Source organism: Dicentrarchus labrax, unplaced genomic scaffold (assembly GCF_905237075.1).
Source record: "Dicentrarchus labrax unplaced genomic scaffold, dlabrax2021, whole genome shotgun sequence".
In the NCBI taxonomy this organism is placed as follows: domain Eukaryota; kingdom Metazoa; phylum Chordata; class Actinopteri; family Moronidae; genus Dicentrarchus; species Dicentrarchus labrax.
Genome location: NW_026136719.1, coordinates 19962310 through 20196233, shown reverse-complemented (window position 1 = coordinate 20196233; position 233924 = coordinate 19962310). Strand labels below are relative to the sequence as shown.

The following is a 233924-nucleotide window of genomic DNA, read 5'->3' as shown; positions in this document are numbered from 1 at the left end:
TACAGATTAGATAATGAGGTTGCCTGTCAAATACAAAATACACAAAGCTAGACTATTATTATTATATTATTATTCATTGTATTTATTGTATTATTTATTGTATTTACAGTGATTAAGTGAAATGTTACTTCCTGTTTGCTTACAGCACACACAGAGCACAGAATTGAACTGCTGACACTAAACAGGAGAGTGTGAGCTTCTGTTCTTGCTGTGGAGATACAGATTCAGATTTCCAGGTCAGTGTTGTGTCTTGTTAAAAAACACATGAAAGACTACAAAGTTCTCAGGAACTTTTGTACAGAAACTTATATTCCCTGACTTTATTCAGAGCGAGAATAACATTTAAACCTTTTTATCCCGAAGCTGTGTATTATTTAGACTTCCGCTAATTGCAGTCTTTCTTGCATGTTGAATCCCTCTTTCATTCTCCCTCTGTAATTATTAATGTTCCTCCTCTGTCTCGGGTGCAGTCGCCTAACCTGTTCTCTTTTCCCCTCCCCATGCTCTCAAAACAGTATTTCCTCTGTCTGTGTGATAAACTGGATTAAATGAATAGAGAAATTGCATTAGCCCCAGAAAAAAAAAATCTGATTAACCTGCAATCCTCAAAGATCTGATTGGACTATTAAATATTGAGTGAGACGTGTAAATTCAATTAATCAATTTTATCAAGATATTTGGTGCTGTCACATGCTGTGTGAATGTTACCTGACCTCGCTCTCTCTAGGACATCCTTTCCTTTTAGATGCTCTCTCTCTCTTTCTAACACACCCCCCCTCAAATCCACACACATACACACAGACACAACCCCCCTGCTGAGGCAGCAAGTGAAGCAAAATAACTCACTCTGCCACACAATCGCTCCTTTGCCTCGCTCTAGGCCCTGACTGCTTTATTCCATGACTTTTTTCTCTCTCTCTCTCTCTCTCTCTTCTCTGCTCCCTCCTCCTCATTGGTTCTGTATATATTTTTTTTTCATACCATCGTAACTCTGCTACAACAAGAGCCAGTGATGGTGAATTGCTTGACCTTTCTCATTGTGTGGTGGTGTAGTGCTGTGTGGTCTGTGTCGACTTGGTTCAGCCCTATACATCAAGAGAGGTTTGTTATTGTGGACACCTTTGTTTGGTGGGAATTGGAGGTGTTGTGTGTGTATTACAAGCCCCTTGTACTGGCATTTGTCAGCATTCGATTTGTTGAAATTTGCAGCTATGATGTATTACATCAGCATTTTGAAAGTGTCTACTTGCTCAGTAAAGATTGACACCGTATAAGACACAGCATTGAACAGGCAAAAAGGCTTTCTTTAAGACACAATTTTACTGTACAAAATGTTTTATAGTTTTCACAAAATACATTTAGAAAGCTCCATTTTAAATAAAATTAAATTGAAATATTTAAGAGACAGTGTGTAGACGTTTTATCTCAGAAGCATTGCTCAGACGTAAACCCAGTGTGTGTCCATGTCCTACGTACACACTGAAATAAAAATGCAAAACTCAAAAGAGCATGACAGATGATGCTAGAAAAACCCTCCCATGGTCTTCAATTATAAATAAGGACTGCGGGGTTCGACTGCAGTCTTACGAACTCGAAGCCAATGTAATCGAACAGAACGTGTTTACAAAATTTTGCAACACAAGACTAATATCTTTAAAAAAACACTGTGTACTAGATGAAATACAAAGGCTTTGGTCTGTTTTACAATCAACAATGATTAAATCTGATATGTACTTGTAAACAACTGCCAAACACTGAAGTTTAAAACTCTGTCAAGCAATGTTTAATCATAATTATAGGAATTAAATATTTCTAGTTGCACAATTTTTTTGACCATAGGACACTATAATACAACTATACCTAAGAGACAAATTGTACCTGACCCTAAAGAAATGTATTTTATGATGCATGGAACATTTATAGAATATTCTCGGGGATATAAATGAAATCAACTTTTATTGGAGAAATCTTTCTGGAAGATTTCTAGGGAAGACAAGTACTTTACATTTTGACATAAACAAACTGGATTATATCGAAGACGCAGTCTACCATTTACAGACTACAGGTTTTCTTTTACACCTGTTTTCCACATATAATGTTCTTCGTGGTAATCTAGAGTCAATCCAACCACCGAAGCAAGAGGTCCAAGTTGTGTTGCATGTCGCACCGTCTTTGCACACTTTGAGCTGTTGATAGTGATCCGTGTTTAATAAGCCAGCAAGTGCAGGCCCACGTCAGAGGAGTCAAGACCACAGCCTCAGTGGGTGGATCGAGTTTGAGTTTCCTCTGCTAAATATCCATTCGTAAGAAATAAGACCAATAAATAGTTTTTTTTTTCGACACAGTAAGAGTCTCCCCTCCAGCTTTTCGTCTTTAATGATATGCAACAGCGTCCAGAGACCATGCAAAGGCTGGTAGAAAGTCTCGATATAAGCAGATTAAAAGATAGTCATGGCAGAATCTCTCAGGTTCTCCTCTCTCATCAACAAACGCAAGACCAACATGGTTTTCTAGCAGTCCATCTATCAGTACTTGATCTTGGTTTTTCATATTAACATACAAATGGCCATTTACTAACACACCAGAGAAAAAAAGGAAACAATGACTGAAGTTGGAAATAGAAAAAAAAACAGATAAGTTTTTGTTCCATAAAAATTTAACACCGGGCACTTTACAGAGGTCCATTTTTTTCGGTCTTTCCATTGTTGTTCTCTCTTCCAAGTCCTCGTTTGAATGTGCCTAGAGCTACAGAACAGCACACAGTCCCACTGGAAAAAACAAAGCCCAGACGTCCCAAGGCTCTCCCAGAGTCTCTCTCTTTCTCTCCTCCTCTCCTGTCCTTTGCCTCTTCTCAACCCTCTCTCGCCTTCTCTACTCTCCTGTGCCGTGTTATGTGTGAGGAGCACTGCCGGAGGGCGATGGTGGAGTGGGTGGTTACAGGGTGAAGTAGCTCTTCTCTCTACTGTAGTCTTGACCAGTACTGAGACATGTCAGGCTCGCTCCCTGGGACTTGGACAGGGACAGACACTCCAGGAGAGATGAGTCCTGCAGAGACAAGAAGAGAAAGACATCAGTAAAAAAAAAAAGGGGGAAAAAGAAAGAAAAGCAAAAGCCCCAGAAGTCAACATGCTAAATTAGATGAGTGGATGCACCATGCACAGTTAGTTTGACAGCTAACACTGGTTAGCCTTATAGGACAGAACATTGTGCTTTAAACGCCTGCAATAGGTAGGCGAGCAGTGGGGCTGCAAGTGAGTCACAATGCTCTGCACATGGTTGCACAGTAAAAGGCTCACAAGCTCGATAAATTGAGGCTTTGGCAATGGCATTTAAACAGAGAGAGTACAACAGCAAATGAATCAAATTAATTAGCAATTTAGCACAGAGGAAATGTGGTTATGCATGATTAACTCTTCATGACTATAACCGGTATATATGGCTCTCAGTAACAGCATCCTAATGGGGTGGAACTAAACTATGGGCTGAAGTAGTGGGATTGACATGATGGCGTATAGAGCAGCGATGAAAATGAGCGTCGTTCATGCAACAGCAGAAAGGAAAATGATATGGGATGTAAAGATATTGATCGGCACACAGTTTAAAAACCAGGAAGTTTCCCAAATAGGCGGAAGAAAGGAAAAAGTAAAGTTGAAGCAACAGATTATGAATCAACGATGGCTATGGTAGTACCCCCAAAGTTACAGCAAAGGTGGCAGATGTTTCAAAAGAGTGCACTGTTTTGTTAGGATTAATTCCCAAGCATGTTGGTAAAACAATGAACTTTCTGCCTACCTGTTGAGGTGGTACCAGAAGTGGTCATTGATTGGCTGTTCATATGTGCCTGCATATGAGGGGGCGTGTATGTGTCGTAGCTCCGCCCGTTCACAGGCGGACTGGTAGGCAGCATGCAGGAATAAGAGGAGGTCTGGCTGGGCTATAGATGGGGAGAGAATGTTACATTAGCTTAGCCAACCATGTAGTCTGTCATACTGTAAGCTCTCAAAGGCAGAAGTGTCCTGATTTAATTTTATTTATCATTTTAGTTCCCTGAGAAAGCTATCCTTTACTTAAACTTTTTTTTTTTGTTTGGTTGGTTAAATTTGTTTCTTAAATTACTCATGGTGTGTTTGATTCCACTCTTACAATCAAATCAATCATCATAAACTATTAAGCTACATTTAAACAAAAAAAGAAAGTATATCTTTAAACATTACTGACTGCTGAGCATTATGGTCCTTTACTTACTTGCATAGGTAGATTGTTTGCCATGGTGAAGCTGGGCATGGGGGGCAGCGCACTGTAGGTGTTTGTGAGTGCAGAGTCAGGTCTACCCAGCATTGACCCCGAGGTGAAAGACACTGTGGAATGAAGATGAAAATGTGGTTAAAAGCCGCTGAAATGGCACACAGTCTTCCTCCACCCCTCCACCCCCACCCGTGGTGTGAGAGGTCGTCTCGTTAACGTTAAGTAGTGCGTGCGTGAGGTGACGCCTTTACCTGACAGGCTGATAGGCCCGGGCAGATACTGTACAGTGTGTGTTCTCAGGTGATTGACTTGTGAGCTTGGGCTCTGTCGGTGTGCCCTCCTGCCTGATTCGGTAATTACGCAGATAGTCAGCTGAGAAGTTTTGCTCAATCATCCATCAAAAAAGGAAACCACCGGTGCTTCTTCATGTGAACTAGAGCGCACAGCCATCGAGGCCTCTTTTATATGAATCCGCAGGCTGTGTCACATTAATAATATTTAATATGTCACATGGGTTCTGTCTGACTTCGTTTGGACGTGTTGTTACCTATTTTGGCAATGCAATGTGCATGACTAGTGTAGCGAATGTGTGATTGCGCATCATTTGTGTAACACAATATCTGGCAAATGCTACTTTATTATCTTATTTTAATATTATTCTAAGGGGGTTGGGGGTGGGGGGTATGCTGTGAGTATTGCCAAAGCCGTGGTGGGACCTACCCGGTGTAGTGGGCTGAGGGATGGCCTGGTAGACGCTGGTGCTAAAGCTGCTGCTGATGGGAATGTGACTAGAGGAGTTGTTGGCCTGCCGGCGCTGGTTCCGCAGCTTTTCCTCTCGCCTCCACTTTGCTCTTCTATTTGAGAACCATACCTGCAAACAGAAGCTCCTTCTTAGTTTTTTTTTTTTTTTTTTTTTTTTTTTTTCTTACAGCAATTTTGTTCCTTGTCATTTAAAAAAAAAACTCTTCACCGCTCTGGTCACTCACTTGTATTCTTGCTTCAGGCAGGTCGATTTTCGCTGCTAGTCTCTCCCGTGCGAAAACATCTGGATAGTGAGTTCTTTCAAATTCTGTAGTGCAAAAAAAATAAAATAAAAAAGTGTCAGTAAATAAGTAATAAATTAGGTTGATGGTGATACATTTTTTGCAGGGCTTTCAGTTAAATAAGTGTGTGTCAAAGGCCCTTAATCCAGTTAATCCAATACATATAGAGCCAGGTGCCATGACTTTTAGGTCTGTCATTTGTTTAATAGAATTACTTATTTAGTTTATTTTCTGTTAGATTCACATTCGATCATGTGGACGGTGTGTATTTTAATTAACAACAATTACAATAACATCATTTTGTAAAAGAAACAAATTCAATATGACGGATATAAAGTCTACTGGACCTTTTTCCAGAGCTTCAATTTGCTCCTGTGTGAAGGACGTGCGATTTCTCTGTAGTTTCCTCTTGAGCTGCAGTCTCATCTGTGTCTCCTCTGAATCCTCTCCGTTCGAGCTGATGGAGTTTGTGTTTTCTCCTGCACCGTCTTGTGGTTGGCAGCCGTCTGCAAAAATATATATATATATATAATGAAAATATACATTCAATTAAGCTAATTGAATAATTAATTCTCGGGTCTGGTGTTGTATCTGCCTACAGCTAATTGTACAGACCGCTGTGCAACATCATTAATTAAAGCCCCTATCATGGTTGATTTAATTCAAAATCAGAGGAATGATTGCAATTTCTTTATTAACTTATTTATGTTTCCGGATTAGAGACTGCATGAAAAGAGACAATATGAAAAATAAAAGAAAATAAAGGCTTCACAGTTAAACTGTTTATAAAATATTGTGGGAAAAACATGCTGTCGAGGGAAAAGGCTCCGCCGTACTTATCGCTTCCCAACAATGGCGTGTGTTCTCAAAAGGTTAAGAGAAATGTGACAAGATGTGGCGAGCCCTCCTTTCAGAGCCTATGAAATGTATTAAAACCCCAAACTCTCTAGCCCCCTTCTTTTTTTTTTTTTTTAGGGCAGAGCAATGCCTCAATGGTCGTTCCCATATGGGCGTTGGTATAGCCATTGAGGTGACCACCAACTTTTGAATAGGAGAAGACGCTTTTCAGAATGATACAATGCCTTCAGGAGTAAGGGAAACCATTAAACTATGGACACAGCCAGGGACGAGCAGTGAGCCCTCGGTGGGTGTAATATATGGGAGGGGGGCTATTGGAGGACATGACAAAAGGATCCTCTCTCTCTGGAGGCGCACAAGGCTATAGTACTTTGGCATTGTGCGCACGAGGATCCCAGTCAACAGAGCTTTGAGTCCAGTGTGTTAACCCTTATCCACTACCATCATTAATCACGTCCCCCGGCCAGCTACCCGCCAGTCAGGATTTCTGTCTTCAATTGGAAACAAATGAGTGAGGAGAGAGCATGCAACCCCCTGAACAACCAAAATAAGGCCAATCTATTCACTGCCCCTTCAGTTGCAGGGCGAGGCTTATCGACTAATGTCTGTCTTGTTGTTGGACATCATTATCACACCGAGAAGTTAATGCGAAATTAAGCAGGGGGTTGCGTTGATAGAGGGTGGTTTCATGTAATATCTCACTGGTGACTGTGTGGAGGGGTTGGACTCATGAATCGGCATTTCAGCTTTTTGTATGCAGATTTAGTTTATGTTTGTAACCGGATTGGCATAGTTTTAGTGAGGGGGGGTGCCTTGCTCAAGGGCAAGAGGTTGTTGCAAAAAGGGATAGAACAGGTGCAGGATGGCCTACATGGCTATGTGTGAACGAGGCTACCGTGCACCCTAAAAAGGGCAAACGAGTGCACGCACACCCACGAATGTGAGTGTGCAAACTTTAATTTAGTCAAACTGAAGTTAAAGTGTGAAGTGAAGTGCTGCATTAGTTCGCATGCCTGTGTGCAGGCCTGAAAACATATTTAGTGTGTCTAAATAGAAAAGTCTTGGTTCACTGGAGGAAACCTGACGAACATGTTTCTTGACAATTTCCCCTGCTGCAAAATAGACAAAAGTATTCTTCTAGGCCAATAGTTTGTATCCACGCTATTTGTTTCTTCACTCTGGATAATCCATAAAAAGGAGTGAATGTGCAGCTATTATCCGTCTGCCAGACCCACTGACGCTAGGATGGGATTTGTTTTCTTTATAAAAGCGCTGGGAAATAAACTCATTCTTTAGTATCACGATGTCTCAGCCAGTGAGGCGGAAAAGCAGCAAAAAAAGAGATACCGAACCAATTGCGGCACCTTTCAGCTGCTGAGACCGGATCAAAACACTCTTGAGAAACCGCTTAGAACTGAAAGAGAAAGTGAGAGACTAAATCCTATAGACGGGATTTAGAGCCATATAGCCAGCGAGCGAGAATGAGAAAGAGATAAAAGACAAAATCGGTGAGGAGTTTTATTCGTTCCTCTTTGGATAGAGTTGTCTTCTTTTGGGGCCCTGTCACTCTCCATGTAGCTATTATATCTGCTTACTCGGCTGTCGGATGGAAAACATATTTTCGTTCCCTTGAGACAACTCCTTTACTTAAATACTTGAATTAGAAACACAATAAACAAAGAACTAATTATAACCTATTATCCTCATTATTATTATTATTATTATTATTATTATTATTTCTTGTCTTATACGAATTCATATCATAATAAATATAATCCTATGTAACAGCAATTATTAAATATGATCTTTATCATGAATCAATAATAATCTGATGTTTTATGATAGACTGTACCAACGTCCAAATTAAAGTACCTACCAAAATAAAATTGAAAAAATAAACAAAAGGTGGTTATATATCATGTAACATTATTACACATAATTTATAATAAAAACAATAAGTTATTAATATTCCAAAATTAAGTTAATCATTTTAGCTTTTAATATGATCGTTTCCGCTTTGCTGCTTGTTGATAACAGCCCCACGTGTCCAAATGGTCATCAAACAAATGCAAATTATTATTTGCTACTTGACTGAATTCCAGCACTTGCGTTTCCCCCTGTCTGGCGCATATAAATCAGACACAATGCTTCGCACTAATACTTGTCCAATGAATGGATACTTAGGAAGCAAAGCAAACGTTAAACGAAACCAAAACGGTGGCATTTCTTATGAGAGAAATGATACCTGAGATCTGCTCAGTATTTGGCCTGCAGCAGGCCGACAAAGAGCAACCTTCTGAAGTGGAATATTTCCACAGCAGCCTTCCCATCTCCACACTCCTGCATGTTGCCATAATGAGAGACAAAGCCCTCTCTAATGAGCAATTACACGTAGTGCGGACCGTTCCCATAACCAATCATTGCGTGTGAAGGAAAACATTCCTTTGTACTAATATCCCCGCGCACAGCTCCCCGGCTCTGCCTCCCCATCAGGAGGGAAGGAAAATGCAGGCTGTTGGATGGACACCTCTGCTGAAAGGACAAGCCGCTGTCACGCACATCCATGTCTGGGACAGTGGAGGCATTCAGACTGCATGCATGGCCCATGGCTTCCTCTAATCGACTAGTCTTAATTGGGGGTCTTGTTCAGGGCATCAAAGCATGTCAATACAATACCTTCCTGCAAACCTCCTGTCCTATGAGCCTTTCTTACAAGAGCACTGGAATAGTGAGCTGTAAAACTATTCAAATGCAAACAGGACAATTTATGGTGACCTCTGTGGAGTTCACAGTAATGCACCTAACAGACTATATGTAAGGCAAATCATTTTTTTTTTTTTTTTGTCGCCCAGCCTTAGAAGCCAAAGCAGACCGAGACCCGCCTGGTTGTGTCCTTCTTCGATACAACGTTACAGCCGTGCGTGCGTCAAGGTGTCTTTATTGCCACTGTGTGATAATGAGGCTCACCTTGGTTGGGCTGCCCTGGCACTGATGTTCCGGGGTACCAGCCGGGCCGGGTCCCCCAAGTTCCTGTCTGACCGTTGAGCATTCTCAGCTTGTCATACATGCCATCTGCGCCCATCTGTTGCTTTTCACTAGCCAGGTTGCGGAGGACTCTGTTTATCGATGACACCTGAATGACAAATTACATATGATGAAAGTAAAGATTAGGATCAGATGGAGCGCCGTATCGGGCACAAAGTTGGCACACACACACCACACACCACACACCACACACACACACACACACACACACACACACACACACACACACACACCTTATAGTCTAAATAAATGTGTACAGGAAGATGTCCCTGCAATGCGCACACATGGACATTGCGCTCCCTCTAATTGACTGTATTTTTGGGTGATCACATATGCAGTAATGCGTGCCCCCCTCCCACACTTTGAAACGCAGTGTATTTAATAAGACTGAATGGTTGGTTGCCCATCTCCTTTTCCTCCACTGCATGAGAAAAAAAAGTCATTTCATATGGCAAATTAAATCATGCACATAACTTACAGTCAGTACACTTACACTGGGTATATTGTCGTTGGTGCAGATCCCCTCCGACAGAAGTCTGTCACGGATCTCCCACGCAAAGATAGACGGACACTCCCGCTTGTACTGCGCGATTTTCGCGACCACCTCTGGAGTGGCGACCCTGGGCTTGCTGCCGCCTATTGCTCTCGGTCTTATGGAGCCAGTTTCATAATATCTGCCCAGGATCTTGCTCACACAGCCGTTGGATACCTGGATAGAAAACAAAAGACACAATTCACATACATTATTTACGACTAATAACGGAATTTCTAAGATGGCGTCAAATAATTATCACCTTTTCACTGTCCAGCACTTGGACTTCATCATGGGTCTATAAACACAAAAAATATGCCTTGAATGGTATATTAGGCACTTCTTACAATAGATCTGTTCTTTATAAGAGCAGGCAGATTATTGTCCTTTTTGTCAGCCGTATTACATTTCCAGTAAACGGAATGATGTAACTAGTAAAAAATAATTTACTGACTCAGAAACAATCATAAAATGCAACATTTAAACTACAGGAAACATGGATGCAGTGGTAACAGCATACCGTTATGTCGTCTTTTATTTTCTTAATTCTATTATCTTTAAAAAGCAGTTTGTATCCACTGAAAACAAAGTCTGTATAAACCTGTTTTCTGTTTAAAAAGGAGTGTGGTTGTCACCTGCAGTATCCTGGAGATGTCGCAGGGTCGAGCACCACTGTGAGCAAGTTCAACTATTTTCTGCCTGGTGGAATCCGGCAGCGGTCTACCATTAACAAACACACCACCAAGCTGGTTTACGCCACTGTGACCTACATGGAGACAAAAGCATCGCAGTCATCACACGGTATTATAACTCCAATTAAAACATATGTGATAAAGCAAATGATTGTCATTGAATGGTGAGGAAAATGGAAGAAGCGCTCAGGATAACCGAGTTAAATATGAAACATAAAGTACAGAAGGTTTATTACACTTGAAAATAAATAAATTAACTGTCATGTGCTTGTAAAAAAAGTGTTTTAAATCGAAATGCACTGATAAAACAATAGTTTGAAGAAGTTGTTACACCGCTCAGTTACATTCCAAACATTGCGCAGTTATTCAGTAACACATGCAGAACATGGATTAAACGACAACAGCTTCACATAAACTGAACCAAAAAGATCTCAATATGGGTTTTTTTTCAAATAATAACTGAACACATCAGTCGGTCTTTTGCCCCGAGGAAACTCAACCAACCTTTTATCAAACCGGGAAAGTTCGGTAATAAAACATTCGCACCGTTATCCATCCCCTCATGTACAGCTGCGCATCCCCAACAACCAGCACCTTACTCATGAACTAGCCTCAAAATAACAACCAGCAGCAGCGACAATCACAGAAAACACTATAGCTGAAATAATGTGTTCAATTAGCTTCCATTCAAAAGGCGTCGCTTTTTTGGAAAGTGACGTTAAAATCGACAACGATAGTCCTTCAAAACACAATAATTACGCGCCAGTAAGACAGGCACCACACAGGACACCAGCTCTTAAAACAACACATTTTATGATTGGCTATTGTCTAAAAAAAAAAAAAAATTGCTTTTTTAGCTAAATAATCCTTAAATTGTTCTATAGCATCTCTCTAAAGCACAGAATAAGCCCGCAAACCTGAAGCCAAATGGGAGAGCTGACTCCCCGGAGTGCCTGAGCTGCTCTCTGTTTCTCCGCTCCCTTCCCCTGCGCTGCCGCCCGGTACATTGACTCCGGGAGCAGAGGCTCCTTAGCAATAAATAAGCTCCAAATATAGAAGAGGGGGAAAATATGATGAGCCTGCCTGACATTTGTCTTTAAAATAAAGCTAGCTGCACGTCAAGTTTGAGCTTAATTTCTGGAAATAGGCGGAAGTCGCCTCGGATCATGCATGGGAGGCTAATTGAAAAGATCAGTTGGAGCACTTGTGGCAGGCATGTCACTTTATGACACCGCTCTGCTTTTGAAAATCGCATCGTCACGACAAATAGTAGCATGATAAAACGACCCTTTCTGTCTGCATTTGGATATCACTCAGACAAAATTGGACGCTACTCGTTTACCCTCCGAGGGAGACTTCGTTTTAAGGTGGCCAGGGGCTACGCGCGGTCACACAAACGAGGGCGCGCCTGGATTCTTAACATATTAAAAGTGACATGCAGTTTTTTTTCCCCCCTCTTGTTTGTATTTGACAACAAATGCTCACAGCCACTGCAGTCCTGTTGTGCGCAATCGGTAGGCGTCTTTGCACTGAAATATGTCACAGTACCCTGCTTTAAACTGCACACTTTTTTTATATAAATTATCAAATGGGGCCTTTTTGTATAGATGAGTGAAAATAAACCTGTTTAACTGGGTAACATATCCCCTTTTGGCCGCCATGTGTAATAATCTTCCAGCGTGGATCTGATTGATAGTAAACCCATTATCATCCCTCCTGCTCTTTGGTAATTCCAGGATTAAGTGGAATTAATAGACTTCTTACGCTGAAATTGGCCTGCCCGCATTAAGCAGCCCTGCTCTGCGGGTTCTCCAAAGGCCGCTCCATCACCTCTGATTTATAACCATCACATAAATCCTCCGGATCGATAAAACCGTCAGATAAGGACATCACATAAAAATCAAAACTCTCCTAAGGTTAAGTCTTAATCATGGCACAATTCCCTCAAGTGCCCAGAGTCGATCTCGCCCGCTGGCGCTGATTATGCGCCTTGTATTCTATTGCAAGTCGACTAATAGGAAAACATATGGTGTCAATTTGGACGCTCCCCACCATATACACCCAGGAGTTATTAGCACAAAAGCCACCGAGGCCGTCGCGACCTTTAGACAACCCAAAGGGCCGGGCCCAATGATATCTCCTCGGCAATTCGCACCAGACATCACACGCCAAGCCAGGGGAGCATCCCATTATCATCAATCCGCAGCAAAGCAGGAGCACTGGGTATTGTACACAGCTTTGATAAGGCCCCCATCATCTCTATAATGGACAAGCGACAAATCACAGCGCTGCGGCCTATTAAATAAAAGTCTGCTGCCACCAGTTTGTGAAAGTATTTTTTGCATTGTTTTCATCACGGGGTCACTTTTTCTGCGTGCTTTTTTCTTCTGAATCACACACACAAAAAACACCCAGCTCGTCACGTGGAACCAACATTGGATTCAAACATATTTGAACTAAATGCGCACAGGTTACAGCACAGACACGTCATCGAGGTATATGGAGAATAATATAATAAAATTATTCCACACACCTTCATCACAGATGTCATACACCTCTTGTCCAGCAGCAAGAGAGAAAATGTTTCATGTTTATCCTTTTTTGTTTTAAACACACACACACACACACACCAGGTATAAAAACAAAATATTCAACTCAGGGGCCACTTTAAACACAGAGGCCTATAAGCAACTTCATCTACCGTGTTTTTTTGATTGGCACCCACGACAATATGGTTACAGTGAGGCCTGCGGTTATAATATGAGCATTTTCTTTCTAGTTCATGCAGTCTGTCCGTGAAGAATATGGACTAATCTACATAAGACATTATTGCTATTCCTCATGTTTCATGCAGGGCTCTTCTCTACGCAGCTAATCTTGTATGCAGCCTGGCAGCCAGCTCTAACGCTAATGCAGACGGCTGTGCAATTATTTAATACCAACTCAAGCAGAAACAAAAATCTCCCTCTCAACCCAACCCCCTCTATTCTCCCTCGCTCTCTGTCTCTCTCTCCCTCTCTCCCTCTCTCTCTCTCTCTCTCTCTCTCTCTCTCTCTCTGGAGCAGGACGACGTGTGATTAACTTGTTCAATAATAACTTGTCCACCTATCATTGCAAAAAAAATATAAATATATAAATTAACAGCAATAAAACGGCCATCAAATAACTGAGAATATTTCTCCCCTGCACCTCAAAGTCATGCAAATTTGTGTCTGCACATACATTTCTGTTTTTTTCTTTTTTTTTCTTCCCCTCCTTTAAAGTGTTTTTTAAAGTTATTGCGCTATAACAACCAGTGCATAATGTCAGTGGGTGTTGCATCCATGCAACCACATTAAAAACTCCCGGTTGTAATAGAAATGTTTCAAAAACAAAAATATATATATACATAAAAATCAACTTACTGTTCTGCATCATTGAGGCTACGCCAGACTCCCACGTGGCTTGGTTGTGGTATTCTAAGCGTCACAAGGAAAAAACAAAGCTGGTCAACATCACATCATAAACATGGCGTGTACACATCTTTTTTTTAAATATGTATATATAAATATATATATATACTGTCAAATTGCTTGCAACAATTTTATTTTAAATATTAAAATAAAAGTTTCTGATCTCATCGTTCGATTAGAATATTTGCGGATCTTTGTGCTTAAACATTATTGAAGCATAATGAATTTCACATCCTCAGTGTATGTATGTATTTTAATTAAACTTGCCTGGAAACAGAGTTGACTGTCCACTCTATAACAATTTAGTCAATCATCTGCCGTTTTCACTACTTAATGTCTCCCTATAGGACAAAGCAAAACAACACATTAGCACAGCCACAGCTATACTGGTGCACTTTAAAACTACTGTATCTTCATTTGTGCCCTACATTTACATTTAACCTCAATGTCGCTGCCTGGTAAATACATCAAAATTGACGCGGGACAAGATTATTTGAACATCTCTGTTAGGCCCTGTCAAAATAAATTCAAACAAACAGCCTTGTAGTGATACTGGGCCTGTAACTCTTTCACAACACCATTTCTTTTCGTGGCTTTTTGGTCCTGCTGTTTTGTCTCTTTTTTTCTTTCTTTCTTTTTTGTTCACATAAAGCAATCAGTCCTCATCGTCTCAGCAAGTTTTTTTTTATTTTTTTTACTCGATATCCCTCCTCTATCGTGGAAATTGTACAGTGACACACGTTGTCTACCTCGCCTCACTGCTCTGCAAAAGTCCAGACCAGGAGGGGGTACAAAGCTGGTGTACAAAGCCTGCTGGACTCCAACAATGCACCCCCTTTTCTGCCTCCGTATACCTCAAACCCGGGGCGAAAACTCGGCCTCCGCGACCAGAAACACACAGCTTCCCCACTAAACACACCAACAAGTTCAGATTAATACAAAGAGCCGGAGGCATGCATCCACCCCCTCCGGGACCATTCATACACACACACACACACACACACACTCTCTCTCTCTCTCTCTCTCTCTCTCTCTCTACACACACACACACACACACACACACACACACACACACACACACACACACACACACACACACGACCGTGACCCCGGTGCCGCTACTGGTGAATGTGGGGTTTTGTTTGTCCTGCTTTTATAGAAAAAAAAATTTAAAAAGTAATTTCTTGTTCTAAATATTTGGTGGTTATTTTGTGCTGCTGGTGCGGGTTGTAAAGCGGGTTGAAAGACACAACAGCGCAGTAGGGCGCTCAATTGGAAAAGACAAATGCATTAAAGAAGCTATTGACTGGAGGGGACAGATAAAAAGGGGGCCAGGGAGGGAGAAGTCTGAAGTTTTCTCCCTCCATGCAAAGTTGTGTTGTGTGCAGAGCAAAATGGCCTAATAACGTCGTCTAACAGGCTGTGTTTAGTCCGAGGCTGGTTTGTGAGACGCGCAGGCCGCCATTGCATTTAGAGTGTAGCTTTCTTTCATGTTTAACAAATGGGCATTAATCAAATTCAGATTCCATCACACTGGCCACATAGCCTGAGATAGCCGTTTAGCATAACATAAAATTACCAAAACAACCACTGCCTAATTCGGATATTATTATTAGTATTGGTCTAATGTCATGATGTTAAAGTATAATATAAATAATTATAAATAAAAACACCCTGGTCAGCCTGGAAATGCACTGCAGTCAGTAGCTTTTAGCCTCGCAAGTTCCAAGTGGTTAATCATTTATTTAAGGTCGAAAGCTCAAACGTTGTTGTTCCTGAGGTTAACTACGATCTAATCTGCATTTCTTTTCCTTTAGTAATCCATAACAACAATGTCTTTAATTCAACATGCTTATTCTGACCGCTGGATCCTGCGCTCTCAACATTCATATGCAGAAGGAGTCCATGTAGGCCTGGACCACAATGGCCCCGGTGCAAGTTGCAACCTAACAGAGAATATATAATATATAGCCTACACAAGGGTTATTTTAAAAAATGTGTTGCATATTGCAGAATGCATTTAGTGAATTGGTTGGTAGCATGCATGTAGCCAGCAACTTTAATCTAAACTCAGAGGATCAACAATTTTAGTGGATATTAACATAATAAACCATAGGCCCGGTGAGGTTTTGCTACCAGTCTGTTTTAATTGTATTCCATTTTTTACAATGAATTATTCCGGATTTATTTTAACAATTACAAAAGAAAATACACAATTACAATAAAGCATTGCATCTATTTTATTTTATTAATTCGCCTAATAGTTTTGACACAATAGTTCAAAAGCAGCAGCTGTTTGTGTGCATATTTTCTGTTTTATGAAATCATTAAAGTCATTTGTAACATTATTTGCTATGAATAGGCTGACAGGCCTGTCAACATATATGTCTGACTATTTTAAAATACTACAACTGCTAAAAAGGAAAAGAAGTTTAAGTCGCTGTCATTAAGGGCAGCTTAGAAAAAAAGGGGGAAAGTTGTATTTTCTCTGACACACAAACACGATAAAAAGAAAAACGGGCCTCCTCCCCAAGTGCTTCCATGGAGCTTCTTTTTTTTTTTTTTTTTTTTTGAGAAGGCGCTTGGGTGACTCGCCTGCATGAATCAATCTGACACCTTTCCTCAACGGGTCATTGCGCCCCATTCTCCACGATGATCACTGTCCTGGCCCAACGTGACTTTTTACTCTTTACTGTCATAAATAAGCGGTAAGCTATCCGTAGGCCTAAACACAGCAACAAAATCGAGCAGATAAAACAGACAGAAGAGACGCTAAAGGCTGTTCGCACTTTTGAGGGAGTCCAGTCAGAAGACAGGCTGCACAGTCCAAACGAGAAAACACCCACAACCTCACCACTGAACCTCAACCTACAGCCGACAATAAATGACCTATAATAATAATAATAATAATAACAATAATAATAATAATAATAACAATAATATATAATAATAACATTAATAATAGAATAATACACAATAATAACAACACATTAGAATAATAATTCAGTAATTTAACAGCACAGACAAACTTTTAGTCAAGATCTCACCTTTTTGGGGCATCCTGCGTCGTTGTCAAAGTCCTTGGCAAACTACAGGCTACAGCCTAGTTCTCCACACCACAGAAAGAGAAAAAAAAAAGCCGACCAGGATCAGTCTCTCTCGGGAAGTTTAGAAGAGGAAAAATTAGTTTCCAGTGGTCTTCGGCGGAGACGGAGGGGATATCCCTGCGAAGTGGACAGAGATTGACAGTGAACTCAGATGTCAGGACGCACGGAGTTTGGCGAGGATGTGCGCTGGCGTGTGAGAGAGCGAATGAGAGAGTCGGAAAGAGAGAGAGTGGGGAAGAGAAAAGAGAGCGAGAGGGGGAGGGAGGGAGGGGAGGGAGGGAGAGTAGTGGTGGTAGTGGTAGAAGGAGGTGGGGGCAAGAGAATGAACACACCTATGCTGATTGGTGATGGAACAAGTGTATTAATGTATGTGTTCCTGGTCTGCTGTGCGCGCCTCGCCTCTCCTCGCTTCGCCTCCCTCCGCCGCTCTTCACTGGCCCATTAGCGCGACCCGACCTCTGTCATCATCCCCCATATAAACACTTCCCCCTGCACCACAGCCAAAGCGGGAAACGGGGCCGAGCCACAGCGAGAGACAGAGAGAGAGACAGAGAGAGAGAGAGGGGGGGGGGGGGAGTCTCGTCTTCCCAACCCACTAATCAGCCCACGCATGCAAATACCCTGCGCTCACTTGCTGAATATTGCCCTATTGCAAAGCAACTGCCTCGGAATTGCCCATTGGACGGAAAGCTCTATTCTTCCAGGCTGAATTGGGTCCGCGCAGGGAATCTCAGGCATGCTCAGCTCCAACCTGAGGCTAACTAGTGCCGCAAGGGGGGACGGGGAAACTAGCAGTGGAGCAGCGCGCACGTGAATGTGGGAGCTCATAACAGAAAATGAAAATCACAAAGAGCTGCAGCCTTTTCACGAAGCAGCCGACGCTCTCCATTTGCGATTAACGTTATAGAAACGTAATTGCGCCCGTTATGCTGAAAAGTTTGGGAACATGTTGCAAAAATGTCACTTTTGTTGTTTGTTTGTTTGTTTGTTTGTTTGTGGTTCTGCATCCACGTGTCAAATGTAGACCTGCAGGCGGAGATCATCACTGACAGATGATCATTTTCACAAAACACAATATGTTCAAATAGCTTTTTCTCTTTATGAATTTAAAGGATTTAAATGAGCTTTACACATGAATTAGCTCCATATTGTTCCAAAATAAACAAATTAAACATCTTTAAGAAGAGACATCTGATGCTGCGTGGAAAGTAGCTGCAGCTGAGTTTGGAAAAAGTTGGGGGTTTATTTGATAAAAAGCACCAAATGGGAGAATATTTACGTTGAAAATCTGCATTTGAAAATGGCACGACCCTCCCTCACTAAAAAAAAACAATCAGAAAAATGCCCACCACGTGCTTTTGTTGATTCTTTTGGGTATCACCTTCCCATGGCCCTTACCCCCCTCCTGTCAGTAAAGAACGCCATACGTGAAAGAGCGCAGCCTTTAGGCAAGCTCCAGCGCTTTTTATGGACACATTTGCGAGGCAAGGCGACGTCACTCCTGCGACCTGACAGCAAATAGCACGCGTAAATAAAGTAAAGCAAATGACTATGTAGCCATGGCCACACGCTTCCCCAAACTGCGCTGGTTGAATGACTGGCTATTAACGCACACCTCAGCGCACCCAAAAGCAACCCCTCTGCGCCCGTGTTTGAGCATACACCCGGAGCTGTGGGCAGCACCAGTCTCAGCACTGAGGGAGCCCCGTCGCTTACTCCAAAAGGAGGAGAACCGAAGGGGAGAGAATGAGGGGTTGTATGGATGTGGAAGCCAAACTAAAGCAGAAAAGGGGGTGCATGAAAGGGCAAAGAGAGGGGGAGAGAGAGAGAGAGAGAGAGAGAGAGAGAGAGAGAGAGAGAGAGAGAGGAGAGGGGATAGGCATAAGCAGGGGGAGGGGAGAGAAATTGTTTTTTTGTTTTGTTTTTTTCATGGGAGACCATGAAATGAAGTCATGGAGGCCTACACTTGACTTTCTTTGACATGTGAAAAAGTAGGAGAAGTCAGAGCTCATCAATAAAACACTTCGGAGGTGAAAGAGGGCTCCCTAACAACCATCGCATTCCTGACTATGGGTTCAATGAGTAGACAAACGACGCTGCCAGAGAGAGAGAGAGAGAGGTTGAGAGGAAGAGGGAGAGGGAGGGAGAGGGAGAGGGAGGGTGAGGGTGAGGGTGAGGGGAGGGGGGGGGCGGTGTGGAGCTGCCCGGCTTGAATGGGGCCCTCAGTGGGCCGGCGAGATAATGAGCTGAGAGGACCGGCTCAAACTGTCACCGAGGGTCCCGCGGTGAGGAACAACACTTTGGCCAATACTCCTTCATCAAACAACCCGTAAACTAAACGAGCACATTCATCTGTTTCTCCTTCCTGCATTGTTTCTACTCACTTAGACTGGTGGCTCAGCCTATAGGCCTACCGTGAATGGCCGCAGCTTATATCAGCTAAGGGAGGGAGTTGGGGGGGGGTTCCCAAACATTTTCACGTCAAGGACCCCCCTATTAGACATGCATTAGACCACAAACTCCCCACCCCGCCAGCACCCCCTGTCACCCCACCCAATTTGTGTTATGAGGGGAACCTCGTGTTGATTATGATTTACTGTAAAATAAAAAAAATGACTGCACGCTATGAAGGTGGAGTTTCAAACAATTATTCAGAATGAACTTTTGTTTTATTTCTGTTTCCTAGACGTTAATGGAGGGGAATTACTTTCTGGCCAATTTGAGAGAGTGTGCATGGGCCTGAATTAAAGTTAGAGACAGTGTGTAACACTTAAAAGTACAATAGAGCTAGGTCAAAGAGGAGTCTGAACTCCTCCAGTGTTTACCAACTATGCGTTCTCATGCCGGTCAGCCACAGTGAGGATGGTCTGTTGAGGCATCAACCAAACCCCAGCCGCAGAATTGTGCACTTAATCTTCTGATGTTGTCACATAAGCTGAGCTCAATTGTGCAACAAGATGCGGATAATCATGTGACACCTCGTCTAATCAAAATATTAAAATGTTTTGCAAATTACAAAAAAAAAAAAGATAGGGAAATCCCAACAGCCTCCAATCCTGTATTTTAAAGACTTATTTCTGGTGGTTATTTTAGCCTACCTTTGTAGTGCAAATGTTATTGCCACTCACTTGTCACAGACTGCAGCTGTCAAAAATTCACACCACTAACCTGCCCTCGCTGAAAGACAGATTCCCCGATGAGTGTGTCAAGTAGTTTTCTTTGGAAACAATACCTCCAGTAGGTTATTGATTTCTTTGGTTAAGCTGTAAATCCGCTCCAAGAGCTAATTCGTTGTCTCCACTCTCAGGAGATTTCAGTTTTTTTCTCACAACCTTCACTCGCATGCCAAGCAGGCCTCACGATTTATCAGCAAGAACATTTTGGGAGAAATATTTCATATTTCTTCTGTCTTATAAGGTACTCTCTGGATTACTGTGGAGGTCTGCAAAAAAGGAACGGGATAGGCTGATGTTGGGAAAGCAATTAGCCCAATTCGGATTAGCAGCAACTAATGCCAAAGGCCTTGAAAAGAAAGCCTAATCTGGTCGCTATTTTCCCCTGAGGCAATGTGGTATTTGTACCCATCTAGAAACTTTTAAATACAAAAAAAAAAAGAAAAAAGACAGAAAAAAAGAAAGAAAGAAAGAAAGAAAAAACAGAAGGGGGGGGAGCTGCAGTGAAAAACAGTGACATTGTTTTGGCCAGGGAAAGGGATGTAGTGCAGGGTAAACCCTCCTCATTTAGATAGCTCTTGTTTGGGATTACAGTTTACCCTTTACAGGCTGACACAAGTTTATATGAGATAAATTCATCATGAGTAAAACTGATGGAAATATTCCAATTAGTTTTGTTTTTCTGCAAACCCCGGTTCAATCTTTGTATTTGATGGTTTTATTGATAGCTGTTTGCCTTTGTGATTATCCCCCACTGGAGGTCATAGTTTACTCACCTTTTATGTATCAGGACATCTGGGGAGGTCTATTAGAAAATGTTACAATATTGTCACAAGATTGCATTCAGTAAATAAAAGGTGGCTGTGCGGAATTCATTCGGTTTCATGCCCATTTTAAAAAGGGAAATTGGAGAATTGATATATATCTTTTTTATAGGAAGACATACGTTTCTTATTCAAGATTGTTATATTTAGTTTCAGGACGGGCTGCATGCACGTTATAAATGCTGTTATTACCTCCCACATATCCCATCTCTATCTCAACTGACCACTGGCCTCACATTAATGCACCCGTTTTATGCACTATTGAAATATAAAAGAAATCCAATATTATAATAGTCTTGCATTGTATTCTTCTTATTATTATCAATTATTATTATTTCTTCTATTTATATTCTATTCTTCTATTTTTTATGTTGATGATAAGGATAATTATTAATTATTAGCTGGTATTTTTTTTACAGTCTTCTTTCCAATAATATAAACATTTGAGGTATAATATAATATAAAAAAATAAATGAGTACATTTTAAAATAAATTTTAAATTAACCTACAATTATTATTATTATTATTATTATTAACTGGTGTTGTTTATTTTGTAATCACAATGTTTAAATGTCGACTTGAGTTTGTGGGCTGCATTCTTGTTGGGATGACCTGTCATTCATCAAACAGCCTCGGATTGTCACATTTATCAAGAGATTCGTGAGGAAATCGCTGGTTTATTTGCATAAATTATTTGCACTTTTACAACGTGTAATTCTGTTTCCATCAACAATAATTAAACAATCACATGCTTGTTTGACTTGTGCTCGGATATTTCATTAATCTGCTATTTTCTAATGCGTGCTGCACATGGAGCGCGTCCCGGAACAGAGGATGTGTTAATGTCGACTTATTTCTCAGCACATAAGTATAAGGAAACCTAACTCCATCACGGCGTGGGGAAATCATTGTAGCTTTCTCAGGAGTACAAGGAGGAAATGTTTGCAGAAAGCATCACAAGCACAAATTATCTACTTTAGATTGGCTTTTTAAAAATGTTCCATCAAAATGAAGGTCTACGTGCCTTAAATGAATTTAAATTCTGTATTTGCAATTGAATTAGGCTGCACTATCCTCCGTCTCCTGGGAAGGATGGATAAATGCTGATGGATAAATACATTCATGCAATTAAATTGAACTAATTCAACTTCCATAGTGCACAGATCTTTGGAAGTTTGAGGGAGGACATGAAGAAGATCAAGTATTTCTTGTGTAGCCTACAGAAGGTGTAGCTACAGTCCACAGAAGCCCTCTCCTGGCAAAAGGCTGAAGGCTGGGATAAACACGGGGGCTAATGGTGTCACAGCGCTGCTCGGTAAGCGTGACAGAAAGAAACACTGGACCCAAACATACAAGAGACATCCAAAAGTCTGGCCCCCAAAGTTTGGAAATCAGATTGTATCTTTATCTTTTACGAGGGAAATTTAAAAAAATAAAATGGAAGCTCATCTCATTAGAGGTGGCACTTGAGAATATATATATTTAAAAATGACGCACACATCTAAAAAGGCCCAGATCCTTTTTATAGACCAGAATCAATGTGTTAACCCTCAGGGCGCACGTCATTTTCCTGCATGCTTAGTTGTGCTTGAAATTATGTGACACATTAATTTTTTGCAGTTTTGCAATCTAAACTTTTTTTTTTTATTTTTTTTTTTTTAAATCTTTAACTCGAAATTTTAGCCCCAAAAAATAAATAATATTAAGTCGCCTCTCCAAAAATCACAGGTGGATTGCAGCGCGATGAAGGAGCGCCTGTTTGGCTGAAATATTCCGCTGATGGACAGCAGCATTTCTATAGCGCTGATGGATAGAGTACAGCTGAGTAAATCCCATAAAGATTCAATTTACTGTACAGGTCGAAGCCTTTAATTCCCCCCCGGTGTAAAGCTCACAATAATAGGCGCTTTTTAAGGAGTGACGTGCGCTTAATTCCTCGGTGAAGATCGCTAATTACACACTGTATGTGTGCGTGATAGATGACAACAAAAACGAAGTCAGCTCGCCGTGTTCAACCGTGTGTGTGGGTGTACACCTCCTGTAGTCTACACAGAGCAACATGCAAGCGTTTAACTAATAATTGTACGTAACTTTGCCAATGCATCAGGCTTACAATCAATCTGCATGCAATCAATCAATCAATCGATCTCAAGTTTCTCCATTAAATTTTCTCTACACAGTCTGAAGTTTGGGGAGATCGGTGTAGATGTGCGCACTTTTGGGCTGTTTAAACATTCTCTAAAATTAGATTTTCCAGAGTATCGGGATTTTCCAGCATGTCTTTAAATATAAAAAAAAAGAAATCGTTTTAAAATAGTCCGTCCAAACTCACCGAATGAAAGGTAGCAGGCGCGTCTGAGCCGTATCCTGTGCGTATAAAGTTGCTTCTTCCCTCCCCGGATCTCTCCTCCGCGTCACAGTGACAGAAACTTATAGGTCCAGATTAAGATCTATCTACCTTTGGATCCGTCGTGGAGTTGAAATGTCAATGAGAGTGGGGAAAAAAATCTGCGGCTCTTACCAGCAACTTTCCCTTCAGCATCAGCCTCAAAGTTGGCAGTGATTGGCTGGAGCGACGGGTCGACGTCATACCTTGGACAGGACACAGAGCACAGAATGGGGAAGTGCACAAGGTACATGTGGAGCACACCGGCCTGTTAACTGTCCCAATGTGTGTGTGTGTGTGTGTGTGTGTGTGTGTGTGTGTGTGTGTGTGTGTGTGTGTGTGTGTGTGTGTGTGTGTGTGTGTGCTGTGCGCAGGGACTGACAGCTAACACCTCACAATGGAACCACGTCCTGTTTTATCGTTGTACTTTATTTTTTTTACTTCTTTTATTTTGTATTTAATCTTATTTTCATCTCATTTCTTTTTCCATTTTATTTCTTTTATTTTATTCCACACTCTGTCTCGGATTAAAGGATGGTTTCTCAAGAAATAAAACATGTTCCGAGTGTGTTTCCAGTGATTTTAAGAATAAAAGTCATACATAGAGATGGGCTCTCTGAGCTCATCCTGAAACTGAAAATAGTCTTAGCAGAATTTTCATTCTATGTAAACAACATGGACTTTTTTTTGCCAGCTTTGTCATATTGTTCATATAACTTTACCAAAACCAGTGGCCGCATTTTCCCCTTAACAGCAGCTGCGTTTAACAGTTAGCCCACTAAAGAGACAGGTGTAGACTGACTATAGGGTGTTGAGACATGATCAAGTACATAGTTGTTGCTGTTGTGTTCTTAAATCTGAGCATGCTCAGTGTGCAACAGGTGAGGACAAAACAGGTGCAGGCAAGTCCCATTCAATAGACCTATGAAAATGCCTCTCACTGTTCCTCGTGATGTATTTGAGCACGTTTCCAAAGCTCTGCCATTACAGCACTTCCCGGCACAGGATTAAAAACTGTAATCATAAACATGAATTGTGTTGTAAACAAAGCCACTCCTTTACCCCGCAGACGCTAGAAACGTTTTTATTTCTACAGCCCTATAAAGTTGTCATCCGCAGCTCGTAATGGGGCTTTAGCTTCCCTTTTACCAAGGCAGGCTAAAAGCCTCAAATCCTATTTCACAACCTCTGATGTTTGTGTCAATTTGAACAAGACTGGTGAGTAAATGGGCAACCGCGCCGCCGCTTGTCTCTCAGGAAGAGACCGGGGCAGCGCAGGTACGGGCCAGTCAGGACTGGCTGTGTTTGGGCCATTATTTGGAGGAACAGCCATTAAGAGGCCTTGATACTGTGCAACGCAGCAGGGTGCTCGACATGCGCGCTGGAAACCGCACGGCTTGGTCCCTGCTTATCAGGCTGTCAATAAAACGAGATGGGATACAGCGGTCGAGCCAGGTGCTCCCTTTCCCTTCCCACACAGCCCCGCTCTCCAGAAGCAGATCAGGCGTAAACGCAAATCTGTCCAGCCGGTTTTCCCTCTGCCGTCACCACGCTGCCGCACAACGCCACCCCCTCTCTGTGTCTCTCTCTCTCACTCTCTCTCTCTCTCTCTCTCTCTCACACACACACACACACACACACACACACACACGCACACTAAACTACGTTGTCAGTTGTGTCTCATTTTTCATATATATGGAAACTATTTGGCAACTCCAATACTATTTTTTTTTTTACTATTTGCCTGTATTTGCAAGTAACCGCCAAAATTCACTGCTAATACATATGCTAAGTTCAATATCTGATATTATTTACAGTTACATGTTGGTGTGGCTGTGTGGACAGGCCTGCGTGGACGAACATGTCTAAAACTTAGATCACGGAGAAGGTCTCAAAACCTATAGGGAGCTCTGTGCGAGCTTTCCAGGGATATGCCAATCTCTTGCTTGCCTCTGACTGATCAAATTTGAAACAAATTGTGTAATGATCGACCTCCCCTCTCTAGCCATGCAGAACATTATGCTACCATAGACTACGCCTCATGAGCTTATTGTTTACTGCCGCTGTAGCAGACAGAGAAAAATGTCCAGGGGACCGACCACGTTACCAGAAAGCAGAGGGTGCACGCAGAGTTGGTGCTGCGTTCAAAGGGGTTGCCTTTCATCCATCTAAATTAGGATTAATTGCAATGGAGACGAGGAGGTAAGTTAGATCTGAACTTCAAGTTTAAACTGGCTGTGAAATTGGCCCTCAGTTTGATTGAAACTTTGTTATATGCAGAAAGTTAAGGACTTTGAAGTGCACACTTGCACACAAGTTTTTTCGCGACAAAAAACAACTTGCTATTAGTGTAAAAACTGCAAAGAAAACCAAAAGGGTACAATCTGGACCTGATCTGGCATGGAGTGGGTAGAATATTTAGGCCTGTTCCTGCTGACTCTGCCACTCAAACAGCAGGCATGTAGTATGCAGAGATGTTTAGAATGGTCCTCTGATATTTTCAATTTAAGATACAGTGTCCAAAGATAATATAGCTTAATTACCCCCCCACACACTGCACACACATGCACAGACCCCTCGTCTCTCTCTCGCTTTCTCTCTCTCTCTCTATCTCTCTCTCTCCCCCTGTGTGAAATGTTTTAATAAGCCCTACACGCTCTGTGTGCAGAGTTTGATTTGTTTTCTCTCCATGCTCCCCGGCCCTGGATCGAGACATTAGCCGAATTCCCCCGGGGTGATTGGATGCAATTTGTCCGGAGTAGACAGGCACGTCCTGGATGTTAGGAATTCACTTTGGCTCAACGTGACAAGTCTGACTTCGATCTACAATTGCATCTGAAAGTGCAGCAAGCGGAAAGATCCAATGCCATTAAGTGTTCTTCTCCCATTCTTTTTTTTTTTTTTTTTTTCAAAATAACAAGATCCTCCATTTGCTCACAAATATTCATAACAATTCCATTTGCGACACCTCTAATCTGCTACTGAGCAGCGCTAAATGCGGGCTACATCGGCGGTGGTGCACATGGTCAGTGTGCCGAGTCAGATTGGAGAGAGAAAGTCCAAACGAGGGGATATTATGCCCCAAATCTATGACCCTTTAAATTAGATTAAAGATTGACAGTGGGCTGGATTAAAAAAAAAAACGTAAGACTGACACCTGCCACGCAGACTTGCCTGTGATTGATTCTGATGCTTCGTGCTGGCAACAATAATGCTGCTGTTTTGCGCAGGGCTGAGTAGGCGCATTTATCACTCGCTTGCCAGGAGTGGCTGAAGTCAGTGTCCGTGTCGCGCTGTGAGCTGACAGGGGAAAATGGGAGCTAACGAGGTTGTCAGATGTCCTGACAAGACAAATGAGAGCTCGTCACTCCCCGCGCTTTAATAACGTTTAACGGAAACGTATTGCACCGTTCAAAATAAAGTGTTACACATACCGGGGTCTGGCGGCGACGCAGTTAATTACGCACGGCGAGGTAAATTGCGCATCAGCTAAAGGGTGTTGGCCTGAATTCAGCACCACCAAAAAGGATTGTATCTATATAACACCTATGATTTGTAGTCAACAGACCGACTCGACCTTGGACTTTGTGTTGTTACTTTCAACGAGCAATTAGACTGAAGTTGACTAAGAAATAATTAAAGGAAAATTGACATGTGTTCAGTTCAGTCAGAATCTGTGAAAAGCTCTTTTTCAGAGCACATCTTTTTATATTTTACCAGATTTTTTACAAATCACCCGTTAAGTGGCCAATAAATCAAAGATCTGCCTTACATTGGAATTAATAGGTGTCTCTTTATGCTGACTTGTTATGTAATGAGCACATTATAGAGTATATTTTCAACTTAAAGCCAGACTCAAAAGATGAAATAAGTCGTATTAACATTCAAGATTTAACACCATTATTAATGTATTCTACGCAGCGTGAGGTGTGCTGTGCTGTGAATCAGTAGACTACTTAATATTTGTCTTGCTCCAATGTTCCACTTATTTCTCAGGTGTCAATGTTCAGATGTGCGCCTTTCCTCTCCTGTCACAACCTTTGCAGTGGTCTTCACTGGAAGGGTTTCCCCATCAGGGCTGTGATCCGGCTGATTTTTTTTGTGAATAACGTTGAGCGCTGAGGTTGTGCATTCTTCTGTGTAATTCATGATGTGCGATATAGCCAACACACGGTATGGTAGTTATGGTCATGATACATAATCCCCAGGGCAGAGCTGATGCTGGGCTGTAACTAAAACATCGCTGCTTTAAAAAGCAGGGGTTTTCTACCCGTTTGTATTCATTTGATAATATATATTTGATTTATTTGATGATCTTACATTGTAAACAGCTGTGGAAGACCCGTGACGATCTGCCCTTACTTTCTGGCTTCTGTGTGCTCATAATGATGCTCTCTGTGTAATCAGCTGACTCAGAATGACTGGAAGCAGCATGTTTTTCTCCCCGAGGATAAATAAATAAGCTTGGCAAACGTTGTGTTCAAATGAGCTGGGGGATCTGAGGACAAAATTTTGAATTTTGACAGACGAAAAATAATGGACATCACACTGTAAACAACAACTAATGCAGGAGTCGTTTCCCCACAGCCTCGTTTACAATGAAACGCTTTACTCGCTATGATGAATATTAATTAAAATTATAATTATAGCCTAGCACGTCAGCCTAAAAAGGGAGTGTTCCGGATGTCACCTCCACCAGATGATGGAAACAATTCATTACTCTGCGCAGAGTCTCACCTCACCACGATTCAACAAACGCAGTGAGTGGCAGGTGATGCGATGGCATTTGTAAAGATCTCATTAGGACCCGCTCCTTTCTCTCCTGATGGAGAGGGCGGGATGCGCGCGTAAAAATAGACATCATTTCACTAATGTCATCACCTGGCCTCTGGTACGTTTCTGTGCAGGGTCAGAGAGGCCGGAGCACCTGCTGCAGAGGAGCAACGAGAGGGGATCCAAGAAGGAGAGGTAATTATACACAGTCGGCACCGCTGTACACATGGCCACATACTGTAGCACCTAGGGGGTGAGACAGACAGATAGACATATAGACATATAGACGGATAGATAGATAGATAGATAGATAGATAGATAGATAGATAGATAGATAGATAGATAGATAGATTTGCGCAAAAGTGCCAAAAAAATATATTAAAAATGCCAAAATAAACAAGCACAGACCAGTGGGACCTTATACCAACAAGCCTATAGCTCCAAGCAAGAGAGGAGACAGAACACAAAACAGCAAATGTGACAAACTCAACGCAGATCTGTGTGATACGTATAAATGGATGCAGGGGCACAACTCACACAGATAACTGGGCTATGTAAAACAACACACACTAAATCAGGCAATAACGACGACAAACCGTCTGGAAAATGGACGCACATAGTGCAGCAAGAAATCACTTCTCGTCCATTCCCTCCTTCTCTGTGTCTGGATGACAAATCCTATCCTGCAGTAAATATTTTGAGGATAATTGAACTGATTGTTATTTGCAAGTTTCCCTGTCTTGAATATAAAAGCGGCAGCCTGCCTGTGCGCACTCATAATGACTTTCAGACCATTGGCAAGATATATTCATAATGTGGCGAATCTTAAATCGTTAATATGCAAGTCCGCAGAAGATGTCAGGATGCATTATTGATTTGACTTTTTTTTCCCTCTCCCTTTTAACACCGAAAATATGAGTTAGATGGGGATCCAGAGGATTACAAAGGTCACGAAAAAGCTCGTCGTTAAAATGTGACATAAGCTGACCTCTTCGCTACTTTTGAGAAAGCTTTGGAACCTAGACTCTGAAGGCAATGGTTAGAAATAACGCGCTGAATATAACGCAGACAAAAAGGCGAGAAAGGAAAGCAGTGAAATCTGTGTTTGACAACATGTTTGTGACTTAGTCAGAAGGCACTTTGTTGTACCTTGAGCATACAGATTATTGAGCACTTCTCTGAGAAAAATAAAGATAAGTTTCGGGTCAGTGCTTCACTATTGATCTTATTCACTCCATCCCTTATAGGCCGGTTATTCAGCAGCACCCCGCTGTGGATACACACTACATTTCAGCCCATACAGTGTTAATCCTACATACTGGCTACAGAAAGCCTCTGTATGGACCACGAAACGTTTCTAAATCTAATCACAAACGAACCGTAATTAGACAAGTAATTACCGGCGTAATTAACAGCCTCTTTCTGCTCGCTGTGCTTTGATATGGACGGGCAGCGAGCTCTGCGCTTTATGGCACACAGGCAGCAGCAGCAGCGGCAGCGGATAAAGTCTTTATTATTATTGCTGGAAACCCATCTGGTAATAGTCTTGCCCGAGACCTCCTCCCCCATAATCAAGGTTTTAATTAAAGACGGTTGAGGGCCATGGAGAACATGAAGGCCAGTAATTAAGACTAACATTGGACCCTAACAGATGCAACCCTCCTCCTGCGTTAGTGCAAAAAAAAAGAAAAGGAAAAAAAAATAGGGGAGCTCACAAACCAAGACGCACACAGTCGTTTACGCATGGACGTAATATTCTATTAAAACATATTAAACATGATGCATCACAACACGAGATATAAACAGGATACAATCATCTACACAAAACAATGATTTTCTTACGTAACCAGGTGGAAATAATATAAAACATATGTTTATATCAAACTCTAAAAGGGGAGTAAACTGTATTCCTTCCATTACACACAGGGCAGGTACAGTCGGGTTAGGTGAGATTATACTTTCCAGTATCCAACACAGTATTTAACCCCTCATTTGAGATCAGAAGGGCATTCCCATTTACTGAGGGGAGTCGCGGCGGTCTGGGTGTTTGTTTTCATATTTATTTGACATGCATTGATTTGAGGACAGCTTTGGGGTTTCGTCGCAGGAGACAGCCCCCGGTCACCCTGCATTAGTGTGATGCCTGCGCACTGTAACCCGACATCTGAGGGTCCAAACAGGACGGGGACTCAACATTATCATCAGTACACGCACGCACGCACGCACGCACAGGAGTGCGGCTGAACGCGCACGCTCAAGTTGGCAACACGCATTACATATCGGTCCATTTGAAGGATCCGGGTTTGGATTTTAAATTAAAAATATTCTTAACTTTTTTTCTATTTTAGGTAATAATTCTCAATCCAAGCTGTCAGGACGATTTAGAAATGAAATTACAAATGAGGGAAAGTCTCTTGAACACAAGTTATATAATAAATTGACCGCACATGAAAGATCTAACCTTAAAGACAGGTTTCAGACTTGGTACCAACATTCCTCAATAATAATGAGGCAGCAAATAACCTCCATTATTAATCTAAACCTGCAAAAAGGTGGATTTATGGCATTATTTTCCTATATGTTGTGCGTAAAAGTGCACCTGGAATATCACCACAGCAGCCTCTAGCTTATCCTGGTGAGCCTACTAACAGCCTCACGTTAAATCACACATACCACGTTACCAAAAGGCAATAAAAACCGTGTCATGTGTGACTATGAATATTAATCACATTGGCTTCAGTCAGTCCCCGATCATCCCCCTTTTACGCACGCTCCCACGCACTAAGAGACTACCTCCATAAGTTGCGTTGTGAAAGTTAAGATTTGCCCCTGTTCAGATGGGCAAGCAGATGGGCAGACGTTTAGCCAAAATCCCCCGCAAAGTACCCTGCCTGCTCTGCCACCACTGGAGAGGGCCTACAAGAAGGTTGCACTTTGGCTTCTCGACCTCGTCACATCTCCCTTAACAAATGGCAGACCTGAAAACGAGTCAAAATTCAGACCTGGGAGAGGCAGCCTTATAAACGACAGAGGGAGGGAGAATGTTGTCATGTGGACCTAAAGTAAAACACTGCAATGAGAAGACTGCATCATCGATCTCCTTTTTCTACTACAAGCATATCAGCTACTTAAGATAAAATAGTCCTTATACATTTATGATGCAGAGACATACAGGAGGTCCTAATGTGCTTATAGGGCGGGCCATGCTTTCATTAGCAGGTAATTATAGGAAGAACATTCAAAGCAAGCTCCAAACAACTATATCAGAAGCTCTTAATGCTAACCTGAAGCTTAATCTTATAAACCCATGTTCAAATGATAACAGATAGTAGAAAACTTGGCCTGTTTGCTGCAGCAGTTCCTCTGGCAGCCACACCGGCCTCCATCCTCGCCACTTGTGGAGCTTTTCTGCCCCCTAGCGCCCAACTAGAGATCCACAAAACTCTTAGTGGATGGTGTTGAAGAGTTTAATATCGAAACATGCTGCTGGGTTAATTTGCACTCTGCTGAACGAAAGTGACCAGGCACTGTTTGTATTCAGGTAGTCATTTTGCTGAATGATTGCTTTCACTGTTTGAATCTACTGCCTATGCTATGAGTTCTGGCACTAATTAGATCACAGAATTAAATGAAAACATACTTTTTTTTCTCCATTTGTAAGTTATGTTTATGTGTGTTTGGCACCATAAATCATGACGAACAAGGTGTGAAAACAATGTAACTTTATAAGTAGTATCACTACTCCTTTGATTAGATCAGGTTTTCTCTGTTACTGTGGAGCTGGTAAATGAATACATTTTCTTAATGGCTGCTGACACATATTGTTCATTGATGCAGTTAATGTATGTTTTTAATTCCCAGGTACATCAAATAGAAAGTACCTCTCATAACACTGACACATTCTGTAATTAAATCCAAATTATTGATAGACTATGTTAAAGAATAAGTACTGTCCTTCCTATTTACAGTTTTTATGAATCTTTTGTGATTATTTTAAGCATAATACAAAAATAACAGACCAGTGTGTGTCAGTGTGACTATTTAACTATTTATATTTAACATTTCAATGTCACGTTATCACCCACTAGGTAGGTGCATGAATCATATTTCTCATGATCCATGAAATAATAAAATAATTTTAGAAAGCATTAATATATAACTAGTGTAAATAATGAATAACTATTAGTCTTTAAAAATTAATTTGAATACACACAAAGGTTGCCATTTTGAGTTTTGAGTCAAATCCAGACCCAAAGCAAAACCTATCAAACATTTTAGAGCATAAAGTGTGATTTAAGTACAATTTCATCACACAGACTGCTCAGTTTTAGTCAGTTTACCAATCTTATAAAACATCTCCAAACTTCATGTGAGCTTGGTTGAAGATCTTATATTTAGATTACAAATGCATGTTTCTTATTTGTAGCAGTTTTCCTTCAGATTAACACTGACCAGAGAACACATCACTGGTTACAGGAGAGCTGCTCTCTAAAGCTTTCTGCTCTGGGTCCACAAGTAGGATGCAGGCAATTATCCATAATATCCCAGTAATGTTAAAAAAATGAGACTTAATTTTCCATCTGGTTGCATGGAGAGAAATGTCAAATGTATTGGATTGAGACCACTGTTTTAATCATTAAGGGAGCACAGTGATGGTTGATGAAGAGGCATTACGGTTTTGCTGCTCATGCATAATTTAGCCGATTGATCAGGTGGGCCTGGAGCTCACGTGGCCAATATATTGGCTTCCTGGTTATTTTTGTTCATCTTCCAAAGTGTTTTAGACCTTTGAACAGATACTGTAATATCCTGTAGGTCATAATATCTAGTATAAACTGCACAATTTGATAAAAATATAAAGATTATTGAAATTTTAGCTTAAGAAATAACTCTTAAGTAAGCAAACAGTTGTGTCATCTACAATACGTGTGTGTGTGTGTGTGTGTGTGTGTGTGTGTGTGTGTGTGCCGCAAAATTTTGTCTTGTAATGGAAATGTGTTTCCCTTAGAGGATCTCTGTCTCTCTCTCTCTCTCTCTCTTTCTCTCTATGCATGGAGGGAGGCTGGCATTTACTTGACAATTTCTGCCTTTAAGTGCATGCTTTAAGTGCAGTGTTTTTATCTACACCTAAGATAGCTGCGGACCAGGACAATTTAACAGGCAATTTAACTGACCGTGTGTTAGTGAAGCTGTCTGAGTCCCACTCTCTGCCAGAGTGCCATGGCATGATGGATGTAGGCAGTCTGGGCTAGGTGAAGATACACACACAGACACACACAATCCTATTGAATACACAGATACACAGACACACCGCCCTGCCATATTTTCCCAATACAAACGCATATGGGCCAATCCACAGCCAACCCCCTTCCATTAAGTCAACATCTTGTGCTGGCGGTTGGAACAGTGCGGGGCTGGAGTCAGGTCGTCCAAATCCGTCAGTAAGAGGAGGCAGAGGCGTTTGTCATCCTCCTCTCTGGGCACCATCCTCCTGGAAGAAAGAGAGGGGGGACAGAGGGTGGTGGAGCTACGTAGCATCTGGCTCTCGTAGCTCCAGCTGCAGGGAGAGAAGGGGACAGGAGCCGCGCTGCAGCCCAGGGGAGACACTCTTTCTGCAGCCAAAATCGCTCCACCACCCGATCTGCTAGATGGAGGAGTGGGGAACCAAGTCAGATGATATGGAGAAAGAGTTTGCCGGTGTTTTCAATAACAGTGAGGAAGAACATGTTTAAAAAGGACGTGTGTAGGATTTAGTGGCATCTAGCTGTGAAGAAATATGGAGGCCACAAAACCCACAAAAAACATGGAAGGCCCTATCTTCAGCCGGTGTTTGGTTTGTCTGTTCTGGGCTACTGTAGAAACATGGCGGTTCAACATGATGGCCTCTGTAGAAGAGGACCTGCTCACTGTAGATAAAAACAGGTCATTCTAGGGTAACGAAATGCAACAATTCTTAGTTTCAGGTTATTATACACCAATGAAAACATACCTATGGATACTATATTCTATATTTGCCAATAGATACTCTCGATCCTCCTCTTGATTCAGTGCTCTGAGAAGAATTAGGGTCATTAGACTATGGCGAGAAACCTCTACACATCACATAGTATTAGGATCTTTGTGGCTGTACAAGAGTGTCCTCTGCCACTGAATAACCCCCGCAGGAAGCAACACAAAGGCTGGAAATGGTGTTTGTGGCCCATACACACACTTGAGCATAGTTTCCCTCAAACATGCCACAGTGCAGAGAAGGTGTAAAGAAAGTATTGTAATCACAACTGACTAGAACGTTGTACCAGAGGAAAATGTCACCCAAATGATGACCCATTAATCACAGGCCACAGTCACACAGCCAAGGCCTAGAGACAGTCTTTAGCATCCAGCGTCAGCACTCAAATGATGTTTAGCCAGAGGGGGACATTTAGCACCAGACTCCGTGGCCTCTGAGGGCACTTTGTCACAGATCTATGGATGATTCAAGGCCTGGGGACAGCGTTTAGTATTAGCACTTAATGTCTCAGTGTGTTCCAGGGGTTGGTTCTCAGGCAATGTAGTTATGCTGATTGAAGGAAGGAGATCAAATTAGATGTTTTGAGATAGCCGATGAGAAGTCCTCAGAGGGGCAACACATGCGTTGTTCTCTTGTTGTGAAATATGACCTTTATCGAGGGAATATCTAGGGGGCCCCTCTTCTTATTCTGAGATGTCCTCCAGGATTAATTAACCCCATTCTTCCATTAAGCCTCTGGGATTTGCATTTCTTAGATTGTCTCAGATGAGCCAATATGCAATGTTGTTCTGATTTCTATCAGGTGTGTGCACAATTTCAGTTTTAAAGACATACTACTCCCCCCAATATGTCATAATGCGTCAGAGTATTGTTAAATCTTTGAGTCTGTTGCCGGACAGGATTGTGTGCCTTATTCCCCCTTAAGGATGCCTGTTGTAAACCACAAAATTAAAAGGCAAAGGAGCACAAAAAGCAAACAAGGAAACCATAAAATCTCTCTAAAAGTTTTGCACTTACATACAACACAGGCCTTTACCACACAGTAACACTGTTATGCTTAGCCGGAGAAGCTAATGAAATTAGCAGCACAGATCACAAGCATCTGTTTGATGTCACTAATGATGTGTCAAGGGGGCTGCCATGTGCTATTGTTCTAATCGCCTATAGATGCATGTCTGTATAATGTGATAAATGTCACAATCCCAAAAGAGAGAACACGAATTTACCATTCTCTCCCAAAACTGGACCATTAATGTCAATAATGTGGATGGATACAGAAAGCCAGAGGGTGCCAACTCACACAACAAGCACTGGTCCCCACAGTCTCATGATGACGGTCCCCAGACGGTCCGCTATAACAGCTCCAGCTAATCTTCTTTTCATGGTCTTCATTACGACCTGTCAGGACATAAATTGACAGTAAATTGCCATGTTTATTAACACAGCACTAAAACAGCATCCTTAACTGCTGTGCCCTCTCGTGCAAATGTTAACGTTTAACAGTGACCAATGGGATCAATTAAGATGCAGCATAAAATGAGGCTGCACCTAAACAAATTTCCTACTAACACACACACACACACACACACATGGGGCATCACATTCACAATTCCACCTTAATATCCCTCCTCAAACATTATGTCCTCTGTTGATGACCCCCTTTGAAGACCTATTCAGACAGACACTTGCTCGCCACATATTTGCAGCTCGAGTAACGATGGGAAGGGCCATGCTTCACGGAGCACTGCATCGACAGAGTCTTGAGTCTGAGACTTGCTGCGGCCTTTGCCATATAACACAGTAATTACTAGATCAAATCTGTTCAAATTGAGGCAACGCTGTTCTGTGATCCCTCCTATACTAATCAGCACGCTGAGGTATGGCTGTGCGACTATAAATTGCTGACTTAATTAAAACCAGGACCTCTCTGTCATCTAATTACAGGGAGAAAAGGTTATTGCTTCAATGCAATTTTCCAAATATGATTCCTTCACAGTTATTAAAGGCTCAGGCGTCGTTTATTGTTTCAGATTTTTCAATATGGAAATGGCCCCAGTGACAGACGTAATGACTCGGGGAAAACGCTTCATCTCGATAGTGGCCTGGCACGGCCATTTGTCTAAGATAAGTGGAGCGGACAGGACCCGAGGAAATGTCATGGGAGGCATCCCATGATTGCCTCCACTTTACAGTTGTCATTAAACAGAGCAAAGGTTTCTTTTCTCCTATGTGGCAGCAATGAGAAGTTTATTAATCTAACCAGAATAGTAGGGGCGGTGAGTTATTATAACTATGAAAATTCACAAGGGAGAGGGGAATTGTAGAGCGTAATTGTGTGATGCGAGACTCTATATTCCCTTTTATTGTTCACTCAAATCAATATTCTACTTCAGCTCCTCCACCAAACTAAAACCTGACAGGAAACTGTTGTAGAAAAGGTGACACAGAACTCATTAATTACCAACAGCACTGGGAAATCCCACAAACAGCATGGCACTGAACACACCCAAAGCCCAACTGCAATAACAATTTGTTTAAAAAAAGGAGGAACTTTGATGGAATTGTGGTGCCTGAAGAAAATAGACAAGAGGAGTAAATTAAGAAATAATAACATTGTAGGTTCAAAGATCACAACAATAAATTATCTCTCCTACATGATTATTTACAGTAGGTAGGCTTCCTCTGGTTAAATCACCACACAGTTCTAACTGATTGAAGCTTCATTGGTTGTTGGTCAGTCAGTGATCTCTGCTTTTTCGACTCTACTGTTACCATCTTGTATTCAACAACCAGAGGGAAATGTTTCTTATGCTTTTATCGAAGCACCTAAGGTACATTTTAGGCGTGTTTTATACATTCTCTCTCTTTAATTTAGGGCTGCAACTAACAATTATTTACATTATTGATTAATCTGAGATATTTTCTCAATTAATCATTTGCTTTATAAAATGTCAGTGAAAAATGCCATTGTTATAACCTACCATAGCAGTACAAAACCCCATCATATGTTTACTATCATATATAATTGCAAAAAGTAACAAATCCTCACATTTAAGAAGCTGGAACCAACATTTTTGGGGGTGGTTTTGCATGAAAAAATTGACTTATCGTTGCAGCTCTGCTTGAATTCCAATATTATTAAGCGAACAGGACTTCTTTGGGTATGTGTACATTTCAGAAAAGATGAAAATGTCCTTATTTTCTGCACAATTCTCATCAACTATGAGGCTTCTCATTAAACAATAAAACAATTTTATAAGTTTAAATTGTTTTCTTTTCTGCTTTTTGGTTCAAATATGCAATGGGGCAGCTTGAAGCAAAACAGGAAGATTAACCCACGTAGTCTTTTTTTGCCATAAGCTGCAGCTGACTGACACCACAGAGCAAAGCACTCTCAAGTTTACATCAACTAAACAAACCAGTAAAAGGTTAAAAAAAAAGAAGCTTTGTTGTAATAGTGAAATTCACTTCCAAAAATCCATTGAGGATTTCAGTTATTTATAATAAGCAGTTAGATATTCATATGTTCAGATAAAATGTTTATGTATAAACTAACAAAAGCTTTCTTTGCATACAAAAAATAATTATTATATCCTGTATCAGATAAAATCAGTCTGTGGCTGTGAGCGTGGGGCAGGAAGAGGCCACAACAGAACTGTATATCCTGGACACTAATGCTCCGTGTCTCCCACCATAGGGTTTTCTTAATTACATTAACCAAATGCCTTCTGCAGTGTGTATAATCTCATGGTTAACTGAACACCCCTGTAGCTGCAGCCCCCTCCCCTTTCTATTCCTGAGTGAAATATTCATGTTGAAAGCCACTCTTCCCATCTACAATCTCTCTCCAGTGTGTTAATGCATGCAGTTGATCAACCATGCTGCTATTGTTTCATATTAGCTTCTCAATAAACTTCCACATGTAGACCATACCTCGAAAAACATCCACTATCATCTGGGATTGAGAGAATAAAATGCTATATATTTTCATTCAAGTGAGTGAAGCACCATGGCCGAAGCTTAAAAATCTATGATATTGTTAACAGATAATGTACTCTTCTTCTTGTATATCTAATATGTCTAATACCAATAAAGTAACAATGAAGTATTTTAGTTTACTATACATTTATGTTGATTTTTACATTTTTCAGTAAATTTCAGATATGTGTCTTACTGGAAAAAAACACATTTGTATTTCTTCATGTCTACACAACACACTGATTCAAATTGACCAGGCAGGACTAATTTAAATACATGAACTATTCATTAATTGAATAAAGAGGCTAGTTAGCCCGAGGGCCCCTTTATAATCATAAACTGGGGTGTACTATTTATGCAAAACAGCAAAGTGCCATGTGCTGGCTTATTATGCTACTGATGAATGGCAAAGTACATGTTTCTCCTGCCCACGAAGGAGGATTAGGCATGGCAGTGTCAGCAAGTTGTTTCCAGGGTACAGAGTCTGCTCTTCCATATTATAGCAGTATGAGATGTGTCTGTGTAATGTGATTCTTCTAGTCTTCTTCATGTAGATATGATCGCAACCCCCTCCCCATGCAAACTCTTTATGTCTTTCTCAAAACATTATGTCGCACGCATGAAGTTACAAAACCGGGTCACCTTCACACTCTCACACTAACACATTGACTTTTCTCTTTACATCCACTGGGGCAGAAAGACAGACTAGAGATAGTGTTGCTGACTTCTGCTTTAATATCAGAATGCACCGAACCAAATGTTTCCTCTCCTGACCTCAACTCCGGCTAGTCACTAATACCAAGTACAATCTGATATCAGTGCTGTCTTTTTTCAAAATTTTAAATTTCTTTACATTGCTGCATGGAAGTCATTATCTTCATATATAAAGGTAAGATGAGGCCAAACATTGCTGTCTAACAGAACTAACAACTGATCCTGCAGCCCACAGAGGCAGAAAGAATAAATGGACAGCACATTGACATTGACAGAGAAACTGTATTTAATGTTAAACATCACATCCTGAACACTAGCAGATCCAGTTTATAAGATCAATAAAGCTGCTATTGATACAGGGTATCGGATCTCTGCACCCCTGATACCGACATTGCTCCTTTAGGCTCTGCAATGGCAGGAACTGGAATAAGTTAACTTGGCACATGACAAAACAGGTAACTTCTTGAATTAAGAGGGTTAATAAAGGCTGAGGAAGCTTATCATAACTATTAGTTGTATGTAACAGGGATGACATGGTAAAAAAACTATATTGCCATTGTGATGAGATTCATGATTAGTGTGGGAATCATTTTTGCATCACAAAGGTAATTTTCACATAAAAAGCGATTCAGATTATGATGTGAAATTTATTGGATTCTATACCAAACAAATGTTTTCTTACATCTGGAGAACAAGATTTGTAGGGCCAAGGCATCTCTTCAGAACTACATTACCTTTTTATAATGTTGTTTAGTCACACGTTTTACCTTAACTGACTAAAAATTGCAGTTTCTGCGATTTGATTATTGCATTTGGCCATATTGCGATTTCAATATAATTTAGATTAATTCTGCAACCCTAATATGTAATTATTTTATTAATATTTTGCTGTTTTAATTGGAGTAACCTGATTTTATTGATGATCATTTTAGTGTTTGTTGAGTACTGTGACGTTAAGTTGTTAAGTAAAGTTCTTTCTCCATCATAGTTGAAACCAGTCTTGGACATCCTTGAAATTTAGGAGGACATCTGGGTGATGATTACATGTCTCCTTTGCATAATAGTAAATAAACTAAATTAGGGTACAGTATAAAAAGGACTGGAGTGAGGAGGGGGGCTGAAACTGAAAAAAATATATATTAAAAAAAGCAAGATCTTATGGAATTGCCATCGCCTCACAATAAGTTTTGTGTTACATAACAATGTTTTGCATTACCTAGCAATACGCTTTACATTCCCTCTGATCCACAGAGCTGGCCTGCATTATGATACAGTATTATCAGGCTGCCCCTGGTCATAACCACAGCACCATGACATAGCTTTGTGGCTGTTATTGTCACTGATTGTGTGTGTAGCCATGGCTGTGCATTGGAATTATTATTCCTGTGATCATTAGTTTTTAAGGGGTGTAACACTTGACTCCATGCAGGGGTTGTTTGTTTGTGTACAGTGAGTTAATATGGCTATGCTGGCTGAGCATTAATAAAGCTACTGTATCCTCTTGTGGAGTTCAATAGGAAACACATTTGTCATATCTGACAGAACCACCAGTGGTTCTAATGATGCTTTCTTGGCTAACGTTAGTAGGAGCAGTATAAAATAGTCACAGCACAGCTACTGTAGACATATCCATAGCATTATAGATTCAACCATAAACGCAGCCATAGTCCAAGCAATAACCACATCCACAGCCACAGTTCCAACCGGCACAGCCGGGCAGAGCAGCTGTGCTCACAGTTAGTGGCTGTATACTGTCATGAGCAATAAACGCTCATGACAGTACAGAGCATTATGTATTGTTTATTATATTGTTTTTATTGTTGAGTATCTGTTTTTGCTGTTACAATGCTGTACTATTACCAGTATGCACTTTTAGTAACTGTGAAGCACTCTGGAACTGCTGTTTTAAAAAAGTTTACTTTCTTAAATAAAAGTTCACTTACTTACTAAAATGGCAGTGTTTTTAACTGAACTAGACCAACACACTAACCGTCCCTATGCTGATCGGGGGGATGCAAAAAATATTGCAAGGGAATCCAAAACTTTAGAAAAAAGTTAGGAAAAAGAATTTGCACCATGCTTCGTAAGACCCTCTCCAGTGTTATGAGGCAAATATTTTCTTTGGACCCTCCCTCTGACTTACTGCAATAAAGCAGTAGCCTTCCCCCAGTATTTCACAACAATATATGTATGGCAAACATAACAAAATAGTGAATATTCCAGCCACTCTCTGTCTATCAAAGAGTTGCTAAATAAATGCTTTCATTGCCACTAAATGAACAAACTTTTTCCAGCTTTATTGGTGCATGACTTGAGCATCAACCACAATATTTTATTTTCACCCCCACATCCAGACTTCAAAATAATACAAATAAATCTGAATTAGATCAGATAAAGTTGTTTCGTGTTGTAAAAAAAGTTGTCTACTGTCATCAGCAAATTCTCAAGTTGTATGGCCAGACATGGTGGAGACATCGTAAGTATCCAAACACATTGTTAATTACCGTTGGTAAATTACAGTGCTTGCTGGTGTGCAGGAGAAATAGTGGAAACTGTGTGTGCTCTCATTCTATGGTACTAATAAACTACATGTGGCTTTTACAAGCAAGGTGATTTGAACAGTTTGAATCGTCCCCTGCTCTCCCAAAACATATAGACCAACATCATCCATCAAGGAATAAAAATAATAAGCATAACCCACCCACTTTTCTGACTCTCTGTCTCGTGTCCCTATTAATAATTTTCCTACAGTGCCTATATGAAGCACTACAAGATAGCAACTTCTGTGGAACCAACTATAGGCCTCAAAACCCTAAATATTTTGCATCTAGTATTCTGTATCAAAGAAAATAACTCACACACTCTTAGAATGAGGAGTGATCAAACTGCTTGTGTTCAGCCACTATATAGTAGGCTATATACTTCATTTAGTCAAAAAGGCCCATTTTTAAACAATGACTTTTGTCTAAAAGACTTCTTGGTCACAGCACTGCCTCAAACACATAATGACTGAACATGTACACAGATATTCAGGGTCTCCTGTTGATGGTTGAGTCTGTTATATTACAAACTGTGGCAGAAACAAGACCCTACAGGGTTACATATTTGTGGGTGACAGTGCATAATTAAGGACATGGGGTTTTGAACACTATTTTTGTATCCTACACATACCTGTACGCTCGACACATTCACATGCAGCCCCATTTTTCATGACGGGTGGTGCATGTTGGTGCGAGTGGGAACACGACCATGATACTGAAGTAGCTCTGCAGGTTGTAGAGCTGTAACAATTTCGTACCACTCGTATTTTCGCTCCTCAGACTGACCCATGCTGAGTAAGTTTGAGCGTCAGCTTGCAACGTGGCGCCTGAATCCCTCTCGCGTTACAGACATCCCGCGGACCAATGGCAGGGGTTTTATCTGTGGACGAGGCTGGGCCCTGCCTCAAACGGACGCTGTGATTGGCTGTACGTAAGGCGGCAGAAAATCCCGGTTTGGTTGCGTCCCTTCCTCGGGAAAGGGGAAAGGATTGTCTAAAACCGTTTGAGTGAAGACTGTAGGTGTTCTCAGTGGACCTGTGTGTAGCCTCAGGTGCTCATTGTAGGTTTGGTTTTTGGCTGCTGAAACATTTGTTGCGCACCTCTGCCGAAGAGAGGAAGAAAAGGCTAGTGTGTGTCAGTACAACCGGTGAAAGTGGCTACATAAGTAGCCGCTTGCTTATTGTGCATTGTGGTGTCAGGGGCCTGTTTTAGAAAACAACTGTTCCGTCCCCAGAAAGAAAGAAAGCTTCATCCCCGACTGATGGACGTCCTCGGCTTCGTGTGTGCTGTGCTTCTGTGCACCTCCGTGGCGCACGGCAAGCCAACTTTAAGAAAAGAGAGAGTCCTTTATCAGGACCCAGAACTGACCCGGCAAGCCCACGAAGACAATAAAAGCTTCCAGTACGACCATGAGGCCTTTCTTGGCAAAGAGGAGGCCAAAACATTCGACCAGCTCACCCCGGAGGAGAGCAAGGACAGGCTCGGGTAAGGACATAATGTCATTAGCACTCTGTAGGCCCACTCTGAGGGTGATTCTGATATCTGTGGATGCTCTTTAGTTGTGGTACGAGGCAGTCTTGGTGTTAATGTCACAGGCTGCATTGAGTAAATCACCCACTCACCCACTCCTCTCTGTCTATTGCGTGTAACTGTTCACTGTTGGACATTAAAATTTAACAACATAAGCACAAGTGCCTGAGAAAGATGTGCATGCCAGCAAAGTCTACAAGACTAGATAAAACGACGCATTATTATGCCACCGGCACTATTCGCACACACCCCTACGGAGTTAATTGCTTTGCCGAAATCTTAATTATAGATCATCATTAAAGATCCAGTGGTAGGCGATGACGTTTGAGCAAAGTTCTGTGACAGTGGGGTCTTCATACGGAGCTGCTGTCACTAACTGCAGCGTGTACACTTCATGTGCTACGTGGTTCTGTTTGTGTGCTTCTTCATTCATTTCAGTGTGACTTTTTTTTTTTTTTTGGATGTCAAGTTGGCACCTTGTAACACACGTTGGTCAAATAGGGCTTTCCCTCCTCCAAAACTCTTTCCTGTGATGGTGAGAGTGGGAGGACCCCCCTGTAACATCCCAACGTGGCAACCCAGGTCTAAGAATACACCACAGCTACTCTCCATTTCTTACTAAAATGGGTTTGCCTGCTCCTCCTACTAGAGTAGTTCCATGGAAGCCACGTCCCTAATTGTAAAAATGGTGGAACCCGATATTTATTTACTAGTGTTTTTTTGGGGGGGGGTTTTTTACTCTTCTCCCTGCTTGTAAGAATAGTAGCTGATGTTGGGAGGTGAACAGGTCAAAGAGATGATTTTTTGGGTTTGTCAGTTCTCCTTGTGGCACATATATTGGATATTTACCACCATGTTTAAGCATTGAAAGTAATAACTAGCTAACAAATGTCTTCTTTTGCCTTTCAGTAAAATAGTAGAGCGGATAGACAGCGACGCCGATGGCTACATCACCACAGCTGAACTCAAGGCTTGGATAAAACGGGTACAGAAGCGTTACGTGTATGAGAATGTGGCAAAGGTGTGGACAGATTATGACCTGAACAAAGACAACAAGATTTCATGGGATGAGTACAAGCAAGCCACATACGGATACTACCTCGGTATGTGTGGCTTTGGCATGCTATGTCATTTTTTTCCTTTAACATACATTTAATAAAGTATAACAGCTATTTATGATTTTAATTGCCCCTCTTAGCCAACCCAGAGGAGTTTGAAGATGCAACAGACCAGTTCAGCTTCAAGAAGATGCTTCCTCGTGATGAGAGGAGATTTAAAAGAGCTGATCTGAACGGTGACCTGGCAGCAGACAGAGAGGAGTTCACATCCTTTCTCCACCCTGAGGAGTTTGAACACATGAAGGATATTGTGGTTCTGGTAAGCCCTCTCCGCCTACATGGTAATTAAGTATGATTAAAAAGTGGCAGGGTAGTAAGGCTAGTCGGTTGTCTCTGGAAGTTTCTGCAGATGGTACATTAACACAGTGTTAGATATTCATATTTGCTCTAAAATTTGAGTTTTGTAAATTTGTCAGTCCAAGTCAGTCTAAGAAATATTATTTAATTACAGGAACAGATCTGAGTTTCTATTCCACATGTTTAATGTGATGGGCTACTGGGATAAATGTGCCACATTTGGATTACTCCTTGATGAAATTTTAACTCGGTCAGGAAATGATTGAGTTTCTATATTTTTTGGAACAGGTCCAGTGGGATGGGGCAGACTGTCCCATTTAAGACTCAATCTTTAAATATAAATCCGACTTCATGGAATAGTTGCGTGGCAAATGTTAGCAGTGATGCACTATGCTGCTCTGTTCATAAAAGTTGTACTACCCATTTGACAGAGTTAATTATTAATCTCTCATTTTTTATGAAGTCACCGAATGTTACCAAAGAACTGTTCAGCCGGGGGCGTCTTCACTGATTGTTGTGAATCTGGCTGAAGCTAATAAGAGGCCTGTTTCTCAAAATCTTTCACACATCCGTGCAACAATGAGTAATGTCAGTGTCATATGCAGAAAAATGATTCTGGGAAAGAGTCATTAACAGCTTTAGGAAGGACATGATTGTAGGCTAGCAGGACAGATAACTCAAGGAGCTTTCAGAGCGGGTTCAGGCAGGAACATGAAGTCATTTCACTGAGTGCAAACTATACACTCACACACTCATTCACATAGCTAAGCTATATGCTTACAGAGGCCAGACACCGCTAATATTGTAATACACTGTAAACTGAGAGAAACACTGAGCACCTCCCCCACCATAACACATGTCAGATTGAGTGCCACTGCTATTCACTGTCCACTAGCTGTGATGTATTGCATCATGCATTGTGTTATATACATCTGCACAGAGAATGAAGACTAGCCTGAACAATATCAAACCATTGCTCTGCTTCACACCCTTTTCTTTGGTAAGAACAGATACCTGGTAACATCTTTGCAAGGTTTCTTCCCTGTATAACCTCCTCAGTGTCCCCTAGGTACATCACAGCACAGTTCTTGAATGTCCTATCCCATAATATCTTTTATGGTTGCATTTACGTTGTCCTAGAAAGGCTTTAGTTTGGTGCAATTCCAGACAATATGAGCATGGTTTAGCCTCCAGGTCACCACAGAGCCTCCAACATAGTTGTGTCCCACATAGCTTTTGATCTACGTTGTTTGGAAGAACCAGCCACAATCTGTCAATACTTGTTATGTTATGTTCTACTGTATAGTATTAGCCATTAGCAGTACACTATGACAAGAGTTATATATATACCCCTGAATAAACTAGAGTGATTGTCATGTCTCTCTCATGTGCATATGAAATGTACATAACCTCTTCCACACTATAGGCCTCAGTGTTTACAGAGGTCTATAGGTTTTATATTTTGAATGAACATCTCTTCTTGTTTACACACAACCTTTCACATGTTAAGTGGGTATAGAAAATGGATAGATGGATTTTCTTGTGTATTATTAGTCAGCTATAAGACTACAGAAGCTACATGGCTATTAATCATTTAGCAGGGTTCAGAGAGGGCCTTTCACCTGTAGGAAAGGATGCATACAGTGATTTGAATCTGTGTAGCTGCGTGCATGTGCACATATGCATTGCAATTACCGTGTGTGTGTGTGTGTTGACTAATGATTAGCTCACACGGCAAGCCTTTAAGTAACCATTTAGTCAAATTCACACTCTGTCAAATCCAGGATGTGAGAGAGAAAACCATCTGCTAAGGCTTTAAATGCCAGTGTTTCACCAATTGTTTGCTAAAAACAAGTGTGTATCATCTTTCAATGTGGAGGGTTTGGCTCATCAGCGGGGAGTCCTGTGATTGTAATGTCAGTCTGCCAGCCCAGTTGTAAGCAGACCCTCATACATTCACTCGTCCTGCCTGAGGCGACATGTTTCTCTTTTATTACTCAGAGTGAAAGTTCCACTATTGTTGACCCTTGTCTCTCCCTTTTAATGGCATCATTACCTCATTCTGAATGCAGGAAACCCTAGAGGATATTGACAAGAACAGCGACGGACACGTGGATGAAGATGAGTATATCGGTAGGTTTAAGCAATGAATTGAAATAAATTAATAATTTTTAAACAAATGAACAAAAAAATGATGATTAAAGACCTATGAAAGCTTGACAAGATGAAATTAAGTGCAATAAAAACGTAGTAAAAATCATAGATCATAGTTGTTGATGGGGAAAAATACATCACATTTCTCTAATTTACCCCCACTTTTAAGGCATGTATATGTGACTTTAAGGTTGTGTTTATGGGTGCCCAGTTAGCTCAGTCGGTAGAGCTGGCAACCCATATACAGAGTTGAATCCGACCTGCGGCCCTTTGCTGCATGTCATCCCCTCTCTCTCTACCCACCTTTCCTGTCGATCTTCAGCTGTCCCTATCCAATAAAGCCATGAAAAGGCCAAAAAAAGAAATGGTTGTTTTTTATTTATGGAACTGCATTCCAGGTGACTCATTTCTGGATGTTCTGTGTTGACCTGACAAAGCTGATGTTTGTTGCGTGTGAAACATGTCTGCCCAATATCATGATCGCTATTTAAGTAGGGATCACAGAAGTATATTTGAGTCGTGAATATTTTTTTTATTTTTTTCAAAACATTAATTTGCCTCCACTTTTTCAGCCGACATGTTTGCTCATGAGGACGGGGGTCCAGAGCCGGAATGGGTCAAGACTGAGAGGGAGCAATTCTCTGACTTCCGAGACTTGAACAAAGATGGTAAGATGGACCAGGACGAAATCCGCCACTGGATCATGCCACAAGACTACGACCATGCCCAGGCCGAGGCCAGACATCTGGTGTATGAGTCTGACCAGGATAAGGTACAGTTCAGCTGCATCAATGTGTTTAACATCTGTCTCTTGTCATTTTATTGTGCACGAGGTCTTGTCCACACTAATAATGATTCATTTGAAAATGCTTTTTTATATGGTTCGAATAATACTTATCTTGCAATTTCCTTGTCATCCCTTCTCAGGACCAGATGCTGACCAAAGAGGAGATCCTCGAAAACTGGAACATGTTTGTGGGAAGTCAGGCCACTAACTATGGAGAAGACCTCACCAAGAATCACGATGAGCTCTGAGCCCTCAGTGCAGCTTATGACGTGTGTATGTGTGTGTGTGAGTGAGGAGGGTTGTTGAACATCTTTGTCTTCAAAGTCAGAATCACAGACTCTTGCACCTCCTCCCACCACCACACCCACTGCTGCATCCTTTCCTCATAATAGCGGGACAGATGTCAGTGTGATGGATGGTAAACCAACACTGTACATACCAAACAAGAGGAGGGTTAAGGGTCAGTCCTACCACTAACACTAAGGGTCCATCTCGGGTCGGGTTTGTTTCTGACATTCAGGAGCAAAGGCCAGACCCAGTGGACCTGCTTTCCATCGATGGTGCCTTCCAGCCGCATTCACCGGCTTCACTGCCTCAGAGATCTGTGTAGATAGTCTTTAATAAAAACCTGTCAAAGCTGAATGATGAGCTTTACGTGAATGGCCAGATACAGGAGCAGATTTTGATAGCTATGTTAATGTGAAACTACAGTGCAGAACATTTATTCAGATTTTATTTATTTATCGATATCTTCGGAACTTTAGGTTTGAGAGGAATACAGTGTTCAGCTAGATATATTGTTTTAAACAAGACACAAATGCTGTTTCTTTGTTTACAGTTTTCCTTGCCAAACGATTTTAATATTTCTTTCTTTGGATTAGTTAAGTGCTTCAAGAACTATTAATTAACTGACGTTTAATGGCATGGTTTTTGCACGCGTTTGATTTTAGTGTAGCCTGTGAAAGATTATTTTTCTTCATACTTAGTTGAAAATGTATTTATTGGTGTACTTAAGGCCAACAGTATGCTCCATGTTACATTTTTATTGATCTTTGTTGGTGTTACGTTTGAGCTTTACCATTTTACAACTTGTCTAATTTAATTAAAGTTTTTTTGTTTTGTTTTGTTTTTGAGGAGGGTAGAAAAGTTTCCTTTCCTCACCACTCACACGACTCCTTGCTTCCTGTTACATCCCTCTGTGGTCATCTGTATCAGCTGTACTGCATTTGGCATTGTATATATCAGCCTGATGCTTTTAAAAAACAGAAATTCATATTTTCTCTTTTTTGATCACTTTTTGTTTTTATATATTGTTAAGTGGATACTCTATATGACCGATGCATGGAGCTATGCAACTCATCAAAATAACTATGACCAGAATTTGAGCATCATGTGATTTTAGTAGAAATGTCACTCTTTCCTCCTCGTCCTTTTTTTCTGTTGTGCTTTGTTGTCCCAAACCTCAGTTGCATTTATAGTCCACGTCACACATGGGCACAAACACATCAAGATGTCTCCTTTTTCGCACTGCACATGCTCATGCTCATGAAATGTGTCAATTAAAAAAACTATTGTATATTTTGTGTGTTAAGCTGTTCTTTCTTTATTGAGTATTGTTCAAGGATAGAGACAGGCATTATGGTGTCTTCTCAGATAGGCATTCAACATTAACAATACAATACACTACACTTGCTTTCTTGCTGAGAGTTGGAAATGATCAATACTGCCATCAGCTGGTTAGCTTAGCTTAGCACAAAGACTGGAAATAAGGGGAAAACCGCTTGGTCCTGTTCAAAATCAGAATCAGAATCAAATGCTTTATTGATCCTGGGGAGAAATTTGTTTGTTACAGTTGTTCAAGGTGCTCACACAATGTTAAAGAATAGAAATAATACTTATATTAGAATCTAACACAATATATATGGAATATAAAGTGTTAATATAGGTATATACAAATAATTAAATAAAAAAAATGGAAATAGAAATATAAGAGCCTATGTATGTCTATGTGTAAGGTGATTGGGAGAGTTCAGCTTGTAAAGAACGCTGCTGCCAGACTTTTAACAAAGACTAGGAAAAGAGAGGGAATGCGCTCTTGTTTAGCTACCCTGCACTGGCTCCCCATTTATTTTAGAAGTGATTTTAAGGTCCTTTTACCCACATACTCTTAATGCTATGGCACCTTCTTACATTGCATACTTTTTTTATTATATATATATTTTGCTTTAAATGCATTTTGTGTCATCACAATGGTCCTTTCTGTGTCTAGATTAAGTAATGTACTACATTCCTTGTCTCCCTGCTGTTAAAGAACTAGTGATACAGGTGAACACTTGTCCATTCACTCACTGTCTGTAGCAATCAGATTCCAGCTGACAACACAAAATACTTAAAATCTGCTTTCAATTCTCCACACTCGCAACTTCTCATAATTCTTAAGCTCCCCTCTTCTTAAACTCATTCTGCCTCTGCTCACTAAGGACCATTTTCAAAGACATCCGGCTCCAATTTTGTTGTGCATTTGAATAGTTATTTGGTACTTGGACCTGGTTCTCTTGCTGTTAGTCCCTGTGCATGTACTGTTTGTGTTCTCCGTGTGCTTAAAGTTTCACATGAGTGTATCTCAGGTAGCTATATTGGGTTCAAATGTTCAACTTTTGACTCATTGAACATCAGGAGCAAGTGGATGAGGACACTTCTCATGACTAATTAGTCCACACACACACACACACACACACACACACACACACACACACACACACACACACACACACACACAGCAGAGATGGAGTTAAGTTGACTTGCTTTTGCTGCTGGCTGTTGCAGTAAAACTCTCAGATGTAACTGAGAAAGCAGCTCTGCCACCCAGCCTGTCCCCTCTGCTTGCTCATGTGGAACATATGGATATATGTGTGCCAGTTAGCAAGACAAGTCAAGCGGGACCAATGTGATAAAGCTCATTAGGAACAAGGAACAGGGCGATGTATGTGTGGGCTGGGTTATTCTGTTGTGATGTAGGACCTCCTTCAGACACTCTCAGACCAAAAAGGTCGGGGCAGCTTTTAGATATTCAGGTCTTGTTTGATATTTTTACATTTATATACATTTCTTTGACATTTTCCAGGTTTGAATAAGAATGATTATATCATAAAAATCTGCGGAAATAGGTTACCAAAGTCTGGCGTGGCTCCACTTGTACAGCATCATCCAAGAATACATATTTTTTCAGATGAATTCCTTTTATGTTCATCTGACGAAAAACTCCAAGTCTGAGCATAATTCAAAGTGGAGGTGTTGCCTATAGTGACATTTGAAGTTTTGAGTTATTTTTGGTCTTTATAATGTCCCTTAGATAATCTAATGGTTGCTCTATTGCCTTGCTAAAGAGTGTGGGGTCAGTCTTGCATCATTCATTTGAATAATTGGGAGGCCTAAAACACTAAGTAGCTCAATGTACTTCCTCCAAATAGCATATGAGGTTTGTCATGTGTCAGAGTGCATCTGTGTGTCTGGGCCAATGTGTGAGTGGAGGTGGATGAGTGTAAGTGGTGCACAGAGATGTAAAAGAACCAAATGTGTGTTTGTCTGAGCAAGATGGGGGCACATGGACTATCTGTGCAGCCTGCCTCGCGGTCATGTTTAACAGCCTGCCCCTCCTGTTTATGATAGGTTCCTAATCATTCACACTGGGGGAGTGTGTGTACAGTAATGCCTTCAGACAGCTCTCATATGAGTGTCTGCGTAGATCAACCCCTCTCCACTGATAATAATGAGCCCTCTGGGTGAGATCAGGGTGGAGACAGTGGGAGAGGAGGGTCATAAAGTGTAGAATATTAATGTCTGAGACTATAAGCCCCCCCATCTAGTATAATTTTCACTTAATCTTGTCCACCAACGATCTCCTTTTAAAGAGCTTTTTTCATAGTACACTTCCATTTCCATAACAGCAATTAAAAGCCACAAACCTAAAATGACTACTACAATTAAACTGCCTGCATAACAAACTATACAGTGCATCCAGCCGCCCCTCAACTCCCCCTGCTCCCCTCTCTGACTCTTATCATCAGTATGCCTTGTTTTTCATCTGAATATATCTGCGCTCCCTCATCTTTGTCTTTTATCTCTTGTGTTTGTTTCTTCTACCCTGGGGATTTGTAGCCCAGGGTGTTGTTTGTAATGATCTTTGAGACATCTGACCCATCCTGTGCTGAGGCTTTCATAACAGGCGTTCTGCCCATTATATGATAACATGCATAATAGCAAAAAAAAGTACAATCTCTGTTCATTATCGAGCTTATTCGTGCTCTTTAGACAAAACATTTTATATTTACCAAGCTGACTGGGAACTTTATATGATTATTTGCCCTAACATGACAGCTCAAGGGAAAGCCTCTCCCTTTAGCTGTCACGTTGGGCTTTCCTTGTCTCTTCTCATCGGAGGTCAGATTATAGTTTAATGCTGAAACTGCCCTGAATGAGGCAAATACATACTGCAACTGCCCACAGAATAACTTTTTTCTTAATATTTAGAATAATAAATTTTTTCTTACTATTACTGCTATCACCGGCAGAATTAGTAGTACTTCTCAGAGTGGAAATCTTATAGGCTGATTCCGGTTAGTTCCTTATGTTATTGTCATGCACATAAAATAATTTTGCCCAAAAGGACTTATAAAACACCAAAACATTTATCAGACAGGGAGCAAACTTCTTACATTATATTGTAAGGAAAGATTTTGTCTCCTATCCCAGGCTCTACAAATACAATCTGCCACAAAAAAGGTTCCCCTCCTAAAACACAGTTTGCTTGTTTTTTAATAATCATTCATCCAGAAGAACACATCATTAAAAAGTGTAGGCTTTCCAGTATTTTAAGGCTCAAAATACTGAAATGTGACAATTTTTATGGCAATAATGCCAAAAAGTATTCATGGTTCCTCCACCAGAATTTTATTCCAGGCATTGTGGATCATTTAGACCATCATGTAAGAAATTAAATGTAAGGAAAATATAATTTAACAGATGATAACAAATTAAAAGAGAAAATGTATCGACCCTCTCTTGGTACTTGTTCAAAATCTTCTGCATTTGGTGAACTTGGACTTCTGACCTTTTTTACAAAATGCTGGCTACAGCTCTAATGATACGCAGACCATCTCCTCTGTTCGTGCAGGTTGTGTGATTGTATGTGCGTGTCATGTGAATGTAGGCTAATTCAGCGCCTTGCATGTTTCTACTTCTGGACAATGAAGCTTGAAGGAATCCATCAATCTTTTATGTCATCTCACAGAGAGTGGTTATCCCTCCCTTTTTCCTATCACAGGACTCTACTCCTCCTAGTGGCCATGAGAAAGAACAAGCGGCAGCCACTTCTCTTTTTAACAACTGCACTTGTGCTCATCTATCATCATGAGTTTTTATGTGCCCATCAACGCAGTGTAGATAGGGAATCGGGCATTAATGACTACACAATTAGAGAGAAGGCTTTAAAGAGCAATACATTTCAATTTAGGAACCATAAACCTAGTGAGTTGGTAGCTAATTGTAAGTGCCTCTGGAGTAATGGGAGCCCTTTGAACTGAGGTCAGGATGACTCAAAATCAGTTTCAAACAGCTTTTACACGGCTGCTTCACTACTTTAGTTGCCCACTCATTCTGACAAGCCGCTGCATATCTTATATGATATATGCAGAGGGAAACTTTTCAAGTTTTAATTAAAAGATGGCCAAAGCGGCCCATAGTGGAGTTGTTTTGGAGTTCATGACAGTGAGGGTGGAGACTGATATCTTTGGACAAAATGCCTCTTTCGCTCCATTTGTCAACATTTGTTTCAACATTTCCTTTCTCTAGTCCTCTTTTCCCATGTCCCAGCATCTGGATACCTTTGGGATGGAGAGTAGGAGCGGGGAGACGAGGCCCTGTTTCATCCCTCCCATCCCACTGTTCCCCAGGGGGCTTGGGGTTGGTTTTGTGATCTTGTGTCTCACATGACAGAGACACATCTAATCCTGTTAGGCATAAATATCTTACAGTGGAATAGAGGAGACAGCAGGAGGGAGAAAAGAGGAGAAGATGAAAGACAGGATGACTGAGGAGCGGGGGGAATATTTAAAAAGATCTAGCAGTCTCTATTTCCTAGCCCACATATTGGTTTTGAGTATACATACGTGTGTGTGTTTGTGTTTCTGTGTCTGTGTGCCCTCGTGGGATCTCCCCGGCTGCTGCCTGCATATCTGACAGACTCCTCTCAAGGTGTTTTCCCCTTGCTGTCTTTCTGTATCTGCTCCCTGAGTGAGAAAGTTTACCCTCTAGGCCCCATCTGAGCTCCAGGCCCCCCAAGGCCTCTGCATTCCCAAAGCTCCTACACACCGGAGCCCCTCAGGCTCCCTGTTATACTACAGGGAATACCCCCAAGAACCCCCAGGCCCCTCAGACTGTGGAGCAGAAGCTCTGCACAAGAGAGCTAGCCCGAGGGGAGGGGGGATGCTGTCTGGGAATACAACTAAGAACATGCTTCACTTAACATTTGAGCAGTCCCTTACAGCGCCTCCTGTTGGTTCAGCATTGTTTTTGCATGCAGGCCTCCTTGTAGCCGGTAAATTTCCTCTCTAGGGCCTTGACCTTGTTAACAATCCCTTGGGGGCTCATAGAGGCCTCTGTGTGCTACATGTGCATTGACCTTTCCTGCTCCCGGAGGTTAGATAATGTCTTTTTGGCCCAAAGCAGGAGCTTTGTAGGGATGTTGGATGCACCTGGGATTTTACAGAATTACATATTGAAATATAATATAACTCCTTATCAGACCAAGTAAATTAAATACTCCTTATTCAATAGAGCTCTAAAGCATGAAGAAAGTAAATGTTGGAACTTGCAAATAGCCTATAGGATGAACTGTGCTTGTTTATTGTCTTTCATTGTGTCAGTGAGGTTATATCACACTTACACTCAAAAAGAAACCTTTTTGTGGGGGTTGCACGTGGATTTGGAGGCTGTGAAGCTAGCAGGCCTGCTGTCCTACAGATGTCTTGGTCTGTGCGTTACCAGGTGTACGTCACCTGAGATTACCCACGCTGACACCCCTTAAAGGCAAACAGCCAGCAGTACAGCTGAGGGGGCATCTGGTGGCGTGTGTGCATGTGAGTGTGTGTGCGTGGATATGTGTGTTCATGCATTCAGATTGGTGGTAACGTTTGGCAGAACGAGACGAACGAGTGCAGACATCAGATATTATACTTTCTCCAATCTGAAACTTTCTCAATCAATTAAAGAAAAGTAGATCAGGTAGATCAATGTAGGGCCACGGTCAGTGTCTCTTTAAGTGTGTGTGATAATGAAGGCAGGACGTTTAAAGGATGAGTTCCTCATGCTCTACACAGCCTTGGCAGTCTCCAGTTAGGAATGAACTGGAGTGAGTAAAATGTTCCACTCCGCTGTCCCTCTGATCTTCCTCCACTTCCCGGCGCCCCTGCAGAGAGAGAACAAAGACAAGCTCTTCTTAATCAAAGTGCATTGGATTAAGAAGCAGAAAAAAACAGAACATCACAGAGATACCACCTCACAGCCATTAAGTGAATTGGAAAACAACCTGAATCACCACTTCAAATGAGTAGTCTGTGACCCTGAAATAGGAGAACGGCATCTTAATCTTTCTGTTGCTTTGGCAAATGTCGAAATCTGCCGTGGAAACGAAACAAGCAGTGCAGGAGCAGATGTGTGTGTGTACTGCATGTGTGTTTCTGTTGAGTATGAGTGAATGCCTTCGGTAAATGTGAGCTGTGATTTCCATGTGTGAACACGTAGCCAACAGCTAAATATACCATCGTTGTGTTGTGTGTGTTGACATTGTTTTTCCAGGTATGTGACATCATTAGCCCACAGAGCCATGCAACAGCTTTCTTCCCACACTGAGTCATATTATATTAATACACCCAATGCAGCTGAATCATCTCTTATAGACTTGCACACAAGCTGACACACAACTACCATCCACATCATGTATATTTGATGGGCCGGGGCTCACTCTGTACGTGCCTTCCTGTTTCTTATTTTTTTTTATTTTAACATACTTATTGTGGCTGCTCAGTACCACTAAGGGCAAGACTGAAGTGGAGATGGACTATATGAAGACTGAACAGTATGAGCAGTATTATGTGTTCAGTCACACTCCAGCACTGACAACTCGAGTCCCAGCTGCTGGTCTGGAAAGGCTGATACTGCCATCATGTGGCTTGCGGACGTAAAATGCCATTCTAAACTGGAGGCTATTATTTACAATGGGGATTTGAGTGTGTGTGCTTTTGTGTGTGCATTATGGGGCCCAGCCTATGCAGAAGGGCAGTCAGTGAAGAACAGCCAGCTGACAGTGAGGTATGTGTCTTTTCTAATGAGATTTACCGAGTTCCAGATGTTCCTAGTTATGAAGATGTGTGTTGGAGATTTAGGGTGAGGGTGAGACCTGCACCCTGTCAGAGTCACAGTGGGGTGCTGTTTTACTGTCTGTCACCCTCTCCCCATCATCCCCCCCCCCACCACTCATAGGTGGCCTCTTAACCTACACCAACACCTCTTCTTTCTCCCTCTCTCTCTCTCTCTCTCTCTCTCTCACACACACACACACACACACACACACACACACACACACACACACACACACACACACACACACACACACACACACACACACTCTTAGCCTTGACAACGATGTGATTCAACATTTTATAAACTTTAAAAACATTGAAAATACAAAAGGAATGTCTATAAAGGCAAGCAAATACACCACATATATACATAGCAATTTGGTGATAATCATGTATACGGTTGGAATATTAAGATTCTCTGTGTTCAACTTAATAGACAAAAAAAGACACATTGTCCATTTCCTAAATCCAGTTTATATTGTCCAGCACATTTTTAAGGTGACACAATTTTAACAATTTTTTAAAAAAGCCAGTGCAAGAGTACTAAAATATCCAAAATAGTGTATCAACATTTTCCTCATCTCACATAAAAAATAAAAAAATATCTTCTTGGCTCAGAATTACAGAGGTATTGTACCCCCTCAGTCTGAGTTTTAATGTCACATAACCGGAACGAGTGCTAGTTGAGGCACATCTTGAGGATCTTCATCCGAGTCTCTTGACGTCCGCTGGCTGAGGGAGGCATCAGCTGGGCTCACCACTTCAGTGATGTCTGGCAAGGCACCATAACCGCTGACCAGGCTCCAGCATCTTTCTCTACTAGCTGGCACAACATATTGTCACCTTCCTCTTTGTCCCCCTTCCTCCTCCTCTCGCCGCTCAGATGGCAGGCTGCAGCTTGGTCAGGTTCCTCTGGTGCATGCTGTGGTGACGCATCAGCTCGTCAGAGCGGGCAAACTTCTTCTGACAGTTGGACCAGCGGCAGGTAAAGGGCTTCTCACCTGACAAGGTGGGGACAAACAAGGGAAAAAAAAAAAAAGAGGGAGCATTGCTTTAGAGTGAATTCAACTCTTGGAATGCAAGCTTCTGTTATGTTGTACATGAATTAAAGCCAGGGGGACTATCTTAACAGAAAAATCTCATTGGGAGAAGAATGGAAAGGTAGAAAATAAAGGTATACGCACTTGTTTTACCTGTATGAGTCCGAGTGTGCGTCTTAAGATGATCTGACCGTGAAAACTTTCTCTGACACGTCTCGCACTCAAAGGGCTTCACTCCTACACAGAGAAACAAACAGTTGTTGTGGTGGCAGAGACAGAAATGAGGAGAATTTCATATGTTTTGAATAAAGCAAGCATTATAAATTACAACTGTTCAGGGAGGTTTTACAGTTTCAACACCTTTATGTGCAAGAGAAAATTCTGTTTTTAAATTCAAATCATTTAGAGTTCACAGATAATAATTAATTGGCCCTTTTCTGTAATGAACCACTAGAAGAAAAAATCTGTAATTTCAATTCATTGAATCATTTAAACATGCTTTGTTTTCTGTTTTGGGTCATATATTTGAACAAATAAGAACTGCAGCAGACTCTTTGTTTTAAAGCATAGATTAAAAAGCAACATATAGTTAACATTCATTTGCTGTTAGGTCTGTGTCAGAGAGGTAATTTCTGTAGCTGAAGTTTTTCGTATTCTTGTGCTGGATTAAATGATATTGTACAATTTCTGATGTTTTGTAACAATGATGACACATATATTTTCATAGAAAGAAACAGAAGTGACACAGGGAACTAAAGCCGTAGCCCGGATATTAGAAATAATGATGTCTCCAACAACATACCCCCTACTTCAGAAATTCAGAAAAAACCCAGTAAAATGTTTCAGTTGTTATTCATCTGTATTCTGTCTGTCTTCACATTGCAAGAATACAATTCTGGTGGGAAAATACTAAAGTATTTATTTATTTATGCATTGCCTAGTCTAAAATGCTTGAACTTGCCTATAAAATAACCCTCTTGTGTTTTAAACCTTTTCCCCCCAGGTTTCTAAAACTCAAATTCCCAGAAGAAAAATACTGAGATAATGATTTCAGTGTTCTCAATGGTGGCTATGGCTCTGGAGGAAACTCATACTTCACCAGTGTACCTGTGTGTCTGCGCTGGTGCCTCTTTAACTGGTCTGAGCGAGAGAATCTGCGTCCACAGTCTGTGAAATCACACTGGTAAGGCTTTTCTCCTGCAAAACAAAGAAACCATATCATCATCATGACCACCCAAATACCAAGTTCCACATCTGCTAAATCACCATGTCAAAGTTAGCCGCATTTTATCTTATACCATCCTTTATGTGATTAAATTTTATTCATCTGAGGATAGCTGATGCACAAGCTTTATCAACCTAATACACACACATTCAGACCTGGTCATAAAAACACTTGTTTTTCCCTTATAATACACCGCCTCTATTTTAGCTTTTTAAGCAAGTTGAACTTTAACTGTCTGTAGGAATTTCTCATTGTGATTTATAAAAAGCAGCAGTTTGAGGTCTGGCCAGGAAAAAGGAAAAAGTCACATCATCTCACCTGTGTGTTTGCGGCCGTGCATCTGCAGATGTGACAGTTTGAAGTATCTCTTGCTGCAGCCAGGATAAGCACATACAAATGGACGCTTTTCATTGGCCTCTGATGACCTTACGACTGGTGGAGCAATACCAGCTACCCGTCGGACATCCTTTAAGAGAGAGAGAGAGGAAGGAGAAGACAGAGGGCTTTATAATATAGAAGTTTATTTTGTGTATTTATTTACTTGTATGTATGTATGTGTGTGTATGTTTTGTGCTTTCATGTGTTAACTCTGTCTGACCTGAAGTCCTCTGAAGACACCGTGTGTGTGTATGTGATACTGGGCACTGACGAGCATGGGTGGAGGTGGGGCTGTGGGATCACTGTCATAGCTGGTTGCATGGCCGCTGCCGCAAGAGCAAAATTAAACATGATTTAAAACAGTGAAAATTTTGAGGGCAAAACAAATATTTTGATAGATTTGTCAGGTTGACAGGTAGGTAGAAAATGTATGTCCCAGATTGTGTTTATAAAGAGTTCAAACCTCCACAGCACAAACACTTCTTAACCATCACCACTACAGAGCTATCCTTAACATGATTTAACTCTTCCCTGAAGAACTGAGATCCAGTACCCACTTTGCAAAACCTCCAATTCGTTTTTAAAACACACAATACAATAAGTACAAGGCGGCACACAAACAAACACATATACACACATATGAATATGCTCCTCTCCACTTCCTAATCTCCCTCGGCAGTTGGCCAACAGCCATCTGGTCAAATCCTCCTCTTCCTCCTCCTCTGCACTGCCACAAATACTAGTCAAGAGTGAAGAATACAGCGTGTTATTTTAAAAAACAGAAATTACAAAAAAACCTCACCTCTTCATTGAAGATGCCAGGGAGTTCATTTGGTTCCATGTTACACAATCCAGCTGAGATGCCATTTGGTACAGGTTATCACTGAGTGAAACATACAGCACGGTCATTATTATTTATGTTTGTGGTAAAAAAAAAAAAAAAGAAAAGAAAAAATAATTTTATTTTTATTATTTATTTGGTTTGTGAAATTTCAAGGCAATGAAATATGTAATTACATTACTAAATCAAAAGTTAAGGAACAAGGTTAGCTCTGAGGTTATAACAGAAGAAGGGGGAAATACTCTACATGTCTTGGTTTGATTTTTCTTTCTTTATTAATTGGCTACTGCAATTAGAAAACACAGACAATATTGATGTTACTGTGCAGTCATTTCTCTTCCCTTGTATGGATATTGAAGACGTTTCGACGTTTGCTTGCTTATTAACACATCCTGTCCACCCACCACACTCCTCACTGGCTTCATTAAAAAACATGGGCTCAGAGCCATTCTTTACCTTGGCAGATCACACTAGTGCACACACACACACACACACATTTGATAAAAATGCACACACACTTGGAGATGCTATTGTGCACTCTGCGGGGGGGAGTGCCTCCGTGCCTAGTACACCATGAATCAGTGCATGACATCACCCTGTCCTCAGTATCATTTACAGGCGGGAACCAGTTTCAGGGGAATTCTGGACGGCATTCCTTGAGAAGTCCTTGAGGGAAGGATCGTGATGGTTCACTAATCAGCTCTGAACTATGTTAAACTGTGGAAAGACTCACTGATATCTGACATATGTTCACTGTGTGTATGTGAGAGCGTGTGCGTGTGCATGTGCATGTCTCTCTGTTTGTTTGAGGGTTTCCAGTTCATGCCATAAGTTGTAACAACAGCAAAGTCTTCCCTTCTCTTATCAACTGCTGTTCCAGTATTTGGGTAGCACATGTTCCTTTTCTCCAACAAAATTGCAGGGCGGCATTCAAAGAATTTCATCCTAATTTACCCTCTGAGATGTTTTGCATCAAAATGAAAACAAGTTGGGAACATATTCAGAGGTTAGAATAAGCAGATCCCAAGCCTTAACTACCCAACCCCCCACTCAATGTTCACTTTCAGTGAACTTGTCTCTTTTACTTTTCTCCTAATTTTTCCTCAGGGTGGACACAACCGCAGTAGATCACTCACTGTTTGTTTTGGCCTGCTGAGCACCAGTGGGCAGCACTTAACCTCAGAACAAATTAGGATTCGCAATCCAGACGGTGCAGAGGCAGACACATGGCTTAATATAGGATCAGAGAGAGTTCACACTTTTAAAAATTACCAGCAAGTGAGCAAGCTGCATGTGGTGTTAGTGGAAAGAATCTGCCATTAATTGATGAGCGAGGAGGCTGAAAACCTTTGGGAAGAGTGAAGTGGAGTCTCAAAGGGGATTCAAGGTAGCAGGAATCAAATAATGCAACAATAAGAGCACGCAGGGACAAACAGTTGTACCTGTTGTAGTTTCTCAGCAGCAGAGCTTGGCTGCTCGGACAGGTTTCTGCAGGATTGTGGCAACCAAACATGGAAGGAGGAGCCGGGTACTGCTGGTCAACTGAATATACAAAAAATACAGTTGCTTCAAAATAGGGTTGCAACTAACAATTATGTACATGATTGATTAATCTGCCAATTACTTTCTTCATTATAGATTAATTGTTTGGTCTATTAAAATGTCATATTCAGATTGCTTGTTTTGTTCAAATCTACTCAAGATCATTTAATTATATAAAGAAACCACATTCATATTTTTTGGGGCATTCTTATTGACTTTAATAAATTACAAAAAACCTTTACTTGATGATAAAGAAAAAAATTTCCAAAAATGGTTTCAGCTTCACTGGTCGGCCAAGTTCAGCTTTCCATTGTCCTTCAGAAGCTTAGTATTATTAAGCTTAAAATATTCCTAGGAATGATCTTGCATAAAAATGTTTGAATTATTTCATGTTCTTTTCATCAGAACAGACAGAAAACACATTCAAGTATACATTGTCAATTTCAAAGACATAGGCACACTTTTGTACATGCATGTGTGCTCGGACACACAGCTCTTCTTCTCAAAGAGAGAACGGGTCAATCAGAAACAGTGGTCCTTTTCAGGTTCATATAGTATATTGGTCCCCAGACAGTTTTTGACATTTCAGCAGAGTCCTATAAAGCTGCTTCCTCAAGTTATCATTTCCAGAGTCATTAACCATACGTATGCTTAAAGAGCGAGAGGGAGAGTGTGTTTATGAATGCCTGCGTATATGAATGTGTGTGCAGACAGAGACGAGGGGAGATGAAGGAAAAAGGATAATAGCGATTCTGTTGTGATATGAAAAATGACGGGTTACTTATATAACCTTGCTGTGACATGACAGTCTTCTAGTCTGCGAGTCAATTTAGTGAAAACATTTCAGGATGAAGACAGCTACCTATGTTGTTTGGCGGTGACAGCGTGTCCTCGTGTTTGAAGGACAGGCTGGAGAGCTGAGGGGTGTGGTGAGACGGAGTGTGACCATAACTGGGGTTGCTGTCCAAGCCCATTGCTCCATAACCTGAAAAGAGAAAACAAAAAGATAAACAACAAAAAGTTAAAATGATCTTATTTGCCTGGTTGAATTATTGTATTAACATCACACAAAAGGACTGTAACATTTTGAAGCTTTGCAAAGTCTCCAGTATCTGGTCAGTTATCTGAAGCTCCGTGGTATTAGCTTTTAGTCCCTGGCAGGGTTACCACAGAGAGACATTCATTAAACTACTAAATCCTCTTTCCTTGTAACAAATTCTTTTTCCCCCCATCTGTCTTTGGCCTTGTGGTTGCAATATTTATAGCAGGTGGAAAAAGAAATTTGGCAAACACACCAGAGACGGTCTGAGATGAGCTACTGTTGAATATTCTCTGTAAAAAAAACAAGGTTGAGGAGTAATGAATTGCATGTATGCTAACTTAATTAGTTATAAAATGGCAAAAAATGGTAACAGTACGCATTGTTGCGTCTAACATGCAGTTATCTGAGTGTAATATATAAAGATAGAAAGTTAAAGAATATTACATTTCATAAAGCTATGTGAAAAACATTATACAAGCATATTCAAACTGTGTGCAGTGTTAATTTTACACGCACATACAACGTAGACAGGCTGCTGTGTCCTGAGTCAGGCCGGAGAGCGATGTTGAAAAGTTTTTGAGAAAAATGACTCACATGGCTTTCTTACTTAAATCCCTGCAGCCTGCAGAGGACTACGCTGTGTGTTTTATCACTTCATCAAAAACTGGTTTCCACTGAGCAAACAAGACTCACTGAAAACTGTCTCTGAAAGTAACATCAGCAGACACTTACAGCTTTAAACCTCTGACCTCTGAGTAATGAGCCCCAACAGGCAACAGATACCAGCATTGCTTACAGGGAAGGCCAAGACATCAAATCAATGTTAGCACTTCATAGGAAACAGAAATTAAATTTGATTCCAGATTAATATTCCAGATAAATATCAGCTTAACTCATTGTGATCTGGTTAGTGCAGGTCTTCTTAATGCCAGAAGTATTGTTCAGAGAAATAAATCAAGCCTGTGATTAACTTTTTGTTTTGAGAATTCTTGAAGAGAAACACTTCTTAATGAAGATCTTAACCCAGTTTTCTGTTTTACTGCTCAGTGTAGTAATCGTGATCAATTGACTCGTTTTAAAGAACACCCACAGAATGGGTAAAGTTTTTCATTAATATCTATGTAATAGAAAATAACTCTATTTGCCAATACATGCCAATAAAATCAAAACTTTAAAATGCATAACTTCAAGGTAATTTATTCACATTCACTGTGGCAGCTGAAAATGCCATTATAAATAGTGGCATGTACATTTAAAAAGAGCTAGAGTAGATTCTAACAGTTTGTCACTGTGCCATATTTAGTTCGGAGTTATGCAGTAATAAGACCTGGTGAAACCTTATGAATGATCTTTGTAATGATCTGTTCTGAATTATGAATTTAACACAATAAAACATCATCTATTGAGACTATATCCTGTAAACAACAGTGCAAAGGAACTGTTATAGATCCCTGCCAAATCATTACCAGGAAGCTGTCAAGCCTATTCCTGACATGGGACAGAATGACCCAGTACAGCACATAACATCCTGCTTAGACACAACACTGTGGACAACCCCTAAACATCGAGTTACATCATGAACACGTACAGCAGGAAATGTAGAAAAACACTGGCTTGTCATAACACCTGGATTTTATAGTGAAAACAACTGCTCCTCATGTTTCACGGCTCCTACATAACATTAGAGAGAAGAGAAAGGTGGGGTGAACTGAGGTGGAACAGGTTCCGAGTATGCTTACCCTGGTTCCTGGGTGCAGGAGGACTGTCCATACAGCTGGGCAGGTAGGTTCCATTGGGAAACATCCTCGGTTGACCTGCAGTCGGCTCTCCAAAGGCCCCAACTCGACAAGGGCCTGAGCCTGTAAACTGGCCTGAGAAGTGAACTGTGAAGGCCCCAAGTCCACAGTGAGGGTCCTCTATTGGGTCAGTGTTCCCCCAACCGGGTTCCTGCTTGATGAGGGAGTGGTGGGAAGGCAGGGAGCCGTAGGGAGAGCCAGGGTGAAGGTCCAGCAGTTGGGTCCACTGGCCACCACCAGCTCCTGGCAAGGATGACACAGGAGGTGCTGGAGGTAAGAGGGTCAGATCTCGAACATCTGACCCCATCGACATGGCGCCACACGGTTCAGTCAGCATTGGTGAAGGCGGTTGGAGACAGACCAAAGAAGGAGTGGTGGTATTCCAGTAAAGGAGCACAGCTGGGAGATTAAAAAGTCACACAGTAATAAACTCCTGAAAGTATAACAAAAATACTTCTTGAAGAAACAATAAGCATGGAGCGAACTCTTCTGCAGAAACAAACATCAGTGGTCACAACAGAGGAGCCATCTTTCCTGCCACAAGTGATGAACTGAATAACGCGAATAAATGAATTAGTGATGATGGCCAAACTCTGGATCCCAAATCTCAAGCTCCCTAGGTATCTGTGGTGGGTTTGGAGTAGGAGTCAGTGAGGGTGCAGTGCCTTGTCCCTCTGCCTCTATAATGTCTGACTTTCCTCCTGAAGGCTCTAATACTGCGTAACTCATTGGACTGGGGGAGGAGCAAAGGAGACTGAGAAGAAGATGACTCCCTTGCCTTGCCCCAGCCAGCACAGACTGCACTTCTGAGTAGATCATGACTAACATCACATTTACATGACCAGGGGTTGCTCTTCATTCTTTGTTCAAGTTCAAGTGTTGCTCATTTGGATGTTTGTGTTAGAGTGTATGAATAAGTGTGTGCAAGGATGGGAGATGTATTCTGTTAAATAAATAAAGTCCTCCTCGTGCTGATATCCTCGTTTGCACACATTAAAACTGTCATTAATTGTTTTCATGGCACAGAGATTTGTAACATTTAAATGTTACAGTTCCATTGTGTGTGCATCAAAAATCTGAACATATTCAAAGCTTAACAAAAGATCTAAATTAGAAAAACAAAAACATTTTTTTTTGTTATGTGTACACTATTGACCTACGCCATCTTCTTCATCATCATCATTTCTTACTCTTCTGACTCATGTTTTCTGAAACCTACACCACTTTCAAAATAAGTTAGTTGGATGAGGCAATAATATAAGCAATGAATTCAATCAGAAGATACCAAAACATTTTAGCTTTGGTAAAGTTTAGCACAGTCCTGGTTTATGTGTTTACATATCCAAAGTTAGTCATCTTTTTTTATTCAATATATAATATATATAGGTATTTTTTTCTCAATGACATGTTTAAAAAAAATGGAATCTTTTTTAATAGAAAGACTGTGCTGGACAATTAATAAATATACAGATGAATAATTTATTACTGAAAATGTAAAAATGGTAAAACATGCAGAAAATGCTCTGAATTTTCCCATTTTGGAAAGAGTGCTATTCCACTGAAAGTAATAAACTGCATAAACTGAATGGCCTTGGAGCAAAGCCACATCACACAAAAGGATAATTATTTATTAGTCGAGAAGAGGGGGAGTTTGTGTGTGTGTGTGTGTGTGTGTGTGTGTGTGTGTGTGTGTGTGTGTGTGTGTGTGTGTGTGTGTGTGTGTGTGTGTGTGTGTGAGAGAGAGAGAGAGAGAGAGAGAGAGAGAGAGAGAGAGAGAGAGAGAGAGAGAGAGAGAGAAAGAGAGAGCTTAAAAGATAGAGGTTTTGACCTCAACTCGAGCTTAACTCAATGTGGAACTACAGCGGAATGCAGAAACTTGGAATATGCCTATAAATTCAAGACAGCTGCTGTGGATCTTTTAACATTATTATATTTGTCAGATCAGAATTCAGGTTCCTCTTTTCCTTAAAAGCTTGAAACAGTGACAATGTGTTTTAAAAAATATACTGTGCTACATCCAGCGTAGCAGAACAGTGTGTTACAGTTGACTTGTGATGAGACCACTATAGGTTAGAATTACTGTAAAAGCAAGTTTAATAAGATTAAAAAAATTATGACATACTGTATTACCACGGATTATGAACCCCATTTGTGACAGAAGCAAGAACAAGAAGAGCTAAAGCAAAAGCAGGTCAATTGTCTGTCAGCCAATTCAAATGACTTTCTTTACCCCTGAACTGACCAGTGACATCGTGGTCAATAATGATTCATCCACCACTGAATTAGTTTCACAAAAGGATTTCATTTGTTTTATGATATCTCATTTCAAAATGGAATTAAAAATCCACTGCAAATTTGAGCTTGAAGACCTGTTAGCCAGTTCTTGTCATCGCCATCTGGAATATTAGTTTAGGATTCCAGTGAACGCTAATGACCCCAAATTCAACTTAAAGAGAAGTGGTAGGTGGTGGGGGCGGGAGGAGGTACATTAGAAATGGGCAAAGTGAAGGAAAAAAGGGATAGAAAAGGAGTGTGTGTGAGAGTGTAGTCTTAAGTCACTGTAAGAGTGATGAAATCAGCTGCTAAAATGCTGAGGCAACGTTAACAGAGGTTACATGTCATTGTTGCACAATATCACTGATGTATCTTCCAGTGCCCTCTTGATTCCTTTTTCTGTTTTGAGTTCAGCTGAAGGAATGCTGCATACCTACAGTTGCTGCAGTGTTTATTGTATTGATTACAACGTCTGACTGGATGGTGATGCTGGTACAAAACCAGTATTCTTGACCACCTTGAACCCTGTGGGGAGATTATTTGAGGTATTCTGGTGTTTGTGAACTAGTTTGTACGGCTGTGAATGTCAGATTGATGGTTTTAGAAAATTATTGGACCCCCTCCCAATAAAACACTGTCTATGCCCCTAAATGCGAAACACGGATATATCTGGGTGGTTTGTGGTCACGGTTAAGATAAAGTGGTCTCTGACTTACTCTATTCTTGGAAAATAAACGAGTGCAGAGGTAGACCCGTACCCTTGAACACCCAGACATTCAGAGGATGTCCACGTAGCTGCCTTCAAAATAGTAGCAAAGAAAATTAATTTCTCCCACAACAATTCGAAAAACCTTCTGTGTTACACCCACTACAAACAAACACAAACTAAAATAATGTACTGCATGGACAAAAGGTTGTAGGACATTTAAAAGTATCTCGCCAAAAATCAGAGACAGAAAGAAAATGCAGTGCCTCTGGGCCAAGGCAAATGCTGTCCGTGCCTTCCCCAGTGGAGTCTTTAGTGGGGATTCATCAAAGATGACGGGGCCAGGAGAAAACAACCCTTTCAGCCCCTATGACGGATGGCAGTCCCCAAATACACCCATTCTTTCAGATCAATCTCTGGTTAACTCAGGGTTTAAAACAACATAAGTGTGCAGAGAAAGGGAAATGGTCAATACTGCCTCTGACCCTGAACAAGAAATACACAAGGCTCAAACTTTCTACAGCAAGACGAGTAGGAGGGAATTTGAGAAGGGTTTGTTTCATCCAGGGAGACGTGTGATAAACTACACAGATATGTGACCTGGCAGGGAACATGACAAAAGAAATGACTTTTTCCATTTTTATAAACATCTGTATTCATGCTACTGCATCTCAAGATAGTTTATGAAGCTGCTACTTTCTAAATCGAGAGCACTGGTGATATAAAATAACGTATAATTTATACTACTTTAAAATAAATTTTAGTAATCGGCATTAAAATTGCATGCGATGCGATCATCAAAACAGCCTGCGGGAGAGGACTGCCAAAGAACAACAGGTGTTATTTTGATGTGCTGACAGTGGCATGAAAAAGCCATAGTCCTTCACTTCTCTGTGTGGACATGGACCAAACTGATAACAGACAAAACAACAGTATGTTGAAACGTTTCATCATTTCCCTCCTATCTGCCTGTGGTCTCTAGAGAATGGTTACTATTTAAAACAAAAATAAGACCGAACAATATTCCTCTGTGTTTCTTTGCTACTTTCTCAGAGCACTATTTGGAAGAGCCAGGCCTCTGCTCTTTGAGATAAAATCTGAATGCACTGATTGCCTTATTTAACAATGCATTTTGGTAACATTTATGTTATACCTAAAATGAATTTCTCTTGAAGGCAATGTCCCTCTTTCCTGTGACCAATGTGAAAAACAACAATCGTCAGTTTTTAATTCTCTCTCAAAGCATCTCTGAGTCATCTTCAAAGTGTTGCATATCAGACTGGAGATAAGAAACAAAGAAGAAAGATCTGTGGGAGAGTGGGCATATCCACGGTTCATGTGTCAGACACAACACTGCTCCAGTGATCTTTCACACACCCGTTCTCTTCTTTTTGTTGATGATCACCTTTGCCCCCTATCACCAAACCCAAAGACCCCACCTCCTCCTCCTCCTCCTCCTCTCGTATTCATATCTATTCATACAAAGCTGGATGTTCCTGGATCAAATGCAAGAGGAAATACTTTAAACTAAGGAATGTAAATACTCGGATCTAACTGAAGATCAGCATACTGACAGCCATTAAAAGAAAAAGCTGAGGATATTCTAAATATTTGATATTGTCAACAAATCCCACGAAAAGACCAAAACCATTAATGTGTTAGTCTGTCTCAGTACCTTCCAAATTTCCAAGCTTATATGTGGCGCTCAACCGCAAGCCAATCGTTTTTTTCTGAGGATGTAAACTTAAATGGGCCATAAATACATACAACATTTTATTAAAAAGCCAAACAATTTGTTTAAACACCTGGGCACTGTTTTTAGCAAACGCTACTCTAACAGAAGTAAACGGTGTGTTTGTCTGGGACTATTTTTAGCTGTGGATTAAGACACATCCAGTGCACTAGCAAGTATTTACAAGTGTATGTGCAACTGTCTCAAAATAAATTACAGTGCCCACATTTATTGTGATAAAGTTAATAGTTTTTGGACAACAATGGAGCTTTGTGGCACAGATTAATACGCAGTTTCAGGTGAGTATCTTATAATTTGGACTATTGGACATTTTGTGTTTGCACCATTACTTTTGTCAGCTATTGGTTAAAGAGCAACTAAAAATGTGTCCATTAGTGTTACTTACTTAAAAATAAAGGCACTGTTGACCTTGTCCACACACTGTCATCATCAAACTGAACATCACAAGCTGGAATAAAATGACTCTGTGGAATGACTGAATGTCATATTGAAAGTTTTCAATTTAAAAGGACGTCTATTAAAAGTGCTGAATTTTGCTGAACAGTCTATGTCTCATCCCAGCAGGTGTCAGTTTGTCAGCATCAAGGCCAACCTTTATCACTTCTTTACAGGAAAACCACAACCATCCATGCTGTCACACCCTAGCAGCTGTGGACCGGGCCTAAGTAGTCATCAGAAAACATTTCAGATATCTCTGGCGGTTACCGTCTGTTGACATACCCTTGTGCCTCATTTTGAAGCTAGATGAGCAAAAGTTTTACGGGATGACTCTGAGATATATGCACAATGATGGGAAAATAGAGAAATTACCACAGTCGTGATACTATAACCTCTGACACTTCACTTTAGGGAAATACCGATTTACTGCAACTTTCTCGATCCCTGGGAAATAAAATACTTATCTGTTGCACTGAAATGCTATAGGTTGCTGAAAAGAATGTGCTTGATTTGCAAAATAGTTTTCATGCTATACGTCTGTAGGTAAATTAAATAAGAAAAATAATTCATTTCAAACACATTTAGCTTTTGTGAGAAATAAATACATGTGTCTGAGCAATTAAATTCATTGTAGAGAAAGTTTTGAAGATTGTCTGTTCTCCGTCTTCAGCGTCATATTTATCAGCACTGATGAAACGGTATCTCAAAGGCAAAGGGTCACATAGTTTAACATGCCTCTAATTAGTGTTTCTGAGATCTGGCATGTATAGCTTCAAGCCAAATATTGTGTAATGTATCCCCAATTGAAACAAATTTGACTCTTTGTTTGACTGTGCCTTTTTAACTCGTATTGCTCTTCCTAGCCTGTGATCGGTTTAATATAAACACACTCTGATGACTAGAGAACACTCAATCTATCCAGACAGGAACGTCAGAATTCTTTTTGTTGTTGCTGCCATTAGGTTGAGACAGAGCACACGCATTCCACATAGGGGGATTAACGACCTCAGATAGCTCAACACCACAAATGCAAACTCGCTTTGATTGATTACTGCAGTCTTTGGTGTGATATGAAGCTGTTCATTAAGAGATATGGCAAGATAACAGTGGTATTTCACGCACCGACCTTCTTTTCCTGGTCATGCGTGAGTTTTGCTGCAGATGGCTCGTACAGTGCAGCCAAGTCAACCACATCTAAGAGGCAGATAAAAAAAAGCAATAAAATTCTAATTGAATGAACAAAAGAAATTAATTTCACTAAGTCGGAGGTGTGCAGCTGTGCTGTGTGATTGATCATCTAGTGGTAGAGGAGATAAGTGATCACAGGGACTGAACAGCTATCACAGTAGACTACAGGCCTTCAGTCAGACGAGTTATGTTCAAGCACACACACACGCACACGACTACGGCAGAGGGATAGGGGATTTTTCTCTATGCACACAGAAAGTGCTTTGGTTTTGTTAAAGCTGCATGAATTAACTTGTGGCCGTAAAGGGGCAGAACAACTCTAAAACACACTGATAGCTACACATATACAAGAGATCACCGGCTAATGAATGGTATGGCTAACCTAATTTTACACATTCTGACACAGAGAAACATTACCAGTCGTTGTTTCTGGCCACCTGACAAAGGTAGCTCATTTAGCTCTGGTTGGGCTCCACCAAGTCCTGGGTCTTTAATTCACCAGCTACTCAATAAATATGTCATCTGCCATTTGGTGCTGGGTAGGTAGAGTACAAAGGGTTCATCTGAGCTGTCAATATGGGTAAATCCAATACATTTGCAAGCCATAAAAAAATGAGCTACAAATAAAAGAGGTAAGAGAGCTCACAAGAGCAGGTTTCTTTTGAAGCATGCAGCCTGATTCTAACATGCAAAATGCTGAAGAGTTATCTAGAGCTGCAACTATGCAAATGTTTTCATTATCAATAAATCTGCCAGTTATTTTCTTCATTAAAGGTGGGATTCTAGAGAAGGATAGTTGATTATTGATTGGAGCAAAGAGCCGCTTTGTTTACAATTGACCATAACGCAAAGCATCTGTATTTGCTGACTAACTAACTATCTTTTCTTTAAGTTATAAATCAATTCTACAATAAAATGTTAGAAAAAATTCCCATCCCAAGTTCCGAAAGCCTGAGGTGATGCCGTGAAATTCCTTCCTCCTCAAGAAGATGACAAAGAAAAGCAACAAATCCTCACAACTGGAAATATAGAAAGGGTTTGCTTACAAAAATTACGATTAATTGAGTATCAAAATAGTTGTTTCAGCTGTGGGGTTATTCTTTTGGTAGTGAAACATTTAGAGGAAAAGTGTGCAGCAGAGAATGAATAAAAAAGTCAAGGATAATAACAGCAACCACTTTACAACACTTTTCTTAGTACAAACAAGCTAGCAATTGTTTATTTATTGGCTCACTGGCCCAAATCTAAATGTATATGATAAATGAACTGAGACACTGTACTACAAGTAATTAATAGAAATTAACTAGCCTGTGCTGTGAAACAATTTCAACTGTTGGATGATAGCCATGCATTCATACTAACCGAGGAATATGTAAAGGGTTTATAATACATCTCTGCTGCTGTGGACAGTAAAAGTCCATCAGCTGGGCGCCATGGGATTTTCATGCCTTGGACCACTGTGGACTCTGGACTCACCTCTGTTTAATATCTTGGATTTGTTTGTTTATTTGTGTCTTGTATATGTGTGTGTGTGGGGAGGGTGGGTCAGCTTATAAGTAATTAACAAGCAGTTCGCTCCACCTAGGGAAGCGGGGAAGTTACTCATGCGGTGTATCCTGACAAGGTCACTGGCTGATAGATGAGGCTGAGCAAGGGGATTTTTCCGAGATTGTGAAGGCAGGCAGAACTGTGGGAACCAGACAATTAGTGGGTAGAAGGTGGGCAGCCATGTTGGATGATGACCATGAGACTGATTTACATAGATACTCTCCACTTGGCTGGCTGACAGGGGGAAAGCAGACACCTGGGCCCAACTAACTCTTAACACACAGTCATTTATCTTTGAGGAGGCTGAGCAGGCAATGTGCCAGCAGTTTAGGAAGAGCATGTGGTATTTCCAATCAAACAAACATGGATGAGATCAGTGTAAACACAATGACAATGTAAATATTTCAGACATAAACATTAATACATATTCTTTTTGGATTATCTGTGTCTTATTATACTTATATATTTCCTAGATTTTACTGGTAAATATAGAGGTGGGATTGTACATAAACACACACACAAATACAGGCAGAAACCCGCTCACTAAACAATATATGTGCCTACAGTATAAATATAAGGTCAAAACCTATATAGGTTTCAAAATCAAAACTTCACAATAAGCAATCTCGAATTTTCATTAACTTACAATAAAACAAACTTACAGATAAAAGTCTGTCGCAACAAGACTACGAAAAAAAGAGAAGTATAAGAGAAATAGGATTTAAAATAGAACATGACGTTTGCCTGCAAAGGTGTGTCTGCAAATAACCAATATTATTCAACTGAATTCTGCACATATACACCAACATAAAAAACACCATCCGACAGAAGTTGCTGAAAACATGGGTGATGTCTGCTGCTAGATTACTTATACATCTTGTGAAGGCTTCATTGGCAGGTTAGCTTTAGAATGATATAAAACAGACAAGATTCTGGTTTAATACATGTACCAGGTACAGTCTCCTTGGAGTTAAAAGGTTTACTGTTGTCCAATATCCACGCTATTTTCAGGACATTCTGTCGTGGATATTATAAAAGCTATTAAGCATCATAACACACAGTGGCATTTTAAAGACCTTTTAAAGAAGACAAAAACAATGTCTCACATGCACCTGGAGCTTCAAAGCCCCCAAAACTCTTATTCGGGACTTGAAATACACCAGGCACTTGACAACAGCTGTTAATCAGATAATGAAAGCCTCACAGTTACACAAGCACACTTTTAGAGAAGCGGCTATAAATTATTCGCCATGACAGCGTACGAGGGCAGGGAGTGAGTGAGGGTGGGATTTGGTACCAGGCACTTGCCTTCCCAACAGAATGACGCATCATACCAGCACTATGGTGAAACACTCCATCAGCCATTTCCCCACAGCGCTCTATTTTAAGGTATCTATCCTGCTGAACACTACAGAGCTCAGTTCCCTAACAGTAACTGCAAAGAAAAATATGTGAAAAGCAGACACTCAAGGAATTATGACGTAGCATGATGTGTCTCCATAGTCTAAGAATCCCCTAAAATACATGTTTTTGTGACAGATGAACTGTGAGCTGCAGCACAGTCTTGCAATGGAAAACACTCCATAGTGTCTTCACCCTGGGACACAGCCTGCTCAACACCTCAAATGTTTGTAACCTGACTACGTACATAGTTTCAGGGTGAACTCCTGCTCCACTTACCCTCTTCACCTCACTCACCTCAATCACAGAGTGACCTGCCATGGTAACAATACACAGCATCCCACTAGATACAGAGGCCCAACAAGCGCACCCATAGGTCAGTGGGTGTATGGTGGAAAAGTGTTGCCCTCTGACACCGACAGTGTTTCCAGGTTGGAGAGCTCTGGCCTGCCATGGTGGTCCACACAGATGGACCGCAGCTCAATCAGATAACCTCCCCTGGGGATCAGGTTCACCTCTGTAACTCTCATCCAAGACATCCAGGGTTAATCTCCCACAGTGGAGATTGATACCTGGATAAGAAAGAATGGAAGATTAGGATATGGTGCGGTGGAAGTCTGGGTGACTAATAAAATTTAGGAGGTCATCTGACCTCTGAAGGAAGGGGATGCACAAGCTATGCAGCACTGACAGGGCTTTTTCATTTAATCTGGAAAGATATTTATTTAAGTCCAATAATTCATGTGCAGAGTACATATTGTAATAATTAAAAGTGACAATGTAGGAAGAGGGACTGCTTTCACAGTCAAGTCATGAGACATCCCTCAGTTTTTAACTAGTTACTGCGGCTTTAACAGCATGACCCGGAACTGCCAGAGGTTCACCGGTACTCTTGCCTTTTCTTTTCCGGCCAGGTCTCAGCAGTGGTGGGAGCGTGGATTTCATCATCTGAGCTCACAAAATTACCTAAAATGAGCGTCCCGGCGTTTATCGATATTACGGAAGAAGACCAGGTATGACACAAGTCTTTACAAACTCATATTTCATTGTTCCGCCCGCGGATGAGTCGATAAATGGAAACTATCCAACCAGATAACTTAGCATGCTAGCTAGCTAGAATGCTAACCGTTCTTAGCCGCTGACAAGTACGGGCTGCTTGTTAGCTAAGCTACATGCTGAGTATGTGACATATGTGGAAGCACATTGTGTGTAGATATATCATTAAACCTACCGTGTATGTGGTTTGTATTTAAAGTAGTTGAGACTCGTTGCTGTTGTCTTCAGCTCAATGTATCTGCGGCTAACGCTGCCACAAACGTCTTTAAAGGTGTAACGTTAGCTTGGAATGCTAGCTGCTTAGCCAGACATCTTAGCAAATAAACAAAGACGTAAAAAAAATAACAAGCCAAACAAACCTGCTAAATAATCAACTATAACTGAGGACTTAGATATACAAAATTTTTTTGTAACTTCCCCTGCTGCTGCAAATATTAAAAACTAGAACTGTACACTTAGCAAGCAAAAACATATTATACTACACGATTACATCTACACACTGTTACCTATATGTAGCTTGCTAGTGCTCTTTATGTTGTTGTTTAATTTAGACACTGGTACTAATTGTGTGAATGTCTCACATTTCCAGGCGTTAGAGCTGAGAGCCTACATCAAGTCCAAAGGAGCTGATATATCAGAAGAGAACTCTGAAGGTGGACTTCATGTAGACCTGGCTCAGATCATCGAGGCGTGCGATGTGTGCCTCAAGGACGATGATAAAGGTAGGTGATGGTGAAGAACTCCCCTGTATCTTACGAGTGGTCAGTTATTTATTTATAAACAGCCAATAGTAGATATGTTACATTGTGTTACCAGTTAAAAGCACAGGTGCAATACATAACATTAATTATGACTCAGTTGTATTTATCTTCTCCAGTTGTCCAACATTCACAATACCAGCTCACCTAAGTGCAATGCAGTAGTTATGGATGTCATTAACTACACTTGCTGTGCTCCATTAATAATAGTGTATATGTTTAGTGCAATTAACTCTGAAACTGGATGGATAACAATTGTTCAATTACTAATGGACTCTTCCTGTCTCTCTGCAGATGTAGAGAGTGTGATGAACAGCATTGTGTCTCTGCTGTTGATTCTGGAGACAGAGAAGCAAGAGGCTCTCATTGAAAGTCTATGTGAGAAACTGGTGAAGTTCCGTGAAGGAGAGAGACCCTCCCTCAGGATGCAGCTGTGAGTGCTTTTACTATTTTTTTTCTGTTCACAACAGTGCCTCTCTTTATTGTCATTTCCAAATCTCTGACCAAGTATACAATCCACGTGCATGGAAACTTAAGCAGGCCATTGTTTTGATGTTAGTCAGGGTCGAGGCAGCTGGTCTTGACAGCTTAACATCAGGATACTGTTAAGAACGTTGACGGGCAGGAAAGCGGCTATGCTCCTTTCATAACAACAGCATGTGACGAGAATCAAATCCAAGTTCAAACACTTGACCATCTCTTTCATGTTTTGATGTTAACAGGCTGAGTAACCTGTTCCATGGTATGGATGAGAATACTCCGGTGAGGTACACAGTCTTCTGTGGCCTCATCAAGGTTGCGGCAACCTGTAACGCCATCTCCTTCATCCCCACTGACCTTGATCAGGTATATCTACTCACCGTGATTAATATAAACACTGCAATTCAGATATTGTGTATTTCTTTGCCTTGAGCTGCAGAGATCACATTTTTCAAACTACAAGTGGCATTTCTTTCTCTGCAGTTCATTTATGATTTATGTTTGTGTTGCTTACTAGGTGCGCAAGTGGATTGTTGACTGGAACCTGACCACAGAGAAGAAGCACGTGCTCCTGAGGCTTGTGTATGAAGCATTGGTTGACTGCAAAAAGAGGTAAGTACAGATGTGTACAATTCATGTTTGGTACACAGTATTTAAGATTTATAAACATTATAATACATTTGTTTATGCATATACACACCTCTGGACCTAGGATTCTGAGACTGTGTTATCCTTCAAGTAAATCACCTCGGTGCAAAAGAGTTTTCAACAATGTTCAACAATTTGCTCATTACACAGTGATGCTGCGGCAAAAGTGATGGTTGAGCTGCTGGGAAGTTACACAGAAGACAATGCATCACAAGCACGTGTTGATGCCCACAGGTAAACATGGAGACCCTGTGTAACATTTGTCATTAATCCTTTTTTTAACGTACATCCCTCATTCATACACACGTCTCTGTCTCTTATCTTTAGATGTATCGTCCGAGCTCTCAAAGACCCCAACACCTTCCTGATTGACCACCTGCTCACCCTGAAACCTGTTCGCTTCCTGGAGGGAGAACTCATCCATGATGTTAGTACTGAAGGATGTGCAATGCCTTGTGGTGTTAAATATATAAAAGACATTACTCTCATTGTCAGTTGACATAATTAGTTCTTGAAAAACGTGACTTTCTCAATGTCATTCTTAACACAAAGCACATCTAACCTTTGTTTCAAAACCAATATTCCATTAGTCATTGCGACAAGTCGCTCTTGTATGTGGAGACTGGTTATGTGGGGCTTGGATGCATTTTTGATATGTTGTGACAGCTAAGGCAAGCAAAACTCAATATTTAAATGCCGACCAGTTACAAAGGTCGAATGTTGAGCAACAGGAATCTCAGCACCTGAACGGGTTGAGGCAATGAAGAAATATTTTTAATATGGTGTGTGTGTGCACCCTATTATGTATGAGTGTCTTTCATGGATCAACAGAATGGCATTTCTAAGATATTAATAGTTTAGTCCAATGTTCATCAAGGAAAAAAATACCAGTGTGATGTGCATTCCGTTTATCTGTCTCATAACCTTAGTCTGGACATGATTATCATAACATGTCTGTATGAATATAAAGATGTTCCAACTGTGTCGTATAATGGCATTTCACCCTCTTCTGACTCTCTTTTCAGCTCTTAACCATCTTTGTGAGCGCAAAACTAGTAGCATACGTAAAGTTTTACCAGAGTAACAAAGACTTCATTGATTCTCTTGGTAAGTAGCCCTAACTCAAGATATTTGTTGCATCAGTATATATACACAAACACACATACTGACAATGTTCATGTCTATCCTTACCGTATTTATAAATTTATTGTATTGTAACTTGCCTTATAAGAGCACTTTTGAGTGTGTCAAGGGAGTATCATCTTTAAAGGGCCGCTCAGATGTTGTGTCTTTAAAGTGTGTTTATACACTAGTTTGAATGGAGACAGGCGACAAGCACACTAAGAACATAAAGCGCCGCTGTGAGATGAAACAGTCGCAACTTTTTAGAATGCAGCAAGCGCACCACAGGTCTGTATCTTTTAATGAGTTAAGTCAGTGAGGGGTACTGCTAAATTATTGCAACTTCATCATAATCATGCAAGCTGCAGGTTTTGGTTGCTTAGGAACAACAGACGTAACAGTAGAGCAACCTCCCTTGGAGGTTAAAAAAAAGTATGAAAGTGGTGTGGCTGGCGTTTTCCTAGGGAAAATCTGAACGGCCTCTAAAGCAATTTGATATTTTCTTTGTCTTTAGGAACTAGGGTCTTTTCCCATAATTCATACCTTTATTATAATTTGTATAAATATACTGCTATTGCTATGATTATGAGGGGCACTTGGGAAAACATTTAAACCTCTAAGAGGAAATGGATTTAAATTTAATAACAAATTAAGCTATCCTGTATAAATAGCAGTACAAAAGCACATTTAAAGACCATGTGAACAACCTTTTCCTATAAGAAATCACAGAATCTATATAAAATAAAAACACTGTGCTCTGTTGACATAGCACAGGAATGTGTATGTGTCAGCAGTGTGTCCCTTTCTCACCACTAAAGGCTTAGCTGTAATTACAAGCATGTGTAGGATGGACTCTCAAAACAGACAATGTGGAGTGGTGTTTGTGTTAATGAGTAGATTCCCTGACTGCATGCTCCTAAATGTAGAAACAATTATCACAGGGAAACTCCCGGAGTCGAGAGTAATCGACTGTGACTGTTTTGTGCTTAATGATCCCTGCGTGTCGCTCCCCAGGCCTGTCTCACGAGCAAAACATGGCCAAAATGCGTCTGCTGACATTCATGGGCATGGCGGTGGAATTCAAGGAGATCTCCTTTGACACGATGGAACAGGAGCTGCAGATCGGAGCTGAGGATGTTGAGGCTTTTGTCATTGACGGTACAAGCGCTTCACCTCAAATTAATCTTTGCTGTCCACCCTTGTTAAGTATGCTGTTAGTTTCTCACGAGCCACTAATGGTGGGATGAAAGGGTAGTGATTGCACACTAATCACTGGTCTTCATCATTAAACAAAACAAAAAAACTTAAGTGAAGAAATGGCATATAACCAAACATAGCACTTTCATTGTTTTATTACCCAGATTAGATTTCTCTCCTGTTTCAATTTCCAATTTCTTAAAGTGTTATTGTGTTTGTGGTGTTTTGCTTTCTCTTTATTCACTATTGGTCTGCTTTTCCTTTCTAGCTGTTCGTACCAAGATGGTGTACTGCAAAATCGACCAAACACAGCGAAAAGTGGTTGTGAGGTAAGTACTTTCATCAAACTGTCGTGCGCGACTTATTTGTTATTAGAGGGGCAGTGATGGCATGTAGGCTTGGTATCAGTGTAGACCCAATGTACTTTACCTGGATCGTCCCAAAAAAAAAAGTGTTGCACTTGTGTTTTGTATTAAGCAGAGCTTGGGACTGATGCATCATATGTTATTTGGAAATGTGGGACTTCCAGGTAGTTGTGGTTGGCTTCTTACTGGTATTCAAAAGTGAAAGTTACAAGTGAAACCTAGCTAAGATTCTGTTGACGTAAAAACAACTCAAGGTTCAAATTTAGGTGACTGTTTTCTTTGTCTTCTGTGGAGACTCCTGTTTTATTTTTTACATAGTTTTTTAAGATTGGCCAAAATTACGCAGCAAAGATTGATTAGTTAATTAATATGTGGGTTAGTTTGTATTGTTACATCTGGTCAAAGCAGTGTCTTTTGTCAGGGTCAAGGATGCTATGAGTTTATTTGATTCTGGTCTGCAGAGAAGTATGTGTAGAAACTAGACAATGTATTAATTCCATTTAATTCAAATGGCTTTATTGGCATGACGTAACACTGTACATATTGCCAAAGCAAGCGTTTGGAATTAAAAATAATAATAATAACAATAAAGGAAAACAATATTTACAATAAATTAATTATAATCTATACTGTTGGTAATACTGTAACTACGATTGATTCAATCACAGTCACAATCAATCAATTTCAGTCAATAAGTAATTACAATTAAATAGTCAATCAGTTTGTGTCAACTAAAAATGTCATTAAAACATTAATAAACTAACAGGTTACAGTTAAAACAAGTAGTCTGTTGTCAATATAACAGTAATTACAAATGATTAAATATAATATATAATATAAATTTGACTTTTTGGCATTTCTCCCAGTAAATAGGGGAGTTTCTGTGTGTCTGATATAAATTCAAATTCGGGGTATATTTGGGAAATGTTTGTGAATTGTTTTTCTCTTAAAGTTTTGAATTAGGGCATGAGGTTAGGAAGTGCAGCTCTGTCTCTACCTGTCCTCTATCACACTGGGAGCAGAGTCTCTCCTCTTCTGGTAGCCAGTTCTGTCTGTGGCGACCCTTTTCTGTGGCCAGGCTGTGTTCACTCAGTCTGTACATTGTCAACATTTTTCTTAATTTAGGACATTTTATTGTGCTCAGGTAATTTGCCAGTTTGAATTCTCTGTTTAGGGTCAGATAACATTGTAATTTACTTTGTGTTTCGGTCGTTTCTTTCCAGTATTCAATATATTTTTCTTTTGGCTTGTTGATAATTTGGTTTGGTCTGATTGAGTTGGTGTTGCTGTCCTGAGGCTGTTGGGGACATGTTACTGCAGAGAGCCTCAGGGCCAGCTGGCTGAGGGGACTCTTCTCTGGTTTCAGCTCCTGGTATGTTAGGGCTTTGTGTTGGTATGTCTGGGGGTTAACTGATTTCAAGTGATTGTAAAATTGAATTGATCTTTTCTGTATTTTTAGTAGGAGCTCTGCTCTGCACAGATTATTTGGTGTTTTTCGCTGCACCTGCAGGATGCTCTTACAGAACTCGGTGGGGAAAGATTCTGACTGTTTTGTCCCATTTGTCAAAGTCATTATTTAGTTTTGGTCCCCAAATTTCGCTGCCATATAGAATTATTGGTTCTAGTACAAATTGGAAAGTTTTAAGCCAGATTTCGTTTGGAATATAGATTTTAATGTTTTCTCTTTATTGTATAGAAAGTTCATATTATTGCTCATACATTTCTTTCAGGGGAATATTTTTCTCTCTATAGTGTAGCATGGAAGACGTGACTTTGGTCTGCATTTATTTTGTCAATTTAACATTCTTGCTTTTGTTTCCACTCAATCAGCCACAGCACACACCGCACCTTTGGCAAGCAGCAGTGGCAGCAGCTGCACGACAGCCTCAGCGCCTGGAAGGCCAACCTAGCAACCGTCAAGACCAGTCTGCAAGCCCTGTCACCTTCTGCTTAATTCCACCTTAACCCGACTGTCTAGACTGCCTGACCCTCTACTGTTTTCTCCTTTCCAAATCCTCAGACTGAAATGATCAGCTTTTATATTCATCCAATAAAAGAACAATGGATATCACCCGTGATTGCTTCTTTCTTGTTAAAGAATTAAAGATTGCTGGAGTTATTCTGAAGTAACACAGCAAGTTGAATAACAGCCAAAAGCTTTACTGTGCCATTAATGTATAAATACACATATAATCAATCTTTTCAGACAACTACCCCACTAGTTGCCTTATCATCTTTTCAGAAAGCCATACAGTGACTTTAATGGGAGCTTGTCCCCTAGCGGCTCTCAGCATCTGGTTTTGCTTAAAGGACAGCATGCCGGTACTAGATGAGATGAACTGTTACTTGGGTTGAGCAATGTCCTGCAGTGAGAGGGTCACTTGTCTGGGAAAACATGAGAGGTGACGATAGTAAAGTGAACTTAAGATGACCCTGTCTGCTGAGGTCAGAGCTGCATTACTGTAACAGCAACACTTAAGCTTGTGTTGTGTAGGCGCTGATTTACGGCCACTACAAATATGAAACTGTCCACAGGGTTAATAGATACAGTTCAGCTGTTGTCAGTATGACTCACTGTCTCTTGATATGTCTTAACAGTGGAAAAACTAGGACCTCTAAATTCCAGTTTTTAAGTTCACCTTGCCTTTGCCCATTGATGGAAAGTGCCATTTATTCCACACATATCTGCTTTAAGGCACCGGTCCAGAGCATTAGGATGTGAACTCTAATGATATATGGCCCAGGCATTGGGTGTAAAAGGGGTCTGTTGGAGTTCTCTCCCTCTGCGGCTGTGATGAAATCAGCACAAACTGACAAAGTGCAGACTACTGACATTGCACTCTTTGTATACCCACCCCCCACCCCACACTTTTTCTGTGGCTAATAAAGCCACAGCTCAGTGGGTTTACTTTCTTTTTTCTCATTCTGTACCGAGTAAAGTCATAATCTGATCATTCCAGCCAATTTTTTTCTCAGATTAAATGGGCATTAGAAGTATACATTTATTGCAGCAGTGTGTTCTTTTTACTATCATGCCAGAGGTCTGCAGAGACTCACCACTCACTTCTGTCCAGTTGTCCACAGGGAGCAGCATCTCTGACTCTTATCAGTGGGTGTAAATCACAAAACACGTTCTCAGGAGCATAACCTCATCACAGCCACCCGCAAGGTGGAGAGTATAGCTGGAGATAAAAACTAATGTGACCAAGGTTCAGTAAAATGTTTGCAAACCTTCCATCTTGGTTTCTATCTTTCAGCATATTCTCCTTTTTCTCTGCAAGCAATTGCTTCTCAGCTACTTTTCTCATTCTGGATGGTGATCTCCCCCTCTCTTCTTGTCTCTAATTTGTCTCACTGACTTTAAATAACTGTTTTGGGGATGGTCTGTCATGTGAGATTTCCCAGATGTAAATACTGCTTGCTGTGGTTGGTTTATCTGGTGCAAATATCACAACCCCTTCTTATCATAGTCAGATAGAGGTACTTGTTCTGCATTGTTCGCTGATGAAAAAAGCAAATGATTCAATTGGAAGCTGAGCTGCCTAACTAGGCCCTTTTGCACATGGAGCTCAGGTTATCAGCAGATGTGGAAAGTAACTAAGTATATTTACTCCAGTACTGTATTTACTGTATAATTTTGAGTTACTTGTATCTTGTTTGAGTTTTTCCATTTCCTGTTAATTTGACATGTTCCACAACACGTCAGAGGGAAATGTACTTTTCAACTCCACTACATTTATTTTCAGCTATAGATAATAGTTACCTCTTAGATTAAGATTTTACATTTAAAAAAAACCCATGATTTTAATCTTATAAAATTTATTGTTCAAGATTTACCAGTGGCTTCCAACCTTTCTGGTCTGTGACCTCTCAAAAAAGTGCAGTTGGGGCAGATTTAGTTGAAGTGCAGATTACACTTATATTGTTTAATTTAAAGAACTGTTTACCAAAGTGGTAAAATTAATCAAAATGCCACAGTCAAAGCAAAGATTCTTACTCCAGTAATCAAATAGTCACATCATGCCATGGCCCCTCAGGTTTATTTTGTGACTATTTGGAGGGGGCCCAACCCCTTGATTGGGAACTACTGGACAAAACTAACTGAATGTAAAGAATAAGAACTAGTTCCACCTTGACCAGTTACAACATTAAAATGTTATTTACACTACACAACTATTATTATTGTAATATATAATAATATGCCAATTAGGGGCCATCATTTATCCACAACAAGCATTTTTAAGTTTGATACTGATGCATTTGGCTGACAGATGTTTTTGTTTACTTCAGTAGGAATTCAAGACCTTTACTTGTAATAGAGTATTTTCACATTGTCGTATTGGTACTTTTACTTAAGTAAAGGATCTGAATACTTTTTCCACCAGTGGTCACAATCCACCGTGTTTGTGCACAAACTCCACGAACTGATGTAGAATCACATGAACACCCCAGCAGTGAGACACTATTAAGCAATATAACATTGATATGACAGTATGTGGTGTAAGGTGGCAATATCATTTGACATCACACACTAGATAAAGTCTCTGACAGTATCCAGAGACAACACAGGGGCTCTCACTGTACTTCAATTAGCAACATCCAGTAGTCAGCTTGATAATGTTAAATTGCATCCTATCTCTGCTTTACATAAACACTAGCCAAGAGGCCCTGAGGCTCAGTGGCAGATGTGTATTTACATGGAGAGTGTGAAACATAAACACTATTATGGAGAATGCTTTGCCAAACAGAATGGAAAACTTTATCTTCACTGTGGTGCTGCATGTTTTGCTGTTTGTGGTGTCTCTTAAGTTGCTATAGCCACCATTCTTTGTGGTGAAAAAAAGCCAGACTACGTGTATTTTATCACAGATGACTCCGGAGCCCATTACACAACCTTTTCCCATACAAGGCCCGTGCATAGTAGAGTAGTCACCGACTACCGAGCTGCTGAGAGAGCAGAGGTTTAGTGCTGATGCAAAGATCCCAAAAGATAGCATCACATTACAAAAGTAATTTGCGTCCATCCGTTAGAAGTGAGGATACAACATGGTAAACATGAAAAAGACACTGAGGCTGAAGCAGTTCAGATGTTGAGGCCAAAATATGGCATCCGTCCCTTTTAAAGGGTCATTAAAGTAAAATGACCCTATAAATCCTAGTAACCAGTAGACAAGATCAACCAGAGGTTACGTGACCAAACATCCTGATGTCAGTGTCTAAAATCAAAAACATTTGTCACCTACATTAAATAGGCTTAAGGGCCAAAGTTGTTACACATGGTAGCCCCATTTGAAGTTAAAATGTGTTTTTTGTTTAGTTATTGTGTAGTACCATTTAAACTACAGCATTAAGCTCATAATATATATGCAGGTATATATACACACACACACACACACACACACACAGAGAGAGAGAGAGAGAGGGAGAGAGAGAGAGAGAGTGTGTGTGTATGTGTGTGTGTTAAAAAGCCTTCAGTGGTAACAACTATTCATACATTTATATATGTATTTTGTGACAAATGAATTTACATGTTTGATATTTAGTTGCTGACTCTTTTTCAGATCAGTTTTCAGAGTAGGGGAGAGTGGGGTAAGATGAGCCATTTTTCATATTTAGGATCACTACATCAAGGCAATCATAGTTTTGTCACTAACTAATATATCTGCATATATTTCAGGATGTTGTGCATCCCTTCAAACAAACAGAATGAGTGTAAACATAACTGTTTTGATAATACAGCATGTCCAAAAAGAGTGGTCTCATGGCTCAACTTACCCCATGTGTGTGGGGTAAGTTGAGCCGTCCCCACAGCTAAAGTGGTGCACTTTTATGCTAGGTTTATGACCTCATGTTGTAGCTCATAGATACCACAATTGATGTATAAAACAAATTTAAAATGATCTATTTTGGTCTAAACACAATTCTCATGAAACTTATGATAGACTAAATTCACTTTCAAGAGTGAAAAATGATTTTTTGGAAATAATTATCTAACCACTTTACCCATGTGGTTCTTACATTCACAGACTCCATGAAATGATGCCTTCCTCCTAAATATTTGGTCACATGATCAATGTTTTTTTGCCATTTCCTAGCAACAAGGGCTGGCTCAACTTACCCCACTCTCCCCTACTGCTTAGGTATGATCAAGAGCAAAGGGCTCAAAGTGATCTGGGTTTGGGAGGAGTAAGGAGTAAGGAGTCTGACTCAGAGTCAGAAGTCAGATGATGCATGTGTAATCCTATTTAACACATGGGTGTGAAAATACTTGCTGAGAGCTACTTTCACTTTCGTGGTTTCAGCTGCCATCTAGCGTCGACTTTTATTTCCAGAACTTTGTATCACATTTTCCAGGTAAACGTGATCGATTGGTTGAGTCTGCGCAGGTAGTTTAGGAAGCGCAGGGACACATCTGTTGGGAGTAAACAACAACCTTCTCTTAACCTACCGGAACTGTCTTGGGTTCTTCAGGGACTACCACAGCTCTAACTATGTATTCTGTCTATAAATAATGAGCCGTGTTAAACTTTTTCAAAGTAAGGTGCAACACTGTTGTTTGTGACTATCGCTGGACGTTTCCTGATTCATCTTATCAGCGTCGAGGCTCGGACACGTACCTGCCGCTCCTTTTAGATTAGGTTTCATTCTGTCGGCGTTGAACTCTGACTCATCATTATGAGATACTTTTTATCGTAAGGTAATGTAGAATTATGGTATCTGGTGCTTGGTGGTTACAGTAAAATACAGATATTGTAGTTTTTGCAGGAGCTGGGCGCGTTGTTAATGGTATTCTGCCCTCTGTGCTGCCAATTAATGCCACACCCGTTATCCGTGCGCAGGTGCACGCGTGACCATGTTGTTTCATCTGTTCATACTCCTTCAACTCCTGTCTTGTGGAGATCTGGCCTGTATGAGGAGCTTGCTGTCGAAGGAAGGATCACAAGACCAAGAAGGTGAGGTGTAAGCGCAAATGAATCCACTTTACGCACACCTATGAATCCACTTTACGCACACATATGAATCCACTTTACGCACACATATATGTGTAGTTCCCTGTTAATCGGCTGTTTGGACACGTCCCCCAGTGTTTGTGGATGAGGGGGACGCAAATTCGTTCCTGGGTCGCCATCTGCTGTTCAACCGGTTTGACTTTGAGATTTTCGTTCCTGGAAATCTGGAGAGGGAGTGTTACGAAGAAGTCTGCAATTACGAAGAGGCGAGGGAGGTCTTTGAGAACGTCCCTGCTACAGTTAAGTGATGGTGTTCAGTGGGCTGCTGGTCACTGGGGTCATGTCATGTCATGGGCACGGAGAGGCAGGAGTTCACCACACTAATGATGGTTTTGTTTTGCAGGACGATTTTTGGAAGAAATACACTGCAGGTAAGAGAATTAACTACCTCAATGTGATACTTGGATCATTTTAAATTCATGTTAACAGACACCAAAGTAGTGTACAGCTATGTGTTGTTTATGGATACTTGTTTTTTGCTTTAGCTTGGATAATTGTTTACCATTGCTTTCAAAAACCTGTTTGACCACTTGTTCAGGAGCGCACAGTAACTTTGAAAATGACTGCTAGGCCTACAAGTCAATGTATTGCTCAAATTCCAACTGTGGGCCTTACCTCGCCTTTGCAAATATAATTTGTTTTCACATTAGTGATGAGGACTGAATTCTTAATAGATCTAATAACAGAATGCCTACTACTTGTAGAAAATTCAACTATATTCCACTTCCAAACCAAAGAATCAGTATCAGATCAAAAAGAGGAACCACCCTGTGTTATTCAGGTGGCTTTTTATAATGTCGTACAACTCCCTGCGATTATCAGACAAGCTAAGCGATGTCCAGTTTTTCACTTTGGTTGGTGATGATTCACAGATAAGGACAAGCGTGGGCGGGTTGATGTGACATCTCTTTTGGTGGGACTGATCGCTGGTGGAGTGGCCATTGTTATCGTTGGCCTCCTGATCTGGTATTTCTGTCATGGCAAATGCAAGGGCGACTTCAGCCGTGCAAGGTAAGTGAGAGAGACCTTTTTCACAGTAGCCATTTTGACATGAAATGGTAGGGGAAATGCATGTGGTGTTTCCAATTCTACTAATTAAGGTTCTGTTCCATTTGGTGTAGCAGAGTCTTTCCAGTGAGCCAAACATGCACAATAGCAGCTCCCTGACTCTGTTTAAGCTGAATGGGACAGAACCTTAAATATTATCCCTGGTAACTCTACTCTTTTATTTCATGTCAAAATGGCTGCTGTGAAAAGGCATATTAGTGGCAGCTACGTTGTTTTTGCTCACTTTCACTTTACTACCACCTTTTAGTTATAGTGCCCCTGAGACTATAGATGCCTATACAACTCTTTTGCATTATAAACTCAGGTACTTGAACAAACTGACGATATAAAACACACAATATTTCAGAGTTTGGACATATGGACCATTTTATGGTATAATTTGATGCCACTCTTGTACAGTATCTATTGTTCTTACCTGTTCAGGGCTGCAATTGTCAATTAATCTGCAAATTATTTTCTTGGTTATCCTTTTGGCTGTAAAATGACAATAGTTACAATTTCCTTAAGCCTAAATTTACATAATAAATTGCTTGTTTTGTCTGATAATATATTCAGTTAACTATAATACATGACAAAGGAAAGCATCAAATACTCAAGCTGGAACCAGTGATTGCTCAAAATGTACTGAAATGATCAATGAATTGTCAAAATTGTTGCAGATTAATATTCTGTGAATCGACTAATAAATGAATTGCTAAGCTATTCAAGCTCTGCAACTGCTCTAACAATATGTTACTGCTTCTTGTTAGACATAGCACTGTGGAACCTATTCATGCAATGTCTTGTGTACAGCTGTATGACGACATTAAAGTTAACCACTTGGTATTAAATAGGTCACATGTTAATAACATGATATACATGTCTACACTGCTCTCACAGCTCCATTCAGGGACGGCCGAGGAGGAGTAATGCTTCTCTAATAATGCGACGACTAGAGGAGGTGTCCTTAAATCCTGTGCTCCCACCTGCATCGCCACCCTCTATGGAGGAAATTGACCCCCCGGGGCTGCCGTCTTATGAGCAGGCAATCGCTAAAAGTGGACAGCACGACGCCCCACCTCCCCCCTATCCTGGGTATTTGCATATGCATTTGTATTTGCAGTTATGTCATAACTTACTTTTCAAGTTTTTCTTGTGCACACGCACACGCACACACACACACACACACACACACACACACACACACACAATCCAAATTGCAGTCACAGATGATTCACACATTTCTTTATAACTTACTTTTCTTGTATTTGGTTTTAGCTCACGACCTGGAACTATACGGCGGTAGTATCTTCAGGACAACATATCAGCACGTCTGTCAATGTTGGGCAGATAATTAACGTCATTTACACTGTGCTGCTCTGCTTTACATTGTATACCAAGTTTGGCATCATCATAGGATTTAAAACCGTGCCTTATACCTTCTGTGTATTTCTTGGATTAAGCTTTCTTTTCTTTGTTTTTATTTTTCCCTTCGTACATTTCTAATCTTTCTGATCTGTTGGTGTACCTTTTCCCTAGCAGTATAATCATTTTTAGCTCCCCCTTCTTTACCTGCTTGGTGTCGGCATGTAGTTTTTCACTGGCCTCTATTAACTGTTTTCACAGATGTGATTATGCTTTGTAACTCCAACCATGTGCTGAATAAGCTAAATAATACACTGACCCAATTTGCTGCTTTTTTATAAATGAAAATGAAGAATCAATAATGTGTTAGACTTGAGAGCTATAAGTTGCTGCAATATTTAAGCCCGTAAGGGGCAGCTTCCGTGTATAGAAGGTCTGAGAGAGAGAGCGACATTAGGATTATGTTTCATTACACAACAAGTATTAATTGCAAGGGAAGAGAGACTGATCATTTTGTATAGTCCTACAGCTTCCTGTCTCCTTCAGAAGGACAGCAAAACAGCTTTTAATGACATAATGGTTGAAAGCTGTCTCATCTTTTAGTTTTATTTTTTTAAAGTAAAGACCTTCTTGCTCCTTTATAAAGTTCTAGTGTGTCAGGAAATGTTAACTAATGAGAATGTTCTTCTAATATGTGATGTCTTTTTTTACTTTCAATTTCTACATTGTGGTTAATTATTAAACGGACTATAAATGGATGGAGGTGGAAGCTCTGCAAAGACAGTTTTATAACCTTTTACATTTATACAACAGTTTGTCCAACAGAGTCTCTCACTTACAGTAACTATAATTTGAAAGAGCATTATACAAGCCTGTTGTATGATGGTCTCTCATTCTCATTAGATGAGAAATACAAGAGATAAGAAGTTATTATGTCACTGTTAATTGCCACAGTTTCATCCTGACAGTATGAGAACTTATCAAAGGCTTTGTTAAAGTTGATCTGAAGCATAACTACTTGTAATTAACATCTTTTAATTATGTTTTTAATAAAATTGATAATTTAATTATTTTTTGTCTTTCAACTGTGTGAGCTCGCTCTTTACTGATTCTCACTTTGATATTTCCTGTTAAAATATGATCAGCTTCGAGGGTTTTGTCAGCTACATTAGATGAAAAATGTATATATTTTTTTAACTCTGGAAAAAAAAACACTGAAACTGAAACATTGTAGGTAATGTAATTTCCATAGTATAAAGATTTCAGACCACAACAACTATTATCAGCTTTCATCACAAGCTTTTTAAAAAAAATTTAGAAAATCAGTCAATAAGACAAGTCAACATACTTGTGAATACCAATGACTTGTATTATTTTTTAAATCTGTAAATGTATTTATGTACAACATAGCCAATAAAATAAAAAGATTAGGAATATGCAGCTGAGATCTCAAATTTCAGTTATCTTCAGAGATTCTAAATGGTTCAAAATGACAAAATGGCAAAAATCAATATGGCTGCTGGTCGAAACAAAGAAGTTATTCCAAAAAAGTCACAAAAGGGGATTTACAACTCAACTTTTCCTAACAGTCTCTAGTGACAAAACGAAAGAGAGTGGCTCTCAAAAATGTAGACATTTGCCTCAATCTATAATCCACTGAGAATTAAAAGACACCATACCAAGACTATTTGAAATCTTTACATTTCTCTTATAATTTTCACCACGTTATCCAAGCAGAGGCAGGCTATATAACAAATCGCTTTATATGTCAATTATGAGGTTCTGCAACACTGCAGAAAAAGTTGTTTTGTATCTCAAATGCTCTCAAGAACCCTCCAGGTGGGAGACATGTAGCTGAACTTTTAGGTGGAAGGAAGGGAAAACTACAAAACTTCCAGCCAGTCTGCAGTGCATCCTGGGAAATAAACTAACATGGGTACGTGAAACCATGCAGGGTTTGCATCGCTCTCCGTAACGAGAGATGAACAGAAATTAACGGAATCACCCGGTAGGCTAAAAGGTACACTTATCCAGGATAGAGCACAGCTTCACGGCGGCTTTGCGGACTGTGTGCGGTGCTGGGACGGGACTGCCTGCTCTGGTCGGTCGGTGGGTCGGACCCGGGCTGCTACGATGTATGTCCGCTGCTCCACGAAGCTCCGTCGGGGAAGTGAATCTTTCACCGGATGATGGACAGGAACTACCCGACCTCCAGCTTTGCGGACGCGCTGGCTCCACCAGCACAGACCGTAGCTTCTTGGGCCTATGACCGCAACACAGCTAGTGTCAAGCCAAGGTAAAAGATGAAGGAGAGGGCACCTTCCGAAGGAAATTTCGGTGATGGAGGGCCTAGCTTTGGTCTTGGATCAAAGTGCACGGGTCCTTGCTGTTATTGGGAACACTGGAGGAATTGGAGAAATGTCGGGATTTGATCGGAGTTGTAACTTAGAGGCTTCGACATGTCAGTGGTTTCTTAGCCGTTTGTTAACTGTCTCCCACCTTGCTAGTTTTCGCTAGCACACCGTCTTCTCAACATGGCCATGTACAGAGTTGGTGCAAACTAGACTTGGATTTATTTTAGACATCTATATGAAGTTGAGCAGGTAGGCAGCTTAAACTAGCATTTTATCGGCTTGTTTTGTTGACCCACAGGTGCTTGCCAAAGCCAAAACAAGATAGGTAACAAGCTACCAATGCTAGTTAACGTTATGTCAGTTATGGCACTTCAAATTAGTGGTAACATAGTTATTGGTGTTGTTACCTCAGAGCTAAGAGGCGACGTGTCGAAGCACTTATTTGTACTTATTTTAAAAGCTAACTAGGTGTCCTTTGCCATCTTTGACATTATTTTAACGTACTTTACATCTTTAAAAATATATACATAATAAGCTCAATGTAACCGCACCGTTGTAGAGCTCTAACTTTTGGGTCAAACTTGTATTCTGTTCTGCTACATAGTGGTATTATGGAAGGGAGGATCATGGTTAGTTACGACGTTGTAGTATCTGATACAAATAAGTCAGATTTGTGTTCACAGGCAGCACAACAAAATAGCAGCACTTCAGTTATTAAACCTTCCTTAAACATAAAGAGAAAGGCTCTAGTAGATAAAGTAAGATGATCCACTAAACGAGGCTACAGAAAGAATCAAATCAGTCTTCACTTTGGCTCATCAGGTGACTATAATGATAATCAGGTAACATATACCAGAATGTGCTGATTACAGGTTCAGAAAGACTATGATTAGTTTCCCTTGTGTCATATCAGTATGACCAAACAGCTGAAGTTTGTGGCTGATGATTAGACTAAAAACACTGATAAATTGACACATTCCTATTGCTCAGGAAACTAACGGATCAACTGATATACACTCAATGACCACATTATTAGGAACACATCTGAGGTCTAATGCAATCCAAGACAACAGCTCCGCCATAAATTCTACTTTTACAAAGATAATGGTTTTCAGTTTTGATTCACACTGGCAGAGACGTAATAATTTAACTACATGTTTATTAATTAGGTTGTAGTTTGCAGTGATGTTGTGCTGGACTGCATTTATGTTGAGCAGTGTGTGTAATGGTTTGCCCCCTCCATTTACAGACATGCGGGTAACACCTTGCAATACTCCACTGTATAACTCCACCGCTCATTTTTTCTTGTATTGGTAAACTGGTATATTGGCTATATGTTTCATCAACTTTATAGTCAAATGGCAGAAGAGTTGCATAAGATAAGATTACTGGTGTGTGTGTCTGCAGAAGGCACCAGAAGAGGCGGATGACTCCCTTTCACCTCTGTGCTCCACAGATGTTTACCTTCTGGCAAAAAGGGAACACATTGGATCAGGCTGCCTGGATCTGATTATGTCTGATTTTATTTCTGTTTCCTATGAATTGGCTCCAAAGAGAATATAAAGTCATATGTCAGATATTAAAACCTTTTTTTCCTAATTGGCTCTGGCAAACATTTGTGGGTCTACTGAGTTTGTCACTCAGTAAACAGCCAAGACTTTACAGAATTAATACTTGAAACCAAGCGTGCTGTGTGTCAAGAGAAGTCATTTACGTGGGTCATGTATTTGTGTGCTTCTGTGCTGCTTGTGAAGATGTATGTGTTTGTGTTTGTTGATGCAGTTCCAGTTATGGTGCAGCACACCTCGACACAGAGCTCCTCCAGCGGCAAAGCTACACTTCCTCCCACCAGCTTCCCACCTACACTACATCACACCTTCCTGCTGCAGCAGGTGAGTTATTAATGCTACTCACATTGTTTTTAGAGGGTCAGTTCACCCAAATTATAATAAACTTACTTTGACAGCCACTCCTAGATGCATCTAGTCGTGCAGATATTTTTGGTTTTACATGCTTTGTTTTTTTTTTTTTAGATATACCTCTGTAATGCATGTGCCACCAATCAAAATGGTGGATGTAAATTAAAACATTGAAAAACTACATTGAAAAATAATACGCAGGTTTATCTGTGGACAGTTTTTTACCTTCTTTTCAGCATTTCATTTTTTAAACGCAACGCAGACTAAATTCTTTCCACCTTTTTATTGTATTAGGGTGGAGGCAGGAATCTCAGAAGCAGATATCTCAACCTTTAGCAAATAAAACCAAAACTGCATGCATGAGTAGATACTATAGCTTAACCAATATTTTGAACTAACCCTTATTTACTTGACACAAATCATTGTGTTTCCCTTTTATGCCCTTTTCTGTGGTCATCTTTCTTTTCCTTTTTTTGACCATCAGGAGCACTTGACTCAAGCAGTAATACTTCTGAGACCTCAATCATGAGCTTCCTGTCAGCCATGGAGTCTAGAAGCCTTCAGGCTGGTCCTGTTAGTGCCTCACTGCTTCCTCCTTTCAGACCCACATCATGGCCTGCTGGTGAGAACTCATCCACTTATTCTGTGTTTTAATTACACACGTATTGTGGTTTAGCCAAATATTTCTATCATGATTATGTATGTATGTAGGCTATGTGTTTTATTTATTGTAACCTGTACTACTGATTTTATGTGTGAGACTGAGTTGTGAACACATTGTGGGGATTGTTATTTATTAGTGCTGTCAGTTTAACGCGATATTAACGGCGTTAAAGCAAACCCATTTTAACTGCGTCAATTTTTTTATTGCGAGATTAACGCCTAGCACACTTTGTAGTTTTTTTTCACATGCTGTTGCAACAACTAGTAAAGTTAGAAAAACTACAACACCACACGGGATCTAGCTAGACCGGAAACAAAACAACAGGCACGCCGCACACACTTGTTTAAGAGTAGTAGACGTTACGTTTTGAGTGGATGTTGAGCGCGAGACGCCGAAATGGATGGATTCCTTGTTGTCTGAAAATGTCAACAGGCTTGCCTGTTTGAGTAACTGGCTCAAAGCAAAGAAGTAGGCTTACTTTTTATTTGTAACTGTTACTGTTCATTCTTTCTGAAATAAGAGGCTGGGTTGAGCCTCTGGTGAATAAAGTAGCCTGACTGCTATGTTCAAGCAAACTTGAGAAAAGTATCAAGCCATGGTTTAACTGCACTATAGGCTGAGTCCTAGTTTACCTTACATGTGCACTTTGTAATTTTATTTTGTATCGCCCTGTTTTGATCCCTTAGAAAGGGCTGTTGAAGGGGCTGTTTGTGTGACCAAGTATTTTTTTCACCCTTTTATTGATGGACAGTGTTACATTGTGTGAGAGATCATTTGCTCCAAGTGAGAATGTTAGTGTGAAATTGAACACTACAGTATATGCCAATGTTGTTTTCAATAAAAACAACATTTGCACAAAGCAAGCTGATCCACTTTTCCATGTTGGTAAGAGCATTAAAATGAGAAAAAATAATGGGACAAAAAGAAATCAAGGGACATTTAGAATAGATAAAAATGTGCGATTAATTGCGAGTTAACTATGACATTAATGCGATTAATCGTGATTAAATATTTTAATCGTTTGACAGCACTATTATTTATATGTATTTGTGTGTCCAAGAATATTCATTTAATCTGCAATCAAAGTATACTAGTCAGTATAAGTATAAGAATACTATTGTGTATTAGGCCACGTCATTTTACACATTTACCCCTAATGTATGATGGACAATAGATTTAAAAAAAATAACTTGTAAAATGACCTTTAGTGTTCGGTTACAACTAAAGGAAGTGTGCATCATATGATCTGATGTAAGATTGTTGTAAATATTCTAAACTATTAAAGAAATTAGCATTTGCATGTTGTTCCTGTTGTTTTTAATGAAGGTAAAACAATTAAGGCAAGATACAGTAGGGCTTAAACATAGAACTAGGACATAACTCTTCAAAGCACCTCGAGAAGCATTTATTGAACTTCAGAGCTCTCCAGACATCTAAAGACATAAATGCAAGTAGTGTGCTTGGAACAATAATGTGTGACTGATATGTTTTTCCCCCTCAAAAGTATAATATTACGATCCTCAAAAAGACATCCACTCCTTCTACATCGTTAAAAATTTAGTTAATTTAGCATGTAGTTAGTTTTCCTGCTGGACACAAGATGACTCCCACTTCATTGATAGAGTCCATTCTCAGTGCATGTGCACTGGTGGCTTCAGGTTTCTGCATCACACTTGTAGAACTTGCATATTGGACCAGAATTATCCAAAAAATATTTCCAGACTATTTGTGAACTCACAAATCATGCTTGTTGGCCTGCCCCTTAAAATCAGGTTTTCCATGCACACAGAGAAACTTTCCGCTTTCAGCACATGAATGTGAAAACATCGATCTAGTGTTGCACTCCGCATACACATCATTCTGCACAGTGAAGCTCCAACGTTCAACTGTAAGAATAAGTAGAAAAACCTTTTGAGTGGGAGGGGACTTTAAAGACATGGAAAAATTTAGTTGGTTGGTGATGTCAGTATTTCCAATTTTTTGGTTAGTCAAAATTTAATCGATTGTGTTTGCAGGTTTAATTTATTGTACTTTGATTATACCACTTCATGTTGCCTGTCCTGTCCTTATATTGTCTATTCTATGCAATCCAGGTACCAACTCGTCTACCACAGAGCTGTATTTGACCGGTGCCCTGCCTTCTACTGCCACTTTCCCCTCTCCTGCTGCTCTGTCGTCCTATCAGCACGCTGGTGCCTACCCCTCCAGGAGTTATGCTACCAACCCTTCCTTGGCTCTCCAGGATCCTGCCTTCAGCACTTCCACCAATGGCCTGTTTTCACACCATGACCCCCTCCTCCATCTCAAACCAAGCCAGACTGTGCTCCCCACCGCACTGACCTTCAACCGTCTCTCTGCCCCCACTTTGGGCTCGGCTCTGCCTGTGCAGTCCTCCACTTACCGCTCAGCCCAGGAGTCAGCTCCCCACCTCCTACAACCCCAGTTCAGCCTGCTACCTTCTGGTCTCCCGACCCCTCATGGTGCCCCGCAACCCTACGGGGCCGCTGTTTTCTCAGGCTCTATTGAAAGAGCTCTTCAGCGCGAATGTAGTGTAATTAAACACCACCAGAGGCCTTCAAGCAGCCACGCAGCCTCTGAGCAACTGCCCAATTCAGAGCACTCCTTACAGGGGTACTTTGGCTCTGGCAGTGATGTGGATGTGTCCTACCAGCAGGACCCATCCCGTCAGACCCCAGTGTCCTGCAGCCCTTCCACAGGAGCAGATTCCTCTCAGGGGGTCAGTCGTGCTCCACAACCCAAAACAGACGCAGTAACTCAAGCTTATTCGTCCACTTCTTTGCCGAAGGCTAAAGACTGCTCTTCCAAACTAGCTTCACACACTGCTGGGGGTGAAGAGAGTCACAAGCACTCTCAGAACCATACACGAGGGTCTCCTGAGCAGTATTCCTCCCCAGGACAGAAGCAGAATTCTGTAATTGCTAATCAGCAGTCAGTCCAGCTATCCAGCCTAATGTCTAGCAGTCTGTCTCAAACCTACATCACCCCCCACACTCAGTCACAGCCCTCCCATTCCACCACAGAAAAACTCTCCACCCTTTACAAGACTCTCCCTTCCCTTTCCAGCCAGTCTGATAGTGTGGGATCTGTTAGTCAGACTCTTGTTTATTCCTCCAGTCCCGGGCTGAGCCAAGAGCAGGAGATCCAGTATGGAGCTCAGGTCCAGGGCTTGTGTCAGGGAAATCTCTCTGAGAGCTACCCCACATCCCACTCTCAGGGTGCCCCGAATGTGACTTTTACATCTCAGTCACAGGGGCAAGCTCCGGCGACTCAGTCTCAGAGCTACGCCACAGGACAATCCCTTAACCAATCCCTGAACTCCTCTTACCCAGCCACATGTGTGCGAAATCTGCCCACATCAAATTCTACACAGGACTACACTCTCATGCAGGCCTCAGTGGGAGGTAAAGCACATGACACTCTGTCCCAGCAGCAAACACAGGCCCATAAATACGTTTTGTCTGCACCATTGCCTACCTACTCTTCAAATGCTCAAGCCTTACAGAATAATATCAGATCATCAATACAGGATATAAAGCCAACATATGGCAGACAGAAACTTGAAGAGCTTCCTATCCAGGACCTTGATGCTCTCCAGCAGGCATCTATGGAGGCCTCTGCCGCAGCCAACAATATGTCTGCTCACAACAATGTCATCTATGTTGTTTCCAAAATGGACGATCATCACAAAACACAAAGTGTTATCCGAAGCAATTCACGCTCTGATGACCAGCTCATGGGACTAGGTCATACAAACACAGCACAGGTAAAGGTTGAAAGGATGGGTGCTCTGAGCCAACAGCACATTCATCTAAGCAGTGCCAATGGTCAGGAAACTGCCAACACAAAAACTATAAACTCCAGTATTATATCTTCACACGTGCCCCTTAGCTCAGAGCAGCTCAAGCAGCTTCAACTCAAATCTCCTGAGCCACATCAACAAAACCACCAGAATCACAGTCAGTCCCAGAGCCAGACCCCAGCAGGCCACACCCAATTTATCACCGTCCCCAGCACTCAGGTTCTCCTCGAGCATAACCAGATGATTCTGCTCCAGCAGCCCCTTCTCCATCACGGTCAAAACACTTCAAAGGTGGTATCAGTGCAAGGTATCCAACCAACCCAAGATTTGGGCCCTGTTCACGTCCAGTATCTTCACATGGATCGAGAACTGCTGGGTCACAGTGTCACTGAAACCCAGAGTCAGCAGGGCACAGTAGTGTCTGAACAGAGTTCAGGGTGCCCTGATTCCGCTAAACACCACTACAGCCAGTCGGCAAATCAGCAACCAAATGATGCCAAGAACCACTTTGCTCTCAACTCCATTTGCTTCCCCGACTCCATGCTACTCGCAGATGACAGAAATATTTTGTCAAATGTCGACGACATCCTGGCTGCCACAGTGGCAGCCTGTGGCGTCACACCACAAGACTTTGTCAAAGCTACATCCTCGGCTGAGGCTGAAATGGCAGTGATGGCAAGCCCAGTTGATTCTAAAGGTCACTTCCAGACTGTGGATATAAGGCACATGTCACCTAGTTTCTCCTCAGCACAACATCCAATCATCACCAACACTAACTCCCACACCATGTCCATGGCACTAAATGGAGCTCAGATGACCACAGACTGTCAGGGTCAGTCTGTTCACCACAACAACAGTTCTGAGCTTGACACAAATGGAGATGGTGGTAGCTCTGAGAATGACTATCACTTAGCCGGGCAGGTGTATGACCCCTCAGGTCTCCAGAACAGAGTCAAAGGGCATGCGAAGTGTATTAAAACAGAGGATGGCCTCATGGAATCTCCAGGCAGTGAAGACTTTCCCAAAAAGAAGTCTCGCTCCAAGTCCTTGACCAAACCAGGTGGTCCTGAGGAAGATAGTGGACAGACCAGACCGGCCAAGCGCAGCGGGCAGGCAAAGCGGCAAAACTCCAGGGGTAGTGACGTCGGTTCGCCATCTTCCTCACAGAGTGTATTTGATGGTTGTCCGCAGCAGGAGAGAATCAGACAGAAGATCCGTGAAGTAGAAGAGAAACAGCCAGAGGTCAAAACCGGCTTCATTGGCTCCTTCCTTGACTTCATCAAATCTGGCCCCAAACAGCAATACTCTCCGAGTCCTACACGAACTATTAGTCGCCCGAGGAAGCCCTGCACCCCGTCCAAACCACCGCTATGTACTTTGCCTGCTCTGCCTTCCAAACTGCAGACTCTGCCCGGGCCCCTGATGTCCCAGGAGAGTCAAGGAGCGAGCTCACAGCAGAAACGTCTGGATGAAGATCTGCAAAAGAACTTGGAGACCCTGCCGTCATTCAGTTCGGACGAAGAGGAGAACACTGGGAAAAACCAGGCCCTGAGGAACAGCATCAGCTCAGCGCTTTCAGCCCTGGATGAGTCTTCGGATCGGAAAACCAGGACAGGTAATGATACTCTGAAGAGCCGGGAGATAAATCGATAAATCAATAAATTCAAATTTAAGTTTTAAAACACTGCGGAAAAAAAGGGCTGAATCTTAAAATCGAGATATAAACTACAGATGTTATTATATATACACCTAAAGACTAAAAAAAGCCCAAGTCCTCTCAAGTCACTCATCCACACCGAACATGTAGAATTATTTTCTTTAATGAGAAATTTAGAAACATACCTATGAATATTATATTTCATTTCTGCCAATAGATCTTCATAACTGTTACACACTGGACCTTTAAATATTAAAACCACATGTTTAAATCTAGTATTAATCCTTGTTACATGTTGTCTCTCCTCTGTTAACGATTCTTTCCAAAGCCAACAATATCCTCTTTGTGCTTCAGACATCAGTAATACCCTCATGTGTTCATTCTTTTGGTAATACACTATAATATGCATTGTCTTCTAGATTTTTTTTTCCCTCTTTGATGAATGCTGTCTGAAATCTCTCTTTATTTATTGTACATGTGAGGAATCGAGTCGAGTTTGTTTGTTTCAGAAGTTGCTTTTCTTCAACACATTCATATTTGCAACTCTTCTCCAGATAACCAAATCCCTGTTTCCATGATGAAGCCAAACCAAGTACCCACCATGCCACACACTGTCACTGAGAGCTGTTTGTCGCAGGTCACCGCTCCTATACAGACGACAAACACCATCTCAGGAGCGACTGCATTTGTGGCCAAAGAGGAGTCCAAAGAGACCCCACCGGGCCAGTTGGCCGTACAGTTGATGAGTGTGGCCATCGAGGGACTGACTGACGAGGAACTGTCGGACAGCGGAGGGGAGGGGATGTACCGGGAGAGAGACGAGTTTGTTGTCAGAAATGAGGATATCGAAAACTTGAAGGTACGGTCAGGAAAAACATGGGCGTAAAATGAACGCTTGTGAACATGTATTTTAGTGGTCAAAGTGGAAAAGGTTGCATAGATGAGGATGCTTGTCATGCACGTTGAATGTGGCATGTCAGAACTAAACTACGTATATTGACTTGTGGCAGTGTAGTGGAGCTTATTTTAATGAAACATCTGCCATCGAACATGCCACCCACCACTTTTCTTGTAACGCGAAAGGTGTTGAGGAAGGATAGTCACACCAGACTACACACTGGAACATTAATTGTTTCATTTTCTTAGACTGCAAGCGTTAATACTGAAACCTGTTCTGCACCGTGTCAATGTGTCCAGGTGACAATGAGAGCAGGCAGTGAACCTCCAGCCATCTGGAAAGTCCAGAAGGCTCTGCTGCAGAAATTTGTGCCTGAGTTGAGAGATGGAAAGAGAGTGTTCTCAGCCACGAACAGTGTAAGTAAAAGCAGACACGCCAGTATGCACTCAGCAGTATTTGATCATTCAAATTCTTTTTCTGGAACAGGTAACATGTTTTTCTTTGTGTGTTTTCTTTGTAGTATCTTGGATACTTTGGTGACGCCAAGACAATGTACCAGAGGGTATATGTGAAATTCTTGGACACGGTTAACAAAAGGGAGTATGTTCGAGTTTGTAGTCGGAAGCCACGCTGCAAGCCTATGAACTCGCTAAGGTACGCTAAGCTTATTAACTGATGTAATTCAATTTTGTTTGAACAGTGTTACAGTGATGTAACAGGCTTTGCTCTGCCACCCAGGGGTGTTCAGGTGAAAACTTTGCTGGGCTTGACAGCCCCCCCTTCCTTGGTCTCCCAAAGCCAAAAGCCTCGACCCAAACAACCCAAGCCCAGGGCAGAGCCACCACCTAAGAAGAGGAGGAAATGGAAGGAGGAGTTTTCACCCACTGCCTCAGGATCATCTGCAGAAGAAGGTGGTGAAGATGATGGTGAGGAAGCCTTTCTCTTATTAAATCTATTTTGGATATAAGTTGATATGATTTAAGTCTGAATCTCTTTCACTCTCATACTTATAATCTTTGATCTCTCTCTCTCTCTCTCTCTCTCTCTCTCTCTCACACACACACACACACACACACACACACACAATCTTAGAGTTAAACCCTCCAGTGCCATTCACGTCACGGTTTCTCAACACACGAACCATGAAGGAGACATTCAAGAGCTTTGTGGAACTGCTCATCAGCATTGCCTTAGACGAAGATGTGATGACAGAACTGGAGAGGACAAACGGTGAGTGAATTGGCTCTCTTTGGAAATGAGCTACTGGCTTAATAGTAGGCCAGAAACTGAATGGAAAAATGTGTCTCCTCTTGTTTCAGATGAGTTACTGCTGCCACATATGAAAAGAGTGGATGGGATGATCACTGACAACAGGAAACGCCTGCTTCACAAACTGCACATAGGACAGGTCTTAAAGGTGGGTGTGTCTTCGAAACTGGATATTAATGGGTCGGTGTGAGTTCTCTGGGAAAGCAGTGGAAGAATTGTTTTTGAATGTGTGAATGTGTGTGTGATATGATAGTTTCTAGCGTGACACTCCTGTTCTGTGTCTTCAGACGGCTCTAGACAACTTCCCAGAGATCTCAGTGGTAACTGAACTGAAGAAGGATGGGGAAACTCCAGCCTTTAAGGTGCGTCTCAGTGGGAAGGCCTACAATAAGAAAACCATGAAACCCTACAAGATGCCTAACAAAGTGCCACAGGTAAGACGAGATTATGTTTTTGTAAAATTCACTGTGCTGTCGATACGTGTCCAGCAGAGGGCACAGTGTCACCATTTTGTGTTTCTATCTCATTCCTTTATTCTGATTACTGAAGCCACTGTTCCTTTTTCTGTCATGCTGTCTCTAGACATGTCCTTGAAAAGCATTTAAAGACTTTGCTTTTTCCCTTTCTAGGAGTATACGGTTGACCAGCAGAGGACTCAGTGGTTCTCTCTGTACCACTCTTTGCAGCATTACAAGTATCACACATATCTCATGTGTAAGGATGAGGTGAGACATTGTTGTAAATGTGTATGCTTGTGTTGAGTTAATGTAGATTGTATTCTCTGACGAGTAACATTTTGCCGGTTTAACTTGGTGATGCTAATTATTCTAGTGGAACTATGTACTGAGCTCTGTTCTGCCCTCCAGATTGCATCTCTGCGGGTGCAGGCTGGGGACCTCGGGCAGGAGGAGACGGTACAGAAGTGTCTGCAGAACGGCGCTTGGGTAGAGGGGCTCTTTGATCGCTTCGGAGAGCTAATCAATCAAGTGCAGCAGGCCTGCCGATGATCAGGCCTTGACTTTGGTTTAAAAGAGAAACTTAAAACAAGGAAGTCCAACACTTAAAAACAAGAGGATGCCTCCAGCTCAAACTGGCAGCAGAGAAGGATGGAGTGAATATCTCCTTCCAGCCACAGAGATATTTGAATCAGGGAACTGTCAGCCGACTTGCCTAAAAGACATGCGGAGGCCCATGGCCTAAAAAGTGGCAGCAGGTGAACAGCGGGACAGCAGTAAAGTTTATAGGCTGCATCACTGCATCCCAGCAGGAAGCAGTAACTCGATCAACAGAGGACAAGGATTTTGTTTTTAGGAGCATTTTGGAAGACTTCTATTTAATGCTTCTCCTAGTCTTTGTAGGGTTTTGTAGTTACAAGCCCACGTTTTATGGGCCTTTTCATAGATTTATATAATTTTTGTTTTTATCTTATTTTTATTTTTTTTTAGTTAAATACCAGATCTTAACCAGTGAGTAGGCTATGCACTAGATAGAAAGTAATCGGCATAGGAAGTAGAGCACAGCAAATAAAAATGCAGAAATCTAAATTTCCTACAGTTATAACAAGCCTTCATCAATCATTTGATAAGTAGGCTCTCACACAGAGAAGTTGATTATGTAAAAAAAAAAAAGAAAAAGAAAAATCTCTATATATTATATACATATAACCGTAGCTATATACTGTTTGTAAAACATCCATTTTGTAATGGAGAGCCAACTTATATATTATGTACATTTTGTATAAAAGAACAGGGAGGTGGGAACTGCAGCAATTCTCTTAAGGGGGAATTTAGTAACTATATACTGAATCTATATTATGGTTTAACTTTTGTGCTTCAAACACCCCATTGCTTATAAGATGCAAGTCAGTGCCGTTCCAGTACTGCTTTTTATGAATTTTGTTAATCAAATATTATTACCTTGACTTATCTGAGGTTAAACTGAAATAAATCAAAGTTGTCTTTATACTCCTTTAAACACATAGCCCACATTTTTATGACAAATAGATATATATTTTTCACAGAAGTAAATATTGTTATGTTCTCTTGTTCATTACAATTTCTGAGACACTTTTTCATTGTTTTTTCACAGTTTTCCAAAATGGACTCTTTATAAGACAGTTACCAATTTTATGCTATCAAAAATAATCTTGTTCTTTACAGATGCAGTTTGTAAATAAAGTGCTGCATGACGTAGGTGTTGCTTTGGTATGTTTTGTCTGACATGGTTAACATTTTACAAATGATCTAGGGCTCGTGTGTGATGCACCAGATCCTGAAACATATTACTTTAATACTAAAAATGCTGCAGTATGCTTCCTTAACTGCTGGATCACTATAATGGCAATGAGCGATGGTTGCTGTGAACCATTGTCCCACTGCAATTTCTCTGACATAATAAATATAAAATTAGTTTCCTGATTAGATAACATTTGATTTCCGAAGTCACAACAGGTGGGAAGAAGGTGTCTTAAGCAAAACTCCAACATAAGGCTGCAGTTAACAGCATTTAAATCAGATGGAGCCTCTCGTTCGTCTCTCTTTTAAACCTCACAGGAACAAATGTGTAAATTTGTCAATTTTTAACCTGGAGTGTTCCGAGAACATGAATACACAATCACTGCCTTTGTGAGAAAAATGCATGGGTAGACTGCAGGAGGAAGAAACTTTCTGAACAGGAGATTGTGAGTGCAATTTGTAGGTGTCAGTGAATTCCTCTGAAGTACTTTTACCAGGAGTATGATTGCGCCCCAAGGTTGTTTGGTACATAAGATTCACTCCACTGCACAGGATCTGATGGATATGTCCTTGGTGCTATTTCAGAGGCTATGTTGACAGCTGCCTTAGATGTTAGAGGGAAGAAGAGTGTGTAAGAATATCATCCTTCATTAGGTATGTTGTCACTGTCACCATTACAACCCTAAAAGCCTCAACAGAGAGAGTCCTAGTCCTACCAGGAAAGTCTAATCCAAACTCATCAGAGCTGTATTACAGGTCTCAACCAAGCAAGTCCTAAACTCAAAATCAATTTTTCACAGCTCAGCTCAGAGAGGTCAGTTAGTGTTAAACTTCACCTGCTTGTTGGAGTGTGCAGTTTATATTATGGAGGGGTGGGGGTGGGCATTGCAAGGCGAGAAACTTGTCGTGATGCTCGCCTAACATGATCTCATGACTAAACTATTCACTGTGAATGGGTGGTTGACTTTGTGTCGTCTGAGAGGGTCTTGAGCCTGTTGAATAAAATATAATTGTCCAGCCAGTCAAGCATAATGCAAAACGACTGGCAAACCCCAACAAACAAAAGTGTCTCTGTGCTGCAGCGACAGCTCTGTGAGGAAAGCCACTGTCCTCTGTCCTTTGGAGTTGCGGAGGATGGCCTGTAAGGCAAGCGTTTGAGATTCCAGCATGGGCACAACTGGGAGAGACAGATACTGAATGTCTGCTCTCCAGATGAAAAGCATATGAATTTTTAATGCACTGCATTGTTCCATATGTGGGAGACTGAGAGGACCCTTGAGGCAGCGTGAGAATGTGAGAAGGGCACAGTAACTGGATGGCTGTTTGTTGGATAAGACTGCAAAACACTGACTGCCTATTTATTTAGGAAATGCCCTGTAGTTAAAATTAAATGTGCTGTGTGATGATGGTGTAGTTTTAAAGCTTTTTTAACCAATCATGTACACACTTGCAAGGTGTGCAACAGAAATCTGTGGGGGGGTTACAGATTAATACTTAATCTGGAAGCTGCACAGGCTAACCTGACATGTTCCACGACAACTGAAGATCTGAATCTGAGCATTTGGCAGTGGTGGAAAGTAACTTAGTACATTAACTCAAATACTGTACTATGGTGATACTTGGTTGTTCCATTGTATGCTACTATATACACATATTCCACTTAAATTCACAGGAAAATGTTGAGCTTTTTATCCCTTCACATTTTTTTTTTATTTCTAGTTACCAGTACTTTTCATTTTTTATTACTTTTCCTTGTGGAGGCCCTTGTCGAGTTTCAGATGTCTACGAGTTCAACCACTTTTCCCTTTAAATTTATTAGAATAATTGTTTTTTTGTCTTTCCTGCCTAATTTTTCTCATGACGCTCAGGATGGGCTCCCACGTTTGGGATTAGACAAAGTGTGCTCAACCAGCTTCAACAATATAATGCTGCTCTGGTATTAACAATCTAATAACGTCATATGTTAATGTGACATTGGATCCTTAAACAGAAACCTGCATTGTGAGTTTTGCTTATTTTATTTGCCACCTCCTGGTGAAAATTCCTTTACCTAGTTGTCATCAACATAACTGTAAACAAATTACTACCTGACTGACATTGCATGACCGATAAGTATGTAAGGGAAAGAAAGGGAAAATATGCAGGGCTTTCTGGGCACATGGAGAGAAGCAAGAGAGTAAATATTGCTTTGACCTTGTGGACTAGAATTTTTGATTGTATTAACCAGAGTGCTCTCCCTTTCTTCTCGCTCTCTCTCTCTCTCTTTCATTTTCTGTGTAGGTCTAACATATTTATCACAAGGCAGCACTGAAGTCAGCTTTGTGGCGAGTTTACAAAATACCAGCACATCAGAATGCAATGCATTCATCTGGGGAGTTGTAAAACCAGTTTTTTTGCGCTCAACCAAACACTGCTCACTCCAACCAAAGGCACACAGTAACCTTTCCTTTACGGTCGAGTTCCTGTTTAAACATGATGGCTGTATGAATATAAAAATACATCATCTACAGCAACAGAAAATGTGAATCAACACATACAGCATGTTAAAGCTATAACCAAGTATCTTGAACTTCTGTTAATTCTGTGGTCAGAGGTTGTTTGATGTCAGACACTTAATAGTTAATTGTGGTGACTATATCAACTGTTACCATCAAATGCATAACGTAGGTGGACACACAGGGTGAAAACTGATGCAGCAGAGGCTGAGATATCCTCACTTTTATTTCTTTGTGTGGTTCAAGTTCCAAAAACTTCTTACATGTCCCATAATGCAACTTTTGCATTCCTCCTACCTCATAAATGCTCTCTTCTATTCGTTCTTCATCTTTTCAACCATCCAAAAGCTTCCTCCAAACCCACAGATCATGTTATACAACAATCATGGACTCATGAGCAAACTGACTGTCATGTGTAAAATGAGTGCCCTGCAGTTTCCTTACAGCACCCTGCATTGATTAAGAGCAGCTAAACAGTATTGGAAGGTACAAGAAATAGTAAATAAACAGGTGAACAGGACAGTAATCAAACCGGTTTGCCCCAGCTGCATGCCTCACCCGTTGCACCACACTTTTGTCTCACGATGATGGCTGTCTTCCTCTCAGTCTCCCCTTCAGCGACTGACCAACATTGTTTTTACAGTGTCAGCTTACTACTTTTCCACTGACAGATTACACCTCAAGGTAGAAAGGAAGACACCAGGTTAGAGCCTGAAATCTGTCCCTACAGCTAATGTGTGTTTACTCTGGGGTGTGCACATTTTGTGTATGATGGCAGTCATTTAAGTTCAGTGATAGGCTGCCTGTATTATGATCCCAGACATGGTGGAACAACATCAGGTGCCACCTTAGCACCTGAGGCACCTTTTTGTGTGTTTTGTCCCTTTAACTTCCAGTCAATCAAACTTCCACATATTTTCTTCTCTTCTTATCTGTCCATATCTGTCTCACATGGCTGCTGCTGTTGGATTTTGCACTGTAGGTCTTATACCATATCAGATTTACCGCCAGTGTAGGCTTTCAGGGTGTGACTTGTTGAGTGAAAAGGTTAGGCTGTGTGAAAACTTCCTTGATGTGAACTGAAAGTCTTACATGACCAGTAAAAAAAAAAAAAACAATAGGAATGTTGCCTAGCTGTAATATTTCTGCTCATTGCTTTTGGCTGCTCTACATTGTATTATAATGCTCTCACATGATAAACTCATTTGAGCCACCTGTTAAGTGAGTGTGAGTAAAACCTTCCGCTGGAGAAGCTTTTGGTTACACCATGGTACTTAACAGTTGTATACCTGGCCATTCCTCTTCCTTCCTTTCTAGTTTCAGCTCCTTAAAGATTTGCCCAAATGTAAGAAGAAGTGAGTTAGTGCGCCTTTTGTTCAACCTGAAGGAAACAGCGGCAGCCTCATTACCACGGTAATGCCCGGGCAGGGCGGTGATTGGGACATGAATAATGTATCGCAGTGGGAGGGAGGGGACGGTTTCGGGGTTGACTGTACTTGCGTGCGTCACGTTGTGAATTGAAGACCAGGGACATGGTCTGAATGGCTGTCTTTACAGTCACTGGAGGAAGTTTTAACGCACCGAACACCAGGTAGGTTAATACCAATTTATTCTCTGGTAGCTGATAAAACCACAGGCTATATGTTGTTAATTCCCTGTAGTGTTTGAAATAATGTGACCTGAAGAGTTTGCTTTATTTAGTGGTTGTAATCTGCTTTGTGGGGATGGGCTGTTTTAAGAAAGTACACTTTAATGTGTCGACTAGCCTACTGCTAATTTAGATTTGACAGAAACTATTGAAATGTAATGTGACAATACTTAGAGTAATGTATTTTTACGCACACTTTGTGTTTGGGACTATTTGTGTTACTATTTCTAAGAGGAAATGTGGTTTAATGTTATGTCTAATCGAAATTCACCGTTTCTTGAAATAAGTTTATAATATTTATATCACACCTTTGTAATTTAAGCAAATACAACATATTCTAAAGTTTTGAAAGTATTAAAAAGTATAAAGCGTCTTTTATAACGGGTTTATAATGTGAAATTAGTTGATTTATTAAAGTTTAATAATTCACTATGTAGATAAGCTAGAACAGGGTTTTTGTCCTCTGGCATTTGTGCTCAGTGCCGACTCAGCAGCTTGCAGCGCAGTGTTTGTGTTAAAACACAGGTAGAACGGGTGTGTATAGGGAAACTATACACTATATACCACAGAGGATATGAGGGTTCAAATCCATACGGGCCAATAGTTTATCATAGTTCAGCATATTCATATTGTGTCCTGAGGCTTGATCCGTTTATCACTAGTCTCAGCATGTTGGAGGAATGGAGGTATCTGCCACGGGCTATTAACAACCTGCTGCTATTGGTCTGATGGTGCCACAGAGCCTTTTCATTGCCTGAAATCGTTAGTCCTGTTTTTCGAGCAGCTTATGGCAGCAGTCCTTAAACATGTCTATCTATTGCTTTTGCTCTGCTGCCGCACTCATATATCTACAGCTCAGGTTTGGAAGAGAGTCCCTGTTCACTACAGGGGTATTCCCATGTGTGAACTGCGCTGCTCCCTCTGCGATTATTTACCTCCACTGATGTGTGCAAACACACGGTGCACTGTTGTCCTTGGCTGAAATTCAGGTCAGTCCCCTCTTGCATCGTCCCTGTCTATCTGTTGGGTTGTTAGAAAGAGGACCGAAGGCACGGGGAAGAAGGGCGTCAGTTGTACAAACTGGCCTCAAATCTCAGCCTGGCGCAAGAAACACGAGGTGACAGAGCACAGCCGGGTTCCCAGGATTGTTTTGACCCACACTTGACCCCCACTTCTTCTTTTTTTTTCCTTTTTAACGAGCATTAATGGATATTGATAAGATCCGGATTTATTGTGTGACTGGTAATCCAGAGACCCCTGATGGGATTCTCCAGATGGTCCTGCCCTAACTCCTAAATCAAGGATTTCATTCTGATAATGCAGTTTCTTTCTACTACTATGAAACAGTACATTACGCTCCTGTGATATTCTGCATTTTATAGTGACTTTATCAACTTATATTTGCATTTTATCTTAAAACACTGAAAGATCGAATCCATTGCATTATCAACTTCTTATAGTTCCCATAAACCCTATTATGCATGTAATCTTTTCAGGTGTTCTTCCTGCTGCAGCCTCAGTTGTTCTTCCCTGACATGCAAATCCCCAGTTCAGAACAGCCTCTTCTCCCCCAGAGGGAGACACAGTTTGACGTAGATGTGTCTCATTAATCAGCAGATCACCGAGAAATCTGCCACACACCTCTTCCTCTGTTCTCTATGAGCTGTTGTATTTTTTGAAATGAGTGGGAGCGAACATCTGCTTGCTGCTGTACCGTTCCCAAGTGTTTTTGTTGTCAAGTTCTACAGATGGGTCAGTAATAGTATTTGTCATGTGCTGCTATCATAACATGGAGCCTGGCTGCTGCTGACAATACCTGATTTATGGCCTCTGGCTTCAGTGAGCCTCTCAGATCCTCCCCAAACATTTGCTCAACAGGCTTTAAATGTTTCCTGTTGTGAGATGAAAGCCTAACTAAGGCCGGCTCTGCTTTCTTTCATTGGTCGGACTTGTGGCGGATAACACACAAGTCATGCGGCCAGATGAGATACGTCGAGAATGATGGAGTGTTGAACGTGTCAGTGTTTGATTGCATGAATCATCATCTGATTTGTGTGCATGTATTAGTAGCAATACAACACATCCAGTGGAAAATACAACAAGAACATATCAGTAAATCTCTTGTGTGAGATGGCTCACAATATGATCATTGTCTCTGTTTCCTTGTGCGTGATTGAGTGTTGCAAACTGTGTAGAAAGATTGCATCAGGTGTCTGTTCTGGTAAGGAAATTAGGAGATTATGCTACACCGGCCGACAGCAGTATTGCAGTAGCAATCATCTGTTAAGTTAATTTAAATGAAAAGGTTGAGCTTACTGTACTCAAGCATGCCTCCAAAGAGGATTTGGGTTTGGTTTCTACCCTCATGAGATGCGCTGATCTTGGACTGTGCGGTTACACCCACATAAAGTAACTTGAATTCAGATTCTGATTATGTGAAATTACACAGAGGAGAGGGAGTGTGTGTTTGGTAAAGACAGAAAGTCCAATTCCCTGTAGTTTCTGGGAAAGTGCTCAGACAATAGACAAAGCTGAGAAGGTCAATGATAAATGTCAATATGGAATAAGCCTCTGTCTCTCCTTCCCACCCTTCCCCCTTTTACCATCCACTGACTCTCTCCTCTCCTCCTCCATCAGAACAAGGGATGGCTGGGAAGCCTTTCCGGGCCACCTATATCTGGGGCAGCATCATCTCCAATCTTCACACTTGCGTGGAGGTCAAGCGCCGGCGCCACAACCTGAAGTCGTACCATGACTGCTTCCTTGGCTCAGAGGCCGTGGACGTGGTGTTGGCGCACATCACCCTGAACCGTTTCTTTGGTGATGAGGCAGTGCCCCGCTACAAGGCCGTCCGTCTCTGTCAGGCCCTGATGGACTCAAGGGTGTTTGAGCCGGTGGGCATTAAAGTATTTGGGAAGGAAAAGAAGCGAGCCACGTTTGAGGACAGTAGTTGCAGTCTGTACAGATTCCTGAGCCCAACGACCAGCTCCTCCACATCGCTGACCAACGCCAACTCTCACTCCACTAGTACCATCGAGAGCGGCTATGACTCACCGAGCATGAACAGGAACAAGAACAGCTATAGTCCGTCACGTGAAAGGTACAGACTGGTGTCATAACATCTTCAGATTGCATTTTTGATTTGCTTTGTTCTCCTTCCTCCAGAGCTAATCCCAAATCCAGCATATCTGTAGACTGCATGTCTCTAAAAACTAGTGAGGCATGACCTGTGAGTTATGTCTCGATAATTTCCAGTAACCCCCTCATTACCAGTGTGTGACAATGAGTTCAAATATAAACCTAAATTGCAAAATGAAAAAGTAATATCAAAAGAAAAATTAATCAGACATGTTTCAACACATTTTATTCGCTTTCTTGCAGTGTTAAATAAGAAGATTTATATCACTCTCATGCCTGTGTGGTCAATATTAAGCAACTGCCAGCAGCTGGCTAGTTTAGCTTAGCACAAAGACTGAAAACAGGGACCCGGCCAGCGTGGCTCTGTCACAGAATTTGCCTACCAGCACCTCTAAATATCACCATTTAAGATGTTATGTCTTGTTATCCTATGATACCAAAACCGAAGTGTTTGTTTACAGGGGATTTTGTGGCCGAGTATTTCTTGGCTGGATGCAGTGACTTCCACAAAGTTACAGAGCACTGGCAAGAAATAGTACGCTGCACTACCCCATGTTATATCACAATGTTTCTGTACCTTCATTTTGTGTCAATCAGTACGCTTTAGAGGTGGTGGTAAGAGGATTTTGTTACAGACCCCGGCTACCTGTTTCCCTCTGTTTCTAGTCGTTGTGCTAAGCTAAGCTAACTGTGGCTTAGTATTTACCGTAAAAGACGCAAGAATGGTATCAAACATCTCATCTCACTCTTAGTGAGACAACAAATAAGTGTGTTTCCAAAAACTATTCCTTTAAACTCAATTGACTCTCCTTTAAGTCTGGAGAATTCAATTGTAGGGAGGCTGTCCAGCATGTAGCACAGACAGGCAGGATGCATGGGGTGCTAACATATGGCCTCAGCTTTGTGTTGTTATGAGAGTGGCCGCTCCAGACTGGACCTGAGAACAGGCCTGTTGCCTCTAATGGGAGATGAAAGTCTCAGAGGAACCATGTGCTCAAACAGTTTAATTAAATGAGGCTTTTGTTATTTGCAGCATGGGCCGAGTCAAGTCTTCATGGGAATAATGTATGGAAAAGAAAAGCTTCACATGTCCTATTTAATGTTCATCAGAAATTGTTCAATGCTGGAAATTGAGCATTTATTTTGTCTATTTGATTTGAGATTACCAAAATCAAACCAGCACCAAACTGTGACTGAATCACAGATACTAGCAAACATGTGCAGCCTGATGCCACATTTGTTCCTGTAATAAGTCTGTGTTTTTTTCCCCAATCATTTCCACTGATTGCTGTTATTATGTGACTCTTCAGACAAGGGGTGCTGAGCTACTCCACCCACTCTCCTGTAAAAACAGACAAATCACTTGAGGACGTGCTGGAAAACCTCAACCTGAGCTCCACCATCACCCCTCAGATGATCAACCTCGGCCTCTCGCAAGAGCGTAAGTTGCTTTCTATCTGATGAGACACAAGAGAGTGACGTAAAAAACCGGCACCGTGTTTTTCATGCAGCAAATGCTCTGTCACACCATGTGTCTTGTGTAGCTCTCTGTGTGCCTACGACCCTTATGGCTTTTAACTCCTGTATTTTCACAGTTGTGGATGAGGTGTGGCACCAACAGGCGGTGTTCAGACTGTTGCATCTGATAGAGCTCCCCCTGTTGGAAAACCTGTTAGAGGGTAAAGAGACATCACGGCCTCCCCTGCACGGCATGGACAGTGACCCGGACCTGTTGTATACATCAAGCTACCTAGACCGGGAGGTCCTCAAGGCCTTCAGTGAAGCACAGTAAGTCTTCTAAAGCTTTTACAGTTTTACAGAGTTATATAAAAGTTGATTTTTGTATTCAAATATATGTCTCTATATCAGTCCGAATCTCCTGTTCTTTTCACTCTTAACCAGCTGCTTTACAGACAAACTGATAATAAAATTGTACGTATACTCAAGTAACAACTTTATACCTACTTATTATACCTTTTTACTCCACCACATTAATTTAAAAGCTATAGTTACTACTTACAGTGAAGATAAAGATTTAACATGCAAAACATATTGTTACAGCAGTATACGAGGCAGTTAAAAATAGCCTATTACATTAAACATTAAAAATACCCCGCACATGCAAATGCATCAATAATAATGATCCAGTGATATAGTAATGTAACACTTACAGGGGCAATTCTGCATAATGAGTACTTTTACCATTGATATTTAAGTACATTTTGTTGATAATACTTCTATACTACCACTTAAGCGAAACTTTAAATGCAGGACCTTTTACATTCATTTTAGTGTTGCTACTTCTACTTAAGAAGATTTAAATAATCATGACAAATGCTTCTTTTAACACTGGTTATATGTAACCTAGATGATTAAAAAAATATTGAACCTAGATTGAACCTAGACATGTTTTCACTTGCAAATGACCAAATCCATGCTTACTTACTGGAAGCAGTTGAGGTCAAAAGCTTATTTGACCTCCTTTCTATCCCTCTATCTTTGATTTGCTTCACTTTGACCAATCTGTCAGATGTGTTTAAAATCATTCCATCTCCCTCAGGGCTGATGAGTGGATGTCAGGGGCAGTGGACTGTCTAGAGTTTCTGCCTGATCAACTGGTGGTGGAGGTCAGTCGAGGTTTGTCTGCTTGCGCCGATGACCTGCTCCGGTGTAAGAGGCTGCTGTACGAGGTCCTGGCTCAGCATTACGGACGCACACAACAGCCACCTCTTCTCAGCAATCACATTTTCGACATCCACTCCGGGATCTCGGAGCTACTCGGTAAGACGAGGCGCTATCAGATCCCTTTGGTATCCTGCTGTTGATGAGGCTTTTCTGGTGATGCATAAAAGCAGGTTTTATGTGTGTTTTCATACGTGTTCATCATTGTATTTTCTGTGGTCTGTTTTTAGTGAACGGCAAGCAAGAGCAAGCTCTAGAGACTCTGCAGCTGAGCCTGAAGCTGCAGGACTCTCGCAGCAGGGAGGAGCTGCGCAGGCTCCTGAGATTCATGGCTGTTGCGGCGAAACCACAGGAGGTCAAACTGCACAAAGAGGTGAGCGCCTGTGTGCATGTTGTGTGAGTCTGCACGTGTATGTTAGATCTTTGTTAACTCCAACTTATTCTCTGTCAGATTGAGAACAGAATGGCGGTGAAAAGGTCTTTCTCCAGCGCCATCGTCTATAGCAGAAGGCTCTCCAAAGGAAAGGTGGACTTGATGGTTCTGTTCATGATGGACAACCACTGTGATCTGTTCAAAGTGAGTGTTTCCAGTTTGTCCCTTTGCCAGTGTGTGTACGTCAACATCTCTGCGAGAAGCCTTAGTGACTGGGTTGATACAATGACTAAGGGCTCTTGCAGAGATGTTGATTGTTACATCCCTCCTACAAAACCTACAAAACGCTGCACAGGCTTGTTTAGGTGCAGGATTATATTATATATAAATAATTTGTGACTGACTGTGTAAGATCACAGACAGTCATAAACTACAGAAATATAATCACGAATTGTATTATTGTTTTATTCATGTTAATATTGGATCTAATAAATAGAAACTTCCACTTCAACTTCCCTTCTTTTGCTCTCTTTTCCACCAGATTCCGGTTTCATTGCACAAGATGGTCAGTGACAGAATAACAAATATCGTGAAAGGGAAGGATCCAAATATGATAACAGGTTTGCAGATTTTCCTTGTACTGCATCTATTAATGTTATAAACTCTGTTTGTTTAACCGCTGTTTGTGCAGCAACTCTCCCAAATCTCTTCCTTCATTCCATTTCTGTTTCTCCAATCTCTCTTTACAACAGGATCAACATACTGCACAAGACTGAGTGCTTTGGCCTATTCAGAAAATGCACAAAAAACCACTAAAGAGGAACTTTGGTCCTTACTCCGAACAGTCCACGAGAACCCTAAACTATCCTCCAAAGAAAAGAGGCGGCTGCTGGGACAGTTTTATAAAGGCCATCCAGAGATTTTTGTTCAGTACTTTGGAAATAGATTGTCCAGTATCAACATGTTGCTACAGTGATATTTATTAGTGTAACACTTCATGTATTATAATGTAAAAAGAGGTAGTTGTAAGAATGGACGTTAATGTGATGTAAATGATGTGCAGTATAGTTAGAGGATTTTATTTGCTAGTTTGTAAATAATTTATACTACTGAATGAGAATGTGAATTGAATTGTAGAGACTTAATAAGCTGCAATATTTAAGGACATACTGACTTGTCTTAAGTTTATTAGATATTTTGTTTGGTGCAGGACACTAACATAAAAAGTCCTTGTCAGTTGTATATGAGACTGTTACTTTCCGAGACAAAAAGAACCAAGTGTTCTTGATTTTTTTTTTTTATGTTTTCACACTGCAATGCGTCTTGATGGCATTCTGTGACTGCAGCCAGTAGGGACAAGTTTGCATATAGCTTTTCAATGGATGTATTCATTTTGTATGTGCAATAGGAACAGTGTTAGCAATAGAAATGTGTCTGTTCATGTGGTTTCTCATACAATGTGATGCACAGTAGAGCTATGTCTGAGGAACGGAAATTTGAACCTGGAAATTTGAAAGTCTGATGTTGTGCTGTAGTAAACAGTCAGAGGCATTCATGAGAATCAGCCCTCTAGGTTTATTGTGTTTGTTACAACAAATCAGCAAAACAGATGTTTGGGTTTTTTTTTTCTTTTGGACTGAAAACCGTAGCTACGTTTTAGTGGCATCTTCAGGGTTTCTGTTTTAAATAAGGTTTATGGACTCCTTCTAATCAGCTGAGGAAATCACTCCCATATTTCCAGGTGACAAAAGCATTCCCAGATGAAGTTCAAACCACACAAAACTTGGTAGTTTTTTGGCAGGTCTTTGTAAAGTTGTCTTAACATTCGTACATGTACACAAAATGTGTAGAATTTGATAAAAAGAGAACAAATGACACGTGGTATGACAAAGTAGTACTTTGTGTCCATTCTTAAATTGATCCCAATACATGCCTTACAAACGGCTTTCTCTGTTAGAAACATATATACAGTCCCCTCCTTTTTTAAAACAGAATGACATAATTGAGAGCTAAGGCTTTTACGTAAGAGGTTCCCTGTCGACTTAAAACTTGAGATTTTTACATACTGTCTGTAAAATAAAATAATAAACTGGAAGTTGAGTTCACTCTTCATAAAAGGCCAGTACTGTTTCTCTGATTGTGTCAGTGTTACATTAACATTTTAAGCCAAAACACACACATGCTTTTATTCTCGACATCCTGTTTAAAATTTAAATTTAAATTTAAAAACAGTAGCTTATCAGTTGAAATAAGAAAATGAGCAGTACTTTCCCTTTTCGAAACTTAATTTCAGTTTTTGTTTTGTTGCCGTCTGACAGTAGATACACCTTTGATACTAGAAAGCAAAATCACAGAACTCTTTAACATGCATGGAGTGTTCTCTGGCTGTAATCAGTGACTTGAAATTTACGGCTAACCAGAGAATGAGGACCAAAAAGCAATTACTTTGTTTGATTGTTACTCTTGGTGGGGACTGGAGCTCTACTATAACACTTTTAGGGAAAAAAATCTCATGTTAATGATTCAGAAGCTATTGAATAAAATACATTTTTTTTCTGTATTACAATCAGTCGTTTTAATCCCTAAGAGCACTTGGCTGCTTTGCCAAATGGTGCAAATTTCAAAGTAGCAATCAGACTTCATTATGTGGCAGTAGAGTGGTGTTCCTACATAGACTGTTTTATGGCACCAGCGACGAGGCTCAGAGCTCAGATATAATACCAACCTTGTCTGAACAAAGGCTGTGCTGGGCAGACAAATAACGACGTCATTCGGTCCAATGAGAAAATAAGCAGCTGACTGATATTGAAAAATTGTTTGTCACAACTAAGGAACTGTTTGAAATAGTTTAAGGTGAAAGGTTTGCCTTCTTTACAACTACTGTAAACATTTTTAGAGAGCATTTTCAATCTTGAAGTCTACATAGCTAAAATGCTAACAGTTTCCCTAAAAGGTCCAGTGTGTAACATTTAGGAGGATCTAAAGAAATGGAATATACTATGTATAATGAATCATAATGTTTCCGATAGGTTAGAAAAAGTCTTTCTATGTCTACGGATGTTGCGGGTCGCCTTTAATGGAGTCCACCATGTTGAACCACCATGTTTCTACAGTAGCCCAGAACTCTGGCTCTGGATAGGGGTGTTGACTACAGCACCGTTGTTTCCCCTTCACCCTTGGAAGGGAAAGGTGAAGCAACTACACTGCTAAATGCTACTAAATCCTACACACTGGTCCTTTAATAAAGGCTATTCAAGGTTTTCAAAGCTATCTGGCTTTTGTGTACAATAGATAAATATAAGCCTATGAAATCCTGCTGTCTTGCATAGAGGGAACCTGATTGTTTGAACAGAGGATGATTGGTACTTTCAGATAAAAAAAAAAAAGTGACATGTGCTGCCCCCTAGTGGTAATGATACAGCCTGTGCCAAAACAAAAGTCATAATAAAATGTCCAGTCACTTTCAGTAAAATAGCAATAAATCATCAGTAATGTCAAATAAAAAGTCAAAATCTGGTTGAATTATTTTCCTCTTTTATTGAAAGGAACTGTGTTTCCTCCAGTTATCTAAAAAAAAAAAAATCCACTTTGCCATCACTGGAACATCACAAGGCCAAAACTGAGCTGTGTGCCAAAATCAATGGTTGGATTAAAAATTTTGTACAGTATAATGGTCAGTCTTTAAAAATAAAAACTGTTGACAAAAAAGCCACAAGAACACTCAGGTGTGCATACTGTATGTATGTCTGTTTGTGTGAGTGTGTATATGTATGCTCGTCTTCGGTACAGAGATCAACGGATGTATAATCTGTCAGACGCACTTAGAAATGTGGACATGTACGTTTACTCCATAGGACCACCTGTTACATTACATTCTTGTAGGATTCAGCGTGTGTTTATCGAATCCTCTTCTGTTGGCGTGCGCGGTAGATGTCGTGTATGGGCGGAGCCACGGCTCCTTTGTCATCCTCCTCATCGGAGTCTGCATTAGGCCTCTTTAGTGACTTGGCAACAGCATGGTTCTCCATGGATCCGTTGCCCTCCCCTCCTGCATCGGGCTGTCTACCAGTGATCAGCTCTACAGCAGCATCAACAGCTGTAGAGACAGAAAAGACATCAGTAACGTGTCAAACGGGGGGCAGAACAAAATTTTGACATTTTATGGGAATTCATCTAGTAGCTGTCAAGATATTTCACTCTGTGTTTGATCAATTGCAGGATGACTGACATTTCCATCACCAGATGGGAGTGTGGCTTGTGTGCTTGTTTGGCTAAAAATAGAAGTGGTCTGGATTGATCGTAAGTGCTGACAAAAGCAACTTACTCTCAGGAAGTGTGCATCTCCTGAAAGTTTCCATGAGCTCATCCACTTGAACAAAAGGACCCTGCAGCGAGAAACAACAACAGACTCGTTGCATTCTCGTAAAACAAACATTTTATTCATTACCAGTAAAAATTAGCTCAGTAGTATTAGGCTGTTGCTACTCACAGTGAAGCACGTAGGTGGAGGGAGCAGCTTCATTAGGACAACAGCAGCTGGGGGGACTGGAAAAACTCCACCAGGGACAGGGTGTAAACCTGGAGCTGTGGGGAGGAACACAGGATGCTAACATCAAAGATGAATCCATTTATGCATTTAGTAAATGTGGAGGAGACAAGGATTCAGTACATGTAAGACAAATGTTAATGAGTTTCACTGATTCTTTATAACATCAAATGGCTATGGGCTACGGGCTACGTACGGGCGAGGTGACGTGGCTGGAAGGGGATCATCTGATTGGTGTCAGGTTTGGGGTACTCCGGTTTACGGTCAGCTTCGTCTTTTTGTGCAGGTGTAGAGGGTGTGACCACAGTCTCTGGGAGCATTGCTGCCAGTTTGGCACGAGACACATCCTGCAAACACCCAGTACAAACAGTTTTAAATATCAGGTGAAAGAAAAGCCTGATGTGTATAACTGCTTTGGAAGCAACAGATGCCATGTAGTGTCAACTATTAAGGGCAACGTGCGCACCTTGTACCCAAGGGCTTTGAGTTCACTAGCAGAGCAGGGATACAGGTCCATGAACTTGTATCTATCTACAAGCAAGGCTGTTTCTTTGCCCTCGTACTCGTCCTTGAAGGCAGTGAATCGCCTGCGCTCCACTTTTAGAATACTGGCCAGGTCTCCTATGTTGCTCTCAAAAGCCAGGAACCGAGCCCAGACCTCGCTGAAGAATAAAAGAGGAACAAACAAATCAGCAAACATCGTCAGGATATGGATTATTATAAATCACTTGCATACATGCAACTTTAACACAGTTCTTGTCATTACCCTGACTTTTCCGGTGACAAGCTTCCTGAGGTGAGGACACGTTCAAACAGAACCCTGGTGTTGTTATCCTCTGGAGAGAGGGGAAAAAAACATGGTTACACAGTTATCTTCCATTACTATGACAATAATGTAAGAGAAATCTTTCATTTTCTGACAGCTGATAACCAGAGCATCACTGCTTAGTTGAACGGATTAGTAGTAAAAAATGTATTTCTTATATTCTGCGGATAAGCTCTCAATTTCATTACACATAACCTACCATTAAGATGCGAGAGGTAATCAATGTATGCCAGTATGTACTCTGGAATGTCACCATATTTCTTCAAACCAAGCTCAAAAATCTTGAAGGCCACCGATTTATCCTGTGTAGAAGAGTTTACAAAAAAAAGGGCAATTTGTAAGATTGATTTTAGTCACACTGTACGTATACAAACCATGGGATCATGTGTCCTTACCTTGCTGCAGTAGTACTCCATCAGTGCTGCTGTCACATACACATGGTGGCGCGTGCGTAAATCCTCTCGGGCCTTTTTGAAGATGGTGCGACCTGATTTGATCCCCTCTGCCCTTCTGGCAAACTTCATGTACTGAATGTAGACCAGTGTGGGGTCAATGTCCTCAATGGCCAGCAGTTTATTATAGATGCTGTGGACCTTCTCATACTTCATGCGACTCTGTGAAGAAAGGAAGAGATTGTATGCTGATGAGTCCCCGTGTCTCTTACTGCCTGACTGATTCCGATTTGTGATGAGTAAACAATTGGATACTCACTTCTTCGTAGTCAGCAAATGAAAAGTACAGTAGCATGTTCTTCTTCAGAAGAGTCCCGATGGCACGTTCGTAGATGTTAGCTGCCTCGTCGCTAAACAGCTTGGAATTATTCATATCCTGAGAGAAAAAACATTTACATTTACAGGACAGTTTTGAGCTTAAGTTGAAAAACACTGAACAGGAGTCTGAAATGTTTGATCTTGTACCCCTTTCTCTGCCAGCAGTTTGCTCGACTGCTCCAGGTACTGTGCTGCCTCATACCATACATCAGGATGGTGGCCGAGCACCAGCAGGCACTGCTCATAGGCAAACATCACTGCCACACAGAGTACAACAACAGGTGATGATTCATAAAATACAGAATCAATGCATCCGAACCATGAGTGAGAAGAAAGGCGTCAACCTGCGCTCTCTAGTGGCTGCAGTCGTACAGGACATGCATTATGTATCGCCATTGATTAAAAAAAAGATTAAAATTGCACACCAGCAAAATTACTGGAATCCCAGTGCCTTTCCAGGCATATGTAGCAGAGATTTACAAACTCTAACACAATATTTCCTGACAACAAATAGTCACCTCTCTTTGTGATGAGGGTCTGGTCTTCTGTGCGCAATGGGTTACTTTTTTCCCACTGGATGTACTTCTTCCACATTTCCACTTGCTGGGCTTCCTGAGGGGAGTTCTGGGGCGGTACCGAGGGCGCATTCCTGTCCAACCCCTTCATCACAGTCTCATACTCCTGAATTATGCAAACCATGCAACAATCTGTATTAGTTTACAAAGACAGCCTGACGTTTTAATAAATAGCACTGGGATTCAAACAGGTCTGTGCTTATTTGTAACACTTGTCTCACCTTTGCCACTCTCCTGGCATTCATGTAGTCTCTACTTCGATCTTCAATCATCTTTTTGGCCAAGTGCACGTTGATTCCCTGTTCATGAAATAACAAGTCAGTCGTTAAACAACTAAAACTCCATACACAAACATATGTGGGTAGACAGATTAAGGCCAGCGGCTCGGGTGGGTCACTCGCCTCTTCATATTTGCTATAATCTCTCCAGAGCTGCTCAATGTTGATCATAGGGTTCACACAGCCTCTCTGGTACACCCGCCGTACTGCAGTGATCCGTTGGTTCTCTGCGTATGAGCCCACAGCCTCACTAATGGAACGCAAAACACAAAAAGGTCAACATTTAAGAGTTGGCTAACGCAGTTAATGAAGTCTCACAATATTACAGGAAAAAAAACACTTACACTCCTTTGAGGAAGTTGATGTAGTCCACCCAAATCTGGGAGAGGAGAGCATAGAAGTTAGGCGATAGCAGTTTACAGAAACTCATATACACCTGTTTTAATGCATAGTTCAGATCTGTGTACCTGGTAAGACATAATCTCCATGCCGATTTTATCCAGGGCAAAGTCGTACGCCTGGGCCATCTTCTCTCTGAGGATAAGAAAATAAACGCATGAAGTAAAATGAGTATTTCACCATATGGCATAATCAATCCCACTAGGATGCATGTTCTCTTACTTGTAGCTGGGCAGCTTTCCTTTGGTCTCTCGAACATATGAGAGGTAGCATTTCCACAGGTCAATGTGCAAGACTTTCATTAGACATCTCTGAAACAACTAGAGGCAAAAATACATGAAGATAAAATAACTGGAATGGACACACAAAAACCAATTTTATATATAGTGTGTATGTTCTACAATACAGCCACCCGTGTTTAGTTCAAACTGTCGTGACGATCACAAGTGCCATATCCCGAGTAGGAGGATTACCAATGCACCCAGGAAAACCCAGAAAAGCCGTTTTTACTTCAGCCCATATGGCAGATTTGGGTGAGTTCCAGGTTTTACTCAGCGCAGTTGTGCAGTGCACTTCAGTTATCCTGCTTCATTAGACAGGCCTCAGATGTGGCCTACATTTCTCAAATGAAAACACCAGTGTTGTTTGATGGATATGAATGTCTGATGTGTCTAACTGAAATTCAGACAAAAACTAAACAGGATACACTCACATGATTTATTAAAAGTGGAAAACCAGTGACAAACACATCAGTTCCAAATCAATGCAGAATACATGTATTAAAAATTCAATCATGGTAATCATTTCTTGACGTAATAATAGAGCTATGGTAGTACAAACTACAGCAGATACAAAATAATGGTTGCAAGTGAATATGCAGGGAAATCATCTCAAACTTAAAAAAAAAAAAACATTCATTTTCAAATAAGACATTTTCTCTCATTTGCACATTGTGCTTGTTAGGACCAAATAAACCATTCACAGGTTTTAGATGCCTTACAACACGATGACGATTTTATTGGAACCTATCGTAACATGTATGCATTTTCTGGCCACAAACCACAAAAATCATACAATTAAGAAGCTAGACTAATTAGAAACAGTCAGAAGACCCTTCCCAGGTATCTACATTACACTAATCAGCTTGAGTGTGATTGACACTTACCTTTTCTACCTTGTCATAGTTTTTAGCCTTGATCTGCAAATAAGAGTGTAAATGCAATATTAATTCAAACGTCTCCTCTACTTTTATGGCTTACAGGAAACATGCATTCATGCAAATGTGACCACTCATTCACACAGACACACACAGGACCCTTAAGATCAACAAAGTGAAATTCACACAAGAATGACAAACTACTTTGAAAAAGGGGGGTTTATTTTCTTTATAGATTGCGCCACATGACCCAGAAACACACCAGTGACCAGGGTACAGAATAAAATCCCAAAATTTCAGAATGCAGATTTTAAATATTAATTTTAAGACAAATACTGAAAAGGTGCCCCAAATCTGAGAAATACAGTATTTGACATTTCAAAAAAATCTCTTCCTTTCAAAGCCTTATGTTAGGGTTTTGCCTGTTGCTGATGAGTATGAAGCAAAGGTCTCCCAACTTCCTCCATTACAGACAGGAGAGGCTGTTTTCTGTGTGGTATTAGCACCTCGGGCCTATGTGGGCAGATCTATTCCATCCCATTGTGTTCACATTACTGTTCTCCACAAAGTGAAAAAGCAGAATTAAACTAGCCTGGAAGTGACTTATAATAAAAGCTTACATGGTACGTAAATATCACCATGGTACAGAGAAACTACAGTGCACTGCTGTGAGATGTTTTCGCAGTGGCTTCAATAAGTAAAACGTTACAATGACAAAAGCTGAATTATTAACAACATAATGGCATTGCTGGTTAAAGTGTAAAGCCACGCCTGCACAATAAGGCTTACAAAATGCTGTCAATAATATTCATACAATATGAACGACTGAATTCCACCTTGTCAGGTTGGTTGAGTGACCTGCTGTAAATAAATTGAAACATAAATGTATCTGTGGGTGTCCTGGTACATTAGTGGAGATGTATATTTAATATACTGTGATTGCAAGCTGGTTCGATCCTCTCTCTCTCTCTCTCTCTGTATCCTGTCACCACTCAACTGTCCACTATTGATCAACAGTCCAAAAAAACACATACAGTATTTATCTGTATCTACATTGGCATCCACAAGTCTGAAGGAAACTGCAACATTTATCAATGCAGGATGAAAAGTTCATTTAGGTAATTTATGCATTTAATGAACAAAGCGATGCAAAATTCCTACATGTTCCTGCATGCATTTCACACAAATGGCCAAAAAAAGAAAAAACCCATTCAAATTTGGGAACCTCTACACTGGACCCTTTTCCAGGAAATGTATTTCTTGAAGATGGATCTTTGTATTAAAAAAAATAAATAAATTCAGTAAATGCCAACTGCAGTTTGGAGTGCCTTTAGGGTACTGTCCCAAAAATACAGATTGACCTAAATTACTTGCTCATTCCAGGCACTGCAACAGCACATCTGACACACTAAGCTTTTCACCTTCATTAGAGAAGAGACCAAGCAAAATGTAACCTCTAGTAGTCAGAGGGGTGTGGTTTTTAGAAAATGCCTCCACTGCTGAAAATTTTTATTTTTAGCCAGCCAGTTAATTCGCCTGCAACATATTATGTTATGTCTCAGATACACAATCTGATATATTTTTTTGTTGTTGACAACTATGAAGGTGTAAACTCTGTAGTCTCCCAGAATCAGTCAAATGTGAGTCTTTACAACAACCGATACAAATCCTAGATGTGTTTCCCTGAGCTACCCTGACATAGATCAGCTCGACCTGCACTTTAGACTGCAATAATGGTATAATTTGCCATAAATACTCCTCCTGGAAGGAAGTTACTGCGCCTCTACAGGCTGCTTTATGGTTGGGTCTTTAGTATTTGGTTACCCAACAGCCCTATAAAGCACAAACTACTATCCTCACTGCCAGAAAAAATGTACAACACACCTATATGATCCCTTAACCAGACTGACAGATTACTTTAATATGAGTTCACATAATAAAGTTAATAATTAAAATATAAACTCAAAATTATGCAAACACATAATGGGAAGTAGGAGGCAGAAAAAGAGGTAGGAAGCAGAAAGAGTAGCGAATCCCATTAGGAAAATAAATCATGTCATCTTCACTATTCGTGAAAGACGACTGCACTGAAATTCTCTCCGGCCAACCCAGTTTCTTAAAAAATGTAAACAGCCATACTGAATAAAAATGATGATGCAGTGAATTTTCACACTACTAAATGATATTGATATTTTTCTATTTTTTTTTGCCATTAACAAATGTGAAACTGTACTAATTCTATAATCCAGCTGTGAATATACAGAACAGATTTGAGTTTGTTTTTTAGTTCCTGCTGGTTTCTCCCGCCCTGACTTTTAAAAAGCATGACTCTTGAAATGGTGTCAAAGACTAGAACATATTTACCACATGTTTAAACATGTTATGAGTGGCAAAAATATAATTCAACAATGAACTATAACGAGCATTGTGTCAGACAGCATGTGCTGGCAACCTACACTCAAGGGCATATTTACTTTTACTGCACTGTTTCTGACAGACAGTTTGTAACTACTACTCTATGAGGGTTTCCAAATTGTTAAACTTATAACCTACATGTAGTACTTACCAAATAAGATAGTTGTCTTAATACTATGAATTGCAAATGAGTTGTAAGTTTAAAATATACTAATATACACACAAGCCATGGACTACAATTCTAATTTTCTGATTAGAATGATCTAATTCACTGGCTTTTAATACAGTGAATAAATCAAACATTGTGCCAATTCAAACGTACAGTCTGTAATTTCAGCAAACTGAAAAACATGCCAATCTAGTATCTTAGGTCGCGTTTCTTGCTAAATAAAAATAGGTGAAAACTGGGAATTGGCTGAAATGAAGTTGTAACAGGTTTTTAATAATATGAATAAAAAAATGATTTAAAGGGATTGGCTTATTCTTGGTATAATCAGCTCCTCGTTTTTTCTGCCCACTTCCGCTCTAACTTTCTATTATTATAATGGTATTTCTATCTGGTGGGAACCTAAAACCAAAAGCCTAATTAATGTGTCTTTAATTTTGTTTCTAATGTTAACACTGATTTCTAATCTGTCAACTATAGATGCACTCGTCATTTAAGTTGTCCCCATACTGCACAGATACTTTAGGTAATTAGCCTCCCACCACAGTGCGAAGCGGCAGCTGTATGAAATTCTTAACGTTTAATTTCAAAAAATGTTTTCTCTGTCTGGGAATATTACAAATATGTTGTTAAAAACATATGGGGGTATTAATGAGGTTGTTTAAACCAATCTAAATATGAACTACCACCTATAAATGTACTTGGTTGACACACAAAGCTTCAGTCGTGTCAGGATGTTGCTGTAATAAGTGCTCTGCTCTGGCTTTTTTTTTTATGTTGTTGCTGGGTGTCATCTTGGTTAGAGGGGGTAATAAGTCAGTAGTGTGGAGGCCGACACTGATGCTGTACTAGCACAAGTACAGTTAGTGCCATCTGTAGGCTAGACTGAATTAATAAAAGGACTGCTCCTGAGAAGCCTAGTCCATTTGGAAAAGGCAGCAACGTGTTCTTTTTCCATTTCATAACATATATATGTGTCCATTTCATTAAAATATCACTCCAGGCCTTTTCTTGCACTGGGTAATCCAAATAGGTGAAGACTGGTATGGGGAATAGGGGGGGCAGGGGTAGCTTCACCCAGGGGAGCAACCCCACAACAACAAACCACAACCATTACAACCTCAACATACAGAAACATTCAATTCACAGCATGGAGTTAATCATTTGCCAGAACCACACACTGGATTTTTAAACTAGAAACTAAATTCTGATGCTTGGTAATGCTGTGCAACTTTGGACAAAGCAATGTGTTTAAAACCAGTTGCAGTTGTCGTCTGCAGAGGTAGAGGGCATCAGAATATGCACTTTCACCAGGTTAGCAAAAAATGATTATGTGGATGGGTAAATGAATCATCCTACCAGTAGCTGATTGCATAATAGCAAAGCCTGTTGATGGCATCATGGTAATTGGGTGGCTTGTCATATATTCAGGAGGGGTGGGGAGAAATGGGCCACACAATCAGAATATTTGTTTATAAAATTACCCGAAAGAAATGACACAGGAGGCAATAAATTGACACGACAAGTGAATAAAAGGCTAATGCACTCCAATACCATTAAAATAGTTTTAATACTGTTGCAGACCAAACATGCAACAAATGCACTTTTACCCCATTTAAATATGACGCAGAGAATATGTATTTTTTTAAATCCTGGGAACATACGAAAAATGTTCTGAAAAAGAAATGGTTAGACCTAATTTCCCCTTTGTGTTTAAAGGCACAATTCTTAATGAGTCTTGCTAGAGCCCGACAATTTAAGTGTTTTTACATCACTCTACGCTCAATCCAGGTCCTTCATTGGGTAGGATATGTAGGATGCGTTCATGTCAAAAGGCAAAATGTCTTTATTCATTACTCTTGTGATGAAAATTATACAGGTTAGAGCTGCAACCATAAAATGTAGCCAGGTCTAGTGATTCAGAACAAGAATTGTGACTTTAAATGCCATTGAATTAAGAGACATTTTGTTTGTGTGAAAATCAGATTGTTGATCATGTTAGAAAAATTCCCAGCCATGCACACTAAAGAAAAGAAAAAGTATTAACCTCAGCTTCAATGAATAGTTTCCAGAATCTGCCAGAACTTGGGAACTGCGTGACAAGTCGCTCATATGTCTTCCTTGCTTTATCTATGGGTTGGTTCTAAAGAAGGAAAATGCATTTACATTCCACACTATTTAACATATGAAGAAGCAATCGTGTGGGGAGAAAAAAATGAAGTGCTTTATATTTTAACAATCTATAACCCCTAGCCTCCCCCCTCCACCCGCTTTCCCCAGTTTGCTTAACCCCAGGAATGCAACTCTGTGTCACTAAACCTGTGCTTCTCGAATCAGAATGCTCCACGCGTCAAGGTCATATGGGTTTTCTTCCAACTTCTTCTCTGCCTTCTTCACCTTCTCTGGAATATACTCTGCCGCAGCCTGCAAGACAACAGAAATGGCACAGGACAAAGGGGTTATGATGCTGAACAGACTTGCAGTGGACTGTGACACAGTGGCTGGAGAGGGCCAACATAACACTAACATACAGGCTTATTATCTAGGGAGGGATTAAGTATTGATTAATGGGCCCTGAATTATTGGCCACGCCCCTGCAGTATGTGGTGAAACACGACCCTTGCGGCTGTTTGATCAGTAAATCAAGTTGCAAACACTAAATACAGTTCTTCAACTGGCTAGCTAGGTCTTTATAGCTGGCACCACTGAGCATCCACCACCGTGAAAACTACAAGAAGTAACGTTGACTAACTTTAAGTCATTGTGCATTAATATTATCAAGTAACTTGCAGGTAATGCTGGTTTACCTCGACGCATTAACATTGGACACATATGCTAGCAACGACAATGCTACCGTTAGCCAGTCAATATGGCGTACGGCAGGCTAAACTCACAGCTTTACGACAAACCCCTAGATATCGGAGTAATTGAGAAGCACTACCTAATACTGACGTATAGAAACTCACAACATTACGCATGTACTGCAGTACAGTTTACTCGCTAACATCCAACAACACACAAGCTAAATGATGCTAACGTTTCAGTGAGGGGTTAGCTTGCCGCTTAGCAGCACTGCATGTAGCTACCTGGTCGGCTGTTCCCTCGGTGGACATGGCTGGAAGAGGAATCTAGGTTAGAAATGTTATGTCAGATGGATTAACGCTCAAATAATAACGTGATGGCAGTTTTAAAAACGACTAAGTAATCGGCATAGCTTCAAAAGGGTCGATCACATTGCCCCTCGAGCAACTCGCTGTTCAATAGCCAATATCTCAAAATGGCGTGAAACCTGTGTTCCGCTCCGCCAACAGCAACAACAATAGCACTTCCGGCGCGAATCCTTCAAAATAAAACACCAATCGTAACAAAACTAATCTGACTGAAACAGCTTAAAATGTGCACAGTGACTGCGCAAATTATATTTTGCGATATAATACAGCATATCCTCACACTATGTAATTTTGTCAGAAAGGAATTGATATAGGTGGTATTTGTTGTACTGTAGCATTTGAATGAATAGTCTTGAGTCGCCTATTTCAAATCAGATGAGGCATCATTTTAGCAGCCTCACATGGGCTTTTTTTTTTTTAATTAGGAGCAGGGGATAAACAGGATGTGTCTTCTATGTTACATTAATCTATGTGCGTGTAGCTCACAGCTCCCCTTGTGCTCACCCCATTCAATACCTACTCCAAAAGGCTAAAGATGTAAATAATGTTTTTCAATGAAAACATGAGCAAATCTTGTTTAACTATTGTGTTGTATATATGTTTATGCATGACAAGCACGTGCCTTCAGGTGACTCATACGCAACTGCAAACCAAGTCGCAGTGGCCATAAGAAAAATACAGCTCTTAATATGTGTAATACCTTATAACTCATATCCATACGGTTTATGTTTGTATGTAGGACTCTACAAAATTGTATTATGGTGACTTAAATCACAAAAATATCATACCGTCAATGGCAATAACCCCACAAAAGCTTGTTTTATAGCCCACTGCACAATGCTGGCCACACTGCTGGCCGGTAGGGGGGGACAAATGATAGCCACCATGAGCGCGCGCTTGTGTGTAACTGGTCAACAACTCCAAACAGACCAGAGCAAAAGACCACAGAGCAGTTACCGGATCACAACTGAACTTTTTGTCACCTATGAAGAATAACACTCATTTTAAATATGCCATAAGGTCTTAGAGTGGAAGTGCTAATTAATAAAGAATAACACTCATTTTAAATATGCCATAAGGTCTTAGAGTGGAAGTGCTAATTAAACAACGTTTTTTTCCCACACTATCCTGAGCTTAACTGTGATTTAGTCTTGGTGGAACCAACATTTGTGGAGCAGAATAAACAAAAATTGAAGATTTTGAGTTGGAAACCTCATGCCCTGACATGATAGTTGGATAATGTGACATTGGTGTAGGTTTGCAGGACAGTGTTAATGAAGTCTTCTTTGTCTCAGTATTAAATAATATATCATGCACAACTGCCTGGGATGAGACTGGGAGTGGGGGCAACATATCCCAGCTCTCCAGGAAGCACCCTTGAGTCTTCCATGAGAAGCTAAAAGAACATACAGGGGGGCTTCTACTCATGTGACCTACTCTGCCTTTCCTATTATACCACCCCAGCTGTGTTTACTCATGAGGTACCAGGTTACTCAAGAAGTGTTCACACCTGCTTTCCAGCTGACCAGGTTTGGAGGCTTGTTGTTTGTAATTGGGGCCGGGGAGGACTGGGAAAGACAAATGCCTTTTGGTGGATTATATTACAGCTGGTCTTCTCAGACAGTGGGGGCTTATGAGCAGCTTACTTTGTCAGCTGGGTGCCTCCTGACTGTCTGGGGAGAGCTTGTGCTCCCCCACTAATTTCCTTAAGAACACTGCTGTTGACCCTTTGCAAAAGAACCGAGAAAATCATTATTATCGTGAGGCTACATTCTTCCATTTTATTTTCAAATATCAAATATGCAGTACATTTTAGAAACGGATAAATGGAGTCACCCTACTGATATCATACATGGCAATATACCAAATGCTGACCTATAACTTTAATTTGTTTTATCAACAAGTCACATGTAGGCGTAAACTGTAACACCCCTGATCACACCAATCCAATCCTTCATTCATCCTCTATATTTTAAAATACAAATAATTTCACATTCACACTTTAGTTTCAGGTTTCAGATTACAGTGATTGCATGAGAAACGAAAATGTTAATTCTCAAACATAAATACCCAATGTGTGTCTTCGTATCGTCTCCCCAAAATGTTTAAATATTGTAATGTTCTTGTTCTTATTAAGATATATTCTCCACTTTTTGTTCTATTACATTGTATATTATTGTATTCCCGAAGCTCTGTGAATGTATCTGCTCGCTAGTCGATTACTCTGGTCTGGCCAATGCCGTCAGTTCAGAAACATTTGCTTGCAGTTGCTAGAGAAAAGGGACATGTTAGAGGCTGGCAGGCCCGCGGAACCGCACGTCTAGTCGGGGTAACGGACACCCTTTCAGAGATGGGCTACTTTGCCCAAAGAGGACGGAGAAGAATTTGAACTGTGTAGCTACAACCTGGGCTCGGCGTGGTGTTTCTGGACGCTTATATGCCGGAGTTATTTAATGTTTAAAATGTGGGAGATGGTGTCGTTACCGAGAGCGAGCTCTCCCTTCCTGTCGTCTAGGACAAGATGGCAGCAGTGCAGGCGAACTGTGCATGGTATGGATTTATAAGTCCATAACATGTTCAGAGAAGCCCTGGATTATACTTATAGTGACTCTATGTGAAGGTAAGTGGTCGAGTGAAGGCTGTTAATGGTGATATTTGTTTAGTTTAACATTTGAAACCATACTTTAAATGTGACGTAATACAAAGTCATAACTTAACTACAAACTCAGCTAGCCAGCTTTTTGGCTGTGTAAGGTTTCAACAGTTTCAACATTTAACATCGTACGTTGCTATTTCTGTCAGCACTTTGCGGTAATGAATTTACTAGTGGTGAGTTATTTTTATTATCTATTTTTGACAAACAGCGATGACGTTAGTGGTAATAATGAACGTGAGTGCAGTGGACTCTCTCTCGTGTTTGCTATTTCACTGTTGTCACGGCGACCCGTTTATTTCTGTTTAACGCGTTGCTTAAATCATTAGCTAACGTTATGTTAGCTATCTGGCGTTAGTAGATTCTTCTACAATTAACCCACCCTGAATGGACAATACGGATCGAGTGACTTAACTTGTGGGTGCTGTATTACTTCATATATGTTCGATAACACTTGCAAGCTAATGTTAACGCTCAACTATTATCATGGGTAACGAAACCTTTAAAATTTTCAAGATCTATGAATGTACTCATGCGGATTTCTTCTGGGTATAAATGTGTACATGTTGTCTAGTAATGCCACCTGTTACTAATCTATAGACATTAAACTGTAAGCGCAATTGTATTAAGGGACCTCAGCGGGTCGTTTAACCTAACGTCACAGGTGTTTATCGTACTGCGTACTGTTAGTTCATGTTATTGAACTAACAGGCTAGAAACCAAGTGCGGCCTGCGGCTAAATCCTGGTCAATGTTTTAAGTCTTATCAAGTATTTTGTTCACTGTGGCTGGTTTCCCGTTCGTTGTTGAGATGGCTCCTCTGCCATCACACGCCTAGCCAGATTGTCAGATATAACGTAAACACACGGTGAAAGATAAATGTTATAAGAATTAAAAAAATGGAATTATTGTCAGGTTAATCCTGATAAACGTAGTAAATAATATACCGATTTTCTTTTTTTTAGACTTACAGCCCATAAACAACTGCATTAAACACTAAATTCAGCTAAGTCTATTACCGACAACCAACTTGATCTTTTACCACGGTGAATGTGGTGGCTTCGTGTTAAACAGGGGATGTATAGGGTTTCGACATCACCAGCAAAACCAAAGTGTCATATATGATTGTAGGCAAGATTGTTTGCATTACCAGCTATTTATGTTGCAGGGACCCATCCCTTGGAGTGTCTGGTCTCACTGAAACTGGATAGAGAAATTCAAGGCTCACAATGTGCCCTGTAGTCCTAAAAGTTAATGTAGTTTCCCTGTCCCTTTATGATAGAAGCACTTCTTCTTTTGTGGGCCTGATATGACTTAAGTAACATTGCAATAACCTATTGTTGAAAATTCCAGTGGTATAACAGGCACTGAATGGAAGTTTTGACTGGTTTTTCTTTTAAAGAAGACATGGCTGCTTAGTTTGGTCTTAAAAGTATATTGCAGTATATTTTAAACTTTTCTTGTTACTGGACCCAAGATCATTGCTGTTTTTACTTGTCATTTTTATTTTATTTTATAGAACACTACTCTAAAACAAATCGTACCAACAGCCATCAACTAATGTTTACTCAGCTTTGGTCCAAGTTGTGTGTAGAGATGAGCTGGTATTCAAGTTTTACACTTTCTAAAAAAATATTCATGATAGTGAATCTGCCTCCATTTACTACATGTGGATTCTGTGAACCTTTTGAGATAGCACTATGAGTACTAACAGTGCGCCACTGTACTGCTATGTTTGTGTGATTCCTCTTTGCATAGATACTCCTGTCTACAGTGCGTGTGGCACATTCCTCAGCTTATCAGTAGTAAGGCCACGAAGGCAAGGTTGTGGGTGATAATGATACCAGCAATGCCAGAAGAAAGTCGGCACAGTGTGGCCGGTCAATAAATGTGTAAACAGTGTTTTCCCCTACGATAATTGGTAATTAGTGGGTAATGTTGGTTATTAATGGGGTTGGGGACTTGGGAACATGTTGTCAAGTGATGTCATGCTGCACTGATCTGATATACTCGAGGCAGCTGTACTGCATTGTGGCCACCTTTTAAAGACTGGTTTCTGAGTGATGTCATCTTGAGCAGTACGTGACATTGGGGCAGTAAACAAAACAAAATGATTGAAAGTCAATGGGGAGAGTACCATGACAAGAAGATGTGAGGTAACTCACAAAAATGATGGGTGGAAAAAGTCCCAAGAAGTAAACATCTGTTCCAGCACACAGTACACAATTACCTATATGCATCCAATGATCTGGTCAGAGTCCTGGCTTTTAATAACACAGTAGATGTTTTTGTCCTGAAACTGGTGAGGAAAAAATATCAGGTTTCAAGCTCCTGTGTTTATGGCCGTTTTTAATGAGTAGTGTAACAGTTAGTGTGGGTCTAAGATCAATGTTTTGCTGATCGATGTAAGGGCTTGTTGTTGGGTGTAGTATTTCAGTCTGTGCAACTTCGTGACAGCTGTTACATGTTTGATAGAGGCAACAGACCGGTGGCTTTGAAAGCAAAATGCATTAATTTATTTTTTACAGAAAAAATAAACACAAACGGTCAGTTTCATGTGTGTAGTCTGTTTTCATGTTTCCCTGTAGCTGATAAATAATTTTACTTGTTAAATTTTATATAGTGCTCTAAGTGTAATCATACCGTGAGTAGACTAACTGGTACTCTTGTGGTGCTTGTAAACAGCATTCACTAACCCTTTATCATAATAGTCAACCGTACAGTACATTGCCTGTGTACAGGAGCTAATCCAACAAGGAGAATACTTCTAAATGATAGTCATAAGTTCAGTCGCAATACCATGTGGTCACATGCTTTAGAAAATAGAGGGCCTTTTTATCTAATAAGCATAGAAGATCATGTTCACGAGACACAGGCAAAGCACCACAGTGTGAAGGGAAGTTTTGGGACTGTGAGTCCAGACAGCAACCCCTGCTTAACGCTCAAGGGATGGCAACTGCAGGGAGCAGAGAGGGACTGAAGTTGGTGCTTTCATTTCTACTATAACAGTCGGCATTTGGTATCATCGTCTGAACTGAGCAGTAGCCAAGAAGACCTCATTGCATTAATTTATAAATAACCAACGTGTTATCGGTCACGTTGGGTGGATAAAATTAAAATCACGAGTAGCCAAAATTAGTTTTATCTTTTAAACTGGGAAAAAAACAATTTGGTATACTGAGATTTATAGACACACAAAAAAACATTTAAAGCATACTAAGCAAATGTTCTTTTCTATTTATTTATTTATTTGATTGCATGGAATGTGGTGATCAGGGTCAGTGATCATGCATCCTTAAAAACTTGGAAATTTAGAGACTAGTTTTCCACTCATTGACAATGGCCAGAAATCTTGGAAATAATTTATGTTGTCCTGGAAAATTGTAATTGTATTTTACAAAGGTGGTTTACCAAATGCAGAAGGGGAAAATGCTCCCTTTTCATTCCCCATGTCGATAAATCTAGCTGTTCAAACCAGACATGAGGCGGAATGGATTTGCAGTGATCTTTTCAATGGCTAGACTATTTTTCCAGAGCCATAAATGGAATTCTCTGAGAAGCCCAGTGGAAATGCTGTAAATAGTCGTATCTAGCCTATTAATGATCAAATTTGTTGTTGTGGTTGTTAAATACATGCACAGAAATGTTTATTGTATGTGCAACAAACAGCCAAGTGATCCACAAAAGCAAGCTAACTCTTGGTATCCGATAAACACTTACCACCTACCTGTAATGTACCTGAAACACCTCACCATGAACCCGGATCATTTGGAAAAAAAAGGGTCAATACAAGGCCTAGTGGTAAATTATATGAAATATCCTGGAAAGGTCCTGGGAGAAAAAAAGAGTGGGAACCTAGAATGATTGAAAACTTTAAGTTAATGCTGTTGTTGCTTTGTAGAAACCACTTAGCTATCAACAGATCAAACATCTAGACATCTAAACATCTGGACTAGGCCTCTGTGTTTTGACACACGCGTTACGTTTGGCTATAGGTATGTTCTTCATTAGTTAATGCTTCGTCATTTTTTAGACACATAGGGAAACAAAAGTGTTCTAAAAAGAAGGTAACAGACTTGCTGAATTTAATGTTAATGCCGTTGTATCTGTATATGAGCTGTCAGCCTAAAAAAAAGCTGTGTTCTCTTTACCAATTGCTAATAATATTGCTTGTACTGGCTGATTACTGAGACTATATAGATTAGAGTAAATATATTTGTGATTAAAAAATGGTGTCACAGGGGAAAATCCTGTCTTCAGTTCTGAGTGGAATTTGTCATTGGTGTTAGATCATATTATGACCACTGACAGGTGAAGTGAATAACACTGATTATCTAGTTACCATGGCACCTGTCAGTGGGTGGGATATATTAGGCAGCAAGTGAACATTTTATCCTCAAGTTAATGTGTTAGAAGATTTGAGCGACTTTGACAAGGGCCAAATTGTGATGGCTAGACGACTGATTCAGAGCATCTCCAAAACTGCAGCTCTTGTGGGGTGTCCCGGTCTGCAGTGGTCAGTACCTATCAAAAGTGGTCCAAGGAAGGAAAAGTGGTGAACCGGAGCCAGGATCATGGCATCAGTGAGGGTCCATGCTCATTGATGCACGTGGGGAGCCAAGGCTGGCTAGGGCTGGGTATTGTTAAGAACCTCACGATTCGATTTGATTTTGATTCTTTAGGTCACAATTCGATTCGATATCGATTCGATATTGATTTAAATGCTTCAATATCGATTCAGTAATAAGTAGAATTATAATATATTAGAGTACCTGTTGATAATTTCAAAAGCTTCGGGACATCGACTTCCGTCATGTGTTTGCATGTCGGTATGGCGTACCGTGGTTCGAGTGGGTATACCATCTTCTTAAAACCCCAGTGTCGGCTTAAGTGGTTGCGCAAATTTGTTGTGTTATTGCAGTATTTTAGTACTGCTGGCACAGCTTACACACTACCTTACTTTTGTCTATTTCCTGTGTTCTGGGTTTACACTGGAATCCAAAATGACTCCGAACGTCTGCTTTTAAAGTTGAATGTGCTGGTTTAACACTGCTGCTAGCTGCTTCGGTTGCCATGTTGTTGTTGTGGGGTCGAGTGCGGCCTCCGTCCGTACAATGCAAATCACACAAAGGTGTTGCTCACCGCGCCCCCACTGGCCAGGGGCTTGAATCGATTCAGAGGATTTAATGAATCGATATTGAATTGGGAACAAATACATTGCAGTGCACTGATGAATCGATATTTTTACCCACCCCTAAGGCTGGCCCATGTGGTCCGATCCAACAGACGAGCTACTGTAGCTCAAACTGCTGAAAAAGTGAATGCTGGTTCTGATAGAAAGCTGTCGGGACACGCTGTTAATGTTATGCCGTGATCCAGTAGCATAATAAGTTTTGTTTATATATGTTTTAATAAGGGTATCTAAGTTTTGTTTGTCTATTCATTTGAACTTTTTGGAAGTTTGTTGTATTTTATATTGTCCTCTATATATTATTTCTGTTTCTTCAACAGAAATCAGAGCTACCTAACAGAATGCATGATGACATTATTGCACAAGAGTGTGAATGCTTAATGTACCTGTTTTGATCTTCTGTAGGATGGCAAACATTTAGAGTTCACACATGTTCCAGAGTCTAAGCTCCTTGGATCACAGCAACACTGTGCTTTGCTTTTAGCTGTGAAATCAAGCCACATGGCCATGAGTAGTTTGTACAGCTACTGACTGACTTGCAGAATACAGCACACTGGCCTGGGTTTTGTGTCGTATTGCCTCTCATCTATCAGCCTTACTGATAAATGTGAAAAACTGAAAAAAAAAATTATGGGTGAAGCAGTTAATTCAAATTATTTTTTTTAAACGATGAAAAAAAACGTCTGAATCATAAAATCAAGATTTAAACTACAAATACTATAATGATATACAGCTGCTAAGGACTCTGTAAAATGAATTATTGTCTCATATGTGAAGGGACCCTAGTGATAAGATATCATGTGGTTTAGTTTTGTTGACGTTTTTGAAATGTCTTTTGAATTAACATTACATTCAAATGTAAACATAACCCCTGACTGCAGATTAGATTAGTGCATGTATTTGGAGAAAATGGGATGGAAAGATCCCCCACAACATGGTGTGACTGCCATCACCTGTTCGTCCTCTTACTATTATTTCCGTGTGTTAAGACAGTTTTTCTTTTGTCCCTCAGTACCATTTGCCCATTATGGACAGGTGTCTAGTGTTTATTTTCTGGACAATTTAATTTTGAGTGGGCCAGGGTCAAAAGTTCAACTGTGAGCAATTACTTAGCAGCTCAAGGTTGCTGGAAAGGTTCTAAAGCTTTGAAGGTAATGCAATGCCACTGGAGGAGCCTCATGGCTGACCAAGGCAGTATCTGGCTTCAGATGGTAATAATAGCAGCAGCTGCCATTCTTTTGCCTTTGAGACAACAAAGGATGTCTACTTCACATCCTTGTGTCAGAATTCTCGTGACAATTTAGTGATTGTATTTGTGTGACTAGGGAAATTAACCGATGTCCATGTTAAGTTTTGTTTTAAATTCAATTTGAGTGTTCTGTTACACTAAGCTGGTATTCAAATCTAGACATCCTGACTGCTCAGTTGGTGAGAGTGGTCCAAGAGCAGACTCCCTCTGTCTGGGGACTCTGGCACCAGACAGCATGCTCTTCATCTCCAGACCAGTCAATTAACATCTCGATTCCCCAGGCAGTTTCATTTGGAAGTCATGAAAAAATACTTGGCTGTGGCTCTGCAATATTGAATTTGGCATTGCTATATCACAGAGGAAAAAACATGAGGCAAGCTAAATAAATGCTTGGTAATCTCAGTTTTTTGTAACAGCAATCTCTATTAGCAGGCACATACTTGAAAATAGTGCAACACAGTTCTTGGGTCTCGATATGGTATGGCTATAGTCCTGCCATGTGGTTACATTTTTGATTTGTTAATTGCATCGTTAATAACAGAACAATGGTAAGGAAAAGGAGGTAACCCCTTACTGCACATCCTCTTGTGGTTTATTATAATGTAGTCCACCTTTTGTGCAATTTGAGAAATATATAGGTTAAGAAACAGTAGGTTTGAAACATGGATAAGGCATAAACAGCCTTAATGTGCACTTAGTTGGGACATGATTGGCTACTAATGAGGCAGATACAATGCATCCCTGAACTTAACTCTGTCTGCAGTCTGCACTCTGAGTGTCTTGCAGTTGGCTTGGGTGTGTCCTATGAACTTTTGATCTTCTGAGTGCTGTACTTGGACTTTGATCCATATGGTCCACAACATAGACAAATGCATCTTTGCTGTTGCATTATTACTTCCTCATATGTGTGAAGCTTCGACAGAAAGTTAGAATTGGTTGAAACATACTAGCTTGTGCATTAAAACAGCACAAAGTGCGGTAATACTGTAACGCCATCATGTACATTGCTATATGCCAGTGTCTTTTTAACTCTGATTTAGGAGTGCCGAAGTTGTAATTCTACACATAGTGTCTGTAATGAATAATGGAGACCATCTCAGGGCCCTAAATTACAGGCAGCACAACATAAACATAGGTGTGTTAGCAACTGCCCCAACAACAATTAAGCAAATCCTAGTACACACAGAGGAAGAGGTGGGGTACTATCTAATTTAACATTAAGACATACAGAGACAGGCAAAACATTCACTCACACACCTTTGGGTAATTTAGAGTCTCGAATTCATCCAACCCACATGCTTTTGGACTGAGGAAACCTAAACTGGCACAGGGAGAAAAGCCCCAGCCAGCTGCCATAACATGATAATTAAAACTAACAGTCTCAAATCCATTTAGCTTTATCTGTTATAGAATGAAAACGTTTGTGACACTGAGGTAGGCTTTCAGACTGGACAACCGGGACATTATCTGTAGGTGAGCCAGTGTGGCCAATTTCAATTTCCCCATGGAACACTTCCAGTTTTGTTTTCATTCATGACCAAGATGGTTGCTCTTTTGGGCCCTGCTTGGGATAATTTGATAAATTGTTTCAAACAGAGAAGATGGTAAACAGTGCCACCAAAACAGTAACACAGGGTGTGCTTGAGCAAAGAGCTGTCAAGGGAATAGGTTGACCTTATCTTGCTGCTCAGAATAGAGTCAAAGGGGTGGCTCACAACATTAGTGTTATCACAACACAAGTGTTTCCCATCAAGGATATTTATTTTAGGAGAGTCTACAGGGGCACTAAGAGCCCAAACCTGACTCACTTACTAGATTTTTGAATGAGTGGGGCTAATAAGGCATTAAAATTATGGTGGCACTAGTAAGACGTGCTTGTTCATACACAGCACTCAGAACATTGATTAAGATTAGTCTAATTTGGTTTTTACATAGGTTTTTAACATGGCTCTGTAAATGCACTGTTGATTAAACTATGGAAACCTTTGGGGATGAGCTGCTTGTATCTCAGTGAATGTGCCTTGGGATTTAAGTAGGTCATAGACTCCAGCTTGGCACACAGACAGTGTCTGATAAGGTCACTGTGCCAGTTTTGAATATGGATTTTTAAAGATGGTCAGGATAATGCAACTTGGTATTTTACTTCATTGCTCTCTTTCTGTTGCACATAATTGAGTTTCAGAATATTTCACCAAGATTTGATGGTCTCTGTGAGCACAAAGTGCTTATCTTCCCTCAAACGCACACACGCATGATGGGGGAAGAGGGTAAAATAAACCACATCTTAGGTAATTGGAAACGTAGGCCTGATGATGCTTTGTGACTTTATTTTCTCTCTTTGTCTGTCTCGTATCCTTTCTCCCTCTCTATTGGTTGCCTAGAGACCCACAGTAGGATGGAAATGGCAGGAAAAGGTCAGGCAAACCTTTGAGAAGTTAGTCATCTACTGTGTGGAGGTGTTGGTGGGATTTCAGTGGATAGGGCAGAATGGCGTCCTCAAGCTCTCCACTACAACATGTTATCTTGCCCTAATCCCTTTGATGTATGTGTTTGGGGTGATGGGTGGATAGATGTTGGTGGGGCGTGAGTAGTTGTGATGTCATCAGGTAGGAGGAAGTAAAACACATACAGTAATAGAAGGATGGTGTTTTGGACACATAGTAACTTAAACTCACCCTGGCACAATTTTATGTAATATGCTAAAATGATTGTTTATTGAAGATAACTAATGATAATATTGCTTTATTCTCTGTCTCTGCAGGTATGGCCTCACAAGTCTTGGTCTACCCACCACACATTTATCAAACCCAGACAAGTGCCTTTAGCAGTGTGAAGAAACTCAAAGTTGAGCCCAGCAGCTGTGTGTACCATGAGAGGGCACACCCGCGGACTTATCTGAACAGCAGAACCCTTGGCATTGTGCACCCAACAAAACAAGCCCACTCGTTTGTGAGCCGAGACTTGGCAGTGGGCGTGAAAGTGCGTGGAGGACAAGAGTACCCGGTGCAGACGGTGGTGGTGCGTGGCATACAGAGACAGCAGCCTGGTAAAAGAGGAGAAGGAGGAGGTCCAGGCCCAGCTGCGGCCCACCAGCAACAGGACGCAGGGGTTGTCCACTCGCAGGGCAAGGAGCAGCAGCAAAGAGACACAGCAAGTGGGAGCAGTGGAGCAACAGGGGCAGGAGGAGGGGGAAGGGGAGAGGGCAGCAGTGGAGGAGGTGAGGGAGGTGGAGAGGAGGAGGGTGACAGAGAAGAGAAGTGTGGAGGTTTGAACTCAGCTGACAGCACTCAGCGATGTGGGCTGAAACGTAAAAGTGAGGAGTTGGATAACCGAGGGAGCACCATGCAGATTGTGGAGGAACTGTCAATGTTGCCTGCCATGTTGCAAACAACGAATGTGGGGAACGCATCCATGACCGCGTCTGCGGCCGTGGGGGCTGGAGGGGGCGCCTCAAAACAGGGTGTAGGGCCTGGGGGTGCAGCGGGTGGGACAGGAGGAGGGGATGGGGACTATCAGGTAGTACAGCATGAAGTTCTGTGTTCCATGAAGAATACTTATGAAGTGCTGGATTTCTTGGGACGTGGCACATTTGGCCAGGTTGTAAAGTGCTGGAAGAGGGGCACAGGTGAGGTAGTGGCTGTGAAGATCCTGAAGAACCACCCTTCCTATGCGCGGCAGGGTCAAATTGAAGTCGGCATCCTCGCTCGTCTGAGCGGGGAGAATGCAGATGAGCACAACCTGGTGCGGGCCTTTGAATGCTTCCAGCACCGCAGCCACACCTGTCTGGTGTTTGAGATGCTTGAGCAGAACCTGTACGATTTCCTGAAGCAGAATAAATTCAGCCCGCTGCCCCTGAAAGTGATCAGACCTGTACTACAGCAGGTAGCTACAGCTCTGAAAAAGCTGAAGAGCATGGGTCTGATTCATGCAGACCTCAAGCCAGAGAACATAATGCTGGTGGACCCAGTGAGGCAGCCCTATAGGGTGAAGGTGATAGACTTTGGTTCAGCTAGTCACGTGTCCAAAGCAGTGTGCTCCACGTACCTCCAGTCTCGGTACTATAGGTGAGTACAAAAAAGGAGAAGAAGATTTTTGACAATATTTGACAAAGCGTGTTTGAGTTCAGTGCAATGTAGACTAATTTCAGTCTCTGTTGGTGTCCAGACCGCCAAATCTAGGTTACAAAAATGTCCTTCCTCTAGCAAAACAAGGAAATGTCTCCCATACGGCACAACATCCTGTCTATTTAGGAGCCACATACCACAGAGTCTGAAAAAAATGTGACCCTTACTAGCAGGCTACAGGCTGACTGAGTTCCCTACTGCCTGGGAAAGGAAATGTACTGCAAGACTTTAAAACAGTTACACAAAAACTAAATGTTTAATTGACTATGTGGTTGTATTTGCATTCAGGGTGGAGCTACTTTGGCCTTAGGAGTTGAAAGGATTTACAGAGATTATGTTATGACAGAAAAAAAAAAGAATATGACAATATTTGACACTAATACAAAGCGTGAACAGTTAGATTAAGTCAAGAAGGTGGGGAGAGAAAATGCCATTCCAAACATAAGTATGTTGTTACAGGCTCTATGGCATGTCCACTACATAATTTATCCTATAAGGACTCTGTGTTTCTGATGGTCTTGGATGTGCCTAGCAAAACCAGCACGACAAATTACCTTTGGCATTATGTTATGAGTGCTTTAGTTTGATCGGAAAAACAGGCCTGAAATGGTATCAACTGTTGCGTAAGAGGCAGGAGTGACCCAGTTCCCTGTTTGGTTAGTACCTTTCCCTGGTTTGCATAAAGACTGAGATGATAAGAAAATATAAAGTCATTTTGCTTTTTTATGGCAGCATTTACATGAAGGTTTGACTCCCTTTGAGGCATGCATGCTTGTATTTTTGTGCATGTTTCAGAAAGGGTAAATTGTTTTGTTATAGAAATAGTTAATAGGCGTGGAGATGCACACAATTGGTACAATCTTGGGGAAAAAATGTTGTTGAGCTGCTCTCTTTTTTTTACATGGTGAAATTAATAAATTATATTGACATTGATATTTTTATGGTCCCACACAGTTTAACTATACCTTGTGGCTGGACGGATACTTCTTACCACCCAAAGCTTGACATAGTTAATCCTAGCAAATAGGATTTTGATCTCATCATGGCAATATATGCTTGGTGCACAGGTGGCATGACTAATGTTGTTAAATCATTTGAATTCAAACCTTGGCATCTGGTGTACACTCTGTTCATTAGAGGTAGTGATTCAACCAAGTCATACCATAACTGACTCAGCTACAATGTAATTTTACTTCCTTGGTCCTTACCCAAGGCACAAAGAATAAACTGTGACAGTCAGGTATGCCAAGGTTTGCCCAGTGGCCTTACAGTTGCATACTGTATGTATGGGATACTTGCATTGTGCTGTCCCCCTGCTTGTGAGCCACTGCTGTGAGGACATGCCTGTGATCACGTGATTCCACAGCTTAAGTGTGCTACATCGAGCTAATAGAAAAAGGCAGAGGTGTCAAGCCACAAATTTGATGACTTTAGACTCACCATGAGTAAATAGCGGGACCTGCCTGGCTCTTACTGCCATGGAAGGACAATGTTTTCTGGGCGTAAGTGTGCCGAAGAGTCAGTAGGAACTGGTTTCACAAGGGAATTTTCCACATAGAGCCTTTATTCTGCAATTTCTTTTTTAAGTTACCAAAGACACTACGACACCATTGTGGAAAGCAACAAAGATGTGTGACTTATTTTTGCTCAGAATGACGTAATCACTGTCCATAAACAGCAGGACCTACTTAAGTCTCACTGCTGGAGACCAATGCCATTGTCTGGGGAGAAGTTGGTAGGGAGCACTAACCCGGTCGTGGCAACATGTCCATTTCCACATTTCCATACATTTCGTCATTTTTCTGCAATTATTTTTCTCATATAACTTGCCAAAGACACTACCTAACACATTACTGTTAGTTGTTCTTATAACATTGTGTGGGTTGAAGTGGGGAACATTTCACTTTTAGTTTGTTTATCTGTTTTTGCTGAATGATGACTTGGGATGCAAATGAAGAAAAATGTTGTGGATCATATATTTGTCACAAAATTGACCTGAAGTTAGTTCCTCATCTTCCAGGCAGACTTAGATGGATGCATCATAGCTATTTACAACAGTTTTAGTGATATTGTTTTGTCTGGCGTTTTCTTTAGATGCGTTTAATCTAAAATTTGTCAGGATTAAGGAGGAAGGAAGCTGTTGTTTTTTAAAATGAAAACGACTCGTAATTGTCAATTTCGTTTTGTTTTCAATATAGAACTGTGATCCTTTTGTCTATTCTGTTGTTAAAATGACATTGAGAGCACATTGACTTCTTCAGTCAAAGTTTAAGTTTAAGTTTATTTTTTTTATCCCCCATGTGTGACAGCTGATATAAAACAAAACATTGGATTGGGTCAGTTAAGGTCAATATAGCCAATACCGATCAGTTGGTTGATCTGATCGGGACATTTCTAGAGAGAACAGACAGGACATAGAGGATAGTTAACTGAATCATGAACCCTGTTCTAAGCAGACACCTTCAGACATGTCTGCACATTATGTTTTCTGATCAGTTTCATACATCTAGGTGTGGTGTGGTAAGAATATCTGAGTGGAGATCTACTCAAGTGTCAATTTCTATTCCATTTTCTTTATGTATTATTGTAATGGCTTGAGGTTGTAAGTGTTTTACTTCTGGTTCAACCAAGTAAAGCTCTGTATAACTTTCTTTTGAGAAGCGCTGTATGCATAAAGTTTATTATTATTATTATTATTATTATTATTATTATTATTATTATTATCATTATTATTAATTCATTTGTGGTACAGATTGTTAGTGCTTTTTTGTCTTCAAACTTTGTTTCTGGGGCTGGGAAGAAGTGATCCGGATTTATGAGCTACATTCAGGTCAGTGCTGAGCTGTTTTAGTGAAAGGCATTTAAATGGCATTTGAATAATTCTCACTGCCTGACTGCACACTGAGCCAGTGAAGCAGTATGCTCTGCAGGGAATTAAAATATTGTTGATGAAAATAGATGCAAATAATGACTTGATGTCTCTCTGTGTTTGCATTTACTGTAGATTTTCTCACTGACAAGTGAGAAGACAGTACTCGTGTTGACCCATACCATGACCATAGTATTATGGAAGTAGTGAAAATATACTTGTCAATAACAGTAATAATAATTATTGCATTCTCTCTTCATGCCACACAAATTGTCATATTGTTTTAAATACACTTTGTTTCATGAAGTTGCTCAAAATAGACCTGTCGTACTTTGCTTTTGTGGGGGAGGAAGTGAACAGTGCAGCTGCTTCAACTCCGTCAGTTCTGTCAAACTCAAGCTTTGGTGACCAGCAGTTTCTTTGCATGGTGTTGTATTTTGATATAGTTTAGATCACCGTTTCTGACTTGAGAGTGCAGAATCATGATAAGGTCTGTTATTCGCACCAGCATTGATTGAGTTGTGTCAGAGAAGGAGGCTCAGTGAAAATGTTACAAATTATATTTATATACATTGTAACTTGGTAGGTCTTTGATGCAATGCACAAAAATATATAAATAAGTTGTACAGTAATATTTTTCATAGGCTACGATCAGGTGGGCAGTTTCCTTAGCTATATTACGGACCTCTTATAAATACTAAAGTATATAATGTTAAAACCTCATATTTTGCTTTCTTTCTGATTTGATTCTCCTGTTACAACATATATTTTCATTACAAAACACTAATAAATAGAAACTGCCTTTCCAAAATGCTGTTCCTCTGTAGTTTGTACCCCCTGGCAGATAGCACTATCCAAAGCATACTGTGAGGGAACAGCGTTGCTGAGGCTAAGAGTGAAGGGTTGCTTAAAATAGCTCATGGGACAGCGGCCAGTGGGCTTTGACTTCTATAGATGGTGAAGCACATAGGCAGCCAGAATGAAATAAGGACAGCTTGAAATACTAGAGAGCTCTCACTTACTTGTTCAAGGTCAACCAGCTCTAACGTCAGCTATTTTGATTTTCATATGTCAATTTGTGTTTGTGTTTTGATTTGCGCAGCACTAAATATTTGTTGGCCACTAATCTAAAGTGGCTGGTGAATAGCTCAAATCTAGCAGCCACTCAAACCATTAGGTTTGACATATACATCAGCCACTTTCACAATTGACAAGTATTTGGCCACTGGCACTGTGGTTTGCACAGTTGGCTTAGTTTCATTTCTTACAGCTTGATTTTCTAGAAGTGGCAGTTTTTATGCATTGCATATCCTCCTACACACTTGATCTCATTCCCAGGTCATCAAATAAAGACATGAGCGGTGTTCAGTTAGTTGCAATATGCAGCTTCACCACTAGATGCCGCTAAATCCTACACACTGGTTCTTTTAATTTCTTTTTATTAAGCCTCTGGTTTGTTTGTTTTTCCAAGTTTTGAGTGTTTTTTTAGTGTGTATTATTTAGTCAAACTTGCAGCCAGAAACCCAGGTGTATTATTCGACAGTGACTTCTCTTTTGAAAAACAACTTGCATTAAGTTGCTGAGTCATGTTTTTATCAACTGAGGACCATCTTAAAAATTTGCTCTTTTCACTCTTAGCCTGGTCTCAAGTAGGTCATACATGCGTGTATCAGTTAAATCATTGTAATTCATTATATTCATGGTTTAGCCCCCCAAAAAAAAAATCTCCCACCTTCAGCTAGTACAAAATATAGCGCTCTGCTTTTAACAAATATTCAAGACAAGATCATACACCGGTCAGCCATAACATTGACCACTGACAGGTGAAGTGGATAACACTGATTATCTAGTTATCATGGCACCTGTCAGTGGGTGGGATATATTAGGACATTTTATCTAGGTCTGCCATTTTTACAGAATGAGCAAGTAATCCCTCATAAAGTCTTAAAAACATGTTTTGTGTGTGTGGGAACTTGTGGGCACATAAGTGTCTCCCCTTTTATGAACTGTACTTCTTTGGGTTAGTGGGTAATGAGTGTTTTCAGGTATTTATAAGGCCAAAGTAGCTCTCCAGAGTAGCTTGTAATTTGTCAGTTAGAAAGCACCTAAATTATGCATCATGTTCTCATGGTGCTGTTTTGCTGCAATATCTTGTGTTTTATTTACAAGATATGAAGATATGGTTTTCATTCAACTCTGAAGCTGTGTCAAGTCAGTATCAGTATGTATAGTTTACACACAAAATGTACACTTTTCGTTAACTTCATCTTGAAGCTGAAGCAACTCCCTTCCATGAATATCTCAAACTAAAGGCTCACCAACGACCCCTTTAGTTCAACTCTTTGTTGTGCCAATTGGTGCCCTGTACCCATCACCAGGGCCCTCTGAGTTTCCTGCATCAAATTACTTTGCTGGTGTTGTGCCAGTGGTCATTGTTTTAATACGATGTCATCACTGGTGTGAAAAAAAAAAGGTGCTGCATTTACCAGAGCAGTTAAGGAATATCCTTATGAGAGAGCTACTGTCCTGCAAAGCTGCAAATTTGTTGTTACATTACATAAAATGTTCAAAAAACTTAACTCAGCACTTGACTGTAGGCTTTTGTCAGTGTGTATAAATGGTATAAATATTGTTGGAATATTCACACAGCATTAATGTTAGTACCACAGTGGGCAGCTGCATTTCAGTAACATAATTTGATGCCATAGTATTGCTTCACAATAAATGCTTGTATTACTGGCATGCCTGTCTCAGTTGGTAATGAAAACTGCAGAAAGTGCTTCAGATTCCAAGATCAGCTTTGTATTCCAGGCCTGTGGGACCTTCTTGTTTTTGTATGCATTCATGGCTTTGGAATGAAATATCCACAGAGTACTTGTGAGAATTCACCTTGAAAATACCATCGTACATGATTAAGGCCACGTAGTTGATAACTACAAGCAAAGTAGTTGTTGTGAAGGCTGTAAATTGCTTTTGCTAGGTATTCTGGTAAATGTCAGGTTTAATAATCTGTCAGATGTAAGAATAGCTGTATGAAGCTATGTTTTAATATCAGTGGAAGAATCTGTTTCCTCATAACATTAAAAGACAGTCTTTTAAGTTATATTGACATGTCAAGAAATTTCTAGATAGGTATACAATATCGGTTGTATTTGTTTAATTTCTAAAATCACCCCTTGTATGTTTTAATTGCCCCTTGGCAAGGGTTCTTGTAATCTTGTCCTGAGCCCAAAAGGAATGATTGCTGCTGAATTCAAAATACAGCAAAACTGTTAAGAAGCTCAGTCCATCCGAACTGGAAAAACAGACTGGCTCAGGTTAACATCTGTAAAACGTGTCTAAAACCTTGTATCCTTAATCTAAGGTCTGGGTAGATCAGAGTGCAAATGCTACTCCGCCTTTGCTACACTGCCTCCGTGTTCCACTGAATAATGCAGAATGCTCTGCGAGTGTGTGGAATTACAGTTCCTGGAAGAGACGTTCGGTAAAGCTCCATTCTTCCATCATGGAGTCACCATGTTGTCAGTTTGTCTTTGTGGCTGAACTTTTGCCAACTGCAGTGTAGCCCAAATTTATTTATCAGAACAAGCTTACTGAAAAGCCTGTGCAAGCATGCCATGACAATGACCCCCTCCCGATGCGAAGCCACCCTTATTTGCTATTCTCTGTGCGAGCTGGTAGGATGCCACTTTACACTTGGTTCCTCCCTGTGAGGACAGAGCAGGGAGGATCAGAGGACTATTTCTGGAGTGTGAGATAATGGCCATGAATAAGAAATAGAGATGGAGATAATTTCTCTGCGCTGTCGTGGCCCTTTTTGTAAAGAACAACTCATGTCTGCACTTTTTTTGTGTTTTTTTAGATGAGATAAAAATAAGATACAACTGAAAAAAACACTTGCACAGGGAACAGTTAACCACTATCAAATGTTCATACTTTCTAACAACTCCAACATTGTTATATTTATACGTTGTATTAAATGTTAGCCAGCAAGCCAGGCACGAGTACAGCCATCAGTCAAATTGGTTTGGTGCAAAGTTATGACGGTGTGCAAAGCTTAGCTTAGTGTTAAGCTTTTTTTTTTTTTTTTATATATATTTTTTGGGGGCTTTTATTGCCTTTATTATAGAGACAGCGGAAGATAGACAGGAAAGGGGGTCACACAGCAAAGGATGACACGCAGCAAAGGGCTGCAGGTCGGATTCGAACCCTGGGCCGCTGCAGCAAGGACTCAGCCTCTGTACATGGGTTGCCAGCTCTACCCACTGAGCTATCCAGAAGCCCAGCGTTTAGCTTTTTTGATTCCATTTTTGTAATGGCCTGCTTCTGTTGTTCCAAAGCAACTGGACTCAGCAGAGCTTTATAAAATCAAAATCAGTAAATGTTCTAATTTATAAATAGTGAAGACATAAAAGTTTTGAAAAACGTTTGAATATTTATAACGTTCGCTGTGTTTTGGAATTGTGCCATGCATCATGTTTGTGTTGGTTCCACTAATGTAACAATGCCTTGTGTGCTTCAGCCTCTTTGTGGGTCAGACACAAACAGAGAGGGAGATGGATGAAGGAAGGGAAGCAGCTGTTTGAGGTCAAGGAGCAAACTGTTGAACTTGTTGACCAGGGAGGGACTGTTTTTTATTGCTCAGAGCTTATCCACAAAGGAGCAGTAAAATATAGTGGAAGCATCAGGCTGTGAGGAGAAAAAATGGCAGCCAAATCTTAACATTGCTCCTGTCTGTTTGTTTTATTGTGTGATGGTTGCTGAATATCATACCTGCAGTGTGGGCAGGTTATACTTGGCACAGTGGTGTGCCCGTGCTGGGCCTGCTGTTACTGCTGTGCTCAGCACTGTGCATTAGGGTTTGTTAGTGACGGTTTCCATTAAAGACAAACCAGCAGCCAATACAGAGTTTTTTTATTCTCAGTTAGGCCTTGTTCTGTAATGACCTCACCAAAACCAAATGTTACCTGTTGCAGTGTCAGCCTAGACATATTAAATAAAATCATTAAAAGCACAAGTTGTTGTACTTATTCACAAGATTCTTTAAACTATTTTCGGCTTAATGAGCATCTCTAAAATTCTGTGGTATGCAGTGATGGAAAGGTTGAAACTCTAGAAGTGAGCTGGGAACCGAGGAATGTTTTGAAAAGAGCGTCTGACAACGCTGCTAGCAGGCGCAGAAAGCTCTTTGAAGATGTCTTTTTTCCCCTCTGCTGCCTCTGTAGACGTTTTTCACCGATAACACGTGAGGCTCTATGGAAACCTTTGAACACCGTGATATTGCAGACAACTCCTGTCTCACTCAGTCATTCTTTTCCAACCTTTGAACAGTGCAGTAGTATCAGTCAAAATATCTGACATCCAGCCCTTTGTCTTGTGACTGAGGAAAACATGTTCAGCTTTTGTACAAAGATATGTTTGCAGTACATTAATGCATTAGAAGCTAATTGGATGCATTTAATGGATGGTAAAGATGGACTGATGGTAATGCTGATGTTAATGCATTCCTTGTTATATCACAAATTTGTGAGAGAAGTCCATAATAAAACGAATATTAAGCATGCACAGGCAAACATCCGTTATCCATCAATCTCATCAAAAATACAATATATTATTATTATTTTGTTCATTTTAGATCAAACAGTCATGTACTGTATGTACCACTTGCCATTAAGTTTTGCTACATATTGGAGTAGTCTAGCTGTGGAAACTGGACCTGTTTTGGATGAATTGCTGCCTGTTTAGGTGCAGCTATGAGGCATCAGGTACGATAACTGCAGTTTTGTTTGTGTGTTGAACTTAACCACCCACTTATTCCAGTGTTACATGGGCTGGGAGTATATGCATGCACTGGGCAGGAAGCAGGATACAGGTCCATCACCTTCCATCATCTTTTTATTGTACCTGTCCGTTTCCTCTGCAGCTCTTGCACGTGGCAGCGAACAGTCACGCGGCTTCTGCTCCTCTTACATTCAGTGGCCCCTCAGCTTGTACGTCATATCCTAAGGATGGAAAATAGATTTGGTTTCACAGGAGGGTGGTGAGGCTTGAGTTGCGTTGATTAAGATAGAGCGGTGCAACCATGGCAACATCCACTCATCCCCCCCAAACCAAAGGAGAGAGACCTGTTTTCTATTTGGCTCTCTTTATCTCACTCTGTGATTTTACGTGTTGTACTGCTATTGTGCATTCAGCAGGGAAAGGGAAGAACACACGCATATTTAAAACCTAACACAATGTATCTTCTGTGTACCCAGAAGCACTTTGCATGATCTTTGGTGGATCTGGCAAAGTAATACAACAAATAAGGAAGTGCTAAACATAAGGTGACTCCTGAATGTTATATCCCTTCATTTTCTAGATCTCTGTCTAGGTTATTTCCCTGACAATAGATCTGTTTCAGGTTTTGATTTCTGTGGATACATAAGCTTACACTGCCATCATTATTTTTGTTGATGTATGTCTTCCATGTTGTTAGACTTTGAAAAGAGCCCAGGGCAATCTTAAAAATGTTTCATATACTGCAAGAGATTAAATGTGCAGCCTCTCATAGTGGTACCTTGTATAGCACAGGAATAGGACAGGAATTCACTTTTCCTGACGATTCCTTAATATTGAGCTGTAAAAATTGTTTGCATAGGGCCAAATTAGTAGGTATATTTTGACTTCATGAAGTAAAAGCTGATTATTTAGGCCTGTATAGAAGCTCTTAGCCGGCACATCTTGAAATGACAGAGCTGGTAAGTTGCAACTCAGAAGCTGAATAGGAGCTGTTGATGGAGGTATGCATTGGCTGTTGCAGAGGGGGCAACCAGTTTTTGGTTACAGGGAAGTCTCCAACCACTAGACCAACCCGATGATGCCTTGTAGTGCTGCTAAAGTTGTACTGATCAGCCTTACTGTATCTCTCTATATTAGCTTTGAATTTTGATGAATGCACTGGTGTGTTGACATGTAACATCTCTCCCCTCACTCCAGGGAAAACCTGTTCCTTATAAATAGGACATGCCTGTGAGGCTGAAATGGTTGGCATAACTGCCTGGTTGGTTTTCTGCTGCTGTGTTGTCTACTGCACCAGCTGTTGCGGGCATTTGTTTTGACCATGTGACAAATTTGTCTAAAACTTATTTTAGCAGGTCTAAAGTTTGCTGTTGCTAGCCATATGTCCGCACACTATTCATTCCATATGGCTCCAAAGACGTCATAGAGTAGATGGATCGCTTTAGATATGATCAGTATGAGAGCGAAGGATTGCTTTAGTTGGTATGTCCAGCTGTCTGAAACTGTAATTTTTGGATGTCACTTGAGCTAATTGTCTTGAATCCTATCCTTGTCATTCAGTTGATTATTTAAATCCTCTAGGTTCTTTCATGGTGGTAAATATTTTGTTCAGGGTATATCTTGTATACTGTAAATGCTGAATGGAAGTGAAGTGATACCTCCCCAGTCACTAAGGTTTCTCTCTAATGTAATTTTAGGGCTGAGTAATTCTGAGCACGCTATAATCTATATAGGCAATTATAACTATTTTAGTATGTGTATATTGCTACAATTATTCAGACTATAAACAATAATGTTGAAGTATCCCCCAGCCCTGATGTTGCATAAAATAGTCTCAATATCTATCAGTTCACAGCATTATTATTTTCCCCATTATCTGATTGTCTACTGAGTGTCCTACCTATATATTCTTAGTCTGTGTGCAGGATAGTCATTGTGTCTGATTGATTTTAATGAGCTTGGAGGCCACTTTTGCACAGAAAGACATACAGAGAAAAGAGCTCAGGCGACGTCATGCTGTCAGTGCACACAGGGTTTGCCACAGTTGTGGCTTTGTGGTGTGTCCAAAACACAGAGTTCTTGACAGTCGTCAGCATGTCTTACCTATATTGGTGTTGACAGGCCTGCGTCACCACTAGCTGTCCCTGTGACATGGCATTACAGTGCTATTATGGAGTTACTTGAAGTAACACTGAGTCAGCATGTAGCGAAGAGGTAGTGTCTGTGCTGCTGATTTTCTGTCAGCCTAGAGCAGATACAACAGCCTGTCAAAGGTCTGATCCCGGCCTGGCTGACCTGCTAACCCACTGACTCAGCCTGCTGGCAAAATTGGCTTACAAGTCACTTGGCACTGTTACACATGTACCACACATTCCCATCTGACTGGCCATCAACAAGAATTCCATGACATCACTAATAATAATTATTTATTTTGCTCAAAACCCAGGCCTTCTGTGGAGGCCACTATAGGCATGTTTCTACAGTAGCTCAGATGGGACAAACCAAACACTAGCTCTCGATATTGGTGTTTTTTGCGCATTTCACAGCCACCGTATTTTCTCCTTTGTTCTTGGATGGGGAGGGTGAAGCTACAGATTTTCAACAACTATGCTGCTATATTCCGCATAAATTGTCTGTATAGCATCTATGTAAGCAATGAAATGCACTGAATGTGAAACATTTCAGATCTCAAACACACAAAACTGTTGGGTAGTTAAATAGAAATTGTTTATATTTCAAAATACATTTTTATTCTTACCATTTTCAGACACATCTTAGTGTTTAGTGGATAGTTTATAAATTTCAAGTGTTTGTTTCACAGATCCATCTTCTTTTTTGTAAAGACGGCACTGACACATCTTTATATGTAAAATTCTGCACCAATCTATCACCAGTTGAATGTTTTCATATAACATGTTATTATCATGTGGCGTTACTAACAGTTGTGTGTTTCGTCTGATCCACAGGGCTCCAGAGATTATTTTGGGATTGCCGTTTTGTGAAGCCATAGACATGTGGTCCTTGGGATGTGTGATAGCTGAACTTTTTCTTGGCTGGCCCCTTTACCCTGGGGCCCTGGAGTACGACCAGGTAAACAACCATCTTCTCACCACTCACTTCTTAGCTGCTATTGGTTCTTGGCGCATCATTTTTGGGAGAGTTTGAGCTTTTCAGTCCCTGCTGTGCGTCTCCTGCTATCCTCTCCCTTCTGCTCTACATGCAACTTATCCCAGCATCTCCAAATTCTAGTTTCAGCTTCTATGACTCAGTCTCTCCTCTCTGTACCATCTCCACATGGAATGTTTTACCCTCTATACAGACTTTTCTCCCATTGGTCAGCTCCCTACCCCCATTGCCCCACTCATCCTAACACTGCCCATGTGGCTGTCTAGGTAGCGTTACACCCTCTGGTTTCCACCCAACCAGTTTTTTTCCTGGTCTCCTCTTTGTCCTTCTTTTTCTACTTTTCTCTTCCCTTTTCCATTATTCCCTACACTTTCCAATCAAGGCAACCCACAGACGAGTGGGATCAGTCTGTTTGGTTTTGAGTTTGCTTTCAGTCCAGCTTCTTTATTACATACTTGTCTTCAGGTTACTGACTCAGACATGTCTCTCTTGTGATCCATGGCCACTTCGATCTAAATCTCCCAAAAGAAAGTGTTGCAAAGATTCAGCTGGGAAGAGAAGCTGACAAAGCCTTAAGACAGGCAGACAGAAGCATTCAGCAGTGTTTAGGACAGATGGCTTGAAGCTAGGACAAGAATGCAACATTGTAACTGTGTGTGCAGATGGAAAAATCTGTTATTTCAGTCTGTGCGAGATCTAGTCCTAATGCTGTCTTAGTGGTACTGAAGGGATGTTCTTTAGGAGGATGGCATGGATAAGACGGAGACGAAACTTGTGAGGTTTAGGCAAAGAATCTTCTGTGTATAATTACACACAGGAAAAAAAGACTGTGATGGATTGTTTGAATGAAGAAAGAGACTGAGGGCTCAAGTGACCTTACAGCACCAAATTAGTGCAGTATTTACTGGATCCTTGACGATGTACCTACCCAGAGGATTTTATCAGCTGGCGTCTGTGACGGTGAGCAGAAAGGGATATTCTTGTGATTGATGGTATGTCTATTAGAAGCTGTTGGATGTCTGCCCCTCCCAGTGGAGCCCTGACAGTGTCTTCCCAGGACTAGACTGATCTGGGCTTACGTTGATCTGCTTTCCCCTGCCCCAGACTCCTATCTACTCAAAGCTTGCCAGCAGAGCCTCAGTCAGATCCAGTGATGTCCCATGCAGCACCCTACATTACAGCACTCAGCCCCGCTGCACATTGCACTCATACCAAAGTGGTTTTATGGCCTGGCATCATTTTTCACTCTCCCCAGGACAGAGACAGGAGGGATAACTCAACACCTCCGAAAGAGATTTGACTGGAGCGCTGCACCACCAGTCTAAATATGATGAATCTGTTTTTGGAGGAGCCAGTCAGCATGTCGCAAAGCTGCTTTAGAGATATCTGGGCCTGGGGGGGAGCCTCTTCAATTTAGCGAAGGTCTGCTTGGAGCTGATGAGGTGACGAGGGTGGATGGGATAGAGAGCATAGATAGGGTGTATTAGAGACACTGAAATAGAAGGCAAGATGAGCGAAGGACGTTGTGGAATGTAGTATGTATCAGATAGAGATCAAAACCCACTGTCAGTAAATGGGTGACTGACTAGGAATTTAAATTCAAATACAATGTAAACTCTGGCGGTGGATTAAGAGTTCGTTGCTTTAGATTTCAGCTTGTTGGATCTTGCTCCTCTCATGTTACGGCCTATTATTGTGTGCTGATTAAAATACCTGAAGTTCATTTTAAGCTCTGGATGCACTCTTGGATGACTGAACTTACCATCCTGGCCAGTTTAAACAGAATGGTTATGTAGTAAGGTGGAAACACTTCCTTGAGGATCCCTGTTCTAGCCGCTGTACCATTGAGAAATAGACTGAATCCATGTGGCTTTTTTCTGTGACTGAACTGACACAGAGGAAACACCCCACTTGGCTTTTTGCCAAGCCTGCCCACTGGGATGGGTTCTCCATTTGGTCATGGAATTGCCCAATAAAGGAGAAAACCAGCCAGTGCAGAAGCATAGGACTAATAGAAAAAAATATTTTAGTTTCTGGTGCTTTCTGGAGGCTTTAATCTCATAATGAACAAAGGTTCTCACATCCAAACCAGCAGTGTTTGGATTGCTTTACATTATTTTAGAATCTACCATCATTTATTGGCTTAAAGTGAAACAAAATTTGTCTGAAAGGTTGAAGATGTGAATAATCATAAATTGGCACACCCTGTGCTATCTCTCAGATATACTGTATACATAAATAGATATATAGCAGAATTCTAAAATAGAAAGCTTGTACATTTTTATCACCTAGAATAAATATCCAACTGACTGTATGTCAGTAAACAGCTAGGCAGCTGACTGCTGGTGTGAGGTGTCATTCAGGGGCCACAGGGTGATCTGGCTAGAGCTGACTGAGCTGCTGCCACCCCCTGCTTCCCCCTTTTCTTCTTCTTATCTTTCTGCAAGGGGTCTTGTTCCATGCCACACAGCATATTGTATTTATAACTCTGGCTCCTCCTCCCTTCTTCCCCTCTTGCCCCCTCCTCCTTACCTCATCCCCCAGTCACACCATCTTTTACTTCACTAGTGCAGCACAGGGCTGCTCAGGTCTTTGATGTGTCAAACCTCATGATTCAGCCAAGGTCTCATTATGAGTGGCTAAGATTAGCCCAGGTGTTGTAGACTTGGATATGATTCCATTTTCCATATTTTTGTCTTTCTTTATGCCCTCTTTACACTCTCTGTCTCTTGCCTCCTCAGGCATCTTATACACAGTGCAACCATGGGGGTCAGTGCACACTACTCCAGAGACCAAACTAATGTGTGCTTGCTGATATTTTCTTTACTCTGAGTTTCGGCCAAGCTGGCAACCCCGAGGTGCTGTAAGAATAAGAGGATGTTGGCAGGGCCAGTGGAAGCAAAAAAGATTTGGGTTAGTGGGGGTTAAGGCTCCAGAAGGAATTTTCCTGTAAGCTGGTACAAACTGTACCCCAATGTCAAAAATGTGGAAGAGATTCATCATATGCCGGGTTGGTAGGAGGATGTGGGTACATTAGTCTTTACTTTTTATTTATTGCAGGGAGGGATATCATTGAAAGTCATCTTTTATAGTGTGTATTGTTATATGGACTGCCATAAAATAAATGCTGCCTGTGCTTCCTGTCTGCAGCAGGCCCAGGCTCGCTAGATAGTTGTTTTGTGAAGCAGGAGCTTTGCACCAGTGATCTCACTAGTTTGTGAGATCTCTGCAGAGACACGCCTTCCAGGAAAAATAAGGGTTTTCCCGTCACAAGAATTTTCCCACCCACACACACACAGGCTGTGTTGTCTCCTTTTTATGTGTCTGTTACTGTTTTCATGTTTCTCAACTACAACACAGCTATATTATGGAAAGGAGGGGAATTTAGGCAGTGTACTTCCAGTGTGAGGTTTGTTGGAATTGACAGTTTCAGTAATTCTTAACTATGTTATGAATAGTCATATGAATGGGGGGAGATTTCTTTGGTAGAAATAAATCAGCATGCATTGGGAAAATAACTAAAGGAAGGGAATTACCCAAACACACACACACACACACACACACACACACACACACACACACACACACACACACACACACACACACACACACACACACACACACACACACACACAGACACATTGCTGTATTTGCACCTCAGCAACAAACAGATCCGCTCAAGCATCACATTGGCCAGGGACATTAAGAGCAACACATGAGGTCCTTCCAAAAAAAACATTTACAGTCTCTGTAATTTACTTTTTAGTTGTGAGGTGCCTCATGGAACCCACTCACAAACTCGCACTTCTTCATGATCCTCACCGTTCTCCAGACGGACAGCTCTTTGCTTCTTAGCAGCGCTGAATGTCTAATGGTTGTTGTCTTTTACACTTGGGTGTGATTGACGTCAGCCGGCCTTCTCACTGGTCTCTTCTCATGAACCTGTGTGTGACACAACATCTGACTGACAAGCATCATTACGCAGCAAAGCATTTGGCATTGAGACCAGAGAAACCTTGTTATCAGAGTTTACATGTACAGACCCTGACACCTTCCAGAGATCATCAACACAAGCTACACTCAGTACAGGGGTCTTATTTGGGTCGAGCAATTTCTCAGGAATGTGCCATGTTCAAGGTCTCTGCAGCTGTCCTCACTATGGACTGTACACATCCACCCAGTAACTTTAACTCTGAGGGATTTGATAAAGAAGTGATGTCACTATGAATGACCTTGTAGAGTATTGGTACCTAAAAGAGCGTGTCAGTATATGGTGGTGATGTTTTTCTTTTTGTTTTGTGTATGTATAATTGAGAAATTGGCAATCATAGTGGATGAACAGCATTTATTGTCAAAGTGTCATGTTCAGGATGAAAATCGGTGTTGATCGTGTCATGTAAAATGGTATTACAGAGCTTTTATTCCACCTTCAACCAATGAAAATTGCCTTTTAACTTGGCAACAAGATCCATTTCTTCTTCTGTTCATATTCTCTTTTCTCCCTCCCTTCTCTCCTTATGTCCAACAGATTCGCTACATTTCTCAGACACAAGGTTTGCCAGGAGAACATTTGTTGAATGCGGGGACAAAGACAGCACGGTTCTTTTGCAGAGAGTCGGACTCACCGTACGCATCATGGAGGCTAAAGGTGAGCTGTATTAACACACCTGAAAAATATGGTAAATTGGTTTTTTACCATTGATAAAAGCTAAGGGTGAAAATTCTAGGTCAGCTTTAACAAATATTTTCTTCCTCGCTCTGGGCAGTTCCTAATAAATAAGCAATGATAGCTTTCCGGAAACAAACCGAAACTTGCACACAAGGACTACTGCTGCGATAAAGTCTTATCAAAAATCAAGTCAAAGAAAATAGACATACTTGCGGTCTGCTAGTCACATTTTTTCACATACTATGAATCAGCTTAGGGTTCTACAAAATTTTTTTTTTTAGCAAATTTACTAGCAGAGGCAAAACATTTTGAAAGTGAGTCATGACTGCCCAACCTACTTTCCTACGAAGCATGAATGAACTGGTTCATAGGAATGTAAAATATCATCATCATAACATAACTGAGCATGGCAACTGTTTTATTGAATTCAGTTTGTACAGCCCCACTAAACATTTTCTTTTTCTGTAGTCAACAGATGAGCATGAGACGGAAACGGGAATGAAATCAAAGGAAGCAAGGAAGTACATCTTCAGCTGTTTGGATGACATAGCGCACGTACGTTCAGCTGCTTGGACCACAATGTACTTAACTGGACTTCAGAGGAAGTTCAACATCAAATTTTTAGAGGGTGTAGGCGACTAGGTCTTTACCAGAGGAAGTACACCTACAGCTGTGTGAACAGTACAGAGCATACACATCTTATTACTGGGAAACAAAAGAGCACCTCTAAGCTTAACTTCCCTTCAGTTAAATACTAAACCCAAATGTAAAAAAAAATGATGGTTTCACCCACTACTCTATGCAGAAATAGACCACAGTTGGAAATTCCAACCACCAATGCTTGTTTAAGTGTGTACTTTTTTAAGTCAGTCAGTCAGTCCATGACTAATTGTTGATCATTCTTAGGAAATTGGTGACAATAAAAAAGTCCATTGATTAATCCTAGTCAGAGCATACTGCAATGTTACATTACTCATTTTATTTTACTTTTTTCTTTTTAATATGTTTTTTCTGATGAACAGTTATTTTCACCAGTAGTTTAACCAGTGAAATGTTTGTATTCCAGGTGAACTTGGTGATGAATCTGGAAGGTAGTGACTTGCTAGCGGAGAAGGCAGACCGTCGGGAGTTTGTGGGCCTGCTGAAGAAGATGTTGTTGATTGATGCAGAAGAGAGGATTGCCCCTGCCGAAGCTCTCAGCCACCCTTTTGTGACCATGCAACACCTGCTCGACTTTCCCCACAGCAACCAGTGAGTCCTTTTTTACTTAGGATTTTCAGGCACGTCCTCATCATAACCTACATAACTCAACCTCTCCCTGTCACTCCTCTGCCTGTAGTGTAAAGTCATGTTTCCACATCATGGATGTTTGCTGGACTCGGCCCAGTGCATATGAGGCGGCCAACAGAAATAAAGGTCCTTTCGTCAGACCGGTGACAACAACCGCTGCTGCCTCTGTCAACCACCCATTTAGCAAGATGGCCGGTGTCCACACTCAAGTAAGTCGTTCATGATGTGTTTGCGTCAGGATCTGCCATTTCTATCAGTGTGCAGGGGTGCTTTCATTGCACGTACACACAGTAGTTAACTAGATCGGACAATTAAAACAACAAAGGGACCAACCAACTAATGCTTTGGTATATACATTAATTAGATAATTTTTTCCTGAACTGGAAAATGGGGAAGAGAAACCCATCACAATATCTGAGTGATGAAATAATCACAGATGGCGTTGGTTGACATGCAATGTGTGTCATCTGCTCCTGTGAAGACTGATCATGTAGACAATTTCTTCGCCGTTATTGCTTTCGTGTATGCTGACTTTCCCATCTTATTGCGTCTCAGCACTGCTGTCATGGCAACAAAATCACGTCATGTTTCTGAGGTCATGGCAACAGTGCAAATCAGTGTTGTTGCTGAGGAGAAAGAAGGAGCTGACCCTTTTTTTGGCATTGGATCTTTTCTAATGCAAAACATGTCAAAAGCCACTATACTAAGATTGAAATATGAAAAGATTAATGTGACACATTACTTCTAATACAATATAATGGTGACTAAATACATGTTTCATCAGTACAGATATAAGGATGATATTAGAATTTAAACTTGATAGAAGAGTACCTGGTCATATTCCTTGCACAATAAAACTACTAGGCTATAATTTCTGTTTCCATGGAGCAGTATAGTAAATGGTATATCTTTCTTGCTCAGAAGAAGAGAATTGAACAGGAAAATGTGGTGGCTTTTTTAGTATTATCCTCTGAAAGCTTGCTTTGTGTTTACCATCATGTGTGGGGGCTGGGCTACATGCAGAAGCTGCAGCAGAACAATATAAGCCTAGTTCTCATTATTCAATAAATGTGATTATAGCCAGGCACGAGAGCAGCGTGAGGAGAGGCAGAGGCACATGCTCGACTGTTCATTGTTTATTTCTCATGCCTGTCTCAGAGAGTAAGTTCAACATTGTTCATCAACCTTCTACTTGTCCGACCTTAATTAAATTGGTCTCACAAAGACTCTTATCATCCCAAGATATACCAATCCGTTTATGAGGATGTTCATATAAAAATATGTCCGATGGTATGCTATATCAACAGATCAAAAACTGCTTTTTAATGAGATGAAAGTATTGATCAATACGCATTCAATAATTTCCTTTGCCTGTTGTAATTCTTTAAGCATGGTGACTCTATTTTTCCATGATGGTGATAAGTAAACAAGTGGGCCTTGAATACTTTTTGCTTCAGTACCCTGAACTTCCTCTGGAGTAGGTCAGCCATCTGTTCTAGGTTACGATGGTGATCTACCACAAGAGAGCCAAGTGAGCCACCGTCCTTCAACTGAAGACGGGGTTATGCCTAAAGTTAACTGACTAACTCACTAATCTCTCAGTACAAGACCCTCCTGGGCTCTGTCTGGCTGCAAAACATACTGCTCTTGACAGAGATGTCGCCATCTACTGGCTCTTTAATGCCACTGTTGATCATTTTAATACCCCGGAAAAGTCCAGTCATATCCCCTTTCCCTTTATTTTAGGGGTTAGCCCCATCAGCCCCCTCAGTGATGCACCCTGGGATACCACTGCAGACAGGAAGTGGTCAGTTTGGATGCAACGATTCATTTCAGCAGGCACTCATTCTATGTCCCCCAACCATTCAAGGTAAGGCGTGTAAATCTTTTTTTCATTATTATTTTTTTCTGATTGTTAGACTAAATATCTTCAAGTAAAACATTTTTCTGTCTATTGTTGCTGCAGGAATCCCCACCAACACAGCTAAACCAGCAGGCTACTCTGTTCGAATGGAGGCCACTGTACCTCTGGTCACTCAAGCACCCCCCATCCAGCCCATACAAATCAGACCTGGAGTCATCACACAGGTAAGTGGTAAAAATCAGTGATACAAAGACACTCATGTGTGTGTGGGTATGTTTGAAAGTTGATCTTTGATGTGAAAGCTGATGAAAGCATCACGGGGAGGAAAATGACTAGAAACATTAAAATGACTATGCTTCACTGCTCTTCAACAGGCCTGGTCCAACCGTGCACAGCAGATCTTGGTGCCGACTTGGCAGCAGGTGACCTCAGTGCCCCCACCACCAACCACTTTGGCATCTGACACTGTGGCGGGCTCACAGAGATTGGGTGACTGGGGGTAAGCAATTTGTGTGTCTGTTTCACGTGGTTACAGCACAATATATTTCTGATACATTATGTGTATCCTTTCTATGTTCCTTATATTTCCAATATGTAATATTATATAAAGCAATATTTATTAGTGCTATTACCTTTTAGTTGCTATGTACACCCTTGGGAATGGCTGAACTGCTCTGATACAGCACGCTTGCTCCCCTGAATGTTAATGATCGATGAGTCATGCATGTCCTTTGGGACCAGTGACTGAGACCATTTTGTCAGTAATGGTGCTAAAGGCTTTTGGCTCAATTTGCAATGTTCTGTTTTCTTAATGCAGGAAAGTGCGTCCCCATGGTAACCATTACAGCTCCATGATTGCACACCCTCAGCCATTCTTAACCAACCAAATGACCATGTCCACCCACCAGCCAATCAACATAGGCATTGCACATGTGGTGTGGCCACAGCCAGCTGCCAACAAGAGAGCCAAGCCTTGCGTAAACAGGTACGGCACATGGGTTTTGCCTTTTGCAACTAAAATGCATATACATAAACCAAAAGGTGTTCTCCGTGTTTGAAAGTGATTTGTTTTCTTCAATAGGGGCAACAACTTCTTCCAAAACACGAACATCCAAAATTTAGCATGCCAGTCCCCAAAGATGGCCGATATAGCAAAGAATGTGCAGGAGGTAGAAGAGGAGGAAGCCAGATGCCCAGAAGCAGGGCATACTGCTGGAGAGGAGCGAAGAACAGGGCAGGCAGTGGAGGATGAGGAGAACTGCTGTAAAGTGGAGCCAGACTGTGAGGAGCTTTCAGTTTTGCAGGAGCAGCGGCAGGCCATGGTGATCTCTGACCTAGCTAGCCCGACTGTCAGCGTCATCAGTATCAGCAGCGACGAAGAGGAGAGTGCACAAAGACACTCGATGGGGGAGTGAGTACTCATCATCAGGTTTCCTTCTAACAATATCTCTAAATTGGTTCTCTAAAAGGTTTGTGTCTTATTTTATTTGTCTCTCTGCACACAGGTGTAAGGGTAGTGCAGATTGTGAGGCGTGTCAGAGCACTGTCAGTATGGAGAGAGTCTGCTCCCTCAGCAGTCCAGACAGCACGCTTAGCACCAGCTCTTCAGCCTCAGCCCAGTCCAGCACTTCACCCTGCAAACACCCCAACAGGTAAGGAAGATTAAAACAAAAGCGCCTACAAATGTTTTGCTTGCTTTTACATTAGCTGCTGCACTGCCACAAAGGAGATATCTCTCTCTTACATCCTTTCTCACTGGTTGCTCTCTTGCAGTATGTCGGACGATGAACAGGAGAGTGGTTGTGACACAGTGGACAGCTCGCCTGCCTCGGACGCCTCTGGCCACAGCAGCAGTCCCTTCACAGAGCGGCGCTTCATCGCTGACAGCAACCAAAACTGCGAGCCCCGTGTTGCATGCGTTGCCCCAGAGACTGAGCCCAGCAAGCCAACAGTTCGTACTGTTGTGGTGCCTCCAATGAGGGTGCAAAACAAAAACAACCCGGCTATCATCAGTGAAGCACCTTGCAACACAGGTAAAACTGGACATATAATGCACTGGTAACACAAATACATTCACTTTGTCTGACTTTTAAGTTGACCTGAAAATGTATATTAGGTGTATAGACTGAAATGTGTGCTTTTGTTATACACGTAAGAACTACCAGTAAGAGTATTAGATTCTACTGACAGTTCTAAACCTAAATTATCATATGAATAATGCAGGTGACGGGACACTTTTTATTCTGCACATTCAGGTGTGTGAAGTACACACTGACACTGGCGTTATCCGCTCAGTAGACCAGCAAGTGCATGAGTAGGTCATGCTAGCTCAAAGGTCCAGTCATCACTGCTGCTGTCTGCTCCACAGGTCACACGGCCTGGGATTACACTGTCTTTATAGGCCACAGAGGTTCTCACAGGTGATTATGGGTGACCTGCCCTGACATATCTGCTCTGATCTCTCTCGAGTGGATATTTGTTTGCTGTCAACCCTCCAGATTCTGAGAGCCCCTGTATCTGTGTGGATGTGCACTTTTTAAAGCTACATAAGACATGCGTAATTGCCCCAAAATGTCTAATATCCTGAATAGAATATTCAAAACATGGGTGTCAACTAGAGCAGATTCTGGCTGTCATAAACAAATAAATGTTTGATGAATGTTTCTTTCAGGTGTTGAGAAGGAGTTACGCATGTGATATGTAGCCTTAATAACAGCTGTGGTCAGTGGGACATTGCCATCTCTTTCAGCAACAGTTCATTTAAGAGCTACCTCTTCGATAAGTCTTTTTTTTTTTTTAAAGTGGATGGTTCAACTGCAAATCCTCAGAGAAAATCATACAGTCATATTGCCTCTCATGTCAAAGGCATCTCCCTCCCCAACCCTCAAACTATTGCAACTAAAGCCCCACATAAAAGGGCACATCTTGCTATTCTAGTGCTACCAGGTGTATTTATAGCTGGTGGTCTGACCCCACTATAAGCTCTGTGAACAAGCTTAGTTACCAACTCCTCCCAGATCCCCCCCAAACGTATCTATTTATAATCACCTAGATCATATTCAGAGGACACATGCCGCTATATTTAAAGGTTTGGAACTGATCAAACACATCTGAAATCACTGACAAGCCTACAAAGCCTCCTGCCACAAATGTTGCCATTTCTGCGGTTGTGATTCGATCCAGTCTCTGGTTGCATCTTTTTTTTGCCTGCGATTTACATTGTGCTATTGATAGTATTAGACAAAATTGTCTGCATTAACATATGTCATCTCCATCTCTCTGTGTTCCTCCATCCCTCCTCTTAACATGACCTCCTACCTCAGTCTTAGAGTCCTCATGCCAGTCCAGAGGGCGAGGCATTCATGGGCGGCAACATCACCACTCCACTCCCCTCCTCAACAGGCCGCAGAAGATCACCCCTGCATTCCAGCCCCAACAACAGCAGCCTATAGGCTTTGGGCAGGTGAGCACATGCAGGCACATATACACAACAGCACATAAACATACGCATATTTTTATATTCCCATTGTGAAGAGTTGTTGGCTAGAGGGAGACATTGGGGACAAGCCTTTGTATGGCCAGAGAGAATTTGTGTTTATTGAAGATGGCAACTTTTTATCTTCACAAGAATACTGATTGCAGGGATAAAAGCCCTCTCCCACTAACACGCAACCTAGGTTTAATCACCCGCAGAGGTATTGCCGGTTTGGACAGCGTGTCCCACTGAACACAATTGATAGTGTTCTTTTGCTTCTGGGAAGTCCCATTTTATAACAATGTCATATTAAGTAATTCTGGCCTGCATCTATCCCTTTGCTGAATTCACCAACTTAAAGTGGTTGTAACTACACTTTGTGCATCAAGGTGATAATGACCACAACATTTAAAATTTGAATTGCAAATATTTCCTTTTTGTAGCAGAGCAGCAGCCAAGAGCACACTTCATACTGTAACAAACCTATGAGACTCAAGATTACATTTTGAACCATGTTTAAGGAAGAAGGCATTTTACTGTAATACTGCATACTTACTGCATTGCCAGTAAGACTGAGAATGAATTGAATACTGTAATGTTAGACACAAATGAAGATGAGGTGGATTGTTAAAGACTGATAAGAGCCACTACACTGACATGTAAAAATGTGGAAACAGCAGCATCTTGTGGCTCATGAAGACAAATTCTGTGTTCATGAAAACGGTGAATCTGATAAGCTAGATATTGTTCTTCTCTCCTTCAGGTGCAGCATTTCGGTTCCTGCCATCAGGAATGGAATGGCAACTTTGCCCACCGGAGACCACAGGCCTATATCCCCCCCACCATGCATGGGCACACATTTACCCTATCCCACAGCAGCCCAAACCACACTACGGGCCCCCACCCCCACCTTGGGGGCCACCCGCACTCCCATTCCACCTTACTGTCCTACCCCCCGTCTGGTCCTCTGGTCACGGCTGCACCCGTGGCCCACCTCTTGGCTTCTCCTGTAGCCTCCCGCCCTGTCCTCCAGCCCACCTACAGCATCTCCCACCCGGCAGGCATAGTGCATCAAGTCACAGTGGGCATCAACCCCCGGCTGCTGCCCTCCCCCACCTTGCACCCCCAGGGCCAATTCAAGCCCCTCTTTCCCCCGCACTCCTACATTGCCTCGCCTGCCTACGCCAGTTTCCCTCTCAGCCCCACCAAAATAAACCAGTACCCTTACATCTGAGCATGGCTGCCCTGGTATCCTTCATACCACCTGAGGGCTAAGTGAACAGGGCGAATTCTATCTTAAACCACAAAGAACATGGTTTTAATTTCCAAAACCATGGCACAACCACAGAGAAAGCAAGCTATTTTTTGAATCATGTAGAAATTGAACTTCAAGCTTTAAAAAAGAAAAAAGAGTTCCAATGGTGGAGATGATTTGGGCAAAAATTAAGAAGGAAATAATGTATGAATGATTGAATGAAAGAATGAATGAGTAGTTAAACTCACACTTAATGTGTTTTGCACATTTGATATATCTTTGCATTGGATCTTCTACGAATACTCCTCAAAACAGGTAAATAATTGGGGTGGTGTTGAATAGTTAGGACTTTGCACCCCTGATCCCAGCTATTTTTCTATATTGCCTTCTTACGTGTGCAAGACACATTCATATTTGTAAAGCCATCCCAGTCTCTAGCTCTAGATTGACAGATGCACACGTTGTCCACAGTGTATGTTGTACTGCGTTTGAAGTATTTGTACCTTTTCGGTGTCTTTTGGTGTTAGCAATGTCAAGTCATTTAACCGATTTAAATAGGGTTGTTCCTCACGCTGCATGTGGTCTTGCATGAGCAAAAATGTAAACGGAAAGATGCATAGACGTTGCTCTTATTGTTCGTGTCACAAGACTCGCTGCATTGTATAACTGTCCCCAGCCATAGTGCCTTACATATTTGAGGTTGTTAATGTTACTACTTATATATGACTATATACATGAATATTAATGTACTGGACTGCAGCACTTGAAATTCCAATCAGTTGGTGCATCCTATGTGTGAGTATATATATGCACATGTGTATATGTCCATGCATAGCCTGCATTGATGTGATGTATCGCGGACAGCGGTGCTTATTTTTTGGAGTCGGTGTATATTTCAGTGTGTAGTGAGTTACTTTTCTGTTCTTTCAAGAAGAACAGCATGCTTTGCTGTTGCGAATGCTTACTGTTTCATTAAAAACTGTTCTTTTTTTTTGTTCTCCCTTTCCCGAATGAACTAGTGTACAAAGTGCAAGTACTGAGTATTGCTTAATATTTGATAATCACTTTCTATTTAGTGAAACTCTTATTATGAACAGTATTTGTACTGTTTGACGAAACTGCAATACAATCTAAATAGTCGATTATTTTTCTTTTTGTCTTCGTATTTTCATTTTGCGTGTGTTCACTTTGTTTCTTAGATGTTTAGAAGTGTGGTGGGCATGGCTTTGATTAGGTAAGGAAAAAATGCAAACGAATTCACGGTATGGAATCTTCTAAGCCTGAGCAAACCATGCAGTATTTGATATACACACATATATGGACATATATTATAGAGCTAGACTATTTAGTACAGATGCTTGATAAGGTGTGAGTTAATTGTGTGCAATTCTCTCATTTATGCATGTGTGACAAAGTTAACTTTTCCCTTTACATTATACCATTTGTTAAAGGCTTAAGGCTTATCGGTGTCAACTGCTTATTTTATACATTCCGTCAGGGAGGATATATACATATATAGATATATATGATGGTAGCACCAGTCTATATATATATATATATATACATGTATATATAGATATGCTGTGTGTGCATTTTTTTTCTGTTCATTTTACTAGTTACGTGTGTAATTGTCTTTTATTTTCAAATGAAGTTGCTTGTGCAGCACCAAAGACTGTAATTCATTTCCTGAGCAAGGTAGCTATTCTGTTTGCATAGACCTCAGTTATACTGTAGATGTAGAATGGGGTTAAATTAAAACAAACAAAAAAATTGTATTTAAAAAACGGCCGAGTTTTGTCTAGCTTATTGGGCAATTAATAAGTCGTATCATTTCTTCTTGAATGTATCATAGATAAGCTGCTATATGATGATTGCCACTTCAATAGCTGTGAAATTAGGTGATTTCTCTGAGTTTAAACCTAGCGTTGCTATTTTTGTATAGGTCCCTAATTATCTGAAATAGAAGTGGTTTTGATTTTTGTGTTTTGCGTTCATATTTGGAGTGTCATTGTAACTACTGTATTGCTGATGATGAACATTAGTTGCATTTGTTGTTTCTCGGGGTGTGTGTTTTTGCATCAGTATTTTATCCTTATTAACCTTTCGGGCTCATCACTGCATATAAATGATGTATCGATGTAACTTAATTTTTGTATGTTTTCATATTGACGTTTTGTACACATCTAAAGCTGTAGCTTGCAGGATTGATTTAACTTTTTCATTGTATGTATACTTTCAGTACTCTTCGGTGTGTTACAGGAGCACTGTGAGATGCCAGAAAGAAAAAAAAATCCATTATGTTCATTGAAAAGCTTCAGTAATGTTTCCACCAATTACACACAAACACGCTCACCACTAAGCACTCATACAGGTAGTTAGGCTTGTAAGGGTTTGGGTGATTAGACCATGTGTCCAAAAAAACAAACTTAGCCCAATGTTTCTGTTCCCAAATAACGTTTTACAACTTGTTTTACTGTTAAATTGATTTGAACAAATATTTATTGCAACCTTTTAACTGTTCAATGTTATATCTGGCTAGAATATCAGTGTCACAGTTTGATATTCTAAACTGCCTTGTGTTCGGATCGCTCTCCCCTTTATTAGTGTCTCATATCAAAACGATGTTTTGTCAATGCGAAACTGTGGCCATTGTTATGTGTTCCTTACTGAAATTGAGACAGTGTGAGCAGCACTGCGTATGTGCCTTGAGATTCAGAAAGTGAGAGTTCAAGATGGTGATTCCTCACCGCTTATTTGAGGAGGAAGGCATAGAATCCAATAACGGTTCATTACCGTATAGGGTAGACAGTCTTTTAGCGGCCACATGACCAGAAATAAAAACAAAAACAAACACAAAATATGACTTCATCCCAGTGTCATTCCAGGGACTTGTACTCCTCTGTTCACCTCGTAGACATGGCAGAGAACACGTACATGGTGGCGGTGGTCCGAAACAAGACGAGAACCGCCACCAAACTCTCCTCTGTGATAACACACCAATAAAACACACACATACACTTAATATGACACTCAATCTTTGGATAGTCACTCTGGCTGAACAGCAGATGCAATACTTTACATTGTGCGGTCATTGCACCACCAAGTGTTCTTAGATAATCTCCATGCTTGCATGTACACCTAAGTTGCTTCACTTTGTCTGCCTAGAAGCTGTCTGCTCAGAGCAGCTTTTCCATTGTGTAAAAGTTAACCAGAGTGGGGAATAGCCAGAACACAGTTGACAGCACTGGCCTTTAAAATCAGTGGAGCCAGGTATAATCTGGATGTTTATCCTGTGTTCTGGATGGAAACCGCTCTGGTCAAGGAGAATATTGTGGTCAGTCAGTCATGAGTGCAATACTCCACATTTAAACACTGACATTGATGGTGTTATGTTTTTTGATAGCTTTTTTTTCCTTACCTGTATGCTTTACTGATCATACTCAAGTATCATTTTGGTAAAGAAAGAAGGCATGCACTTGGCAGATTAGTGCTTGAAATTGTTCCCCAATACTAAGCATGTGAAATGTAATCTGTGTTTTGATTCCTCCAAAGGTATTCACCAGCAATGCGCCTGCATAAACTCTCCCATACTTGTTAGTAAAAGAATGGATGCAAGAGGAGAGAAATCTTCAAACTGTTTTTAATTTTCCACACACGATTGACACCTTGGTTTATGGATAACTTTTTTTGAGGATTCATGTATCATTTAACAGATAAAACAGTCATTTGTAAAATTACTACTATTAAAGTTATGACTTTGATATCAGAAAAAAAAAAATCCTCTGCTGCGGTATTATCCTTTAAAGATGTTAATTCAGGGTCTGTATTAGTCTAAATGCTACTGTGTTACTCTTTTGATTTGATGAGGTTTGTTTTACTCAAGCTCTTATTTTCAGTTTTCTGGTCATCTGTATCAATTTCAGAGTTAATTCACACTGCAAGTTATGGAATCATCTGTTTAGATTGCTCATCAAATAGACTTGATTATGAAATCTGAACTGTTACTGTTTTAATACCTGTAGATTTTTTGTGGCTTTGTTATTTTTGTTTTTGTTTCATTTGCTTTTTTTATTTTGTGCTACACTAGTTTGCCATGTAGCAATTGCACTGTGCAATATTTACAGTATGAGGACTGGGAAAACTAACTCTATGGATGTGATGTCTATTTACAGTTTGCGATAGTGTTTCCTCTCTAGTTCTCAGTGATTTAGGTGTGACCAAGCCTTCTCTACTTTGTCACATTAAGCGGGTTTTCCAGGTGACTCTTTTGGTGAGTGTCAAAATAAGACTTTATGGTGTATTATTGTTAAGATTCACTTTGAATTAAAAAAATCTATTGATGCAGCTTGTCTTGTCTTGGTCTGTTTTTTTCCCATCATTTTATTCATTCATTCATTCATTCTTTTCTTGTATAATATTGGTATATTGAAAGTTGTGCACCACATTTTCACAACATTGCTGGTTAGTAACTCTGGAGCAATGGTTTTCAAAATGTTTGTAACGTAAGACGATCTGCAACTGATGATTATTTTTATTATTGATAAATCCTTTTGTCTATAAAATCCTAAAAAAAAGTGCATTCCATTTTCCCAGAGTCCAGTGGGACATCTGTGGCCAAATGTTTAAAATTGAAAGATGTTCCATTTTAAATTATACTAAAAAAAGGAAACCAGCAAATCCTAGCATTTGAAAAACTGCAAAATACTATATTAGGATTCATTGATTACCAAGACCTGTGTTGTGGATTAATGTCATTAATGTTCTGTCAGTCAATAATAGATTCACTGATAAATTTATAACTGACAAACTCCATGTGCTGATGAAGATCATGTGATACGATTGAAAGCAGATCACAACAGCTTCTAAAGGGCCCCTGTGGCAAGATTGTTTTTCAAATGAGAAGCCTAATATATATGGGTGAGCACTTTTCTGTTCCCCCTGGAGTCCATGTCAAACAAACCAAACATATTATTGCTAAATAAATGATGCCATTATTGTTTTTAATGTCAGAAATTATACACCAAAAGTCCAAATTACTTTTTAAGAAAAGCTTCTCTGTCAGATGGTGTTTGTCTGATTTGATCACCTTAGAACCTTTAAAATGCAAAAAAATAAGGGGCCTTCATCTCCTCTCATCATCTACGGGTTTTATGAGGTTTCTCTGGGTCTTGGCTGACACCTGGTGGAGGTGAAGAGGAACAGCAGCTGTCCTTGTATCTACACCATGAACACATTCAGGTAGCACTGTACCCCTCAGGGCAACCTGCACATACCTGTTAGTGGAGGTCAAGACATTTTTTTTAAAATGTATTTTTGAATACAAACCGTGTACGTTAACACGTCTGAAGCTGACTGCTTCATATGGACTCCTGTTTCCCTCACCAGCAGAGGTCGTCCTGCAGGCGGCGCGCTTTGCCTCTCTCCCGACAATTAACGGCAGAGAGGCTAATTTGCGCACTTTGACCAGGGGGGAGTGTTACACTTTAAAATTATCCACCCACCAGCTGCCCTATCCTTACATTTGCGGGCTAAACGTCACCCGAGCACACACACACACACACACACACACACACACACACACACACGCACAGAGTATCCCGGCGTCCATCTGGAGCAGGTCTGGAACAGCTAAATGTCAAACCTTTGGAAAGTGTGCGCGCAGCCCTGCGCCACACGGCGATGATGATGGGTGGACCGAGCGGAGCGGAGCGATAGGGCGCATTTCTTAATTTCCCTTCAACGCCGCTTCTCCCTACAAACCACCCCCCCCCCCCCCACCCCGCCACCACCACCTCAACCCCCCCCTTAGTCTCCCCCAGCCCTGGACACACGACGAGACCGCGGGACCGCTGTGTTTCCCGTTCGAACACGAGGATTGATCCAATGTATTATTTACGACCGAAACTTCAGCAACTTATCCACTGGATATGGCTCCCGGTTTGAGGAGTGGGCGGACGGGTCACCCCGACGTGGTGGGAGCCGGCGGAGCGGAACCCGGTGGGTGCTCGCCGCGGAGGACGGATGCCGGAGGAGAGGGGAGGTGTTTGAGGACCAGGTGGCGGAGCAACGGAGCAGCGGGGATGCTCGCGAACTGTCTGCTGTCTGTGGGAATGCTTTTACTTGTTGTCCGGTGCGCTTTGGCCGCAGAGGGTAAGCAACACCGCCGCAGCTGTCCGGTCCTTGCCTGTGACATCCAATGCTCCACTGCGAGTGGCATCAATTGTGAAGCGTTAAAAGCATATCGGGTGGAAAATTGATCTTTTTTGTTTCGCACAGGCAGCGTTTTGTAATCCGCACAAGTATTGCTGCTGGGTGCATGATTCACAGGCTGTGTGGACGGAGCGGTGGTCGGCTTAAATAGCTTGCAGTATCATTATTTTAGGGAAGAGAAAGAAAGAAAGAAAAAAAAAACCTCCAGGCAACCTATACGCTTCTTTGCATATATGCTGTGTGCAGGAGGCTGTTATTGCATTGCAATTTGCGCAGTCAGGGTATGTGTCCAAATGGCTATTGTTCAGGGTTGGATTCCATCACTGACCGCACTGACATGATATGTTGTGTGAGAGACGGTGTTGATGCTGGACTGCGCAGGGTTTTTTTTTTTTTTTTTTTTGCTTTATGTGATGTAACTCCCTCACCTACTAATCTTTCCACCTGAGCCTGGAGCCAGACTACTCAGTTTGTCTCTCTGATCAGATTGCACTGCCCAGTCAGACCTTGAACCCAGGTTCCTCCTCTGCAGTCGCTGGGCTCATTATGAGCTACCTCAACCTCAACTTTGTCTCCCATGTCATGTCCCATGTCAACTTAACTCCCCACCCCCCTTTTTTTCTGCAATTTGAATTTCATTTTTTGGTTGCATTTTCAATGCAGAGGTTAAAACAGTATTATAGTCTGTAAATTAGCTTAAAGGACATATTGTGGGGAATGCAGTGCAGTCACAGGACAGTCAGTGTTTCAGAGCATCTGGGTCAGCACTAATGACACACATACTGTAGCCCACTGTAGGTCTGTCTGTCTCTGGCGGCATGAGAGGCATCTGGGGTAAGGCTGGCCGATATAGCTGCCCTTCAAACCATGAACGCTTGAAGGAAAGGATGCAAAAGACAGTTAATGTCTGCGTGTGCACTGATTTGGCAGCAACCCTGAATGGGAACATAACAAAAAAAAAACATGTTCTTTGCAAGTATGTTAAGTATGTGTATCCAACAGTAGACCCATCACCACTCTCCAGTCTACAAACTGTGATGTGGTGGCTGTAAGTCTCACCTCTGCTGATGCACTGCTACAGTAGCAGAGTCTCCTCCTCCTCCCTTCACCTCCTCCTTCTCACAGTCAGCACATCCATTCTCAAACACATGAGCCCAGCAGTAGCAGCACCTGAGCCATACAGTACAAATTGGGTTAAAGAGTACACTATAGTGTTCAGCTATGTAAAGATTGGTTTCTGTGGTCTTTTACACTGGCGTCTATGATAGTCTGTGTGCTGTCTATATATATCGTATAGTGTTACTGGTTTGAAAAAAATGGAGGACATACTTTTAGCTCCAAAGAAAGATCCAGGGTTTTGTTACAGTCCCCATGATTGTCTTCTTCATTGTTTTTGGGATGTAATTTAATACATTAGGGAGAGGAGCAACTCTCATCACTGCGCTCTGGATTTTGATTGATTTGTTAATGTGTCCTGCAACAATATGGATATCCAGGATGTTCACATGACGAATCATCATGTGAAGTTCCACAAATCAATTTACATTTACATAACAGAAATGCCCCATTGTGTCTCTGTCTTAGCTGCCGAACATTTTCTATAAATCTCTCTTAAAACAAAAACCTCCTCATTAGAGAGCCAACTCAACATGTTCCCTTCAGACAACCAAAACAAATCAGGTTTCTTTAACTGAATTATTCAAACAGATAATTCTTGGGCAGAATGAAAATCATCCTCAGCAACACAAAGATCCCAACAAACAAAAACACTGCTCTTTATATATGCCTTAACATTCGAGGTACCAGTTCTTAACTTCGCACACACCTCTGCCTTCTCCATAAATCAAATTGTATACATGTTTCAGTAGTCTTCTTTGATTTGAATGTATTTTCTAAGCTTTGGCTTATTCCAAATCTCCTTGGATCTTTAATGGGACATATTATTCAGGATTGTTAGGGATGAACCAATCAGTGCAGATACCAACCTAATGATCCTGGTTTAAGACCGTTTCTTTGTCAATACCATTAGGAAATCCAGCATTTCCTCCTTCAGTTGCATTCATTCAGTGATTCAGTTTTTAGTGCCACAGTGATCCCTGGCCTCATGTTACCTTACATAAAAGCATTATTCCAGTGATCTTATGCGGTGAGCTATACAGGTTTTACATTTGGAAACAAAGTGCAGTGGAATTAGACAGCACTGGCAGAGTTGAGGAACAGCCATAAGAATAAATATCATGATGACCAGAAGGCCTTCTTCTAATATTGATCATACATCATGATATGCCTTTGGGTGGGTAAAATCACATTTCATGTTGTTTAGTTGTTGTCCATCATATTGGGCTGCATAGTAAGGGGAAATCAAAGGGGAGCTGTCCCTTTCATGGTGGAACAAATTTGACTTAGTAATTGCTTTTGTATTGTTATATTAGACAACAAAGTTGTTAATTCACATTCACAGTCTTCACAATATAATTACCATGATAGGCAAGCAATCATAAATAATACATTACAAAGTTGAAGTGTGCACTCCTCCTCCTCTATATATCTTCACAAATTCATTCAAATACAGTCTGGGCTGACTTTCAATATCATGTTGGCTGCTCCTGCACAGTGGCTGAACTACTAAACACTAGAGCTGCACTGAGAAATGGGCCAGGCCCATATATCTGCTGATATTAGCTTACTGCAGATACATCAGTATCTGTATATATGTCGGCCGATAAGTAACAAGATGTTGCAGTACAGAAATGTATAACTAGGTATGAGGTAAGAATTCAGTGTCACCATTACAATTTGGAGTCTGACAAGTAGATGTTTTAACTGTAAAATGTCCTGCTCAGTATGTATCTTGGATACTTGGATGCAATTCTTAAAAAACTGAAAAAACAAAACAAATCTGAGGTGTTGTAAAAAAAACTTTAAATCCAGTATTGGTCAGACTACACTGCTGTGTGTGTGTGTGTGTGTGTGTGTGTGTGTGTGTGTGTGTGTGTGTGTGTGTGTGTGTGTGTTTTACTGAATGAAAAACATCCTCAATTGCTGTGAGCTGGTAACACAGCTTCCTCTCATGTGGAATCAGTACAACATGTGGTTTCTATGGGAACACCAATATTTGCCCAACAGTAACCATTTCCCCCTTAAACCCTTCAGCCGTCAGTAGAGTAGAGGACAGTGCAGGGTGCAGTGGGTATCCTGAGTAATGTGGCTGCAAAGGAGAAGCTTTTTCATGCAGTTAGATTGATCTTTAATTAACTGCCAGGATCTCTTGTCTGGTTTATTGCTTTCTTATTAACACAGCTGGAAAAATTATACTCAGCAGCAGCTCTAGGACACACAGAAGAGCGAGCTAAGCAAATGCATCTTTGGTTGTTGCACACAATCAAATGACTTTCCTCTGACGTCAGCTTTGTTTACTCCCACTACCACAACTCGCCCCGTTGCTTATGAGTGCTGACAGCTTGGTTTTGACAGGGGTTAACCTCGCAGACCTTTTTGCTGTGTGAGATGCTGTCCCTGTGCTGTATGCCAGTCGTTATTCCCTGCTTAGGAATTCATAGAAAGGAGACATGACAGAAAGATTCAAAGCCATTTCCTATTTGCAATGCAGTCTGGGGCACTTACCCATAAAGCGACTGTTAATGTGTGCGTCAATGGACCAGGGAGCTGCACATCACAACACTCTCTGTGGTTTTTCTTGTTTTGTGTGGTTCGGTACCTTGCAGTTTTCTTCCACATTGTCTCAATTAGCAATTTTCAGGACCATCACGATTGTTAATGTTAGAAACTTCCAGGAATTGGTTTGTAAAAAAAAAACAGCAACCATGACTCACCGTTGGTCTGATGACCTGTCTGCTGTGTGAGCTCTGGGTTTTCAGGAGCGCACAGAGGACATGATTTCCCTGTTTATTTCCCTCGTTTCACCTCATTTCAGTGATTTACTGTACAGCAGTTAATTATGTTATGGGTAAACATGTCAGGGGCTTAAGATGTATGTGTATGTTTGTGGTGTGTGTATGTGTGCGTGTCAAGATAGGTGGTGTTTTCTTAGTTGGAGCCTCAGCTGTGCCTCTATGAGTGTTTAATTTGATTTGCGCTCAATCGTGATGCAAACATTTGTCTTGTGATCAGACCGATACCAAATTGAAAAGTCAATTTCCAAAAACCAGTGCTGATTTTTTAAAGCCTTATTTATATTCTGCTCACAGTTCATCTATATTCTTCTGCATGTGATGCCGATGTTTTGACAGGGAGACCGTGTGAGTTCTGTTCAACATTATGCCAGAAATAAAAATGCTAAAAGGGCAGAAACAGAGTGTCATGAAGTAATTAAAAATATATTAGTACTGGCAATCCTTCTGAGAGTAAAAGAATATTCATTGTTATCCATCTCCGCTTTAATTTACTCACAGGGCTCTTTTTTCTGTCACATCTTAAAGAAAGTCAAAAGGTTTGCTGTGTTTTTTCTCATTCACCGCTGTAAACAAAGCAGGCAACACTTCTACAACACATAGAAGTAATGATAAGTAAGGCAAAGAGGCTTCTAATTAGTATCCTGGACCATCTGCCTCGCATTATCCCTTGTGCAGTTCAGTGCAATCAGGGAATATTGTGTTTGTGTGTGTGTGTGTGTGTGTGTGTGTGTGTGTGTGTGTGGGGGGGGTAGGAGCTATCTCCATGTTTCCCTCCAGTATCTCTCTGTACCTTTGTGCCTCTCTGTTCTTTTGCCTGTCTCTCTCTGTGTTTTGGCGGTTTGGTGCAGGTTGATAGCAGACAAAGGCTTGGCCCTGCTGCCACTGCTTGAGGAAGGACAGCAGTCTGCCTGATTTACTGGGACACTCTGTATAATACACCACACAGCTCCACACAAGGCATCACACCACATCACACAGGACCACAGCAGAAGACAAGTATGAGGGGCCTGATTCTCTGGGAAATGTAGGTTCTTTGGATGCTAAAGAACTTCCCCTTATGTTCTTAAGATTGCCTCCATCTATTTGAATGAATATATAACAACTTGTTGTAATGTGTCTAATTTAACTGACTGAGGCAATCAAGATATAAAGGCAAAGGAAAATAGACTTTTTTTCAGAATTGTAAGAATGCTGTTTGTCAGTATGAGTATGTTAATCCACTTGTGTGACCTTTCAGAATAAAACTTTTAAACTAAATCAAAATGCAAGCTTGGTAACTAACCTTAGAATAAACTGAGATCAGAAAGCGCTAGAGGATCTGTTCTGACTGTCAGGGATTAGAGAACAGTTTAGAACAGTTACGGGGCTGGCTTTATTAACGGTTTACTTAAATGTGTGGAAGGGGATACTACAATTTTAAACAAATAAATAAGATCCTGATTTTCAGGAACATGTCAAGAACAAAACTGAGAACTCGGAATGGCACTCATAGAGCAAAGATATCCACCAAGGCCAGTAGTCCACCCTTCTATGATGTGCAAACCTGCAAGTGCAACCACTATACATGCCTGTATTAAATTGACCTATCTCACAGTGTTAACGAAAGTGAAAAATAATTTGTGTATCCTCGCTGTGATTTGGATCCCCTCCTGAGTTTAATGTGTATTTCCTTGGCCTCTGGTTTTTTGACAAACAAACAGCACTGAAAGGTGCTAATTGTACTAAGAGTCGGATCATGCTCGAACAGGGGTGTGTTGGACCTTTAGAAGTTCTTTAATATTGTATTTAAAGTGTAATTTTATGGATAGAGGGCTCTATAAGCTATTCCAGAGATGCACCTCTCGGGAGCCACAGAAGGGGCCTTGACTGGTGGTTTTTGTCATGTTTGATCAAGGGAAGTCATTCTCTGTAACACTGAGTGATTTCATGGGAAAGGGAAAGGTATGAAAGTTCTAAGATGTAAGATTTTTTACCAGAAGTGAATGAGGCTGGATCAGACGAGGATTTAAGATCTGTGGTGTGCATAAATGAGCAAGACAGAAGGAAAGAGAGAGAGGGAGGGAGATTTGCCTCTTCACAGACGGGGTCACCAGTCACATTTGATGGTGTCAGTGTCATTGTACGATATCTAGTTTTTGTCTACTATTGTTATAAATGGAAATGCTAAGTGTAATGTTAAGTGTAGCTGTAGGCTTTGCTTTTTCACACGGATGCCACTGTGGACTGTGGCATTTCAGCTAATCCCTTTGAACCGCTGGAGGAGGGAATGTGAGCTCACTGAGACATACAAACACATTCATTACACTGAGCCTTCACAATGTTGCATGCTTAGCAGCCAGCAAAGCGTGCATGCACACACTCACACAACACATACTAGCTAGAAACTCTAGGTACCCAGTAAGTCCTGTTGATTTATTATTTTTGTCTGCAATACAATCAATGTGCAGCAATCTTACTGGAAAATTAAGCTGCACTGATGTTTTTTGGCTACCTGATAGACACACAGCCTTGACGTAATGCTTTATAATTATATAAATATTATCTATGCTGACATGCTAGAAAATAGTTCACTACTTACAAATGTATCAGACACAAAACAGTAGTGTTGTCCCGTTGGAGTCATGTTTCTGTCCACCTAAGGAAGTCCAACATTCATTCTTATTTTTGCCCTGTTTGGGGCGGCACTTCATTAGCTAACTTTCTCTGCCATTTGGGGCTGGGCAAGTGGGTTTATATGAGCCTGTTTGCCAAAGTGCTAAAGTGCTTGGAGCTGCTGGAAACCTGTTTAGAGTGGACCGATCTCTCTATCTCTCAAGCGCTGGCACCTTTAATGCAGTGGCAGAGTGAAACTACAGGATCTCATGAGATAGATTTCTCAGCAAAGGTTTTTAAAAAATGAAATCCTTTGCATACATTACAGTGTAATATACGGGGTTTACAGGACAGGTGCGCCTTGTCTACTTCTGCCTAACTAGGATTCGTCTATACAGTAAATTTGTGGCTATAAAATGTAAACAGTTAACTTGAGCTGCATAGAGCTTTAGAGTTAGTCGATGCTTGTTTGTGTTTTTTTTTTACTGCACACAACCTCTTTCACATTACATGTAGTCATTTGAGTCAGTGTTCGTGTAGAAAATAACCAATGAATGGTACATTGTTGGTACGTGACCCCTTTCCCAGTCTGAGAATTCTCATGAACACAACTATCAGAGCTTTTTTTATATTGTCATGTAAATATGCCGTTTGGTTGTATGCTCTAATTGGATTGTATAGAAATTGGAGCTAGACTGACATTGTTCATTATCTCTCAGCTTACAATAGATTTGCATCATTATGAAATGAACATAGGCTACTGTGCAACCTTTGTTGAGTTTTTGTATTTTTTTTTGTAACATGTCAAGACATTTCTGATTTAATGCACAACATGCAGTATCATTCAGTATATATGCAATTTTACATACAACTTCCTGCCATGTAGTGCTATCCATCAGAGAAATATTCTATTTTGTCATATTAATTTCAGAAAGAATTTATTATATAACAGTCGACAACATCAGTGCATCTTAGACATTCCTCACAACCAATTCAGCATATGACGTCACCCCATGTAGTGTCCTCAGCCCAAGGCAGAGAAAGGTTGTTTGAGGTATAGTATGGCTCTGAAACATCAGTGTTCCACTCGCGGTCTATAGAGAAGCCTTTGATTTTAAATCCCAGTGACATCACAGTTTCAGGGGTTCTCTCAGCTCGCTGATTTCTAGCTTTAGTGAAGCAGGTTGAGAACGGATGCAACGATGACAGTGTTAGTGAAGCATCACGAGTACTGGGGAGGGCTAAGCTGAGCTCAGAGCATTAAAGGAAATGTTCAACAGTTTTAGAAGCCTATCTTATTAATCAGTAATCATGCTGTCTTACTTCTTTAAAAATATTCTCCTGACAGGATATAGAAGTGGTTTAAGTGCTTATACTCTTACCAGATTTGGAGGTAATTCGCATGACCTGCACAAACTAAAATAAGGTATGTTGTGAGACATACATTGTTTAAATTTGAGTACACCGAACTGTAGTCATGTAAAAAAAGAACCCTGTCATACATTTTCAATCACGGACAACAATTTTCTTTTACTCTTTTTTTCTGCAGCCACACACACACAAAACACATATTGAAATGCACTCACTTTTATGCACATTCATAAATCTATAACACATAGCATTTGTTTGATTTATGCCCTTACTTTAGTGCTCTGAATTCACCCCTTAAGTCTTAAAATGAGACTGGCTGTTCCCCACAGGCCAATTCATTATTGGGATAATCCGAGTGTGTAGCTCCACTGCCTCTGGAGAACTAACACTTTGCATACACACAAACAAGGCCTTTACACATGCTCCAGCTTATACCCATCTGTAGCAAATGTCTATGTGAGCTTCAGAATTAGTTTCTCTTCATCCTTCATGGGTATTTTATTAGTCTATCCTCGGAGATTGTCCCAGCATTTGTGTAGTCACACGTCTGTGATTTGTGTGATCTGTGTCATAACGTGCCACTCTCAGCACTGTGTAACCTGCTGCAGAGAGGGAGTATTACTTTTGTTTTCATTTTAAAAAGTTTTTGGAGTTTATGGAGCTACTGTATTGGATGTTCAATTTGTTTCTTAATATCAAGTGAATATTTTCTAGCTGAAATACATCTGATATATTGCACAGGAGACCTAAAGCTCCATAATTAAATTACAACAATGAATGTCTCTGTTTTTCATCTACCCACCAACCAAACAAACCATATTAACAATTGTACTACAATACAGCTACTATATCAGTGAAATGCAGTTTACAGTGTGACTGTATGTGTTTCTGATTCAGTGTTTCTTTGTTACCTGTGAAGGTCAACAGTGTGTCTGTAGGATTAGATCAAGGTACCTCATGGTATACATACATCTCAGTAATGGTATTGTCACCTAGGAGACAGGCCTCTCCTTGAGAGTGGATGTCATTACGAGTCATGGATGGTACCCATTAAGTTACGCATGCTAAACGTTGTCGTAGTGGGGGATAGGGATGTGCTCAAGTTCAAATTAGAAGAATGACAGAATATCCAATTCAAGAGGTAAGTCTGTATGGAAGGAAGAAGAAGTTCAGCTTCAGTTTGATATGAACAGACAGACACTCTTTGGAAAGGAAGAACTGATGGAAGAAAACTTGAGTTTTAATATTTGTAACTATGTATCAAAAAACTAAAAATAGTGGCATGTTAAAGGCAGCCAGTTACAAGTGAACATACAATAAATTGCACACAAAAAATACAAAAAAATGGCACAGGGAAAAGAAATTACGACAAAGATACATCACATCACAAAATCCATTTATTTCCATTTCCTCTAAGGAACACTGAAAAAAGCAAAAGAACATAATACATCTTTACAATCTTACCTTTTTATGCTAAATGTCCCAATCTTGATATGACATGATATGTAGTTCTCATTGTGAAAGAACCTACTCAAAGGAGGCTACCTTGCCTTGCCTTGCTGGATAAACCATTCCTGAAAAGATTGCCCCCAAGGGGACGTCCATCCTCTTAATAGTATCTGTCTGCCTACCATTAAACTTGCCTGGAATAAATTTGCAGCACCACAGCGGGCTACTGTGAGTGGGTATATAATCTTGGTCTTAAATCTAAATAAGGACTGGTTGTATTAAATAATGAAATTCTTGCCCAAAACAGTCTGATTTAGAAGAAATAGCAGATGGCCTCGTCTGAACTCTGACACTTCCAACAGTTTGCATTATTTCTCCGCCTACATCTTGAATGGCGTCCAGTAGAATCAGTGAAATGAAAGTAGACAAGCTTTTAGTATTTTGAAAAACGTCCTCTGTTCTTTGCAATAACTATCTTCAGTAATAGTCTCTGAGAGCTGCATTTTTAACAAAGTGGGGAAATGAATAATATATTAAACCCATTATACTTATGAACTTTAAGACTTTGAGATGGACTTCTGGTTGACCCACACTACCAGAGGAGTGCTAAAGTTATCTCTTAGAAGATTTTTCTTTTCCATTTGCAACAGATGTTTTTAGCACACCATAAATTCTTATAGAATGTCTACAGTATCTGAACACAAACACACTGTTTATGTTACACTTGTAAAGCGGGCAAACTGTGATGTGCTGTCACTATTTTATGATGACAAAGTCATACAGGTTAATTAACAAAATGACAAAATGAGTGACCACGGACAGTTGTTTGCAACAAACACCAGCTGCATTATAGGCAGGAAAGGGTGCTGGTGTTTTGATGTGCAGTGTATGTTTCAGATGGTAAATGTTCTTTACTATACTGCCACACGGCCCCCAAACTCGTATAAACAGGCTTATGTTATTCGAAAGCAAATTTTTCTCAGTATCTGAAATGCAAATAAAGTGCTTAAAGTACTGTACTAAAGATAACATGTGTTACATCTATTGATGGCCATAGAAGAGACTGCATTTAGAATATACAGATTTAAAGGACCAGTGAGTAGGATTTAGTGGTTTCTAGCAGTGGAATTGTAGATTGCAACCAACTGAAACTGCTCGACCTCAACCAAACATGGAGGAGAAACTACAATGGCCGCGATAAACGCAAAAGGCCCTATCTAGAGCTGGTGTTTGGATGGCTCATTCTGGGATACTGTAGAAACACGGCGGTCCAACATGGCGGACTCCGTGGAAGAGGACCCTCTCCCTCTGTAGATAAAAACGGCTTATTCTATGGTAACGGAAACACAACAATTCTTATTCTCTTATTCTTACACACTGGACCTTTATGGAAGAAAATCTCCTTAAAAGATCGAGCATGTGTTGCCCCTCTTTTGATAAAAAAATTAACAATTTGGAATAAAAAAATTATTTTTTTGTGATGTAACATACATTGTTAGTTCTGCCCTCCTTCTCTTCAGCTATTAATCGCCAACACTTGTCACAAATCCTAAGATCTTAAATTGAAATGGTCTTTATGGTCCATAATGCTACAACAGGTAGTGCTGATGCTGGACCCCTTGGTGTTATAACATCTCAGTCATTACAAAAAAGACATTGTCAAGTTGATCACATAGTGACCCACCCATTTGTTGAGTATGTAAAAAAAGCAATATTACAATTCAAGACTGACATTAGTTTTTTGTGCTCCTTCTACCAAAGCAATTTTGAACGTATTATCCATTGATTTTGCAATTGCCATTACAGTAAATTATTCTGCCTGGATGTTAGAAGCAAAATGTGTTTTCACTGTCCACTGAGCATTTGGTTCTTTATTCACTGTCAGGTCTCGCCCCTGGTGCTACTTTCTAACAAACCTCCTTTCTCTTATTTAAAGATTTATAGATCACAGCCTTTGAAAATCCAGGTTTCATGGTTTTAGATTCTTCATATATTTTGACTTTGAACATGCCCTCTATGCACTCTTTTTTTTTTCAATTGTTCTCATAATTAACTTGCTTAATAGATGTTTTATTTTTTTGCTACATCATTACTAATGATCATAACTAAATTATTTATTTAATTGCATATCTGCATCAGTCTGAAATTACAAGTACAATATATATCATTATACATATTATACAGACACATATATATATATAATAGAGTAACCTGACAGTAGAACAAAGAGCAAGTATAAGTTGATTTTCAGAATTGTATAAAACCAATGGTACACTACGGAAATAAAAAAATCTAAATCACTCCATGCATGAGTTGGGAATGGTTATGTAATGTAATTTAATGTAATGTATATTTGAAACAAGTAAAAACGCTGCAATGTTATAACATATAACATGATGGGTCCCTGTGTATCTATAGCTCACAAACCACTGCCCTGGTGTAAATATCTGCAAAATGAGGAGACTCATTAAAGACAGGCTAGCATGTTTTTACATGGCCACCATGACATCAGCAGCTGCAGTGTGACACAGCTGCTGGCCCTGTGCTGTTGTGATGAATTGAGGATGTAGCCGAGGCCATTGATTGAGAGTTCATCCATCATGCTGCCTGCTGGAAGAGGTGGTGATCTCTGTGTTTGCTTTGACTGTGCGGAGTGTCAAGGTTGAATGTATGATCCCTGTGATGTGAAGCATTAACAGTGTCAGTGTTGCAGCTGAAACATGTTTTTTGACTTGGTATTCGGCTGTGGTGGACCGCATAATGCAGCCATGTTGTGTTTTCATTCTCACCTGAAAACTGTGTCTGTAAGACTTTCTATGCTCTTATTCTCTGTGTCTCCTAATGTGCCCAAAAAGGAGGTGTAATGTAAACTGTGATTTGCCGTTTCTTTGCTGGTCACAAGAGAAGAAGGGCAGCTATATTTTTTGTAGATTTTTATAACTGTGTTGCACTGCACAAGTTATGGCCATTTTAATATTTCTCACTGACTCACCAGCAGTTGCAAAACACAACCAGTGGTCATATTATTAAATAGTGGCTCCCAGTGTGGGCTCCTTCCAACTCCAGAGATGCATGAGCTAAGGCTGTTCATGTTACTCACTTTTATAATCTGCACAATTTCCCAGAGCTAGGGATCTAGTTCTTTTTGTGCCAACCAGCAGTTAAATGGCCAAAAAAGTATTTTAGTACTAGTAGTAGTTTAACCCGACAGATATACAGAAGGGTGTTGGTAATGAAAATGGACGTCAGGCTGGACAATTGATTGTTGATTGATTGTCTTGTGTAGCGTATCATAGTGGACGACAACCAGTGCCTCATCTGGGACACTTCACAGCGCTCTGACAAAAGAAAGAGAGGAAAGGTCACAGTTCTTTCTTTTTATAAGGCTTTTCTGAACACCAGTATCATACACACCGCTTCTGATGCCATTGTTTGTTTACATTCTTGTTCTATCTCCTTCCCAATTACATCACGCAGGTTATGAAAAACTACAAGCTATGATTGATTGGGGACCAACAAAATTTTTTTTAAATACTGTCACCAGGTAAAACACGAGCTACTCAATTTGTGGCCTGCTGCTTGTAGTGACCCTCAGATTATAGCGCATTGTGATTCTATTACATACATTTTGACATTCTTGTGCTTGACTCAAGTGTGGATTTCGGAGGGGATCCTGGAAGCTTAACAGGCTTATCCCACCTTGTTATCCCTCTTTGTCCTCTTTCCTCCATCCTCCTCATGCCTTGGCTAACCTCCGCTGCACCGTAGCCAATAAATATGGTCAGAGCCAGGGCTTCTGCTCAGTATCATATGGTAGCGTTCTCCAGTCTGGGGGTTGGGAGGAGCTCAGGAGCCCATTAGATAATCACAAGGGACAATATTATCGTGACAATTTTTCCAGTTTCTTTTTTTCAAATTCAGCTTTTTTCTTGTGAAATACTGAATTACTTCAAGCCTTTAGACATGCGATAATTAATCACAAGAAACATCATGAAAGTAAAATCGTTACCAAAGCTGCTCACCTCCCTGCATGTATGATCAAGGTCAAGTTTAGGTTTCATTTGAATGGTTAGTGCGGCAACTGCTGCAATATGTCTTTGTTATGTCACTTGCAATTCACAATGGTATTCTTTTGCGTCATGTATATGTTAATACACTCCAGAGGCAATCTGGTTGATACATGAATTATGTGTCGCTGTGACAGAATCAAAGTCACTTTATTCAGTAAATGCAGAGACAGTTTTGCTTTAATGACAAATAATTTGGGTTCATTAGCATTATTATCATAAATAAATGAGACCATTAGGAGATTTTTGGCTGCTCGTATTTTAAATGATGTTATTTGTTGTTTTTCAGGAAGAAAACAATTGTGCATCTAGCACACAAGCAGTAAACTCTTGTAAATTGTTTGCTTACTATAATGTTTATTCATTACTTATTATGTATTATTATTAGGTCTTATTCTTCATGCTCTACAAATCAGTCACACAGAGAGGAATGCCAAGGAAGGGCAACAAGTTACAACCATTATTACAGAATGCAACCGAATTAGCAGAACATGTTGAATTTCCATTCAAACTAGTTGAAGGTAATTATATTTAATATACTACAATTACTTTAATGATAATGTACAAACACTGAAAAATGCTGCATGTTGTACCTTTATATTGCTATGGGAATAGTAAGACCTCACATTTGTGCAGGAGGGCAGAGGACATATAAGTCTTTCACCTGCAGGATGAGCTTTGACTTCCTCTGAAGTCTTTCTAATTGGGCCTCTGAAGGTCCCAATTACAAAGTCAGAGGCAAAGGCATGTGATCTCCCCAACTGTGATACTGGAGTACTCATGTGGTCTTGTTCAGTCTATTTTTTTTTTTTAAGTGACCGCGCCATTCCTTCACCTACTTTCCCTGTGATGTTTTGGTCTTTTGAATAGCAGACTACAGGTCTCAACCCTTCACTGAGGTCACTCTGCAGTGATTATTATTATTAATTTTAGTGATCATTATTTTGTAGTTCTGTACTGTATGAGGCGTGCACAAATTTAAATCTTTGGTAATCGATCGAGTCACAGTCATTGTTTCTAGGGCTGTGCAATTAATGAAAATATTATCAAAATTGCAATGTGGCCAAGTGCAATCCTGTCCTATACAATAAAAGGCCCAAAATATATTTCAAAAAAGGTAAAATGTGACAAAACAGCATTATAATGAAGTACTGCAGTGCTGCAGAGAGGCCCTGGTCTACAGAGCTTGTTCTCTGTATGAAAAAACATGTTTGTTTGGTACAGACTCCAACCATTGTCACATCGTCGTGATTTTAATAGTTTTCCTCAGTGAAAATGAAATTGTGATGCAAAAATGATCATTATGACTAATCGTGAATTATAATCAGACATCATGACCCAGCACTGAAACAACTGCCGCATATAAAATGACTGTTAGGCTATCCCTGATAGAATTGTACAACATTAAACTTTATTGGAGGAAATGCACAGATACTCATTTGTTTCTGCTGTCTTTAGATGTTCTTGTGACTCCCTTTTTTCAGTCAATTTAAAGGTGTGGAGTTTTCTTGTAAACAAGCATGTTATGTTCATTCAGTGTTACTAACAAAAAAAGAATGCATTTGCTTCCTCATAAAACATTTGCAAAGCTGATTTGAAAGTGTTTTAAATCCTGCATCATTTATATTCATGTTGTCTTCTTCACTGTCTTTGGTGGCGTATGCAGCTCATCTTGGCGTGTTACTGCCACCTGTTGATCAGTGGTGAACAGTGTGAAACCACTGTCAGGGCTGTGTATCGTGCTTGGACCAAGAAACAAAATGGGTGATGAAGCAGAGCAAATACATAACTCAGGATGAGATCTTCACCGTAACTCAGTACACAGTCCCGTCAGCTGCCACGTCACTATCTGCTGCCCTGCCTTGACCACTACCTGTCATTTCACACCCACAGCCCGCCATGTCAAATGGCTTTTGTGCTGTAATCCCAAGGCCCATCACAGCCCCAGCATGCAGCTAAACTCCTACACTCGTCCCCTGCCTGTTCTGATATGCACGGCCCCAGGAGACGACCATGAGCTCTGGTTTGATACAGTCCCTTCTCTCTAGTTATGTATGTGTATTAGGTTAAACCAGGACAAGAGGTCTTTATTTGAAGAAGCAGTGAATATTTTTGACGATTTATCCGAACCATCTTGAGATCTGGTTTGCTGACACACAATGTGAACATAATATACACAAACCTAATCACTGAAGTTGTCTAAGACGATCAGAAATACTATGTTTTTCACACTGTACTGTATTTTTACAACCTAAATGATAAAACAATTGAGATAAAAATGTAAATTCAGTTGTTATAGTTCATTTGTATGATGCTTCCATGGCAAGACAGTACATGTATTTACCTTTGCTTTTATCTCTACCACTAGTACTCTTTCTGCTTTCAACCTTGACAGTCCAGGCCAGTGTTGCCGCTAGGCATAATGCTGAAGTGAAAGATGACTTACTTTTGGTGGTTTTAATGGGACTCTGATTGCCTGCAGTACCCTACAGAGCTGTCTGACTTGCAGTCGTCCGGTCTGCCTCAGCAAGGTTGATCTGATCAATTTTAAATTTAAATTTTTATAAACCATGAATCTGTAAAGATCAGTGCAATTACAATGTTATTTTGTAATGAAATGCACCCAGTTCCCCTTAATTTACCCAGTCTGCTTCTAATCCGGGAAGTAATGTTCTGTTTTTCACAGGATGTAGAGGAGTAACTTTGTATTGATGTAGACCTTTTTAAGTCATTGTTGGAAAACACATGGATGTAATTAATAATGTAAAAAAACGAGTGCCTTTCATTGAGGCGAGCCTGTTCAGGGCCCTGCTATCATTCATGCTGGCTACTGGGAGCTGAGCCGCCGTTAATGTTATTACTTACACTTGCGTATTTCTTGGTGTCACAATATCTGCTGTGAAAAAAGTCACTATTTGCTTTATTTGACTCGTCAACATGCTGCATCTAAGTTTGGGGACAGTTATAGTTAGGGTAAAGGAGAGGCTTGGCTTGCCTGAAGATTTTTTCTGCACATAAAATGATGCAAATGAGCAGGCGAAGCTGTAGAAATGCAGGTTAATGTAAATATTCTGTAAGTCTAAAGTTGGAATCACCTCTCTTGATCTGTTAATCCTTAATAATCATAGGCAGATCTATTATATATATTATAATAGTTTACATGCTAACAGTAATGACTCTTTAGCAGTGTTGTTTTCCTTAAAGTTATAAGATGTAGCAGTTTTCTCTGGTGTGATGCTTTTAGACCTCAGTGGGTGTATTGAACTTCTCAGCCATCAGCACAGTAACCACTGGAAATTCACCCTCCTCCTCTGGAAGTGTACGACAGCAGCATATTTTATTTCACTGCTCTGCTGATGATGCTAACATGCTGTCTATCTTATATTAATTTTGATTTGGCCACTCAGCCATTACTCTCCCAAAACGTCTGAGCTTCTTCAAAAGATATGTCATCAAAGCTATAAATACGTGCCAAATTGATTTAGTCCGTCCAGCACTAGAAATGTTATCTTAAACTAAAGAGTTTAACTTTCAGCATTATTTGTCACAATGTTGAGGATTTTCTTTGACTTTTTAGTATCATGTGTAGAGGATTAATGCACCCTTGTTTCTATCAGTTGAAGAATGTATATAAATTAAAATAAAACAATTTGACTGACTCTAAAGGCTTTTACATAATATATATTTATTTAAACGAGTCTAACTGCTTACTGCTGATATGATAGTTCTTAATGTGGTGGTTTATTTTAGGGACAAGAGAAGAGACATGCAAACTGAAATGCCTCATCCATCTCAGTGTGTATGTTATCATGAAAAAATACAGTACGCATAAATGTTTATAAGTTCTCATTCCCTGGCTCCGTATTAGTTTCATTGTGAAACCGCAATAGATAATAGATCATTAAAACAGTTTTTGTGTCTATTTGCTACTGGAGCATTCAATTATAGCTTGAACCAGAGTCAGCATTTTAAAAGTGAGCACTTAAAGAGGCTTGAAGAAACAATCAGTTGGGGAGGACTACAATTAACAAATGTGTCTTAATGATAAGCACTTTTCTTATGTAGACAGTAAGGGCCAAGAGCCATTTCATACAGACACAGATGTAAAAGCTCTATCATTCTTTGGTCTGCAGCACATTTGGTTCTACATTTAGGCTTAATCACTTGACTATCTCTGCACATGTCAAATTTACTTGTTAACATATTTTGGAACCCTATTTGTGCCATTGTAGATCATTAACATAACACTGCAACATTGTAAAAGTTTTAAATGTGTTCACAATAAATCCAAGATATTGTTTTTTTTCTGGAATAGTTTGTTTTGTTCAGCAGAACTGTGTCCATATCCTTTATTCGTTGAATTGTTGCAGCACTTTAATTTCCGAATTTGCATAATGAGGCCAGAAATCTATTAAGTTTGGCTGCTGTTTGTCCATTTTCACCAGAAGGGTTTGAGGCAGCAGATATATGATCCCTCATGTGTGATTGGAGGGAATGTGTCCCCTGTCACCTTCCAAAAAGCTTGCTAAAAGCCCTGAATAATGGCTCTAGGGTGTGTTTAACTGAGCCAATGCCTGCCATGGAAAACACAGAGACACTTAATAGGAACATTATTGTAATGTATCCCTATGTATTGGGAGATAGAGATACAGGTAGTGTCGGGCTATTTGCACTGCAGTGTACCAGTTACAATTTAGTTGCCGGATCTACAGCATTGCATGTCAACTAATAACTACCAGTTGCAAATCTCTGTCATCTCATATATTATTATATTGCTCAATCCTAAATGACGCTAGCTCAAGCTCAGGGACAAGGACGGTGGAGGACAGCCTTGGTGAGCAGTAATAGGAGTGGACAGAGTGCAACAACATAAGCCATGACTACAGCGAGCTGCATCAGGACAGAAGTCAGTGTGTAGACATGTCAGGCTGTAAAAGACAAAGAGTGTCAGTGGATAAGCTGACTTTTATTTGGAGCGAGAGAGGGTGAGAGACAGTGAGAAGGAGGAAAGAGAAAAATAGGTGTTGAGATAGTGTTCAGCCTCTCCTGAGTGACTGTATTGCCCGGAGCAGTTTTTCTTTCAAGTATTTGTTTTCAATCATTTTACCATTAAAAAAGGGAGAGACCACTGGTGTCAGAAGGTTGCTGATGCATTCTTGATTGATACAAATGTTCAAAACAATAAAAAGCTTTCATGTGGTAGCTTTGGATCACATTTATAAAACAAACAAACAAAAAAAAAAATTAACTAGAAAGCACTCAGTGCATTCATCCACTATGTCTAGACAATCTGCAAAATGTGTTAAAGTCTTAGGTCACACAAAAATGTTGGGAAACGTGCACTTGGATCTGCAAAATACACGTAGTCAAAGTCAGTCATGTCAATCTGATATGTGTGCCAGAAATGTCCACTCATGTAAGTTCAGTCATTGAGAATGAATACCTTACAGAATATTCCAATGTTAAAACATGCGAGTCTATTTGCTGAACAGCCAATTATGCTAAAATGTAGTGTAACAATAGAACAAGTATAGCAAAGTCAGCAGATTTTAATGTCAACATCCATCCAATGTTTTCTTATATTAGCTAATGTTAGCCACGATAAGCTACTGCTCACAGCAGGCAGACCAAGCAGAGCTGTAGCAGCATAACCCCCGAGTGTGTTAAACTGAGCAACAGTGGGGGGGGGGGTACTATCTTATAAATGAAAATGGAGAAAAACAAGTCACTGGGGATCATTGGCAAAATTCAAAGTTTTATTATTGTTTCTTGTTTATTAACTATATATTATTCCAGGATGTATCCCTATTTGATTTATGGTAATATTGTTTGGGCAATCATCATGAACTTTATTTGCGTGTATGTATGTGTATGTAATACTGTATATAACATGAATATTTATCAAATATGTGTGTTAATGTTCTTGCCTCTTTTGCTTACAACATCTTCTTTTTTCCTGTATTGTTTTCTAAGTATTTCTTTTGATGTTTACTGATTGGTTATTGTTTTCTGCTCACTATGTCTTTTTTTTGTTTGTAATTTTTTGATTGAATTTTGCTTGATTATGTTTTCTTAATTTTTCATATATTTGTTTTATTTGATTTTTTTGGGAGGTCAATTGTAGAAGCATTTGGCGTCTAATGACACGTCTTTTTTTTTTGATTTTTGGACTTTATGCTGTCTTATGTGCGTTCAAAGAAATCAATTTTTTTCATTTTTAAGAAGAAGAGGTTTTTTTTCCTCTTTCAAAACTTACAGTCTGGCTTTAAACAATTCCTGGAATTACACCACAAACTAATGATATGTTTCTTGGTTTTCTTGGCCTCAGACAAACATACTCTAACCTCCTTGTCAGGAGAAATAAATGAGTGAATGAGTGAATGAACATCTCTTTAATACCATGTACACGTCTCTGCGTGGTTGCAGGGTTAAGTGTCCGCTGGGCTGTGTTCCAGACAGCTGATGCATGTCTCAGCCTGCTGTGCTGTTTGCACCCTCTAAAATAAATAAATAAATAAAAAAGCATAGTGCTGTGTGTGACATCCTCCCTCCCATCCATACTGTCACCTCAGCAGTGCTTGGCAGCTATTTCACCCTCCTCCTCCTCCTGCCCAGCACAGACATGATGCCTCCGTACACAGACGAAAAAAACCACACAGGGTATGTGTGATGCACATGTTAGGATACTGTTTAAATCAAAATTCTTAACTCCACCTCCTCCACTGAAGCACTTATTTATAATTTCGATACAACAACAACAACAACAACAACAACAGCTCTAAGCAGTTGTATATGCTGCCGCCTTCAATAAACAGCCAAAACATAGGAGGGTTTCTTAAATTTGTTTCTTTGCTCCCAGGGTTCTATCCACCTCACTATTGAATTATACTCTCTTGTTTACCATTTTCTGTACATAAGAGAACAAAAACAGCTCAAAGCAAAGGGAGAAGCAGTGTATAATATGAGTGGAGCAGCGGGAGCCCTGGCAGTGTCAGGTCTGTGTCCTGGTAGCTCAAAGATAGCGCTGGCTGCAGAGGGAAAGAAATGAGTGTGGAAATGAGGTCTGTGGTTCGTGTGTGCTGGTTGCAGAAGGGTTTTGAGACAAGTCGGGATCATGTAGCAGTCTCTTTACTGAAGAAGTATACCAAAATCAATTATGTTATTGATCATACATGTTTGGAGTATAACTTTTTTACAGGAGGTTACCATCCCAGCTTTTCTTTCTTGCATATCTCAACTTGTTGACGCTATATGATGTCTTTTATGGCTGCAACCATGAATAATATCTTGTGCATAAGTATACACACTTCCCAAAGTTCCGACATATTTGGTAGATTTTGGAAAGATCAACACTATAATTGCAAATACAGTTCTGTGGGTTTGAACAATCAATGAACAACCATCGAGTTAGTGGTTTAACAGGCTAAAGAAAATGTTGGTTTGTTAAGCTTTTACTTGCTCACAGAGCAGTAAACATTTTAACAATATCAGAAATAGAAAAACAAAAACAAGAATCCATCTTAAAATTGCTTGTGGAACCAGTGTGTATTTTCTTGATGAATGATTAAAACAATTAATTATTTATCAAAACTACTACAACTACTTCAACAACTAACTTGACTTAAACAAACAAGCATTACACAATATTTGTTTATAGTAATGTGACATCATCTGTTAAGCTGCTTTCAAGACTAAAGCTTAAAAATATGAGGGAACATGAAAATAAATTCCTTTTTTGGAAAGGACCATCAGACTTGTAGACTGCAGGCACCGCAAATTCATCATTCAATCATTTTCTCATTCTTGCACCAGTCTTTTAACCCAACTGTTAGTCTTGGTGGGTCACTGCGACTTTCTTTTTCCACTTACAGCCCACCCTTTCTCATCACTCTCTGTCTCTATCACTATCTCCATTTATTTGTACACCATGTCCTCTCTCATTCATTGTTGAAATCCTCCCATATGCTCAGCTCAGTCAGAGCAGGTGGCAAACTACAGGTGGAACCCACACCTCCGCTCGTTCTGGCCTCCATCCCGTGCACCCAAATTCATGTTGCCACTGGACACACTAAGCAGGGGACGGAGGGGTGGCAGGAAGTTCTCTTTCATTTTGATCACCAGGTGGTTTGACTGACTGACCTTTCAGTGGCCTTGAAGCAGGATACATATCCTTTGTTATCTTAGAGCTCTTTTGTGAATACAGAAATACATTCCCTTTGTTTTGCTTTAAGAATGGATTAAGAATTGCAGCGTAGCAATTTCACTAATCATATTTTAGCACATTAGTGATTTATTGAAGAAAGGGAATTAAATGGGATCATTTATACAACATGAAGGGACTGTCTGCAGTTAATAAAATTCAAAGATGTATTTCTTTGAAAACAAATTATAAAAAATATTTTGCACATTCTCTGGGATATTGGTGACATTTAAGAAAGCATTCAGAGTGAGTGACCTGGATTTGTAGGTATTAGATTCTATTACACAGTGGTTGGCAAATATCTAAAGACAGAAAAAAAATTTCAGATGGCTTTACGGTGCCAGCTGTGTGAGAACATTTTGCCTTAGGCTGATGTAATTCAGAAAACATGAAACACTCAAGAGCCTCAGTAATTCCCACAGTATGCACTGGACAATTCTCACAATTCTACAGGTCATGTTCAATGTATTATTGCAAAACCAGACAATGGCTATGGGGGGAAATGATTTGTGAGTATTCTTTTGCAATCCAGGTTGCCCCTGAATTCAGTTTTGCTCCTGCTCATGCCCCTTTAACACTGAAGGAGTTGTACGTGAGTGCTAGCTGGATGCACTTCAGCAGGGGAAACATGATGAGGGGGTGGGAGGTGTGACAGGACTGCAAAGCTTTATAAATGGATAAAAGAACCCCTATATGGATGTGTTGAGGATGTGCGGAGAATAAAACGAGAGGAGAGGACAGGAGTAGATGAGAGACAACTCGACGTTGGCCGTCTTGGTGCATTAATCCCCTCCAGTATTTTTATCATAGTTACTCTAATATAAACCTTCATATCTCTCTTTCCCTTTCTGCCTTTTACTGAGGCATACTTTCTGCAAAGGCACAAACACTGTAACATGAGTCCATTGTGTGTTTTTAGAAGTAGTGTTATCTTAGCTATACTTGTGCACACAGCTGCCATCTCTTGAATAATTCTATTTGTTCCACTTTGAAGATTGTCTCTTTCTTTCTCCTTTGGGAATACATAAATGTCTGCCCTTGGTGTACTGTCTGTGACTATTAGAAAGATGTGTTTGCACCTCCAAACCTGGTGTGTGAGTAGTATTTGTGATTTGTTTTCACCTTGGCACATAGGTTAAAACGATTACCACTCAACAGTCAATTAAAACACCAGACTTGAAAATCTATGTATTATTTATTATAACTTTGACAGCGTATGTAACACCGTCAGAATTGATCATGACATCCCAGCCATCTGCAAATATGTACTGTTTGAGTCAGGCCTCTTACATGGTGATGTGACATACCTGGCTCTCTGTAATGGCTTCATCTGTCATGTTTAGAGAAGGTAATTCTGTGCTGACATGCAGACTGAATAAATATGCTCACTGCTGAGGCAATACGATTTTTCACGCTGCCAGTTAATAGGACAGAGCATCAACATGTCATTTTATACAGTTTTTTGGCTTATAGACTGCAGGAATTTGTTACCACTTTCTAATAAAGCACCCTTCATAATGGGTCGAATAAATCATTCACTAATGCTTTATAGATCAGCTCTGAGCCATTAACAAGAGCACCTTTAGTTTGCCAGGTTGTGAATTTGGCTTGTGTCTGTATCGTCCCCTAAAACAGTGGTTCCCAACCTTTTTCCTTCCTTGAGTTAACTGATGACTAAGTTACATATTATATTCAATGCATAACAATATATACTAATGTGAATACTGTATCCAAGATGAGTTTTCCACAGCTGCAGACTTTATGGATTGTTGAAAATGTATTTTATTAACAACTTACCCACCACTCAGAGAGGGTTTATCACAACTAGCACTAGTCTGATATACAGGCCAATATTAGCATATTGCAGATGTATGGCATTGATGGATATGTCGGCTGATAAGTACAGAGAAATTGCATTACAGAAATGCCAAACTTGGTTTGAGGTCATTTGGAAACAGTGTCACTATAGATAGCACTGGAATAGATTAATTAATAGATTTTTCATTTGTAAAATGTCTAAGTTAGCTTAGCTTAGTTTGTAATAAAAAAAAGAAAAAAAATCCAAGGGATCCATATCAAGATGTTTGTTTATGTTATGTGTTTTTGTAAAAAAACAAAACAAAAGAAATTTACTTAAAGACGATATATCGTTTTTTGAAACTCCCAAATATTAAAATTGGCCTGAAAAATCCCAAAAGTTGTTTTTAATAATGTTTTATAACTGATCTATCAAGGATTAGTTAGGATTAGTAGGGTGGTTTATGAATTATGAAAAAAGCCATTACTTGCAACTTATAAACACTTGAAGAGTTCCTTGTAAGTGTTTTGACATTTATTCGAGCATTTCAATGGACCCACTTGGAAAATAATTTAATTATAGCGTCAGCTTTAAAAGTAGGTCTTTGTTAGTATGATTACCAATATTAACTTTCTTTGTTGTCATGTTGTCTGTTACCAGAAAAACCCACCTATGATGCCTCTGGCTCCTCCTCTTTACCGAGCGACCCCGGAGTCACAGCTGCTCCTGCTCATCCATTGGCTGACCTGTCGGTGGCGGGGGAGGTGCCTTTCTCAGTCGTCCATTCAGATGGTGACTCAGAGTCTGAGGGTGAAGGCTTATCTGGGCAGCCTGCCTTTTCTTCTGTCTTAACCGTCATGGCAGGAACTGTCAAACATCCGGTGAGCCTTGATCAAAGTAGAACCTCACCGACTATCACCAGGGTCGAGACACACACCACCCAATGGCCTTCACATAGTTCCAGCCTGGGCTCAGAGATGTCCTCCTCATCGTCTGCGGGAGACAGGATCCTTCCCGCCAGCTCAGGTCTGACTTCTAACATGTCTCACCAACATACCACACCCCCTCAGACTGTTACCATGGCATCGACTGTTTCTAGGCCATCACTTGTGTCTTTTATGGATGGAAACAGGAATGTCTCATTGTTTTCATCATTAACGGTATCATCTTCTTTATTGTCATCATCAGTGTCTCCATCAGCTCCATCCACGTCCTCTGTGTTACCATCTGTAGTGTCTCTATTCTATCCACCATCTTTCTCTGAGTGGACAAACAAAGCTGCTTCTTCATCTCAAAGTCAAAGGATTGTATCCAGCCATGCCCCTCAGGCAAAAACAGCAATATTATCACCAGCAGGGTCTCTGGGTTGGATAGACAGTCTGCAAAGAACAAAAACCAAACCATCACACTTTCCAAGTACAACCAGCATTGAAAAGAGCAACAAAGTGACAAAACACTCATTGCACTCATCAGCAGATAAAATCCATGGAGCAAGTGGAACCTACATGATTGGTGTAAGTACAAAAGTAATAAAGACACCAGCAACCAGCACATATGCATCATATTCTACTCCTAAGAATGGACAAACTCTTTTAAAGAATTTATACGGACCCACTCAAACCCAGAACCCAGGTATGAACTCTGTATCAGCCAATAATCTTGACGTTAGCACCTCATTTCCTCCCAATCAAGAGCGTCAAGCTGTTCAAAGGCAGCAGGGAGTTTTACAAAATCCCACATCAGCACTGCTGTCTGCCAATCCTAAAGGCTATTCAGTTTCTAGTCATGTCACACAGCAGATGTTAAATCCAACAGCATATGCAGAAAAGAAAAACAAGACAGCTGTAGATAGTCAGACTTTTGTTCACAAAAGTGATGTAATCAAGTCACATGCTGTAAATCCAACTGTATCGCTGGCAATGAAGTTCAGACCCACTGGATCTTTTTTTACAGTTTCCTCCCGGTCTCCACCAGGTAAAACATCTCTCTCTGAAACTGCAATCACTAAGCTAACACCTATCCACTCTGGCATGGTGTCCTCAGAGCTTGCATCTAATCCTAGTGATTTACTGATGGCAACGGGTCACGGCAGCCCCAGAGTTCCTGCCATCAATATAAATTACAACCAGAGAGAGATAGCAGAAGCAGAGCTCAAATCTATTTCCGCTCAAGCACACCCGAATAACTCACTTTCACTCACACAGCTGAGGCCGGAGTCCACCACTGGTTCCATCCTCAGTGTGTTTGCCAGGACAAGCATAACCTCCTCCACATCAGAGTCAGATTCACTTCATTTGCCCAGTAATGGAGTCATAAACGTTCAAGAATTTGTAACACAAACAGGGTCTCCCAAGGGTATAACTCAGGAGCCTACAGCATGGTTGACGCCAAAAATGTCAATTCCCTCCAACAGTAGGACAATGTCTCTTCCTGGTTCAGCGTTGTCAACTAGGTTAGCAAAGGATATAAATGATAAAACCATGTATGACAGTCTTTCACACCCCACTCGGCCTACATACGTATTACCCTTGCTTCTCAGCCACAGCCCAAACCACAACATCACTGATCACAGCATTGGCCTGTCTGCTAATGGTGAGGTTAATTTTGCAGACCAACCCAAAGCATCATTAACATCCCTAATTACACCCACACAAAGACCTTTTCAAACAAGATCTTTACTTACTTTCCCCCACAAGTTTTATACAACCCCCAATAAATCTCACCAGACAGTGTCCTCGGCTGAAATATCTGCTCATATCATAAAATCTGAGAGAGCTGGTCGCAGTATAACTTCAACCTTTGCGGTGGAAACAAATGCAAGAAACAGTGAAATATCACCAGCCTTCGATGTTCACTTGGCACATGGAAAGTGGCCTGCTGATAGCTTCCACAGAAACACTGCAAAGAGTTCAGATTCGCCTTTATTTGATGGAAATGAAAAGTCAACTCTAATCAGAGACACTGTGTTTTACAAGCAGGGTGTTCGATCAGGGAAGTTCACAACAGAGTTTCCCTCTTTCATGACTACAAAAGAGTTCTTTATATTGAATAAAGGCTCTGAAGATTCTGGAAAAGGATCTTCCACTGAAATCCCTTTTTCTCCAGTAACCTTTGATCCTGCATTAGAAACCCTGAAAAGTCTTTCTCATAAAGATGATGTGACACTCAGTTCCCGTTTTGAACAGTCTACTCTTTCCTCCTGGTCAGAAATCATCCTAACACCGAGGACAAACTCTACTTCTCGCTCTCAGGAACCAATCAACAGTTTGACAAGCAATAAATCAAATTTTTATTTAGGTAGACAAACAACCATTCCCTCCACTGCTTCCTCTGCTGCAACTACTTCCTCCAGTGATGGACAAAACAGCAGTGAACCATTTAGTGCTATTTTCAGCTTTGGCACAAAAATAATGGCACCGTATACAAAGTGGGAAGCCACCAAGCCTGCGCCTTTTCAAAGCACTGCCTCTGAATTAGAAAATACATCTATTGGCTTTGATAGGGCAAATTCTAATTTACAAGCAGATGGACCATCATATGAACATCCAAAGCTGGAAGACAGACAAGAGCATAATGTACATATATTGAATTCAACTGATCCAACTGTAGTCACCAGCAATTCCTATTCACTTTATCCAACTGTTGGAGAGCATCCATTTTTTACATATGTTAAAGGCACATCAGCAGATAAAGAACAGAGTCTGAATTTGTCTGCACCTAATCTCATATCGGCTGTGCCTGTGAATGTACAGCGAGGAGCCACTTTAAACACTGCTGCATGGGGTTCAGATGGTAATCTGCCCCTCTTTCACATAACTACTGAGTCTGTACCATCTTCACAAGCTTCTTCTCTTGCATTGGTGTATGAGAGCAAGCACAGCCCCCCTCTGGCAGATGTCGACTCTCCTGAATCTGCATTTGCTACTTCTGTCACACTTTCAAACAACCCTGCACTCAGTTTCAACAACAACACAACTGATAAGACACTGGGGGGGTTTGCCCTACCAACAGAGCTAGAGCCATCATCTTCTTTATTTCATTCATCATCATCTTCAGAGACTTCACCACTGTCATACAGTAGTATCAAAGCTTCTCAGTTATCCTTACATATGAAACCCTCCACTCCAGTGTCTTATAAAGCTTCATCAGCCTCATCGTCTTCTTCATCACTGTCATCATCAACATTACATTCAGATGGTATGACATTATCAATGAAACTGATCTTGTACCCAGGCACTGCATCATCATCTGTGTCTGTAAAAGCTGTACCAGCCACATTTCCAACCTCATCACCAAGTCTGTCCTCATTAATAGATTCTGATCGCTCAGAGGTAGTGACTGAGACGTTTGTTGTTTTTACAGAGACAGGGACAGATGAGTTAACCACTGGAACATCCAGAGCAGTTGCGCTCACTTTCCCCAAAGAAAAAGTGGCCAGTCTAGCCCCCTCTCAATCAGTCAGAATTACCCTTTCTGCTGGGCCCACCGAGAGGACATCTCAGGTATCACCTCTGCCCCCTCGAGAGGACACCACAACAGCCTCTGTCAAGCTTACCACCACAACTGTAGCTTCAACCACCAAAACTAAAGACCCCACCACTACCACGCCTTTCCTAAGAGTCACCACCGGAACCACACAGTCTACCACGACTACCATACCACAGCTCACACCTGTGACCAGGAGAACAACGACCACTACAACCGCCAGGTCTCAAACCAGCAGGAGAACATTCACACCACCTGTCCCCAGAACGAGCCCTCCCAGGGGGACCAGCACAGTCTTTATTTCGCCTTTTACCACCACCACAGAGGCTCCACCACAACAGTGCAACATTACAGAGAGATTATGGGTGAAAACAGGTAAACAATTCCTTTGCCACATTCTTAAAAAAATTATGAAACTTGGTTATTTCTCTAATATGTTTTGTCTGGTGTCTGTCTTGGTTTCTTCCTTTTTTTGTCTGTTTGTCTCTCTCTCTGTCTCCATATCTCTCTTAGTTGTTTCCATCTATGTGAGAAGAAACAGACTGGACAGCATACAGAGGCAGAACCTGCGAAGGGGACTAAGTCAGGGCCTCCGAAAAGCTCTGAATGATAGTTCAGCCCAGGCTCAGGTCAGACTGTTATCAGTTCTCTAAATTAGTCAACGAACACAGCTGTTATACACTTTACATTCATTTATAGACTCAAATATACCCTGTGGGTTTTTATAAACAATCATTGTGACTTTCTCTGGTTCTCAACAAAACACATTGTGTTCATGAGGCTTAATAAACTCGTTGAATGCATTACCTTCTGTATGAAACATTTGTAAAGCCAATATTTTGGAAGAATTTAAAACTTGCATGGTTTACATCCATGTTTGCTTGCTTGGCAGCTTCTTTTCCTTGCTTTTGTTGCTACATTTCTTAGTATGTTACCACCAACAACTGTTAAAAGTGGAATAAAATGAAACCATTGGCAGGACTGTGTATTACATCACATCACATCTGTGCACATGCACATGGGTGTACTTCCAAAACAGGGACCTACTCTTAAAAACATTGCTCCATAGCACTACTAGTGGTGAAAAACTCCACAAGGTATCTTTAAGTTCACTTCACAAATATATGAAATGGTATAGCTGTGAAAAATCAATTGATACAGGAAGTTCTCACATCTTTTTTGATACTGATAATGTCACAAAAGCGATTTTAAGATAAAGGACTTATCTTAATCTGAAGGCTGATTTGGAGCAGCATGCTTGGTTTATATACAGAAAGTATTGTATTTTCTTACTGGTCAGTAAGTGAATTCCACACATCTGTTTTATGTCTACAGCATTGACTAGCAGGAATACACACAGACTGAACAGCTGTAGCAAGTTTCCTACAATTTAAAAACAACCCATGTCACCTAAAGTAGGGTTAGAATGATGAACTAATTAATTCAGAAAGTGAAAAAAAGGTTTTGTTAACCTTGTTTTCAGTAGTGCCACTGAAGTCTGCTAGAACTCTCTTTTACAAAACCAAACTTGATCTTGCACTCAGGCTAAATAATCAAACAATCTTCTAACACTGGTGAACAATAAATGCTTCCTAATTGCACCCTCACAAGAAATCTGGAGGTTCATTACTGTGAAGTGAATTAGACACTTATACCAAGGACCCTCATGTAGGCTATGTGAGAAGAGATGAGGACTAATATAGAAATTAGGTTGACTGAATCTGTCCCAGAAGGCAGTGGGGGATGTCACATATTTGAGTAACTGTACCAACACGATGTAGATTAGGACTGTAGCCCTGCTGTCGAAAAGAACTGTTGCTCCAATTCTCCCGTATTTACAAGAAATAGGCTTTTATTTACAAGCACAGATTTTACAGAATCAGTCTACACTTCACCAAAAGGCAGTCTTACCATAGGAGTGGAGACACCATATATGGTTTAACAAAAACTCAGGATGAAACCAATCCCAGCATTTCCCCTGAAATAATGACACAAACAGATCCAGTGCACACACAATGATCTTTATGTCTGAGGATTAGCCATTTGTGGTACCAATCATGGTTCCCACTGTGCCAAAACCATTATTTCTCTCCTATAAGCCTCTAATACCTCCGCTCAGTGTGACTTTGTATCAGGAGCACCTCTTGGCTTTGAGAAGCTAAAAGCTAAAATTCAGTCAGTGAGAAGTAGAAATGTGTTTTTGAGTCAGTATGTGAGTGCTCGTATGTAAAAACAGAGAGATAAAGACCTCCTCTGGGAATGATGAAAGCTAGTTGGTAAAGGGCTGTCTGTTTTCTGTGCATACATTTGACATGACAAAAAATGGGATAGAATTAGATTTGGTTGTAAAAAACAGTTTGCAGTAAATGGAAATGAAGCAGCAATGGGATTCCTTCCCTAAAAAAAATACATCTCCTCCCAGTCTCCAGTGGGTTGGAGTGCCTTTAGAGTGTTGCAATTTTGAGCAAGTGTTGTGTGTGCATGTTTCTGTTTGTGCGCGTGTTTACTTGTTTAACTGCAACCCTGTGAAATGAAGGTGTGTTGTATTTCTCAATGTGGAAGTATCAGATAATTGAGAGTGAGGCCTATGTATTTGTCCTGCCCATGTGAAGGTCAATGCTCTCACATGTTCACTCTCTCTCTCTGTCTTTGTGTGGTCTCTGGAGGTGTCTTGCTTCAGTGCACTCCTGTCACCCATTTTAACATTGCTTGGGTTCCTTTCAGCCGCACTGCTCTCTCATCCAATGGGAAGCAAGCTGTTGGCAAGGGAAATTGCTTCTGTGTTTAATTATAGGTTATAAATGGTTGGGAGGAGAGCGATGTGCTGTGCTGATGCTAAAAAGATGATGAGAAATAGACTAAATGAATTGAGCCACAAGACTAAAAACATTTGGAACCTCTAGAAAAAGATAAAAGTAAACTATTTGTGTGTCTTGTAGTTAGGGCTCTCCAGTGACTTGAAACTTTTTATAAAACGACTGAGATCCGTTGGGTTAATCTTTTGGCAGTCTTTCACCCTCTTCGAGATAAAAGTTAGTGGGTGTGTTACCAATCTCTGGCTTGCTCGAAATGCAATCTCTTAATAACACTTTCACATGAGTGAAGCCTGAGAGGATGGAGTGATAATAAAGGGCTCTTTTCACAGAGCTGGTAACAAGGCTGAATTGTGAGGAGGCAGAATGGTGACTCTCAGCTACACAGACTCTAGGCTCTCAGTGCTTTGGCCCGTGGATCTCCTTGTCAGCGCAAGCTTTCAGATGGGTTTAGATTACAGACCTGAATGGTTTCACTTCATCTACGTGAGCCCCTAGTTTCGCCACTTCTGTCATCATTGCCTTTCCGGTATGTACAGTTCACCAAAAAGTCAAACTCTTCCTGAAACACGTGTATATTTGTCATGCGTCATGACACACAGTAATGCAAACACACAGATTTCACCTGTGTTTTTGTGAGAACGAGAACACAGTGATACCTGGCCTCTAGGGTTTGAAGTGAAGGAACATAAGCCTCTTTGTCCCAAATTCCCTATTTAACAGTCTCTCCCATGTCTTGCCCATCTTTACTCTCTTCCTAGCAGCCCTTCAGTCCCTCTCCCCACATATCAGTATTCCATAATCACTCTCTCCTGTTGCTCATTAGTGAGTGGTTGGAATACACTCTTAAGTGCTCCATCCAATCCAATGCAGTTCAATATCTTGTCATTCAGCTCACTTGCTAATATGACTGATTGACACTATCTTCTGATCCTGCCTAAAGAACCATACCACGAATAGGTTTTTGCCGATTAACTATGAATATTTTACATCACAGCCGACCATTTTTCAAAGCCTACAATTTTCGATTGACGTACAGTACTGCTATAGCTTCCATGCAGTGGATAGTTTCTTTTCATTTCAGGATGGTATGAAAATAAACTTGAAACTTGCTTCAGATAGGCCTTTTCACAGCAGACGTTTTGACTTTTCATAGTAGGAAAAGCACAGGTATTCCTAAAACCATTGACAATGGCTACATACTGTTTATGTGACAATGTGACAGTGAGCTAGCATGCACAATACAAAGACCCCAAAACTGAAGCAGCTAAATGGAATTCAGCCATCACTGATTTTATTATTTACTTACATTTTATTTTACTTAATGACTTTGACATAGGAAATAAAGTAAAGAAGGTAACAGGTTCTCTCTGTTCATGGAATACCTGTTTTAAGCAATGTTCAAGTGTTTGCAAGTGATTTTCGTACTGTACTGTCGAATACCGATAATAACCTGAGGTCGTCTGAAACCTAGATGATCACTCTAAAAACCAAAACGGTTGGTAGTATGATGGATACTACGAGACAGAATTTGTCACCTGTCAGAGACTTTATCATGCCGATTATACAGAGGCAGCTGTCACTACCTGTGCTTGTATTGTGGGTAATGCAACTCAAGCGCAATTATGCAATAGTTTTATGTTAAGATTGGATGTACACTATTTTTGCATCAGTGTGCTGAAGTACCTCTTTTATCTCACAGGGACTATAGTAGTAGACCCAGAACTTTGTAAGGAGGACATAGACTAGGACTTTATTCTCTTCTTAGTGTGCTTTTATATTGTTTGGATGTTTTTAACAGTTTGTATAGTAGTATAGTAATATAGTAGTTTTATTTTGTTTTTAACTATTGTTTTATTTGGTATTTATTTCCTATGATTTGGTAATCAGCATAGGTTGGTTTGAACTGAAAGTTTTACTTTTGTTTTCCTGTCTGGTTATTTCACCTTAAGTGGATTTTTAGAAAATGTACTTTTTTCTAACGTAACTTTTTAACTTTTTGCTGACCTCGAGTGGTTTAACTTCTCATCTTGCTGTAGTGATGTAAAATTGCTCCAAAGGTTACTCTTTAATATTTCCCTCTCAGGTATAAGATCTTTATGGCTCTTCAGAGACATCTAATTCTCTTCTCTACTTTACCCTTCCAGGTGGAGACAGTATTTGGTTCTCCCAACATGACAGTGGCTTATCACGTGACTGGAGGGGACATTGTTTACCCTCCCTCTGTTGTGCTGGAAGGCTTGGACTCCTATGGTCGTGATAAGCTGATTGCAGACCTACGACAGTACCTCCCCATGGTTACAGCCCTGCCCCTCCCAGTTGCATCATGGAGATCCAGCCCAGCCACTGGCTTCCAGCTGAAAACAGGTCAGCAAGTGTTCAGTCAGGATGAAAGCAAAAAAAAGATCAGCTTAGTACTTACTGTTATTTGTTCCTGCTGTTGTTGTACTGTTGTTGTGCACTGGAGAAATGTCTGTGAAAACTAGGTTTGAGTGGTAAAAAATAAAATAAATACCACATCAGAGTTGGAAATGACAATATTGCATGTCAGAATTTAGGTACATTAGAGCTATAATATTCTCAGTGTTCCCAACACTGACAAAGATAGCAAAACACAATTTTGCAACATCCTGAAGAATAATAGCTCAGCTAGTGTACAGTTTTATGAGTTCATTTTGTTTTTATGTTCCAGTGCTGCAGTTTGTGGGAGCAGGTGATGATCCGCGGTCCTGTAGGTTCTCTCAAATGATGGAACAGAGGCTTGAGAAGGTGTTTGCTGAAGCGCAGGTCAAAGTGCTCAAAACAAACAGCAGACTCTCTGTTCAGGTACTGTGGTGTAACAGTTGTGTTGCACTCCTACTACTCTGTAGGTGTTCTCTTTACTGTTATAGCGGTAATACTGTTTTTTTTTTAACATAGGGCCAGTGTTGAAACTTTTGCAGTGTAGTGTTCTGGTATCATTGTACTCAAATAGATCAAAACAATTTGATGTCACCTTTTATGTCAATATAAAGAGAACCATCCACCAACCCAAGAAGTTAGATAAATGGTGTATACAGCTACAGTTAACTAAACATTTTTTGCAGCATATTAGAATGGATGTGTCTTTAGCAGTTTTGTCCCCTGTTGCACATCAATGTTACCATGTGGTGGAGGTGATTTGGCAGCTACAAACAGATGCAAACTGTGTGCAATTTGTGCAAAATTGTCCCTTAGTGTACCAGGCTTTGCCTTTTCAACAAGAGCTGCTTCTGAGATACAAATTAATTATGTTTAGGGAGGCAATGTTTGTATTAATTTTAATGAGCTGCCACATTAAAGTGCACCCTATATTAAAGCTAATTTGATGGTTATGCATGGATGAAGTACTACAATATTTTTGCACTCTTTCATGCTTTGCCAATTTCCCAGCCGTTGTGCTTCTTGACAATTTTCATATTTGTTGATCCAATGACAATAATTAATTCTTTGATGTTTGTCATCTCTACTATGTCATTTTTCTCCACAGGATTTGTACTAATCTTTTAGATGTGCTCATTACAGTAATGTAATCCCAAGAATTTTATGTGGATATACTTATATAAATGTTTTTTCCTGTGCCCTCCTTGTGCTCTATGTCTGTATTCTTCCTTTTTTTTGCCCAGATGCTGAGTGTCTCCCAGGCAGTAGCATCTCCTGCTGTGTCACTGGTCTACACTGTGAGGAATGGGACTGTCTACCTTAATGGCACCACTGCCTCAAACCTCCTTGGTCAGCTGTCAGCTGAGCTGGTGGGCTACTTCCTCTTCTATCCACCACTTATTATTGCTGAGCGTAAGTTACAATTTGCATTCAAAAATATGTCTGTTAGTCATGAGTAATTCAACAGCCTTACAAGAGGAGACACTAGAAGTAGTTCTTGTGTTCTCTTGGGAATGATTTAGACAGTGCTGAAACCTACAAGAACTTCTATATAAACTTTTCAGACTGTGTCTTACAAAGCATGCTGGTCTCTCATCTTTGGTTCTAGACCTTTGGACAAAGAACTGATATATTGATTCACTATACTAGTAGAAATTAGGATTCGATCTGACCTTAAAAACTGCAGTTGATTAAATGTAGTGAAAGTGGCTGTGTCCTGAGCATTTTTTGCATTCACATGGAGCAGACTATCTCAGAAGATCTATCTGGGCAGTGGTAGAATGCTAGAATCCAATTGCTAGGCCTGACTGACGTCCAGTTTCTCAGTAATTGGATGTTTGTGACTGTTACGCTGCTTTTACGATCACAGTTGTGTTTTAATGATTGAGTCACTTAAAGATAGTTGATGCAAAGACACAACTAACATGCCTTTCATCTTAGCCTCCTTTGAGGGCATACACAGCCTAGCGCTCCATCTGTGTTAGAGTTGTACTCAGACAAAAACAAATGAAGAGTGACAGGGAATCAGCGGGAGCCTAAACAGTAATCTTAGTGGAGTCCCTGTGTGCAGCCTGTTTCCATCCCCAGTGTAACTGGCGAATGATATGTAAACTGCTCAGTAGAGGCAGATATGGCAGATGCCAAGCTCTGAGATATAATGAGATATCATCTTTATGGTACTTTATTGATCCTTGAGATTGAGAGATTCACTGTTTCGCTTGACCTCGTTTACAGTAATTTCAGACTATAGGTTCAGCAAAAGAACTGGGCAGCTGCAGCTTATAGAGGCTTTAAAGCTCCTTTTACATACACAGTTTCACCCAGAAATCACCTGGAAAAAACAGGCTGAATGTCTAACAGGAAGAAGACTTCACATTGTGGATTTATGTTAGTGTCAACAAATACATCTTCCTTCATGTACCCTAAAGTCAACATGTCATGTGTAATGCATTTTACTTGAAAACCTAACAGATAGCAGCCAATAGCAAGGTAAACGATCTTCCCTATTCAGCAGCAGTCTATCTCACGCTTGTCTGATGAAACAGATACGTTCTTATATTCAATCAATACAGGTGTCTGTATCAGGTTGCAAGAGCAAAAGGCGACCCAAAGCATTTTTTTACGCTTCAAGTCTATTTTCAACTACAGTGGTTGTGTGTTGGGCTCTCAGTGCTGCCAGAACACAGGTGACCTGCACTCAATACTGAACGCATCCTGTGTAGACAATGACAGAGGACTGAACTGCTGTTTTTCTAATGTGCTGCTCACAATATGCCTCCTGTGTATACATGGTGTTATCGGTTATACGGGCAAAATGGGCCTCAGTGTCTTGCACAATGTAATCGTGTGTAACCAAACCTCTGTCTTATCAAGCTCAAGGAGGTCAAGGAGACTTTGGATTGTCTGTGGATCTGAAGAGGCCCACGCCTGGAAATTGCACTTTTGGTTAGGTTTCTGTTTGAGCAGAAATAAGTGGCTGGCTTAATTTTAGTGGTTCCCAACCAGCAGCAGTGCTTTGAATGTCTCCAGACTTTGGTCGGTTTGACGAGACACAGCTTTGGCTATGCAAGATCAGGCTCAGGGTTACAGCAGACCTTATGCTTGAACCAGGATTTAAGCCAGGGGCTTCCCTGTATTACCATGTAGCAGAACTCATTCTTGAAAGCACCTTTTTAAACTTTACTGTTCTCTTTGCTGAATTTAGTGGGTTAAATGGATCTTCTTACCTCCCAGAGCGTATCTGGCCAGGCTATTTTTAGCAAAATTTTAAACCAAAAGTTCATGGTGAGTCAAGTGCTTTTGGATTATGTTAGATTATATCTATCTACATGGAAAGACACACACTGTTTCCCAATTTAGGGGCTTGTGTGTCCCTTGCAAGATGTGAAAGCCAGGCTGAAACTGTGATTCCCTCCTCAATTAGACATCTTTTTGCCTGGCCTCCACTATTTACCTCATGCTTTGTCATTGGTCCAGATGTTATGTACTGTATTTACACGTGACTGATGACCAACTGAAACCAATACCTGAAAAATAAGACCTAAGCATGTAGAATTTCCCTACTTTACTAGATGATATGGACAACCTCAATGTACCATTACATTATTGACCAGCTTGCAATGGATTACAGGATACTGAGGGCCACAGAACACACTGATATATACCACTTGGAGGTTGTTTTCTCCAAATTGAGAAAATGAAGGTTGCCTTTCTAAACCTTAAATACGGGAGCCTTTGGTGTGATTATGACTAAACCAAAAACAAACAAATTCTCGGCTTGCATCACTTAAAGGGGAACTTGGCAACACTAGCCATTTCATCGTTGGTTTTCACTTTTGACGTTGCATGTTTTCTCAACAAGCTCCCCCTACAGCTCTGGGACGTATATTTCAAAACACTGTCATAAAAAAACTCACTTGCGGCACCCTCCTCCCCCTTTCTACCGCTGCTGATGTGCATTTGTTGCCGGGCAACTTTTTCGTGTGGAGCAATGTCTACCGAGGTGGGTAATACATTCATCGTCGCTTGTTCTTATAGCCACCGTGGCTAACCGGTATTGAGGGGGGCGTGTGCATTTATGTGGAATTGCCGTAAAGCAGTTCGTGTTTCTTGCTCGTTCTCGCTTCTCACAATACCTCCTATTTCCAACTTAACGGGACGGTAGTCCCAAAGTTGCAAGGTTGGTTTTCCGCCTGGGGACGCTAGGGGGAGCGGGGAAAGTCACCATTTTCACTGGAACAGGCCTTTTTAACCATCCAAATGATTTCTAAATGGGTTTATTAAGTTGAAATAGTTGCCAAGTTCCCCTTTAAATCTAGTCTTCAAAGGATGCAGCATCAGTGTCACCGAGGGCAGATAGCAGTTTTGGTTTACACGCTGTCTTAATCAAGATGAATACAATTTCTGCTAGCAAGCATTAAATTAAAACTCATTTTGTGTGGGGACTGAATTAAGTTAGAAAGTAAAGTCACCCACGGGCAGGATGATTTGGTTGGGGAGCAGAGAAAGAGAGGAAGGCAACTAAATACCAAGAAGGGAGCCGAAACTGACACAGAGAACCCCAGTAGGACAGGAGAGTAAAAGAAAGAAAGAGAGAGTGTGTGACAGTGATTTTGCTCTGTTTGTTTTGTAGCCTGGCCATTAGTGATATTACACTATTTCACAGGAGGTGTGAGCATATGCTGGCAGCGGCTGCCTCCTCACTTCAAAGCCAATTATCACAGTAAATAATTAACAGTGGGGGATTCTCATACCACCTTGGGCTTTGCTCTGACAGAAAAAGGCCCGGGATCTCACACCACTCCGAAGTGCCTGTTTGTAGCACCAAGTACTCTGTAGTTCCTGCGGTGCTTGTGTAGGCTGGACGGTTGCGCTCAGCTCTTTTACTCCCCCTCTGCTCTTCCACAAACTCTCTCAGGTGGAATATGAGTGGACCTGTTTACAAAATGTCTCTTTTTAGACCATACCAATCCTTGAAAACTCTAACCATGATACCTATAACCCTAATGTAAAATATGAAATATTATTTGAATAGCCTTCTGTCTGTGAAGTTTCTTTCACTTATTGGAATGACTCTTCAGTTTGTGTCTTCCAGGGTCTCATCACACAACAGGAATGGCTCATGTGAAACCGTCTTGCTGATTACTATTTCACATGATTCAAATCTATAGACAGTGTTGGACTGAATTTGCTGACAGCCCTGCAGCCCTATCCATTAACAATCCCAATGCCCTTACTGTACCTATCACCATGCCCCCGACACACACCTACCCACCCACCCATCCCACCCCTCTCTCTTCTCTCCTGTCATGCTTGAGTGTACATTTCTGTAGCGAGTCTGCTTTCACAGGCCAGTGATACAGCATCCCCCCAAACACTGAACCAGCCTCTAGCACAAGAGCTTAATCAGGCAGGAAATAGATGTAACAGAACACAGAGACGACCAGAGCTCAGACAGCCGAAAGCTCTCCTTGCTTCTGTATTTGTCTGACATGCAGCGATAATGAGCCTTTAAACTGAGATTTCAACCACACAAAATGCGGCAAACTGTAAACTGTTCCCCTCCTTCACATGGAGTTTCAGAGGTTTTTATACATTTGGCACAGGTTTAAAAGCTCTGGTTCCTCAAATAACAGATGTCTGGATTGTGAGACCATCACTTGTTGCAATAACAGTTGCAGCCATGAAAATAAAATATATATTTTTTATAATTGTTGTGCTGACTGAGACTGCAGCTCTTTGTTGAAACACAGCTGAAAATTTTAAAAGGCATATGTGGGGGAACCACAGTAGCTCACCTGGTAGAGCATGTGCACCAAATACTAAAGATGAGTCCTTAACAGAGCGGCTTGGGTCTCTCTCTTTCTCCACCTTTTCCTGTCTATCTTCAGCTGTATCAAAACTAAAGGCATAAAAAGCCCTTCCCAAAAAAAGATGATCATGTGATTCTTTAGATTTAACCTTAAGTTAAGTCTGCAGTTGTTTTAACCTTTTAATGTTGATGCCGAGAACGGGAAATGATTATGTTTTTATGTTCTTGCAGCAATGGAGTACCATAATCTGAACACCTCCATTGCTACCAGAGACTTCTGGGTTATTACAGGTAGGGATATAATTGTTCTTATCCTTAGGGGGAACTGATGTGTGTTGTGTTGTACAATCCATTCACTGTAGTGCAGGAATAAAATCATGTATTGATCTTCCCTTGCTGCTCTGCCCGTACTGCTTATAAATCTCTACTTCATGACACAAAAAAACACATGAACAGGATGTATGTGGAAGACATGTACCTCTACAATTGTGAATTCATACATGGCGCTATTCATAGTAACACATCTGCTTATGTTTATAATATGAACTGTCTCATTTCACAGAAACACTTAGATGCCTATAACTCCTAGACTGTTTGTTTAGTATTTCCTTTGTTGGATCTATGAATGAATACGTGTACTGAGCAACATGAATATATTCCACAGTGTTCAGGGGCACCCACACTGCTATACTGTATAATGGATGGTCCTTTCAGATCAGGCTGTGTAGCTCTTGACCCTGCACCCTGCTGAGTCAGTTCAAGGTCATTCACTTGATAATGGGATTTACTCACACTGAACAAGATGTACAACCAGGATTATTGTTTTTCAACTTTTGATAAAATGGAACAGATTAAGGCTGCATTAGGTGAAGCTGACCACTAAGGGACAGAAAGACAAAACAAGCAAAACAAGCTTCCAAGAAACACAGCCCTGATATCCTTGGTTTATCAAGTTGTAATGGCTAATAACAGCTTGTCACCTTATATATACGTCAAACACAGAGGGACATGAGCTTCCTATAAGGCCCTTACAGCCTGAGAATCCTGCATTAGTCTTACCGTCTTACCACACAGTGTGTTTATTTTCTTACACACACATTTAAAATTTTTCTAATAATCTCTTCCTTCTTTGTGCTACTATTTTTCCTTGCCAAACAATTTATTTTCCCTCTTAACAACCATCTGTCCATCCTCTATGTTGCGTCTACATTTGCAGTGATCCAGGACGTGGATAACGCCAGCCTGGAGGGACAGTACCAAAGCTTTGCCAGTCTAATGGAGCAGCGGCTGGCAGAGCTGTTTGTGTTGGCAGGGCAGCAGGGCACTCGTTTCAGACGAGCCACTGCTGTAGGCAGCTACACTGTCCAGGTAAGAAACTGGCACGGCAACACAACAGGAAGTGCCTCGTCTGACTTTATCTGGAAGAACAAACAGTCTGTGATGCACAGGGTTAAAGAGTGCAACAGTAAATCATTTTAGATTATTATTCTGATGTTTTGCTTTTTATTCAGAAGTCTAATGAAAGCATTAATCCAACAGTTTTGTTGGCTTATATCTTACAGTATGAATATTTCATGAGATGAACACTTTGATACACACTTCTGCACACACTTGCATGATTACTTGTGGTCAGCCCTTGCTAATTGCTCATCAAAACAAGCCAGAGGTGGAATGTTTTACTAAGCAAGTACTCTCTTCTGTCCATGTGGTTTTCCCTCTCATGAGACTCCTTGCCTTATTGCATGGTTTTACTTTTTGTTTTCTTCTTGGAAAAGTAAGCTACTTCATACCAACGAACCAGCCTTTCAGTAACATTTGATATTGAGTGTATTATAGTTCAAGGAAACACATGTCATCCTTTTTCTTTTTTCAATCAGATGGTGAGCATCCGTAGGGTGTCAGGGCTAAAGAATCCAGCAGAGATGACCTACTACGTCCAACACAATGGCATTGCTTTATCGGGCACGTCAGCTGCCAAGGTTCTGAACACAGTAGATTCTCAGACCATGGCGCTCACCCTGGGCTATTTTGTCCAACTGCAAGCAGAACGTAAGCACAGCATCCTTCTAGCGTTTGACAAGTAGGCAAATAGACAGAAACACTGACAGACTAGACATAAAAACACATGACTCATGCTGAGTTTAGAAAAAAGAGCCAGTGCTAGAGTGAGGGGAGTAGAAGAAAAGGTTGAGAAAGCTCTTTGCTCTCTAATCTCTCTGAAATGCTCTCGGCAGGACGTTGTTTGTTTGGGCTGCAGTGCTGCTCAAGAGAAAGGGAGAAGGGGGGAGACACTCGGTCAGGAGAGAGGGGGAGAGAGAAAGAGAGAGCACGTTGCATTCCCTTATAGATCGTTGCATACAATAGCTGAATCAGGCACACTGTATATCAGGTTAAGCTGTATACTGTGTCACTTGGCGTGGGTATGATAGATGCCTCTGCATGTTTTAGCAGGAAAGGTAGGCTGTGTATTATACTTCCAGTTGTCCAATTAGTGGACTGACTGTTATCATTTAGTGTTTAGAGTCTACTGGGTGCCATGTAATGAAGTGATGATGGTGAAAAAGTGTTTTTCTTTTTTTCAGCTGTGGTCAAGAACCCTCCTAATAACCTTTGGATAATCGCTGCAGTGTTGGCCCCCATAGCCGTAGTAACACTCATTATCATCATCATCACAGCTGTGCTATGCAGGAAGAATAAAAATGACTTTAAAGCTGATGCCATCGGCAACCTCAACCCCAGAGCTAAGGTATCTGTCTTTCTTTCTATGTATGTATCTGTCTGACTGTGTTGAAGCAGGCTAATAGCTGAAACAAATCATACTAGCTCTGTTTTGATAGGAGATTAAGTTTTTCAATCATTTTTCAGGCTTCCAATAAGTGATAATCTTTTGCTTTTCTTGGTTTCATATCATTGTAAATGGACTGTCGGGCAAAACACGTCATTTAAAGACATCACCTTGGGCTCTGTGAAATTATAATGTGCACTTTTCACTAGTTTTTGATTTTATAAACAGAACGATTCATTGAGAAAAGAATAAACAGATAAAGCGATAATGAAAATAATTAGTTGCAGCCCTATTGTTAGGGCTGTTTGTGAGTTATAGGTATAGTGACTTAATAGCTATCGTTCTGTGTTGAGAAATGTGTGGGATTTTGTGTTGTATTCCGTATGATCTGCATAATGCCATCTGTATGACCTGTGTTAATGCATTGGTAGAATCCTATCAATCTTGAAACTTCAACACACACACACACACAAGCTATTTCAAACATTTTCTCTTGTTTTCAGATGGCGTATCGGAGAGATGTGGGCTATTATCACCAGGTATCTACCTCTCTATTTCCTCTCATTACTGATCTGTGTTTTCATCTTCAGGGCTCAACTGTGCCAACAGTGGGATTTGAATGGGATTCTAGGCAGACATCACCTATGAAATATTTCAATAAATCCTGCTGTGCTGATGAAAACGAAGGATACAACAGTTTGGAGAAACAATCCTGTCACAATGAGATTTTCTTGGATGAAAGGCTGGTATTGCCTATTCTCCTTATAGCAGTCTCCAGATGGCAAATTTGAAAGACTAAGCTTTACAGAGAACGGTTATTATGGAGATCGGCTTTTCAAGCAGAATGACTGCATGTGTATGTGTACTGACACTTGTTTTTTTTTTTGTGTAGAGAAGATTGAAAACTGTTTCCATCATTGCTGCATCAAGGGTGTCACAATGTCCTAATCAAAGTTATCTCTCCACTTCTGTGTCTGTTGTTTTTTCTGTTTAGTGGTTGTCTTCACTGTTGTATGTTAGTGTAGAGAAATGCATAGTTTGACGCTCAGTATATCCCACTGCTTGATTTACAGAATTTCATTAGAGAGAAAGTAATAAAATCTTCTATATTAAACTGTGGTAGTCACTTGAGTGCTTCTGCTCAGAGCAGTTATTATTACACAACATCTGAGATCCTACAAAGTCTCATCATGCAAAAACCACCAAAAATTGATGTGGGGGTTAAATCTTAGGCTGCTTCTTACAATCCTTTACACTCTAGGCAGATTATATAGACGGTTCTTTCTAATAAATAACCAAGGAAAGATTCTTAAAAGTCTGAAAAATAGAGTGACTCCTAAAAAATTAAATGAGGCTCTTGCACTAGCTCCCTTACTTTCACTGTCTGCATGCCCAACACTTTCATCACAAACTCTTGTTAGAGTTAGAGTAGCACTTTTAGTTAGTGAAGAAAACTGGATCCAGTGAAAATCTTTACTCTATGTGTGTGTGTGTGTGTGTGTGTGTGTGTATGTATGTATGTGTGTGTGTGTGTGTGTGTATGTATGTGTGTTTGTTTGTGTGCTATAGGAATACAGAGGGTGCATGTTCTTCATTCAGGGGAGTATTACGCATTGATTTTGCACCATGTCTTGCATTGAGGCAGTGATGTGTGTCTAAAAATGTATGACATTTGTGATGAAAGTAGTCCTAAATGTTTTAGTGTATGTGTGTGTGTGTGTGTGTGTGTGTGTGTGTGTGTGTATTACTCTTTTGGCCCCTACCTTCTCCATGAACATTTGGACATCCAGTGTTAGGTAAAGCACCACAAATCCTCTTCCTCCTCCCTCTTTTCCTCTAATGTGTCCTAACGTTTAACTTCACTACTATATTTCGGTAAAAGTCTGCCGATCTCATCTTGTCACCGCCTACTGCGAGTCATTTATTTGACAAGAATTTGGAAGAAGATGAAAAAGGGCCTCAGTTAAATCTGTACTTATCTATTTCAAGACACAGCAGCGCAGTAATCCCAGTTCTGTTCCTTAAATCCTCTGGACATCTCTTGAAAAGATACACTTTTGGGTTAGTTTGAGATGTCATGTCTATACGCGGCACTTCTGGTTGGCTAATGTATATCTCTATGTTCCTTCTGTCAGTGATTACTCTTTAAGAATACAGGTATGTGAAAGAATTTCAATCTTACTTAAGCTGTCACTTTTGTTTTTCTGCATTTTCACTCAACCTGTCCATCAGCCAGTCCAGGGTTTTGACTATGCCAAGCAGCACCTGGGCCAACAGGGAGGGGATGAGGAGACGCTACCTGTCAGTCAGGATACCTTAGTGATGTCACTACAAATTCGAGACACACCACTTTCACTAGAAAAGGCCCTGCAACAAGATGGAACTGCCAACAAGAAAACCCTCACCACTGACAAACACAAAAGGTATCATTACATCTGCTTGTCATGCTGTAAACCTCAATTTTCATATTTTCAGGGACAAATGACTTCTGTGGACATATGGCTGCCATAGTCAGAATATGAAAAATAATTAATATTTAGGGGTCCTACATATTTAAAGCACATTTATTACCTCACAGAAAATATAACAGCATATACAGCAATTTTATATTATATATTTTTTAAACACATTTTTTGCTAGAAATATCTGGTGGGCCAAATTAATCCTTATGGCAACTTTGGCCTGCAGGCCCCACTATAGACAGCCCTGACCTTGATGAATTAGAATAAAGTATTTCTATGAACTGGATGTCGGTGAAGCAATACCTTTTGATATTCAGTATAACCAAGGATGTGATTTATTTTATAGATTCAAAACATTCAAGAAGATACAAAACTGTGCACCATTCAAAACTGTACATCATTATCATCATTATACTATAATAGTAAAATATATTTACAGATTCATTACCGTCGTCTTAACCTGCAGAACTATCAAGGACACAAAAACCAGAAGACTTAGATTGAAGTGTGTTTGTCTACAAGATCATGGCAAACAACACCCAAAAGTACATTTAAAACATTGCTTAAGTTTATCAATCTTGTTTTTGTAATTACATACTTTTAATTAGTGACATTAGTGAATTAGTGGAAAGGTATTCTTCTCACTCTCAACAAAAACTTATTATTATAATACTGCAGATAATGTGTATAATTAGGATAAAACTGTTTTTGGACATTTGTTCCCAAATCAAATGTATTGATCTTCTGTACAGCAGCCATTAGGATATCTCCAACTCAGCTTACCAGGCAAAGCTTTCATCAGTCTGAGTTGTATTTGTCTCAATTAACCTTCTCAAACAGACAATAATCAGATGAATCATCTCAATTTATTCAGAAGGTTTTTCTTGAACTGAGACTGAAGGCAAGAGATCCTCCCATTTGCTTATAGTATGTGCGTGTTATCTCAAGAACTGCACTGGGTCTGTCCTCATTCTACCCTGATGCTGAGTGATAGGCGGTCATTAACAGTTCTCTGTGTGGCAGGTGAAATTGACCGTTTTCCTCATCTGACAGTCAGTAGCGCTGTTTCGGAAATTAATTGCCATGTTAAATCATGCTAAATTATTTAATCGAGGAGCGCAAAAGGGCGTAATTTTTCAAAGCCATGCAGGATAATGAGATCAAATGAAATGTTTGTGACAGAATAGGGAATCTATATACCAGAGGTCCTGCTGTAATGATGCAGCAAAAGTTTTTAATTTCTTATTTCTTAAACTATTGATCTTAAAGGTTCTTCAAGTATTTAGATGTCAAGTTAATTTTCTTTATTTAACTATCTATATGCTATTATCCTAGGACATAACAAACTTGTTCTTTAATGTTTCTTTCCTGCTTTGTCTTAAAGTACGTAGAGATATTAACATCATCAATAAAAGAGATTAGCTGTGAAATAGTATTTTGTATTTTGTGTTCAAAAATTTGCGTGAGCCTGGTTGACTTTTATTAGCCACATAAAGTGAGTTTTTAGGTGTAACGTGCCTCTCAAAACACATGAACCAAGTGAACAGTCATATGAAGTATGTGTGTGGAGTATTTTGAGCCTCAGTTTAACTTCTTAGAAACAGATTTTGTTGGATAGCAGATTGTAGAACATTGGCATTTCTAGAATAGTCGCCATGGTTTTCAGTTAAATAATAGAGTACCATATTAGGCAACATATGCTATAGCTAATGGAAAAGCAGCTGTCCTGCAGATGCAACATGGTTTTAGCTCTCTACTTGATGCCAAGACTTGATGCCAAGACTATTGACAGACAAGCAAATGCTGTGTTCATTCCATCAGGTGGAGGCTCACACTCTGTTGTTGACGTCTGAGTGAAGGTGAAAACTGTCATTCACTTGTTGTGCAGCCTGTTTGAAATGACATCTGTCCCAAAATTCCTGTTGAGCCCTGCAAGACAAAGAGGAACTTGTGGGAAGATGCTGCAAGGTTACACTTTTAGAAGTTATAAGATTCTGTAACCTATGGTTCAGGCATAGGATGCCGTTATGCACGCTGGATACGTGCAAATCTAAAAAACATTCATGCAGACATGTCTTGCACAATTACTTCTAATTTGCTTCTTCCACCCTGAAGACATCCCTTCATTTGTACCAAGGTCACACAGCTGTTGGCCTCTAAACACCAACACAGGATCAAACATACAACCCTCTCATACAGCCAGTGCAAATCTGCTGCTCTGAACACCTCAATTAATTATTACACATTACACGTCTTTGTCGAGGCTGTGACTGTTGCACCGAGCCAGCTCTCTGCAGCACTGCCTCAACGAGAGCAGGCAGGGCAGACACTGTTCCTCTGTCTCTCTTTTGCTGTTATCATTTTTACCAGACAATTAGGGGATAGACCACGGTGCTTTGATGTCACTGTCAGCCTCGTGGTCCTCTGATCAGCTCTAATTCCAACTACAGTACAGTGTTTGAAGCTGGTGAAACAAGAATTGGATAAAGCAATTGTTTGTCCAATTAATGGAAGAACCAGTCTTGCTTCACTGTGGACGGCTTGCATGCTGGTTTTTGAAACATACATGTCGCACACTCAAGGATAAATGCATGTGCAGTAGAGGCACGTGAACATAAAAATACATGTTTATTAATGAAAACATGCAGGAAAATGTGCAAAACATACTTAAACAAACCATTTGGGAGGACAATTGCCACTTGTCAAAGATTTAAAACTTAACCAGCTGATGACTGATGCTGCAGATCCAAAGCACTGAACAATCTTAATCTGCCAGTGTGTGGTAATGGTTTTAAAAATAAACATTAAAAAAACAATAATAATACATTATGTTTACTGGCCTCAAGCCTGAGAGAGGTAGAGAGAGGAAGGTGAGGTTGTTAAAGGGAGGGATGACATAACCTGGCTCTGAGCCCAGCTTCCGGAGAGCTCACCGCCTTTTCCTGTTGCTATGGTTACTTGCAGCAAGTTGCCGAGTGAGGACGGTTCCGTCATCAGCAACGAATCAGAGAAGCTGAATTCCGGCAGGGGCTTGACAGTGCTGAAAGTCACAGCGCAGCAGAAACTGACAAAGGAGGAGACGCGCAAGAGGGACGGTGAGAGTCACACACTGATGCAAATACAAATAATTTATTCTGCAGCTCCTTTGCAGACAAGGTCAGGCGTGTCACAAACGCCAAAAAATCTTTTCCCAGTCTCTCCTGCATGAAACCCTTTTACAGTCTCTGTTTCTCATGCACACAGGTTACCCAAAGAGAAATGCATTGCCACTGCAGCTTTTTTTTTACAGCCAGAAAGGTGGCCACTCAGCAGTAAGCAGAGATGGACCCGATGAATATGCATGAGACTCTGCTGACATGATACAGTATGTCAGACTAGTGGATGCTGTGACAGACTGGAAAAAAAAACACATGCACGCGCACTCACTAATGCAAAAATGTAGAAATACCACATAAAGTCACACGTCTTGGGCTCTTCAAAGATGCAAAACAGTTTCAAGTAACAGCCACTCAGAGGTTGAACTATTCGCTGTTCTATTCTTGTCCACTGGAGCTAAATGTTCCACATGTGGTGGGTGTGAGTTAAATGAATCAAATTCAAATACTCTGCTTGTAAATTGGATAGAGCTTGCTAGATTATGATTTTCTTAATGGGTGGGTTTGAATAATTCATCAGCTGAGTTAAGGAAAACTAGAATTGAATCCAGTTTGTCTGATGTTGGATAAGGAATGAAAGTGCATAGTCAGTTTCTTTCATCTATCACAGAGATGCATTGGCACAAACTTTGAAGCCAATGCTATCTTTGTGATCTATTGTCTTCCGTCCACCACTTCATTTGCTGACACAGACAACTGATGTTTGACATAATCCCAAAGTGTCAGCCACAGAGAAGACAAGGTGATGATGAGAGAGAGAGAGAGAGAGAGAGAGAGAGAGAGAGAGAGAGAGAAACAAAAAGTGAGCGTGACAGTTTGTTCCCCTTTGACTGACAGTGTAATGATTAGAGGTATTTGTAGTCTCTTTGTGAGTGAACTCCCTCTCTGTTCTTCAGATCCATATGACACCTCCTCTGGCTCCCTGCAGCTCATTTCCATAAAACCCATGGCAGCTCAGCCCAACTACTCACACCCTGCATCCTCTGACCGCAGCCAGGACTCAGCCGTTGTCAACGGAGAGGTGATGCACATGCACATATCCGTTTAGAGATACACAGACTTACATGCACATTTACACAAACACAGACATGAACGCAGATGCCCAAATGTATTAAAATCCCTGAAAACCTATAACCGTGGTCTCATATGAGAGATTTGTGTTTTTTTCTCACTGGTTTAAAGTGGACATCGCTCAGCTGGTAAAAATTTCACATATTTAAGTGCAACAATCACAGTTAATTTTAAAATGTAGTAGTGTTGTTTGCTTATGTTGTGAGAACTGTCAATCAAATCTGATTAAACCACAACCACACAGTCCTGATGAGACAGACAGATTGAGTGTTAAACTCAGAATGTTTTGCTTATATAAACTTGAATATTAAATGTTACAGATAAATATTTCAGATTTGAAACCAAGTTTTCCGGAGCTTTAAAATACGCTCCACTTTGACAGCAGTTACGTCAAATATAACAGAACTTTTTTTCAGCTAAAAAAATTGGCCTTTTAAATAACAGTAGTTACGTGATTTGTGGCATTGTAAATGGTAAATTGACCTGTACAGCGCCTTTCTAGTCTTCCGACCACTCAAAGCACTTTTACACTACATGCAACATTCGCCCTTTCACAAACATTCACACAGCGATGGCAAAGCCCATCGAACAGAAACTAAGTCATTCACACAATGTGGGGTTCAATCTCTTGCTCAAGGATACTTCGACATGTGGCAGAAGGAGCCAGGTATCGAACCAACAACCTTCCTATTAGGGGACGACCCGCTCTGCGTCTGAGCCACAGCCACCTGTGTTGTATGATTTCATATGATGAAGCCCTGACCTCTGAGGACCATGTTAAAATACAATCAGGTGTTCAAAAAAAGTCTAGGTTTTAAAGCTCAAAAGGCACATATTCATATTCCTGACGCTAAAATATGATTTTCTTGGATATATTGTAAGCTCATCCAAGTGATATTCCCCAGAAAATTATATAATATAACCTTTACAGTAAACTGACTTTCATCATTAGATCAAAGAATTGGTTCAATAACGTGATGCACCACACTTTTTTCATTCTTTATTTTCATTATTTTTTCATTTCATTTGTGATTCTGAAGTAATATAATAAACATGAAACATAATAAATGTGTTCTGAATCTTTGTGGCTGTGATTATTACATAACAGTTTCATTTTCAGAGACCTGAACCTCCTGATCTTTCATCCACACATGCCTTTTAAGATAAAGCAGAATCACACCACACACACCAAGAACCTTGTGTCTGTTTCCGTTCTCATCTCTCTGTGTCTCTTCGCATATCGCACTCTTTCCTCTCTGCAGGTGAACTTGGCTCTGAAGCAGAAGTCAGACATAGAGCACTACAGGAACAAGCTGAGGCTGAAGGCTAAGAGGAAGGGCTATTATGACTTTCCCTCCACCGACGGCAGCAGCAGTGGTCGGGCCCTGGCGCAGAGGCAGCGGCACGGCCATGAGAGGGCAGCCGGTGAGCATGGCAGACCACTGGAGCCTGATGATGAGCGAGGTTCCACTTATGTCAAGTCTCACAGGAGGTGAGGGGAGAGTGGAAAAGCAACTGGAACCTGGGTTTGGCTGAGTGTAAACAGAAAAGAAAATCCATGCTTACTTAAGGGTGTGATGCAATTCGAGCCAACACAAAGTGCTGCAGGTGACGTGGCATTTCATATTGGTTGATTGGGCTTCTAACCATGGCCAGTTATCCATCCCCGCTGACCTCTGCCTTGCCTAATTAGCTTATAGATAAGTAAATCTGTCTCCTCTACTGTTGTCATTATCCTATCCTGATAGGCAATGAGAGACCCATCAGACTTGTCTGATTAGTCTGATCCAAGTCCTGAGCTTCCATAATGGAGATAAGAGGATTGGCAGGGTGTTGGACGGTCCACTACGCTGGTTCTGTCCTGCCTCTTCTTTACAGATGCACATAAAGATGTACAGAGTCTTTGGTATTACCTGTTGGTATTACGGACCCAGGGCAAGGGGGGTCTTCCCCACATGAGATTAACATTACATTACGTTAGCTGCCTTTAGAGCAGAAAGCAACATTTGAAATTTGGCTTAGCAAAGGGTTAAATGGACCTGCTATTTTTGTATTCCCCCACAGTGAGCACGATAAGGATTTTAGCAGCTATTTACTGTTGACACTAGTGTATGGCTGATCAGTTACAGCGCCAACATGCTGATATGCATCTTGTCCTTTGTCATTGACTGTACATTGTTGTTTGGTTTTGCTAGGTGCTTTATCAGTGTTGCACTTTGCTGTGCAACTCTTCAAGGATATCCTCATACCTGATTCAGTTTGTTACCTGATGTCCTTATAAGATACCCGAACATACTACATCTATTTGGTCTTTATCACAACTTTATGTACCTTTTTGAAGCATTTATTTTCCCACTATTTTCAACCACCTCCACTTCCATCCCACCTTTCACTGCAGGCATCTGAAACCATGGCTGACAGTAAGAAGGCTGAATTGAAAGGCTTTCAATTCATAACAACCATACCCCAAGATTGATTTGTACTGAATCCACTCTTTCGATCTAATTGGCAGGCACTCCCAAGTAGGGCAGACAGCGTATCGCAGCAGACAGAGTCTGAGCAGTCCCAGTCCTGGAGGAACAGAGATGGACCTCCTTGTTATGAGGGAGAGACCCAGGAGAGGCATTCGCAACAGCGGCTATGATGTGAGTCAGATGTCATCACCTAATGACCCTGTCTCCCAAGATGCAATTAAACTTCTCTCACAAAGTGACTGACAGAGCAACATGGTATTGGTACTTTTTAAATAATAATTTGTAGTTTGCAGTATACATGTAGAAAGCTGATCCCCAAATGAGGTTCGAGCAATAGCAACTTTAAATTGTCAATCACATATAACCTTTGAACTCATTATATGTATTACTGATGTGCTATATGCATATTTTTAAAGGAAAGCCTTTTGTGATGTCTTGTGATTATTGGCTTTCCTGTGTGGTTGTTTTTTCTTTTATTCTGATATTTTAACTGTCTTTGTATGATTGCTTATATTTTATCTCATTTATTTTGTCAAGCACTTTGGGACTGGGTTTAGATAAGGGCTATACAAATAACATTATTACAATAACTATTATTATTCAAATACAAATATGTGATGATTTATATTCTTATTATATGCTTGTTAAAAAAAGAATACCACTGTTTTCAATCTAGTAAGATGGAATGTAAAAATAGAAAAGATCATTACCAATCAGAGCCTGTCAGTGGTAAATCTATGCCTTATTGCCCTATTTAAAACAGCCACTGAGCTTGAAATCAGACTTATTCTGCTCAGGTGTGGTTTCAAGCTGAAAGAAGTGGTTCATTTATAATTAAGAGTTAAGATTTATAAGTCCTGTCGTTTTGATATGTAATGCGTCTCAGGAGGGCTGGTTTAGGCCTCCACTCTTTTATTGTTCCATTATGGCTCTGTGTATGGCTCTTTCTGCCATGAAGCCAGAATACTAGTGTGTGAGCTCCCTTTTGTAAAAAATATGAGCAGTGATAGAAATATTTCACTGAACTGCAACTGACCTGCCAGCTATTTTGACCAGTCACAACAGGAAAAAACACAGGCTGTGGTACTGTTGTGCCTGCTCACTGGCATGGCTTACTGGGACTCTCAATGAAACATAAATGTTATTATAGAAACCTGTGCTTTTCCTTCTATTCCTACAAGTCAATTGTGTGCCGTGAAAATAGCTTCTTGTGCATTTGATTTAGAAATATCAGGCTCTTGGGATGACTTGGTGCTGCCATGCGCAAAATGCCACAGGTTTAACATGACAAACTTCATTATTGATTGGTAATTAAATTACAAAAGACCCTTGACAAGCTCAAATTAAGATTTCTTTTTATTCTGACCTCCCTTGGTTTATTCTTGCTGTGGCTAAACTGTGTAGCAAACTGTTAGGTAAGAAATATGGCACAGTAGCCAGTACAAGCTACACAGCCCTTTTTCAGAACTACTGGCCCTGTTGATTACAATGGGACTAGTGTAGCTCCAGGCCCCATCACTGCAGATTCAAGTCTCTGCCGTTCCATGTTGCAGGGGGGGCTGATTTATGAGGTGCACTACGCTAGGTCTCCTGTGGCTACCCTCTGTTCACACAGGAAGTAGGGCAGCCTCAGCTCATATCCATTTATCACTGAATATAAGGAATGGATAGATGGATACAGAGGCTGGGAGAAAGAGTAGAGGGTATGAAAAGATGGAGGGACTTTCAAAAAAGAAGATGTAAAAGGGGAGACAGGAAAATGGTTATAATGCATATAGTGTCAATAAGAAAAGGAGAAGGAACATACCATAGTATCATTAGCAAACTACTATCCAGCTACTGGAATGTACTGCTGCTGAGCCTACTGTGACCAAGCAGTAACACCACTGGATCAAACCCTTCCAGCTGACTAGTGTCAGAAACTCTGAGTAACATTAGACAGCCTGTGCTAGCTCAGTCAGCACCTTGTCAACAACCCACTGAGAGAATGACAGGAGATATTATAAAACTTGTAATTTTCCAGCTATCTCGGGTTGTAGCTGTTAATATCCCGCTAATTCGACAAGGAGAGGTTTCATTTTCTAATATTTCATCCAGGTGTAAATCCAGACATGCCTCCTCAGGTGGCCGCTACCACAGATTCACCCACACAAGCCATGACTATGAAACTACAGGGCACTCTACTCAAAGTTCTTTCATATCTATTTACTCTGATGTGTGTCAGATCCTCTGTTGTTAACTTATCAATCAGATACCCTTCTCATTATGTTGTGTCTATATAGTATTAGAAAGTCAAAGATCTGAGTCTCAGTTCATAGTGGCCTCCCTCTCTTCTTAATGTGTTTGTTTTAGACTGAGCCTGAGCTGATTGAGGAGACGAATGTTGACCGTCTAATGGGGCCACGGGGATACATGTATGGCCGGGGCTTGAAAGGCCACTCAGAGACATCCACTCTGAGCTCACAGCCGTCCATTGATGAAGTGCGACAGCAGATGCACCTGCTGCTGGAGGAGGCATTTAGCCTGGCTTCAGGAGGCCAGTCCACATCCGGAAGGCACTCCCATCACCACCACCCATCTCCTGACCACTACAGTCATGCACCGCCTCCCCTCCCCTACGCAGATGTGGTGACGAGCGCCCCTGGTACAATGAATGATGGAAGGGGAGGCCTGCAGTGGGTACCATCTTACGGGGCAGACGTGTATCAGTGCAGCCTGCCCAAACCGGTAAATGGAATGAGATTATTAGCCCTCTCTTAAGAACTGCCTGCTTTTGTTATAGTTAGCTTTATGTAACCTTAAATGCCTTTCAATATCTGTTTAAGGCCTTTCACTTCACCCAGCTCCCTGAGATGGCCATGGGTTCTCCTCCGCCTTTACCACCTCGCACTGGACCTCCTTCTGGGACCTCCTTAAGACGGTAAGGCTGAATAGGCCTCACACACACACAAACACACACATGCAGATGGAGGCAGACAGAGACATACACACAGTGCCCATAGCATCCCAACAGATATTCCACATTTATTCACATTCAAATTCATATTCAGGGACTAGATATTCACTAGGTAATGTGCTGTGGCCAGGGTGATTTTAGGCCTTGTATAAATTTGAATATTGAACTAGTGCATTGAGAGATGGCAGGAATGTTAATGAGGTACTCACTTTTCCAGATGGAGTATGTCTGCCATCTAGTGGCACTGGCCAAGTATTTTAGTAACTCTGTGCTTATTCCTCTCCAACCAACTTAGTTCCACTTCTGACTTGGGGCCTAAGGGAAGGAACTCAGAGACATCTGTCACTGAAATGCAGAGTCAACATGACAACAACCCATATGGGCCAACTACTAGAGCAGCACTTCCATCTATCACTGCAGAGCAGCCTGTGTCCAACTACTCAGGTAAGCATATGAGGAGATGACTTTGCATTTCAAAAGTAATCCATAATGTGCTTTTCTTCCATAACAACATAAGTTTTGCAAGAATAATAATACTCTGACAAAAGTTAAATTGAATAATCCCTTGGAATACATTCTTCAGTGAAGTCTCCCTTTTCTTCTGCGTAGGAAACCCAATAACAGCCGTCTACGCCATCCCAGCCACCAGGTCCGGCTACTCAGAATACTTTGTCTCCACACCACCCACCTCCTACCACAGTCCCTCTTGGATGTCCTATCCACCTGAACCTGAGGATGTGCCACCACAGTGGACTGACTCTGTAAGGAAGCCCGTTATGATTGCTTAGGAGGCACCCAATCCTAACAAAAATAAATAAATAAATGAAAGATGAGCAATTTATAGTGGTAGAATAATGTGACTAGTAACTAGGACAGTCACAGTTTTCAAGCATATCTTGTCCTAATAATTAGCCCTTTAATTAAGAACAAATTCTGTTGGCTATTGCAAAGATTCTTGCAGAATTAAGGTTATATCCAGACTCAGTCAGAAGTATTTGTATTTTTAACTCTTGCAGAGTAAAAAAGACCAGTATTGTGGCTTTATAACATACAGACAAGAAACCCCACACAATTAAATTCAATACATTTCAATAGAATAATTAAATACAGGCCGGTAAAACTGTAAAAGAAATGTAATTATTGTAGAGTTTCAAAATACCCCAACCTCACATCCTGGTTGTCAGGATGTGTAGGTGAGCTCTCACATGGCACTGACATTGATTTGAAAAGTCTTTTTGTGCTCCTGTTTCTATCTACCCTTGAAAAGGACTGAAAACAATACTTTTTAAGCATCCTCTTGCCTTCTCCTCTGTTTTTCATTAAAATAAGGCAACAAGAGATAGGACGTTCATCCTGTCAGATCTGTAATAATCCATGTGACCCTCCCTCCCTTGCCCTGCACAGGACCCTCCTTGTTTGTATGGAATGTTCTGTTTTTTCCCTGTCTGTCTGCCTGTTTCAACCAGATGCCTTCACGCAGTGTCTTTTTGCAGAACCAGTGTCATTTAGAAACCATTTGCTGATCTGAATTTATGGCTGGCGTTGAGTGGACACAACAAAATACCGGGGTAGTTGAGCACATTTCCTAAATGAACACCTATTTTACTTTTAACTTTTTTTTTTTTTTTTTTTTTTTTTTTAAATTTTTTACTTACATTTCTTGTGTAAATCTGACACTTATGAAGATTTTGTATCAACATTAAATAATAGTCCATTTTGGAGTTCAAACACAGTTTGAACCACAATCCATTTCAGTATCATATACTCACACAGTAGATCTCCACACTCATTACTTTCCCTGTTATTTTGGTCCATTTATAATGATTTTCCCAGATACATTTGTGTATATTTTCCCTTACCACCCACTTAATTCTTTCTAAAATAGAGGTGCAAGAGAAAATGTTCACTCAGCAAAATAAAAAACTATCGCATATACTGTATCCTTCTAATTATCTAATTGGCAGCCATTATTTTCGTGGGTAGTAATAATATGAAGTTACTGTATTACTGATTTCATGTCTACCCTGTTTTACAGTTGCCCCTGCCTGGGTATATAGAGGCTTTTCCTCATCCTCGCTATCCACAGGGGAGCCCCACCAGACTGCCCCTGCAGTACAACCCGGCACTGGTGGAGCCGCCCACTGCCCCTAGCACAGCATCCCAGCAAAGCCTGCCCCAGGTGGTGAAGGACATGGACAGCATGCCCCTTAGTAGCCTCTCCACCTCTGCGCTCGTGCAGGCCATCCGGCAGGAGGTGGCCAAGCTGGCGAAGAAGCAGAACGATGTGTTTGAGTTCTAGTTTTAATTTTGCCCTCTTGTGTGCAGGTGCTCTGCACTGGTCTTCAATAGGGGCACACGAAGGTGGTCCTCCTTCAGACTGATTTTTGATGTTTGTATTGTAAAAACAGACTGATCTTCTTTACCCACTGATTATCCACTGATCGATTTCCTTTCACACGCCACTGGTGTTTTGCAGACTGTTGACGTAAAGGAACAGAAAAGATTATGTTTTTTTTTTTAGAAAAAAAATGCCATCCTCTATTGATGTCCTTAAGTAAGTACATGCATCTCTTCTTTGTAGATATGTCAATAGGATACGCTAAATATGGAACATGTAATTTTTTCCGGGAGTAGACATTTTTTCTGAATCAGCATCAATTGAGAAGAGAGAAAAGTAGCATTATTGTCTGTACTGAGAGAACCAACTTCCTGTCAGATAGTTAAGTATAACCACAGTGTATATGAGCATGTACAGTATTAGGACATCATGTATGTTATCTCCTTTTATAGACCATCAACTTCAACAGGATGTGCTACATCAATATCAGGTCATTCAAGCACCCATGTCATATGAAAGTACCATATCCATTTTTACAAATTCTTTGTTTTTCACATCCCAACACCATAACATTAACAACAAACACTGACTGTCCTTGATTTGTTAATAATTTTTACATTTACATTGTAGTTCTTGTTAATTAACAAATGGACTAAATACAGTATATATATGTATCTGCCTTTTTAGTTAAACCCAATTGAACATTAAATCTTAAGCGGTATCTATGATGATGATGATGATGATGATGATGATGATGATGATGATGATCATGGTGATGATGATGTAGCAAATAGATGGAAATGTTTACCTTTATGCATCTGAAATAGAGGAAAGCATTTATCATTTATTCTTATAATACTTGTTTGGGTGTTCACAAGTTACATTGACATGGTTGATAATTATAGACATTTTTTAACAGTAATGGATGGTTATTATAGTACTATAATACTGTTGCTAAATACTTAAAAACATGAACTTTGACTGAACTATATGTTGTTTGAAGAAAACAACAGAAACACTTTCAAAACCCCAAAAGGAAAAACCTTTAGGTTAATTCATATTTGTAGCTGGATGGACACATACGAGTAACAGATTATACTAGAGCCCAGTGATTTTAAGATGCACGGATCATTTAATGCACATAAACCCCCAAAATCTTTGTCACAAAACTATTCTTTTTGCTGTTGGAAATAGTGCCGCTGGTCCTTGAATAAGAAAGATGAGTTTGTTGTTGTTGTTGTTTACTGGCCTTAAGACATCTTAATGGTCTCAATGGGTGCATTTCATGAATAAAATAAGTTCATGTAAACTATTGACCTAATGAGAGGTCCTACATCAGTACTCCTGTTCTAAGAAGTTTAAGTGCACAAACCCTGATGTCTTTGTGTAACATTGCGAATGTCTGCCTGAGTGTGGACTCAGATTTAGTGTACAGTACAAGAACTGTTTCAGAAGCATGTTCAGTGTGAGTGTGGAACATCTGTAACCCCTGAAATCATCCTGTTAGGGTGCAAAGTGCACATTTACCCTCAAAAGCTAATTTCATAATCAATCATTTAATTTAAGAACTGCGGCTTCAAGTCATCAATCATAATTATATAGAGAGTACATTAGTGTATGGCAGAGCAACATAACAAGCTTCCACCTACCACATAAAAACATCATAAATATCAACATGTAAAAAGCTTATATTTGGTTAAACAAAATACTAAACATATAAATACAAGGAAAGACTCCTGCTGACACGATGTTAAGTACAAAGTAAAGTGTTGAGCAGAATGCAGTTCTCTGACAAAGACGCACTAACACGTACACATTAAGCGAAAGACCAAGCCTTCTGATAGCTAATGGAATAAAGGAGACCCTTGCATGCCAGAATTATTCTAACAGTGACAGAATGAAGGAGGTCAACTCTTTATTTAGTTTAAGGTTGGGATATTCAGGGATCCAGCTAACCTTTTTGATGACATGCTTTAATTAATATCTTGAGGCAGGCTTATTTTATCCGAATACCTTAATTTGCCATTTTTATCAGCCTTGTCAACCTATTTTATTTAGTCTGTTTTAAAAATCAGACTAAGGCCACCATACCAGGGCAGTGCACACAACAACACTATTCAATAAAACTCCTATAAAACAAAAGTCATTAAACCATTGCACACATGAAAGGAATTCAACTCATACTCATATTTTACTGTGGCATGAAAGCCATCAATAGGTTATAATGAATTCTTAATGCAGGATTGCTTGGGCAATGGAAAGTGGAACTGACTGCAAATGAGTGCATGTAGGCCTATAGCAGGGATGCTGCAATATGTTTGCATAAACATTCAGATGCTATAGATTGCCTACTCTATATGTTTTTGCAAACCTTGTGGAATGCTTTGCAGATTATTATAATAAATGCTGTCATAGAAAGATGCCAGCTGTGACATAAGAAAGACAACTATGAGTGAAAATGCCTTTAAAACATTATTTCTTTTCGTGGAACAGTACTGTTGTTGTTGTTACAGCAGTCCCGGATGAATTTAACTTTTTTGCATTCTGACCTTTGAGCAAACCTTCCCTCTCTTCTTTTATACTCATGCCTGTTGGTGTGCAAGTAGGTATAAGGAAATACTGTATGTCTTAAACTCAGCAAGAACTTTGTTGTTACTTGTTTTCCCATGATTCCTTTTACCCATTATTCAGAGGAGCACTTAATGTCTTAAGAACTGTACTAAATACAGTGAAACCATTTTTGTGTATACCAGAAGTGAACACCTTTCCACATTCTCATGCTGGAAACTTAGCGATATTAAATAAAAGGGTTTTGGGTGGTTTATTGGTTTAGAAAAATGATGAGTATTTATTCTATAAAATGAAATATGAAGTGAGCTAAATCTATTAAAAATCCATGTCTTTTTGTCTTCCTGACTGGTTTTCTCATTTCCGTTTCATCTGCTTGGTCTTGTTATATTTGATGTTCCTCAGAGATTGATCTGACAGAGAGACCTTGAGACAGATGGAGAATGAAAGAAATATTAGCCTACATGATTAAATTCAAATAAAAGATTTTATTAGAAGAATCAATTATCAGTGCGTGTCTTCAATACCTCTTTTACTTTATGCGAATAATTTTTCCTGATTAGCAATATCAAGAGTTGAAGTAATTGTTGTACTGATGCTCCACTTCTACAGTCTTACCTGGTAGAGGCTACTTTATTGTCACTTTAGACCTAATTTGTAGGAGTCATTATTATTACCACCTACTTACAAAACAGGATGCTAATAGTCCTTGTATGCCTTTATATCACAAGGATTAAAAGCTCACAGATGGCTCAAAGTGGGTAGCATTTAGGAGGATCTATTGGCAGAAACTGAATATAATATTCATGGGTATGTTTTCATTAGTGTGTAATCACCTGGAAATAAGAATCTTGTTTTCCTTACCTTAGAATGAGCCATTTTTATCTACAGTGGAAGTGGGTCCTCTTTTGAGGCTGAGCTGTATTCAGATGGTTGCAATCTGCAACTTCACCAGTAGATGCCACCAAAACCTACACACTTCATACATACTGTCACAAGTCAATACAATCTGCTCCCGTTTTGGTTTAAGTCTGTATTAACCTGTGTGGCTGAACTTCTGGGTGACAAACACTTACTTAATTTGGATCCACCATCTAGACTCTACCTAGTCATCAGCTCCATCTGCAACCATCTGAAGGCTAACGTGAGAGAACATTCCCCTTATTAGAAACAATGTCTATAGTAATCTAACTGGATATTTGAATATATTTTTACTTAAACCAAATCTGAACTATGAGGTACAGGGTAGACTGCACCTCCTCAAGAGGGAATTTTTCTACTCCTGCTTGAATATAGTCATTGAGATATATGGGTGCCTTCCTAACTCTAACCAGATAGTGTGGTTCTATTACTGATCCTTGTCCAAAGGGCCTAAGACATGGCATGACTGTGGTACAGATTGTAAAGCCCCCCTGAGGCAAATTGTGATCTGTGATATTGGGCTGTTTAAATAGAATTGACTTGACTTGACATGACAAGACCCACTGCCTCCTGTACTGGAGTTTCAGTATCTCCTGTGGAGTCCCCAGGGCAGCACTCATCTTGTAGACTGGAGGTGGTCTGTTTCTTTTCATAACATGAATGAATCTGATCTTGGTGCCTTTTTTTTAACCAGCTTTCGAAGACACTGGCCCATTTATTTCAATGAGTGTTTCCTGAGTCCACTTCTGGCCCATCTGCCCTCTCACACAGACAGATTGTAACTCAGTTAACACTCTGTCCTGGGCATGCCTGTAATGGTGCTCTGTTTGTTTGGCCTGATTCCATGCAACCTTCTTAGTTAGTGAAGGACGCACCAGGTCCAGCTGGGTCCTGACCCTCTGGTTTATTAGCAGCTCAGCAGGTATAGCTCCAGTCTTGGTCTGTGGGTTTTATTTCAGCAAACATCCTAATGCCATCCTTGAACTCCCACACTGCATGCTAGGCACAGTGATTGTATGATGAATACTATGATGAAGTTGTTGATGCCATTCCTTTTTAGGAAGTGTTTGAAATCTGCTGGTAGCAAGTAAGTAAGTAGCTACAGCAGGGTTTCTGTGGGTGGTGAAGGTCATTATAAAGTAGCCCAGAACCAAAACACTGACTCTAGATACAGCCTTTCGTGTTTCTTGTGAGTTTTAGCGGTCAAAGTAGCAATCTGCAACTTCACCGCTAGATGCCACTAAATCCTAGGGTTGGCCCTTTCTGAAAAAATGGCCCTCCAGTCTGGCTCACTTTCTCCCCAGCAGATCTGGGCCTTCCCCTTTAACCACAAGCAGTGCCAGCCTTTATTTTCCCCTTGTAACTGACTTGTTCATACATCTTGCACGCACCCCTACCCCAGTAAGGTGTGCAGCCTTATTCTTGTGCAATAGAGTGCCCCACTGCCATCTTCCTGGAGAGATGTGAGGAAACAGGAAGAAGGAAAGAAGGAACTAGGAAATATGTTTTTAGAGAATTGAGACATCCTTTGCTGTGAAGCACCACATAAAGCAACATCCATTTCTGATAACGGTGAAGTCAGTTGGCTTTGACAGCTGTAGAAAGTTTAGGTGGAGTTTGTGTCTGCACACATGTGAACTGTACTAATATTAATAAAGACACAGTTCCCAGTGCCAGAGCAGCAGCCTGTTACCTGTTTAACAAATACCTGCACATGAATAACAACCTGCATTATAGTAATGAGCAGATCGTAGTTAAAACTGCGGTCGGTCTGATAGGCTGGGTTATTAAAATTAGGATAAGATTGTGATAAATAGCAGATGGATTGAGGATGGCTGAATTAGGATAAGTTTCTCCCCATTAAGAGAGAACACGAGGGACAGCAGCTTCATTGATTGTTTAAAAATCTGACATCTCCACAGGATCTAATGTTAATTCATGTTCTGTGATATTTTACACCTCCAAATATTCCCACACACAGTCCAGGTTTATACAGGGAAATTGTTTAGAGTAAAACAGCCCTCCTCCTGATAAATCCTCTGGAGAGTTTTTCTGTCTGTTTATTTTGAAGTTACTTGCCACAGTGACATTAGTGCGTGCATGGAAACTCATTAAATTGATTGAAATCCTCTCTAATCATTATAGTGAATTAAGAAAACACTCATAGGCAATCTGCATCTGTATTTATTGCTATTGTGATTTAAAATCTTATTGAATAACCCAGAATATGACTGTGGTGTCTTTTGAACATTGGCAAATATTTATTAGGCTAAATGTTTAAGGGGAAATTCGGTAAAAGACTTCTGTGAAGGCTGCTCTCGTGTATCCTCGCTCTTACCTCTGGTAAGTTCCAGTTTTTTTTACTTTCTTTACATAACCATAATTTATGAAATTGGAGTCCACTGTGTAAGATTTAGGTTCGCCAATTGGTAGAATATGGCAGATATTGAATGTAATATTCATAGGTATGTTTTCATTAGTGTACCTGATAATATATATTTGATGTTTGTAAATTTGATGTCAGTTATGTTTTTGAGTCTGGAACAAATGGGTTTAACAAGATTAATTCGTTAAATAACTTTTTAAAGAGTTTAAAGTCATTTTTAACAGTATTTTTAACTTCACCACAAAACATGGCATGTTTGTCCTATTTACTGGAGTAATGGACAACGTTTCCATTGCATTATTATGAGATGGTATGGATTCTTTCAGGTATTAGTCAAACCCCCAGGTGTTAAAAACATGAAAATATGAAATAATTTTTTTCTTTGTCAAGTGACCATAGATTAAAAGCAGACAAATGTGACTTTCTTGTTTTCAGAACAACCACGCCCTCTTTTGGGTGAAACAGGAGCTGTAAAAGTGCCTAGTGGTACTATGTCTTAAAGCTTCTGCATTGCATTTTGCACATCAAACAACAACAAAAAGAGTTTATGACTTTCTTTACTTTCCAAAGAATGAAGAGATCTGTGGCTTTAGGCCATCTACAGAAAGGATAAAAAGAGTAAACTGTGGGACCCGGACAGTCAGTATGTGTTCATCTGTGGTAAACACTAAATGATGTTACTGAGTAAATTACATGTGTGCTGATTGTATCTGTAGATTGAAAAAGTCAGAAAAGAGTCCTAGTGATGGTGTAAATACAGTGTTTAATGTGAAGAAAATATGGCCGTACCTATAAAACCAATATA

General features: G+C 40.6%; 10 protein-coding genes across 22 annotated transcripts; 7 read left to right on the top strand and 3 right to left on the bottom strand.

The window, feature by feature from the left end:
• Positions 1-1301: 1301 nt before the first annotated feature.
• On the bottom strand, positions 1302-23488 carry pax6b (paired box 6b). Of its 9 annotated transcripts, XM_051380506.1 has the most exons (15): positions 23304-23482; positions 16915-17091; positions 14135-14208; positions 13820-13873; positions 12949-12972; positions 10359-10489; positions 9986-10021; positions 9685-9900; positions 9114-9279; positions 5636-5794; positions 5232-5314; positions 4966-5116; positions 4246-4358; positions 3793-3934; positions 1302-3045 (listed from the first exon to the last, which is right to left on the bottom strand). In XM_051380506.1, the coding sequence occupies exons 4-15, from the start codon at positions 13830-13832 to the stop codon at positions 2960-2962; spliced, it is 1320 nt and encodes a 439-aa protein (XP_051236466.1). In that variant the 5' UTR covers positions 13833-13873; positions 14135-14208; positions 16915-17091; positions 23304-23482; the 3' UTR covers positions 1302-2959. The 9 variants fall into 9 exon arrangements, with proteins under 9 accessions (XP_051236466.1, XP_051236460.1, XP_051236468.1 ...); XM_051380500.1 differs by lacking the exon at positions 14135-14208; XM_051380508.1 differs by lacking the exon at positions 12949-12972 and having other exon boundaries at positions 23304-23481.
• An 18828-nt stretch (positions 23489-42316) lies between these two features.
• Positions 42317-48836, top strand: rcn1 (reticulocalbin 1, EF-hand calcium binding domain). The gene is made up of 6 exons (XM_051380533.1): positions 42317-42857; positions 43812-44005; positions 44101-44279; positions 46390-46450; positions 47044-47243; positions 47399-48836. Exons 1-6 carry the CDS (start codon positions 42634-42636, stop codon positions 47504-47506), a joined length of 966 nt encoding a protein of 321 aa, XP_051236493.1. The 5' UTR covers positions 42317-42633; the 3' UTR covers positions 47507-48836.
• Positions 48837-55959: 7123 nt separating this feature from the next.
• wt1b (WT1 transcription factor b) lies at positions 55960-64236 on the bottom strand. Of its 4 annotated transcripts, none has more exons than XM_051380516.1 (9): positions 63483-64236; positions 61564-61686; positions 60602-60701; positions 58956-59057; positions 58539-58644; positions 58259-58406; positions 57823-57912; positions 56869-56952; positions 55960-56676 (listed from the first exon to the last, which is right to left on the bottom strand). In XM_051380516.1, the coding sequence occupies exons 1-9, from the start codon at positions 63874-63876 to the stop codon at positions 56555-56557; spliced, it is 1269 nt and encodes a 422-aa protein (XP_051236476.1). In that variant the 5' UTR covers positions 63877-64236; the 3' UTR covers positions 55960-56554. The 4 variants fall into 4 exon arrangements, with proteins under 4 accessions (XP_051236476.1, XP_051236478.1, XP_051236475.1 ...); XM_051380518.1 differs by lacking the exon at positions 58956-59057 and adding an exon at positions 59121-59201 and having other exon boundaries at positions 63483-64235; XM_051380515.1 differs by having other exon boundaries at positions 56860-56952; positions 63483-64235.
• Positions 64237-73713: 9477 nt separating this feature from the next.
• eif3m (eukaryotic translation initiation factor 3, subunit M) lies at positions 73714-80544 on the top strand. The gene is made up of 11 exons (XM_051380522.1): positions 73714-73860; positions 74493-74625; positions 74956-75094; positions 75384-75507; positions 75659-75753; positions 75940-76023; positions 76117-76216; positions 76815-76896; positions 77926-78069; positions 78377-78437; positions 80304-80544. The coding sequence occupies exons 1-11, from the start codon at positions 73819-73821 to the stop codon at positions 80425-80427; spliced, it is 1128 nt and encodes a 375-aa protein (XP_051236482.1). The 5' UTR covers positions 73714-73818; the 3' UTR covers positions 80428-80544.
• Positions 80545-84831: 4287 nt separating this feature from the next.
• Positions 84832-88962, top strand: prrg4 (proline rich Gla (G-carboxyglutamic acid) 4 (transmembrane)). The gene is made up of 7 exons (XM_051380537.1): positions 84832-85170; positions 85313-85426; positions 85559-85722; positions 85827-85854; positions 86356-86494; positions 87431-87625; positions 87809-88962. The coding sequence occupies exons 2-7, from the start codon at positions 85327-85329 to the stop codon at positions 87834-87836; spliced, it is 654 nt and encodes a 217-aa protein (XP_051236497.1). The 5' UTR covers positions 84832-85170; positions 85313-85326; the 3' UTR covers positions 87837-88962.
• An 816-nt stretch (positions 88963-89778) lies between these two features.
• Positions 89779-102668, top strand: qser1 (glutamine and serine rich 1). The gene is made up of 13 exons (XM_051380439.1): positions 89779-90191; positions 92032-92141; positions 92653-92790; positions 94926-98267; positions 98864-99168; positions 99507-99623; positions 99728-99861; positions 99946-100133; positions 100300-100437; positions 100527-100624; positions 100764-100910; positions 101106-101201; positions 101343-102668. The coding sequence occupies exons 1-13, from the start codon at positions 90082-90084 to the stop codon at positions 101481-101483; spliced, it is 5064 nt and encodes a 1687-aa protein (XP_051236399.1). The 5' UTR covers positions 89779-90081; the 3' UTR covers positions 101484-102668.
• Positions 102669-106686: 4018 nt separating this feature from the next.
• On the top strand, positions 106687-115163 carry depdc7a (DEP domain containing 7, paralog a). Its single transcript, XM_051380484.1, has 9 exons — positions 106687-106796; positions 109491-109953; positions 111302-111432; positions 111587-111779; positions 112552-112772; positions 112904-113046; positions 113125-113250; positions 113588-113666; positions 113799-115163. Exons 2-9 carry the CDS (start codon positions 109499-109501, stop codon positions 114020-114022), a joined length of 1572 nt encoding a protein of 523 aa, XP_051236444.1. The 5' UTR covers positions 106687-106796; positions 109491-109498; the 3' UTR covers positions 114023-115163.
• Positions 115164-116563: 1400 nt separating this feature from the next.
• Positions 116564-127475, bottom strand: cstf3 (cleavage stimulation factor, 3' pre-RNA, subunit 3). Its single transcript, XM_051380475.1, has 20 exons — positions 127264-127475; positions 126497-126601; positions 126225-126320; positions 121606-121638; positions 120663-120760; positions 120509-120575; positions 120386-120420; positions 120165-120291; positions 119985-120062; positions 119707-119869; positions 119336-119445; positions 119130-119246; positions 118814-119032; positions 118618-118720; positions 118359-118428; positions 118059-118254; positions 117789-117939; positions 117536-117630; positions 117371-117431; positions 116564-117142 (listed from the first exon to the last, which is right to left on the bottom strand). Exons 1-20 carry the CDS (start codon positions 127288-127290, stop codon positions 116943-116945), a joined length of 2151 nt encoding a protein of 716 aa, XP_051236435.1. The 5' UTR covers positions 127291-127475; the 3' UTR covers positions 116564-116942.
• Positions 127476-129609: 2134 nt separating this feature from the next.
• hipk3b (homeodomain interacting protein kinase 3b) lies at positions 129610-169236 on the top strand. Its single transcript, XM_051380449.1, has 16 exons — positions 129610-129967; positions 139201-140503; positions 152180-152303; positions 156868-156987; positions 157477-157563; positions 158075-158259; positions 158348-158507; positions 160045-160168; positions 160265-160386; positions 160537-160661; positions 160980-161147; positions 161244-161573; positions 161668-161814; positions 161936-162195; positions 163486-163625; positions 164401-169236. The coding sequence occupies exons 1-16, from the start codon at positions 129895-129897 to the stop codon at positions 164869-164871; spliced, it is 3939 nt and encodes a 1312-aa protein (XP_051236409.1). The 5' UTR covers positions 129610-129894; the 3' UTR covers positions 164872-169236.
• A 1431-nt stretch (positions 169237-170667) lies between these two features.
• Positions 170668-230153, top strand: kiaa1549lb (KIAA1549-like b). 2 transcript variants are annotated; one of them, XM_051380445.1, is made up of 22 exons: positions 170668-171042; positions 195154-195519; positions 198856-199353; positions 199492-199607; positions 203939-204158; positions 204484-204617; positions 205436-205604; positions 210235-210294; positions 211220-211371; positions 211881-212052; positions 212586-212749; positions 213292-213327; positions 215021-215211; positions 218215-218345; positions 219302-219426; positions 220739-220968; positions 221989-222121; positions 224303-224677; positions 224776-224870; positions 225202-225350; positions 225516-225667; positions 226942-230153. In XM_051380445.1, exons 1-22 carry the CDS (start codon positions 170820-170822, stop codon positions 227203-227205), a joined length of 4155 nt encoding a protein of 1384 aa, XP_051236405.1. In that variant the 5' UTR covers positions 170668-170819; the 3' UTR covers positions 227206-230153. The 2 variants fall into 2 exon arrangements, with proteins under 2 accessions (XP_051236405.1, XP_051236406.1); XM_051380446.1 differs by lacking the exon at positions 226942-230153 and adding an exon at positions 226400-226925.
• The last annotated feature ends 3771 nt before the right edge of the window (positions 230154-233924 follow it).

Coding starts and splice junctions, on each gene's coding strand:
- rcn1 (XM_051380533.1), top strand. CDS start 42,634: ATGGACGTCCTCGGCTTCGTGTGTGCTGTGCTTCTGTGCACCTCCGTG. Junction 42,858..43,811: donor GAGAGCAAGGACAGGCTCGG/GTAAGGACATAA, acceptor TTTGCCTTTCAG/TAAAATAGTAGAGCGGATAG. Junction 47,244..47,398: donor ATGAGTCTGACCAGGATAAG/GTACAGTTCAGC, acceptor ATCCCTTCTCAG/GACCAGATGCTGACCAAAGA.
- cstf3 (XM_051380475.1), bottom strand. CDS start 127,290: ATGTCCACCGAGGGAACAGCCGACCAG. Junction 119,870..119,984: donor ATGCCAGGAGAGTGGCAAAG/GTGAGACAAGTG, acceptor TGCATAATTCAG/GAGTATGAGACTGTGATGAA. Junction 119,446..119,706: donor GACCCTCATCACAAAGAGAG/GTGACTATTTGT, acceptor TCTGTGTGGCAG/TGATGTTTGCCTATGAGCAG.
- prrg4 (XM_051380537.1), top strand. CDS start 85,327: ATGTTGTTTCATCTGTTCATACTCCTTCAACTCCTGTCTTGTGGAGAT. Junction 85,855..86,355: donor TTGGAAGAAATACACTGCAG/GTAAGAGAATTA, acceptor GATGATTCACAG/ATAAGGACAAGCGTGGGCGG. Junction 86,495..87,430: donor GGCGACTTCAGCCGTGCAAG/GTAAGTGAGAGA, acceptor CTGCTCTCACAG/CTCCATTCAGGGACGGCCGA.
- wt1b (XM_051380515.1), bottom strand. CDS start 63,876: ATGCTGACTGAACCGTGTGGCGCCATGTCGATGGGGTCAGATGTTCGA. Junction 61,687..63,482: donor TCCTGCACCCAGGAACCAGG/GTAAGCATACTC, acceptor TTCTCTTTTCAG/GTTATGGAGCAATGGGCTTG. Junction 58,407..58,538: donor GTGTCTTCAGAGGACTTCAG/GTCAGACAGAGT, acceptor TCTCTCTTAAAG/GATGTCCGACGGGTAGCTGG.
- hipk3b (XM_051380449.1), top strand. CDS start 129,895: ATGGTATGGATTTATAAGTCCATAACATGTTCAGAGAAGCCCTGGATT. Junction 129,968..139,200: donor TATAGTGACTCTATGTGAAG/GTAAGTGGTCGA, acceptor CTGTCTCTGCAG/GTATGGCCTCACAAGTCTTG. Junction 163,626..164,400: donor AGCCTATAGGCTTTGGGCAG/GTGAGCACATGC, acceptor TCTCTCCTTCAG/GTGCAGCATTTCGGTTCCTG.
- depdc7a (XM_051380484.1), top strand. CDS start 109,499: ATGGCTGGGAAGCCTTTCCGGGCCACCTATATCTGGGGCAGCATCATC. Junction 111,433..111,586: donor CCTCGGCCTCTCGCAAGAGC/GTAAGTTGCTTT, acceptor GTATTTTCACAG/TTGTGGATGAGGTGTGGCAC. Junction 113,047..113,124: donor AGGTCAAACTGCACAAAGAG/GTGAGCGCCTGT, acceptor ATTCTCTGTCAG/ATTGAGAACAGAATGGCGGT.
- kiaa1549lb (XM_051380445.1), top strand. CDS start 170,820: ATGGCTCCCGGTTTGAGGAGTGGGCGGACGGGTCACCCCGACGTGGTG. Junction 199,608..203,938: donor ATAGTTCAGCCCAGGCTCAG/GTCAGACTGTTA, acceptor TTACCCTTCCAG/GTGGAGACAGTATTTGGTTC. Junction 225,351..225,515: donor GCCTGTGTCCAACTACTCAG/GTAAGCATATGA, acceptor TCTTCTGCGTAG/GAAACCCAATAACAGCCGTC.
- eif3m (XM_051380522.1), top strand. CDS start 73,819: ATGAGCGTCCCGGCGTTTATCGATATTACGGAAGAAGACCAG. Junction 73,861..74,492: donor ATATTACGGAAGAAGACCAG/GTATGACACAAG, acceptor TCACATTTCCAG/GCGTTAGAGCTGAGAGCCTA. Junction 75,508..75,658: donor TCCCCACTGACCTTGATCAG/GTATATCTACTC, acceptor GTTGCTTACTAG/GTGCGCAAGTGGATTGTTGA.
- pax6b (XM_051380500.1), bottom strand. Junction 9,901..9,985: donor AAGTGCTGGACAGTGAAAAG/GTGATAATTATT, acceptor TTTTCTATCCAG/GTATCCAACGGCTGTGTGAG. Junction 5,117..5,231: donor TGCCTGAAGCAAGAATACAA/GTGAGTGACCAG, acceptor TTCTGTTTGCAG/GTATGGTTCTCAAATAGAAG.
- qser1 (XM_051380439.1), top strand. CDS start 90,082: ATGATGGACAGGAACTACCCGACCTCCAGCTTTGCGGACGCGCTGGCT. Junction 90,192..92,031: donor ACAGCTAGTGTCAAGCCAAG/GTAAAAGATGAA, acceptor TTGTTGATGCAG/TTCCAGTTATGGTGCAGCAC. Junction 100,911..101,105: donor TGCCTAACAAAGTGCCACAG/GTAAGACGAGAT, acceptor TTCCCTTTCTAG/GAGTATACGGTTGACCAGCA.